Source organism: Pseudonaja textilis, chromosome 3, assembly GCF_049901715.1.
Source record: "Pseudonaja textilis isolate UNSWEBS1 chromosome 3, rPseTex1.2, whole genome shotgun sequence".
NCBI lineage: Eukaryota > Metazoa > Chordata > Lepidosauria > Squamata > Elapidae > Pseudonaja > Pseudonaja textilis.
The window spans coordinates 134,141,458-134,429,815 of record NC_141992.1 but is presented as its reverse complement, the minus strand read 5'-3'; positions in this window follow the sequence as shown (position 1 = coordinate 134,429,815).

The window sequence follows — 288,358 nt, the reverse complement described above, 5'->3', positions numbered from 1 at the left end:
CCCTGAGTGCAGCACTACAGAGGTAATAGAGTTATGATCTGATGAACAGAGCTGATAGGTTTTAAATGGATTAACTAGGTGTCTGCAGGTCTTTTGATGAATACATCAGGAGAAATAAGAACAAGGGTTCTGAGGACAACTGGGGGGGATGATAGGTCTTGTGAAATCATCACTCCTGTTTCTCGATCGCAATGGAAGACGTTACCCAGGAGTTTACAAGCCTCTTGGTTGTGCTGGGAGTGTGATTCTCGATTTCACTTAAAAAAAAAAAGGAAATTAAAGAGATGGGGTCCAACATGGCTACAATCCCAGGCAATCTGAGAGAATTCTTAAAGAGCAATCCCTCATAGGCATTGCTATGTTGGTGCCTGTGTTTCAACATGGGCGAGGAATATAGAGTTTATCATCTCCTGTTCTGAAACGCTGAAGATGAGAAACAGGCAAGTAGAGTTAGTCCCAAATTGGCTTTGATGCTTGGCTTCCACATCACTGCCAGTGAGTGGAAGACAGCACTTGAAATGCACAGTGGGCAAGAGAATTTCTTTGGTCACTTCTTGGTAAAATCTAAAGTCCTAAAACACAGGAAAGGGTTTGTCGCCTGCATAAAGAAAACCAGTTTTGTTTTTTTGAGGTCTTGAGAAATGGCATTTGGCTGTGGTGGCTACTTGTGAATGATCCCATTTAATACAGAAAGATTTCCCAGGCTGAACAGCCTTTAGAAATCATGTTTACCCTGATGCTGCACATTTGAGTCCGAGCAAAACTGTGTTGTAACATTCCAAGGAAGGAGCAATGTGATTTGTTTCTTCTTAATGCTCTTAATGCTCTAGTGCCACGCAGTCTCTACCACAGGCAGAGCCAAAATCTGTAGTCAAGATGTATAGGGAAATTACATCAGATTTATTTACAGGGAGCCATTTATGTTGAACCAGCAGGTTTTCATTGTGTCAGCAATTCTCTGTTGTATTGGTTTGTTAGTAGGATATCAGGCAAAGAGTACAACCCTATTAAGCCTGTACATTACATTTTGCAGAATGGCAAAGCTCTTGTCCTTCCTCATTCTACAGAATGAGAAAAGGAAAGAAATCTTTTACCATTTAAACATTCCTAATAGCAAAGTGTAAGTGGCTAGTCAATGACCACAATTTTTCAACTTCCTATGTATTTTCCATCTTAAAACAAATTTGCACCATAGAATAGGAATAGGAATAAGAAATAGAATAGAATAGAATGGAATAGAATGGAATAGAATAGAATAGAATAGAATAGAATAGAATAGAATTCTTTATTGTCCAAATGTGATTGGCCAAGGAATTTGTTTTCAGTGCATAAGCTCTCATTGTACATAAAAGCTATAAGTGATAAATCATGATCATAGTCATCATAAAAATAGATTCATAGTAAATCATAAGTTACAACACTTAGTGATAGAATCAACATAAATCCTACTAGGAAACTAAATAAAACAATATAAATCATAAAGATACAAGCAACAAAATTATAGTCATAAGTAGAAAAGGAGATGGTTAATAGGAATGATGAGAAGAATACACAAGAATACACCATACACAATTGCAATCAGTGCAATGTAAAAATATGGGCTTTTTAATCTGAAAAAAAATCAATATTTATATCAGTCTAATCAATACTAATTGGGAAGAGACTGGGGCAATAAAAATAAGGTTCAACTTGAAATTCAAGGGGGAACCATAGCACAAAATGCCAATTGGTGCTCTTTACAGGCAGCATCAACAGAAACATTTCAACATTTCAGCTGATGATGGGCTTAATTCATTCACCATTTGGCATGAGGCATAGTCCAGGGTAGGGCTGTCAAACTCCCAGCTCATGGGCCAGATGCATCATGCACTGGCCGTGGCCGGTTTAGCAAAGGGGGGAAAAGTCCTGATACGTCACGTGACACCACCGTGATGATGTGAGTTTGACATCCCTGGTCCAAGGCATTGGCAAATAATTAAAATAGCACACAAGTACAAAGTAAGTAAAGTAAAATCAAATAGTGATAATGGATGTTCCAGTCAGAATAATATGCTAATAATTGTTAATCATGTCTGGTGCCAAAATCATACAGTAATTTATACCCAACTTCAGTCTAAAGTGAAATATGTCAATCAATGTAGAAGCGTGGCTGATTGAATATTTCTGGATGAGGATCCACCAGCTTAAATTATCATGTCATCATCTCCATTGGGTTTTTCATACTTCAGTTCAAGGAACTAGTCCTTTTCTATAAAGCTAAGGACCACAACACCTAAAGGAATTCCTCTTGCTGTATATTTCTGTCCAAATCTTAAAGTCACTTTAGAACTTGTTCCAGGTTATTTTCCCATAGTAAGGTAACCAAGATGGCTGAATAATTTATAGGCCCTTCTCAGTTGTGCCCAAAAGCTATGAAGCAGAACTGTTGATCTCTGAATGTATTTATTTTATTTAATTGTCTGTTTGATTATGTGCCATCAGGTTATTATCAACTTTCAATAGCCACATAGATTTTCTCCAGCCCCTAACCTGGTTTTTCAAGTGTTGTAATAGAATACTTATAATGGGTGTAACTGAGTACATCTACCTTATGTTGTCTAGACATACATTTACCTTATGTTGTCTGTACTCTTCCTTCTTTTCCTTTCACTTTTCCAAGCATTAGAACTTTCTCTAGAGTTGGGTCCTTGCACAATATGTTCAATGAAGGATAATTTTAGTCTAGTCATTCAAACCGCACATGAAAATTCTGGGTTGATTTGTTCAAAGATCCATGTGTTCGTTTTCTCAGCTGTAAATGATATTCTCAGGAGTCTTCTCCAACACCAAAAGCATTAATATTCTTCTTCCCCTGCATCTTCAAAATCCAACTTTTACTCGTTTGAGCCCCTGTTGTCCAGTAATTGTTTTGTTTAAACCGTTTGTCTGCTACTATGCTATACATGTGGAAAGTTTTAAGCTATATTTTCTATGTTTTATTCATTTACTATTTCTAGACAATGGTTCAAATGTAATTTGAAAGTCACCCTGGGAGGAAAAATTGAAGAACAGCTTAACATCCCAAACAAATCAAACCCCAGTTAACTGATCTGGATATCCTTTCCTTTGCAGTGATATCCAAGCTTTCACACGGCAGCACTTACAATATAAACACAGTGTGCTGATAAACTGGATTTGTGCAAAATGGCCCTCAGTTGCCTGAACAAACTCCTTATAGACAGTAGAATCTTCAGTTCCTACGTTCTTCAAGGGAAAGTTCAGGTTATTTATCACAATGCAATTTGGCTCATTCTTGAAGCAGTCCAAAGGAAAGCAGACTCTCCTGATGCCAACTGCTATTTATCTGAAGGAGTTGTAATGTGATCAGTAACCGTATGATTGAAAGTTCAATGGAACACCATGGCCAGAGAATTCATTTTTATACTGGCCTTTTAGAGAAATAGAAAAAATATTACAGAGGTATTGGACATTTTGCTCCTATACTAGTTTCTGCTTGATGTGAAAGAGAAGTAAAAATATGATTCCCACAGTGTTCTTTATAATATTCCATGGTGGTACCTCTGTTCCAAAGCCACTCATAATCAAATAAATTCAATATATACAGGCCTTTCTGCTTTCATCCCAAGATACCTTGTAGAATAGAACAAAAAAAAAAACCCCATCAAATAAATTATACTCAGCATTGTAAGCAGGCTCTAACGTACAGCTCACAGTATAATCAGAAAAGGTAGGAGTTCAAAACCTCAACAATTTTGAATTAAATTTTGACTTGAAGTCACTTTTGGTCCAGTTTGATGGATGTCCATGTATATGAGTGTGATTGAGCTCTTTTTTGTTCACTGATTCCAACATATAAGGACAGAGGTAGGATTCTACCAGTTCGCCCCTATTCGCTAGAACCAGTTGTTAACATTCTAAGCAGTTCGGAGAACTGGTTGTTAGAAGAAATTACTGGCCTAATCCTGTAAAGAAGGCAGGAAGGAAACATTCTGGTGTTGCTTACAGAAACTGCCTCTCCATTAACCCTTATTACATTCTTGGCAGGACTAGACTTCCTGTCTCAGGAACTTCTCTGGAGTTTTTTTCCGCTCCTTTGCTGGTACTTTGCTTGTGTGGAGTGACCATTCAAAGTTACAATGGCACTGAAAAAAGTGACTTATGACCATTTTTCACACTTACGACTGTTGCAGCATCCCCACAATCATGAGAGGCCAGGCGAGGAGATGCGTGCCTCGATGTGAGTGATATTGAGTTGGCTACACCCAGCCAATAACATGATCACCAAGCCATGTCCACCCAGTCAAAAGACCACCAAGCTACACCCACCATCTAAGCCATGCCCACAGAACCGGTTGTTAAAAATTTGAATCCCACCCCTGTATAAGGGGCGTGCATAAATGCACAATCATGCCTCCCATCCCTGTCCTATTGTCCCCATTTATTTGTACCTATTTCCTGTATTCTTGCTCATGTTTATACTTATACCTATTATCTTGTAAGCGATTGGCAAATAAAATAAAATAAATAAAAATAAATATTCTTCCAAATAAGCTTTATTATTACATTTTAACCCAAAGTTCAGAGATGAAAGTAAGAGAAGCAGAACTTTATAAGTTTAAAATGCTGAATTAATCATTGTAGCATAATCACAGTAAATGAAATGCTGTGACTTAGATTTTTTCTCTTTATTTTAATTCAACTGCATGATTGTTTGCTGTACTGTGGCAAACAATCCCCGAGGAGTCATCTAAGAAGTAGACACATGGCTCTGCTCGCTTCTTAAGATGTGATAATCATGTATCCATTGAATCTGGTACAAGTATCCTGGTTTACCGTTCTTCTTCTTTTAAAAAAAAGATTATGAAAAGCAAGTCAATGGGGCAAACTGATTTGTAGCTACTATAGTTGGGGCAACAGGAAAAGAATATCAAGCCTGCTCTTTTATTCCTTGCAAGACTTCCACTGAAAACTGACTTCTAAAATTACAGGACAAATGAGCAATAAAGGATCTGATTAATTGTTATTTGCAATGCGATGGGACAATGCGATGTTCTCTAGGTCAGATAAGAGAAGGCATAGCCTGCAAGTGGATAGTAGGTGCAGCAAGAGGCTCAGAGGAGACTCTCCCTAGTTTCTTTAGTGATAAAAGAGATGGTGGGAGAATGAGTACTTTCAGATTTGCAAAATGCTGTTAATATAGCTTTACAATACAATAGAACTAGCTCATCTGGCCATGTTTCCTGTCTGGTCGACCTGGTATTATCTGGATCGTCCTCACTTTAAAGCTGTTCTCCTGCCCTTTTCCAGAGGCGTAGAATCATAGGTCTTCCAATCTGCATTTCTAGACAGTAAATTAGCCATTCCAACCTTTAAGTGCCTTCCATGTTGCTCATTCTAAACACGCACGTCCAACATCCAGAGCAGTTTCCCCAAACCTCCAGATCAGCAGTGGGATCCTACCTGCTTGCTCCACTACTGATTCGGTGATTGCGAGTGTGCGTGCACCTAATGCACAGCTTTCCACACACCAGCTGGGACCTGCAGCGCCAATCAACTAAGAGGATAAAGAAGAGAAAAGTGCAGGGGCAGGTGGGAGGGACAATCCGATGCTTTTCTTTCTCCTCTCAGCTGATTATGGGAGGCTTTTTTTCCTCCTCTCAGCTCATCGTTGGAGGCTTTTTTTACTACCGGTTTGGCTGAACCGGTCCGAATCGGTAGCATTCCACCACTACTCCAGATGTACTGAACATATCACCTAGGGATGAAAAAAATAGTGTAGTTGTCCACCCATCTGGGGGCTGCTACAGTCAGCGAAGGCAGGACTAAAATATTTCCAAAATAACAATCACACGGTTTACTCAATTCATGCAACTTCTGAAGAGAAGCATTAAAAGCAATGAAACAGCTTGGCTCTAGAGATGTGGGTGCTCCATCACTGGAGACTTTCAAGAAAATATTAGACAACTACTTGTCTATTTGTCAAGTGGACAACTATTTGTCTGAGATGCGATGAGGACTCCTGCCTTGGGCAAGGGTTTGGACCAGAAAACTTATAAGGACCCTTCCAGCCTATGACTTGAAGAAACACATTGCATCACATTACATTGAAGCCAAACAAAATGGAGGCTGATTCCAATACAGTGGCCCATTTTTCTGTAAAGAAAGTGAAGATAAAGTCTGGCTCTTATTAAAAACAATTATAAGCTGGGAGCCAGGAAGAAAATGTGTTTGCCTGGGGAAGTGGGGGGGAAATGTCCTTAATCACTGTAAAGTTACACACTGGACCCTAGTAAGGAGTTATCTACATTTCACAACAATAAGGAATTTCACTGAGGAAAACTTCAAGGTGGAATGAAAGAGATCACATTTATTGCTTCAGTGATATGGGAAATGAGCTGAAACTTTCTCAAAGGAAATACTGTTTGGAGAGCTGAGAATGATAAGGCAGTTAGCTGTGCTCTGCTCTTTAGTTCTCCGATACCTGAGTTGTGAGGCAGGTTGCTCATTTATGCAAAATGGTTTCATTGGGCCAGGAAGGCAAAGCTGCATGAAGAACGGACGCTGCCAGAGGTCCCTATGTTAATGGTTCAAAATCAAAGTATTGAAACTCCTTTTGATTTCAGGTTTCAGTCTTGTAGGATTGCAGGGAATTTCTTCATTCTTGTTCAATGATCAGAAGCAAGAGGCACCAATAGGGTAAAAAATAAAACCCATGAAATAAACAAACAAACAAAAAACATTTGCCATCACACACAAAAAATGGCAACAAAGTGAGCTTTATTTTGCCCCAAATTTCATACCTTGGGGTGTTGCTGCTACAACAGTCCGCACTGTTTTTGAGTAAATGTACCTCGGATAAAGAAGATAACCAGGACAGGTGCTTTATTAGAATATCTAAAAATACAGGGAAATTACGTACTTGAAAAGGTTCAATTCAAGTATTTTCACTTTAAATCTCAGTACCAAGAAATGACGCAGCAACTTCCTTTCTCAGCTATGCAGACTTTCTAACTCTCATCTGTCTCTCTGAAGTAGAAGTAGACAAGATGCAATACAGTTAGTCCTGAAAAAAAAGTTATGACCGTTTTTCACACTTACAACCATTGCAGCATCCCCATGGTCATGTGATAAAAATTCAGATGCTTGGAAACTGGTTCATATTTATGACGGTTGCAACGTGTATCCCACAGGCATCTGATCATCTCTTGTGACCTTCTGACCAGCAAAACCAATGGGAGAGCCAAATTCACTTAACAACTGTGTTGCTAATTTAATGACTGCAATGATACACTTAACAACTGTGGCAGGGCAGATAGAGCAAACTTCACTTACCAAATTTTCACTTAGCAACAAAAATATTGGGCTCAATTGTGGTCGTAAATCAAGAACTACCTGTACTACACTTTAGCCTCAATGTTCTCTAAGATACCTCCTCTTGTTTCTCCTAGGGCCCGTGCCCCTTCTGACTTTTAAAAATCACAAACCACTTTTTAAAAAATAAAATAGGAAACTAGCGTACAACAAGTCATAATATTAGCTTCTAATATCTATTTGTGTCAATGGCTTTTGACTACCTAAAGTTCTATTAGAATAATAGAGAAAACCTTGGGGATCACTTCACTTCCTGGTAAATTAGTATTTTGAGATGATCATATCCATCATGGGGGCCATATGATATGGATGATATACTGTATTTTCATGCACAGCTCTCTGAAACTCCCTTAATGAATACGTTCCACACATATATACTGTAGAAGACTGCTACCTATCTACTTTTTATAATTATAACCTGCTATGGTTTTTGTTTAAATTAAAGTGATAAACTAATCCTGTATATCTATGTGTGATTATGAATTTCACTATCAGTCTGCTTGTTGAGAAATGCATGTTTTTTTAGTGGCATAAGTTATTCTTAAACTACCAGAAGCTTGTTCTGAAGGAGAAATGGAGCCTGACTCACCCAGAAACAAATTTAAAAAGAAAAATGTCAGTAGAGATTTACTTGCATTAAATTAACCAATTAGAGATTTCTGTGTGATTCAGGCTAATATTGACTAATTATCTGGTTTTCTTTTGGTTGTCCAGTCAACAGTAAAGATTTACTTGCTATAAATTAACTAATTAAAGATTTGTGTGATTTAAGGTATATGGCTGAATAATTATTCTAGTGTCCTTTTGATTGTCTCTTGCTTCTGCTGTTCTTTCATCTGGGAGCCTCCATTTCTATCCTGATTTTTTTTCTTTTAAAGCAGGCAGGAAAAGGACTGGAGACCTATCTAACAGCTCTTGCTCAACTCTTTTAAATAAAGGGAGGTCTCAATTAATGGCTTTTCATTTTGATGGCCTGGCTTTTGAAGAACTTAACCAAACTACTATTATTTCTAGGGGGAAGTGAAAAAGAATAGATTTACATGGCTATTCACCCCTCATAGTTTTTCAGTCATTCTCATCTGTATTCTCACACACTGGATAATTTTACTTACTTTGGAGAGGAAAGACAAAACATATGGACAATTAAATATATACAATATACAAGATCTAATTTCCAAATAAACTTCCAGATAAAATTGCTCAAATGTTGTCATGGAGGTAAATTCTTCAGGCCGTTATATAATTAATGGAGATTGGCTATCTAGGATGATTGGCTATCTAGGATACTAAGAGTCCTCTCGGATGCATAACTTTTCACAGTATTCATTTATTTTTCCCCTTGTTAGATTCCATACCAATGGTACATTTATTAAAAAGATTCAAACTCAGAGCGAATGTATCTTGCTAGTGTTAAGTCGTAATGGTTCCTCTCTATCTAGACCAGGGGTGTCAAACTCGCATCGTCATGGTGGCATCACATGATGTATCATGACTTTTCCTTCATTGCTAAACCTGGTGTGGGCGTCGCCAGCGTGTGACGCATCTGGCCCATGAGCCGCGAGTTTGACAGCCCTGATCTAGACCCCCACATTGTCCAACCTTGCATAGAGCCTTCCGTACAGATGATGGGTGTCATTAATATAGTGATGCATCTCGTGCAATCAGGTGACTTTGTCCAGTGCAGCGGCCTCAAGGACATGTTGAATTGGGGTTGTGTATATAAGAGGGAAATAGATGTTAGGGATCCCAAAATAATTTCCCATTCACTGGAATATTCTGGACCTTTTTATTTTCTATTACATGTCCTCTTAGAGGTCTCTCTGGGAGCATAAGCATAGATAGGAAGACGGGGTTCAGTTTTTGAGAATATGCTGAACCAGTCTTATTTTTTTTTCTCTTTTTGCTGCTAAACGGAAGGAACAGTTTTGTCAGTTCATTCTTGGTATCAGTTATAGTACGAACCGATTTCCAAGTCTCTTCCAGCCCACCCCTACACTAGAACATGCTCTTGGAGATATTAGTATTCTCTTATAGTTGTTGGCTGCTAAGGCAATTATCTTGCTTTAATTTAGGTCACTAATGATATTATAAGCTAGTTTGATAATGTAATTTCTTCTGATCCTTTGATACTTAGATTTGCTGGTGAACTTCGATAGAATTCTCCTAATATATAGGGAAATGGAATGACACTGTAGATGCAATGAAAGAGGAAGAATGAATATTTATTCTGCTGACTTGTTATTTAGAGTAAGTGATTATTTCTAAGAATAGCAAAATTGGCAGCTGGTCTATTACTAGACAGATTTCTACAAAGCAATGGTGCTGATGTCTCAGAAAAACCACTAAAATCTATTAAATTTACATTAATATCTAAGTGGGGTGCTTAGATCTGGCCCATGGGGCTGTTCTGGAAAGGACCAGCCCATGATGCCTCTGCCAGTGAAAACAAAGCCCAGGAGAATCATGGGCGGCCCTCCCAAGCTCCGTTTTTCCTGGCAGAGGGTTGCAGAAGGCCATTGCAGCCAAAAATGGAGCTCGGGAGCCATTTTCACTGGCAGTGTGCTCGGACCATCACAGGCGCTCCTAACACAGGTTATGGTGAGCTGGTCATGGTCACCCCGGCTCCCCAAGGTCAAACACAACCCTGATGCAGCCCTCAATGAAATCGAGTTTGACACCCCTGTTCTAGGGTTTGAAATAATCTCTGTGAAGCCATAACAATTATTCTATCTTTTATGCTGGCTAAAGACTAATTTAAAGATAAATATGAGTGCTTTAGTCCTTGATATTTTTTCCAACTACAGCTGATACTTACCAGCTTTGTGACTTTCTAACATATATTTTCCCTAACATATATTTTCTCTAACGTATTTTCTCTAACATTCTTAAGATATATCAATTTTAGTTTAACATATACCAGGGCTGCAAGCATTAAGTAACCTGGTTAAGTTTATTTATTTATTTAATTTATTTGCCACCCATCTTGTATTGAAACAACTCATTAGCCTCATGTTAATTGGCCAAAGACAAATAGCCCAATCCTATACATTTTTACTTTGCAGTCCCATATATGTAATGGCTTTTCTTCCTTTAAAAAAATGTATTTCAATGTCTGATTGATTCTAATTAAATTAACTAGGACAAATTTCAGTTACAGTGAGCAATCAAAAGGCATAATTGCTATTTTAAGAAAACTTTGGTCCCAGTACTAGAATAAAATAGATTTTCCGTGTTTTAAACTTTTTAGCTCCAGAGTACACAATTTCTTGAAATCTGAGGGATTAATGATTTGCAGTTCAACAGGTAGAAAGTGACTTAAATCAGCAGTCATTAAACAGGAATCTATAAAACAATTTAAACTTTAAAGATTTTATGGGGGGAAATAGAATATATAATGAAATATGTTTTAGATGAAGGAATCAAGATGCCTCCGTTGAATATTGCATTTATTCTTTGAAAACATAAATTATTCTATGCTCTCATAGAGTTGAGTAAACTAGCTTCCAAAGCCAATGAGATTAGAGAAGCACCTGGAGCTAGTAAAGAACTACAGAGATGGATTATTTCTTTGCAAATCCAAAAGTCAACTACATCCAATCTTGGACATATTCCAGTCTTGCCATCCAATGATCCACACAGAGAGAAGAAAACTTCTAGCCCCAGGTTTGTTAAGAACCCAACCTTCAGTTCAAAGGAAAGCATACACTTTGCACACAAAGCATTCCAGAATCGGTCCCTACTACCTCAAAGTAGGACTGGAAAATCCCTTTGTCTGAAACCTTGGACCAGGGGTCTCCAACCCTGGCAACTTTAAGCCTGGAAGAGTTCAACTCCCATTGGCTGGGGAATTCTGAGAGTTGAAGTCCACCAGGCTTAAAGTTGCCAAGGTTGGAGACCTCTGCCCTGGATGAACAGCTGCTTGTCAGGATACCTAATATCATTGGGCAAATCTTTTGGGGGGGGAGGTGGAGTGTTTAAACAACATTTTAATCAATACTTTTGTTTTGACTATTGAGGACCAAATCTGACTTTGGTAGCAGAGACAGAATCTGTGGCCCACTTTTAACATTCTTTGGAAAAGTAGCTTATAGGTAGATTGAATTTAACAAAGGCGTGGCTATGTTTTGCAGGCTTGGGGAGATAGAGAAAGTGGAGAGGGGAGGAAATCATGAATCCCCACAACTAGCCAGGCTTTGTAACTAATAACTGTAATCCTGTCTCTTTCTCCCCCTCCTTTTCTCTCTTTCTCTCCCTCCCTCCCCCTCTCTAGCTATAAAGTTGTCTCAAGATTCAAATCTTCGGCTTCTTCTTCCTACCTTTTTCAGTCTTTTGTCAGAACTTCAAAATTATCTGCCATTGTGCCTTATTTTCTGAAATAGCCTTCTGTGCTGACCAGAGGCTGGTCCAACCCTTAAATTAACACTAGTGACTATCTGGTTTAGAAATCACAAAAATCCATGAATACAGATATAAGCTATCGTCATTTATGTTTGGCTTGGTTTTGGTTTTGTAACACTGATGACTGATAAGCAATCCATTTTTATCACAATCTGGGAAATTTCCACTGGCTACATATGATATTCTCTCTTCTGCTTCTCTGCTCTCCCTCCTCCTCCTCCTCCTCCTCCTCCTCCTCCTCCTCCGTCTGATTTGAGTTGTTCTGAGGTGATGGATGACTGGACTTTGGAATACTTGATAAATGACTTGATTATTTTAACAATTAAATATATAATGAATATTTGGAAAGGTTCTACACAATTCTCATTTTCAGCCTGGTTAAATATGGGCTTGCATAATTAATTTCCAAGAATGAGAAAGAAAAGTGGAAGAACAGTGAAGAGATACTGGATATTTTATTAAATGCCCTTCATGGGAAATTCATTAATATACACTGGGAAGATAATAATCTCATGTAGATGTGAAGGCAGTGATAGTTATTTGCTTGTCAGACCATCTGGTTCAACACAGAGTTTAATAATGTAATTTCTAGGGCAAGTCCCATGGATAGAACACTTTATGTGTTTTCTCAAAGATAAAACAAAATAATTTAAATATGACTCTGTCATGCCATAATCAAAAAAAAAAAATCATGATAATAAATCATGGAATCTTAATTGCTTAATTGCTTATTAACAATGAATCTGTTTGGTATTTCATAATTTTGGAAACTAAATGCCAAGAATAATACTCAAGGGCTGAAATTTACGCCTCTTTTACCAAGTTATCTCTTTTGGGAGCATTTATGTATGTTGACCCTGAAGTAAGGTCAAACTATCTCCTTAGGAGCTGGACTTCATTTCCACAACTTAAATAATTTAGAAACAGTTTGAACAGGGAAGCCCAAAATAAAACTATTTTGCAACTTGTAATTAGTAATTTGACTAATTTTGTAATTTGTAATTAGTCTGTTGAAAATGCATATATCAGCATAAAAATATAAAGCAGCTTGGTCAGTCTCGCTATTGTGGGCTATGGTACAATACTACTTAATGCATGTATGTAAGTGCATTCAACCTGGAGAAAATCTACCTGTGTGGTCTGACTTGATGGCACATAATTGAAGTGGGTAACCAGGGAAGAAAGAAGATTGTTTGATGGGAAGTGAGAAATACAAACTATACAAATGTGCTTTCACAAATAGTTTCTTAGTTTGTGTGTATAAATATGTGCATTTTCGCACTCGGTATTTTATACAGCTATATGGGAAATACAACCTCACTGCCTTCTTTATGTATGTTTAAATGAAGATGTGAAGATTCAGGAACAATGGAAGGAACTGTTTCACCCAGGACAGAACTACATAGTGGAATTTACAGCCAGCTATAAGTTGTAAATGGCAGCTAATTTGGACAGGTTTCAAAGGGGACAGTGCAGATTATGAAGGAACAGGCTGCTCATATTTCATGTATGCATAATCTTAGATATCATGGTTTAAATACTGGTTAATCGAAAAATAGTGGAAGGAGACATCTCCAGCTGTGAGGTTCCTAAATGCATCTAGTCCAGAATGCTGGACCAGATGGTGCCATGTTCTCATATATACTCATAACATAATCCTGTACCCTGGTCTTTGTAGTTTGGCTCACTGCTATTCTACACCTGAAAGGCTACCTGCTTGAGAATAAAAGGAAATAAAAGTTGTCCATTGCCCAGGACAATGTGTTAGAATTTTCTATTACACTTTATCTTCCCTTTTTCATGGAGAAAGAGGAGCAAAAGAAGAAAGAAGGAAGGGAGAAGGAAGAGAGAGAAAGACGAAGGAAGCTTGTAGAACATCTACCGGTTGTGTGGCAAAACTGACTTTAGTCAAACTGTTCTTTGATATGTCCTTCTCAGGATTGCCCCCAAAAGGAAGGGTGGTGGTGGTGGTGGTGAAATCATGCCAGGAAAATTAACTTCAGTGAAGTTATATTTTTGTTGCTTCAGGGAAAATAAGAGGTTTCCTTAAAGTGGAGGGAGACACAATTTTGTCCAACCATGGAATACATTTGACAATATATTACTAGACATGATTATTCTTTCTTTCTTTCTTTCTTTCTTTCTTTCTTTCTTTCTTTCTTTCTTTCTTTCTTTCTTTCTTTCTTTCTTTCTTTCTTTCTTTCTTTCTTTCTCTCTCTCCCTCCCTCCCTCTCCTTTTCTCTCTTTCTCCTTCACCAACAAATAAAAGTGTTCAAAACTGACAGAAGGAGAACTGACCCATAAAGTAATTAGAAAAAGAATTTGCCCTCTCCTCCGCCCTTCCATTTCAAAGCTTGAGGGGACTGAAAGGCAAGCTTTGTTTACTTCCTGATCTGTCTAATTTTGGTAACCAGGACCATTCCCAGCTCCTTCTCTTCGCCACAGCTGCCAGGAATGAAACTCAAGAAAGAGCCCCCAGGCAATGCAGCACCTTCTCAGAGTCATTTGGCTTTGCCCTGTACAGGTGGCAGTTTAACAAGGGAAACTAAACTTTTTACACTTATTAAGAGGGCACCCGTGAAGGTCATCTCATGTCCAAAGTGCTAGAAGAGAGGTTAGCATCCCTTCTCCTTTTTCCTTCCAAAGATTTCACTTAGCTGCCTCCCATTGTCCCTTTTGCGCTAAGAACTTCTTTCTTTCTTTCTTTCTTTCTTTCTTTCTTTCTTTCTTTCTTTCTTCTTCTTTCACTTTGGAGTCAATGTTAAGTCCCAAAAACCGCTTAGGCAAGTCCCTGGGGGTGTTTTTTGGCAAGGTTTTCACAATTGGTTTGCCGCTGTCACCTTCTTATGACTAAGAGAAAATGACTGGCCTAAAGTCAATTCTGACTTCATGCCTAAGACAGAGCTAGAACTTATGAACTTCTGATTCCCAGACTAGTGTCTTAACTGTTATCCCAAACTGGCTACCATGAATTGCTTTACTTCCATTTTTTAAGCCTCTCCTTGCCTCTTGAGTCCCAACAGGTAGAAGCATCTAGCTAGTAATCTTGAAAAACTCAAGCAGGATCAGACTTAATATGATTAGTAGATCCAAGATGGCGCCGATGATGGCTGCCTCAATGAAATGCTCTCTGTGTTTTTTCTTTTATGTACACTGAGAGCATTTGCACCAAGACAAATTCCTTGTGTGTCCAATCACACTTGGCCAATAAAAAATTCTATTTTATTCTGTTCTGTTCTGTTCTGTTCTGTTCTGTTCTGCTCTGCTCTACTCTACTCTACTCTACTCTACTCTATTCTATTCTATTAATATTTAAATAGAAGGCTGAAAAGAAATTCCAGGCTTGTAAACTAAATTTGGTAGGTAAAAGTGTACTTAAAAAAAAATCTCTCCATGCTGCCTCTTCAAATTTGCTTTAGAGCTCCAGGAAAGGGAAAGAAAATCCCTTTAATTAGGGCATCGTAGCTAAATAGTGGAACCCATTGGTGTTATTTCAATCTAACTTTAGCTCACCTCCGCCTCCATGGAGGTTGGCTTGCCTGGACCATTGCATAGGAACAAATAGTAATAATAATGCTTCTGGACTCCATAAACCCTCCTCAAGAGATCATAATCCACATGCTTGCCCTGGGCCTTGTGACTGAGGAGGGTTTATGGATTCCAGAAGCATGATTATTACTCTCTTTTATTATCTCGATTTGGCTAGTTCTGTGGTTATACTTTAGGAGTTCAATGTGTAAAACCAGATCTAGCCAGGATATAGATAATAAAAGCCTACATTTCGGAAGCACGGATAGGAATAACTATTGCTAAACCATTGTGAAAATGGTGGACAACACCAATAGCATAGCTCTTATAGATACAGGCCAGGTAGCTGATTGCTTTTTGCTACAAGATGCTCTTCATTGTTTGAGTAACAATTAAAAGACCTTTGAACAGAGCTATCAGAAAAGGCAGCTGGCAAAAACAGAGCTGTAATGTGAGTTCCAAGGACTCACTGCTTTTGAGGGAAATATTAGTGCTGCTTCTCGAACGTGTTCTCCAATCCTTTGATTTTTAAATAAAAGCATATTACAAAAGTCCATTAGCTAAGGAAGCCTTTCCTCAGGAACAGATCCTTTATAAAGCTCCCTCTGAACTTTCAGACTGCTTTGGAAAAGAGAGGGAGTAAAATAATACATTAATTATTAGGACTATAAAAACATCAAAGGAATTGAACTGCAAGCCTACAAGAGCCAATGAAGAATCATTAACATGTGATTAAAGATAGGAAGAATTTCTCTCTCTCTTTGCATTTTCATTTGCATTTTTTGAACTTGCACATGGATCTGAATGCGATTATATTTCCGTTATGACTCCAAATTTTGGAAAACATTTTTTAAAATGTACAAAAATGTAAACAATGGGTAAAATGTTATTATTGGTTTATATTATAATTAAACTTAAATGTAAATTGTAAGTAAAATTTCTAGGGCATTCCCTAATCCAACAATGTGTACCTTAGCCACACTGTATAACTTTGTAATGTTTCAAAAAGGCAGGTACTGCATTCAGAAATTTTACTTGAATAACAAATGTACCAAGCAAAATTTCAAATAAACTTGCTCTTTATAAAAGAATGTGGAAACAGGATGGAACATATTTGATGCTTGAAATACTATAGTTGAAACTATAAAACTACTATTACAAAAAAACAAAACAAAAAAACCCTGTTTAAAGTCTTTCTGGCTTTAGCTATGCATTGTCAGACACAACTCTTTCTTAGCAAGCAAAGCAACGCAAAATGACACAACAGCTCCTTTGCTTAAAAATAGAGCACTATTTTGCTTTATGGTATTGCCTCAAAGGGATACATTGCTAGGGCAGGAATTTTAAAATTTTTCAGCCCCTCAAACCGGATTAAGAAAGCATTTTCAGAACATCTCAGGCCTGCCTCTCAGAGGTGTGTGTCTATGCGCTCACACATGCACATACTTTGCTTCAACACTGTATCTCGTTCATTTAGGTATATGCTGCTACAATCACCAAGGTGAATTAAATGGCAGAGTTAAAACAACCTTACAAGTAACAAAAGTAACAAAAACAGATACAAAATGTGTGGGTGATTTTAATGTAATGTATGAATGCATTAGAAGTTTTCATCAATGTTGTTCTTAGCTTTAGATCTGACATTGAAACAGGACGAAGCTAATTAGTGCAGTCACACCTAATTCTAATGTCCTCCCTGTGTCAGAACTTCAACTTTCCACTATAACTTTAGAAAAATTGTAACTTATGCCCCTCCACTGACTCTTTTCTTTTTATCCCTAAATAGAATCCCAGTCAGATTCTGGAAGTTGAAATCCATACAACTTAAAGCTGTCAAGGCACAGAAATACTGCACCAGAATATCGCAGAACACAGTTTGGAAGAAAAAAACACCATGGTAGAGCCTTCCATAAAATAAAGCACCTCCTTAAAAACCTAAGAAGAGCTGTAATGAGCAGATGATATCTGGTGCATGATGCAGATTAACAACTAAGAAGAACTTTTTTCCCTTTTCCTTTACAGGCAGTAATTGATAACAGCATCACTAAAATATTATCTATCATGGAACTTGCCATTTTAATAGTTGTTTTTAAAAATGTGTACTGCGTGTCTTAAAACACAAAAAGGCATGATCAATTCAATTCTGAAACAATAAAGCTATTTAAATAATAAACCACTTAAGCACTTTATGGAACAACACCAAGAATTTATGTTATGTATAGCCATGAAGGTTAGGCCAAAAACGTTACAGTTCTTCTGAAACGTTAAAGAGGAGAAAGAAACATGCTTATCAATAGAAAACCAGAACCAGAAAGATGATTTCTGCAGTTTCCAGCTTAGAAAATAAACAGGTTGTGGACCAAAGTTTCAGAAGGCAATTACTCCCCCCAGCCCCCCCGAACACCTGGCTGATTTAAAGAACATCTTCATCGAGGTTAGGGAAACCATCCACAGAAGCTGTTCCACAAAATGTCTTCCTTTAAATGTCATAATATTCATTCTGAACTAAAGTAAAGTCATAATGGCCAAACTGATGCATCTAATCGTATGAGTGGTGCCATCCCTTTTTGTCAAGAAAGCCAATCAGTTCAGAGGTGGTATTCAGCAGGTTCTGACCAGTTCTGGAGAACCAGTAGCAGAAATTTTGAGTAGTTTGGAGAACCGGCAAGTACCACCTCTGACTGGGCCCGCCCCCATCTATTCTCTGCCTCCCGAGTCCCAGCTGATCGGCTGGGTCTTCTTTTGTTGCCTTGCACAGGAGAATGGAGCTGGAAAGCAGGTTAACGGGGTGGGGAGGGAATGGGATTTTGCAGTAATCTTCCCCTGCCACGCTCACCAAGCCACGCCCACAGAACTGGTAGCAAAAATTTTGAATCCCACCACTGAATCAGTTTAAATGTTAATATTAGTAAAATAACATCACTGTACTTATGCAATCCTTAATTTGCACTGTTCATTATTAGAAAGGCAATATGACATTATATGGCCTTTCTCCTGTTGTTTATGCTTGCCCCTCCAGATCTAGTAAAGAGGGCATTCTACAGGTTCCTTCTCTCAAATAACATCAGTGGGTCAGAGCTGTGCCTTCTCAGGGTTATCACTTGCCCTGTGAAACTGCATCCCTCCCTCTCTGGAAATTTAGATGGCACCAAGCCAGAAGGCATTGAAGACCTGGCAGTTTCACCAGGCATTTGAGCCAGGTTGGTTGATGAGCTCTGTTATTACAGGCAGCCCTCATATTGCAACCACAACCAAGCCCAAAATTTCTATTGCTAAGTGAAACATATGCTCAGCGAGTTTTGTTCCATTTTACCTTATGATTCTTGACTCTTGATGAATGTATCTTTTCTTTTATGTACACTGAGAGCATTTGCACCAAGACAAATTCCTTGTGTGTCCAATCACACTTGGCCAATAAAAAATTATATTTTCTATTCTATTCTATTCTATTCTATTCTATTCTATTCTATTCTATTCTACTCTTCTTTACTCTACTCTACTCTTCTCTACTCTACTCTACTCTACTCTACTTTATTCTACTCTATTCTATTCTATGATTTTTTCTTGCCACAGTTGTTAAGTGAACCACTGCAGTTGGTAAATTAGTAATGTGATTTCTATGGGAAATCGGCTTCCCCATTGACTTTGCTTGTCAGAAGGTTGCAAAAGGAGATCACATGACCCTGGACACTTTTATGACACAATGGTCATAAATCAGTTTTTTGAAACAGTTTATGTCCAGGATATGAGGGGTCTGTAAATATTTTCACAGCCCTCTTTTTGATTCGTGCAGTATACAGGTCCTCAATGGAAGGCAGGTGGGTAGTAATTGTTTTTTGTTTTGTTTTTTGCAGTCCTAATTATCCTCTGAAGTCTATGCCTGTCCTGTTGGGTTGCAGAACCAAACCAGACAGTTATAGAGGTGCAAATGACAGACTCAATAATTCCTCTGTAGAACTGTATCAACAGTTCCTTGGGCAGTTTGAGCTTTCTGAGTTGTGCTTTTTTGATGACATTTTTGATGTTAGGTGTCCATTTTAGGTCTTGTGATACGATAGAACCTAGAAATTAGAAGGTCTCTACTGTTGATACCGTGTTGTCTAATATTGTAAGAGGTGGGAGTGTGGGAGGGTTTCTTCTAAAGTCTACCACCATTTCTACAGTTTTGAGTGTGTTCAGTTCCAGATTGTTCCGGTTACACCACGAGGCAAGTTGTACTTTGATTAAAGATACCAATTTGACTATTTTTCTTTCTACAAGGAGACCACTTTTGGATTTTCTGCTTGGTAAAGATGAACATTAAGTTTTAACTTTGGGATTTGATGACTAGATATGTAAGAGAACATGATATTATATATTGCTGGGTTTGATTTTTTTGAGTGCTTGTTATATATAACATACCACATGATTCCTCACAGACCTTTTCCCATCATATACAAAAAACATATTCTACTTGGCATTAAAAGTCGAGAACCAAGAAGAAAAAAAAATTATTTATCTATTTAAAACATTTATTGGCTGCTCATCTTACCACAGGCTAACTCTGGCATTAACTGGCATTAAGGTTCTAGAATTAAGAAGAAGAAATATATCAATTAATATTTCATTTCTAATAAGAATTGACATGATTATTATATTACTATTCATTAATCACATAGTGGCCTTTTAAAAGAAAATTACAAGTATTTATTTAGAATTGAGTGTACTTTAAAAAATAGCTTGGCACCTCTTAGTACATTAAGATAATTTATTTACACTTAAAAAAAAAACAGCAATGGCTCTGTAATATTATTTCTACAGATGAAACAAAAGATAGATAGATAGATAGATAGATAGATAGATAGATAGATAGATAGATAGATAGATAGATAGATAGACAGACAGACAGACAGACAGACAGGAAGGTAGGTAGGTAGTAGGTAGATAAGACAGACAGACAGACAGACAGACAGACCCGATAAATGTATATTGTGAGAGAATAATTTAGAATAAGAACTGAATGATGTTCAAATCATTCAATGATTGGAGATGAGGCCAGGAAAAGTTGTTATGTTGTAAATATGCGCAGCAATATATATCTAAGCAATAGCCAAGATCTAATTATTATTATGCTCCTGCCTTCTTTTACTCTTCAAATAAAATAAGTCCTTGCTTTTAAACTGAATATCAATGTCTTCCTCATCTTTAGATTCCATTCAGGTTTTAATCAGGGAAAACTGCCTTGGGGGAAAAAGTGCCCAGAATGCCTTTTATCTGATTAAACATTTGTTTAGCATTATATCTGTTTGTTTGTTTTTAATAAATATGTTAAAATGTAAACAGCTACTACGGGGAATTTTGTGATATCATACAGGTAATGCAATTAGTGAAATGCACAGTCAGCTTCTATAGGTAATTTACAGGTAAGACTTTGTTTTTTCTGAGAAAGTTTTTGAAAGCTAAAGTATATGTGCTGCTAAAATAGATGGAGAGTAAAGATTATTTTTGGATTATTTTTATTAGCATGTCTATATTCATTCTAAAGTATCTTCCTCACACACGTTTATGCTTATTTTAATTTTGTGGGTCTAAAGCACTTAAATGTTTACAACAACTCTTCCATCACCGGTTTGACAATAGCACAACTGTGATTGATTGCACAGACTGATTTGCTGCAGCTGGGAGTCTATTTGAAATGCAAAACTTCCTCCATTTATTGACCAATGTTGCCATATTTCCCCTGCCGTTGTTATCTACTTTGGCAAAAAACTCCACTGTGGCATGTCAATTTCTAGTCAATTTGTTGTCACTGTCATGAGAGCCTGAAGGTTTCGGTGACATCTCCAGAAGCAAATGAATTGATCTTTGTCGTATGGAAGCTTAAATGAACGTTGCTCTCAGTCAAACAGGATCACTGTCCTTATCCACTGCCAATCGCAAGCATAAAACTTGCAGAAAGAGATTTGGGGATGGGATGTCTCACCACATCATACCACCTGGCCTCTGCTGAAGCCTAGATTTCTGCAATCAGACCACATGCTTAAGAAAAGCTTAAGAAAAACTTAGAAACTCTCTATACAGACGCAGGTTGCATCTTGGATTTTCGCTAGTTAGTATCTTGGATGTCTAACTAACTAATTAATCCAACTAACCTATTTAAAAGACAGACACTCTAACCCAGAGGTCCTCAACTCCCAGGCCTTAGCCCACTACTGGGCTATGGCATGTTAGAAACCAGGCTGTGTGAACAATGGGTAAGTGTCCGCGCAAGTATGTACATGAAGCTCCATTCGCATGAACAGATGACACTTGAGTGGAAGGCGCTTTCACTCACGCAACTGCTCCGTTCCGAAGGTGAGCACTCTCAGCTCACTTGCCATTCGGAACAATGGAGCTTTGCATTTGCTTGTGCACATGTCACTCACACGCTCCCGCCCCCCATCTACGCCGGGCTGGGCCGCCAAGGTGGAAAGATTGCGGACCGCTGCTCTAGTATGCAAAAATAGTTCCAGAAATTTCATCTGATCACATCAAAATATTTATAAACATTGAAATTGCTTTTCTTTTTTTTTTTTTTGAAGGGTTTGCTTTATCTGGCCATCTGTCCAAAGAGGATAACCAACCACATCCCACTATCCAAAGAGGAAATCTCTTGGGATCTATCAAACCTCATCCAATTTTGTCTTCAACCTTCTGTTTATTTTCTGTAAACCATTGTGATAATGGATTCCACATCATTTTATCATATAAACAGTTCATCCCATTGTTCATACTTGTCCATTCTCCATAGAAGTTCCTTCACAATAAGCCTAATGGATATGCCAAATAGGGAGTGAAAGTGAGAGTTACAAATGTTTCATGGCAAATGAAGACATGTGAGTCGTGGCACACTTACATCAGACAACAGATATTTTCATTTGCACAATTACATAATGGCACACATGTCATATGAACGTCATCACGGGTTGACAGAAACACCGCTGACTGCTATAACCATTTTGTACTTCTTGAAATACCTGTATGGGGGTCTGTTGAAAACACTAGTCTGCTGTGTGCTCAAGATCAGTACAGAATCTTCTCTACATAGATACATCCGAAAGGTAATCTCTATGCTAAGAATTAAGTTTGTATTTTTTCGTAAGTTTTTGACCCTATATTCCAGGTGCTTGAGAATTTCCAAATTTCTCTCAGTAATATTTTTTAACATAATTCATTACAGAAAATGGGGATGCCTACACTAAAATTTTAAGTCACCTATATTTCACTCAAAAGCTTTTCCTATAGATAAATCCACTTTGATGTCTTTGATTGGATTCTAATGGAACTGTGGTATACCAAACAGATTGCAGCCTTGGACAAAAGGAGATTTCACCTATTTCAAGCTATTCAGTATCCAATTAAATATAAGAACATTCCACTCTATCTCCATAAAGAACTTCACTAAAAGTTCACTATTATCTTTTAGACTGAATGAAAATCAGCAAAAGGCAGAAATCAGAAGAATTTTCTTCAGCGCTATGCCGGGATGTACTCAGGATGAAAATAGCCACAGCATAAACAATCCTTGCAAGAGTCATTAATCCAACTTTATACTAATGGTGGGGATAAATCTCTGAAATCCTTAATTCTTTTTGGAAAGGATATGCATTGGGTAAATGGTTATTATCTGATTTTGGCTGTTTAATGAACCAGAGTATTTCAGAATAAGTTAATTTCTTTTCACAAAGCACAGAAACGCTCTGCCCCACTAGAAAAAATTCACTACTTTTATCAGAGCTTTTTTAGTATCACTTTAAATTCTATCAATGTCCTCCTGAAAAGCAACCACATTTCCTTTTTAATGGTCCATCAGTTTCTAAGCTTACAGGATGTTCCTTTAGACTACAAATGACAATATTTATGCTAAATGCAAAGGAGTTCAAATAATGTGAAGGAGGAGAGAAGGATTATTTGTATTTGTATTATTTGCCACTGTTCAAATAATGTGAAGGAGGAGAGAAGGATTATTTGTATTTGTATTATTTGCCACTGTGAGATCGTGCTGTTTTATTTTTGATGGCTAAGAATATAGAAACCTATTTTTGATGGCTAAGAATATAGAAACCTTCCAGATATGAAGAGGTTTAGACATTTTTTAAAAAGTGACTCCAAATCTTTTGATATTAACTGGCAAATACTAATGTTTACCATTCTCATAATGATAATGTTTTAGAACTTACTGTTTAGTTTTTCTTACTTGTATTTAATGACTATGTTATGACAATAAATTCTTTATCCTGACCAAGTAAGGTATAGAACTATTAACATTAACAGATTAAAAGAAGACATTTTTTAACTTGTATACTTGTGTCCTATTTTATTATTATTCCATTTAACACCCAGATATTCTATAGAAAACAAAATGAAGGCAACAAATTCACACTAGATTGAGTTTGGTCTATAAAATTACTGAAAAATTGAAGTAAAGCAAAAAAAGAATAATATATTTCAATAAGCTGTTAATATGATTTCATTTTATCATGGTTTGGGAAAAGTTACAATCCCTTTCAATCTGAAAAGAAATTGTTTTGCTAAAAAACACAAATGTAATATTTGGGGTTCAGAAAGAAAGTTTCCCTGGAAAAAAAAGCTATTGAGTTGATTTCTGCAGATTAAAAAAAAAACACATACAAGAAAAATGGAACCAATTGCAACTAGGAAGTGAAATCCTTAGAAAGTACTATAAAAACCCAGCTTTTGAAATCCATGAATAGAATTTGTTAACCGTTATATTTGTATTTTAGGTAATCAAAACAGTGCATATACTGCTTGTATCTGTAGAAAATGCCAGATTTTATAAATACTAAACCCATTCTAATGTTTACTAATATTACAAAAGTAGAATTAGTGAACAAAACTTCAGAGTATACAGTATGTATATGAAGCAGTGCTGCCAATGTTTCTCAACCTTGTCAACTTTAAGATGTGTGGACTTCAACCCCCAGAATTCCCCAGCCAGCATGAATTCTGGGAGTTGAAGTCCATGCATCATAAAAGTTGATATGGTTGAGAAAAACTGATATAACACATTGCAGTACATTAGTGCTTTTTAGTAGGTCAAGTTGGATTAGTCTATTCTAATTCTACATACAAGAACCTACAAAAACATCATTAATGTACTTCTGACCCACAATAATGGCAACCACAGAATTAGAATCCCATCTAGTCATCCCAACCGAATCTGCAATGTTTTTCCCAGCGTGATTTGTTTTTGTTTTGTTTTTAAAATGATTGACCCACTTATTTAAGAAAGAAAGAACGAGAAAAAGAAAGAAGGCAACCTATGTTGACTTCAGAGGTTCACAACCAGATCACAAGAGCCACCTGGAAGAAATTATATTTTTTTAATAGTAGATCTGTAAAGCATACATGCTGCATTAAAACTGCATTTTAAAGGAATGGTGGGCATACCACCACAGAATAATTTTAAAATATGTTCTTTCTTCCCGATCAAATGGATTACTGCCTTGTATTCTGGACACCAATTGCTCTGAGCTCATTTTAATCTCTTGTGCTGTGAACCTTTGGCTGGTTTTACAATTACTAACTAGACTAATTTGTATAGTAACAATTTAGCAGCAAGGTGCAGGAAAAAATAGAACATGCAAACCCAATGCTACTTGCTTTGCCTTTTCCCTCCCTCTCTCTTTCTCTCTCTCTAAATGCTACAAAAGCAATTTTAAAAGTTCACATTTGCCTAATCTATAAAACTAATTTATGGCTGTGGATGTAGGAGAAACAAAGGTTAACAATTAATGGCCTGAGTTATTTAAAAATGACTGAGGTAGGCAGATTTTCCTTCCATTTTGATGATTTTTCACATGCAAATACTGCTCTGCCTTGTGCATGAGTTTACAAAAAAAAAAGTAATCTATGTAGAATATAAACTCTGCATGAGAGAGATGGCTTTTTTTTCTCCTTGATTTTAAAAAATGATTCCAATATAATCTGTTCCTTACACTAGCCCCAAAGTCGCTTAACATTCTCTTGTCTTTAAGGAGGTTAACCTAATTGTCTTGACCTTGGTTGCTGCAATTGCTTCTCCTTGCATCTAACATCACATTAATGCAAAGGTGAAATGGGCGTCCCAGTTGTAAAATGGTTCAGCTTTCACAAATAAAATTTTAGTCATCATGTTTATGCTTCAACTGAGATTCTGAAATAAATAGCTGAGTCTTTTTTCCTGACTTGGCATAGTTGTGAAATAAAAGGGAAAAGATTCTGTTGTGTCCATCTCCCTCCCTCTCTCTCTTTCACATATACCCAGCAGTTCACTATGTGGCTAAATTTTTATTAAATTCTATAAGCTTGCCATGTGTCGATTTTTTTCATAATTTTTTTTTAGAAGAAGAGAGCTTCATTCTTTTTTTTTTTTTAAGGACATGTCAGATGCTTTTAGATCAGGAGTATCAAACTCAATTTCATTGAGGGCCGCATGAAGGTCGTGTTTGACCTCAGGGGGCTGCAGTGGGCATGGCCAGGGTAGGTGTGGCCAGCTTGACGTCACTCATGTCAGGGGCACCTGTGGCAGTCCGAGTGCTCTACCAGTGAAACGGGCTACCGAGCTGCATTTTCAGTTGCCATGGCCTCCTGCAACCCTCTACCAGTGAAAACAGAGCTCGGGAGGTGCACATGTGACCCTCCCAAGCTCCATTTTCACTGGCAGAAGATTGCAGGAGGCCATGGCAGCTAAAAACAGAGCTCGGGAGCCCACTGGCAGAAGCACCGCAGGCTGGTCCTTGCTGTTTCCAGAGCAGCCCTGCAGGCCAGATCTAAGTACCTCATGGGCTGGATCCAGGCCCTGGGCCTTGAGTTTGATACCCCTGTTTAGATGTTCCTATCAATTCTATTTATGATCCGGCTAGAAGGTCAGTTCCAATGACGACAAAGAGCTGTCTCCAAATTTCTCTTTTGTTGAATGATAATCACCTGTAATTTGGGGTCCCAGCTGGTTATGGGACTCTGAGCTTTAGCCCTGAGATCCACCTCTAACTATGCCATTGGGTCACTTGACTATGGGAAATCGAAAGAAACGAGCTGAAGCTCTGCCTCCAAAATAAATAAATAATAAAAGTATATATGCATCTGTGTGTTTGAAGTGAAAGCAGAAAGTTGTCAATTCAGACTTTGGGCTCTCTAAGTAGAAGTATTCTTGCCTGAATCCCCAAAGGGACATAACCAGAACCAGTTTGACAATACTGGATGAGAGACATCACTGATCTGTCTCAGGAATGTACCAAGTTGACTATTACTGTTTTGCAGAAAGAAAAACCAAAGTTCCTTGTACCTTGGCAAGCTGACAAATGTATTATGGGATAAACTGGCAAGGTCTCCTTTATATACGATACTCTACAGACCACAAAATGGGATTTGGGTGTATGTGTGTGGCGGGGGGGGGTTTCGAGTGATGATCTTAAATGAAGTATAATATTGATCAAAACTGAAACTTCATAGAAAGGGAGGAAGGAGAGGATAAATAAATGATCCCATCTTTCCACAGATGCTGTTCTGATCTTCTGCAAGTTATAACTCGGAAGCATTTATTCATTGGTTCTGTGAAGAGCTCTGCATCAAGCTAGAGTTAATTAATATTATCAATCATCTCAGAATAATCAAATTAACAAAAAATGTAGTCTGATTCCAGCCTCAGCAGCTACCTTTTATCATATGAACAAATGGTTTTTTCCTTCGTATTTTAAATGACTGAAATTTGAAAAATAGATTTGTTAACTTCATAAAGGGCATAAATGTTATTAAAAAAAGTGGCTGGTTAACTTGTCACTGTTCTAGTCCTGGAACCTGGCATTGCACATATAGTACAGTTATTGATATAAATTGGGCCCTTTTATGAGAAGGGTAACATAACGATTCTCCAAGAAAGATTCATTATTGAAAATCTACAGTAATTTTCATTTCCCGCTTCCTTGCTCCAAAGATTTGATCTTGCTCAGAGTGAAGTGTTGGAGATAATTTAGAGTTGATCAGACATGTGCAATTCTTTATTATATAGAGTAGGGACTTTATAAAGCTCAGATAAAAAGGCTGTTTAGAAGTTAGAACAGCAAACATTGAATATAAAGTTGATCTGCTGCTCTGATTTGAGGACTTGACATCTAGCAAGCAGTTGGGGTAAAATAAAATTTTCTAACCAAATTGGCTAGATTGACTCTGAAAATGATTTAACTGTGACAGTTCTGTCTGTATCCAACAGAAGGATTTCAGTATAGTGCAATGGGTTTTACAGCTCAGGAAAATAGCTGAAAAACAAACAACCTTGAATCCTTGCTGGGTGGCCTTTTACTCACATATAAAATGAAGGAAGGCAAATAATTGGAATTTGGGAGAGATTCCTCCCAGATAAATGCTTATAAGGTATGTACATAATTTGCTACAATACATGACACAAATGTAGTTCTTGACGTCACTTAGGATCCATTATTTTTCATTTATGGATTAAATGTAGAGACAATTTCCTATCTTTCAAATGTTCTACAACAACCCTCACAACTCTTTGCAGGCTGGGGCCAATGTTAGTTGTTCAAATCATCTTGGCTGCTATTTCTGAGCTAGTCAATCATACCTATCCGAGACAAGTCAGCTTAATCCCCAATGATATTAATATGGAAAAGTGATGATTTGGGGTAATTGGTGACAAATCTTACTTCCCCTTTACCGCTTTACTATTTTATGCCTCATTTCCAGCAAAACCACTCTTCTTATGAGGTTCAAAAGGTGTATCGAGAAAACTTCAAATTAAGTTGTTTTTCTTGAGGTTGCTGTTTCCACAATGCATCAGGGTGAGATGGGGAAGGGATCTTCCATGAATGGATGTTATCTGAATGGAAGCCTTTTCCATTTAACTATATCCCTTGATCACTGTGTGCAGAAAATGTCTACCTAAGTAAAAAAAAAAAGCTTGTTGCAATACATAGAAACAAGGAAATGTTTCTGCCACAAGTATTGATATATGGATGCAGGTTTGATAGCTGTGGGCTATGAGGTTAACCTACATATACCCACAACACTCTTAATGCATCTATATAGCAATAGCACTTAGACTTATATACTGCTTCATACTGCTTTACAGCCCCCTCTAAGTGGTTTACAGAGTCAGCATCTTGCCCCCAACACTCCAGATCTTCATTTTACTGACCTCGGAAGGATGGAAAGCTGAGACAACCCTGAGCTTCCCAGATTCGAACTCCTGAGGTGAGCAGTGAGTTAGCCTGAAGTACCGCAATCTAACCACTTTTGCCACCATGGCTCTATACTACTAAAAATTCTTCGGTTTGTCTGTCTGCAATCTTCAGTTGGATGAAGGCAAGTTGCCTGAGAGGGCAAGTTTTGAATCACCATATTTCAAAACGACTAAATTTAAAAAAAAACATCCAAAATTTAGGATCCATCACTCCCAGGGGATTAAAAGTTGTGATTGCTTGAGTGCTATTGGGCTACCACAGGGTCAGTTGTGGTCATGTGATTGCCATTGCCAATGCTCCCTGCCAGTTTCCCACAAGGAAAATCAATGGAGAAGCCAGCAAGAAGTAGGAAGTCATTCTGCTCCCGCTGCTTGCTTGTTCACTAATTTATTTATTTATCAAACTTAGATACCCGCAAACTCACTGCCTAAGTGACTCTGAGCAGTTTACCAAAATCATGATGGAAGGGTTTTGCCCAACCATCATAATTTTATTTCTCTGTTTAGGTAAGAAAACATGTTTGAAATGGTGACCCAACAGATCATGGGGTGTCTAGTTGTAGAATATAATGACACCATAATAACAACTTAGTTTTCAGAGAATTGGAGTTACTTTTTTTTTAACAGTAAAGTTATAACAAATGAGCTATTTAGTTTAGAAAAATATTAAGTGAGGACATTGTTAGGAATTGATAGTCACCTAACAGTTGGGTTGGAAATATATAAACCAGGATAGACATTTAATACTGTCTCTTTAAGGGAATGCTAAAATTATAATTGGGTGTGGTTCCTCAAACAGCCATAAGATGGAGGCAGAAACCTGGGTTCTTAGTTCTGTTGTTGTTAGTTGCTAGATGTTCTGATGGTCGATGTTCTTGGTTCCTGCATCTTCCCTATTGACTGTTGCTAATCATCATTCTTCTTGGATTGCTGTGAGTCTATTTACTGAACTGTTTATGATACTGGACTTTGTTATTTGGATTATCCCTGGACTGAAAACTGACTGCTTTAACAGTGTATGACTTGGACTGTTTGTTGGACTTTGCTTAACCATTTACTGGAAGCAAAACCTACATTTTACTATTCAGTGTATCTGTGTGGGTTGTGTGTTATTCAACATCACTCTCATTAGGTGTCCCTGTGTGCACTCATTCTCCTAACCGGGAATTACCTCAACAGACATAATAGAGATATAAAGAAATATCAATGACATGGGGAAAAGTGTCATCTCTCTCTCTCTCTCTCTCTCTCTCTCTTTCTCCCTGTCTCTGTCTCTCTCTCCTCCTCTCCCTCCCTCTCCCCCTCTTATTAAACTAAAACCCAGGATAATTCAGTGATGCTGAATGCTGGGAGATTCAGGTCAACCAAAAGGTGCAGCTTCATCTCATAGTGCATAATTAATTATGGAATTTGTTTCCACAAGAAATGATACTCATCAGCGTATTTTTTTAAGAAGAGAAACAGGATAATTCATGGATGATAATTAGAGATAACTACATCATGCTTCTGAATGTTCATTTTGCAAAAAGGGTAGCTAAGAAGAAACTGGCAAATTGGGACCTCATCTCCCTTACAACCTTGCTTAAACATCCAAATCATCAGATGCCACAATGGACTAGATAGGATTTCAAAATGATCCAGCAGATATGCTCTTGTATACTTACTGACGTATACTGACGTACATGAAATTACAGTTAAACCTGCAAATGGTACAAAATATGACAGCAGATTAGGTTATAGGTAAAAGATATTAAGATGTTAAACCCGTATTGGAAGATCTTCATTGGGGCACAATTCACAATTCAGTTCAATATTAATTTATTTTAATTTAATTTTATTTATTTTGTCAAGCGATTATAAGATAACAAGTATAAGAATAACATAGTTATGAATACATGAAATGGATACATATAAGAAAAATAAAAAGAAACAATAGGACAGGGACGGTAGGCACGTTGGTGCGCTTATGCACTCTCCCTATTAGGATATTAATCCTAAACAATTTTAGAATATTAATCCTAAACAATTTGGCCCCTAGCAAACTGGGATCTCATCCCTCTTATGAACTTGCTTAAACTTTCAAATCTTCTGAAGACTCATTTTAAAAGTATCTGTTTAGCACGTGGGAGAGGACTCATTCTGTGTCACTGCTGTGAGTAGAACACTCCCTCAGAAATTCTGTTCAGCCCATTCTTTCTCTTTTTAGGAACGTTGAAAAGGTGAATCTTTTTTTGCTTGGCTTTTAATGGTTTTTAATGATTTTTTGTTCATATTGTAACATATCCCCGTTTTTTAACTTTGCATATTCTTTTCCTAAATCATCTCAAATGTTGTCTCTCAATGGAAAGACTACATTTGAGATGATTTAGGACAGGGGTGGGATTCAAATTTTTAACAACTGGTTCTGTGGGCATAGCTTAGGTAATGGGCATGGCTTGGTGGTCATATGACTGGGTCGACATGGCTTGGTGGTCATGTTATTGGCTGGGTGTGGCCAACTCAATATCACTCACATCGAGGCATGCATCTCCTTGCCTGGCCTCTCATGACTGTGGGGATGCTACAACAGTCGTAAGTGTGAAAAATGGTCATAAGTCACTTTTTTCAGTGCCATTGTAACTTTGAATGGTCACTCTACACAAGCAAAGGAAGGAAAAAAACTCCAGAGAAGTTCCTGAGACAGGAAGTCTAGTCCTGCCAAGAATGTAAAAAGGATTAATGGAGAGGCAGTTTCTGTAAGCAACACCAGAATGTTTCCTTCCTGCCTTCCTTACAGGATTAGGCCAGTAATTTCTTCTAACAACTGGTTCTCTGAACTGCTTAGAATGTTAACTACCAGTTCTAGCGAATAGGTACAAACTGGTAGAATCCCACACCTGATTTAGGAAACTTTCTATGGAAAAATCAGCATATTAGAAAAAAAGAAAAACATAATATTTCACAGTTAAACTGCATAAGGCTGCATTACATATCAATCTGGTGCGATATCCAAGTTAACGAAAGCTCAGAGATTGAACGATCTCATTTTTGGAGGAACCATCTTGATCCTTTTTTTATTTTTATTAACACAGGTTTCTGCAGAAGGAACAAGAGGAGCAAATGACACATGCATTATTATGCAAATTTCATGACTTATGTATTTGTGCCAGACATTGTGACACAAATTTCATCCTTTGTATGATGACCTCACAATGCACATGTAATTGCTTTGAGATCCTCATGCTTTGTTATAGACACTGCTGATCATTATGACAAGCATCTTTTGTTTCTTTCAGTATCCATCTATATAGTAAATAGTCCAACACCACTTAACTATGATTATTTTTCAAAATTACCTTGAGTGTTTATTTAAAACAATGCATAAAGCCAAAACAGAATGGCAATACAGTGGCTGGAAATACTTGAGAAATATATTTTGCACTTCTTACAGCAACGATGTGAGAAAGCATCATTCAAAGACCTTGCAGTAAGGGAGAGACAGTGTATTTTAAACCCAAGAACCCTTTTTTGTTCTCACATTGTAATATTATAAGCTTTTAACTTTAATTATAATCATTACTTATTTATAGTTTCTTTGGATGCTGCAGAAAACCATTATACATTTGACTGTATCATTAATATTATTTCTTCTGCTCCCATATTTTAATTTTAATAGAACTTCTACGCATACACTCAATCATTGCAGTGTGAAAATCAATCAGTAGGAAATATAGTGTTAAAACAGTGTTACTCAGCTGATCCAAATTAAATTTGGACAACCATTTTTTACTGTGTTTCTACTATTTAAGTTTCTACATTCAGAGCAAATGATCACAATAATTAAAAGATTATAAAATTAGGCAGGCATAACAAATATGTGACAAGTTTTGGCCAGCGTTATAGTTTCAAATTTTTCCACAGAGCAATCCAATTTAAGTCTGACATAAAATCAAGATTATAAAGTGATTAAAAGCAAAAGTTAAGTAATCGGATTGGATGTATCATTATTTCACAAGCGCATGCCATCAAATCAGAAATGAACGTTAATATATTCATAAACACTAAACCTTTAATCCAATGTGGGACATGCTTACGCATAAATACAAGTGTTATCAGGATCTAGTTAAAACAGGAAATGTGTGCCCTTTAATTCTAATGGCAGCTTCAGCTTAAGAATCAAACCTATTCATAGTGTTCTCTTCATGCAAGTGTTACATTGTTATAAGAAATCAAAGCGCTGTAAATCGGGTTTGATTTCCATAAACGTAACTTCAGTATGGCCTCAAAGTATAGTATCTGGTATCTCAAGTGATAAACTTGGAATTTAGTTGGCGAGTTCTAAAGCATGCTGACTGGTTGGTTGGTTTTGATTTAGAAGGTGGGATGGACCTAGTCATTGTGAATTATTTGTCAAACCATACTTAAAACAAACTGATTTAGAGCAATGCAGTCACCATGCATTTCAAAGATATCATCAGGCACCTAAAGAAATTAAAGCTGTTATATTAGACCCTCTGATGGCCTAATCTTACCAGTAGCTCTGGCAGCATATAATCACAAGAACTTAATTAAGAAATACAACTTTGGGAACACAAAGTCCCTAAACAAAGCTACAATGAAGCCTTGTCTTGCACTGTCAGATTTAATATAAATATAAACATGAATACTAGGAATGTGTGTGTGGCGGCTCATGTTCAGTTCAGTGAGGTAAGATTAAGTGTTCAGACAAGATTGCAGTGCAACGCAAAGTGCAGCAACATCAAATCACCATTGAATCAAATCATTCCATTAAAGGTTTGGACAGCTCTCATCAACATCGGGAGCATGTGTAAGTTGGTTAATGGGGCAACAGCTCAACATCTCTTTGTCAGCTCATCAAGGTAGGCCAAGTCAATAAAACAGGCAGTGGAGGGATTATACAAATTATATTTTATTCTTGTAGGGTTCAGTAAAATAAAACATTAAAATCTTTCAGAGTTTTCCTCAGTTCCCTTTTATACCCAACACAATCAAGATTGTTTTTAGTTTCTTTTTCGTACCTTCTCTTTTCCCAGGACTGAGTGGTCTTTTATTTTCCTCTAAAAGTCTTTTTCTTCAGTGTGATCTCCACATTCCTTCAGCAATAACGTTAAGCTCCAGCCACAAAGAGGGTAAACTGTACTTCAAAGGTAGAACATAGAGGAGATCCAGGTGCAAACTTTACATACCAAAATAGGGTTAGAAAAGGCTGTTGTATGAAAGCCAGTATTGTAGATCACATTAAACTGTGGGCCAAGTGCCTAATTGGCAAAAGACAAGTTTTAGAAGTTCCTATTGTTTTAGAAACCTATACGTAGGAAACCTATACATAGGAAAGGCCTTGGGAGACAGGGTGATGAGATGCTGCCCAGGGAATGATCGGATAAGAGAGAGCATAGTCTGCAGCTGTAGCAATAGGCTCAAGAGGAACCCTCCCTAAGTTCTCAGAATATAAAGGTGACAGTGGAAGAACTGTACTTTCAGAGTTGCAAGATCCTAATAATGTAACTTACATGAAGGCAGAATTGGTTAATCTGATCATGCTTCCTGTCTGGCTGATCCGGTAAGGCTGACATCAAACTCATGAGTCTCAAGATCGCAAGACTCAAAGTCAATAACAAGAAAGAGCAAAAAAAAAAAAAATGATCCTAGGCAAGGGAAAAACTAGGCCCAAATATTCTCTCTAAAGATTCAAGACTAAATTTTACCAATAGCAACAGCACTTAGACTGATATACCCTCTTACAGTGCTTTACAGCTCTCTCTAAGCACTTCACAGAGTCTGCATATTGCCCCCAACAATCTGGGTCCTCATTTTACTCACCAGGGAAAGGTGGTTGAGTCAACCTTGAGCCTGGTGAAATTGGATCTGCCAAATTGCAGGCAGCCGGCAGTCAGCAGAAATACCCGCAGTATTGCATCTAACCACTGCGCCACCACAGCTCATTTTTAGCTTCGAATTCTAATGGTAATTGATGGGAAATATGTATATGATAATTTCATGCTGATGTGGTTTTCTAAAAAAATTCTTTGGTGATTTTTTTTACTTTTTAGACATCTGAAAAGGTAGCTTGTTCTAATAGGGACTGTCTTATTTTAATGTCTGGCAAATTAAACCCTTCTCAGAACGTTGCCATCTTTTAGAATAAATCCATTCTCATCTGTTATGTTCTCTGATAAAGAGATGGATGGATAGATGGATGGATGGGAGGGAAGGAGGAAGTGAGATTACCCTTTCTCTTTCTCCAGCAGTACAGTTTTAGGAATTATATTCCATCTTTAGGATGGGATCCTATTCTGAATCCTATTCTGAATCCAGGGCCCATTATAATAAGCTGGAATGTTTTATTTCCTCATTCTGTATTCGCAATGTTAGGGTGGAGGGATGGCGGAGAATTTATCCCTGAATCTAATATAGTAATTAATCTGTTGTGCTTTTGGCTTCCCTTTGCAACATAAAATCATATTTATGAAAAAATCCCATAGAGGATTTTAGCAGAATAAATTTGAGGTAAACTAAGACCAGAGACATAATCTACAAAAGCAAAATGTGAGCACATATAAAAAGTACCTCAAGGTAAACATACAGTACATTTTGTGTATGGACTAAGGTATATGCATAAATCTTGTGTTTATGAATTTATTGCAAGGAGGATTATTCTATCATAATCTATCTGTCTAATCTATCCATACATTCATCCATCCCTCCCTCCACCCCTCCCTCCCTCCCTCCCTCCATCCATCATCTAAGCCTATCTATCTATCTATCTATCTATCTATCTATCTATCTATCTATCTATCTATCTATCTATCTATCTTAATTCTTGAACGTACTTTGAGACACGAACTATGCACCAGAGTTGTGCAAAACATTTGAAGAAAGGGCTTCACAACATACAAACATAGCATCTCTCTCTAAATCACTAAAGTAGTCATGTCCTTTACATGATTATTTGTATGGCTGTTCTTTGTATGCTGTTCATGGCTGTCAACTTATGTTGTTGCACAACAAGCTTTATGAAGAACTTGCAGAATAAAGACCATCCTGTCTGATGACCATCCTGCCGCAAAATTTGGCTCTATATTTATACTGTCCACAGGGAACATGGCTTGCAGGTCTCCAATTTGTAGATAGTCTACAAATTCCAGCTCTAACAGGAAGGAGCAATTTTAACGCATTCATGCTGTTGGATGATTCTTCCCCTGGAGCAGACTGGGGCTAGGATTTTGGCATTGCAGCCAGTGATGTGACTGTCCGCCCCCTTTAAAAGATCTATCTGATCATAAATGAATTTCATCAGGGTTCCTAACTGCCATGAAACTACCATATAATTAGAAATACGTTGCAAGTTTTTCAATTCAGAATAGATAAATGAGATAGGTTGTGGGTTTGGATAGCATACAGAGAAAGGTTCAGCTGATGCATACACTTTGGTTACCTTTGCTCATTTTAACCCAACAATTAAAATGATATTGAGAAAATGAGCATAACCTACAAGTGACAATGGCATTCAAAATTCACAGAGCATACCCTCTTCAGGCATTTTTTTTTCTTAATCATTAAATTTGGAAGGGAAAAATGCTGCTGAACAAAAATGCTGTTTCAAATCTGTAATACAGACTTATTACAAAAAATAATTTCCTCCTTTTTGTCTTAAATCAAACTCAGCTGGAATTGTTTTCCATCAGACATATACTGAACAGTATTATGAATCAACCACATGTCTGGAAGCACTGATTTTATATCTGGGGGGGTGATGTTATTTTTTTTTTATTACACATGTTCCTCACAATCTCTCTTATTTATATGTATTAGAAGGTCATGGGCTTAACAAATTGGAATGTTTATGTTCCTTAGAATTGTTTTTTAGAAAACTTGCCTCATGAGGTGGCTCTTATCATGGAGGCGGAAAAAATCTGTCCAACTAGTCATCCCAAATATCGATAGTCCTTGCTTTACAACCACAATTGGGAGCACAACCTCTGTTGCACAGCAATGCCATCTTTAAGTGAGTCATCATGTAACCAGATCCAGTCGTTAAGTGAATCATGTGGTAATTAAGCGAATCCAATTTCTGCCATGGAGTTTGCTTGTCTGAAGTTTGCAACTTGTGTTGACATGACCCCAGGCTGCTGCAGTCATTGTAAATTCATCCTTGGTTACTAAGTGCCCGAATCACAATCACAAGTCTGAGGACCCCAAGACAAGCATAAGTGAAAGGACTGGTCACATGTCACTTTTTCAGTACTGTTGTAACTTTTAATGGCTAGTAAGCAAATTGACATAAGTTGAGGTCTATTGTATTGCAACTCAGTTGTTTGCATGAAAGTTCAGGCTTCATAGAACTATAGAACTATTCTAAATTCAAAGCATTGAATCAAGGAAGCCCCAAATATAATACCTTTAATTCTCACATGTAGATGGGAATTCATGCTTGCCCGGTCACATTGGCTGATGAAAATAAGGGTGTTTTGATTTTAAAAACAGAGATATTTCCATGATGAGGCCTCTACCAGTAAATATAAAATCCTCTCAATATAAAACCCAGTAATCAAATGTAAAAAAAGAAAGGTATTTTCACTGGAAAACATCTTCATAGCTTGCCTTTGAAGAAGGGCCCATTTTACCATTTGTATAATTTGTCTTCCTCACCTATGGCTCTCAGGATCCGGTGAGATTAAGTGTTAATCTCAAGGCAATATTCAGCAAAGATACAACTGTTGATTAATTGTGTGCTTCCAATTGGGTAAAATGTAGGAAAACAGCAACAACAAAGCAAAGAAGCATAATAGTGGTGCCCCCTCTGTTCTGACCCAAGCTTAGCAGAACCAAGAAACAGAGTCCTTGTCCCAAAACCCCGCCTCTTTATTTAGTTGCTGTGAATTCATGGCATTCACACATAGAAAAATCCTGCCAATATCAGTCCTTGGATAATTGCCAGGCCGAGAGCTTCCAGTCACAAAGCTGTGAATTAATTTGTGGCAAGGAGTCTCTGAGGCACAAACCATGATAAGCAAATCATCATCATAATAAGCAAACTAACTCTCTCCTGCAATAACACTCCCCCTTTGCTTCTATTTATTCCCTATGGGAGGGGCCATTCAGCATCCACGTGTGCCTTTCCTTCTGAGTCGGGCCCTGTTCCTTAGTTGTTCTCCTCTCCTGACAACTCTGCACATACACATCTGGAACAGGCTCCAGCTGTTCTTCTTCCCCACTTATCTGTGACTCCAAAGGCAGCTGGGAAATGTCGGCCCTATCTCTGCTTCAGAGCATCCATCAGAGCCTTCCCCAGACTCCAGGAATGGCCCAAGTTCCTCCCCAACTTCCTCACTGTCTGAGTCTGGTGGGCCACAACACCCTCATTTCTCATGCTTATATTCTCATGCTGGCCACTCCTGATCTCTCTCCCAAGTTCTCGATTTACGACCACAATTGTGCCCCAAAATTATGTTGTTAAGTGAAATGCTTGTTAAGTGAGTTTTATGACCTTTCTTGCCACAGTTGTTAAGTGAATCACTGCAGTTGTTAAGTTAGTAACATGGTTGTTAAGTGAATCCAGTTTCTCCATTATTTGTCAGGAGATCGCAGAAGCTGATCACATGACTTCAAGGCACTGCAACCATCATAAATATGAGTCAGTTGCCAAGCATCTGAATTTTGATCACATGACCACGGAATGCTGCAACCAGGGGTGGGATTCTACCTGTTCTGTCCACTTCTGTAGAACCAGTAGTTCTGAAGAGCAGCAAACAGAGAGTATACATAGAACCGGTTCTATGTCTGCTGCTGTTTTGGCCCACTTGCCCACCCGGGCTCTTATCTGACATTTATTTCCTGCTTTTTCAACCGCAGCTGCTTTGTGCGGCAAAGCTGCGGTTGAAAAAGCGGGGGGGGGAGGGCTTTTCCAACCGCTGCGCACTCGCACGCAGTGCTGCTCAGCTGTCTGGGCAGCTCAGCAGGTCGTAAATTGCACTCGTGTGACGCAGAGCAACAGAACCAGTAATTATGATTCCATCCCTGGCTGCAAAGGTTGTTATGTGTGAAAAAACAGTCCGAAGCCTCTGTTTTTCAGTGCCATTGTGTCTAAACGGTCACTAAATGAACTGTTATAAATCAAGGACTGTGTGTATTCTTCCCTGAACTAACAATCCAGATTAGGATGGACTAAATGACACCAGCCAAGCATCAGAGGAGAGGCCAGGCTGTTGCTTTGCTAACCCCTTAAAGATACATTTAATCTATATCGTTTATGTCTTTAATCTCAGTTTAATGTGAAGAAATGAATCCTATTAAAGTAGAGTGTGACAAGTTGTAACAACAGATTCAGTGTATGTTCATTCGCCAACAGAGGTTACTTGAGAACACTCAAGAGGCCTCTTGAGAAGCTGTAGAAAATGAGGATGGAGTTAGCACATCTTTCAAGCTTTTTCTTATCCGATTATTGCTGAGCTGTTTTGAACATCTATAATCAAGCTAAAAGAATTAGTAGCTCAAGAAGTTTCAACAGAAAGAAAAATGGAGGAGATTTTCATTTTACACAATTAAAGGGGAAACAAGGATATAACTGAATTAACAAATGAAATTAATGTAATTGTAGCCTACTGTAATCAGAATGGTTTGCGCTAATCTGATATGCAATAAAAATATGCTTTTCTTAAATGGACTCCAGCTGCAAATAATCACAAAGAAGAAAACCAATGCTACCACTGAGTGTGGAAGTGAATAGCCCTGTTTTATCCAGAAGAAAAAACCCCAAAAGACAGCAATTGCCAAAACGAATAAATAAAGGAAAATGTGGCCTTGTCATGTGGTTATATAGATCTTAGCTAAATCTCCAAAATGTAAATGTTGACGTAGCATGTTGATAGAGAGTGTTGATGTTAAAGAGATTGTTCTTTAGATGTTGTAAGATAATATTGCATCGAATTTGCAAATTTAAAAATGTCTGGAGATCAGTTCATTCAGTCATAAGAGAGTTTCTTGGCCAAATAAAATGCATTACTTTGAAAATTTAAATATTGCAAAATAAGGCAGATAAATAATCACATTGTAAGAGGCAAGTGCTTATTTAAATATATTGGACTATTGATATTATTGGTTGGTTAAGCGTGACTGTGATCTTACATAGTTTATTGTTATTTTGACCTTTCTGAGTGTTTCCTTACAGTTTCTCCAGAAGTTTCAATACAGTAAAGCAAACAGTAGAAATTTCTATTTAAGATTCTGTTCAACTCATAGAGGTAAAAAGCAATTGGCGATAGCACTAAGATTTATACACTGCTTCATGGTGCTTCTCTAAGTGGTTTACAGAGTAAGCATACTGCCCCCAACAGTCTGGCTTCTCATTTTACTGACTTCGGAAGGATGCAAGGCTGAGTCAACTTTGAGCTGGGGAATAATTGAACTGCCGAACTGCTGGCCGACGGTAGTCAGAAGAAGTAGCCTGCACTAATGCATATTCTAACCACCATGACACCATGTCCAGATTATAGATAGTCCTTGACTTAAAACCATTCATTTAGCGACTGTTCAAGGTTACAAAGGCGCTGCAAAAAATATGACTTACAACCAGTCATCATGCATACAACTGTTGCAGCATCCCCACAGTCCTGTGATCAAAATTCAGGTATTTAGCAACTGGCATGTATTACAACAGTTGCAGTGCTGTGATCATATGATCCCCACTTGTAATCTTCCCAGACAGCTTTTGACAAGGAAAGTCAATGGGAGAAGCTAAATTCACTTAACAGCTGCGTGATTAAGCCAACAACGGCAATAATTCTCTTAATAACCAGGGCAAAAAAAGATCATAAATTTGAGCAAAACTTAGCAACTGTCTTACTTAGCAATGGAAATTCTGGTCCCAACTGTGGTCGTAAATCAAGGACTACCTATAATATACATTGCAGGCCACAAAGAATAGCTGGTGTGCCAATCTGCTCATGAATAGCCAGGAGCGTAGGGACAGTGTTTGAGCTGGCAGTATCTGTGAGGCCTGGACACACTTTCAGCACTGAGCAGCATGTCTTCCATGATGGGAGTGGCCATGAAAACCTAGGCGCTGATGGCAGATGCTTCTGAGTTGCAGCAAAATTTAATGGCAGTGGATTGATGATTTTGTAACAGCCACTGCTGAGCTCTGGTGCTTTTTCTTTGAGCAACAGAAAAGACCCACTTCCCGGTCCTTCTTCTGTATAGATACTTTTTGGATTTATATCAATGGAAAGTCTGTAGCGCAGCACTTTGATCAAAGGTTGTCTTCAGGGATAAAAGACTGCATGGGGTGACTAGTGAAGTCCCAATTTCATATAATTGGAAAAGGTCATTTTCTGGTTTGAAGGAAGGGATTGATGGAAAGGCGTACCTAAGTTTCAGTTCATATACCAGTAACTAAATCATGATAGATAGAGATAGATAGATAGATAGATAGATAGGTAGATAGATAGATAGATAGATAGATAGATAGATAGATAGATAGATAGATAGATAGATAGATAGATAGATAGATAGATAGATAGATAGATAGATAGATAGATAGATAGATAGATAGATAGATAGATAGATAGATAGATAGATAGATAGAGACAAACAGACAGACAGACAGACAGACAGATGTGGATATAGATGATATATAGATATTGCATCCTGTGACAAACCTTATAAGAAGCAACCAACAGTCAGAATTTCATTTCAAGAGGACAGAGGAGAAAATGGGACCTGAATGACCAACATGGAATGTAGGATTCATCATGTAAATAAACCATGTCCATGTAAACAGTTAGTTACTGTAGATTCCAGGAGGCTTGTGTGGAAAGAAAGAAACATAAAAGAAGGTTTAACAAATTACAGAAATGCATAAAGCAAATAAAAGGATGAAACAAGATAGGGAAACCATGCAGAACATGGTTTCTGAACTTTTTCCCAACTGTTTTATCAGAGGCATCTGTATGATCTTCTGTATAGCAAAATAATGTGTTGCATATATGCTTTTGTTTTTCTCTTATGGGTGTCGGCATGTATGGGTTCACAGAGCATTCTAGTCTAAGTCATGTGATCAAGAGGGAGAAGGAAAAGGAGCTATGGAAGGGACTCTCAACAACAGCTAACACCACTGCCAAATAGTTTCTTCCATAGGAATACACTGGAGGGGAAAATTTGGAATATTTTTTCCCCAACCTGCTTCAGCCCATTTTGAACTTAAATTTGCTGGCCTCTTTCCCTTCAACAAATTTGAATAGGTTCTATTCTATTTTTCAGACAATTTCTCCGCAAAGAGAAAGGTATTTCTTTCCAAAGTTGTTTTTGGAGAGGATAAGGAGAGCAAAATGTATAATGATACCTATTTCAGGTAGAAGTGTTCAGCTTATAAGCTATTAAGTAAATGAATGAGAAGTGCCAGTTTTTAAATTTGTATTACTCAGTAACACATCATGCTAAATGGACTTGTTCCCAAAGTTCAATGGGTTGGAAGGCTGTAACCATTACTCTTCTCTTCTGATATAATGATGATTGTTTGAAAATAGGCACAATCCACTTTGGTCCACCTAGCAGGAACGTAATGAAATTACTATGAATTTGTTAGTATGAAATCCTTTAGATGTTTCTCCAACAGAAATTTCCATTCTTCACATAAGAATATTACTTTACATTGAATGGTCCTTCTTATAAATGTTTTATATAATATTTATCATACTTTTAAGATTAGGTTCCATTCTGTTCAGTATAAGAGGCTAAAGTTAGGGATAATTGATTAATATGCATGGCAGTTTTCATATTTAAAACCCGTAACCCCTGGTTTACAGCTGCTACCTTGAAAGCTTTGTTGTAAATCCTTCTGTATAGGATGTCAAGAGGTAGCATAAACTTTTTCTAAACAACCTGAAGCAATTGGCTGATCAATACCTCTTCTGGGGATGGATGAATCGTACCAATCTGGGGTGACCTTGCCCCACCACACTAGGATGAGTTAGCCTCGGCATTTCCCGAAAAGAATGTTCTGACATGTTTGGACAAAACCAGCTTTCTGTTCTTTCAACAACAGCAATTAAAAAGAAAAGAAAAGTAAGAAGGAAAGGAAACCTTAACCATTTGGAGTGATCTTTAATATGAGCATTTTAAAATAAGAACATGAAGTTTTCACCAAATCAATTCTGAAGCTGAGATGAGACCATATGTCACCATATGTTACCATGATCAATTACAGCTTTTTTGAAAGTGCTGCAGCTGAAAGCAAACTTGTCCGATCTTGCTGAACAGATCCGTCAGTGAATTTAGGAATGCTCAAGCAAGAAAGAAATGCTTAGTGATGCAACATTACTTTCCACCTTCAGTTTATAAATGTCTGCTAGTTAACTCTCAGAAACTATGCATGCCGATAATTAACCATTCATATCTAATTGACTTAAATATTAACATTTTCACAACGAAGAAAGCATGATGGAAAGGTTAAATAGCTTCTTGAAGGTCATTGAAGAATGCAGTGATAACAAGAACAGCAACAAGATGATCATAACTGAGCTCAGTGCTTACTTTCCAAATAAGTTCAGGGGAGATTTCCCGTAAATGATTATATGATTGCAGCCACTGATGCAAAATATGGAGCTGAGAAGGGAAGACAGTTTTTAGAGTATGTATTCAATGTTATTGCCCACTACAGTTCACTACCTTCCTAAATATCAACTATAAAGAGTAGTTACTTAACAAGTCAAGGAGAACTGTAAGAGCTCAGCCACTACAATTGCTATATAATTTCCAACGCTGGGAACATTTTTCCAAACACATTTATTCTGATAACTAAACAAAAAAAAATTGTTCTCACTCCAATAAGGGAATCACATTTACAGAATGTGTTCTGAATATTCTCCATTGCCATTGCTTGTTTTACTAGCATTTTGATCCATACGCACACAGACACACAAGAGACACAGAAAGGAAATGTGCATTACATACTCATTCCCACTCTTAGCCAACATTTGAAACAATGGTTTAACTACTTGAATTAAAGTCCCAAAGTAAGCAATGTGATACTAGATCAGGTCACTGTCGTGCCCTTGGTTGAATCGGACTCTGAGGGAGAGGAGGAAGAGCCGACAGGGAGTGGAGGTGTGGCTCTGGAGTTTGTGGAGGAGGCTGGGGAAGGGCAGAGGCTGGCTGGGCAGTCAGAGGAAGAACCAGGCCCATCCCCTCTTCATCCTAGGACATGTAGGGAGGAACGGAGAAGGAAACAACTTGGCTTACGAGAGAGGAAGCGGCCATGATCCCCCCTCATTGATGGCAGCTGGGGAGAATAGTATATAAGAGAGATGGTTAAAACACAACATTGCCAGAAGCAAAGTGTGCTTTATTTTGGGCTGAAGTTACCTTGGTTGGCGTCCTTCCAACAGTCTGTGCCTTGTTATCTCTTGGAATTTGGTAATTACTTATCCTGGTCCATTGTAGAAATTTCTTCATTGTATTTTGTTTGGTTTTTTTATTTCACCTCTACCTGCTCATTAAATTCAGACTGTATTGCTTTCTTTTGAAGACTATTTTTGAATAAGTTTTATCTCCAACTGAGAATTATTGAGCAGTGGGGCCAAGTTGGAGGCATTAACGGACATTTATTTACATTTTGGATTTTGTTGCATTTATGTTACACTCCGGGTCATCACAGTCACTATCAAAACAAGAAACAAATAGAAACTGCACCCCATGTCCAAAAGAGTGAAGAAGAGAAAGAGGCATGAGAAATTTGAACACTAATAAAATATTCTTATTGAAACTGTTTCATGCAGACTTTATAATTTTCCTCTAATACAAAACCCAAATGAAGCTGGTTATCTGAACTTTCATGTCATGGTTTAGTCTACAGCAGTGGTTCTCAACCTGTGGTCCACAGACCAAAGGTGGTATTCAGCATGTTCTGACCAGTTCTGGAGAACTGGTAGCGGAAATTTGGAGTAGTACCACCTCTGACGGGAGATTTTACAGTATCCTTCCCCTGCCACACCCACCAAGCCACTCCCACAGAACCGGTAGTAAAAAAAAATTAAATCCCACCATGGACCCCTGGGGAGCCATGTCATCACAGGGGTCACTGAAGGCATGAAGAAATGTTATGATTTAAATCTTAAGTCTTGGGGGTCCATGGCCATGACCACAAAAGTTATTTAAAGAGAGTCCATGGTGAAGAACAGGTTGAGAACCAGGAAAGGACCAACAACTTTCACCATACTACAGGAGATACAAAGTTCACCAGGCAAGGCAAGGCAGTTTAAATGAGCCTAAATGGCTGGTTTAGAGAGATGCCATGAGATGAGCAATCTTCTTTGAACTGGTGGTTTCTACATATATGTATTTGAGAACATACAGTATCTTAGTGGCTATGCTGGTAGAAATGATACTAGCCAAACCCTTCTAGAAGACACTTTCATAGGAAAGCATGGACAGCTAGCCAAAGATAATTCTTTTCTTTGTATACCTAGATGGAATTCCTCTCTAAGGTTAAAATATTGCATATAACTTTATTTTCAAAATTGGCTTTCTCATGTTGCCATTTCTCATCCACCATTATACATGCATAAATTAATTTTTGAGGATCTGGGAATCTGCCAGAGTGCCATTGGATGGAGTGAAAAAAGACAGGGACTGAAAGACAGAATTAAAAGTGGCAACAAGTTGGCATAGATAAAATATATAGGGTTATGCCCGACTAGTACTTGAATAGGAGACAACCAGGAAATCCCAGGATTGGATTGTTGGTGAACAAATACTGGAAAAAGGTATTGGCGAACTTTTTAATGCTGTTGCCAAGAAAACTACATGGATGTTTTTCATGTCGTCCCTAGGAGCTAAACACTAATTGAGATAGTCTTATATGTAGTACTTATATGTGCATAAATGCTTTAATCAATATATGCATTTATTTCAGTAGGCTTTCCTTTCAAGTTTATGATCTTATTCCCATTTAATATTTATATTTGGGGTGTGGAAATGCTTGCTAGCAATATATTTTTTTAAAAAAAATAGTTCTTACTAAAAGAGTTTACGTATATACTAAGAAAAAAATATAATAAATGTAAAAAAGAAAAAAGAAAAGAGACGAAAAGAAAAAGGAAGAAGAAAAAAGATAAAGGACACTGAAAAAGACAGAAGACTATATTGTGTTTCATACAATTCTAATCAAATCTCTCTAAGACCACATCCTAATTCTCATTTTTGTACAACCTATTCTTTGTAATCATCAAAACCCAAAGTGCTCTTTTTTCATGCACAAAATGCATAAGGGGTTTCCAATCGTGACTCTAGCAATATAATTTGCAAAATGAATAAATACACAACCAGAAAATTCAGAAAGAAATCATTTCATTTGGTAAACTTGCAAAAAAAACGATTTCAGCTCCCACTTTGTTTGAGAATGGTTTTTCTTATCTAAAGAATGTCAAAAGACTGCTACCATTGCTACCTATACTGCTTTAAATAAGAATAAGTCAAAACTAAATGAAGCTTCCCATGATCGCCAGGGCTCTATCCACGTGATTCGTAGCAATGTCTTCTACATAAATGGCTCCCGCATTAAAAACAACCTAATTTAGATCATATCGCCAAAGCATATATAAACAGAATCTCATGAAGCACTCACGAATGCCTGTGTTGATTTAATCCAAAATGTGGTTTAATTTTAAAAGGGTAAATTGAACCAGCTTTCTTTTGAAAAAAACAAATGAAATAGAGCCCGACTCTGTACTTTTGCCTTGCACAGAGATTGGTACATTAAGGTGATAACATCTTTCCAATCAAAGGCCTTGATAATGATGCAGGATCAGAGTGTTTCAAAGGCAGCTGCTAGAATAAACGTTTAATTCAAGGTAATCTGGATGGGTGCAGTCAAGCTTTCCTGGGTGACCTTGTGTGCAACTGAGCATATCTTTCTTAAGCAAAGGTGGAAGGAAGCTAATTAGCCAATGCAAAGAGTTAATGTAGGTAAATGTTAAATTCCATCTATTGTTATAATCATGTACTTGCACACATGTTCGCAGGAGGGGTGAGCCATTAGCCTACTTTAAATCAACATAGATAGAGACTGCAAATGCATTTTCAATCTCCTGGGGAGACCAAAAAAAAAAAAAACCCACCTTTTTGATGGAAAGGAAATGAATAAGTGTGGGGTGCTATCAATTTGGGATGGGATATGGTATATAAACTTTAGCTTTGTGATGAAAGGGACCAGGAAGCCATTAAAGATCATCCCTAGAAATAGCTAGTTTTGGGTTAATAGCAATACTCTGGAAGAGACCTCTAATAAGGGCTGATGCCTGAAAGAAAAAAAAAAACCATGAATCAAAGAGATAAAAAGGTATCCCATTAAAACCCATTGACTAATTGATTCCCCCGCCCCTTCACTGGTTTAAATTGATTTCCTGTAAGAATAAATCTATTTCCATGGTTATTTGTAGAATATGGTATCCCACTTGTACATTTTTTTCTTGCTTTTGAACTTCTTTTTGAAAATAATTTTCCAGTGATGGAAGCAGTCTCAACCAACTATACAGCTCCAAAGTTACTATATCAGAGACATGGAACCTATAATCTTTTAAATGTTACCCAGCAGTAACTTCTAACATTTTTCATTGGTGTCTGTGCTTTCTGATCCTGCTAGGAGTTTAGCAAAATCTCTGTGGGACTACTGGGTACCAGCAAGGCCAAGGGTTTTTAGAGGGGAACTTTTTCAATTCCACCTCTGTTGATCTCTGATCTAGGCGTGTGTTCTCTACACTGAGCCACGTCTTTGCAACATCATATGTAATAACAGTTACAGCAGCTACGTTCATTCAGTGTGGAATAGATCAAAATGCAAAGGCTAATGCACGTACATACAGATATGGTAAAATGTGGGTATGGGTTGGAAAACAAACGGCAAATGGAGAAATCCTCTTATCTATGCCTTTTTGTGTTTGGCTCACACATGCAAATGTTTAGCATGCAGCGTCCCTAGCTCGGCTTCACATCTCTCGATTTTCATTCCACAGATGCTAAGATGTAAAGAAACCATCACAAAGACAGCATGACTTGACGCGGCCTTTCTATGCTGGCATTTTGCAGCATGCTTATGCTGCCATTTACTGATTGCTCTGGCCTCATTCTCAACTAGGTTAGCCATGCTGTCACTAAAGCAACACAGTCCCAGGGAATCCGGTGACAATTTTGTTTCCCCCACCTCCCTCTCTCTCTCTCACACACACACACTCACACATACACACCGAGCAAAAGCAAAAAGAGAAACAATTTAATTTGCTTGATCTGGTATGCTGCAAAGGACAATCAAAAACCTCTCTCTGTGTGTATGTTGTGGTTAGCCAACTGCCATATGCCCGAACTAGAATGCCAACAGCAACTATGAGCACTGGGAGAACTTGTGTCATTAGCCCCTAACCCAGCAACAGAAGAAACTCGTTTGCCCCATACTGGACCTCCATTAAAACAGACCTGCATCAGATGGTTGCTATGTTTTTGGCATGGGAGCCACACGCCCGTTGTTAGGAGCTCATCATCTCTCGCCACAGCAGGGTGGCATCCACAGAACAGTATTTCCACTGACAGATGCCAAGATATAGACACAATAACAAAAGCAGCTTAAGTCCATCTTGCCTTTCCTGATATTAGCATACTGCAAAGCTGAACGTAGAAAGAAGTTGGGGATTTTTAAGCACCACAACAAAAATCTTTCACGTCTTTCATTGGGCCAAGAAAATTATAGGAGATTTGTAAAAGCAATCATCTTAAAGCTGCAACCACAACATGCAAACCCACCAATCCCCAATGGGGCTATCTTGACAATCATAAATTCAAACCTCAGAACTTTAATAAAAAAGGCAATGGCGCAAAAGCTGTCGGTATATTCTAAAGACAAAGACTAAAGTTCATTTTTCCTCTCCTAGGAAAGGAGGAAGTATATTTTTATTTGTTTAAAATATTTTAAAATTGGTTCTTAGGGCCCGCCCTCTCATGATACCACAGAACAACTTGCAGTCATGTAGTTTTAGCAGAAACAGCATTTCAGGAAAACCTGAAAACACCATGCAGGCTAGAAGCCTTTCACACATTAGATAACATGTATTAAAATAAAATAGTAAAATTTTTAAAATAGCTAGGAAGATTTCTTTCAGTTACTGGTGCCAGTGGTGGTATGCTACCCGTGCGGCCCGGTTCTGCAGAGCCGGTAGCAGTGATGAGCAGTGAAGACCGAACCAGTTTTCTCTGCCACTCTGCTGTTGGTCCCACCCGCCTACCTGGGCTCCCATACACACCTTTATCCAGGGGTGGGATTCTACAGGTTTGCACCTATTTGCTAGAACCGGTTGTTAACATTCTAAGCAGTTCGGAGAACCAGTTGTTAAAAGAAATTACTGGCCTAATCCTGTAAGGAAGGCAAGAAGGAAATATTCTGGTGTTGCTTACAGAAACTCCCTCTCCGTTAACCCTTATTACATTCTTGGCAGGACTAGACTTCCTGTCTCAGGAACCACTCTGGAGTTTTTTCCCCTCCTTTGTTGGTACTTTGCTTGTGTGGAGTGACCATTCAAAGTTACAATGGCACTGAAAAAAGTGACTTATGACCATTTTTCACACTTGGACTGTTGCAGCATCCCCACAGTCATGAGAGGCCAGGCGAGGAGATGCGTGCTTCGATGTGAGTGATGTTGAGTTGACCATGCCCAGCCAGTCACATGACCACCAAGCCATGCCCACCAACTAAGCCACGCCCACAGAACCGGTTGTTTAAAAAATTGAATCCCACCACTGCTTTATCTTCTGCTTTTGAAGAGCAGCTGCTTTGTGCGGCACACAAGAAAGCCAAGCAGCAGCTGCTCAAGTGAGCGGGTGAGTGCAGGCTTGCAGGAGGTGAGTTGGAATGCCTCTGCGCCTGCATAAATGCCTCTGTGCCTGTGCATGCATGTGTGCACGCGTGGAAAGCGCATCCACCAAGCCATGGCCCCTGTACCAGTGGTAAAAGTTTTTGAATCCCACCACTGATTGGTGCATTGTAGTTAACATGGTGGTGTATTTTGCTACTGTGACCATCATCATGTCCTACCATACATGATTTCCCTCCAGAAAAACAACTCAGTGAAAGGACAAAGTGAAAGCAAGGTTTCTGCTTAAAGGCTGTTTGTGATGATGTAAACTTAGTTCCACTACTCTATAGTCAGGCCATTGTGGCTTTTCTGTGGCTTTCCTGTGGCAGCTTCTGAAGTTCAGAAGGCCTTTTACCTTCCTAGACCTCTGCAGAATACCAAAGACCTGTTTTTCTCTCTCTTTTAATCACTGGGATGAGGGGACTGCACATCAGATTTTTTTTTGTTTTTCTTTTCATTTGGCCTTAACAGTTTCAATATGGTTTTTGTGTTATTTTCCTACAGAATAATATTTAGCTATTCAAAAAAAAGTTAAAATACAAAACACCAAAATAATTGGAAAAAGCAAAAAAGCGTGTGTATGTGTTAATCTTTTAAAAACACCTTTTAAAAAGGCTTTCGTGTTATTTTAATGTTTGATTGGGAGCCACCCAGAGTTTGTGATAAGATGAACAGCTATATACTATATTATACGGAGTATAAGACACTCTGAAGTATAAGGCACACCTAGCTTTTGGGGAGGAAAACAAGAAAAAAATATCTGCCTCCCAGCAATTTGCCTCCTTACAGCAAACAGCCTGTTTCAGCTTCAGCACAGCCTGATTAGCACAAGCAGCTGATTGTCAGTTGGATTGGCCTCCCGACGATCAGCTGTTTCAGGCTGCAGGGATTGCCGTTGCCTATTACCACCTCCACGTACCCCAATTTCAGCCTCTGCATGCTCCATTTTCGGCCTCTGCATGGCCCATTTTTTACCCCATTCCTCATGCCATTACTCCACTTTTGGAGATTTCAGTTTGTTTGCCAGTCTTTATCTCAAAAGATACAGAGGAGTCAAAATAGTTGTATGGACTGATCTACAAGAAGAGTGTGTCTTTATTTTAATTCTGTGTGGTCCAAGCTTAACTAATGGTTGATAACCACAAAAATTGCAAGGAATCTAAGAAAATCAGTGCTATATCCCATCCTCCATTTCCTAGAACGAATTGTCTATCAAACCATCAAGGTCATTTTAACTTTGAAACCAGTTCTAATATTTTTAAAGGAATAGATATAAATAGTCAACATTATCCACTGTATATTTTGTGTGTGTGTGTGTGTGTGTGTGTATGTGAATAATTTGGATGTGAGTTTGTATCTTGAATAAAAGCATCCTATTTGTTTCTTTCATGGCAACTATATTGTGCTATCCTGTAAAGAGGCACCAATTAGCTATAAAATCCATATGTTCAAAGAAGTCCTAACACTCAAAATGGACAAGAATCAAGGGAACATGTGTTAGGCCTCAGATAGCCAGGCAAGTTGGCCATGTTCTCAAACTGTAAAAAATTCAAAAGTATCCATTAGCAATCTGACCAACTTGGTTCTTATCCAATTCTATTAAAACTCTTGCATCAAAGTTTAAACAATTACACCTCAAAGCCTATATCAAGAGCATTTCATTATCTGGGGGAAAAAAACCTTCTCTACTGGATAACTTTTCTAGATACAACAGTAAAAATTATTTCATTATCACTCCCACAACTAGATCTGACTTCTTCAAGAAAGCAGATGAATAAAAATCCAATGATAGAATTGAAAATCAGGCAACTTAAAGCTTTCCTTATCATAAGATAAACATAATGTGGATAATTTATCTTTTTCATAATTGTTTAATAATTTATCAATCTATTTAAAATATCTAAAGGATATTCACAAAGGAATACCAATGTTACATATATTAACCTGAAGGTAATGTTCCTTTTTACATTTAGCGCTCCCCATGGGTTCATTGGAATTTAAATGATCTAGTTATATCAATATTAATCTAGTATAAACAATCTAAAATATTTGAATCTACAGGTTAAGAATATTTCTTTGGAATTATCATGCCCAGATAATTTTGAAAATTAAATTTATTAAAACACCAGTTAGGATCCCAAATTTTTAAGGATTTCCACATTTACTGTACCGTAAATGGAGTTGATTGAGATATGTAAGACTTGTTCCAGTTGTTGAATAGCCTAATAATTTCTCAAACTGTTGTTCTATCAAATTGTTGAATTTTGGAACCAAGCATTAATTATCTATAACACCTGATATACCATAACATATCATTAGGATATAACAACAATTTCTCAGCTGAAGTTGTTTTCATGCATAGAATCTTCTTTGACTGCCTAATAAGATTCCAATGATTCCAATATCATGAAATACTGTGCAGAAATTATTGCTCCCCAAAGGCTGATCTGCCCTTCATTAGTAGCATTGCATCTTTTTCATCCTATTTACATTCCAGAATGGATTTGGGGGAGGGGGCCCTCTTTTGTAAAGAAGAAGAAGCCCACCAAACTTCTGCATTTTTCCTGCATTTTCCTAATAAGGTTTTTCACCTAAGTCAAGGACTCACAAAGAAATGACATGTGTGGGCTCTGTGGAAAGACTCTAATTCTTATCATTGTATCCTTTAAGACCTATGTATCTTACAGTAATTTAGAAGAAATAGAATAGAATACTTTATTGGCTAAGTGTGATTGGACACACAAGGAATTTGTCTTGGTGTGAATACTCTCAGTATACATGAAAGAAAAGATACATTCGTCAGGAGTCGAGAATCATAAGGTACGACACTTAATGACAGTCATAGGGTACAATAAGCAATCAAATCATACTAGGAAACAGTCAATATAAATCATAAGGATACAAGCGACAAAGTTACAGTCCTACAATCACAAGTGGGAGGGGATGGGTGATAAGGAGTGATGAGAAGATTAACAGTAATAGTAGTGCAGACTTTATAAATAGTTGGACAGTGTTGAGGGAATTATTTGTTTAGCAGAGTGATGGCATTTGGGAAAAAACTGTTCTTGTGTCTATTTGTTCTGGTGTGCAGTGCTCTAGCGTCGTTTTGAGGGAAGGAGTTGAAACAGTTTATGTCCAGGATGTGAGGGGTCTGTAAATATTTTCACAGCTCTCTTTTTGACTCGTGTAGTATACAGGTCCTCGACTGAAGGCAGGTTGATAGTAATTGTTTTTTCTGCAGTCCTAATTACTCTCTGAAGTCTGTTTGTCCTGTTGGGTTGCAGAACCAAACTAAAAAGTTATAGAGGTGCAGATGATAGACTCAATCATTCCTCTGTAGAACTGGATCAGCAGCTCTTGGGCAGTTTGAGCTTCCTGAGATGGCGCAGGTGTCTGGACATTCTGATTTATGTAATATTTTTAACTTCCATGTTACGTTATATGCACCAAGCACGTAATATGGTTTTGGATTTTTGCAACCTAGATGCGTCATACTATTGTCTCTCCTCTTTTCCGCCACAGACAGGATGGAAGTGGAGAGCAAGAAAAGGAAAGGACACTAGCCATCAGCAACAATATGGCAGGCTGTCAGGGCCTCTGAAGCAGTTCTTTAGTACTTGCTTGTTACTGTCACTGACGCAAAAGTAGACGTAAAAGCAGCAGCGGAGGAGAAGAGGAAACAGACAGCATGGTACCATCTCTTACCTCACTCAATCCCAATACGGAAATTGGACCCAGCAACTTTATTGCTAAGTGACTGCATCATGGGAGTACACCAAATTACGATGGCGGTTGAAGCAATTTGAGTTACCATCATTAAGTGCATGGACATTAGGCGCAATGTCACATGATCACTATTTGCAACCTGCTACCAGCTTCCCCATTGCTTTTGCTGGTTGGAAGATGGCAGTGGAGGTCAGTACCAAATGTCAGTACCTAAATCACAATCACATAACTGTGGGGGTTACTGTGACAGCCACAGCTACCAAGACCAGTCATAAGATTCTTCATTCAGTGTCATTGTAACATCTAACCATTGCTAAAGTAGTTGTTGTTAAACAAGCAATCCCTGTAGTATGACTCTCTCTCTCTCTCTCTCACACACACACACACACACACACACACACACACACACACACATTGGATTTAACATCTGGGGCATCATGCTTAAGACACAAACATCTGGATGAACACTAGACATGTCAGCAAGGAAATTCAGAAAACTCTTTGCTGCCTTTTGGTGGTTGTTAAGACTGTTGAGGCCCAGAAATGACAGGCCAACTCTGCTCCATCAGATTTGATGGTAATAACTAGGCAGCAACAAGGAGCACAGTTGTGCCTCTCTACCTGTAATTCTCAAGTTTGTTGATTTCTATCTTTACCATATTTACACAACTGACTGAGTCATATTTAAGGGTGCTGCTATTTTGAGAGCGCACATGCCTTTGTCTTGTAGTATAATTTATTGTTTATAAAAAAAAGAGTGAATCCCTGTCTGGAGGCTCAAAAGCTAAAGCCCAAATTTAAGCACATCAAGCATCAGTGATAACTTTTACTTTGAAGAATCCCTTTGTGTGGAATTGCAAATTATACATTAATGATTATGTTATTCTAGAAAATAACCAACAATAACAAAAAGTTACATAATTATGGATCTCTGTTTGTGTTACAGTTGTTTTACTATCTTGGAACCTTCCTTCCTTCCTTCCTTCCTTCCTTCCTTCCTTCCTTCCTTCCTTCCTCCCTCTTTCTCATTATTTCTAGGAAACTGAGGTAGAGGCAGATAGCATTTGGTTATTTACATGAAGATAACATGAATAACAACAGCCACTCTGACATTGATGATGCTACACTGAACTTCTGGCTTCAAAGTTATAGCATGCGATGGAAAAGCTGTGGCTGTAAGTATAGGCAACAATCTTGACTGCTTGTGGACTCTTCGTTTGTTGTGCTTTTCTTCTTCCAAATGGTTTTAGCAGCATGGATAATTCCCTCATCTCTGTTTTTGTCTCAGAACACCCAAGCAAGCTAAATTTTGCTGGGAGATACTGACCCAGTCAAGTCGCTTTTCTCATGACTGAAAGCAGCTCTGTCTGGAATCAGTACAATTCTTAAACCACTAGACCATAGTACCTTTTCAGATAACCCTGCCATATATGTGGTCAAACTATTGTTTCTCATAGTTCTATCTCCCTTGGCTGGTGATCACTTCCTATAATCTTTTCTAGGTTTATGGTGTACATGCATGTGCCCAGGGGTGGGATTCTACCAGATAGCACCTATTCGCTAGAACTGGTTGTTAACATTCTAAGCAGTTCGGAGAACTAGTTGTTAGAAGAAATTACTGGCCTAATCCTGTAAGGAAAGCAGGAGGGAAACAGTCTGGTGTTGCTTACAGAAACTGCCTCTCCATTAACCCTGATTACATTGTACAACCCTGATTACATGGTACCAGGACTAGACTTCCTGTCTCAGGAATGTCTCTGGAGTTTTTTTCCCCTCCTTTGCTGGTACTTTGCTTGGGTGGAGTGACCATTCAAAGTTACAATGGCACTGAAAAAAGTTACTTATGACCATTTTTAACACTTGCGACTGTTTCAGCATCCCCACAGTCATGAGAGGCCAGGCGAGGAGATGCGTGTCTCAATGTGAGTGATATTGAGTTGACCACGCCCACCAACTATGCCACGCCCACAGAACCAGTTGTTAAAAAATTTGAATCCCACCCCTGCATGCGCCTGCATATGTGGCACTGCTGCTACTTTTAGTAATAACCCATATTTAGGATCTGATATGGGTGTTTATGAGAACAGCTAAAAACGACTATGTGTGTGCAGACTCAGAAACACAATGTTGGGCAAGCCTGCGTTCTTGAATCAAAAATCTACACAAAAGCAATATGCATAGGTCAAGAAAAAAAACTATCTTAAAAGAAACTTTGATTTCTGAAAGTTGCGTACAAAATAGGTAGGTCCATTTGTTTTTGTTTTTTAAGATATATATTATGATGAAACCCCATGCAGAAATCTAGATAACAGAGAACTTCATATAAATTTGTATTTGAAAACAAAATAAAGGTCTCTTGGGAAATTTGAGATAATAACCAGGTATATTGGGGAAGCTTTGTAGAAAAGCTGAGTTTTTCTCCCTTGTGAGAAAAGGAGACCATAAAGGAATATTTTTATATTGTTTTTGGTGTCAGGATTCCCTGTCCCCTTTAGATCAAACATCTACCTTATTAATGCAGTTGATAAAACACGATAGATTTATACTGATTTTTTTAAGGTAGTGACACACTGAAAACTGAACAGGAAATCTTTTGAATGCAAGAGGTGCTTAAAACCAGGAAGAAAAGTAGGAGGTGGGTGGAATAATAGAGTACAGATAGTCCTTGACTTAAAACAGTTCATTTATTGACTATTCAAAGTTACAATGGCACTGAAAAAAAGTGACTTATGACTGTTTAGCATCCCCATGATCATGCGATCAAAATTCAGATGCTTGGTAACTGGTTCAGACTTATGACCATTGCTGTGTGATCACTTTTCAATCAACCTTCTGACAGTGAGGTTAATGTGGAAGCCAGATTCACTTAACAACCAGATTACTAACATATCAACTGCAACTGTGGCAAGAAAGGTCATAAAATGGGAGCAAAACTCTCTTAACAAACGTCTCACTTAACAACAGAAACGTTGGGCTCAATTGTGCTCATAAGTCAAGGACTACCTGTTTATACTTTGCTTTCTTAGACACTGAAAATGGGCTGTTTTAGCATGGAAGTTGTCCTCTCCCTTTTCCCACAAACAACAAACACCAAGGAATATCTGCTACGATGTCACGCTGTCAGCCTTTTCTATGCCTCCTTTTCCACCTTGCCTCCTATTTGTGGAAGCTTCTATGATGCCCCTCCTTTAATTTGTAGCATGCTAAAAAATAATAAATAGGTGCTCTTTATCGAAACAACCCGTCTTGATTCTTTTCCCACCACTCCTTTCAAAATGTGAAAGATCAAACTGGGCAAGAAATGAAGCCCAATGACGTTGTGACCATCTGAGCTGCCTATCATCGGTGAAGAGGTCATGGATAAAAATAAAAAAAAAGCACCTGACACAATACACGCGTGGAAAGAGGACGTCGCAAGGTTTAAGATAGCTAGAGAGCCAGTAGCTGGTGGTTCTGTGAACAAAACTGAGCCAATGTAGCAGGTGAGTAGTGTTGAAGCGCCACCTACCGACGAGCAATGTAACAGCCTCCTCCTCCCCTCTGAAAAACTGACCTGGAACAAATTATATATCACCAGTGAAATGTGGCTAAACTGAAACGTGCATAGTAAATGAATGGTTGGATGGAGAGGCAGAGGTTCCTGCCTGGAACAGCCTCGTGCACATTTGCAGATGATCCCACATTGGCTGGAGTCCTTGTGAATAAGAGAAGGGAAATCTGGAGGATGAAGCGGCAAAGATAGTATCATTTACAAAGAAAGACATCACTGCATTTTAGGGTGGAAGTTGTGGGGGGTGGGGGCGGGAGGCAAGGGTGAAAGAATAAACCAGCCCTTAATTCTAATTGCTTCCATTTGCCCTCTGTCTTGATTTAGAATAAAATAGCTTTAAGTGAATGTGTCCCAACCACAGGAAGGAACAATGTTAAACATCTTAATTATACAAGGAATAAAACAAAGCAAAAGTCAAACAATGAAAAAAAACAAAACAAAATGGAAAGGAAGAAAAGCTAATTGATGAAACATTAACACAGGAATTTAATGTAACCAATCTGGTTTGCAGAACAAGAGAAAGAAGGAAACCAGCTCTCAATTCTTAAAGACACACAGCCCAAACTTGTACTAAACACAGTTCATATGGAAGTTAGCTCCTGGTAAACCACATTTTCACAGCAACGAAGAAGCCATTCACATGAGTACCCCTACACTTTACCTTCTTCTGCACATTTATACCCTGATAAGTAAACTCACCTGATTCCGAAAGAAGTAAGCATACACAAATGTGGCCAACTTTTACTTGAGTATAACAGATCAAACAAGGACTATTCATGTTCAACCTCAAGCACCAAAGACTTTGATTTGCAAGCTGATTCCTCTTGCTCTGTTTATGGTATAATTTGGCTGCATATCTGTTATGACCCATCTCAAAAGAAGCACAGTTCCCAAGTTTAAGAAGTGGTATGAATCCTAGATAAACTGAAATGGAAGCTCCAACGAAATATTTAATGTTGTATTGGTGGTTTATTTTTTCCTTAAGCCAGATCAAGTATATCTGAAAACTTCAAAAATAATTGCAGACTGTCTGGCCATATTAGGATAAGGAGAAGAATTATTTCACAAGAGTAGTTCAATTATTTCACAAAACATTATCTACTTTTTCAAGTAGACAAAAAACATTGTCCACATTTTAAAGTACTGTTTTCAGAGACACACACACAGTATTGCCTCTATGGTAGAGCTATTCCAATGTTGGCGTTTTTTATATATCTGTATTACATCTTCCCTTAGACCAGGGAAGAGGCTTCCCTTTGAGCCAGCGTTGACTCATGCTAGTGCCTGGACAATTGGCTTCATGTCTAAGACAGGATTAAAACTCAGAGTTTCTAGCTTGGTGCCTTAACCACTGCACCAAACTGGCTCTCTGTGCCACAATGATGTAGAACAGGGGCGTCAAACTGGCGGCCTGCAGGCCGGATGCATCACATGCAGGCCACGCCCACCCCAGCTCCGTGAAGGGAAAAAAGTCACGATACATCACGTGATGGCAACATGATGCAGTGAGTTTGACACCCGTGATGTAAAGCAACCATAATGTTCTGATGTCAGATAATAGCGTGTGGTGTAGTGAATAAGGTGTTGGACTGGCATCATGGAGACTCAGGTTCAAGTCTATCCACACCAGTGGTGGTATGCTACCAGTTCGGCCCGGTTCAGTCAAACGGTAGTAAAAAAAAGCCGACGATCAGCTGAGAGGAGGAAAAAAAATCCTCCAACATTCAGCTGAGAGGAAAACGAAGAGAAAAGTGCAGGACTGGCCTCCCCACCCCACCCCCTGCGCTTTTCTGTTCTTTATCCTCTCAGCTGATTGGTGCTGCAAGCGTCAGCTGGTGTGGGGAAATACATGCCAGCATTAAGCAAAGCACTCCCACCAAGCCACACCCACCAAGCCACACCCACTGAACCGGTGATAAAACAATTGGAATACACCATTGATGCACAGCCATGGAAAATCACAGGAGGTGTTTGGACCAATCATTCCCCCTCTTAGCCCAGCCTTTCTTATATGGGATGCTGCATCCACTCCCTTAAGTTCCTCAAGGAAAGGTGAGGCATAACTCCAACCAAATGATAAATGATAGTGCAAATGTAGTCGTGACAGGTCCACCAAGTCCGCTGGTAGGGAGGTCTCCTTCCCCTCCTCTGTCTCTCCCTCATTCCTCTCCATAATCAGACTGTTAATGAACATCCCAATAGCAAAAACAGGAAATAGGAAGACAGCCTGATGTGGTGCAAAAGATGGATGCTTCTGATTCAGTACAGGTAGTCCTTGACTTACATCAGTTCATTTAGTGACCATTCAAAGTTACAACAGCACTGAAAAAAAAGTGACATGGAGATTTTTCACACTTACGACAATGCAGCATCTTCATGGTCATATGATTTACATTTCGATGCTTGACAACTGACTCATATTTATGACGGTTGCAGTGTGCTGGAGTCATGTGATCCTTTTTTGTGATCTTCTGACGAGCAAAGTCAATGGGGAACGAGACGCCCTTAACCGTTTTACTCAGTGGTGATATTTGACTGATTCAGCCCAGTTCTGGCGAGCCGGTAGCAGTGATGAGCAGTGGAGACCAAACTGGTTGTCTCCACCAGTCTGCTGTTGGGCCCACCCGCCCACCTGGGCTCCCATGCTCACTTTTATCCTCTGACTTTGAAGCGCAGCTGCTTTGTGCGTCACAGAATAGTGCCACGCAGCAGCTGCTGAAGCGACTGGGATCATGCAGGCTTGCAGGAGATGAGTTAGAACGCCTCTGCGCCTACACAAACGCCTCTGTGCCTGTACAAAGTGTGCGTTTGGTGCGTGCATGCACACACGCGTGCAAAGCGCGCCCACCAAGCTATGCCCACCAAACCAGTGGCAAAAATATTTGAATCCCACCACTGGTGTTATTAATTTAAGAACTGCAGTGGTTGACTTAAGAAACGTGATGAGCAAAGTCACAAAATGGGGCGAAACTCACTTAACAAATGTCTCAATTAGCAATATAAATTTTGGGCTCCATTGTGATTGTAAGTTGAGGTCCTGTATAACATTATAAGGCAGTGGTGACATGCACACACACACACACACACACACACACACAACACATACGCACAGAGTGTTTTCACACATAACTCAAATATAAGCTTTTAAGGATATTTATCCTGACAAACTTCAAATGATATTTCCAAGTTCAAACTTGCCTTAAGTAGGTACAACTTCAAGGAAGTCAGTACTGCAGCCTATTTCCTGAAGGCATCAACTCTGACACTGGGCTCTTCTGTATCGTTATCTACAGTCTGCTTCTCTCTTCAGGAAAGTGAATCTGTGAAGATGGTGATTGATAGATCCCCATTTCTCCACCTGCTCTAAACCTATTCTGTTCTCAAATCCAAGAGAGGAGACATTCATTTTATTTTGAATTTCAGACCAAGATCACTGATTGTCACTTTGCTCTTTCTTGCTACAAAAGCCTAGGTTTTTAGATGCCTATATCTAACCTTGGAAATACCATAAAGGAATTGTAAATATAAAAATACAGTCATAGAAATGTGTCAACAAAAGCAAAATGTGCCCTAAACAATACATGTGGATCGGGGGGTTCTCTCCTCTCCTTATCCCATCTCCTTGGAGGAGGACCTATCAAATTATGTTGATACAGGGGAAAATATATGCTTTTCCTGACTATTTTTTAGGATGGATTCATGATAGAATTACAAATGTAAATATTAGTAAACATCGTAAGAGCCCAGTGGTCTTTCATTCAAAGGAAGCTAACTGTAGTAGTAGAAACTTCTCACAATTATGTGAACAAAATTAAAGCCAGGCCATATATTTTACATATTATTTGAAGTCATTTTTTGAAATAAATAATTTCCTCAGTATGGAGTTGTGCTAGTCTAGAAGTATTTATTTAATAAATATATTTGTATTCCATATATTTCTTGTAACATTGCAGACAAATTTCTTTCTCAGGCATTCTATTATGTAAACAATTCATTTGTTCATTCATTCATTCATTCATTCATTCATTCATTCATATGACTCATAGCTTTTCTTTGCCCCCACAATCCCTAACAATAAAGAGTAAATTCAGACTAATATTTTTAAATGATTAAATGACAGAAAGTAATTTTTAAAATGTATTCAAATCATTAGAATAAGACAATAACATAAACGCCACCCATTAATAAACAATAATAGTGGTTTCAGACTACCTTGCCTGAAAACAGAAAAAGGAAGGGAAATAATCAAAATATTACAATGCAACTAATCTGAGACCCTTTGCTGGTAAAATGTAGCCTTGCTTCTGTTGCTGATTAAATTTAGATGAAAGTTCTTCAGCTAGACAGATCCCTAAATCAGCTGATTCAACTGAAATGGAAATACCAATAACATCGATAAAAGTGCAGTATATACAATGCCAATTAATAAATTAATTCCAGCTCAGATCTTTCAGTGTGAGTACTGTTCGAACAATTTAGACCAGTTCAACTGCCACATTTGGTTCCGGTTGAATTTCAAGGAAAACATCACATAATGTGCTGGGCGATATTTTAATTTTGATATAAGAAAGGCAGCTAAGAAGTCTTCTAACAGGGAATTAAAAGATGCCATTAAGCAAATCATAAATTTTGATTCTGGGTAAAATGTATGCATTTCCCTCACTCTCAATCAGTGCTCTTATTAGTTTTGCTTTCTTTACAATTTCCTAATAAAAATATTTTAATTTGTATACTTTACAGTGAGATCAAAAATATAATGAGAACCTGCCCCAAGCTGTTCTAATTTATGTTGTAGTTTTTTTTCTGGAGTTCATTTATGAAAATCTGGAAATATTTTAAATGCAACATAGCTTTGTCAGAGTGAATAAAAGTACAACTTAAATGAAAATTGGCAGTTAACATCACCCCAGTTTAATGGAATGATTTGCAGCAGGTGTCTCTAACCTGGTGCCCACCAGATGTGACAATGTCATTGTTCCTCAGATAGTACATGCTGAGACTAATAAAATGTGTAGTCCAAAGCAGCCTGCCAGGTTTGGAAGGTAGGGTTATTAGTAAAGGCTCCAAAGTAATCTCTTTCTTCTGAAGTTCAGTTTTTTGGGGTTTTTTTTTTTTGTAAAACCTGGATCTAAAACAGAGGTGGTATTCAGCAGGTTCTGACCAGTTCTGGAGAACTGGTAGTAGAAATTTTGAGTAGTTCAGAGAACCAGTTTAATAGGTTTAATTTATTGTTTTATTTTATTTATAGGCCTTGTAACCACAGACCCCAAGAGGTATGGAAAATAATAACCATCATAATCAAAATAATAATAAACCAAAATCATACTAGAGAAGAACTGTCTCTCAATAGGCATATCACAAAACAATCTTCTTGGCTTGAAAAACACAGCAGAACAGAATTCTTTTAATTGCCTTACAGAGTATGGGAGGGAGAGAAAGGACTACCCAAACCTCTGAAAGCAAATAATTCTATGTCAGACTCTGCAAGGCTGGCATAATCAAGAAGTAAGAACAACTTGGATTTCTGGAATAATATTTACCCCAGTACAGTAATGTAACACAATCTTGAAACCTACCAAAGTAATACTCCTACACAATTTATTTCTAGTGTAAATAATGCAGTTACTCTGAATCTCTTTCTTTTGCTTTCCTCTTTCTGCAAACTGAACTCTCTTCTGTAAGACTCCTATTTCTTCTCTTAACTAATTTGCTGTGTCTTTGGTATTCCCAAAGTCCTTCATCCAATATATTCTTAAAGTTAAGATAACAGAACTAAATGGCATTATGAATGACTTGAAAATCAATAGGAAGAATACTTGATAATTGTTCGATTGCCCAAGAGAAAACGAAGTTGTATGATATTAAAAAGTAAGTATGCCATTAAACTATGGTTGAATTATTTTACAATTGATTGATTAATTAACTGATTGATCGATTAATTGATTGTTACTGCCATTTTAGAAGAGGTAAAACATTTCTTCTTGGGAAAACCTTGAAGGATGGCATTAGGAAACTCTAAATTGGGAAAACTTTTGATTCCTTTAAAAAAGAGAATAACAGAATAACAGAATTGGAAGGGACCTTGGAGGTCTTCTAGTCCAATCCTCAGCTCAAGCAGGAAACCCCATTTCAAACAGGAATGTACCATTTCAGATAAATGGTTGTCCAATCTCTTCTTTAAAATCTTCTGTGCTTAACGTGAAAGAAAGAAAGCTTGCTGTAGAATGTCTTAATAAAGCAAAGCCAACCATTTGTCATGAAAACAATACAAGTAGCATAATATAAAGTTCCCACTGACAAATGTGCTTCATGCAGATAATAGTTTGACACACTTGAAAGTGCTGCTGTACTGACATAAATTTCAAAAGGAAACGAACACATCCCTTTAACACTTGATCCAAGGAGATTATTTTTTAAAAGTTAAAAAAAAACTAATATGGTTGGCTTTTTTTAATTCTTCCGGGAGCTCAATAATTTGTGAGATAATTGTGAGGTTGAGAAACTTACAACAAGGATCCTTTGTAGATTCCGTATGGAAAACCTCACAGCTGAAGAAAAAATTGTTCTCAGCTCCAAGGTCTCTCCTTTGCTCCTCCTTTTCATCTGCACAGCTTTCTTACTTTGACTTTATTTTTATTTTATGCATTTGATTTGTCAATAGCTTACATGTAATAATAAGGATAAGGATAAACATAAACATAGTTATGAATACATATAAGAAAAATAAAAGAAACAATAGGACAGGGACAGTAGGCACGTTGGTGCGCTTATGCACCAACTTACGACTTTCTCAAAATGATACTCACCTTCTGTGCTCAGATGTGAATCAATTCTTATATCACCATATTATTTTTGTCTACAAATTAGCTTTTCCCTTCTCCCAGCACTATGAGTCAGAAGGTGTAAATAATGAAACAAAAGCAATAGCAGTATTTCCATAGATTGACCTTCTCTTTGGTTCCCCCATTTCTTGTAGTTCTACTTCAACTTAATGGCTGGAAGACCAGCCATTAATGAAAGCATGCCAAAGCGTAAATTATATACTGATGGGAAGTTGGGAAGTTTTGTACCCTAGGTTTTAAAACCATCAGCTTCAGCAAGAGTTAAAGCTTACACAGTAATGTTTTAAAATACTTCATGTGAGGTAGTTTTTCTGTCTTTACCATAACTACATTAACAGCATAATCTAATTTGGGATTGCTATTGCAGTAATAAAAAACATAACTGTTTTTTATTAAGGGCTGAAATAAACTAAGTTGCTCTACCTATAATTATTTAGATTTTCAGCCAGTATTGTGACAGCACAGTGATTGCTCAATTTAGCTGAGCCTCAGATCTCAAATCATTTGGAAAAGATTTCATAGGCAGGATTCCCACTGAAGCGATTAGACTAAATTTAACCTTTTCAAAGATTTGTGGGTGCTGTGACTTTTGGGGCTATGAAAAAATAAGACATTCTTGCTGCAACAACTGCTATTTTGTTTTTGTTTTTTTTGTTTCCCTTTGGATTTTTTAATTGTCTCTTTTGAGTGGTAGGGACATGGTTGATTTGTCTGAGTGCCAGGTCTCCAAGAGCTCTCTGGCATTTTTGGACTTGGCTTGATCCAGGATGTGCAGTTTTCCAGTTGAGTCTGGGTTGTGAAATTAAGGAATTTTCATTATGTCTTCTGACTGCTGGTTGGGTGCTCATGGATGCTCTTTGCTGGTCTTCTGCCTGTTGGATTTTTTAAAAAAACCTTCCGTTCAATCTGGTCCATTTTACTGCCTGGACAAGTCCTTGGAAGGTTTTTCAGAAGTGGGTTGCCATTGCCTTCTTCCTAGAGGTGAGAAAAAGTGTCTGAACAAAGTCACCCTGCTAGCTTTGTGCCTAAAATGGGACTAGAATTCATGGTTCCCCAGTTTCTAGTCTGATGCCTTAACCACTATAGCAAACTGGGTATTCATTACGTATGTTACATATAAATAGAATACAGGGCGCAAAATAAGAGATTTAAGTACGTCAGATTACAAGTGAATGTTAGCAGAACTTCCAAACAGCAGGGACATATTAACAGTGGAACCAATTAGTTAGAACAATGGTATGGTCCTCTTTGCTAGATGAGTTCAGTTATCTCACAGAAATGCTCTAGTCTGGATTCTGCACTGAGTAGAGGGCTGGGTTTGATGATCTTACATGACTCCTTCCAACTTCACCTCTGAGTGATTTTATTCTATGATTTTGAGATGGGACGAGACTTTTTTCTTGATCTCAACTTGCATGAAAGGGATTAAGGTTTGAATACTACCCCTACCCCTCTTGCATTGGCATTTGTAATAGATTCTTTCTAGTCTTATCTTCTCTTTGTCATGCTTCCCAAGAGCATTTAAACATTCCAGTGTCATCACTGAAGTTTGACCTAATAGAGATGGGAATAATATTAAAAAGTAGTCACCAGGCTCACTACGCGTTAAATATATTAGCTAAAGACTGTTGTCACAAGCTTTCCTGTGATCTTCCTTTATTCCAGGTGGTTTTGTGAGTTAAAAAGCTGGCAATTCCCTTAAAGACAGGAGATGAAGCACTATGAAAAATGACTAATGTGGAGTGAAATAGCCATGTTTATTATATTCCAGAAAGTCGAGTCAAATGTTTCTATTGAACTGTGGATAATTTAATCAGCTGGCCTTAGCCATTTTCCTTAATGTTACATCCCCTATCTTTATGAAGATATGTTAAGTATTCCTAGTATACATTATATTTATGCAAGTGTGTACAGTTATTTGTATGGTGCTGATTGGTGCGTTAAGATGTGTTAAGAATTACTACTATGTATCTATATAAGTGTTTACGATTATTTGTGTGGTGCTTCCTTGAGCAACTCTTGGCAACTTACTCTAGAAGAAAGCAGAAGACGTATTTCTCCAGTCAGAATCATAAGATGGAAATGACTCTTAATTCAGCACAACAATATATAACCTACACAAATTCAGTCAAAGGAACTCCAACATTTCCAAGAAAACAGTAATGCCATCAGGCAGACTTAAGAGGAAATTCCAGGATCCAGTTTAGAAAAATGAGGAGGTGTTCCAAATGTGGCAGTTACCATATATTCAAATAATATACATTGCCATTCTGAGAAGGACAGCATCACATGATCACTAAGTCCAGAGTTTAGCCTTATTTAACTGTGCTACTGACTAAAAGGGAAGATCAGGAAATTAAGCCAGAAGAGTTCCCTGCCTGCCTGAGATTATGGGCCAATGGCTGTTTTCGCATGGGACAATGCTGAATAGACAGGATGCCCGTTTTTTTCGATCTCATGCATTTCACAAACCATGACAAAAAAAAGATCAAGAGTGATGAGCGTTGATGGGTCCCTCTCATCCAACGTTCAGCTAACATCTGTTTCTAGCCAAAGGCATTTGATATAAAGAGAAATGATAATGGACAATATTCAAGCTGACAACATAATCTTTGATATTGGCACCACTCTACTTTGCATTTCTTTGAAGATTCACAATATAACTGCTCAAGAGAATCAGAGGAGGGAATTGGCTCAGCTGCCTATTTTAGCTGCAACTTCCAAACAAGCTTTCAAAATGCAGCTGCTTCTCTTTTAAGAGGTAGCAGGATCATAAGATTTTTGTTTCTTCTAACTGCATACAAAAATGTCAAATATGTTTCATATTCTGCTGTTTGACAGAGTGGGAAGAGTTTCTGACAGTTAAAATTAGCTTTGCATTGATCAACTGTATTTGCAGGATCCAGAATTCATGCCACCCAGCTGTGTTCTCGTAGCTTTATTGAGTTTCTGCAGTTCTTCTACAATTGAACCAACTGACTTCTGGTTCATCTGCCAGTACAGCTGAAAACAACTAAGGGAGCAGATTGTCAGCATTAATGTTGGAGCTGCAGATGGGTAGTTTCTCAATGGTCCTCTCCATGGTCCTCTTTGTTAGGCCAGATATCACAGCACCTTACTATCATTTCACTGTGCTTTCTAAATTGAATGGCTAGTTGTTGTTGGATGTAAAGGAATTGAGATATGACCTTAGTATGAAAAAAATAAGGAGCAACTCGGGAACTATGCTTATGTTTTGCTTATCTTTAATATAAGAGAGGACAGAGAAACTTGAAGAGGACTTCAGGATCCTGTAATTATCCAAATAACAGAGTTGGAAAGGGACCTTGGAGGTCTTCTAGTCCAACCCCTGCTCAAGCAGGAAATCCTATACCATTTCAGACAAATTGTTGTCCAATCTCTTAAAAACTTCCAATGTTGGGGCATTCACAATTTCTGGAGGCAAGTTGTTCCACTGATTAATTGCTCTAACTATCAGGAAATTTCAAGGTTGCTTCTCTTCTTGATTAGTTTCCATCCATTGCTTCTTGTCCTGCTCTCAGGTGCTTTGGAGAATAGCTTGACTCCTTTGTGACAACCCCTGAGATATTGGAACACTGCTATCATGTCTCCCCTAATACTTCTTTTCATAGGATTAGCAATACACAGTTCCTGCAACCGTTCTTTATATTTTAGCCTCCAGTCCCCTAATCGTCTTTGTTGCTATTCTCTGTACTCTTTCTAGAGTCTCAACATCTAATTATATCCTACCATAATAAAGCAATGTTCCTGGAATAGCTGTGCATCTATGTTTTGACCTTATCTATCTTAAAAGGCCTTTTTCTCTCACTTTAAAAATATATGCAGCAATGACACAATGAGGAGGTAGCAAGAGAAGATGATTTGTACACTCCCTGATTAGTGAACTGGAGGGAACACTAGTCAGATCCTGGAGATTTCTGTTACGCTCCTTGAGGGCTTGCCGAGTGAAGACAATGGCTCTAATGGGAGAGATGGTATTGGGGCATATGATTTAATATAGCAGAATCTTCCACCTTCCATAAAGATATCATAAGAGAGATGAAAAATATCAGTCTTATTCATTTTTGCCAAGTAAGTCTTCGTTGTTAATATTTCTGATTGAAATATTAACCTGTTGTAACCATGCTAATGGTATAACCCATGTATTAAGCCAATCCCAATTAATGAAAGTACAGAAAAGGCCTCAATTTATAATTTATAATAAGTGGCTTGATGCATTTCCAGACATACTAGATTCTATAATTCACCCCAAGAAAAAAGTTCTGGAAATCTGGATGCAATTGAACATTAGCATGGATCACATATGCATTTGAATTGGAGAATTATGAGGAGCTAAGTACTTTCTAAAGTATGCAACCACCAGATCATTCAAGGTAAGCATAAATTCATTGAATTCTAGTCCAGATTTATTCCAAAACCATGCTCGGATTGTTGAACTGCTGTGACTTGCAAAGAAACATTTACCAAATTATGCATGTTCTATGTCAAATAAGACAGCTTATCATTTGGAACAAAGTTATGGATTTCCTTCTGGCTTTTTTGCCTACATTACCATGCATAACCCAACACAAGTTATAATTTGTGAAAAGTCCCAGAATAGTAAATGCAGTTTGTGTCTGGGTACTTACTGGCTTTTGCACTTTGAAATGTAATTGAACAGGAACAAGTACAAGTGCAATTGAATATGTAGGCTAGAGGCACTAAGTTCCAGTCTCAAAGAGGTCACGCCAAAATGAATTTTTAAAAAGGATCCATAAAATGGCAACTAAGATAGATGTGATGCAATAGCAATATTTAAATGAAATTGTTATGGATATAAGTCACTTGTCAAGCATTCTAACCATTTCCAATATAAAATATATTTTCATATATAAAACATTGTTATATTCACAGCTAATGCCACGTTAATGTATGATAACCTAGATGTTTAATGTATATTAATGTATGTATTAAAATTCATTAATGTAGCTAACAAATATCTTTTAAGGAAAAGACTGGGAAAGACACTATAATTTTTACAATTCAATAAGTTGTATTCAAAAGCATGAGGAAAAAAACAATGTCTTTTTCCAAGTTCTACACTGACTTTCAGTCCTCCACTTCTTCACTTTCCTCCCTCCCCCCTCCCCCCCCCCCGCAATCTGAGTGCCATTTGTTTTCCCCTTAAATGACATTTCAAATATTTTATCATAAACATAAATCATATCTCCTTTGGAGAAGGCAAATGACAAACTGAATTTGAGGTCTGCCTTATATCTATCCTTTGTCCTGTTCCAAAGAGATGAACCGTTGTTTTATAGATTGTATTTGAAGGGTAAACAAAGAGAGACTAGTGGAGTTGCATCAGTTGGAACAGACAACCTCCCTAAATGTTGATGAATGTGATTCACAACAGTGTCCCTTCTCTCTAGACTGACGTTTTTCAGTTTAGCAACTTTTAGATATATGGACTTCAACTCCCAAAATTCCCCAGCATGCAGACTGTGGAATTCTGGGAGTTGAAGTTCATATATCTTAAACTTTCTAAGATTGTGAAACAATGCTCTAGACTTTAGTTACAAAGCTCAGTTCATCCATTTCATGCAAAAACACTCAAGTGTGCATGACATCAAAATACGTACAATCTCTCCTACCATTTTTTGCATCCCAATATTGTATTCGTGTACATAATTCACAATTTGCATTGCCACTGCCCTCTCATTCTCATGCAATTTCACTTCTGACCTATCCTTGCCTTTCACTTTATTATGAAGGAATTTCTGAAATAAAATATTGGCACAATTAGTCACTATGGTAGTTAAAATATCAGTCGTCAGCATGAAATATCTAAAAACAAGTGAGCAGCAACAAGCTAGGAAGAATACTAGCAGAATATAAACATAATAAGCTTACAGTACTAAATATATCATGATCATATTTTTAAAATCTGAAGACTGTGGAAAAGATATTTTTAGCAATTAATCCATGTATTTTCTCTCATCCATCATTATTTATAATTGTAATCTAGTAAAATAAATGCAAAATAAGTCTGCAATGTTTCTGAGTGTATGAAATGAGCAGGCAGTATGCCAACCCAACAAGGTAGATCAGACTAAGAAACTAATACCATATAGTTTGAAACTATTTTTATTATAAAAGCTTGTTCCTGACAACTATAGCTTCTTATGAATATCCAAAGTCAATAACGTTATTTTTTGCCACACATGCTACAAGAATCTCACCAGATTGCTTGCCGTTCCCTTGGAATGACCAGATAAGGTTTTATGGATTTTGGGGGAAGTCAAGTTTTGCTGCTAGCAGCTGCACAACAACTCCAAGCTAGGCGCTTGCTTGACCTCTCCTTCCAGCCTAGCTAGCAGTTTCCTAACACAGCTATAATAACAGAATTTTGCAAGTCTAATGCAAAATCTTTATCTTCATGTGAACTAGGGAGAAGCTTATACCTGAGTTGTTTTCTCACATTACTTTCTTGGACTGAGCTCAAGCTCCTCTGATCTGATCTTTGCCTTGATGGCAGATCTTCTTCAGGTCTCTCAAGATCATTCCCTATGCCCTCTACACATTATAAATTTGAGAAGCAGCAAAGAAAAGTTGATCTTTATGATATTTGGCATATAATTTTTTGTGGGCATTTTTAGGGTAAGATGGGTGGGTAGCATATTTTCATCTGTTGAAGCATTTAGCTCAGGGAATTCATTGGCCAGAGGGCATATTATATTCTATATTATAGAATATATACAGCATAGATCTCATAGGAGGCAGGATTACAAGAGCTCAGATAAGTAGTTATTGACAATAACTACTGGCAGAATTATATCCACTGAGTCACAAACAGTTGAAAACAACCAAATAGACCAAACGAAAGTCCTACTGAATCCCTACTACCATTGCAATATATAACTGTCCATAATCCTATCTGCAACTCCCGATTCGTCTTTATGATTTTTTTTCTGGATAGCGAACATCTTTCAAAACAAAGCATTACACCACAGCCACATAACATATTTTTATTCTCTAAGAGTGCTTATGAGGTCCAGAGCTCTTTTTGTAAATAGAAATGATGCATTTTGCTTTAGAGCTTACTTGGATCACTTTTTAAAAAAAATGTATTTATTTGGACACAATTTTATACTGCCCTAAATTTGGGTGATACACAAAATACTCTACAAAAGCAATCTCATAACAGAATAATATAGAACAGTAATAACAATAAAAATAAATGGCTACCTTTCATCTTTACTAGGCCTTAAAATTGTTGAAAGCCTGTGTAAAAAGATATTTTTTCAGCAATTCCTAAAGTAAAGCACCGAACACTTTTCCAAGTACAATGTATTCCATGGTGTAGGGGCCACAAATAAGAAGACTTCCCTTCAGGGGTGGGATTCTACCAGTTCAGACTGGTTCTATAGAACCAGTTGTTATGATTCTACACCAGGGGTGTCCAACCTTGGCAACTTTAAGACTTGCGGACTTCAACTCCCAGAATTCCTCAGCCAGCTTTGCTGGCTGAGGAATTCTGGGAGTTGAAGTCCGCAAGTCTTAAAGTTGCCAAGGTTGGACACCCTGTTCTACACAGTTCAGAGAACTGGAAAATCATGCCACTGGCTGGCCCTGCCCCCACCCACCCACCCCCACCCATTCACTCCTTATCTCGCATGCCCACCATCCAACTTGCCTGCATTGTGCCTTGGCCTAATATTTGGCAAATTGTTATTTTTTCTTTTTTTCCAGACAATCAGCTGTTCCGACTATCAGCTTGCTGTGCAATTTAAATTATCTAGAAAGCACGAAATCGTTGGAGTCTTGCTTTCTAGCTAATCTAAATCGCTGTTGTACCGCTTTGCCTTGGTCCAGGAGATTTCCTTGAGGCCCAGTCAGGAGTGGTATTCAGGTGTGGGGGAGAAGTGGCCTGAGAGGAGAGTTTAATCTTCCTTAGGACTGAAGCTTCTATTTTTCAGTGCAGACTCAGGCAGAAGATTGCAGAAAGGTAGATCTGTGAGTGAATCTGTGATTCTGCAAGCAACTCAAAATATGCCTGCCTGCTTTGCCTCATTTTGGGTAAAAATATATAAATAAAAAATTCAATATTTACATAAATATTTACAATATTTACATACAAGCCACACCCAGCCAGTCATGTGACCACCAAGCCATGCCCAGTCAGCAAGCCACCATAATGAGTAGGCCTAATTTCTATCTGCTACACTCTTCTCCTTCCTCCAGCTATAGCATTTATTAACTTCAGCAAGAAAGAAACAGAAAATAAGATGTGTGCAGGAATCTCACCTCAGTCTCTTGTTCACCTTGAGCAATGAGACCCACCAAAAAAGTTGACCATTCCTCCTTGAAATGTTCATCCCAGTCTTGGTTCATTTTTGCATCCCATAGTTTCCGTTGCAAACATTATTTTCCACACCTATATATATTCTCAGCTCCAAGCACTGCCCTTTTTCTTCCAGTCAACACTCTTAATTCCTTTCCTCTCCCATGACTATGCAGGATAGACTGGACTGAATTTGCCAGATTGCTTTAGGTGCATGGCAGAACCATAGAAAGAGTGGGCTTTAAAATGCCAACTGAAAACTCTTAAAATTACCAGTCATCACCAAAGTGTGCAGGGAGAATAATATTTCAACGGATGATCTTGCCAATGTATAATGCAAGAAATAAATTAAAGGATTATCAAAAGCTATTATAAACAGGAACCTGGCAGGCATACTTATAATGTTGGATGATTACAAGAAAACCTATTTTCATATTCGCTAATGCAATCATATCTGTTGGCAATTTTTTCATGCATGGTCCAATGCTGTCCAATGCTAGCCAAGCCAGCTTGCTTATGTAGTTTAACTCAAATATGCTTTTCCTATTTTTTCTAATAGTATTTTCTCATCATATAATTTGAACTTAGCAACCAAGTACATTTTCTTGAGTTCACACACACACACAAATCTGAAATCAAATTATGAAACCAGAACATTTTAACTTATTCTAGCCAGAAATACAAAAAAAGTAATAGGATCAGAAGAGGGAAAAATCGAATTACTTACAAGTAGTCTTTAATTTACTGCTGTAATGGAGTTTGTAATTTCTGTCCTTGGAAATCATGATGGTCACAATTTGAGGCACCCATGTTACCAGATCTGATTTTACTACCTTTTGAGCAGCAGTCATTAAGTGAACATTGCAGTCATTAAGTGAGTCAATGTATTCCTATGGGCCTTTTGTTGTTGTTGGAAACTGGCCCAAAATGCCAGGAATTAGCAAACAGCATCGTAAACCAAAAATAAATCAGAGTAAGTCTGAAGAGTCATCAAGTGACTGGTCGTTAAGCAAGGACTATCTGTAATACTGTTTTCACAGTGAGAACTTGATATTCTATTTCTAGTTATGCTGTCACATTCAGTAGCATAATGAAGACTACTAGGAGATTCCTATAGACCCATGATGGCGAACCTATGACATGCATGCCACAGGTGGCACGCAGAACCATTTGTGCTGGCACGCGAGCCACAGGCAAACTTATCTCACTGCGCATGTGCATGCCTCACAGGTGATTTTCGGCTGGTTTGAGGCCTTTTTCAGCCTCCCAGAGGCTTAAAAAAAGTCTCTGCAGGCCAAATAGGCCTATTCTGTCACTTTCTGTAATACCGGAAGTGACGAAATGGGCCTATTCGGCCTGCAGAGGTTTTCTTCAAGCCTCTGGGAGGCTGAAAAAGGCCTCAAACCAGCCGAAAATCAGCTGTGAGGCCTGGTTTGAGGCCTTTTTCGGCCTCCCAGAGGCAGGATTGTGTGCGCATGCACAGGGGACATGGGGGAACACGCATTGCCTTCTGGGTGCTGGCACGCAAGTGGATGCACAATTTTTTGGCACAGGAGACCAAAAAGGTTGGCCACCACTGCTATAGACTAATTGAAGACAACACTGATGGACAGATGAGGCAGCTCTTGAGTCTGCTATCTCTGTACCAACTAAGGAAAGGAATCATATAACATATTACCTTACCATAGCCCAATCATTGTTCTGGATTACTAATGATTTCCCCCCAAATTACTCTATCTTTTACTATTATATTCAAGCTTCCAGTTGATAAGAACAGTCCTGTAGGATCAGGCCAAACCCATCTTTGTCCAACTCTCCCTCCCTCCTCACCAAAGCCAACTGGGGTACTTGCAAGAAATGTAATAGTGGTATCATTGTGGTTTCCTATTGGTTTACTTATTCACTTATTCACTCACTTATTTGTGGAATTTATACATGGCTGCTCACTAATCTACTTCCAACATAGGTCCTGTTCTTTATAGTATTTTCTGAAATGCCTGACACCTTTTCAAAACAGATGCTGCCCAACTTTTTCAACTTTTCAATTTTTTCCAGGGATCAGCTTAAAAAACAGCTCTGGCACCTTTGTTATATCATACACCAGCAGCCTGGTTCCTGTTCAATTCAAATGGAGCCCAATTCTCCTGTGTAAATTCAGATTACCAAAAAAATGGCCCAGTGCCTAAGTAATCTAAGTCCCTCTGCCTGTCACCATTGCCTCATTCATCCACAGGAACCCTTGAACAGTGCTTGTATAGTTGGCCTTGGGTATAGAACTGGCAGCATTTCTGAGAATACTGCTTTGGCAGTCCCAGACATCTATTTAATATCTAGCAAATAACATGGGACAGGATTCTTTTCTAAAAAAAATTAATGTGTGAAAACAATGTACATTCATAAATGCTAACTGGTTTCAATAGGGCAGAAATTTCTTACCAAATATAAAGCCCATACAAACAGATTTTCAACAAGGGCAGTTACAAGTTACAAGTTAAAATTCAAGTACATATAAAAGTGACAAAATCAAAAAAGGATAAAACCCCCAAATCCATTTATCATGCGTCTATGAATCCTATAACATATCCTGCTCCTGTGCAAGCTGGAACAGACATATCTTCACCATTTTGAATTGGCCTGAAAGAGTAAACAATGATAAATCCTATTGCTTTATATTAGAAATATATAGATTTACGAAATTGAAGCGAACAACATTTGTGAAATTTTGTAATAAATTATTCACTGATTATCTAGGATGAAGACAGAGTTCTCCCAGATAATCAGTCTGACTATAGAATAGTTCAGGCAGTTCCGGTTTCACTACTGCAAACCTACTGCAAACTTCCTCTAAAGTGGGAATAAAACTCCCTAAAAAAAGAAATAAGATTTATTTTAAAATAAAGTTTTTTTTAAAAAAAGATTTGTTTCCAAAAGGGACTATCATCCAACTTCTATTTTAAAACAAATAAGACCATTTTTATAACATCCATGTGTGAAAACATCATTTCTTTCTCCATATGTAAAAATCATCAGTTACTATGTCCATAATGATAATAGCACATTTCATAATTAGGAATAATAAGGTAGAATTACTAAAATTGTTACAATTTTGCCTGATTATTAGGAATTGTTTCCTGACAAAGAAAATCTGACACATTATAACATAATCCATGATTTTAATGGTAAAACCAGGAAATATATAACCCTAGGGAGATTACGAAGATGCTATTACAATTGGGTAGTTTATTTCATTCTAGTAGTCTATTACCAATGAATTCTTGATATCTTACAAATTGTCCCCATTATTTGATGAGTGAATCGTTAACTGAACAGGTTAATTCCAACTGACAGATTGAAACAGTCATTTAAACATCTCTGCTTCTAAGAAGTTTGGGTTCTAAGAAGACAAATCCGCTGCTATTACAATCCTTCAGGATCCCTGACATTTCTCAATCTGAGTAATTTGCTGCTAAAAAAAAGACTCCTTGAGAAAATTCCAGGCAACAATTCACCTGCTTCCCTCATGGAATATTATGGAGCCAGATAATATTACCTGCCATCTTATCCCCAAGTATTTTGCCTTCACTTCTAGTATTTTTGTTCTTTCATAGGAAAAATGGTTTGGGAAGAAAAGATGAAGGACAGTCACATTGATAGATAGCATAAAGAGGAGCCTTGTGGTCTATATGTTTTTGGAGAACATAACACAGATTAATTGATTGATTGACTGATTGATTGATGTGATTTGATTTATGGGCCACTCATCTTGAAGCTATTTTGTTCTATCCATTGCCCTCTAAGAGGCAATTCACATAGTTTGCTGTAGCTTATTTATTTATTTTTATTTTTATTTATTTATTTTTATTTGTCAATTGCTTACAAGATAATAGGTATAAGTAAAAACATAGTTATGAATACATGGATACATATAAGAAAAATAAAAAATATATATAAAAGAAACAATAGGACAGGGACGGTAGGCATGTTGGTGCCCTTATGCATTCCCCCTACAGACCTCTTAGGAAAGGGGTGAGGTCAATAGTACAATTCAGCTTATGTAGTATTCTCTCACTGAAATCAAGGGGACTTCAAAATAAATTGGGGTTGTGGAGTCAGTTAATGTATTCTGAGGGTGGGGGGTTGTGTGGCTTAATGGTGGAGTACACGTTTCACCTCCAAAACATCCTGGACTCAATCTCTTGCAATTCCAGATTAGTCTTGGAATTTATTTTATTTTATTTTTCAGAAATCGGAAGGCTATGCCAGTTAGCATTGACATTAACAAACAAGGTCAGTAGAAAGCAGCTTCCTATTTATTTTTTTATTTTTATTTATTTTGTCAAAAGCTTACAGTACAATAGAAATAAGAATAAGCATAAGTTTAAATATAAGAAATAGGAACTAATAATTGGGGACAATAGGACAGCGATGGTAGGCATGATTTTGCACTTATGCACGCTAATAATATTTGTTATTATTCCTCCAATACTAATGTTCACTATATAATGGCCAGGGATAACAAAATATTACAAATGGTTTTAACATGTTTTTAAAATATTGTTGTTTTAAAAAGTTTGTCAGGCTGCTGTATTATGCAGTTCATGTTCTGTCAAACTCGTCCTTCAACACACACCAAGTTCCACTAAGTGATGTATTACAGAATAGAAAATGTTCTTTTCCACAGTGTTAATGCTGCATTTACCCCACCCAGCCCTTCCAGCAAAAAATAAAAATAAAAATAGGCTGATTGATCAATTTATTATACAGTTATTTTTATAATGTATAGCTCAGTTACTACTCCACCATAGTTTCTGGTCAAGCAAGTAGAATTACTAAGAATTACAAGTGCTACTTGTTTTCAGAACAAACTCTGCTCTCTATAAAGACTGTCTTCCAAAGGTATGATCAGCTATTTGAAATGAATACTACTTTCAAGGCTCTACATCAGGGGTGTCAAACTCAAGGCCCAGGGGCTGGATCCGGCCCACAGGGCTGCCCTAGAAACAGTGAAGGAGCAGCCAGCAATGCCTCTGCCAGCAAAAACAGAACAGGAGAGCTGCTTGCTGCCCTCCTGAGCTATGTTTTCGATGGCAGAGGGTTGCAGGAGGCCATCACAGCTGAAAATAGAGCTCATGAGGGCCATGGACAGCAAGTCCAGAGCTCTGTTTTTGCTGACAGAGGATTGCAGATGAAAACGGAACATGGGAGCCCATTTTCACTGGCAGAGTGGTCCGGTCACAACAGGTGCCCCCAACACAAGTGATGTCAACCACACCCACCCTGGCAGCGCCCACCCTGGCCCCCCAAGGTCAAACACAACCCTGATTTGGCCCTCAATGAAACTGAGTTTGACACCCCTGCTCTACATTCATTAGCATCCTTCCTTCCTTCCTTCTTTCCTTCCTGAATTATGATGGCTATTTAGAATGCTATCTCTCTTTGCTTTTATGCGGGAAATTAAGGTATGATCTCCTCATGCTTTGGAGGCACAAAATTAAATACATTTCACAAGTAATTCAGTTCTATGAATTTTTCATGACTACAGATTAGTTCTTTCAAGCTCCTTTTTTTCAATATGAGAACCAGAGTTTCTTTACTCTACTGCCCACCTCAATCATCCTTCGTTTCTTTTCACTGAGCGCACTTTTTTCATTATTCTGTCCAAATTGTTTGGACCGCTGCACAGAGTAGATGATGACAAAAGGGACCCAAGTGAGAAATAAAACTTCTAGTCTTCCCTACCTCTGTACAGGGAGTCCTCGACTTATGACCACAATTGAGCTCTACATTTCTGTTGTTAAGCAAGACAGTTAAGTGAGTTTTGCCCTATTTTATGACCTTTCTTGCCACAATTGTTAAATGGATCACTGCAATTGTTAAGTTTGTAACATGATTGTTAGTGCAACTGTCATAACTATGAGTCAACTTCTAAAGTTTCTGGATTTTGATCTTGTGATCACAGGGATGCTGCAATGGTCATAAGTGTGAGAAATGGTCATAAGTCACTTTTTCAGTGCCGTTGTAAATTCAAATGATCACTAAATGAACTGTTGTAAATTGAGGACTACCTGTATAATATACATTTAGTATTTCTTTCCGGATAATTAACTGTTAAACAAATGAAAACTTGAAATGGTATAAACTACCCCTTTAAACAAAGTTATGCCTTACAACTGGAAGCCACAGAAAAGTAGCCATAAGGAAAGAAGGAAGGAAGGAAGGAAGGAAGGAAGGAAGGAAGGAAGGAAGGAAGGAAGGAAGGAAGGAAGGAAGGAAGGAAGGAAGGAAGGATCCTGCTAATGATGAAAATTATATGACTAAGATTTATCTTTTTGACAAGTCATGTGGGTGTGAACTCTTAATTAGCATATAACAGGTTGAGACTCTCATTTCCCCCATAGGGCGTGGGAATGACTTGAAGTAGACAATCCCAGTTCTGTAATTTGCTTGGAAAGCCAAGAATGGTGTTTTTTTTTTAAATGAACATGTAATGGTGGTGATAGCAATCTCCCTGCTAGTCAAGGCCGTTTTTTTTTTAAGCAAGTCATTTCATCTCCCAAAATCTCAATGACTGTGCTTTGATGGCAAGCCAGATGGCAATTGTTTCTTGCACCCATTGCCAAGGAGCCTGATTGGAGCAGCAATTTACCTTCCGTGGTGAAGCAGCACAATGTTGGCATGTACCACAGCTGTGAATTTGGCTGCTTCTAGTAGGTATGTATGTGCACAGTCAGTTTTTTTTTCCCCAATTTGGATTCAGCAGGTAAGAAGAGGCTGTGTTGGTACCCAGCAATTATGAAATTGGCATGGCTGAATTGTTTACTCACAGTAATATTCCTGCTGGACTTTATTAAAACACCATCTGTCGTGAACACTGCAGACAAAGAATCAAACCCAGAAATATCTCCTGACTGAGAGTAGGATTATATGAAGGATATGCAAGTATGTGCAATCCTGGTGCAAGATCAGATTAATCATTTTCAAAAAAAATACATAAAAATAAATCCTTCCCTGTCACTGAAATTCAGCTCGAAAAGGAGGAGGAAAGAAAAAAGTACCCTTAACATAATATATTTTCCTATTTTGTGATTAAAGCTGGAGAAAGGATTGTTTGTGTGTGACTGTGTCCAGGCATCAAACTGTTTTGTATTGTGAAGTCATGCTGGAATGGAGGTAAAAGAGCAGCTGTGTGTATGGGTGGATCTCAGCATTGCTACAACATTAAACTGGAAATGATTTAAGGCAATATCACATGACTGAATGACATAGCAGAGTTCAGAATATTTAACACATAGGGTGGCTGAACATAACTCTTTAGCTTTAAGCACTATTCTTGGGTGGGAAGAATTGGTATGAAATACAACTAACAATATGTAATTGTTTGATAAATATTCATAGTTATCAGAAATCAAAAGGCCAAAGCTAGTTAAAAGAGGCAATAGATTTATAAACAATTTCTGTTTTTCACTCCTTAAATTTATGTTTATTTTTTCCCTAGCATTTGAAGCAATGGGTTTTCTATCTGCTGCCTGTTGTAGTTATCCATCCATCAAAAAATCACTCACCTATCTAAAACAAAGCTATTGTTTATTTCTTTATGTGCCATTGCAATATCATTTTTAAAAAGGAAGTTACAATTCTGAATAAGGTATATTCTTGTGTTTGGCAGAATTAAATATGCAAATTTAAGAAACAGTGACACTTGGGCTTAAAAATAGCTTTTCAGATTGCCATAAAGTTAAATTAAGTTGGAAATCATATTTGGGATGAACATGTAAGCCTGCAAACTATACCCAGTTCACATTGTTTAGAATAAAAAGGATACAGCACAGGCCTAGAATAACTTGAGAAGACAGGAAAAATCTTCTTAAATGCACTAAAATGCCTAAGCTGCTTTTAAAAATGTGTGCTGAGATCTTTTTATGCTGAACAAAATGTAGGCCAGATTGAAGAACCCATTGAGAAAATGAATGCCCAAAGAGTCACTATTCATATTTGCACATCCCATTCATTCCTGGAATCTGGAAGAACATTGCATTTTGTATTCATCGGAATGCGTGCCTGAAGCAGATACAAAAGGAATCAATCTTGATTATGCTTCATAGTCATTGAAGAAATCCAGGCAATCTTTCTCTTTTTTGTAAGAGGGTTGGTTCATACATTCATGTTGATCATTTGACAAATTTAGTTGAAAGTATAAAGTGTTAATAGACCAGTGATGGCTAACCTTTTCAGCTTGGTGTGTCGAAAATTGGGAAAAAGTGTAGCCTTCCTCAGGTCGTGTGTCACTTCAAGAAATATCAATAATTTGGTTTATGATGGACTGGGCTGGGGTGATCACACAGGGCTGTGAAACTCGTCTCCATGGTCTCAGGGCTGCAGGTGCAGGATGTGGGGATCGGAAGGCCACCTTACAGGGCTGTGAACCTCATGGATCTCTTTTCCTCCTGTAGTGTTCCTGAGGTAATGAAACTGACAAACCTCAGTTTATGGTGGTTAAAACTGGTTCTCTGCTGCTAAGATCTCGCGGCAGCGGTGACACCATGCCTCCACGCAGCAAACAGGGAGCAGGGATTGGAGCAGAGCACAGGCAGCCTCTAAATGTGCAGGTTTTCCCCACACCAACAGGCGTGTCAGTCAAAGTGCCTCAGCGTGTCACGAGTGACACGCGTGTCATAGGTTAGCCATCACTGTAATAGACTGTGGCAAACATTACAACTATAACTTTATCATCAACTCTACATATGGAAAAATATTCAATTTGCCTTTAATTTTGTTCTCATGGTTTTATCTTAAACTTCTTCTGTCCTACTTTTGAAGATTTGTCTGGAAATTGTGTGGATTTCCATGCTAATTTTTACTAATGTAGATATTTTTGTATGCAATTTTCCGTAGCACAAACATTTAAAAAGTATTTTTCTTATTGAAACTCATTGTACATGCTATTTTTATGAATAGGCATATTTTGCACTTATTTACATGCTACATATGCATTTTTGCAGGTGAGTTTGAATTAAAAAAAAAGTGTTGCAGAATGTGAAGCATCAGTACCAAAATCTAACTTTTATTTCTGCATCTATGAAACTACAGCAGTTAAAATGTTGATTTTATAAAAAGATTGTCCTTATCAGTACATTAACTGAATGACTACTAAGGTAATCTGAGATTCTCATTTGTCCTGTCAATATTAAACTCCTCTCTTTTTTTTCCCTGGCAGCCTTCCAATGGGACACAATAGAAGCTCTTTTTATAATAAACTTTTGTTCCTCAGGTCAGTTCATTCTTTCAATTTTCTTAAAGGAAAAAAAATGTAGCTAAAGATGTCTACTGTTCTTCAGTAAAACCATTTTTCCCCAACCGCATTAAGAATTTAAGTAAGGAAACTAATTAATGGATCTAGCTATTTTCTTTTTCCTTTCTACATATAAGCCACATTGAAACACCCTGTTGAAATATTGCCAAAACATTTTCCTAGCCATCAGGAACCCCACTGGCCTTTGTTGCAACAATAAGGATGCTTCTGGCACATGTGTCATTTCATAGACTACCTGTGTGCTGGCACATGTTCATAGAATGGCCCATCATACTGTGCGAAGCAAACAGGCTCAAGCTGTAAAACATCTGTGCCAGCACTTCTGTTTCCTTATAAATCATTTCTCAGGTCTTTAGGGGCAACAAAGAAGAAAATGTTGGCATATAAATGTAAATCATTTCTATTTTCTTCTGGAATAGAATAATAACTGGGTTTATTTGCCAGCTTTGCATTATTCCAAGAAACAGGTTAATGGGAACATTTGGTCTTATGGCTCCTGAAAGGGAAGAGGGATGCTTTCTGAAGCTATGCAAAAAAAAAAAAAAAATGATTAGAATAATTAGCAGGCCATCCAACTGCTGAAATTGGTTTTTGTGCAGTCATGGCATGTGGGTGTTGATGTGAGATCTAGCTTACTGCAAAAATTAATGTTGCTAGTTCATCTCCTGGAATGCTTGAAATAAGAATTAAAACTACAGCTTGTCACCTTGTCTTCCAAACAAGTTCATCATTATTCAATAGGAATTTTTCCCAGGCTCATATAGAAAGATTATAATCAGCCAATAAAAAAAAAAATCAAGACAGATTTACCTGTCAAGTCCTATTTTAAGCTGTAAACAGCTGGTGAAGTCAAATCTACATGTTATACTTAAGCTGTTATAAAATGTCACAAAATTTAGATTACTGTAATCATCTATACAGAAGGAACTGAACACCATTATCACATAAATAGACAACAGAACTGGACCCTGACACTGAGCCCAGTACTCAATGGCTTTAAATATCTAAAAATATGACATCAGATTGCTTCCCTCTCATGTCAAACCCATAAGCTTGCTGTACCAAGTTGGACCTATTAAGAAACCAGCATCCTGGCACCAAAGTGCTAAACCTATTTAACAGAAAGAGATAGTGGGAGAATAATTGAAGATTCAAACCAAATTTTTAGATTTTATGCATTTCAACTCATCTGAATAAGTTATTTTTTCTCAAGACTGCTTCCATTTATCCTTACTCCCAGATTCTCTCTCTCTTCAGAAATATGTAACTTCTAGAAAGATAAAACAGGCTTTATGTTAAAACATTTCAATACATTTGCTCTCCAATTTAACCGTTAATGGTTTTAAATCCCATTGCAGCATGGGAGTTATTCATGCATCTCTTCTATTAAATATAATAGGATTTCAAAAAGTTTTACTTTAAATTAGTTTAGGGGACTGAAGGCTAAACATACAAAGAACAGTTTCAGGCATTAGGTATGTCTAGTTTAATGAAAAGAAGGACTAGGGTTGACATGATAACATCTAAGGGTCTGCCACAAAGAAAAGACAGTCAACCAGGAGTGGGATTCTACCAGATTGCACGTATTCGCTAGAATCGATTGTTAACATTCTAAGCAATTCGGAGAACCAGTTGTTAGAAGAAATTACTGGCCTAATCCTGTAAGGAAGGCAGGAAGGAAACATTCTGGTGTTGCTTACAGAAATTGCCTTTCCGTTAACCCTTATTACATTCTTGGCAGGACTCTGGAGTTTTTTTCCCCTCCTTTGCTGGTACTTTGTTTGTGTGGAGTGACCATTCAAAGTTGCAATGGCATTGAAAAAAGTGCCATTTTTCACATTTACAACTGTTGCAGCATCCCCACAGTCAGGCGAGGTCAGGCGAGGAGACACATGCCTCGATGTGAGTGATATTGAGTTGGCCACACCCAGCCGATAACATGACCACCAAGCCATGTCCACCCAGTCACATGACCACCAAGCCACGCTCACCACCTAAGCCACACCACAGGTTGTTAAAAAATTTGAATCCCACCTTGCAGTCAACCTATTCTCCAAAGCATCTGAAGGCAAAACAAGAACAACGGATGGAAACTAATCAAGGACAGAACCAACCTAGAACTAAGGGGAAATTTCCTGACAGACAGTTAGAAAAATTAATCAATGAAACAACTTGCCTCCAGAAGTTGTGGCTGCTCCAGCATGGGAGGTATTTAAGAAGAAATCGGACAACAATTTGTGTGAAATGGTATAGGGTCTCCTGTTTGAGCAGGGAGTTGGATAGAAGATCTCCAAAATTCCTTCCAACTCTGTTATTCTGTTAAATCATGCCATTTTTTATGATATAGTTCTTCTTTGCACTGTAAATCCTTTTTTTTGTGATTTTATTATAGATGTATATGGCATTGTCTGACCTAGATTTTTTTGCTCAGGTACAATACCAGTTGCATGAATAATAAGAATAAGCCATCAATGTCTGAACAATGTATTAAATCCCAGGTCTGATTTTAAGCATTCCTAATAATTGTGGCATCATTCAAAATAGATACATTAAATAAGTAGATGTCTTTTCTATCATGTAGTTCCAGGTGTTCCGGACTAGCAGGCTCGAAAGCTTGCAACTCTGATTGGCCCGCAAATAGCAGATCGTGATTGGTCACTGCAGACTGATCCGATTGGCTAGTAAACGGGCTGCCGCGATTGGCCTGCCAAGAGCGGCAACTCAAATCGCCTTCATTGGCTGCCTAGCCGCAGCCAGCCCTATATAAGGGGCTGCTGCGGCTGGGATATTTCACTCAGATCTGAAGTCACTAATAAAGAGCTGTTGTTGTTATCTGAGTCTTGCCTCTGTTCTTGAACCATCCTCCCAGATTTAACACTGGCGACGAGGATGGGATGCAGAGGCAACGAAGTCTATTGAACTTGAGCTAGCTGAAGGAGCACGTGGCTGACAGAGCACAACAATGGCGACATGGCCAGCAGCGCTATACCACCCTCCCCATTCGATCCAGCTAGCAAGGACTGCGACTCATATATGGACAGGTTTCAAATGTTCCTAGAGTCCAACAACCTCAAGGATGCCACGCCCAGCAAGAAACGAGCCGTTTTTCTAACGCATTGCGGACCTGCCATTTTTAAAATGGCTAAAGCACTAGCGAAACCAGCTGAAGTTAAAACGATGGATTGGGACACCCTTGCTCCCATCCTGCGCAACCACTATGCCCCCGCAGTACCGACTCTCATTCGCAGACACGAGTTCTATCAGAGGGACCAGCATGAAGGTGAGAGCGTCGGGGATTTCGTGGCAGACCTGAGAAACCTGGGCAGTTTATGTGGCTTCGCTAATCTCGAAGAAGCCATGAGGGACAGAATTGTCCTTGGCCTTAGAGATCCAACTGTCCAGAGCAAGATCATGGCCCAGGGAGACATCTCACTTGCAGATTCCATAGCAGACGCCACCGCAGCTGAAGCCACTCGTAAATCAGCAGCACGAATGTGCCGAACCAGCGGGACCAACTGCCAACCCACCAACGATGCTGGGAAACCTTCAGACAAGTACACATTGGCCACCCATCATGAAGATATCGAGTCATCCTCAGACAGCGAGGAAGAAGAAGTCCACAGACTCCGGTCAGAACGTGAGCAACAGAACCTGTGTGGTTGTAAATCCAACTACCAATGCGCTGGATGTGGTGGAAACCATCCTCAATCCGAGTGCAGATTCTTGGACGCCATTTGTCGTTTTTGTGAAAAACGTGGGCATATTGCTAAAGTATGCAGAAACAAAAGAAATTCCAGTCCCAGACAGAGAGGGAGCAGCCTGAAAAGAACCGATGGCAACCCCACCACACAGAGGGACCGCCCTAGCAACCAGTGGAACCAGTACAACACATCCCGAAGGTTTAATGGCACGTCCAGACGAGAAGAGGCTCATCAAACCATCACCATCGGCCACGCTTCATCGCTAGATGCAAAGAAAATTCATGTAAAAATCACCATCGAAAATAAACCTTGCATCATGGAAGTAGACTCTGGGTCCTCACTATCCATGGTATCCTGGAAAACCCTCAATCAACTGATTCCCAGCATCCAACGCCAAGACCTCAGCAGTCAGAGACTCATACTGAAAGATTATCAAGGCAACCGGATTCCAGTCGCAGGCACTAGCCATTTCCAGGTCTCTTTCAAAGGACATAATGCAATACTACCACTCACCATTGTAGACAGAGACCGGCCAAGTCTACTGGGCCTTCAGTGGTTTGCGCCATTAGGAATCAGAATGGCTGGCATCCATCATACTGAAGACAATGACTGGGAAGCAGCCCTCATCCACGACTTCCGAGAAGTTTTCAGCGAAGAGTTAGGCAAGTACAAGGGGTCCCCTATTTCATTTAATCTTCGCCCTGACATTGCGCCCATTCGCCTAAAACCACGCTGAGTTCCTTTTGCTCTCAAACCCAAAATTGACGAGCAACTGGACAAATTAATTGCACAAGGCATGTTAGAGCCCATTGACCATGCCTGATGGGAGACACCAATTGTCACCGCCATAAAGCCTGACGGGTCCTTGAGAATCTGTGGAGGCTACAAGGCCACCCTTAATCACGCACTGCAGCAGAGCGTCTATCCGGTACCAGTCGTTCAGCATCTCCTGCATTCATTTGGGGGTGGTAGAATATTCGCAAAACTAGATCTGGCCCAAGCGTATCAACAGCTGCCAGTTGATACTGAAACTGCAGAAGCCCAAACTATAGTTACACATCGTGGTGCATTCAAGTGTAACAGGCTCCAGTTTGGAGTAAGCGTAGCGCCAGGCATTTTTCAGAGCCTGATGGAGAGACTATTGCAGGGCATAAAAGGGATCGTGCCCTATTTTGATGACGTACTGATAGCAGCCCCAACAAAAAGTCAATTAGAGAAATGCCTCAGAACAGTCCTACAAAGGTTCAAAGATGCTGGCCTCAGGGTTAAGAAGGAAAAGTGCCAGTTATGAACAGAAAGGGTGGAGTTTCTTGGCTACCTTCTTGACAAACAAGGAATCACCCTACAGAAAAGAAATTGGCAGCTATCAAAAATGCCCCAAGACCCAAAAACAAAACTGACCTTCAAGCCTTCCTGGGACTCATTAACTTTTATAACATTTTCCTACCCCAGAAGGCGACTGTTGCTGAACCCCTTCATAGACTACTCAATAAAAGGGCCTCCTGGATTTGGGGACGATGGGAGGAACATGCTTTCCAGCAAGTAAAGGACCTCCTCACCTCTGATGCAGTACTAATACAATATAACGAGACACTCCCATTGACTGTTACTTGTGATGCCTCACCGTTTGGGGTGGGGGCCATTCTGAGCCACATCCTACCAAACAGTTCAGAAGCACCAGTTGCATTTTTTTCAAGAACTTTGTCAAAAAAAGAAAGAAACTATAGCCACCTAGATAAGGAAGCCCTTGCTATTGTCTCTGCGATTAAAAGGTTTCATGAATATGTATATGGGAGATCATTTTCCATTATCACAGATCATAAGCCATTACTTGGCATTCTGGTGGGCAAAAAACCTACCCCACACATTCTTTCCCCCAGAATGATGTGATGGTCAGAATTCCTAGCTGCCTACGACTATCAACTAAGATATCGCCCTGGAAAATCTATTCCTCATGCTGATGCCTTGAGCCGCTCTCCACTACCTGAACCGCAGGAAGACCCAGCTCCCACGCTCCCAATACTACAGATCGAGACAATTCCCTCACCTCCACTAACAGCCCAGGACATCACCTTTGAAACCAAAACAAACTCATGTTTGGCACGAGTCCTTGGCTGGGTGGAGAGAGGATGGCCAGAATACGAGCCCAAGAAAACCTTTAAACCATTCAAAAATAGACAGACAGAACTTTTCTCACAAAGAGGGTGCATATTATGGGGAGACCGAGTCGTCATACCAACTAAACTACAAAAAAAAAGTCCTTCAAATGCTACATGATGGACACCTGGGCATCATGCATATGAAAGCGCTGGCAAGAAGTTACGCCTGGTGGCCAGGTATGGACAAACAAATTGAGACTGGGTCGCCTCCTGCAACAGATGCCAGGAAAACCACTCAGCCCCACCAAAAGCTCCACCAGCAGAATGGGAAACACCCAGAGGTCCCTGGTCACGCATTCATATTGACTTTGCGGGACCTACTAAAGGACACACTTTCCTAATAACTGTAGATGCGTATTCTAACTGGCTCGAAGTCAATAAAATGAAAACAACCACTACAGAGGCAGTCATCAAGAAATTAAACAGACTCTTTGCCACACACAGCCTACCCAATGTCCTGGTTTCAGACAATGGGCCCCAATTTACTGCCTTAGCCTTTGAACAATACCTAGCTGAACGGGGCATCCGACACGCACTCACATCGCCGGCTCATCCAGAGGCGAATGGTAGGGCTGAATGAATGGTTCAGTTCACAAAGAAAACCCTACAGAAAATGGAACAAGGTAACATCCACAATAAAGTCACTAGAATGCTGCTTCTCCAGCACATCACACCTAACAGCATGACTACCAAGAGCCCAGCTGAACTCCTGATGGCCAGGAAACTCAGATCACCTCTAGACCGCTTGCACCCTGCCTACACCCCGGAAAAGCCCCTGGATTCCAGCAGCAAGCATCACGCCTTTAAGGTAGGAGACCTTGTATTTGCAAAAAAAATTTCAGGGGATCCCCTCTGGATTCCTGCTCAAATAACTCAAGTCACGGGTCCCCGCTCCTACCGTCTACTGACCACTGATGGCAGAGCGTGGAAATGCTACATTGACCAGCTACGCTCCAGACTGACCACAACTTCCATCCCTGACCCCAGCCTCAACACCAGGGGGGGGAGGGAAGCCGCGAGCCCGGAAATAGAATCAACACCTGTTCCTTCAGAACTAACCCCAAGATCACCACACCATAGCTTACAATACTCACCAGCCATAGTTGAACCTGGGCAGACGAACACTTCACCAAGAAGCAGCAGCCAAGCAGGTTCAGAGAGCCCGGAAAACCATAGCGGTAGCAACGAAGCCAAGGACTCAATCACCCCGAGGGCATCAGGAGAGAGTCCCAACTATGGCACCGGTCCACCGGTCCAGCTAGATCCAGTAAGCAGTCCATCTGAACCCGAACTTGAACACGGAAAATTGGAATTACGTAATTCGGGTAGACTGGTACGAAGACCTGCCTACTTGCGAGACTATATAACTCCACCCCTTAAGCGGAACCGAGAGGGGAGGGGTGTTCTGGACTAGCAGGCTCAAAAGCCTGCAACTCTGATTGGCCCGCGAATAGAAGATCGTGATTGATCACCGCAGACTGATCCGATTGGCTAGTAAACGGGCTGCCGCGATTGGCCCAACCAAGAGCGGCAAACTCAAATTGCCTTCATTGGCTGCCTAGCCGCAGCCAGCCCTATATAAGGGGCTGCTGCAGCTGGGATATTTCGCTCAGATCTGAAGTCACTAATAAAGAGCTGTTGTTGTTATCTGAGTCTTGCCTCCGTTCTTGAACCATCCTCCCAGATTTAACACCAGGAATATAAAATTGGTGGTCTTGTGTGAGGATAATGGGACTAAAAACCAAGAACAATTTTGAGGCAACATGGTTGAGGAAGGTAAAGGAAAGATTCAAACTAGTACAAAATATGAAGACAGAGATATCAGATAAACATTCTAGTAGCTTTGAATTTTAATGTTGGGTAGATTGATATTTTTTTCATATATTTTATGCAGCTAAAGCATATGTTCCAAAATTTAATTGATGCTTTTAAAAGACAAACCCATCAAACAAGGTAATAGCAATATATCTAACAATATATCTGTAATACCATTAAAATAATGAACTGTTACATTTTGATATGGCTGTACTGGTACCTAATCTCTACTGGCTGAAAGGCATACATTTATGTAACACCTCTATAATTCTCAACTTTTGAAATAATTCTTTGCAAACTGGGTTTGATTATGCAAGCCTGAACTATAAAGGACCAAATTAAATATATTCCTCATGGTTGGAATATATTTTGTGGTAGATTCAAAGTTAGGGCCTGTTCTGGATAAGTAACTGAACGGGAAGGGATCTAATAGTTCAAATTGCTCTGTGATGGGAACTTACAATGGCAGTTTCATCTAACTGCATCTTATGTCAATATCATTTTATCCTATTGTTGTTTTCCGTGAAATCAGTGTTCCATAAATGAATATGTGGACAGCACCAAAATACTGAATCAATGCCTGACCATTTCAAATGCTGAACCATATTTGTGGGTTGAAAATCATGTATGGGACAAGAGACAATTCACCCATAGTCATCTTTAAGTAGGCCTCAGGGAAAAGAGACCTGCATCTAATTAATGTCAGAGATCTTGCACATGTCCAGTCTGTGAACAGGATACTCTCTCTGATCCCATCTTATAAACATCTGTCATGCAATTGCTACCAGGTAGAACTAGGCCTCACATTAGTAATTTCTTTCTTCACATTTACAGCTGTCTTTTTATTTTTCTGATGGCACAGGTTCAACTTATAACAATTTGTTTGGGATCCTAGGTAGCTATACACAAATCAACTATTTTTGCCTGTCAAATTCATTGATTCTAGTAACTACATAGAAATTTGGGCACACTGCAAAAATGCAGACTGATTTGCTATTGTGGAATATGTCACAACGATAGCGGGCAAGGTCCAGTTTAAAATATGTCCAGTTTAAGCAAAATAGTACTCTTACTTAAACTGGGTTGATGGGAATGAGATCATCCAGGGCCAACTGAACACTAGTATTGCCATACATTCCTTGTTGAACATGGTATCTTAATGCAATCAATAGTTCTTGACTTTATGAGAAAAAATATGAGTCAATCAAAGAATCAGAAAATAGGATTCATCATCATATTATAAACCGTTTGCATCACTAACAAATATAGTACTTTATTTTCAATCACTTTCTGGTCTGATAACACCATTGTCACTTTCTTCACGCAACATGAACCTTGGCACACAATCCCAGGTTCAAAGGCAGTATTTAAAAGAGTATTGCTGTTTTTTAATCTTGCCAGGATGAAATGCTTCCTTTTCTTCCAAGACAAAACCCATCAGCAGAACTTAAAACATATTTAGAAGTTAAAACCTGGTACACACCCAGTTAATACCTTTCTTCATAAAGATTACCTCAGGGAATAAAGGAACGTTCATCTTCTTCTAGCATGCAGGCTAGTTAACATGTCCATCATTGTTGCCAATGGTTGTCTTTTTGCCTAATGCAAGAAAAATTAAATTACTTCAATAAATGATGTATTTACAGAAGTGGATTTGCATCCAAGCAGATCAATTTACACATGATTAAATGAGAGAGAGCAAGAGAGAGAGAGAGAGAGAGAGCTAGCTAGCTCCTGGGGCATTTCTCACCTTGATTCAGAATCTTCGCGTGAAGCTGTACATAGGCTTCATCAACCAAACACACACACACACATGTGTGTGTGTGTGTATTCTAACACTAACCCTAACATTAAATAAATATACTTAATGTACACTTCCGAGCAGAAATAAATACACAATACTGCACTAGGCACTGAGGAAGTCAGATCTTAGCATATAAACATAATTAATCTCCATTATTCAGGACTGAAAAAATCTGCAAATTATTTTCCTGTCCTTCAAATATAATTGCACTAAACTCCATTCTGGGAAAACCTCACTTTGTGAAATGGAATTTAATTTTTGAAATAAAAATAAATTCATAAAACAAGACATAAAATAAATGCACAATAATTTGTAGGAGCAACATCAAATTGCAGAAAGAAACTTCACAACTTCAATGATCGCTAGAGCTTTTCAGATTGCATGCCTTTTATTAATGGCAGATTCTACCTTAGAGACACATAAGCACAGAGTGCGATTGGTACAATATGTGATCTGGTTAAACTAGTTGCCAAGACTATAGAGAAAGGGGAGGAACTGAGAGAAGTGGCAATAGTCTTCTTGGTTTTCAAAGAGTAAATGTGACAATCCAGAAACCAGTTTTAGGGCCCCATCTGCTGAACCAGAGAGAAAGCAAGATTTTACAGTTCTATAAATATTTTAGTGTATGCTATCATTTATGAACTCTGGCAGCTATCGTAAAATCTCTCTGACTTGTGTTACAACTGCATATAAAGCCAGAAAATTGCAGCTCATAGTAAACCATAAAAACCTAAGTAAAAGGGCCATTCTTTCCAGTATATTCTAAAAATATACAACTTCCTGTCTTACATGGCAAAGGTGGTTACCATCCCAAGATGCCTGTTTCTCTCCCATTTTCTTTATCTGATCCTACCTTTGGTCTTTACAACCCTTTTTGTACCCTTTTATGTTCCATAAATAGCTGCCCTCACAACAGAGCAGTTGAAATAGCTTTTAGGGTGTCACACACCCTTTTAGGGTATAACAGTAAATAAGAGACACTTAAATGACAATATATAGATATTGGGGGTGAAAAAGGTACAATTCACCTTTAACTAATTAGCACAATACTTGAGCAAAATCTGCCTAACTCAGACTCAGGGAAGACTGTAAGAAACTGTAAGCACCTAACAGTGAAGAATGCAAAATGGAAACATGCGATTTATTATAAGTTTTAGTTCATCATTCAAACCAGAAATGGAATAATTCTTTTTTAATACCAATGCAGGTCCACATTGCCTTGAGGACAGTCTATTAGGGCCACAGGCCATAGTCGGGTGAGAGCAAACGTAACTAGGATGGAAGAGTTAGAGTAGGGATAGACACCATCCCTTCTTTTTCTTTCTGAAAACTTGTTTCCTCTTTCTTTCAAAAGGCAAACACAATTCTTGACAAAGACAATCAAGATCATTTCTTGATGCAGACTGTGAGCTAAGGGCTGCAAATTTCATATTCTTAAGAGTTTGATCCAAGGCGGACAATACTCAGGTGGTGAAGTGATGCTCTTGATTTTATTTTTGAGTGGGTTATATCAGCTGCAGAATATTATGCAAAGTAGGTAGTACATTTATGTTATTCTATTTTTCCTCCTGTTTGGAGGGGCTGGAGTTTCCTTCCTTCTCTCTTTTTCTTTTTCAGTCTGTTAACATTATTTTAGAATTTAGAATACAGTGTTGATGTACTCTCATCTTTGAAATGTCAGTAAACCATGTAGCTGAATTTGGCAGTATAGTCAAAGGATGCTCTGGGAACAATAGAGAAGAAGTTTGAGGATAGCATATCATTTTAGTTGTACAGATTTTCCACATTGGGTTAGATGTTGCCAACTAGCAAAGGAGTTTATATAACATACTATTCCAAAGTATGTTACAATCATAAATATTTTTTAAAAACTCAATCCAGATTTAAATAATAATGTACAACTCATAAAATATCCCAAAATATGTTTATGATAATGGTAGGTTCTTAAATATTAGGTTTAATACCTAATATCAACTTAAATATTGATAAGAGCACTAATAAATGTCATTTGGCACCAATAGTTTACAAGTTGATAAGGCTAATAAGTAGGGGGGAATGCATGTATAAAACAACTGAATGCTAAGCTATATATTAAATTTTTATTTGCATTTGCAGGCCTATCACATTTTTATATTATTGCCTAAGTATGAAATCCACCCATTTAGTGCAGCAATAGATGGACATGATGTTTCTGAACATAATGGGGAATCTTGATGGCTTTATATATAAAGCTCCTTCTTTGAATTACCCGCAGGCATCTTGTGGACTTGGCATCTAAACACATTAATAGTGGATGCTAAAAATTAAACCACACATCAGAATGTAGAAGTAAATTTATAATTGTACTTATAACTTCTGTAAAGAAGGTCAGAAGTCACTTCTTTGTATCTTTTTTCTTTCTTTTCTGTTTTTCTTTAACACTTTCTTTCTTGCACGTTTAACTTCCTCCTTGATTTTTTCCATCACTTTATATTAGCTTGTATTGGTTTGTATCTTTGTTTTTTAGAACTTTGAATAACATCATTTTTTAAAAAAATCTAAAAGACATAACTTCTGAACCTCCTGTCTTCCATAATCTTGATCTATGATTTTTCACAACAGGGTCTGCCTAGATTCATGCACCTGTATTCATTCAAGGAATTTCTTTCTTTCTTTTTAATCTATACATAATGAGTTGCTTCATGATTCTGGATGAAGGAAGTCTACCTTAATTTCCTGATTGTATCCCTATATCTGCTATACAGTATGCTATAATAAACAGCTAGAATTACCTGAGCAATCATAGAATAAATATAAAAATGAAACTAAAGGTAGATGTTAATTCTTCAAACAATTATATATTTCATCTTTTAACTCTGTGTTGGATGCAGGTAGTGCTCGACTTATAACTGGTCACTTAGTGACTTTTTAAAATTATGACAGACACCCTCCCCCCCAAAGCTAGTTATGACCTGGTTTCAAAGTTACAGCAGTCGCAGCACTTGGATGGTTGTTCACACTTATGACTGACTTCATTCCATTCCCAACTTTTCCTTCTGGGTCCTCACACACACTGGATCTGCTTTGCTACCCTACCAGATCCCACACACTCATCCCACCTCCGTCACTAATCAGACACCGACATTTGATTACATTGGAAATGACAGCAGGCTGCCCCATCCCTCGACATCCCTGGACCGTATGTCTGTAGCTCAAAAGCAAGTGCCATTTTCAAAGTGGCTATTGTTAGGGATACACCCTAGCAGAATGTGCACGGCAGTCAGGCAGGCAGGCAGGCAAAATATGTGAGATAAATGTTTTTGTAGCTTACACTCAGTAAAACAGATACACTGTGCTAGTTAAATAGTTTATTCCAGTAAGAGTTTTAGCATAGTCAAACAGTCCATATATCATTCACTAGTTCAGTCAGTCCGGGGATTATTCAGTTGCAAAGTCCAGTGTCGAAAAAGAGGTCAGTAAACTTACAAATATCAGTCCAGTAGCATATCTCCTCGCAGTAGAGATATGAAGAAGTCAAACCTCCTTTCTTCCTTCGACGTTCAAAAACTCAGCAGCAGGGAACACGTAGTTAGCAAACCATCAATTCAGCAATCCAGCAAGTTCTCTTGCTCCCTCTTATGGCGGTTTCACAACCGCACCCAAAATTACATGCTTTGCAGTTTAAAGTGACACACACTTAAGCTTACTATCATAGTTTATATATATTATTTTACCCAAACTACGTTAGGTAACCTTGTTATTCCTAACAGCTATAATAAATGGGCCTCCAAAATGCTGCTTGCTTCTGGAATGGAGGAATGTGGCCTAGGGAAAAAGCAGCTTGTTCTTCTTCTCCAGTGCCTTTTGCTTGCTTACACACCCAGTTGAAACTTATGTGAGTGAACCAATGAGGAAGGAAAATGCTGGGTGTATCTGCTTTTGCCTTTTCTTCTAAGAATGGCAGCAGTGGAAGCAGCAAAGATGAGCTTGCCCATCTCCTCCAATGGTTCCAGCTGCATAATTGACTTTGTTTTTTGCCAGTAAGTAACAATGGGGAAGACCAACACTGGGTGACTTGCTCTCATTCCCAGTGTTATTGGCAGGTTCCAGAAGGAGGTCTACTGGAAAAAAAAAAAAGATTGATTGGTGACAGAGGTGGGAAGGAATGTGTGAGGCTTCAAGGGGTGGGAAGCAGGGCATGAGTTATCTCAGGAGATGGGGAGGCCTTGAGGGGCCTGCCTGTCCAAGGCCTCCCGGGATCTCCCCCATCCCTGAGGCAACCCCATGTTCCTCTTAACAACCTGCACATTTGTTTGATTGCATTGGGGAAAGCAGGCATGGCAGGTTGTTCTGCTTATTATTCTCTGGGTGGTATAAAGCAGACCGAGCAACTCCACAAAAGATCCATAACAAAGTCTTTTTTAATTGATACATCAGGTATCCTCATAACTCACATTTGTGATGAAGTTCTTCTTAATGTCCAATCCTTTGCATATCTGTCTTGTAGTGCAGAAAGATAAAAAGGTCTCAACCCCACGATGATCGAAGCATCTGCATGGTATGGTGGTTACAGGCAAGAGTGAGGGAGCCTCCCCCAACCCAACAAGGGTCAGTATAGTGAGCAATTAGGATTACAGATGTGGTCACGAGACATGGACTACATTTCCCAGGATACCTTTAACTACATTTACCATGATGCATTCCGTTAAGGGAATGCACTCACAATTCCTAAGTAACTATCCCAAATCCCTTTAACTCTGTGTCTGGACAGCACACGGGTTGTTAAGTGAGGCAGTTCATTTAACATTTGTCCGGTCTTGCGACTGTAATGGGCAGGCTCCATTACAGTTGTAACAATGGGGGATGCCTGTACTTCTCCTGTGTACCCAAATACTTGGGATTGGGTTTTAAAAGATATAGCATGCTTATTTCCCTTTCTGTTTTGAAAGGAGAGCTTACAAAACTGACCATTTTTTTCTTAGCTTTTGCTATGCAAGAAGACGACTATATCCTCAACAGAGATGTACACACTGGCCAACCACGGAAAGTCTTTGTTACTCCCTTTTGTAGGAATCTATCTTCAAGAAAGTTCTTATAAATTCCATGTAACAAACGTTACCACCAGATTTTTTACTTCCTTTACAATTCAAAAACAGGGGTGGTTTTTTGTTTTTTTGTTTTTGTTCCAAATGTATTTAATTGGTTTTTCTTATCAATATTGCTTTAGTTCTTGTTTGGGTAGATGGTGGAGTTAGTTGGTTTGCTTTACTATAATATGTTTTATTGGTCAGCTGTCCTGGAAGAAAAACTAGAATGTGGAAAATGTCTATTAATTAATTACCTGCATGCATTTTAAAAATATCCTTGATAATTTCACACAGTTCAGAAAGACAGAAACAACATAGTTTTCATGGTACATTTCAGGAGTTCTGAAAAAGAACTTGCACCATGTATAGTGCACATTAACAATGAATAAATTCCATTACATTTCACCAGGCGTTTGTATCATACATTCCAACATTATACACTGTGCATTCAGAAAGTATTCAGACCCCCTTCACTTTTGTTCATTTCGTTATGCTGCAGCATCATTCTGCAGTTGTTGAAATTTGTTTTTTTTTCTCATTAAACTACCTTCAGGACCCCATAATGGCAAAGTGAAAATAGAATTTTAGAAATGTCTGTACATTTATTAAAAAAGAAAAAAACATCTCTGGTGGGACCTGAAAATGTCTGTCCATCGACAGTTGCCATCCAACCTGACTGAGATTGAGAGGATTTGCAAGGAAGAGTGGCAGAAAATCCCCCAGTCCAAGTTTGCAAATCTTGTCATATCATATCCAAAAAAGACTCAAAGCTGTAATTGTTGCCAAAGGTGCTTCAACAAAGTACTGAATGAAGGGTCTGAATAATTATGCCAATGTGATATTTCAGGGTGTTTTTTTTTAAATAAATTTACAGACATTTCTAAAATTTTGTTTTAGGGCAAGGGAAATGGAAGGGGAAGGGAAAAGGAAAGGGAGAAGGGGAAGGGGAAGAGAAATGGAAAGGAAAAAGGAAAAAAGTTTAAATCTAACTGTTCCTTCTACCATATTCATACATGGATTCCTACAATTCCTTTTGCTTTTTAAGCTTCTGTTATCTCTCTTTTGGGGATGTAATTAACTCCTCCTAATGGTTTTGTATAGAATAGCATAAATCTATTTGGTAAAAACTGAGTTTAGCTGAGCTTGTGGCATACTGCCCAAACTGAATTAAAGCTAGTGGTTGTAAGGGGATGATAGCTAGCTGGATGGATGGATGGATGGATGGATGGATGGATGGATGGATGGATAGATAGATAGATAGATAGATAGATAGATAGATAGATAGATAGATAGATAGATAGATAGATAGATAGATGAAAGAGAGAAGATGAGGACAGTGAAAATACAATAATAAATATTAGCAATTACCAGATATGAAATACTAGATCACTGTAAACATTCAGATAGCTACTAGATGGTAACAAATAATTAAGATTTTTTTTTGTATCACTCTCCTGACATCTAGAGTTCCACTGGAATTTTTGAAGACTGCATCTGATAGCTTAACATTATATTCCATATTCTTCAACTTGATATTAATAGAAATGCTACCCTTTAATAAGTTATGCAAAGAACAGATAATCAGATATATTTCCATATCCTTTTGCTGAATGTCTGCCAGTTGTACAGCTTTTTAATGCAATGGTTCTGTAACATGGGGAATAAAAATTGGCAATATTCTGAAAGTTTTTTTAAAAATGGATGGGACTTTAGAAAGACTTTTATCAAACAGCCAAACAAATACTGAATATCACAGCACTATAATAGTGACAGTTTACATACAGAATGTGGGCAAACATGTCTACCTATACACTGGAAAAGCACATTGTGCGGTCTTCCAAAACAGGCTTTGAAAAGAGTGGCTTTTCTTTCATAACTTTCATCACATGCAGTCAAGCCTTTCAAATGATCAAAAAGATGTTAACACTTTCTTCAAACGCTGCTATTAAAATATTTTGTCATTGCTTCAATGCATCTAGTGTTGCAATGCCTAAGCTCTCCAGACAATGGACAGAATGTTAGGGGATTAGTTTAACATTCTGACAATCTTGCAATTTTATTTAAACAAGTTCTTCCCTCCCAATTCCCTAAAGAGCCCAATTGTGCTTTTCTGTTGATTGTAGTGGACATATTGCAGATCTCTCTTTACTTTCCCAATGGACCACCCAGCAAATGTTTTTAATGCTACTACCACTGCTGGCTATATTCATCACTGCCCCCTACTTTCTTTTCTTTTTAAATTTTAAGGGTGCCTGCAAATTAACAGACACTGGCCTACCATCTGTGGCTCTGTGATACAGTGTGACCTAAACAATAATTCCCAATTTCTTTGGGGTAAACAAAACGTCATACACAATAGCAAACAAGCATAAAAAAGAAAACAGGATAGAGAAATCTCTAATGACAGTTGGTTATAAAGCCAATATTAATTACAAATTGTAATGGGGAAAAAAGATTTGAAGTAATGGATTATTTAGGGTCATCAAAGAACATGCTACAATCCAACCACACGCCTGTCCAGTACGAGGCATTGCTATATGGTGCCATTTTGTAAGAAGCCACATGGCAGAAGTGTTGACAAGTTTAATTAGTTGGTAGAAATTCCAGGGGAAAGAAATGGTCAAGTACTTCCCACTTCTCCGTTACCCCGAATGAACAGCTTTGTGAAACTGATCAAATTTGCATTCTGGCTAAGAACAGCCAAATAGATGCCTGCAGGATATCTTCAGTATAAAAGACCAGCAACCGTACTGGGATTCATAATGTTTATGATACCATCTGGAAGCAACATTTAGCCCTCAGAACTAGTAGTCATTTATGGTCTAATATTCTTATTTCATCTAATAACTTTAGGAGCACTAGGTTAGGTTCAAGTGGTTAGGATGCTGGGTTGAAGGTTAGCAAGCCTGCATTTGAGGCCCAACTGAAGTGTGATGACCAGGGGCATGGCACAAAGGCAACATAGTCAAATAAGTAAGAAGAGTCCCTTTATTATCTCCAACTTTGCCCCCAATGTCCAGGTTACCTCCAGCTGGAGAAAAACTCTCCCAAGAACAGACTTTAAATGGAGGAAATTCAGTCCGAAAACAAAATAAATACAAACTATAACTAAAAATCCAAATAAACCACGCTGCAATAATTAACTTGTCAGGGCAGGAAAAGGAATTGCAGATTTGAAAGCACAGCAAAACACACAGACTTGAGAAGATGCCAGGAACACAGATAAGCCTCGACGATACCAGATAAATTCATGATTTTCTCCCAACAGCTTGCTGTGCGCAGCTTCCCTTTTTAAACACTGTGTTCCCAGCTGCAGCTAATGAAGGGAATCAGGGCCCTTTCCTTCCCCATAAGCCACACAACTCATGTTGCTCCTTTTTCCGTTCCTCCCTGCATGCCCTAGGATGAAAAGGAGGCGAACCTGGGTCTTCCTTCAAATTCCCTCTCCCTTGCTCTACCTCTTCCCTGCTCTGCCCAGCCAGACTGTGCTCTTCCCCAGTTTCTTCCACAGCAACAGAACCACACTCCCACTCCCTGTCAGTTGCTCAGCCTCCCCCTCTGAATAAGATTCCAACAGGGGGATGACAGATGTCTTGGGGAGGGGTGAGTTTCTGTCCTTCACTATAGTTCCTTCTGGGGATATGAAAGTAGCCCCCAACTGGACATCCCATGGGCAATGGTGCTGTTACTGGTTGATCTTTTCAAACCAGAAGTGCCTCAGTGGTGCAAACCAGAAGTGCCTCAGTGATGAGTGTGATACAATCTAATAACTGATTTAAAGCTACTGTATTACAAACAGCATTAGATTTGATTGCAAACAACCGCACATACTGTAATTGTCCCATAGATTACCTAAAAGCTTACTCTCTCTGCAAGAAAATTAAATGTTACTTTCATAATACAAGTAGAGAATTTGGAGAAGAATGAAAGAATAGCAGCTTGCTGAAAGTCATCTTCAATCGTGAAATCTAAAGGAGGAGCTTCTAATCTTAGATGTAACACAGGATGTAACACCAGAAGTTCCATGTTTTCAAAGCTTTATACCTACAGAAACACAAATTTTGAAGTTTGGTGACAATTTTTATTTCCTGCTCATCAGCTTCTCCTCTGCATTTTCCATCCTTTCCTTTCCTTCTTATAATTATCTCTGAGAAAGTATGTGTCAATGTCTATCATTTACATTAACATAAAATGGAACATGAATATATGCAAATAGTATAATAATCCTACAAACTAACCATCTCACATGCTATTCACAGACTACTAATGATTTTGCATAAACTTTCACAAATTTGTGCACTCTCCTATGAAAAAAATTGATTTATCTGAATTTTTAAATCAAATTTGTCTAATTTGCATTTCTTGAACCTATGATAAATTGAAACAAATATGTGCACTGAAATCTCAATTTTACAGAAATTTGTGATGGGGTTTGGCACCCAAAAATTTACATCAAAATGTATTTATTAAAGAAAAGTATATACACAATATGCATGCACTGTGATAAGACAGATATGAATATAATAAATGACATAAAGTTTTCTTATAAGAAATGTATCCCAGGAAAATTGCATATAAAATAGCCCTTTTGAACTAAATTTGTAAAGTAATGTGATAATGGACAAAAATAAATTTAAGATTGAAAAGATGAGTAAATGTAACTAAACCCAAATTAATACATTTAGCTATTCCTAATGTATGTACATTAAACAAATAAAATGCTATTGTGCTTTTTTTTTATGTGTACACTGGGACCTAGTGCATTTATGCTCATTCAATACTCAAGAATCAGTATGATTAAAAAAAATTCAAAGTGATTAAGCCAAGATTTTCTAAAGGATTTGTTATAATACTGGATATCTGTGGAATTCTCACAGACAATGGCCAGCTATAGATAAGGCCCTCTCATCCAGTCTTCTTCAGGATCTGTTTTTCCTTAATTTAATTCTTGGAGTATAATAATGAACACTGTTTCTGTCAAAATAGTACTGTTTTCGTATTTTAATTGAGTATGTCATTTGTTTCTCTAAGACTGTTGCAATTAAACAAAATGACATAACTTTGGAAGTCGATAAAATACATTATATTCAGATCTGTTCTGGGATTCCCACTTAATTTGTTCATATCTTTTTTATCAATTTGGAATGTTTTTTTTCCCTCCCCCCCACCCCCTATAATTACAGGATATGGACCCTTGCAGTTCCCAAGTGCCCCTGGCACTGAGAAATGCCTAGAAGGCTGCAACTCAGTTTTGAAATGGCAGCAGTCTCAGTTTCAACTACAGCTCATCTGGGACTCCTGAGACTTCAAAAAGGGGTTTTATTTTATTTTATTCTATGTGTTCTTTCTGTTATATGACATCAATTAAGCATTTAATGAGTTACAATGGGAGGCGACTTTCCAATGGAATTCCTAACACAGTGGAAACAAATTATTTCTGAGATGCTTATAATTCATAATCCTAGCAGTACTGAAAACAAAGTCATGGCAGAACACACTAACCAGAAATGGACCACAAAGCAATTCTGGTTTGAGTCAAAGGAGGCCTGCCTGACAGCAAAATAAAACCCATTGGGGAGTGGAGGGCCTGGAAAAGAACGCCGGCTGAGGACAACTCTTTGGACAGATGTTGTCTTGAACTAGGAAGCTCAGATCTTTGATCTGACTAGAAGCAAACACATATGTAGGGTCAGTTCATACAATGACCTGGGAATGTCTTTCTACATGGTGGAAGAGCAGACACAGAGATATTACAGAGAAATTAGACAAATTTATTTGGTTTGCCATGATTTTCAACTCTCTGCTATTTTGGAGGTGGGGGATAATAAGACTATAAAGAAGTGTGTGTGTGTGTGTGTGTGTGTGTGTGTGGAGTCATACATTAATTCTTCATGGGTGTTCTTGTGTTCAAAGTAAGGTATGAGCTAGGGTATGAGCTCTTTCAAAATAAATGTAATTGTGTCCGGATATATAACTGCACATCTTTCACTTAAGCAATCTGGACATTGCATGGTGCACAGACTATGGGCCCACTCTATGTCAGGCAAAGAATTTCTGCTAAGAACTGATCAAGGGTTCAAACCACTTCTTTACACTACAATAATTCTTGGCTTGGGCAAATGTATTGAGAACAGCAATATTAATCCACCTCCTAACCATAAGAATGTGCATATCTGGGAAGAGGGGGAGGGAGAGGAGAATCCAGTGGCATGTCTGATCCATGGTTCAAACATAATTCATTATTTACAGCCCCGGATTCTGAGATTGCAGCACTAGCTTTTTAAATCCTATGAAAAGTGTGGCAAACTTTGCTACAGTATGTTAGTTCCTTCATGCAGACTGAGGACCTGGATCCCAGGATTTACCCACAGTACTTCAACACTACTTTAATCTTGGTTGTTCAACAACAACAAAAACCTCTCTTTAATTTGGTAGTAAAGGGGCAGTGAGCTTGTTTACTTGCTGAATGAATGAATGAACGAATGAACAAATGAATTCTTTATTGTCCAAGTGTGATTAGACACACAAGGAATTTATATGTGTATATTCCTTGTGTGTCTAATCACACTTGGACAATAACTGTAGTTAAGTGATTAGAACATTGCTTATTATGACTACACTTAAGATAACATTCATTTCCTTTAATATGTTGAGGATAGATGGTTGACTATACTACTAATAATTAAAATCAGAACTCATATTGTTTTTCAAAACTCATATGTTATTTCCATCTTTTGCAGATTCTAATCCATTCCACAAATTCCTTGAAACTCTTATTTTTATCCTTACACTGCTTTTCTTCACCTATTCACATCAGAAGACACAAATGAGAACCAAAGGGTACCCTTTCATCTCCTCCTTTCTTTCCTGGGTCCAGTCAGTGGCCAAGCTCAGATGTCTTTCAAGACTTAATCAGAAGATAATCAAAGCATTGCAAATTAGGTTAGCCATTGCTACCTTCCTTGATGTTCATGCTGGCTCTGAGCCACAGAAGAAGGTTAGTATCCTCTAGTAACTGGTTTAACGTCTTTATCTGTACCCTAGCACACACCCTTATTCTGATTATTTTACTGTGAAAAGAAGAAAGTGCGGGGGAGCACTCCATGTTAAACTCATCAATTACAAGCCCCATACAAAGTGACCTAATGGCAGGTCAGCATGGATGAGACGATTGGCTGCTTTTGAAGTGGCATGATTTGGGCCAGCATCCCACTGAGTGCCAGCATGTAATGCTTAGCCACCCTTTTCGAGTGCAAGAACCATGGAAAATCAACAGTGAACAACAGCCTGGTGTCTATGAACAGAATGTGCCATGTGTGCGGCTATTTAGTGCTGTAAAAGAGTATCCTTGCACAAATGGGAATGAACATAAGGAGTCCTTCAGAGGAGAATGGGGCCTTGGCAAATTTATTGACTCCCCTGAAAGAAAGTGATTACAGATCATTATCCATTTGAGGCAGATTGATGGAACGAGGTCAAAGTAATCTCACAGTGCTCACTGAAGGGACCATGGCTGCCTGTCAGTTGGCTCCAGAAAAGAAAGAGGAAAAGCAAGTTACAATACAAAAAACAGAGGTTCAGTCTTCTTGATCTTCATTCAGCTGACACATTAAATGGAAAATTATACCATTAGGTTAAAAGTCCCTAACTAAAATGACTGTATAGAAATACTGTCTCTGTGCACATACCGGTATTTGTGTACATGTGTGTGTATCAGGCATAAGAACAACACCCCCCATATATATATATATATATATATATATATATATATATATATATATATATATATATATATATATATATATATATATACAACATATACATATACATATGCATAATTATATGCTGCATCTGTGTGATAGGAAATCAAGTGATGCACATATCCATCCAAGTGTGAATTATCCAGTACAATTTTAAGTCACTTCACTTTAATATTTCACACACTGTTAATAAAAATATTTATCTTTACTTGATTGTTTAATACTGGACTTCATATAGTAACAGATATGAATACATGGAGAGGGGGAACAGATTACTGATCTCCCCACTGAAGTATTCATCCCAAGATGCACCCAATTGTAAAAGAGAAAGAAAGGAGAACATGCTGTTTAAGTTTTCTGGCATTTGTAACAAAACAAAACAAAAACAGTAAAGAACCATGGTAAAAAAAAGTATTTAGGCAACTGTGTATATGAAGTTACTATTTCCAGCATTGGAAAGATTGTTTTTTTTTTTCAGTCACAGGAATGCGCTAGCATAGGTTAGGAGGCAAAAGCCTTCAGCATGTAACTCAGGGGTATCAAACTCATGGCCCGTGGGCCAGATGCATCATGTACTAGCCATGCCCATCCCTTAGGGAAGGGGGAAAAAGTCCCCATATGTCATATGATGATGATGTGGTGACGTGAGTTTGACATCCTTGATGTAACTGATTAAGGTCTTGTCAGTTTCAGGCAGCAGCAAGAGAGGGTGCTAACCACTAATTAAGGTCTCAGTTGAGCTTCAACCGAGTGCTAATCACTCAGTTGAGTGATTAGCACTTATTAGGGAAGCCCTGTGTGGTGGAGAAAACTGCTTAGGAAAAGATACTCCAAGAGCCAGATAATACCTGATTTTAATGCTATGCCTGCTGACTGAAGGACATGAGGAGAAAGAAAAGAATATGTCCTCCTTTTGCTGGAAGCCTGGTAATCCTATGCAGGCCACAATTTGGCTGATTCAAACAGAATAATGGAAGTTAACAGATCACTGAGTTTATTCTTTTAAAAAGTAAAGTATTTATTATTCTGGTTTTTTTAAAAAATGTAATTGGCTATTATATCTCAAAGTCAAAGACACCGACTTGTAGCTCGGGGGGGGGGAGGCCAAACTCACCACATCATGTTGCTGTCACATGATGTACCGCAATGATTTTTTTTCTTCACGGAGCTGGGGTGGGCGTGGCCTGTGCTTGATGTATCCAGCCCATGGGCCGCCAGTTTAACAACCCTGTGTAGTTGAAGGCTAGGCTTGCTTCCTCAGAAGTAAATTATACTACACCCAATAGAATGGCTAGCAATACATATTATGTCTGCAATCCTACTTTATTTGTGTGCTTAAGGTTAATAGAAAAAAAAACACCTCACATGGATGTTTCTGAAATTTTATTGTCCTCCAGAAACTGAGTAAAGTGTCCCCCACATTATGATAGGCTTAAAGCTTTTACTGGGGGATTTTATTAGTTTGTCAGATGAAATTAAATAAGGAAAAGGCCTCTCTCAAATTAATTGCAAACAGCTTGAAAAATAATAGCTACATTAGCTCCATCTGACATCCACAGCCACCATACGTAAAACATGCATTAGTTGTCCTATCCCTTTGAAAATAATTTTTTTGAACTGTATTAAACTAAAACATATGAGCTTCCTTTTTGTGACCTGAAAGAAAACAGTGAAAAGGTTTTGTTTTAAATACTCATTCATGACAGACTCTTTGGGAAATGATGTTTGTCCATTTCTATGCAGTAAGGAATGCACTACATGCATCCAGTACCATTAACAGCCTGAAGTGAAAGAAATTGGTCAATATTTAGAAATTTAGAAATGTTGATTCCTGGCCTCTGGCTGGACAAGCCCCTGCGGTTTTCTTGGCATGGTTTTTCAGAAGTGGTTTACCATTGCTTCTTTCCTAAGACTGTGAGAGAGTGACTGGCCTCAGATCACCCTGCCAGCTTTCATATCTGAAGCATAACTGAACTCACGGTCTCTTGTTTCTAGCCTGGTGCCTTAACCATATATACACCCCCATAGGTCAATCACAAAATGTTTTTTAATAATAGTTTTTCAGTGGAAGAAAAATCAAAAAGGCACAGCAAAAGGTAGATTGCCTTGATGAGAACAGGACACCAGAAGAAAGGCGGCAACTGAGAAAATTTGGAAGAGAGTTGTCAATTTCTTTCTCTGTGACATGGTATGAGCAAAGACTTCTTTTAGCCATTTCCCTCAGAAGATGCTGAGATTTAGAAAAGCAAACAAGCCAAGAAGCCCAGCTAGGAACAATCCAGCACAAAAGACAAAGTCATGATTTTTGACAGAAATGAATTAGAAAACAGAAACTAAAAATATAAAAAGACAGATTGAACTCAGGAAAAGAATTATAGCTCTCTGGAGAAGGACTATAGAGATGTACCTAGGTTAAGACAATATATATTTAGTAGTTAGCAATAAAAAAAATCTATGAGAAATATAGAATATAGAAGATGCTGTAAGATTGAACTTTAAAGGATATAGTGTAAATGAAGAGCTTATAAAATATATAGTACAAATATAATTTTCATAATAACATATTAATTTCTGAATCAGTTTGAGGTATTTACATTTTTTTAAAAAAATATTTCCTTGTTTTCTAAAATACATTACACCATACATTGGGGGGAGATTTAAAAAAAAAACAACCAACTGTTCACATTTCCAGAGCTTTGTATCTTTATTGGCTCGGTTTGATTATCAATACTTTGAAAAAGAACCTATGACATGTATCAGTTGGTGTCTAGTGCACACCTAGATTTTTGCATTTATGCTGATCCTAAACAAATTAATAATAACAGAATGCAGAGCCGTGTAAAAGACATAGGAGAAGCAACAGAAACAAATGTCAGTGTCACTTGGGGACAAAGACACTGTCACTTGGTGATTTGTGTCACCTGGTAGATGTGTAGATTGTGCTGCAAAATAGCTTTTCATCGCCCTTCACAACAAACATTCAGCACTCAATCAATTGGCAGAATATTGTAAACACAACTAATCTGACTTCATAAATACTCAGCATTCTATAATCAGTGAGCATGATCAGTCTACAATGGCCTGTTCACATGCAGTAAGACTTCAATTTTATTCTGATCATGTATTTGTTTTATTTCTGAAAACTTTAGGAGTTCTCTTAGCATTGCTACAGGTCTTTTTAGTTCCTTTTGACCACAACCTTATCATGGCTTATCTGCAGAGCCAGTGACAAAAAATTAATTTTGTGACTCATGTATGTTGGTGGGCTCTGCTCCTTGAAGCCTATCTTGTTTCTGCTTAGGATCCCTCTTTACTGGATCAAACATAATCCAGAATGTCTGCCTTATCCCAAAAGGAATTCCTTCCTTACAGACCTATTCAATAGATACTTTCATTTCACCCCAGATCAGCCTTCCTTAACCTGATACTCTCCAGATGTGTTTGAAAATAATTCCTAGATTTCTCAGCCAGGATTTGTGGGAGTCCTAATCTAACACATCTGGAGAATTCCCTGTTGGGAGACGCTATCCTAGCTCATGTCTTCATAAACAGACCAGAAGGATATTTCTGAAATGGATTACAATTCTTAGAAAACAAAACTTTTATCAGAATCACAAGAAAGATTGAACGCAGTAAGTGGGACACCCTGAATAAAACTAGGGGTTTGTTTACACATATTCAAAAACCAAGTTACCACTGAAGCTAGGAAAATGTAAACACAGCAAAACTGCATATATGCAAAAGAAGTACAAAAGGCATATATGCAAGATACACATTTCCTTCTTAGTGAAGCAAAAGTATTGCCTGCGACATGTACTGTACTTAAGAGATTTCAGCAACAGCTTATGAAATTATATTAATAAAATTAAAGTTAACACTAGAATAAATGGCCAGACAGGGAAGTTTTCCAACTAAGTCATTCTCCAGGCTCCAGAACTGAGCTTTATTTCTTTTTTAATTGTGTTTTTGTTTTCCAAACCGATTATTTATTTAATTCTTAAAAATAATTGTATTTACTGCCTTTGATCTGTAGTAAATGGCTAAATAATGCTACCCTGCAGGCCAACTGCTTCCCTAGGAATGGTGGTCAGACCCATGATCTTTTCTTAGCAGACTTACCGATTATCTACCCACGTTCATCCATTTTTGGAAAGGAGCATGTTGTGTACCTGCCGCATACATTTTGTGAAGGAATTTAAAAAAACGTTTCCTGAAAGTACACACGTAATTCTCTTTTCTAGTCTACTACAGAATCATCAATTTATGACATGGAAATTGCCATGAACAACGGATCAGTCAGTTAAAGATTGGAGAAGGATTTCCTTTTTCACAAATTTGTCCATTAAAATGTGCATCTTCATAAATGCTACCTAGAACATATTTAATTTCAAGAACTGGACCCAAGGAAGTGGATGTTCTTCATTTCCTGCTTTTTCAACCTCAGCTGCTTTGTGCAGCACAGATGAAGTTGAAAAAGCAAGAAAAAAGTGGCTTTTCAAATGCTGTGCACCTGCACGCAGCACTTTTCAGCTGTCTGGGAGGCACAGCTTAAGATTTTTTAAACACACACATACGCGCAAAACATAGTCACCAAACCACTAGTAACACCAGTTGAATCCCACCCCTGGGTGAGACTACATTTTTAGATTCCATCACAGAAATATGGATCTGAAGATCCATAAGAAAAATAATAAAAAAGTTTTAGTTGTGGTGCACATATGACTTTACATGTCTATGGAGATTCTCAGTTGTTCAGGTCATGGTTGTCCCAAAGGTGCTTTTTCAGGAGGCAACTGGACTCTTTCTTGTTTTTCTTTGAAGACATTTTGCTTCTATCCAAGAAGCTTCTTCAGCTCTGACTGGATGGTGGGGAATGGACGGATTTATATTCCTTGCAGCTAGCTGGTCATTTGCATTCTTTTAGACAGTTGTTGAGGCCACTTGAATAATCACCTGAATAATCTGAGTAGGATGATAAGTGAAACATCTTCAAAGTAAAACAAAGTCCAGTTGCCTGCTGAAAAATCACCTTTCGGACAACCACGACCTGGATGACTGAGAATCTCCATAAACATTTAGCTATGCACTTTGGGATAAACACCGTTTGAATAGTGTTGGAGTATGAACAAATTTCCAGAAAAATTGCATACTACAGGAACCATTTGAGCTTCAGTTTGAGATGCAGACAACAGAAACTCATCCCCAACAGCCTGCACCTGTCTTCAACAGTGAAGGGACACAGGGCAGAAAACATCCTGCTGCCAAGAAGGCTTCATCCACAATTGCACTACTCAGGTGACCCTGAGGACACATATAAACTTCCAAGTGGCCTCAATGACTGTCTAAAAGAATGCAAATGACCAGCTAGCTGCAAGGAATATAAATCCTTCCTTTTTCCACAATCGAGTCAGAGTGAAAAAGCTTCTTGGATGAGAAGTAAAATATCTTCAAAGAAAAACTAGAAAGTCCAGTTGCCTCCTGAAAAAGCACTTTGGGATAACATAAATATATAATTAGATTAACAGTATAAGATCAGAAGTGATGTTCAGCAGGTTCTGACCAGTTCTGGAGAATCGGTAGCGGAAATTTTGAGTAGTTCGGAGAACCGGCAAATACCACCTCTGACTGGGGATTTTATAGTATCCTTCCCCTGCCACACCCGCCAAGCCACGCCCACCAAGCCATGCCCACAGAACCAGTAATAAAAAAAATTGAATCCCACCACTGTATAAGGTGCCACTTCAGTATAATGTGGTATGCCTGGCTTTCTTGGTTCAGGGTAGTGATGTGAACTCTTAACCATCAGTGCAGTTTGACAACCTGTTTTCAGTTTAAAGAGACAAAAGTAATGAAAAACAAGGAATGTGCCAATTAATGAATCATAAAACAGTGCTTTGTTGTTGTTGTGGGGGAAAAAAAAAAGATGAAGAGGCACTTCACATTTTGTTTCATTTTTGTTTCTTTTTTCTCTGAGTAAGGGCTTCAGAAATCCAGAATCAATGGTTTGGAACTTTTGTCTGAATGGAGCCTGGAGAAGGGGCTCTTGTGATTTGCATGCAAGTAAACACCTTACTTTTTTTTTTTTTGCCTGTTAACTGAATGGATTTAACTGCTAATTAAAACTAGTCTGTAAGCACAATGGAAAATTAATTAAACCATTTAGCAGAGAGATGCAAATTAGGCTAAACTGCAGCTTGGACATTAGTATAGTCACACTTGTATTCATTAGCAAGTCCTATCATTTTTCAACAGTGTTTGATACAGATCAGCAACCAGCAGCCCCTGGGCCAAATAAATATAGAGGGATGAGCATTGCCTTGACCAATTCAACCCTCAGTTGCAAAGAGAAAGGGAGCTGCAGAATGGAAAATGTTGTAAGGGAAACGGGGATTCTACAGCAGACTTATTTTTGTTTGCTGGGATTCTGAAACCCCTTTTAAAAATGAAATTCAAAAGAAAAAAAAAGCTTATAAAGGATGTATAGTAGAAGGAACCTAAGAGAGGCATCTTATATTAGGAAAACAGTAAAAAAATAGAAACAGGATTTGCACATCTCCAGCATGTCAACAAGATCCAGATGTGAGTACAACTTAAATATCCCAGAATAAGCACATTGCACTGACTTTGGTGCCGAATAGCAAAGTTCATCTGGAAACTTTAATTGCTTCAGAAAGCAGAAACAGCCTTTTTTGTACATCTAGGCCGAAAGAATTATACTGGTTTGCAATTCATTTCCAGGTGCCCGTTTTAACTGATTTGGTCTTTGCAAATTGAGATTAGAAGAGACATGATCTATAATTCTTGGTCTAGTGCACCTCTCCAAAGTTGTGTCCTGAAGAAATTTCTTAGCAGCATAGGATTTATGCACATTTGAAATGAGGAATCACAGAGAAAATGCATTACAAAATCTATATCATGACAGCAAATTTGCTTACAAAAAAGAATACATTTATACTCTGATTCCTTCTCCAAAAAGAACTGAAATACTAGTGGTTTCTCCAATCTATTTATTCCTTTTAAGCAACATGTGACCTTTCCTCAAGGCATCTTAATAGCCACTCCCAAAATCAATTCCATGAAAGTTTCATCTTAATGGACAAAAGAAGAACATTAATAAAAACATTGGAAATAATTTCAATTGCCTAGTTTGAATTCAGTTAATTTAAAATAAATTAGTTTTAGTCCGGACCTCAGCATGGCAGCCCAAGACATCCTGCAAACTGATTTCAGCCCTCCTGTACTGTCAGTTGAACATGCTGGTGAAGGGCCACAAAATTTTAGGTATCAATTATATTTTCCAAAAACATAAGAGGAACCACTTTAAGAACAGGAAACAAAAGGAAAAAAAAATGAATTTTCTAGCAGGTACCACTTATCTCACTATGGATATTATTTACTTACTTTATCTACCATCCAAAATCTAGGCAGATATTGTGAGTTTTTTCAACTTATTTTATACATGATGTAGTGGGTATTAGAAATAATATTAGAAAGTAGTAGTCTAAACCAGGGGTGTCAAACTCGATTTCATTGAGAGCCGCATTAGGATTGTGTTTGACCTTGGGGGGCAGGGGAGGGGCGTGGCCAGGATGAGGATGGCCAGCTCGATATCACTCATCAAGGCTCTATTTTTAGCCATGTCAGCCCTCCCGGGCTCCATGTTTGGCTGTAACGGCCTCCTGCAGCCCTCTCTCGGAGAAAACAGAGCTCGGGGAGGCTACAGACGTCCTGCCCAAGCTCCCTTTTCTCTGGCAGAGGCACTGCGGGACAGTTCTTTTCTGTTTCCAGGGTAGGCCCCCGGGCCAGATCTAAGCACCCCGTGAGCCGGGTCTGGCCCCCGGGCCTTGAGTTTGACACCCCTAGTCTAAACTGTACGATTTTATTTTAAAATAGTAATAATTATTTTTTTCTAAATAGCCTTATAATAAAAATGTTCTTTGAGAATATTAAAAACCAAAGGAAAGTCAGGTTCTTTTTTAAGAAACTGATTGATTGGTTTTTGCCTTTAGTCTTTCATGTAACCTCATCAAGTTATTCTGTGGAACACAGTTTTATACTCAGCTCTAAGTTATTTGGAGTGTTAAAGGTCAGAAGTAGTGGCTTTTAGATCTTTTCATCCTTATATCTTTCTCAGATTTAGTTTTCTTGACATTTCCAAGTTACATGTATGTATTCTCCTTTGATGACCTGTATCTTTCCATTCCCTATATGCGTCCTTTTTGAGATTTATTGATTGATGTATTGATTATTTGTATCTCACCTTTATCCTCCTACTTTCCCCACAAAAATAACCCTGATTGTTGTGGGAAAGTAGGAGGAGAAACGTGAGATGCAAATGATCAATCAAGTTGGGCTGAGAGTGAGTGATTGATAACCTGGTTTTAACAGTGTAATAAATAAATAAATAAATGAATGAATGAATGAATAAATCAGCTACATTAATACATTGAGTCGCCATGGACAAATAGGCCACAATATAAATTAAATAAATAAATAAATAAATATCACTACATATAATGACAGTAATTTAACCAATTTAACGCAAAACATTATAGCACTGGAAAAATTTGCATCTCATGTAATTAACATTGGTACTCCATCTTTCTACTTATAAATCCTTATCAGATTTCATTCAGATCTTATCCTTCACCATTTTTTTTTCCTCTTGACCATGTTAGTTTGCTGAATTTTGTTTGTAGCAGGTACATATACAAAAAAAACCCCACATATTTACACAGAAGGCAAAATACATTCACACGTGTATGTATTTGTATAAATAGTGGTTCATAATATACATGTACCTGCCAAGCATGACAAACATTTGTAGGCAGAACCAAATAAAGTATGCAGATTCTGAAAACTTGAAATCAACTAAATTAATGAACAAATCAAGTAAAACAATTTTTAAGTGACATACATTAAAACAATATAAATAAGTATAATGAGTATTTATTTTATTGATTTATAATGGCTTGCCCTGTATTAAACCAGCCTAAAATGGTTAATCAAATGAATCCATAATCCAAATCCATAAATACAAATATCCAAACAGTTTTTAAAAAATCAAGCAACTATTTAAAAGTAGTCACAGTTCTAGGGAGAAACCTTCAACAATTCTTTTAAATTAGCCTTTTCTTTAAATTTATCAGGGAAGAAACCGTCTAAAACGCAAAAGCAATGGAATACTATAGCTCACTAAGAAGGCTCTACCAGGCCAGTTCCAATAACCCCTTCAAACGCAAACCCCTTCCTATTTACAATGTATGTAGAAAGATACTTCTTCAAGTAAGCAGACTGCAATCCATTTAAATTGCTAAAGCAAGCATCTTGAATTGAATACCATATTTCAGCACAAATGTAAAATTAATATTAGATTAATATTCAGTAGTTCTGTTCCACATGTATTGAAATCTGCATCCAACAGAAACGATCGTTTCATCTCAGACTGAAGTGTGGTTTGGGAATCTAGCTATTTATGTTTTTTTCAATCTCCAAATATTGTATTCTAGTTCTTTTTACTGGACAGAAGAGAAAATATGTATTTCATAAGGAATAAAACAGAAATGCATTTCTGCAAAGAACAGTTTTTGAATTTGTGAGGTTATATAGAAGCAGAACAGAATTATGGGTCAAAATGCTGAAACAGGCCATAGGAAACCATTTACGTAATTGGAAATATATGTTCTATTAAAGAAACAGAAAAACACATTCTCTGCTAATGACTTGGATTTCAATTCATAGCCAGCATAACCAATGACAGGGGGACCATGGTAGTCCAAAGTTGGATGGTTATTATATTACATCACTTCTCACATTGAGTATTTTTTTCAGTGCAGGGAATACAAAAATGAAGATACAAAACATCTAGTGGAGTGGTCCAGATTCATAACTGAAGGCACTTTATGTGGTACATTACACAGCATATTGTTCCATATTTGTACAATAAGAAAGAGTATAACTAGCAAACAATCAAATAACTCAGTCTCAACTCAACTCAGTCTCAAGTAACTCAATCTCCCATTGGATAAAAAGATTACCCTATACCAACATCAGCTGTCATATATGTTCCACAACAATATTTGTTCCATCTCTAGACTGTTCCACAATGATATATTCTGATAGAGTTGTGGTGATAAAGGAAAGCATAATCCATGGGATTCTGCAATACAATATTTGCAGTATCTCTTAGATACTATGAAATGTAGTTGACAAGAGTTATCCATATCCATGAAATCAGAGGTGATTTAATCTTCCAGTATTTGATATAATTAATATTAGAATACTTTTGAAATTGCTAAATGTGTGTATGTCTTCATGCATAATTAAAGCATGCTAATGCTGGAATATATCAGCCATGGCAGAACTTGGATGCAGTTTCTTTGGCATCCATCGGTTTGGCAATATGCAAAATTGGAAACTCCCCATCTTTAGAAACTTAGGTCTTAGATTTTTTTTTTTAACTCCTGTTTTTAAAACAACTGGGTAATATGATTAGCATGTATATAATATAACCTGCTAGTCTATATCTTTTTTATATTTCAAGGATGGATTGACATGCTCTTTATTTTACCATTATTTGATTCTATATCCAAATATTATATATCAGACTATATAATTCTTTGTTCTTCACAGAAACTGTGACTTCCTTAATGGATTCCATTATGGGCACCTATGAATGGAATCTCAATTTCATCCATGTCTTCTACAGATGAGAGACAGGAATGCTTGTTATATATATTTTCATATTAAAAATTATTACTCCTTCCTATTACGGAAATCTGAATATTTTTACTGTCATGAACTTCAACAATCCCACACTGATTCTTGTACAAGAGAAGGCCGAAGGAAACTTTGGCAGGCTTTCAGATTCAATTATTGTGCACTACAACAATAAAATGGCACTCTTACAATCCTTGTAGTATCTCTTTCCTGGTCTGACAGCTCCACTTTGAAGTCCATCATTGGATGATCTGCACAGGTCTAATATATACATTTCTGGATGCCATAATCAAAATTTGCTCCCTAATGTATACATACATATACATATACATATACATATACATATACATACATACATACATACATACATACATACATACATACATATTCTTAAGTTTTCGCGGGTACTTACATGCATGGTATTCAGCTTTGTTCGGGTATTTTCCCATGTCATTGTAGTTGTGCTTTTAAAGTTGTAGCAACGTTTCGCCAGAATCTCATCTGCCATCATCAGGCTTCTGTATTGTCTTCGTCTGTATATGTATAGGTATAGGTATATATATATATATATATATATGAACCTGTAAATCAGAGGTCTCATTCTCACGGCCCGCAGGCCAATTGCAGCTCGCAGGACGATATCCTGTGGCCCCCACTGTGATATGTAAGTATAATATTAGTGTATAATATAAATATAAAGTATAATATAAAGTATATTATGTGGCCCAGCCTCACCCAAACTCTGCCTCCAGTGGCCGCCAGGTAAATTGTGTTTGAGATCCCTGCTGTAAATGCTATCATACAGATACAATTGCACTAAAAATCTAAAGTGGAAAGATTCTGAAATCAACCCTAATATGGACTGCACATCTCAATATGCACCCTAACAAGGAACCCACTGACACCAGTGATTGTTTTGTTATATGAATACATGCTTATAAGATGAGAACCCAGACACTTTAAACATACAACTCATTATTTGACTTTAGCAATCTAAATATGATAATTGTTCTGTGTTCTATGTTCTTCAGAGTTTCCATTAATGGTTCCCTGTGCAAATGCTGTATGAAACTGCAAAATGATGACTGCCATAAAAGTAACACTGGAAGAAGAGAGTATATCCTGGAAACAGTCCATCTGAAAAAAAAAATTAGCCACTTATCCCACTAATATCTATTTTCCTTGAATTCCATAAATGAATGTTTTCTACAGTTACATTCTGGCATATAATTGCCAATTACTGATATTTTCCCACCAGTATTTCTGCTTAATCTTGGGTCTTATAAACAATTCATATCAGTACATATGGATGTGCTGGAAGTATTTTAAGTTAAAAATACATTTGCTTTTGGTGGTGAATAATTGCCTCTTTTTTTAAAAAAAAAAATCAAACCTTTTGTGGTTTCTAATGCAAATGATGAAATAAAAGGTGCATAGCTTGGATTATAATACAGAGTTTTCAAAATAAAATTCCAGGAATCTTTTTTTTAATAACTGAGTAGAATGATATCGATGTAAGGTAGAGATAAAGAATTCTCTGCGGAGTTTACTCTGCTACTCATAGCTGACTAGAGAGGGGTGGTACTCATCTCCATTTTGATATGGATGTAAGCCTGTGTACATATTTAATATAAATAAGCACTGTTTTCCAATCTTACAAATAGAAAATTAAATATCCATTTAATATTTGTCTTAGAAAAAAATTATTCAATGTGAAAATAAATAATCCATGCACATGCCAGATACTGCACATCTCTGAAGCAAAGTTGGAGAATATGTCATAAGTAGCAATGAAGAAATGCTATCACTATTGACCAAATTCTAGTGTAACTTTAGTGCAGGGATGTCAAACTCAAGGCCCGGGGGCCAGATCCGGCCTGCGGGGTGATTAGATCTGGCCCGCAGGGCCACCCTGGAAACGGCAAAAGACTGGCCTATGGTGCCTCTGCCAGCAAAAACAGAGCTCGGGTGGGCTGCACACAGCCCTCTTGAGCTCTGTTTTCATTGGCAGCGGGTTACTTACAGGAGGCCGTTGCAGCTGAAAATGGAGCTCAGGAGTCTGTTTTCTCTGGCAGAGGGCTCGGGCCACCACAGGCACCCTGACACGAGTGATGTCGAGCTGACCACACCCACTCTGGCCATGCCCACTCTGGCCCTCCGAGGTAAAATACAATCCCGATGCGGCCTTCAATGAAATCGAGTTTGACACCCCTGCTTTAGTGGAGACATGTGGTAAAAACATTCATATGAACAAGGTGGGATGCTGTAATAATTAAGGAAGAAAGCACTCGGGGGTTTTTGCCATCACAAGATTATTAATACTGCAAACTACTTCGCAGAAATTTCTAAAATGTAATATATTTTAGAAATATATTTGGAATATATTAGTGCTTTAAACCAGCGGTGGAGCACAAGAAAATTTTGGTGGGGCACAGAGAAATCTCATCCCCATAGCACCCTCCCAAAGCAATTAATCCAGACTGTGCAGAAACACAAAGCTGTGCCGCCCACAGGGCCCATGGGAACCCTCCCTGCTCATTCACTCCTTACCCGGCAAACTTGCCTGCTAAATTGCTATTTTTCCTTTTTCTGACCATCAGCTGTTCTGCTGTGCTGGGAGATTTAGATTAGCTAGGAAGCAGGAAATGGTTGGATTTCTTGCTTTCTAGATAGTCTTTAGATCTTTGGCTCTGCTTTTAAGCACAGCTGAACCTCCCTTAGGACTGAAGGTTCTATTATTCAGTGCAGACTCATGGCAAGCAAATTTTATGTGACAGACTGAGCGAGCCGATGGCAGATAGATAGATCACTGAATGATTCTGTGAGCAACTCAATCTGCCTGCCTGCTTTGCCTGATTTTGGGTAAAAGTTGTTCTTTTTTATTAAAAAAATCAATATTTATATAAATATTTATAATATTTACATACAAGCCATGCCCAGCCAGTCACATGACTACCAAGCCACACCCACAAATTAGGCCATGCCCACAGAACTGGTTAGTGGTCCCTAGGATTTAAAATTATGAGTTCGGTGGTCCCTGAGGTTCAAAAGGTTGGCGACCCCTGCTTCAAACTATTCACAGCTGTCTTAAAATAATAGTGGTATTAATACTTTTAAAACATGAAAAAAACCTTCATTAATTTCTTAAAATACATTTAGTGGCTGAACACCAGGACTTCTGAATCCAAAAACTATCATTTCATATATATTTTTATTACTCTTGGATGAGAAATTTAGATATTCCCTTTATACAAACTTAACAACTTATTATCACAATTTTATTTAGTCAGTTATTCCAAATCTTTGAATGTGTGGCCAAGATTTGTATATTAAGAAAAAGAGTGCACAAACTGTATATTTGCAAAGCCTTATAAAGCTGAAAGTACTGAGAAAAAAGACATCTATTAGAAGTATAATGTATCAAAAAGGCATCTATTAGAAGTATAATTTTAATGGCTCAGTCATTTTGCCAAATTCATTAAATGTCCAAGAAACACAAACAGACCAGCATTATTCAGTTTTCTCATCCATATTCTATTATGAGTCACATTAGTCTCCAGAAACATCATACAGTGCACAGGACAGAAAAACGTGCTATCTTTTTCCATTACTTTTTTTTGGAGTGATCATGCAGAAGCTCAGTTCACAAATACACATATGCACAGTGTTATGTTCGGAAAGAAGGGAGGCCACACCAGAGCTTCAATCATAACGCACTTTATTCGTGGGAATAAAGGGGGCTGTCGCGTCTGCAGCTAACAGCAGACCTACCAGCGAACAGCAGCTGGCTCAACCTAGCAGCCAGCTTTTATAGCCGACTGTCGAAGGGAGCCAGCCAATGGGGACTAAGAACGCCCCCGCAGGAATTGCGGACCTGATGGGGAACTGGTGTCAGCCCCAAGGACATAACACCCCTTCCCCCCAGATACGAACATGAGTAGTCTTTAAGGTATGAAGGCGGTTTGTGTTGCCGCTCTGATCGTCTTAGTTCGGGTGTAGGAGCGGGTGGCACAGAGTTCGGGACAGCGGGGATTTGGTCCCTTGGTAGCTGTCCAGCCACCCGATCTTGCTCGCCGGTCGCCGGCCGGGTTGTCGAGTCGCTTCGGTCTCCCGGTGCGGTAGAGGAACTGCTGGGGATGGTTGCTGGTTCTGTAGGATGGTCACGGTCAGCCGTCTGCTCCCTCGATTCGGTTGGTGGAGGCAGGTTACTCTGAGTGTCCCAGCTAGGTGCCGGATGCGGTGCCTGGAATGTTGCTGTGGTCTCTGGGTCGGTGGTGGCGTGCTCGTTCTGCCGGCTCCTCAACTGATCCAGGTGCCTCCGCCAAATGCGCCCGTCTTCTAATTGGACGTGGTACGACCTGGGCCCCGTGATGGCCACGATCCTGCCTGGTACCCACAACGGGTCTCCCGCGTAATTTCTGGTGAAGACTTGATCCTGCAAGACAAAACTCCGGACCCTACTGTTAGACCCAATGGGTGTATCTGGGCAATAGTGAGGGTGTAGCCTGTCTAGTATTGTCCTTAAGCGTCTGCCCATCAGTAGCTCTGCCGGTGACTTGTTTGTGACCGTGCACGGGGTCGAGTGTTGGCTTATAAGGAATCTAGAGAGTCTGGAGTGCCAGTCATCTTGGGTGAACCTGGCGAGGGCCTCTTTGGTTGTTCTGACTGCTCTTTCAGCCAACCCATTGCTCAAGGGGTGAAAGGGAGCCGTTAGGATGTGCCGGATGCCCAGGTTGGCGACATACCGGCTGAAGTCTGTGGACGTAAATTGAGGACCGTTATCCGACACAATAGTGTCCGGGAGACCGTGTGTGACGAACAAACGAGTCAGTGCTTGGGCGATTGCTCGTGTGGTGGTTGAGAGTAGGAGTGCCACATCGATCCATTTAGAAAATGAGTCTACTACTATTAGGAATGTTTTGCCATGGAATGGGCCAGCCAGGTCAACATGTAGACGAGACCATGGTGCGTTGGCGCTTTCCCATTTGGTGGGAGGGGTTACTGGGGGCGCTGGCCGGGATTCTTGACAGGGACGGCAGGAGCTTACCCATTTTGCAATTTCGTCATCCATGCCCGGCCACCATACATAGCTCCGTGCCAACGCCTTAATTCGTACGATGCCGGGGTGCCCTTCGTGTAATGCCTTCAGGACGGGTCTGCGTAGTGATTCTGGAATGACAACTCTGGTCCCCCATAGTAGGCAACCCTGCAAACTAGAAAGTTCCTGTTGGCGGACTTTAAAGGGTGAAAATTCGTTAGAAGGGTTACTGCCCGGCCACCCCCTCCGTACCCAGTCCAGGACCTGGGCGATCAGTTTGTCCTTCCTGGATTGGAAGGCAATGTCTCTCGCAGTGACTGGAATTCTGAACTCACTGGTGTCAAAGATGGTGTGGACTGGGGCTGGATCCTCCACAGGCGTTGGTAGCGGGCACCGGCTGAGGGCGTCTGCATGGCTGAGATTTTTTCCTGGACGGTGCACTAACTTGTATGAATATGCTGCCAGGAATAAAGTCCATCTTGTCATTCGGGGAGACAAGACTTGTGGTGTTTGCTTCTCTCCGGAGAGAAGCCCCAGCAATGGTTTGTGGTCTGTAACCAGTTCGAAGTTGTGCCCAAATAGAAATTCATGAAATTTTTTAACAGCTGCTACGGCAGCTAGGGCCTCTTTGTCGATTTGGCTATAGTTGCGTTCTGTCGTTGAAAATGTTCTAGAGAAGAACGCAATGGGGGCTTCGGACCCGTTGGGTAGTCTGTGACTTAATACGGCCCCAATTCCGAAGGGCGAGGCATCTGCTGCCAAAACTAACGGTAGATTCTGGTTGAATTGGATCAGTACAGCGTCTGAAGTGAGGAGTGACTTGACTGCCCTGAAGGCGTATTCCTCTTTGGGTCCCCAGTGCCATGGAACATTTTTATCTAAGAGTCTATGCAGTGGTTCTGCCACTGATGCCTTGTGCGGCAGAAATGATGCATAGAAATTCAGCAGGCCTAGGAAGGCTTGTAGTTCTGGTTTAGACGACGGCGTGGGTGCCTCGTGAATGGCTTTAACCTTTGATTCTACCGGGTGGATGCTGGAGGCGTCTATTCGGTACCCGAGAAAGTCCACCTGCTTAGTGGCTATGGTGCATTTTTCTTTTTTTAGTTTGAGGCCATGCTGTCTGAATCTGTCCAACACCCCTCTAACTCTGAGGAAAAGCTGTGTTCTGTCCCGGGCGGAAACCAAGATGTCATCAAAGTACGGAACCACGCCAGGGAGGCCTTGTAGGATCCGTTCCATTAACGACTGGAATATGCCTGGGGCGACACTCACACCAAATTGGAGGCGCTTGCATCGGAAGGCCCCTCTGTGGGTAACAATGGTTTGCAATTCGGCCGTTTGGTTGTCTACAGGAAATTGTTGGTAAGCCTGTGACATATCCAATTTGGCGAATATCGTTCCGGGTTCGAATGTGTGCAGTAAATGCTGGATTACTGGCACTGGGTATGCGCTAGTCTGTAAATAGTGGTTTATTGTGGTCTTGTAGTCTGAACACATCCTTATACTACCATCTTTTTTGAGGGGCGTGACAATAGGTGTCTCCCACTTAGCAAAATCCGTGGGTTTGATTACCCCTTGTTTTAACAATTTGTCTAGTTCCGCATCCAGCTTAGAACGCAGAGCGAATGGCACTCTTCGCGGTTTCAAGCGGATGGGAACTGCTTGGGGGTCCACTGAGAAAGAAATAGGTGTGCCCTTGTAGCACCCCAATTCATCGCTGAAAACGTCAGCGTAATCAGAGAACAGTGAGTCGGTGTCAGAGGACGAGACAGCATGAACCCCCGTTAAGTTAAGGCCAAGAGAGGGGAACCAATCCAACCCCAAAAGACTAGGAAGGGCACCATCAACTACCACTAATGGCAGGTGTCCTTTAAAGGTTCTGAATTTGACTAGGAACTTGCCTGTTCCGATTACTGGGATGTTCTTTCCTTGGTAGTCTCGTAAGGATAGGCGACTCTTCTGCAGCTGTTTCCTGGACAGGCTGGGACGTATTTTCTTGAGCGTGCTCCATGAAATAATCGAGAGCGCTGACCCGGTATCGACCTCCATTAGGCAGGGTTTACCTTCTAAATGAATGGAGAGTTTAATTTTATTGGGTGTTAAGAAGGTATGGTTAGCTTGATAGCATGTAAAACAGTTTTCTACTTGCCTGGATGGCCCCGAGGGGGCGTAAGATGGTGGCTTTTGTGGAGCCACGTGCGCTGCCTGGCACACCCTAGCGATGTGTCCTCTTCTGCTGCAGTTGTTGCAGGTGGCACTTTTGAACCTGCACGTTGCTCTGGCATGGGGACCCCCACAGGAGAGGCACAGCGGGGTGTGCCTAGGTGCGTTGCCTTCTCTCGGTCTAGTTCCTACCTGTGGCTGCTTGAATGGTTTGAGACGGTGCACTTCAGATTGCTCGCTGGGCTCTTCTTCGTTCACTGCCTCCTCAGAATGTACAGTGACTGGATTACCTTTGGGAGTGCTTCCCTGTATTTCAGCCGCTGACTGTATTGCCAATTCTGCAGCCAGGGCTTCCTCGATGGCTTGTGCGAGGTTGAGGTCCTTCCTTGCCAACAACCGCCTCTGTAGTCTTGTATCCTTGACCCCGCAGACGAGTTGGTCCAGGAGCATATCATCAAGGTAGCCTTTAAATTCACAGTGCAGGGCTGCGGTTCTGAGGGCTGCCATATATTGGTTTATGGTTTCTCGCTCCACTTGCTTCCTCATGCGAAAGGCGAAGCGTCTCGCGATCTGCGACGGTTTTGGCAAATAATGATTGGAGAGGGTCTCCAGTAGCTCAGACCATGGAACATTCTTGAGTTCTCTTGGGGCGAACAGTGCTGTTGCTGTGTCAAATACGGTGGCCCCACAGTAGCTCAGGAAGAAAGACTTCTTTTTGTTTCTGTAGCGTCAGCCAGACCCACAGCATCAATATAATGGTTAAACCGGTTTTTATAAGAGTCCCATTTATCTTCGTCTGGCTTGAATGACTGGAACGCCGGATTCGCATTCATGACTGGTTTAGCTTGTGGCAGGTCAAACAAATCTCACTGGGAATACAGGCCCTGGAACGGTAGCAGCTACAGTTTGTAGTGCTGTTAGTGAGTGTTCAGCTTTTGAGTTCTCTCTGGGTTGTACAGGTAGCAGCTGCGCTCGCAGTGCAATTTCAGTCTGGTGATTCAGCTCGTGGAATCTCTCTGGGTTTTCTCGCTCTCTGCAGCCCTTGGCGGCTGGGACAGATGCTATAACTGACGTCTGTTTGAAATTCGCGCCCTTACAAGGGCGAGGCGGCGATGCTGCAGCTGCGCGCTGACAGCGATTTGAATCTCGCGCCTAGATTTTAGCGGCCGTGAGTGTCGCGCTGGAGCTTCGCTACACGCAATTCTGTCAAGTTTGCTGTTGGGCGGCTGAGGCTCTCAGTGCCCACTCTCTTGTAGCTAGTTTGTGTTCTTGAGCGGCTACACGCTCCGCTTTGATTCCTTCTCAAATGGCTGGCCGAGCTCTCAACGACGCGGCTACGGTTCAGCGCTTCAGATTCGTGATTTTCAGCTCTTGTATAGCTGCTGGTTGGCCGATCCCATCCTCGTCGCCAATGTTATGTTCGGAAAGAAGGGAGGCCACACCAGAGCTTCAATCATAACGCACTTTATTCGTGGGAATAAAGGGGGCTGTCGCGTCTGCAGCTAACAGCAGACCTACCAGCGAACAGCAGCTGGCTCAACCTAGCAGCCGGCTTTTATAGCCGACTGTCGAAGGGAGCCAGCCAATGGGGACTAAGAACGCCCCCGCAGGAATTGCAGACCTGATGGGGAACTGGTGTCAGCCCCAAGGACATAACACACAGTATCACACAAAAGCAGAAAAATGTTTTTCTTTTGTGTATATGGAACAAAAGGAAATATTTTTTACCCAATTCATAATTAAACTTTGGAATTTGCATGCAATGTGATGTTAATTACAGTTTCTAAAAAGGAGTTGAACCAATTCATGGAAGTCATGGGGCTTATATACAAGCCTAGAGATACAGTATGTATAACCTTGAAGGCCAACTGCTGGGGGACTATTGAGCTTCCCTATGGTCGGCCACTGTGAGAACAAACTGTTGAACTCGATGGACCAGGGCTCAGACCCAGAAGGTTCTGAATGTGACTATCTTTGAATTCTGTTTTCTCCACGTAATTAGGCAATCAGTTTATAACCCTTGTGGGTTTTTTTCTCTTTTGATGTGTTTATTGTACTTTCATCTCAGCCCAACCAATATAACTTCCAGCATAATTCATCCAAATTTCTGATTAGACATAAACATTGAATTGTCCAGGATATTCAGATTAGTAAGAATGTGTTGGGCTGGCTACTACACAAGGGTGTTCTATGTTTAACACAATATTCTATAATTATGCTTACATTTTCTGAAACTTTTCCTCAGATTATGCTCTGCCATTGGAATATGTTTTATTTTCTCTTTTTTTAAGGGAAGGAGGATTCAGCAATTAGTTGATTATTACAAGGAGTGCCTAGCATTTGTTTGCTGCCATTCAATGCGTACCCTGGAGACAGAGTGTTATGGTTAGCCACACATCTCAGAAAGCTTCTTCAGCAGTACAACAATGGCATTTGAATTGTTACAAAAGTACGCAATCCAACTAAAAACAAAGCTGCTGGCAAAAGTAATAACCCAGCACACTACACCTGATTAAACAATATTGTTTTAGCCCAGCAGCAAACCAAGTTGTTCTTGTAACTAGATTCAGAAGATAATACCAAAGAGTGCAAACCATAGGTGTCACCACTAGGAAAACCCAAAATCTTTGAGAACTGAATGAGAAGGATGAACAATGTAGTCTGTTAAAATGTTTAGATGAATACGCTGATCTATGATGAGCCAGTTTTAAAGAAAATCAAGACTACCCTTTTCAGAATTTTACAACTGTTTTTAAGAACACAAAAAGGCATATATCTGGAAAAATAGGCACAAAAAGTTAGAATTACATTTTCTTATACTGAAACTTCTTATTGAAATATATCTCTCTGTGTATGTATGTATAAAGAAACAAGCATATGAAAATGGTTATGATGATGGAAAATTAGAATATCGAATGACTGAGAAAAAGAAAATAGTACAAAAATATTTCGAACAACTATATAGGGAGGATGGAATAAACCCTGAGAGGATAGAACAATATCTGAAATGAAAGGCAGAAAAATAATAAGATGCCAGGGCTGGATGGTCTTCCAGCAGAATTGTATAAATTGTATAAATGTATTTATAAATGTCTTGAAACAGTGATGTTAGATGTGTACAATGAGATATTAGATTTTGCCAAATTATCCAACTCATGGAAAGAAGCGAATATCTCACTAATTCCTAAAGAAGATTTAGATCACAAACAGATTAAAAATTATAGACCAATCTCACTTTTGAACATAGACTATAAAATATTCACAACAATAATGTCAGAAAGGTTAAAAATTATATTAAATGAACTTATTCATATTGACCAGAACGGCTTTCTACCTTCTAGACAGATAAGAAACAATACACGGATAGTATTAAATGTATGAGAATACTATGAAGCCCACCTGGAAAAGCAGGCAGCATTGATTTTCTTGGATGCTCAGAAGGCCTTCAACAATCTCAGCTGGCAGTTCTTGATCCAACAGGTCAAAAATATGGGATTTGGATTTAAATTCAAGAAAATGTTCGAATCAAAAGGCTAGGGTAATTATAAATGGGGAGATTACTGAAAACTTTACCATTATGAAAGGTGTTAGGCAGGGATGTCCAATGTTGCCTCTGCTTTTTATCTTGACCATGGAAGTGCTTTTAAATCAGATTAGTCAAAGAGAGGAGATAATTGGACTGAAGAGCAAAAAAGAAGAATATAAAGTATAGGCGTTTGCGGACGACTTTGTGTTTTTTGTGGAAGATCCAATGGAGTCAGAGACCTATCTAATTCAAGAATTAGAAGAATATGGGGCGGTAGCAGGACTAAAAATTAATAAAGATAAAACAAAAGTAATAACAAAAAATTTGATAGAAAGTCAAAAATAGAATTGGAAAAGAAATTGGGATTACAAAGTGTCAAAAAACTTAAATACTTAGGAATTTGGTTAATAGGAAGATGCTCTTCCATAAAAGAGGATAATTATATGAAATTTCTTTTACAGATAAAGAAAGACCTGGCCAATTGGGGAAAATTACAACTATCACTATTAGGCTGAATAGCGGCCATAAAAATGAACATACTACCGAAATTATTATATTATTTTCAAAAAATACCTATAAAATTGGATAAGAATTTTTTTCAGGAATTAGATAGGGTGGTAATGAAATTTATATGGATGTGGGGGGGGAAGCACAAAGAAAATTGAAAACGTTACAAGGTAGTAGAACCAGAGGCGGTCTTGGACTCCCCAAATGGGAAATATATTATCAAGCAGCAATTTTACTATGGGTTAAGGAGTGGATAAATTTAAAAAATAAAAATTTTGGCAATAGAAGGTCATGACCTCCAAATTGGGTGGCATGCCTTTCTATGGGATAAAAAGAATAAGATCTACTCTTATTTCCATAGACATTTGATAAGGGACTCACTTTTACAAACATGGGAGAATTTTTTTTTAAAAGCATTATTTGAAAAGATGAAACTGGATCTCACCCATGGAAGCTATATTATATCCAAATACAAGGGACATTAAAAAATGATTAGATATAAAGAATTGGCTGATGAACAAAGGGAATTAAAAACACTGGATAAACTAAAAGAACAAGGGATAACATTAGACTGGTAGGTATATTTGCAAATTCAAACTAAATTTAAGAAAGATGTAAAGGAGCTAGGGATAGATAAAGATTTACAAAAATTGGAACAAATATTGACAGGCAAGGATATAAAATTTATAACATGAACATATAATTACGTACTGAAAGTGGAATTAGAGGAGGAAATTGTTAAAGGACCAATGATCGCCTGGGCAAGAAATATGGGTCATAATATAAATTTGGATGAGTGGGAAAAGACTTGGACTGAGAACTGGAAGCTGACTTTGTCGACAGCATTCAAAGAAAATCAATACAAAATGTTTTGTAGATGGCACTTAGTGCTGGCATGACTGGCAAAAATGTATCCAACCTTGAAACCGGAATGCTGGAAGTGCAAACAAAAGAAAGGAACATTTTTCCATATGTGGTGGCAGTGTATAGAGGACAAAAAATACTGGAAGAAAATACAGAGATGGCTTTTTGAGATTACAAAATATAAATTGAAATTGGAACCCGAAACTTTTTTATTAGGTATGATTAAAGGGAATTTGAGTAAAGATAAAAGATGCCTTATTGTACACATCTTAACTGCAGCAAGAATCATGTTAGCACAAAATTGGAAGAGTGATAAAATACCACTAGATGAAGTTCTGATTCAAAAAATAATGGACTGTGCTAAACTAGATAAATTTACTTTGGAACTGAAAGGCAAAGAAGATTGAGAATACTATGCGACATGGGAGAGGTGGTATGAATGGGTGAAGAATAAGGATAAAAATAATGTATAGTCCCAAAACAGGAAACATGTATATACAATTGACACAATAACTGTTAGTGGAAATGAGATTTTTGTATTTTTTGGTTTTTTAAAGAATAAAAATTAAAAAAAGAAAAGAAAATGGTTATGAACATTCATATTCTTTTCTTATTGTTCAATTCATAAACAGCACAAGCAGTGGTTACAAAATATCAAAAAGATTAACAAAATCAAAAGTGTAAGAATCAGCCAATTCTAGTGAGAGAATTCAATAAATAAATTTTTAAAATGTAAAAAAGAAACCTCATAGAATTTAAGTTCAGGCGTTCAAGGTAAATTACTTGATAAATCATTCAAAGTTTTAGATTTCCAGTTATTCTATTTCTACAGCACTAGTTACTGAATTCCTACTCACAACATGGTTATCCAAATAATCGTCTAAGCATGTAAGTTCTGAAATTCCTCTATTAGAATATATAGTTACAACGGTCTCAGGGGTGGGTTTCAAATTTTTTAACAACCGGTTCTGTGGGCGTAGCTAGGTGGGCCTGGCCATGTGACTGGGTAGGTGTGGCTTCTTCTTTTTTGCAGCCCCCCCCCCATTGTTTTTTCTTCCTGGGCCTCAGGGAAGCCTCCTGAGGGGGCGTTTTTGCTCCCTGAAGGCTTCCCTGAGGCCCAGGAAGGCAAAAAACAAGGCTCAAAGGGGGGAGGGCATGCAGCACCATCCCCGCACCTCCCACACTCCTTTTTGCCTCCTGGGCCTTAGGGAAGCCTTCGGGGTGAATCAGTAAGACAGCGAGGGGGATCCCGGCACAGCTGATCATGGGAACATCTGATCATAGGGAGGGGAAAAAAACATCTTAAGAAGTGACTGGGTGGGGGAGAATGCAGTCAGCGATATCAGGCATGCATGCGATATCAGGGATGTGCGTGATGTTGCACATGTGCGACAAGGACTGACTGGGCGGGGAGAGGGAGGGGCAGGCAGAGAGGGGAGGGGCTAACCAGGAGCACGATTTGCCGGTTCTCCAAATTGCGCAGAATCATAACAACTGGTTCTATAGAACTGGTCCAAACTGGTAGAATCCCACCCCTGAACACCCTCTTCTATTATTCTTGCACAACAGTGTTCACATAAAAATAAGTCCTATGATGTTTAACAGATTTTATTCCCAGAAAAAAATCTTCAATCTTCAAAGAATGATGCTGCCAATCTTCAAATTGAAACAGAAATGCAAGGTATCAGAAAAATGGCTATGTGAAAATAATGTTGGGATAAATGTAGATCATGCCTATAGGAATGTGCACTTATTTAGAGAACAGCAGCATTTTTAAGCAATTAGCCACTATTATGTGATTTGTGAGAACCAAAAATATTAAATTAAATTAAAATTACAATATTATTTTTTCAAAATTAAAAATGTCTGATCTGAAAACTGATATAAGAATATAGTTGTGTTTTGGTTTGTTGCACAGCCAGCACGACGTTTAGACTGGATCTGAAAAATTACAGGAGATGGCATTATCAACCTCAATTTAAAAGATGAGTTATGTAGTATTAGTAAAAAGATAAACCAGATAAATAAAATATTCATAGTGAACTGAAATATGCTTATTGCTCCTATGAAGTTTTTGTTAGTTTTACTCTACAAAAAATAGACACTAATATATCTGCTGTTTTCATTCATATTATCCACACCCCAAAGCATAAAGGTGTTGTTGTGAAAAATTAAGACTCTGTCATTAGAAATTCTTAGGAGAGCAATTATTGCTCTTTGAAGATCAACAAAGGTCTTATAAATTGAGAAATTTATTTCAGTATCGCTGGAAGAATGATATCCACCTTTACTTTGTAGCATTCCTGTTTAAAATGCAGTAACTTAGATATTCTATTACTGGTCTTTTCATATTATTAAGTCTTATTCTATTATTAAGTCTTTTCATATGCACAAACTGCAGACTGTGATTATTAGTTGCATCATCCCAAGCTAAAGCTTGAAACTATGTAAGTGATAATGATGATAGTTTTCAGAATACTGGCTGGGGATTATGGGAGTTTTTTGGGGGGGGGGTTCCCAGAGCGTGTCTTCACTGAGGTAAAAGAAATTATAAATTTTTAATTTTTACCTTATAAATGAACATATGTTGATTAGTGTACATTTAACGTGACCATAAAGATTCTGTTCTATGCTATGCTATGCTATGCTATGCTATGCTATGCTACGCTGCTCTGCTCTGCTCTGCTCTGCTCTGCTCTGCTCTGCTCTGCTCTGCTCTATTCTAGAGCGTAGTTCCACTAACCTGGTTGTTTGAAGTTGGACATTTTGAGGGAAGGGGGGCAGTGGATAGTTATCAAATCTACCCAATAGCAGATGATAAAAAGCACAGAGAAGTGGTCATGAAGCAAACTGCAGTGGATAAACAAGTCCTTGTTCATTTAAATTCAAGGAACTTCGTAGACTCCTCTACAGCCGGGAGACATCAAGCAAGCTGTTTAGTACAGCAGTTTTCATGAATTGAAGCAGGGCTTTTTAAATCCCATAGGGGCTGAAAATGTAAATAAGGTAAAGTGAGCCTTTAAATTATCTGTGCACACACTCCTCTACCTACAGCATTTTGGGTTGCTCCGCTGATTCAAAGCAGCTGCCAGTTCTCTGTGCAATGCTCAGCGCCTTGCTAACTGATCTGCATGTCCCCGAAGTACGTTATCTTTAATGTGCCTCTAATTTTGCTACAAGCCTAGTATTTATAGCATCTTTATTTATTTACAGCTAATTAAGCTGTTGAATTTTTTCCTAATTTTTTTAAGGTAAAAGTACATCCAGGACTCTTATGGGTGTGAGAGAGAAAAGTCCCGCTTTAGAGCACAAACTCTTATTTTGTAACATGTAAACAAAACTTCTCCTACCCTGCATTATTATGCATAATTAGATTTGAAAATCTGTGACAATCATAATTATTCATTTACACAAATAGCTTACAGAGTGCCTCATTTAAAAAAAATGGCAGAAATGAAGAGATAGAAAGAGATTAAGATTCAGAAAAGGACTGTGGTAGATATTTATTCTCATTTCTTTGTTTCTTTTTGAGCAGTGTATAAAACTAGGTCACTATCGCTCCAGAGATGAAATCACAATTTAAGGGAGATATGCCTGGTAGGTGAATTAAATTGAATAGCTTATTTGGCCAAATGTGATTAGACATACAAGGAATTTGTCCCCAATGAAGAAACTCTCAGTGTACATGCAAAGTAACAGAGTAATGATAATCATCATCATAACCCAGGTAGTCCTTGACTTACAACCACAATTGAGTCCAAAATTTCTGTTGCTAAGTGAAACATTTGTGAAGTGAGTTTGCCCCATTTAATGACTTATCTTCTCTCAGTTTTTAAGTGAACCACTGCAATTAAATGTTAAATTAGTCAAACTGTTGTTAAGTGAATCTGACTCTGCTTGTCAAAATGACCCCAGGACACTGCAACCGTCATAAATATGAATCAACTGCCAAGCATCTGAATTTTGATCACAAGACCATGGGGATACTACAACAGTTGTAAGGGTGAAAACTAGTCATAAGTCACTTTTTTCAGAGCCGTTGTAACTTTGTAAGTCTACCCAATAGCAGACAATGAAAAGCACCAGAAAAGTTGTATTGAAGCAAACTGCAGTGGATAAATGATTGGTTGTAATTCGAGGACGACCTGTAATACCAACAGAGGGGGAGAGTAAAGAAGATAATAAGAAGTAAAAATAATAATACTATACAGCCATGTTAGATGGGTAAATTATACACAGACATTTTGCTAGCAAACCAACCAGCAATCGTATTTCCATTAAAAGTAGAGTGAAAACGAAGGGAATCATTCTTTACTGCTATGTCAGCCATTCAAAAGCAAACTTGTTTTAATCTTCTTTTGTTAGATATACACATCTTAAAGAAGACATTATCAGCATAATCCCTTACTTGGGTTCTACGATATGGAACTTGGCTTTCTTCCAGCACAAAACAAAATTACCATAGACTCCATTCTAAATACACCTTAGTCTGGAGATAGAATAAATTTAGGCTCGTGCATGCACCATCAGTTACTGACAGAGATTCCCTTATGTAAATACATTTTACTTTTATAGCTCTTTTTCACTGCCAGTGGAACTGATCAAAGGCATGGGCACCAATTTCTCCTGATGTTGACTGTCACACAACAGAATGTTTTTTTTTAAATTACTGGATTATTCACTAGCTTATTATAAGTATCTTGTTGTCCTAACCCCACCCAATTTTCAGTCACCAACTTTATTGCCGAAACGTAACTCTTCTGTGTGGATGGATGTATTGTAGATGTGATTTATTATGGAAGTGATTTAACTTGGGCTGAAGTTTTCTTTGAATTAGTTTGTTTTCAATGTATTGTGTGTACTCCTATGATTCACCGAACCATATTTGTAGTTAAATAAGGAAGCTCTTTGTCCAACTAACAGCATGTAGCAAGATTATGTTTATGTAACATTAAAATTGCGCTATCAATGCTAGCATTAAAGGTTAGCCTAAAATGGGGCTACATATTTGAATACATATTGTTCTTAGAATGCTTGGAGGGTAATTTCTAAAGGAAGCTAATGAGAAAAGTTGCTGCTTTAGTGTCAATTTAATTGATCTGGAGATTGCAGTTTTAATAAAGAATATTTTAACTCACCGGATGAGTCAATATTTATAGTTTTATTTCCTAAGAATCCAGAAGTTGCAATTTCTATCACGAGAAGAATTTTTAATATTGTTTTGCTTTAAATATTTGTAGAGGACAGAGCTTGGCAGATTTCCAAAGAAATGACAACAGCTTACCTATGAAAATTTGTGATATAATTCACAAAGTGTACAGTTTCTACAGTTTGAAGGGTTTTTTTAAATCATACTGTTGATTTGTCATGCTTTATATTTCCAAAGCAGTATGTGGTTTGCATCTTGGGCAGAGTGTAGAAGCAAAATGTCACATTGTTTATTTCTGTGCCATTTACTTATCTCAAAAATAGCAGAGTTTTTGCAAGGATCAGATCTGTCTTTAATAACAGTCAGAGCCGTGCCTTTGTGGAGCAATGGTGTTTCTACACCAGCCAAGTGAGTTGCACAGAAGGGAAGCTAAAATGTCTTTTGACAATTTTGTCATAACCAGAAAGGAAAAAGAAATTCATCTGAAACAGCAGCTTAATTTCCTAATAAAAATAAAGTAAGCTATATTCATGATTTCAGTCATATGCCAGTTTTTTAAAAAGTCACCACCAGATGAAAAGGAAAGATAGAGACAGAACAAGCAACTGGAGAAAAATGATCATAAGTTTTCACTTAGAGATATGAGGGAAACCAGCTTGCCTATGTCAGCAATTCAGCCCTTACCTCTACTCTGCCCTTATCTTCATTGTCAAATCTGTGATCAAAGTGTGCAATCCAGAAGTGACCTAAGCAGTCAAACATTTTTGTTCAGCGAAACTTGCAGATCTCTAAGGGCTGATTTCAAAGAATGAGGCCTGGCAATACCTCAAGCTTTTAGTGATTAATAAATCTCTGAGAATGTCAGTGGGAGTTTATGTTTCACGATCTTTTAGCTTCCGCTGTTTCGAGGCAAATATCAAGAATGGGCAGATTTTGTAAATATATTATTTAATATGTGATTTTGAAATATACTGTCCATTCTTCTTTGTGCCCTGATTGACAAGTGCCAAGTCACTACCAATATTTTCATAGTTCATATCCTAAAGATGAGGACAGTCAAGGGATAAACCTCTTGCGTCCATGGATCAGAGAAAATATATATTTCATGCATGATGGACATAACTAGGAGAACTCTCAAGTTGACATGGTACCTAAAAGTCTGTGAGAGAAATACAGATAGTCCTCAACTTACAGTAATTCATTTAGTGGCTTTTCAAAGTTACAAGACATTGAAAAAAATGACTTATGACTGTTTTTCACAGTTATGACCTTGCAGCATCTTCATGGTCAAGTGATCAAAAATTCAGATGCTTCAAAATTAATTCACGTTTATGACCGTTGCTACCTCCCAAGGTCATGTGATCAATTTTTGTAAACTTCTGACAAGCAAAGTCAATGGGGAAATCAGATTCACTTAATAACTGGGTTACTAACTTATCCACTGCAATGTTTCACTTAACCACTGTGGCAAGAAAGGTAGCAAAATGGGATGAAACTCACCTAACAAATGTCTCCCTTAACAACAGAAATTTTGGGTTCCATTGTGGTCAAAAGTCGAGGACTACCTGTATATGAAATAGAAGAACATAGCCTGTGACTCACCAAACCTCCAGAGTTTGTCCCCAAATTGCTACAAAATTTAGAAATGGTTCCAGAATGTCAATTTTTAAATACACGAGTAGTATTTTGTGGATTAATATAATCCTTCAAATATCATGTTTATTTTAATTAAAGATTCAAATTGTAGCAATGTATGCGTTTAGTCTGGCCCAGCATTCAAATTCCAATTATTTAGTGTGACAATGACTGTATCCTGCTTTATACTATTTCATACTACACATTTATAAATACTGTAGGTTTCACTACATTGTAAATAATTCTGGAATTGTGAATTTAATAACATACTTGAAAAGGGCAAGGAAGTTCAAAAACTGGTCAGCACTGAGTGAAGATGAGCTCCATGGTTTTGGATTGAAATATCTAACTAGTCTACATCTACTCGTTACCAACAGTTTCACAATCTACCTCAGGAAGTGAAATTGAAAATTGTAGACCTATGTTAATACCAACCTGATAATGAAAGATCCAAGAAAAGGAGCAGTGCCGGCTAATTACAGGCCAATTCCTCCTTACTAATAAATTTCAAGTTGGTAACTGAAGTTCAGCTGTATGAAAAAAAACTTCATATGGTATAGAATTGCTGCTAAACACTGTCCATATATACAGGCAAGATATTGCAATGAAGTTTGGACTGGACAAATGTGCCACAATTGCCATCAAATGGGGAAAAATAGTAAAAACTGAAGGAATCAAGATGCCCTATGGAAATGACACCTGGAGCCTGGACGAAGGTGGGAAAAAGCTACGAATACCTGGGCACCCTTCAGATGAAAACATCAAGCGCAGTGAAGTCAAGAAGAAGCTAGGATTGTGAATATGTTGTGAGAGTGAAGAAGTCCAAACTTTAGAGTAGAGAAACAGTAGAGGAAATGCTACTGAAAGCAATTAACCCCACAAAATAGACGAAGCAATAGACAATGAAGAAGCTAAAATGCTCTCGGACTTTATAATTCAAACAGACGATCACCTTCCACACACACTCACCAGGTGTAACAACTTTTGATAAGAAAGACCAAAAAAGGCTGGATAGTGGACGTGGTGGTACCTGGAAAGAGCAGAAGAGAAGAGAAAGAACGGAAGAAAATCACAAAATAGGAAGACCTGCGAATAGAAATAGAATTGAGGCCTTCAGTAAGGATGATGTGGGCCCAGATTTCTTTGGATGTGTAAGTGTTTGGGTGTTTGGGTGTTGTTAGCAGGACTTACCATCAGTTCTTGTTTTCTTTTATATTTTATTATATTGTATTTTCTGTTTTGTTTGTTTTATTGTAGACTCTCCAGAATTAGTTAGGAGTTGATGGAAACTAAATTGAATAAATTAAATTACATTAGATTTTCTTTACAGCAGTCCTGAAGATATTTTTGTAATTCATCCCTACCAGGCAAAGATTGCATCACCTTAAACAAGGCTGCCAGATTGCTATTGGCAGCCACAATAAGCATGAGGAAGTAGTTGCCTTTCCCACTTCCCGCTTACTGCCACAGTGTAAATCCCAAATATGCTCAATCAAATTCTTTCTTTACAGACATCTCTTCTGGATGACAATGTAAGGAGCGCAATATTGTTCATATCATTTTATTTTACTTGTCCAAGTCTTGTGTTTAATTCTGACATTACATGTCATCTTAATGAGCATTTGAAGTTACGAGACTTAAAAAAAACTACTTATGACCCATCCTCAAAGTTATAAGCACTGCACAGCCCCTCCCCCAGTGATAAAGTGAGCACATTTCAAGCACTCAGGAGGCAGTTTGCATTGAAGTATAGATGCAGTATCTTGCAATCACATGACTGCCATGTGTTTTTTTCCCCGTTTCCTGGGGAAAATGCCCATTGGATATACTGGATTCACTTTGCAGCCACATGATTTGCTTAACAATCATGATGGTTCATTTTACAACCATCATAAAAACTGTCTTAAAATGAAGTCCATTCACATGGTCCATTCACGTGGTGCAACACAACAACTTACAATTGAAATTCCAGGCTCTGTCGTGGTCACAAGTCAAGGACTTTCTGTAAATTGTGTTTGTGAGTTAGATGGTAGGGCAAAACTATATCCTCTCAAAGTTACAGCCACTTTCTTGTGCCTGCCTAGACAATGTGAAGAACTAGAGGCATCTGCAAGAATCCACAGCTTTTGTCAATATGTTCGTTGTGAGGCAAACTCAACCTTTTTTAATGTCACAATGCACAAACAGTACAAAAGAGACACATAAAGTACAAAAAGGGCAGAGCTTGCATTTTAGTAGTATAACACTGCTTTGATTTTTTTTTCTCCAGGGCTTATCTTCAACCTCTGTAAGGGACAATGTCAAGCCTGTTTTCATAAACCAATAAAATTATGGAAAGGTGGAAGTTTTTTTTTTTTTGTAAAGATTATTTTACACATGTCTACATGATGATTCTACAGCTAAATGTTTACCTTTCTTTAGGATTCTGCAGGTGTGGTTTTAATGAGATTTTGCATGTATTTGTATTATTTGGAATAGAAGGGCTTAAAACACGAAATATATATTGAAATAAAAGATTAATGCATACTTTTCAAGCATTGGAAGAATAACCAACTTCTTGACATTCCGGAGAACTAAAGAAGTCCAGCAATCGTTATGAAATATCTTCAGAAGGGCTGCATGAAAAATTTTCAGACTAAAAGGTACATGCGGCTAAAAGAAATGTCTCAACAGAAACAGCTCTTATTCTTAAAGTCCACAAAACCTGAGCTTGATTAACTTTCCTGCTGAATTTTTTAAAAGGTATTCCCAAAGTACAAGGAGCATATTTGGCCCACAGATCTGCCATCCATTCAAGGAATTCCTCCTTTTTGGAAACTTGCAAAAAGCAAGCAATAAAGCAACCAAAAGGTTGATTTGAAGTAAATGCTTTTAAAAAAAATAAACCTAATTGATTTCAGGGGTCTTAACTCTTAATAAAAATGTTCAGCATCATAGAGTATATACCCAAATTAGAAGCTCTTAAAGTAAGAAGCCTTTATTATAAGCATATGACAGCTACATTTTAAGTTATATATATGGTAGAGAGAATTGTGACATTGTCTGGCTGAATTGCTGTGATCCATGGAAGATTCTGAAGACTAAGGGGACAAATTTGTCAGAAGCAAATGTTTTGCAGTTCAATTGCCATGAGATATGATAGCTATTCTTAAAACCTCCTGAAACAGGCTAAGGAAAGAAAGGAGACCAGGAAGAAGCTTTCCAAGGTGCGCCACAAACCAAATGTCTGAAGGAAAGGACAGGCCGAGCAGTTGAGGGAAGAATCAGACAGGCACAGATCTGAGAAAGAATTTTGAAAAACTAGAGATTAAAGGAGCCATATCGCTTTTAGAGTCTAGATGAGTTTTCTATTACGTTATCCTGCCTCATTCATGGAATTATATAGCGGGAACTGGGTGTCTGGGTTTGAAGGGAGTGACAGAACATGACACAAATAACATAACTTATATATTTGTATCAAATGTTAGCATGCAAATATGTAAGGCCAGGATAGCATCATGCTATCATCACATGTATGCTGGTCTTTTTGTATCCTTACGGCCTTCTGCAGAGGCCATGAAGCAGAAGAAAGTTCTGGTGGCATCACCTTTGTCTTATCAGTGCTTCATTCATCATTTTGTTTAACTTTCAAAAGATGAACCTACTAACAAAGAATAGCTGGAACAGCCACACAGTGCTTTAGGTTTGGTAGTGCAATAAGCCATCATTTGAGGGGGATTGCCTTCAAACCTACAAAGGAGATAGAACTCTGTCAGCCCTTGCAACTGTTCTCAGCATTGTGAGGAAGCTGGCAGTCAAAAGGGCCCAATGAGGATGACATATTTGAAAACTAAAGTTTATGAGGTTTACAACGTCTCATTTTGATTTCAACTTGCCAGTCACTTCTTTGCTTTCACAAAAGCTTTGACTATTCATCTCCTACGGAGTATTATTATAGTTGAGAATTTTTCCTGCTTGATGGATATTTGCAGTTAAGTATAGGTAGTCATTTACTTACAATGAATCATTCAGTTACTGTTCAAAGTTACAGAGGCACTGAAAAAAATGGCCTTATGCCTATTTTTCACACTCACAATCATTGCAGTATCCCTGTGATCAAAATTCAGAAGCTTGGCAACTGGCATGTATTTCTGTATTTACGAGCAGTGGTGGCGCAGTGGTTAGAATGCACTTCTGCAGCCTACTTCTGCTGAATGCCAGCTGGCTGCGGTAGTGTGGCAGTTCAATTCTCACCGGCTCAAGGTTGATTCATCCTTCCAAGGTCGCTAAAATGAGGACGCAGATTGTCGGGCGCAATATGTTGACTCTGTAAAATGCTTAGAGAGGGCTGTAAAGCACTGTAAAGCGGTATATAAGTCTAAGTGCTATTGCTAGGATGGTTGCAGTGTCCCAAGACTGTATGATTACTTTTTGCTCAGTGGGAAAGGCAGATTCATTTAACAACTGTGTGATCACTTTTTGTTCAATGGTGGTCATAAGCCACTAATATCAAAATTGTCCCTGAAGGATAGGTATGTCAAACCTGAAGGATAGGTATGTCAAACACTCTTCCAACTCTTCCATTGTCCTCTTCGATTTAATTCAGTCTGTTTGAAGACAATATTTTACCATTTGCGATAGTGGCGGATATCTATAGCTCAGTTGTAGGAGCTACAGATTTTACCATTTCCTCAATGCTTTGAGGACCAAAGACAGTGTCCTCCTGCAGCTGCACATGTGCTTTATTCTATGATCCCATGCAGACTGAAAACACTAACCCTTGACGATTATACCCATCATACACAAGAGTTTGACAGATGTTCCTAAGTGGGATAATGCAAACAGTCTGGCCTTTCAGACCATTCTACATCAATCTGAGATAATGGTTTAAATGCTGTAAATAACCATTTGATACTTTTACCATTGTGTAAACAATTTTTAACCATTTTCATATACTTACGAGGCTTCCAAAAGACCGTGAGGATTTATTTACTTCCTGTAAAACAACAGGAATTCTTAATCCTGTCAACAGATTACAGAACTGTTTTCTCCTTTGGGGGGGGGGAAGGAGGGGTTGGGGCTGCAAAGCGTTCTTTGTGGGATGCTGCCATCTGTAGGTATCCTAGAGGTACTGCAGCTTCAGGTAAAGCAAAGTTGGTCTAAACACAATGCTACTTCACAATAATGTTGTAGTAGCCAAGATTATGTGTGGACAATAAATAGAAATGGGTTGCCATTAAAAAAAAATGTCATGAACTGGTGGTATCAAAAAGGCTAAGCTGAAAGGTGTCTCAATTTTTCTTTCTCTCGTCCTTCTTGGGAGCAGTGGGGAGGACAGCGGGTGGATGGAAAGGAAGTATTACTAGTTTCCACCTATCTTAGGAAAATATGTGTCCCTCTTTAATCTCAATATTATCTGGGCAATTATCTGGCAGGGTGACCTTGTCCTATTCATTCACTGCATTATCGGGTTTGAGCAGCGACATCTACGGAATAAATTGGGAAGGGAAAATACCGAATAAGAATGAACAGGGGAGTACCAAAACAAAAACTATGGATAAAGTAGCACAAAACAGTGTTTAAAAAGCTGAGCATAAACAAGATATCAAAAAGAGGAGAATCAGCTGTATTATTGAAATTGCTCATTCTCCCATTAGAATCAAAACTGATTAATCTTCACTGCTACACAAACATAATGTTTTATCTGGCCTACTTTCTTTCAAGTCTGATCTAATGAAGATGCCTAAATTCTACAGGGGTTTCCTTTTGTATGCTAGCTGCTCTCCCCCATCCCACCCTCCCTGAAAAAAAAGTCTGTTTTTGGAATGTTCTACCCAGGACAAGCAGTTCCATGAAAGAGCTTGTTGTTATTTGATTTGGTTTACCTGACTTTGCTTTCTTGATATCTTCAAAACTCAGAAGAAACAAACAACAAAACAAAACAGTGTTCCCATCTGTTGAAAAGATTAAATAAAAAGACTTAGTATGAAAATGAAAAGATCTTTGCTCAATATCAAAACGTCTGAGACAATTCAAAGCAAGTCTTTCTCTGGAGGCTCCAGAACTTCTTCTAATGTTCAGTTAATAAAACAAATTGAGTGAGAGGAGTATTTATGATTTGTTTGTTCTTGTATATATTACAGAGATTTTTATATCACGAAAAGACTCTCAGAACAATTTACATAATATAAACATGACAAATCCTGAGAAGCACATAGGTAGTCTTGACTTACAACCATAGCTGAGCCCAAAATTTCCATTGCTAGGAAAGACAGTTGTTAAGTGAATTTTGCCACCTTTTTATGACCTTGTTTGCTACGGTTAAGTGAATTACTGCAGTTATTAAGTTAGTAACACAGTTGTTAAGTGAATCTGGATTACCCATTCACTTTGCTTGTCAGAAGGTCACAAAAGATAATCATATAACCCTGGGACATTGCAACTGTCAAAGAATACATGCCAGTTGCCAAGTGCCTGAATTTTGATCAAATGGCCCAGGGGATGCTGCAACAGTCATAAGTATGAAACTATCATAAGTCACTTTTTTCAGTGTTGTAACTTTGAACTATCATTAAACAAATGGATATAAATTGAGGACTACTGTAATCTCAGAACAGCAACAAAAATAGTGTAGGGGGGAAGATGAGGATAGCAAAAGAAAGCAAGAAAATTCAAATGCCAATTCTTAACAGTCTAGGACTAGGTCTATTCAGAATGAACCTGCATGATTAGATGTACCGTAATACAGAAGCAATACATAATTGCTGTAACATAGCTGGATATTGCTAGTTTTTCCTTTATCTTGGTAACTGAAATAGTCAAAAGTTGGAACCAGAAAGTCCTTCTGTAGATAGGTGACATCAATCTGCTTTCCTTGTCTCCTTCTTTCCTAATGGAAAAGCTACTGGGTGACAGAAGAAATGCAAAGTTTATTGAAGTTGGCTATACTGAGGGTAGCTGTACTTTCCTGCTCTCCTTCCCCTTCCTTTGCCTGATTTATAAGAACTCTGTTACCAGCAGCACAACAAAACTGATTTTTCCATGATTTTAAAATAATTTTAAAATACCCACAAGAGGCAACTATAATAAAATAAATACATAAACAACAGCCAAATATTAACTCAGGAAGAATTGTTTTATTAACTCATATGACATCATTAAGGCATTCACATAGCACTGCTTTTACTTTGATTTCTCCAAAAAATTAACTGTAGTCAAATGTATCTGGTTCTTTAAGAGTAATCACACCTTTCTGAGCCTGAAAAATGCATAGTACGAACTCTGCTACACAGAGGCAACATATGGCATTGAATAGGATTTTTTAAAAGTTTATTTTCACACATTTCTGAGACTTTTTCCAGATTTCACATATTCCCTAAAGCTAGTTTGCTTTAAAAAAAAAAAACAGGGAAAAACTCAACTTACTACTCAGCCATAGAAGCAATAGCTGGAATCTAGACTTTCTCAACAAATCCATTGATTTTAATGGCTTTATTCTAAGCGTGATTAAAGTTGGAACCAAATTCAACATAAGGAACTATTATTTATTTCTTGGAACATGTCAGTCACAGTCTTTTTTATTTTAGAGTGAGGGAAAGATTTGCAGCCATTTTTCTGGGAAGCCTTCATAGGGAAAAAAAAAACCTCAAAATCATTTAGTTGATAGTAATATCTGAATTGCAGTATAACTGCTGGATGTGGCTAAGATTGTTTAGCTATGCTGGAAACATTTGGATTGCAGCATTTACCAAATCCAATGTCCCCTGAATTTCACATCATTATACTAATCTAAATCCGTAACAGCTAGTAATGAGAATATATACTCTGACAGTGTCAATAGATAGGAGATGCCACCTGGGCATTTTATCATACAGTTTGAAATCTTTTAGTTGTTAAATCTCAGGTATCTTCACTGTTGAGGAAAAATGTGCAGAACTAATGGGATGGGCAAAAATATCTGGAGGAAAATATTCATTTTAGTGGAACTATAGTGTGCTTTGCACAGGAAACAAAGTAAATTTAATATGAGATACACAACCATTTCCCCAAATTATTTATATGCTCTGCATATAAAGGCTTAGGGGAATATGTATAGTATTATGTGCATGTGTGTAACTATCAGCTTTATTCAGGCTATCAACAAAATAAAGAATAAATAATAAATTTTAAACTGATTTTCTTTCAGTGGAAGCCTAGGCATCTCCCTCACCCCTCACCCCTCACCAAATTTTACTGTGTGCCTTATCATGGCAGGTCAACGCTCCTGGGAAGTAAGTGTGAAGAACCCGAAAAGTATATTCCAAGCATATATTCCATCAGGAGCACACAGGGCACGATGGTCATCTGAAAGCAACCAGTCACTTATATTGGGCAACAGTGATATAGAATATGTTGAAAGTGGGTTGCATACTGTATGGAAGAAGGCAATGGTAAATCACTCCTATGTTTTACCATGGAAATTAAATGGATAGAAAATATAAAAGAATAGATAATATAATGCCGGATGATCAGCCTCTCAGATTGGTTGGCATTGAACATGGGGCTGAGGAAGAAATAAGGATTTTTTTTCAAAGCGCTAATGCCATTTATGACATGGCTTAATTAAAACATTCAGGATGTCCAGTTTCTAATGTTGCTATGCAGGTAAAGAAAATCCAGTTTCAGTTTCTGTCAAATTCTGACAATTTCAGTCAAAAGATTACTCTTTAATACTCAGGACATGAAAAATAGAAAAGGAATGGCATTGCTTTCATAATAAGGAAGGGTGCAGCAAGAAGAGTTTTTAGACACAATGCAGTCAAAGACTGAATTAATACTGAATAGACCTTGTAGACAACTGTTTAATATGGTGGATTATCCAGATTTATGCTTCAGCTGTTAGGAATATAAGTCACCTAACAGGTATTTGGGTTGGAAATATATAAACCAGGATAGACATTTTAATACTGCCTCTTTAAGAAAATCCTCAAAGTGTAATTGGGTGTGGTTTCTCAAACAGCCATAAGATGGAGCCAGAAACCTGGGGTGTTAGTCTTAGTCTCAGAGGAGAGTGTGTCTCAGTGAGTCTCTCTGTTTTCCTTCTTTTGGAGAGTATTGCCGTTCCTCCTAATTGACTGCTATTCTTGGATTTGATGTAAGTCTGATACTGAACTGTTTTTGATACTGGACTTTGTTATTGGATTATCCCTGGACTGAAAACTGACTGATTTAACCGTGAATGACTTGGACTGTGTTTGAACTTTGCTTAAACATTTATTGGAAGTAAAAACCTACATTTACTGTACAATGTCTCTGTGTGCTGTGTGTATATTATTCAACATTACGTCTCCCTGTATGCGCTCATTCTCCTAATGGGAAATTACCTCAACACTGTTGCAGAAGAAGAGTTTTATGAGTTCTATAATCAATTTGAAATCAACAGAACATGCAAGATATGCTTCTTGTGATTGGAGACTGGAATAATGGGAAATGTTAAGGAGAAAAACATGGAGTCTATGGCCTAAGAAACCAAAATGAAGCAGGAAAACAACTTACTAACTTCTACAAATCCAATTATTTGTTTATTATTAATACAGTATTCAAACAACAAAAATGACACTTATATACATGGGTATCACCAGAGGGAATTCATTTAGAAGTCTTGAACTTAATTGACAGCAAACTTGAAAAAACATGGAATGAACTTAAAGTAATTAGTAAGGATGAATGTGAAAATACATTGCCAGACACATAAATACAAAAGAAAACAAACTGGATTTTAGAACAGTAGAAAATGCCAAGAAGAGAAGAGAAGCCAAAAAGGACAAAACTCACAGGAAGGAACTTAACAAAGAATTTCAGAGGGCAGTTAGAAGAGACAAGAAGCAGTATTGTAGTAGTAGTAGTAGTAGTAGTAGTAGTAGTAGTAGTAGTAGTAGTAGTAGTAGTAGTAGTATATGTAGTGGTATATTTTATAAATATATATTTTTTTCTGAGGTTCTGCGGGTATTTGTATGTGGATCTTTGGTTGTTCGGGTTTTCTCCCGCGTAAGATTCGAAGTATCTGAGCAGCGTTTCGATGAAGTCTCATTCATCATCTTCAGGCTTCTGTCTTCGGCTCTGTGCTTCTCACTCTAAGAAGCACAGAGCAGAAAGCCTGAAGCTGATGAATGAGACTCATCAACGTGCCTAAATCTCGAATCTCTGTGAGCATCAACAATAAGATCCATATATATATATACATACATACATACACACATACACATACACATACACATACACATATACATACATACATACATACATATATATATAATATACCACTACATATATATAATATATATGTATATACATGTGTGTGTATGTGTGTGTGTGTATATACATATATATATATATATATATATATATGATACTAGAGAAATTGAGGAGGAAAATACACAGAAAAACCTGGAATGTCTTCCATTTTGGAAGAAAAATTCAACCTCAAATTGCTATGCTAAACGCAATTTATCCCATTCTGATGGAGAGATGGTAGCTGTTTCAAAGAAGATGAAGCAAAGATGGTAGGAGTAAATATTAAAATGATGTGTAGTAAATATATTAATATATAAGATAGAAAATAAAGTTATATAAATACTCCAGTGAATCTGGAAGGGGCCAAGCTACATATCAACACCAAAGAAAGGAAATTTAACAGTGCAAACTTTCATACACATCCTTAACTTCACACGCTAACAAGATAATTCTCAAAATTATCCAACATAGATTAAGCTTTTCAAAAAGGACAAGGGACATTACTGAGGATGCAAGTTTGATTATTAAGAAAACAGGTCATTGATTATAGCCTCAGTTCTATTGATCATATTAAGCTGTAATGTGCTTAGTTAATTAATAATATTTTTTAAATCTTAATACCAAACGTATAAATAAAATAAACTTGGCCTGGCATGATTTGTGATTCTCCTTCTTGTTGTGCCATATCCATCATTGGACATTGGCTATCATGTTGGTGATCCTATTTTTATCAACAGCCTCACGAAAAAGTGCTGTTGAGTTTTGTCCAAACCAGTCCCTTAGATTTTGAAGCCATAATGTTCTTCTTTTGCCTGGACCTCATTTGCCTTCAATCTTTCAATGATTTATGATTAAAAGATTTTTTTTAAAGGTATCACTTGAAGATAAAGGTAGGCAGTATGGTGCCTGAAAATAACACTGTCCTTTCAGAGAATTTGTATTTTTTTTTCTTATATGTACCCATTTCATGTATTCATAACTATGTTTATACTTATACTTGTTATCTTATAATTGTGTGACAAAATAAAATCAATGAAATAAAAAACTTCCTAAATGCTCACCGGGATCTTTACTCTACTACTCCACAGTCTCTATTCAGATTATAACAAATATCCAGAGAGGCTAGTTGGATTGTGGTAAATGAGAGACAGTTCATGAATAAAAAAATTTCAATATCATCATTTTATACAGGCACTAATCCTGTGTTGTTATTATTACTAAAATGTTTCATTGAGGTTTGAAATGGTATTCATATACTTCAAAAAAACCCAACTAATTACTAAGTATGATTTATTTTCTCTTCCCTTTCTCGATCTCGGACTCAAGGCTGATCTTCTAGCAATATTAGGAAAATAAAATGGATTCATAAGAAAACAAATATGGCTGTTGTTTTCTTTTACAGCCTGGACTTGTAGCCTTAAATGGAACTAGTCAACAGATAATTCAGAGATTTGTTTCTTCTGATTGCTGCCAATGTGGTGATCTTCAGATCTGCTGAGGCTGCAACTCCTGAACAGTCTACTTCCGCACTGCATCACAACAATCAAACTAATGTAACTTCATTAATAATTATGGCTCAGTAGCCATTTTATAAGTTGTGCCCCTTATTCATGGTTTGGTGTCAGCCAAATAAGGATGCACCTGTGCAGATGGTAAACATTCATGATTTCTTTCCTTGCTCCATTGCAATGCTTTTCAACAAGTGAGTTGGATGGGTGAGTAGTAAGGTAAAGGGAAGAAACTGAAGCTTATATAAAAACAGAATCTGCCTACAATTGTATTGGCATTATAAACTGCTCACATTGCCAAACTATTTGAAATAGTTAAAGGAATCATGAGGTAAAATCAACACATATTCAGCCAGTGTTGAGGACACAGAAAGTAACAGCATTAAGTATTTAAAACATGTTGAAAATGGCTACAATGTAGTCTTCAATAACTCTGGCTTTTGCTGATGCTATAACACATGCTGACAGCAGATATCAATTCTAGGTAAATCCAATTAAGCCTAGAAGCCAAACAGCTGGATTAGCAGTTCTCTGCATAAATTATTTTTTCCTTCCATCTACTTTTCTTTTTTCATAGAGCCTTTCAATATGGATTTCTTTTTTTTTCTTTTAAAAAAGCCATAACTATTTCCCCTCTTGCTTATTAATTGCAAAAGTCTAAAATGATACTCCCTTGCAGATACAAAACCTTTATTTTTATGCCGTGCCACGTTCAATATGGTTAAGCTACTTAACTGTTCCCTCTTCATAAATTGTCCACAGGTTTCTCGTTTATGGGTAGAAGCCATCTGGATTACATTAATTATCACAACCCTCCTGTCTTTCTGGAGATTATTGATAAACAGTATTTGTTCTTTTAAAAATGTATATGCTGATTTTAAGACAAATCCCATCTAAGAATACTTACAAATATGGATATTAAATTATTCCTATATTTTAAATCTCTAAAAAATATTAGTTACAAAACTTTTAAAAAGCAGTTTAAAGGTTCAATGTAACACCATAAAGAAAATGTAGATTAAAAGATACATATTTTATGGTTATTTTAAAGTAATCAAGATGAGGTTCATATGTACTTCTTTCAGGATAGAATTCCTAAATACGGAATTATCAGCTAAAAAGCCTTGTCTCTGCCAGATGGATTGCGTCTTACCATATATGTTTCATTTTTAGGATTAAAATGCAGTCTTCCTTTTTCAAGTCGATATTTAATACTTTTAAGGAATTTTTGACTAAGGGACCAAATATCCTAAGTGAAAAGAACACAACTTTAATTTTAACTTGCTATCTTAGTAAATTATGTTAGAAGTTATTGTTATCCAGCATTTGTAGCGGAGAATGGAAATAAGTCCGAAGAAGTAATGTAGTCCTCAACTTACAACAGTTCATTTAGTGACTGTTCAAAGTTACAACGGAACTAAAACAATGACAATTCTGACAGAAATTATCATCTTAATATGTAATTGTTCTATGATATTAATTGCCTACTCATGAAACCCTGCATTTTACAACACTAGTGTAACTTATCGCTCCTGAAAGAAGCAGACATAACTTAAACGTTTTATGAAATTTAACACTTACTCTACAACACAGGTGTCAAACTCAACCGTGTCATGTGACATCATGTAACGTTTCATGACGTTTTTGCCTTTGTGAAGTCGGCATGCATCCAACCCCTGGGTCACTACTTTGACACCTCTGTCTTACAGTAAATCCCTCTGAAAATATTTTTTTTTATTTTTTGTAGTGTGGTATTAATCCTCTATTTACAAAGTCCTGCACTTTACTGTACTTCTACACTGTAAGGCATATATCAAACAAACTCCCATTCCTAGGAATGCTCATCATTAAACCAGATGTTGGCAGATTGCAAAACCAGGTTTACAGAAAACCTACCAACAGAGATCAAATCTTAAATTTTCTAAAGGGTAATCAATCCACAACATGTAAGATGGGATGCATATGAACCCTCATCAACCCAGCAAAATATTGCAGCTGAGCGGTACTCAGAAAAGCAGAATGAAACAAACTCCACAGTATGTTTGATAAGAATCCTTATTTATAACTTCAAATTTCACAAAATATATACCAGGAAAACTAAACAGGAATTGAATAGCACCACAAGGACCACCACCATTACTCTCCCATAATAAGAAATATATCAGAAATAGCAGCAGTCACTAGGCATCATGATAGCCCACAAACCTACAAAAACTCTGCAAAAGAATCTTAGGTAAACTAAAAGACTATATAGCCTAACAAGCAAGAACTGACATCATATGTATAATCAGTTATATAGGATGTACGATATACAGGATGCCAAATATACCAAGGTATCAAACTCAACAAAGAAGCAAGAGCAGAAATATTGAATAACCACCCACAACTTTACAATGAACTAGATTTTTGCATGTGAAAATACAAAAATAATTGACTACACAAAGAGTAAAATTCCTAGAAACCTGGCACTCAAATAAAGGAGCATCAACTGATAAGGTGGACTAGATGCACTATACCATCCCATCATGAATTTGATTACGGATGAGGCAAACCAATGAAAATAGAACTGTCACCACTCCTAAAACAATCAACTGATACTTCCAAAGACACATCCAATCACCAACCAATCACACGGACTATTGTTGGAAGAAATTTCCTAAGTTTGTTTCCCAGCTAGGAAGCAGTCACCAATGTTGAGAAGAAATAAACAAGGAAGCTAGCTGCCAGAAAAGGGATCCTGTAATTCAGGAAGGCAAGAAAACTAGTGACACAGCTCGAGTGTTCCTGGCTTATGGGGCAGTTGTCTCTGATCCTTTTATGCTTAATTTCGCTTTGAAGCTCCTGTAGCTTGATTATTGATTATTTGTATGCCTAGTTAAAGTGATTGTCCTTTCGTCCAGCCTTAATGAGTTAATCCTGTCCCAGGTCCTTTGTCTTTCCTATCCTGGGGAGTTAATCTTGTCGGGGGACAGGAAAAAGGGAGTTCTGGTTTTGCCTTGATCAATTATTTTTAGTTTGATTCCCCTTATCTTAATGGCTGTACCTAAGTGCTTCTGTCTCAACTCTGTTACTTTTCTAACAGCTGTTAGCAGGGCTGCTCTGAGTTTTTCTTTCAGCTGGTGATTCTTGGTTTTCTTAAAAGGAGAAGGGCTGGCTTGAGTTTCTTGGCACTGTTTTCTGAGGTTTCTGGTGCTGTCCTTTTGGGGTGTGCTTCCCACACTATGAATACTATATTACAATTCTCATTTCTAGACCTTTGCACTGAGGAAACTTTGCCAAAACTCAAGAAGAAACATCTTCAGAAACCAGGATCTCTACTCCACTATTGATGTCCCTAAGCCTGGAGAATTAAAAGTATATACCACAAACCTGGATTCTCTTTTCCCAAGAAATTCATAAGGCATCTTACTCTTATATTTCAGAATTTAAGAAATTGTGAATCATTGTTTTTTCAAACTTCTACATGAATAGATTTTTTGCTAAGTTAAACACAACAGAAACAAGTATTTATGTTTCAGGAACTGGATCGTTCGGCCAAAAATAAGTTATAGGAGAAAAATGGAGGAGTTTTTACTTAAAATTTAAGTAATTTGTACTTTCCAAACCAATGTATAAATGAAACCTCAAGTTTCCTTCAGACTTAGCCTTTTCATAATGTATGAAAAAATTGGATTGTGAGATACCAGTCATAGTATTTCTGAAAATTATTTTAAATGTATTTCTTAACTGTTTGCTGCAATGGTCTTTTCACAAAGATGGCTACGATAAAATCAGTTTATACCCACCTATTTCAAAAATCTCTATTTTAAGGAATATGCAATTCACCCACCAGCAAACCTTTTTTCTCCCACAATTTTAAATTGATTCATCCTCATTAAATACTAGAGAGCCATTAGAGAAAATAAAAGTATAGAAAGAATACTAACTAGGGGAACAGCATCCACTTTACAAAGCACATCTAACTACAATTATTAGTATCTAACTTTTAATATTGTAACTAGCATGGATCAAAAAATACTTTTCTTTATATGAGACAATATTTAACATTAAAAAATAAAAAAATAAAAATTGAAAGAAGGAAAATAGAAAAACAAAAATACACTGAAAACTCAGTTAAAGAACAAAAGTAAATAACTTTAAAAAGAAAAAAGAAATTATTAAAAACAAAAGAAAAACAGCTAAAGCTTGGAGAAGAAGGAGTTAAACCTCTATATAGAAAGTTCCCTACAACTAGAAAATCCATCTCCAACTAAAAAAAGTATTAAGAAGTGCTGAATGGAATTCTTTTATTGAAATATTTAATCCTCCTTCCATAAATTTTAATTAGGACCACTAGATTCTATTTCCAGTCTAAATTATAAAGAAGAAAATCTGATTCATTCCAGAATGGGACAACTTGGTGCATCCAACTCACCACAGCCAACTTGCAGTGGGACAACTCAACAATTCAATTGAATCAAAATTTATTTCAATTTTTGTCATTCATATTTCATGTTGTCCCTCCTTTTGCATCTTCTTTAATGATTCTATTCCATCATTTCTTTAATATTAATGTAACTCTTGGCCTATGGCGAGTTGGCCCTGGCGAGTTTTCCCACAGCAAGCTGACCTCAGTAAACCTCACTTTGGTCACAGTGAGTTGGCCAAGGTGAGTTGGCCTAAACTTACTTCATTCATTTCAATGATTCTAGTGCCACAAATCAGATCCTTGCATCAAATGTCAGGATTGAAGGATTTATCAGTCGTGTTTGCTTGATGATAGTTGGGGAGATAGAATTAGGAACTCTTTCAAGATAGAAGTAGCTAAATATTTTCTTTTCCACGGACCCTGATTATCTTTACATTGTGACAGGAAGGGAGGGAGGGAATTCTTTGAAATATTTAGCATATGTTCCTGGTTCAATAATGCGTAGACACATTGTAAAGTATTATAAAGATATGTATTAGATATTAAGCTCAATTACCAATACATAATTTGTAATTGGTTATTGAATTGAATTATATTACATAAACTGGAATTTTCTATATTATTCACATACATACATTAGATAATGGATAATGGATACCAGCAAATACTATGAATGGTAATGGCTACATCTATTTATAGCACATAAGGAATTTAAAATTAAACTGAAGTCTCTAATTCTCACTTCTAAGCTGTGAAAGCAGTTAATTCACACAAAAATAACACCAGGTCTCAGTTCCCTTCTATCAGAGGTTTAATTATTAATTCTAATTGTGAAGAGTTACAGAATATTTACTAATGTACAATTATGGATTGTCTCACAAATAATTTCAGCTAAACAATCATCGCTATACATTGTAAAATGTAACAGCCAGTGGCATGTGTGAAGTGTCATCGCTATATAATTTATATGTGAAGTTCTAACATCTATGAATTAACTGCTAAAATTAATTAACAGCTAGTTTATTGCACACTCTTCACAAATAGTTTAATATTCATATCAATTTACATATTAGCTTAAGCTTGATATATGACTTATTGACCAGCCAAATTATGTAATTAATTCACTATACCAGTAATTAAAAAAGCATTGCTTCACAAGCTTTATTAATTGTTTTTTTTTCTTACTGATTTAAGGTGAATATGATGTTTTCCTAGAAAGGCAGCATCTGTAGCTGTCACTTCCATTTTCAAACGGCCACTTTTAATAAATTAATATAAGAAGAGTCAAAGGTAATATCCATAGCCTTAAAGCACAAATTAGTGTGATTACAATTAAGATTCCACTTGTTTGGCTTTGATGTCTTAGTCTGGGCTACAAATTTAAGATTTGTAAACTAATCAAGGAGCTTTCCTTCATTAAGTTGGGAATTACATTAGATGGCCTCAAAGTTTTTCCAACTCCGTGATACCACTGTATATACCCTATGCTTAACAGGGGAAACCATTAAAACTGATTATCCCAATACTGAGTTTTTCCAACTATTCCCCATAGCAAATAGAAAGGTCTTGTCTGTATCTTTTCCATCTCTGAAAAACAATACAACATGTCCAACATGAAAAAAAGGACTACACACATAAGTGAATCACATGAGTGCTAGCTCCAGATTGAGCATAACATATCATGGTACCTAAGTGGAGTTCATAGAATATTTTGGTTCTCATCCACATGGTCCAACAGAGTTTTCCAAATATAAGTGGATCTAGGCCTTTTCCAAATGCAAGATTGAAGCTGTTTATCTCCATAGTGGAGATTCCTTAGGTCTTTCATTAACTTTAATAGTTTATATAGTCTCAGCTACCACTCCTATGTTTGTGGTGTTTCTTCTGGTCGCTTGTGACAGCTCCTGGAATTTACCCTGTCTCTCCAGAATTCAATATACCATGGCAACTGGGCACCATTACATCAGTGGTGGGATTCAAATAATTTAACAACCGGTTCTCTGCCCTAATGATTTCTTCCAACTACCAGTTCACCAAACTGCTCAGAAAGTTAACAACCGGTTCTCCCGAACTGGTACAAACTGGTTGAATCCTACCACTGCATTACATTAACTTCTAATTGATCCAAGGTATGATTCTGTTATTCCCCCAGATATACGTTTCTTCATCACAAAACAAATGTGATACAGAAAAAAAGAAGGGTCAGACATTGTCAGTCAAAAAAGTGAGGACATTTGGACAAGTCTGATTAAGAGGGGCTAGTGATAAGAACACCAGCTATCAACAGATGTGTAAAACTTTGTTTTAAAAGTGTATCTATCTAGTCAATCACTGTCTGCTCTAGTTAGAAAATCCATCCAAAGAGCTTTCTCATCCTCTGCTTTTTGAAACATTGGGTGGGTATAGAATTTCTGTCATCCAGATGTTGATGGATCATTGACCATAGGCTATGCTGGATAGCACTAATGGAAGTTCCAGTTCATCAACATCTGGTGAGCCCCAGTTTCCCCCTGAAGCTGAAGATGCCAGAAACTGACTTTTAAACTTTGCATTCAAACCATTTGCTCTGCTTCTAATTCTTTTTCTCTCGTTTTCTGTTGGATAATGATAAGAGGGTTGAGTCATAAAACATAGTTAGCATATGTAGTTCATATCATACTAAATATAAGTATAACTAGCATATGAATGTGAATATAAGGTATTTTCTATAGCATATATTGCCCATTTTTATGGAACTCATTTCTATATCTGGCAAATTTATACAAAAAATTAAAAAGAATTTGGCATGTTTAACTCAGCATTTATTTCCTTGAAGCCAACATGTGATGCATAAACATTTCAAGTTCACTAAAATCCATGAGTATCACCGAAAGTAGTGGCTGTTTTAAATTGTGGGTGAAATGTGCACATATCAGCTTTCCCCACCCACCCATAGCTCTCCATATTTATGCTTAATGTATTACTTTTCATGTTGCTGTGCCAAGAAATCTGGTTAGTAAAAATGCCAGATTATTTTATTTGATTTTATTTGATTTCATTAGGGACCATCAGCCAGGCTGCTTAAGTGCCTGACTACTGTTTGCAGTTAAACATTCATTAGGGAATCCCCAGTGGGTTCATTTGTTTCGCTGAGGTCCAATTACAGTGGCACAAATGCAGTTTTTGCCGCAATTAGCTGATTTTTTTCCTGTTTATGTTCTGTCTCCTTATGAAGAGGACTAGTTTGCAGGGGTCAGATTTTTTAATTAGGCACAATTTAGAGCCAATAAGAAAACTGATCATTTAGTAAATGAATGTGGTGGTCTTAAAAGCTCAGAGGTAAATAACACATCAGGGAAACCAGAAATATGCCCCCCTGTTGTGCACAATTCAAAACACTGTATCGTGGGGGATAGATTACATGGTAATCACTTATTAGAAACTAAAAGTAGACAATAAAGTGGCCTCCAGATGTTTTGAACTAAAATCCTCATAAACCTTTGCTCTTGACCACCTGGGTACCTACATACATGATTCTTAGGTGTTTAAGCCGCCAACACTGCCATCTCAAAATCAAAATGTAGATAATAAGCTAGAGAAAACGTTTTGTTCACATTTTACATGTACTCTATCATCAATTTATAACATTCAAATTAGGGTCAATTACAATAGCTTCAATTGCAGTGTAATAAAGGATACTAATTTTCAATATTATGAAAGTATGTACCAGTAGACTGAGTGTTAATTGTTAGTCCAATCTTGAATGTACTCAAATCTCAGAAAGCTTCCTTTACATAACAAAAAAAAAAAATAGTTCTGAATATCTGTGGGAGGCAGTTCTAGATTGAAATACCGTAATTATCCCCTGCATATTTATTTGAAACTGAAAGCAGTAATAAATGCCAGGGGGAAAAATGACGTGACACTTTGTTTATTCTTGTCTTTGTCATATCTTTTTTGATCCCACCCTTAACTTATATCACCAATGACTGAAATTACAGATAAGAGTATATACCATTATGTTAAATTAGACTACAGAGTTAAAAAAAAAACCCAGACCATATGCAGCAGGCCAATGCATCTCATAGTATTAAGTAGAGAAATAAAGATCTAGAAAACTCTTATGGACCAGAGTAGATTTATCATTTTTTTAAAAAAGCATTTTGCTCAAAATTTCCAGAAATTTTAAATTCTTTTTTGCAAATATCAATTTTGTAACAATATGGCGATCTGCTCCCCAACTGTATATTTTGTTAAGAAAGTATGTGCTATCCCCCCTATTTTTTATTCAATTTGTTTATTGATTTTTCTTTACTTTTACTTGCTGCTTTTAAATGTAGTACATAAGCTAGCTCCAGTTAATTTGGGGGCCTACATAGGTAGGGAGATAGAAAGGGAAATTAGATAGATAGATAGATAGATAGATAGATAGATAGATAGATAGATAGATAGATAGATAGATAGATAGATAGACAGACAGACAGACAGATAGATAGATAGATAGATAGATAGATAGATAGATAGATAGATAGACAGATAGACAAACAGAATAATTTATTTTTAATTTCAGCATGATTGTGGGGAATTGTTGCCAAATTGCAGTCTAATTTTTAACCTGATTTAAATTATATTATATGTCTTTATTTATTCATTAATGTTCCCATTAATGTTTTGGCTTATAACAGAGAAAGATGATGGAATAAAGCCATACTTTTCTCTTCGCCAGCCTTATTTTCTGATCTACATACCATTAGGCAATTAACTTCAACATCAAAGATTGTTAAAAATCCAGTGATCCACTGATTATTTATTTCTACTTTCTTCAGGACAGAAATCTTTCATTTAAATGCAAGTTTATTATGAAACATTATTGTGATTTCATGTCTGAACTCTAGGATTAACCATCATGAGCTGGGAAAGTTTTGGCCGACATCCAGACATTTTATAAGATCTTGAGATCTTGTTTAAAATGGAATAAATCATATGAATTGATTTTTATAAATTAAAATTTTTATTCTGTCACATGTATCAAAATATGCTACCACACTGATAAATAACAATTTAGATGGGCAAATTATGAATTTAAAAAAGGGTAGAAATCTCTTGCTTTCTCGGGCTGAAGACTGTCTGACTTTTGAGTAGCCTGTCAGGTGAAGGAGACATACCCTAAAAATTGTACAGGAATAGGGCAAAGCTAAAACGGACTTAACTTAAATCAAATTAATTAAACACTGCTCATATGATTACTCTCCCTTGCTGTTACTGCTAAACTGAATTTGAAGGCAATTTCTGGAGGGATTTTGAGGGTGCAGTCCAATCCATTGAGTTTCTGATTATATAACCATGTTCCCCAGCATGCTAATACTCCGTTGCTAATATTGGTTGTCACAATCCATATATATACAGAAATCATTCAGGGGTCAGTGGACTTGGATACTTCTATCCATAGTAGCATCACAGTTTTTATACACTGTCCCTATGTAGTTATCTTTTCTCTTTCGTTCTTCCCCTCTCTTTGAAGAGAAATTTTCTCATTCCTACCTGCTAGAAAAGTAATTTCCTTATTCCATCTATTAAAGCTAAAAGAATAATCCATCAGGAAAAACATATTTGCTATTTATGTATGTTATACTTCCTGTAATGTACTGTAATGAAAACACCCAGATGACTCACCATACAAAACTAGTAATACTCGCAAGGAAAAGTATAAAATAATACATCATTAGTTCTATTCACGCCCGAAATAGAAATTCTAGTTGTGATCTTCAGCGTCAGGGGTCATTTCGAATCTATCCACTGGATTTTTGCCTTCTCCAATCTCCTATTTTGAGAGAAAATACATTTTCAGATTCTGGATCAAGTGGACATGTAAAAAAAAAACATAAAGTCAAAACTAGTCTGTTTGTACATCTGCATGTCTTTCCTCTTGTAGCCTAATGGGCAAGAAAAAATGTACTGTGATCTTTTTTCTAGTCCAGGAAGTGGATTCTTCCACCATCATGGATAAATGTGTTTTGGATAGAAAACCAGACCATCACCATGGCCAAAAAACCCAGAAAAGTTTGAAATCTGGCAAAGGATATTTAATCAGGCTTCATTTCCAGCTAGTTTACACACTGTAGTCTATCAATATGAAAAGGCCCACAGACATTCTCTTTAGGGATAGTATTCTTAAACCAGAATTTAATGTACATCCCTTTACTGGCATGCCAATTATACAGATATTTTGGGTATGTGAGAAAGGACTAGATGAACTGCATACAGAAAAGAAAATGATATGCTGTGAGAAGACCTCAGTTGATTTTGCTCAGTCATCTAACTTAATGAACATTTTGTGTTTCTGTGCTGTACATTCTGTACTATACACGATAGAGACTTGGTGAGATTGGAAGTGCTAAGGTTGAATCGGTAAACCATGTAGTATCTTTAAATAGCGGTTATTTCCCAGAGCTACAGACTTTCACAGAACTGTGTTTTCAATGGTTTTGCCTGAAGGATATGATCTTTGTGAACTCTGATACGATCTGACATGATTGACTCTGAAGTTATCTACCCACTTTGTATTTCCCAAAAGTTTGGATTCAGTTCTTATTTCAAGAGATAAATCAAAAATACATATCACCTATTTTAAGAGAAAAGGTTAAATATTTATGTTTAAACAATTCTTTTTTGTTAATGGTAAATGCTAAAATGGTAATGCTAAAACTTCGCAGCTAGTTAAATTAGAATTAGAATTCTTTTTTATTGGCCAAGTGTGATTGGACACACAAGGAATTTGTCTTGGTGCAAATGCTCTCAGTATACATAAAAGAAAAGATACATTCATCAATAGTCAATAATCATAAGGTACAACACTTAATAATAGTCATAGGGTACAATAAGCAATCAAATCATACCAAGAAACAGTCAATATAAATCATAAAGATACAAGCAACAAGTTACAGTCATACAGTTACAAATGGGAGGGGATGGATGATAGGAGTGATGAGAAGATTAATAGTAATATAATAGTATATTAGATTAGAATGGTCCCCACCTTCAAACTGTTAACATCAAAAGCATGTGATATAAATTTTAAAACTAAAATAAACGTATGAGTAATGTTTGCGAAATTCACACCAGTTAATAATTTAATGGATTCATCCACTTCTCATTCAAGATAAGCAGTGAGATACAAGCCTTTTGCAAAGTTCTTGCTTCTTAAGTATTTCTTGTATCATCTAAGCTACTTGGCTACTGTATATGTCTTCATTATTATTTCTTTGATATATTTGTATGCCATCAAATCAAACTCAATGCTTTTGAAAAGAAAGGAATTTCAGACATTAGAAATGGGCACATTTATTCAACAAGGTTATGTGTCTTAGCCATACTACATTTGAGCTCAAGGAATATAAAATAATCTGTTTTACAAAGATCTTGGTTGAAGTCAATCTTCAGGAATAATGAATTTACAATACCACAGAATACTAGCTATTCAGCTCTGCTGCAGCTGAAGAGTTAACGTACTTCAGTATTAAGGAAAGTGGAAGATGGAAACTGCAAAATCATTCCTATTTGTAATCTTTTGACCATGGTTGAAATAAAATAGTTTTACTTTATATTAGATAAAGAAAGCAATTCACACAAATAAGAAGAGATTGAAGTTTCACATGTATGAAGAATACAGAAAGGTATAGATTCTTGTCTTCTGGGCAGAAAGATGGGATGCACATCGATACTATGATTACCACCACTACTACATTTCTAAACTAATTAACAGAAAAATATACATGCATATGACTATATTGATAATTAAAATCCAAAAAAGAAAAATGACTTAGAAAGTTATAGCATACTGTACATTGCTAAAAAGTCCTTTTCCTTGATCTTTATGAAAAAACTGATTAATTCAAACATTAAAACAAGGTGAGGAGGAGGGCTGAAATGTGGGTTATGATGTTACTGTGCAATCCATGTGACTTACACACATCTGACATTGTAATGTAAATAGAAAAGGGCAGGATTCACAGTGTACATTTCATCATTGGGGTACTTACCAGATGCTTATTATCAGGGGTGGGATTCAAATTTTTAACAACCGATTCTGTGGGCGTGGCTTAGGTGGTGGGCGTGGCTTGGTGGTCATGTGACTGGGTGGACATGGCTTGGTGGTCATGTTATTGGCTGGGTATGACCAACTCAATATCATTCACATCAAGGCACGCATCTCCTCGCCTGGCCTCTCATGACTGTGGGGATGCTGCAACAGTCGTAAGTGGGAAAAATGGTCATAAGTCACTTTTTTCAGTGCCATTGTAACTTTGAATGGTCACTCCACACAAGCAAAGTACCAGGAGGGTACTTTGCTTGTGGGGAAAAGGAGGGAAAAATAACTCGAGAGGTTCCTAAGACAGGAAATCTAGTCCTGCCAAGAATGTAATAAGGGTTAACAGAGAGGCAGTCTCTGTAAGCAACACCAGAATGTTTCCTTCCTGCCTTCCTTAAAGGATTAGGCCAGTAATTTCTTCTAGCAACCGGTTCTCTGGACTGCTTAGTATTTTAATAACTAGTTCTAGAGAATACATACAAACTGGTAGAATCCCACCCCTGCTTATTATGTAATAATTATTTTCTATCTCTCCAATGTGAGGTAAAGCTCCAACCAATTTAAGTGTGAAGCAGTAATTTCTGAGATAAGCCACAATGATGCCAAAATGACAACATGTGTACAATTATGTTCTTTGACAATATATAATTGTTAATTTGTTGTGAGAGATACTTTCATGTATAAAATGTTAAAGTGAAATTATATGTTTAATAATTTTTTCAAGTCCAGTGGGACTCATTCATCTCTTAGTCAACATCCTTAGAATCAGATGAGATAACACAATAGTCAAAGATTTAGATAAATTAAAGCTGGATGCACTAATCAAAAAGACTCTCGGATTATACAGTGATTAATAACCGGTTCTATTGAAGAGAAAAACTCTTGTTTTGCATGTCCAAATCACAAGAAAAGTTAAATAATCCAGCTTTCCAATAAACATCACAAATAAAGAATTCATTTTAATGACGAATAAAAATCAAAATTGTATTAGGGAATATCTATGCATACTTGGAAGTAAACTTCTGACAGTTTGGGCTTATCAATGTTAAAGGATAATGTGGAATTGGTTATTGCTGGTTCCATTTTAATTCCCAATAACTTTATCTAATGGCAGTAATATGAATAACTAATGCCTAAATTTAATTGCTTAAGTACTTTTTGAAAAATTGCCCCATAGCCAGTGCTCTGAATAGTTAACTTCATATGAGTTTTTAAATACACCCTTTTGAAGATCACCAAATGCTGCCCTTACATAAAAGTTGAGAACCTTTAATCTCTTTCTAACATGCTGGGCCAAATCCTCTCAAGCAAACAGTGAGCCAGGCAAAGTCCCATTGGTTTTCTAGCATTTAAGGAGATTTACACCACACGAAGATCTGCCCTCAATTAGTTTGTACTGCCTTCCAGCACTTTCTGAAATTTTAGCTAATGAGTTGAAGGCTCCTTGATTTTCAATAACAGCAGGAGAATACCCTCCATCCCCATGGCCTCACTTCTTGGCAGGCAAGAATTACTCCATGTAGTATTCTAAGGTTTAACACATAAAGACAGAGACACTTGCTCTGCATGAGGTGCTACTGCTGTGCTGAGAATCAACTCCCAGCCTTAATTCTGACTGTACAAAAAGGAACACATTAGGAGTGTATCTTCATACTCCTGCTTTCCTTTTTGGCAAGCTTTGCTACTCAAGCCAGCAGGTGCTTAATGCTATTAAATTTATGAATACCAAAGCTGTTGAATGTCAGGACAGCAAATTACCAGACTCTTTTTTTTTAAGTAGTCCATGCCTAGACATTTATCTAGAAGATGCAGAAGGACGTTAAGAACTTTGAAAAGTTACAGCAGATGAAGGCATATTAATAATGAGTAAATGCATTCAAATGTTGTTTGAATGTTCATGTTTAAAACAAAGCAATCTATGAATTACAAATTGTTTCTTTCCTAATCTTTTTATTTAACAAAATTAAGTAGGGGAAACATACCCATCGCACACTAGATTAAATCAAAATTTCCTTCTTCGGTGCGCTAATGAAATATAACTGTCAGGATATAGTTGTCAATAGCGTCTCTCTCTCTCTCTCTCTCTCTCTCTCCCTCTCTCTCCCTCCATCCCTCCGTCCCCCCCCCCCTAGACAATTTTATTTAGAAAAGAATATTGTATTTTGTAAATATTTTCAGGAAGAACTTTGCACAGCTTTAGCTGCTTAGTCAGCTGAGCTTCTTCTTGGCCTCAGATATTCAGTCACACCCTGGTCATCATACAGCTTGACTACTACAACACACTCTACATAGGACTGCCATTAAAAATCAACTGAAGATTCAACTGGTCCAGAATACACCAGTGCAGGCAGTGAGAAGCATTACTTAAGCAGTATGCGCATATAATACCTCTGCTTTGTGAGCTACACTGGTTCAAAGCCCAGGTTGTTACCTATAAAGCCCTATATGCCCTGGTAACTTGAGATACCATCTCTTTCTCATAATATCTGGCTGGCCAATATAATTTTCTAAATCAGATTGGATCTGGCAGGGTTGGGGAGCCCCAGATCATCTGTTAGGATCTCAGAAGTGTGCCTTCTCTGTTAAAGCTGCCATTATAACTGCACAACTGGAGTATAAAATGCCAAAAAAGAAACCCACTGGAACACCAAAGTGGAAAATTCGACTTGAAAATAAAATTAAAAAACTACAAGGAGATGTCAGCACTTTGAAATTCTTGAAAGAAGGAAAACTAAAGAATAAAAAGCTTAAAAATAGTTTACACAAAAAATGCAACCTGGAGGAAAAAACAATAACAGAAATTATGGAAGAATTAAAACAGCGTGTAATAGCAACAGCAAAGCAAATCGAATGATATGAAGGACAAATAAAACCATATCGTGAAAATGTCCAGTTCAGAAGAAACCAACACCTCTTCTACCAGTCACTTCATGAAAGTCGACTCCATAGTAATGTTCACACATGTAAAGGAAAAACTTTGAACTTTTTGAAACAACTGTGGGAAACCCAATGGAATACGATAAAACTGCCTCCTGGATCAAAGATACTCAAAAACAAACAACATGAAACAAAATGGAGAATATTGTAATAACAACTGATATGGTTGTACAACAAGTAAAGAAGACCAAGAACTGGAGCACACCTGGTCTGGACAAACTGAATGGATACAGGTTAAAACACCTGATCAGCCTCCATCAGTGCATGGCCACTCAATTTGATGAAATGCTTCAAAATGCAACATGCAAAGAATGGTTAACAGCTGGCCAAACATATTTGATAATGAAAGATCCAGAAAAGGGCACAGAACCAAAGAACTATCATCCAATTACTTGTCTGCCAACAACGTTCAAACTTTTTACAAAGGTACTGGCAAATTCAGTATTCAATCACCTGATGGAAAACAGTTTGTACCCAGTAGAACAAAAAGGAAATTAGAAAAGATCAAGAGGAACAAAAGATCAGCTGCTTGACAAAATGGTGCTAAAAGTCAAAATGAAGAAGAACAAATTTAAATATGGTGTGGATAGATTACAAGAAGGCATTTGACACATTACCCCACAGCTGGATTAACACCTGTCTGAAACACTTTGGAATCAGCAAAAATATTTGTACATTTTTAAAAGCAAATATGCAAAAATGGAAAACAGTTCTAACACCAAATGTATGAAGAACATTGGTGAAGTCAACATCAGATGAGGAATCTTCCAAGGTGACTCATTTTCATCACTATTGTTCAACATCACATTAATTCCACTGATAATAATCCTACAAAATACAAAACTGGGCTACCAAATCTCAAGCCAACATGGCAAGATAAACCATCTACTACACATGGATGATTTAAAACTGTATATGAAAAGCCTCACTGAACTTGAATCAATACTCAACACAGTTCAACTGTTCAGTAACAACATCAGAATTAATTTTGGACTTTAAAAATGTGCTATACTATCTGTGCAGTGAGGAAAAATGGAAAAAATAGAAGGAATAGAACTGGGAAATGGAAGCCTCATGAAAGCATTAGCAAAAGATGATGGTTACAAATACCTAGGGATATTGGAAGCAGATAATATCTTGAATGGAAAAGTCAAAGAATCAATGCAAAAGGAATACATCAAGAGGGTCTGCAAAATATTAAAATCAGAACTGAATTCTGGAAACATAATTAAAGCCATTAACACATGGGCAGTTCCAGTGATACACTACCTAGCTGGAATTATCAACTGGACTGTGGCTGAGCTGGAAAACCTGAACAAGAAAATGTGTAAACTTTTGAATATGTACCCTGCTTTTACATAGACAAAGTGACATCGACAGGTTATACCTGCCAAGAAGAATATAGGGGGCAGAGGGCTATTGAAAAATCTATCAAATTGTAGAAGAAGAAAAATGAAGTTTGAATGATTACGTGTACCAAAGTACAGAAAAATTGCTGCAGGATGTGAAAACGGAGAACATTATAAAAACAACAGAAACAGAGGCAGAATATAAGGAAAAACAACTGGGTGACAGATTAAATGGATGGAGAACCAAAGCTTTGCATGGACAGCACTTGAAAAACATTGAAGGAAAATGTGATAATAACTTGACATGGGCATGGCTTAAGACGAGAACCATGAAGAAAGAAACGGGAGGTTTAATACTTGCTGCTCAAGAACAAGCACTACAAACTAATGCCATGGAAGCGATGATACAAAAATGCACTGACAATCCAAACTGCCGACTTCGCAATGACAAAGTTGAAACTCTTTCACACTTAATACGTGAGTACATCAAAATTGCACAAACTGACCACAGAGTTAGACATGATCAAATTGCTAAATTAATTCACTGGTCATTGTATTAAAAATATGCACTACCGGTATCCGAAAAGAAACATAAAGTGGTAAAAATTGTTGAAAATGAGAAGGTGAAGATCTTGTGGGACTTTCAAATACAGACGGATCGCCATTTGGAACACAACATGCCAGATATTATGGTTGTCGAGGGCCCAGGTGTACAATTTATTGATATCACTGTACCAGGAGTTGCCAGAGTCGATGAAAAAGAACTGGAAAAAAATCACTAAATATCGCGACTTGGCCATCAAAACTACACGGCTATGGATGAAACATGTAACAGTGATACCCATTGTCATTAGGGCACTTGGTACCATGTCCAAGAATTTTACAAAACACATCAAGAAATTGCAGCTTCCTGTAATAACACCAGTGGAACTGCAAAAAACTGCGCTACTCGGAACATCGTATCTTTTAAGAAGAAACTTCGTTGATGTCCAGGATGTCCAGCAACCCATATCAACCATTAGGACCAGTCACTGGTATTTGTGATGCATTTTTAAATGTTCAGTTGACTGAGTTTCATGTTTAATGAATAAAAGAGATGATGATGATGATGATGATGATGATGATGATGATGATATAATCACTTTCTTTAAAATATAAGGCCATTAAATTCTGATAATAGGATCTTCTAAATCTGTAGTCCAAAATTCTTAAGAATTTCGAATACCCAAGTGAATAATTCAGTTTCCTACAGAAACAAATTGTGGGTTTAGATTCTTTCAAAACAATTATCAATGCAAGTAATTTATGAATTTCAGAGACTGCTAACATATCAGGTCAATTCTGAGGTTTCAAATGATGTTCTAATTGAATAATTTATTTTATTTTACAGTTTTAGGCAATCCAAGTAACAGTATGTCAAATATCTTAAAAGGTTAGCTAATCTAAAGCTTTAACTCTTTTCTATACAGGTTTTTTTAAAAAAAAAAAGTCCTAGAATTTTTAAACTGGGATAGTCCCAATATTATGATACACATTACAATGTTGTGATACATGAAAAATCTCAAACTCTCTCTGAAATGCAACAGGGTCGATCAGTCTTCTGGGTGGACCAGCCGAATATACTCTCTCTCCCTGCATAGGTGGATGGCGAGAGCAAGTTGGATGGTAACCAAAGAGTCCATGGGAATGAATTACGATTATAATGTCATTTCCTCAAATATTAACTCACAATGCAGATATGGAGAAGAAACAAAGTTGAGATAAAATATGGTAAAGGAAAATTACCATATTAGTATGTATCATCCAGGGCACTGAAAAAATTGATGAAGGAAGGACAATTGAACGATAAAAAGCAATCCACATCTGAAAGCATTTATACTGGGTATTTGCTATGAAAACATTTGCTAATTCATGGAAACCTTCAAATTATTGATTCCCTATTTTGCTACTGGGTACCATTAATTATATTAAACGCAAAATTATTGGACTTTTTGCTTTGTTTTTTTAACAAAAATGGTGTTTTCTTAAACTCTATATTTGATTAACCATATAGCTTAAATTAAAGGATTATAATCTTCCATAGATTATCTTGACTTAAAGATACTTTGGGTTAATGAAAGAAAGTAATTTCCTGATTCTTAATTTTTTAAAAAAACAAATCCCCTGTTTTATTTATATTTATTCGTAAAACTGAAAATTTAAACAATAAGACTCCAGTCTTTTTTCATTGAATCAATTATTTATTTCCAATTTAAAGGCACATTAGTTATACATTGATTTTTAAATATTGTATATTGGTTCTTTTGGAATGTATTCTGGCCTGAAAGGATTAGTCACAATAAGTGTAATTTGATTTGAATTCTCAGTTCAATATGGATTATCAATCTGATCCAACTCCAGTTCAGTTCAGTTTAGGAAATAAGCCATTTCATTTAATGTTTCAGGCATCTAATTTGGCAATTCATTTCAACTTTTTAATCTGATTTGTTATATATAATTTTTATTAAACATTTTAACAAGAAGATAAAAACTAACACACATTAATATAAAGAAGAAAAAAGAAAAAGAAAGAAAGAAATCAAAGAAAAAGTTAAAAGGTACAAGAAAAGAAAAAAGGTAAAAAAAAGTAGAAAGGAAAGGGAAAAAAATATGAAGAAGTGGTTCACTGATGTTTTGCATAAAAATGTAAAAGAAATTGTTTTGATCTATATGGGATAGATTATGCAACTTTAGATGGAGGGGTTAAATATATTTGTACTTATAATTTTGGAAAATCAATTCTGTTGGGAGATTTGAGGGAAAAGTAAAGCTTTACATAGCCCTACCAGTGAGCCAGTCCAGCAGATAAGCATACAACTCAAGCATATACCTGTCCTTGTATCTGTAGAGCAAGTCTATTTTGCATATACCATAGAACATCTACGTACAGCTTATTTGATTGCCAAATTTCCCCCAGAAAATTGACTGCAATTTCAACATACATTAAGAAGTCATATGCAGATATTGAAGAAATGTAAAGCCAGAATTAATGTTGTGACAGAGCAGAAAGAGAAAAAAATGTACTCCCTCCATGGATTCAGCAAAATGGTAGAATAACTATTGTTTGTTCTAAATGTTTATGGAGATTCTCAGCCATCCAGGTCATGGTTGTCCCAAAGGTGCTTTTTCAAGAGGCAACTGGACTCTCTGGTTTTTCTTTGAAGTTGTTTCACTTCTCATTCAAGAATCTTCTTTAGCTCTGAACACATATTTCAGAGAGCAGAAGAAGCTTTTTGGATGAGAAGCAAAACATCTTTTTTAAAAAAAGCCCAGAAAGTCAAGAGACATAAAGATAATGGATAGATTAAGATTAAGAAAGGGGATTCTGCAATGTGGTGTGATATAATGGCATTTGAAGTAATAAATTATCTAGGTGATAGAAAAGTATAATGAAAAGATTGGAAGTGATGGTTTTTTGTTATTAGACTACTTGTTATTGTTAAATTAGATACAGAGATAAATGGAATAAATGTGGAAAAGAGAAATTATGATAAATATGCTAAATATGTTTAATAAATTTAAGAATATAGTTAAAATGAATTATGAGGATTGCTACAAAAAGATTAACAGCAATTTTTTGTGATTCATTGAATAGATTGATTCATTTGAAATGATAAATGATTTAATGTAGTTGAAGGGGAAAATACCATGCAGAATCTGGCCTAAAATGTATATGTGTTAAGTAGTTATTAGGAGATTATTATTACTAATTCTCAAGGTGATAATAAAAAAGTGAATACATTGTGATAAATTGCTATTATGAATAAAAGGGGAGTTAACTAAATGATGTATAAGATAAAGGGGTGGTACATTCAAGTTAGAAATCCAAAGGGGAAACTTTTTGAATTATTAGAATTAAGATGGGACTTTTGGAATAATGAAATAAGAATATGTGATGAAATTACAAATGTGACAGATTAAAATATAAAGTATAATGAAGATGAAGATATGAGAACTATTTAAAATAAAAAGAAATAAGTTAAGAAAGGAATAGAAAATATATAAAATAAATTTGAAGAATGTAAGAATATCTGAGAAAATTTATAGAAAATATGAAATGTAATGATATGATATTAAACTAAATCTGAAAGATACATATGTAACTAAGGTCATGTTTGTATGGAAATATGAAAACCTGGAACCATGCTGTTCACTAAAAGAGATGTTTTTGAAATATAAAAAATAAAAAACTTTTTACAAAAAAAAACCCCAGAAAGTCCAGCTGCCTCTTGAAAAAGAACCTTTGGGACATATTGTTTGTTTTGGGGGGATATGATTTAATAATTTACATCACTTCTTCACTTGTACTATGTGAATGATCTCTCACTGTTACAGATTCAGGTAATTTTTGTATCATCATCAGAAGTAAATCCATTTATACTTTCTCCCCACTTCTTACTTTCAGTCCAGTCCTTGAAATCTGTTTATGTCATAAATCTTCACTTTGTTATAGTCATGCATATTTTTAACAAAAATCATAAACGAATCAGGACCATTTCTCTTTTTTGCATGGAGATAATATTCATCTTCCATCTTATCAAGAAGTAGCAATTTCAGAAGGATCCATATAAAGCAAGCAACATAAGCTTTTCAGCATCTTAATTTATTAAAGAGGTTGAATTTTGCTTTTCCATAATATTTTCAAACCAACAAGATGTACTATTATGTTATTTCTGAAGCACCTTGAATCAAGTTAGCTACCGAGATAAAACCTAAGATGCAAAATATTCCTATGAATGGCAGAACAGATAAATATTGGATTCAAAGCAGAATTATATAGTCTTTTGATAGCATAAAAAGTGTCTATGGTTAATTAGCCATTTAACTGCTATCACTAGTGAATAAAATGTAGCAGTTCTATCATGTCTTTAAAACCGTTTTTGATGGAACTACATATGTCTTTGCCAGGACAAGACATTAATGTCTTCATAAATTATATTCCAGTGTAAGGTAAATTTACCATTTTGCAGGATGATTAGGTTATGCTAAAAGTTGTCTTTTTTTTCTTAATCCCTGGATTTTACCTATAGTCTGCATGAAAGTAATGCACATTAGTCAATTAATCGGCTGTTAAATGACAACAGTTCCAGGCAATTTAATTATTGTTGGTAAAATGCAAAATGAATTATTGCATGCCAGTAACTAATTTTTTCAGTTCCTTTCCTTGGAAGAAATTAACTTTGAACATTATGGTTTATTTCTGGATGGGTGAAAAATCTCTATTACAATGTCTTCCTTACCAGTATAATGCTGAATCATTTATCGATGGGTTTTAACAATCTTTTAAAAGACATTGTTATACACTAACAGTGTTAAGATCACATCATGCACACCTGGGTAAAACTAAGCACCAATGCCAATACCTTACTTTATATTTTTTCCGAAATATATAAGTGGAATAGGAGGATGGGAGAGGCAATGAAAAGCCTATAAAATAGAGAATAGGCCTTGAACAAATTTGTGTTCTGATTTTCACATTAATTCTATGCATTAATAATGCATGTTGATCAGGAGCAGGGGTGAGAGATTCTACAGTTGTATTTCATGCATTCAAAGAACATCTCAAAAAGATTATTACTGAGTCTTGCAGTGCCGGGTCATAACAAAATACAAAACCACTTGTCTTAGGTGAAGAAATATAGCCATTAGTGCTTCAGTCCAGGTGCAAAATACAGCCAATTAAGAATGGCTCTTAGTTTCTGACTGACTCTAGTGAGCCAGTTTGGCAAACACTGTTTTAACAGGAAGGTATATTAAGTAGGCTTTTACATGATTCAAATATGATTTAGAAAAAACTGCTCTCATTCTCGTGCAAATAAAGCGTCTCTCCCCTACTCATTAAGGCAGCCCAAACCTTGGTTGACTCCCCAATGATTTCCATTTGTGAGTTATTCTACTCCAGAATCACTCGTTTTCCTGCTCCTGTATTTCTACCGTTATTCCTTAGTTTCCCATGATACTATGCTCTTCTACTGTACATAGAAGATACAATGCAACATTTCAGTAAATAATATTCATTTTGGAAGAAGAATAGTGTTGGTCTTCATTAAACAATGATATTCCATATTTTTATTTTCATGGAAAAAACAACCATGGTACGTCAGTCTGGAATGGGATAATGCTGTAGTAGTAGTACCACAGAGAACATTTATACTTCTCATCTGCCATATTCCCATTAAAAATAACTTCCTCTGCTGCAGAAGAATTAACATTGTCTTGAAAAACCTATAGCCACTGCCATTGTAATGTTCAGACTAGTCTGGGTCATTATAGTAAAAAAACAAAAAAAGGTTATTTATTATCAGATATTATATTTATTTCTTGTACAATGGGCAACCCACTCCCAATTTATTAATGAACCATCTCTATGTTTGATAATCAAGGACACCAGGCATTTGGTAATGAAATGTGTCTTGCCAAAGACTCACCAAATCATGAGCCCAGGGATTAATCTACTTTCATCCCATGAACTCTCATTTTCTGCAGCCTCTAGCATATCTACCATTTTCCTTTTGAATTAGATATTTGTTATGACTCCCCTCCAAAATTCCAACGAACAAAACAGAAAGCAGCCATTTCAAATTAAATCAAACAGAAAGAAGTCTTACAAGATAATGGCTGGCAGGAATCTCAATCCACAGCATAAATCTTTACTCTGTCCGGCAATCCAGTCCTGGCAATAAATCTCTAGTCTCAGAGCTTCTTGCTGAAACGTCCTCACTCAAATAAGTCACTTTGTTCCTGGCAAATTGTACCAGCCCGGCTGTGTCCTTTTATACTCATTGAGGCAACGTGCTAATTTACTGACTCGCTCTCCTCATTCGCTCCAGCTGATTTTGCCTTCTCAACCGTCTTCTGTTTTTTACATTTAACCACAAATTTTCCAAGTTCTCATCTCCACTAGAAGACTCTCTCAAAACTTCCCTGTCAGCCATTCCCGGCTGTTGATCAGATAAGGAATCAGAGGAGGTCAAAGGTCCTGACAATTCTAATACATCAGGTCTGTTGTCCTTTGTCATGTCCATCTCCTCATCCTGGTTACCAGTCCAATCACTGAGCCATGCCGGCTCATATTTTTCTGCCATGACCTCCTCACTTGAACTCATATCAGTCACAGGAGCTGAATCCAAGCCTGGAGCCACAACAGATATTAGCATCGGAGACTTTGAAAAAGACTTTGCAAGGCAATGTCTGCTCTCAATTCCTCACTTATAACAAAGATTTACAGTTTAGTTATCTATTGTGAATAATTAGTTTCCCAGAATAGCTTACAGTGACATGGGGGCACCATTTTATTTTTGATCCATAAGTCAAGAGTTTTATGCTGTAGCTCCTCTTGTGATAAATCCTATTCCTCCAAGCATTCTTGGTCTTACTGAAAATGTCAGAGTACATGCACATACACGCAAAAAACAACTGTCATTTTCCCACACCAGCATATGACTGCTGATTCCAAAACTGGCAGCAGAAAAGCCATATCTCAGTAACTAATGAATGAAACAATCAGTTATTGGGGCAAGAAACTATTTTTTTAAAAAGGAAACACAGAAATTTCTTATTTTGAAGCTACGGTCATTGTAATTTTTCCTCTAATACAGACACAAATGAATCAATTTTGGGCTGTGGTGTATAATGGTCAGGATGTTAATAAAGAAGAGATGATTCAGCCAAGAAGAACACTGCCTTGCAGAAAAGGGAGCTGCAGTCTTTTTAATTTAAAAAGAGGGATGGAAGAGAAATCCATCAAGTATTTTTTTCAAGTAGAAAGATTACGATTGGTTGAAAAAGAATTCATTGTGGCCTGGGCAAATAATCTCTTTCTTGAAAAATGCATATAGATACAGGCATAAGGGAAAAAATGCATACAAAAAATATTTGGAATGCTTGTACAGAAATAAGGAAATTACTTGAAGCCATTGCATACAATAAAACATATACTGAAGTACGTTGTGTTCAGGGTTACATATATCAGGGTGTTAAACTGGCGGCCCATGGGCCAGGTGCAAGCCATGCCCACACCAGCTCCGTGAATGGGAAAAACATCGCAAAACATCATGTGACGGCAATGTGACACTGCAAGTTTGACACCCATGACATACATTAAAGAAACATTTTAAAGAAAGATGAAATCCCAAGACTAGGGAAAGGGTAGTGGTGATGACCTTACAAAATACTATAGCTATGATAGGGGTCTGCTCCACCAGTAACAATATGTGAATGCCTATGTTGGGTAATAAGAAAATGTTCATGATAGTACTGTCTGTCTTGCTCCCCAAGGTAACTCTTCCCAACTTTCTTGACTTCACTGTGGGGCTGGTAGTCACAGTCATTGAGGCTAGAGGACTTCAGTCTCTATATCTTAGGATCTATGGTGGGGTCTAGAATGCTGGTAGAAAAAGACAATTGGATATGACCAACCAGAGGTAAAAACTCATATGTCAGTATTTCTCTGCTCCTACTGCACCAGTAAGATCCATTCCCTGATGGTTAGTTCGTGGAAAGGGTGGGTAATCCCTTAGCATACAGCTATGGCATTTTTGCTAAATAATTATTTCATTGATGAAATAGCTCACATTTACTTGGATTTGGAGCAGATTTTAGTGAGCAAACTGAGGCAATGTCTCAAGCTAGACATCTAGAATTGGTTTCAATTTGTGGACTTTGAAGAAGATAGGACCCCATACTGCTTTGATGCCAAATAAAATTTAACTTTGTTTGTTACTGTCTTAATTCCTGTTGATTATCACTTCTGTTTTGGTTATTCCATATAACTGAAAACATAAATCCACTTTCTCTCCCTCAGAGAAATGAAAAATATGATAATATACTCATGCTAAATGATCTTGACGGGGCTTTGGTGCCATTTTTTTATATCGCTGTACAGCCATGTGAATGTTCTGTAATGGCTGTCTCAGTCATGATTCAGCAAGAATAATTTACTTCTGTTTGGTTTCTGAAGCAGTCCAATTTTGGGGGTGGGCCAGTTTTCCATTGGTAAGAATCCTTTTTCCCCATCTACTTATTTGTTACACAACTTTGTTCCTAACACCAACACATTGTAATTGTTTTTATCTGATCAGAGAAAACTGTGTCTTGGCAGTTCTCTAGCTTAAACCGTGCTAAATTGTTGGGTTTTGTCAAGTGGCAAACAAGTTCTTTGATCATTGTCAAAATATTTTCTGCAGTGCCATCTTTGCTATACTTCCACACTGGTAAGCTAAATCAGTAGAGCCCCTCCTCTCAGTGTTTCAAGTTCAGTTGCACTGAGCTCACAAGTCACTTCCAATCATTTCACAGGGTCTTAGGAGTTAAAATAAGGGTGGGATGGAAGTGTCTTAATTGTACTTCAGACTCTCCCAATCTAGTGCAAAAAACATTATGATCAAAATTAGGGTCCAGGTAACAATAATTTTGAAATGATCCTTTTATGTTAAATAAAAAGAACAGTTGTTCAGCAAAGCCTAAGGCAAAATGTGTGTTCTTACAGACTATGTTCACACAATGTCCTTAGTCACACAATGTGCTTAGCTATGAATTAACCAGGAATTCTATTATAACTTATTATAACTATTATAATTATTATAACTCTATTCTAGGGATGTCAAACTCAATTTCATTAAGGACCGCATCAGCATTATGGTGGCCCTCAAACGGCCAGTTGTCTCATATTAACAGATTAAACAGATTAACAGAGTTGGAAGGGACCTTGTAGGTCATCTAGTCCAACCCTCCACCCAAGCAGGAGACCCTACACCATTTCTGACAAATGGCAGCCCAATCTCTTCTTGAAACTCTCAAGTGATGAAGCTTCCACAGCTTCTAAAGGCAACTTCTAGTCCATTGGTTGATTGTTCCCACTGTCAGAAAAATTATCCTTATTTCCAGGTTAAATCTCTCCCTGTTCCGTTTCCATCCATTATTCCTTGTTTGGCCTACGGGCGCTTTAGAAAATAGCTTGACCCCTTATTAGTTCAAGAGTGCATTATGTCTAAGTCTATTGTACAGCAACTTCCTCAATCAGGTCATCCCCAATTGCCTTGGAGTCAATGGTCATGCTGGAATTGCAACAGGAATTTTGCTGCAGCACATTTGGAGCATGCTAGGGTAGGTCAGGTGCAGTGGGGAATTTGTTTTTTTGGGGTGGGGGGAAGCACAACACCGTCAGGTGGAAGATTTCCCACTTCCCTGCAAACAAGGTAATTGTCAACATTAACATCTAATGAAGTAATTTATGAGTTAAGCCTGTTGGCACAGAAAACTCCCTACCTTTCCCAGAGGTAAATTTAGGAGTGATGCCACCACTTGCCATGGAGCACAAGTGATTAAGGGCAGACTCTGTTTTGTTTTTAATCAGTTACTTAATCAGTTTGCTCAGCATGGAGTGGTATGACTGAACAGACTGAATGACAACACATTTCAAACCAGAGCAGAGTAATAAAAAAGAAATGTACCAATAAATCATGGGAAAAGCGATAGCACAATTCCTTTTATTTACCCCTTTGTTTCTATCAAAGCAAGTTAACCTCAGTTCCCTTCCATTCATCTTTTTGTTGTTATTGCTGGGAAATTTAGCATTTAGCTCTCAATGTTTCGCATGATGAATTATTAAAAATCTTTAACTGCTGGACAACCTTTGAGAGGTAGAAGTTTTTTCCTCCCTAAAAAATTATCCCTGCTTTTGCTGTGAGGAGAGGCAGCTAATGAAAAATGGCCCGGAATTATAGTGAAACAATTGTCTGTAGTGTAATCAACTCTGTTTTTGCCCTCCAACTACTCCAGGATATAATGATACATGTATCATTAAGCAGCTGCTATGGATGCCTGAGGAAACTAGTAGAAATCTGTACCTATTGTTTTCCTTTCTCTTCCCCCTCCTCTTCCCATCCCCACCCCCAATCCCGCTCCTCTGGTACAATCTCTTCATACGTTCCCACTGCATGTTTGAATTGCTGTTTGCGGACAGAGGTTACTACATATATCATGTACACAAACACAAACACACACACACACACAAACATACACACACAGAGACTTTGTGCCAGTTTGCCCTTGGTAGGAATGTGGCAAGCCTTGCTGAGAACCATTGTAGCAAAAAGAGCAGAGTTTTTAATCTTTCATTTGAGTAGCGTTTTCTTAAGGCCAGCCTAGTGCCTAATTATACTATTCATGTAACATCCAGGCTTCTGTTACCATTTCTTTCCCCCTAGGATTTGGGGCTTTAACATGGAAAAGCAAGGGCTGGGGAGAATGTGTGACTAATGTTTAATTACAAAGATTTGCAATAAAACAATTGTTTGCTTAATGCTGCAGAATTAAATGGGGGTGATGGTCTAATTCTGGTACTTCAGATTTCTTCTGCATGCATAGTTTTTGGTTATCAAGTGATTTTATGCATAGCCCCAAGGCATTGTGTGCAAAGCAAACATCACACTGGCAATACTGGCACACAAAATCACTCTCAGGAGGCAACTATATCTTTGTCTGTGTTCTGTTCATTGGCTATTAACAAGAGTATTAACAGCAACAGCAATGTAGTCATAAGTAGAAATTCAATAATACAGTACCAAACTTTATTAGGTAGAGGTAACATAGAAATGATGAAGTCATAGAAGAAATACAGCTAACCTGAATAGTAATTTTGAAGAGTCTCATTAACTTTACTTTGAAAGTATGAAAAGAGTCAACTGATTGAGAGAGCCAGCTCTTCAAGGACATGTGGGAACCACATCATCTATGACATGGTCTTAGGTAGTAAAGCTGTGCAGTCAGGTGAATTAGCAATAGCATTCCACAACCCTTGAAGAATAAATTTACCGTAAAAAATATTAGAGAAAGAATTATGGCAGAAAACCTCTTCTTTGGGAGGGGAAACATTCGAGAAGCCTTCCAGGTAAATCAGACAGGAAACATTACAAGATGAACTAATTCTACTTTATTTTGGGGCTACTTTATGCCTTGCAAATCTGAAGGCATAAACTTCCCACCTCTACTTTTAACTATTTGATCCATTAGGCTGTGTCCTTCCTAAGTTTCTTTCTCTGACTGGTACGGCTCTTTCCCTCTCTTGTCTGATTATTTCCTAAGCAGCAACTCTTCCCTTCTCTCTCTAAGGTCATTCATACATTCTACAATAATGCCTAGAGAAATTGGATATTGTGATTTCTCTAATTTTCTAAAAAAATTTCCACAGAAAGTGGAAATTGTTAAAAATAGGTCTTCATCAACTATTTAAACCTGAAAGTGGTTCTTTTACAAGCATGGTTTTCACAGTGTTGTCACCAGCAAAGGGTATTGAGGTGAATGAGATTGGGTTTTAAGAAACTCAGCAACTGAATTGTTACCAATTGTTACCAGTATATTCCCATGTACATTATTCAATCACTTTCTGATTTTCTTTCTTTGCTATGATTCACTGAAGACGTGGGACTCTTTACTGATAACATTATTTTGCTTATTTTACTGATAACTACCAGTATTATAATACTCTCCTGAATGCGGCAAACTGTTCATCTATAGTACTGATCACAGCAGTATCACTGCAGCATTTGCAGTACTGGCTTAGGAATATCTATTGCCCTATGCTGCATTGACTGTTTGTGCCACCTCCCACCGATGTGTGATTCTCCATTTTAAGAATGATTCAGAAGGAGGGGGTCACACTGCCATCCTTAATCTTTGCCCACTTAGCTTGACTTAATCCTGACCCTAACAAAATTATATCTTTAATTGAAACATGGGAAACCAGTGAGGCTGTTGACAGCTGAAGAGTTTCTTATATAGAAACTCTATAGGCATTTTGTCATTAAGTATAGAAGAAACACTCTACTCTACCATGAGTTTCCTCTGAAATTCTTCTTTTGAATATTTTAAAATTCTATTCGTTGAAATTTAATGGGAAGAAAGTAAAGTCATTCCTTTGGAGATATTTCCTTTTTATTATAGATATTACTAAAACTAGGTCTGCAATAAAGAGCAATATTCCACCTGGAACTACTTTTTTCTCTTCATAGTAGAAAGAAACCATTTGGCCTATACATGAACTCCTTGACTTACAACAGTTCAGTGGCCATTCAAAGTTACAACGGCACTGAAAAAAGTGACTTATGACCATTTTTCACACTTATGACAATCACAATGAATTGCATTCACAACCTCTTTGGAAGACACTTTGCAATTCTGTGGCTAGTTTCAAAAAGGTAGTTGCAATTTTAGGATGATCCTAAAAATATTTATTTATTTTTATTCATTTGGTTTATTTAGCCACCCATTTCACATATATAACTTTAACTTGTGGCTTACAAGTTAAAAACACAAAAACAATATTAAAAATCCACAAATATATTGCCAAAATTCATTCCCATGGGAGTCATGGGTCCTGAATTTTGGATGCATTCTGTAAATTAGCCAATTCGATGTACATTGATTCAAAAATCGTTGCATTATGATGCACCATTTCACCTAAGTAAAGGTTACAAAGAAGTTTAGGAATGAGTTAGTTTATTCCTTGCTAAAAGTGAATTTGTAATTGTCTACTAAATCAAAATGGGGGAAAAAATCAATCAACGAATAGGAAAATTATGTAAAAATATATAGGTACCTGGCAGAAGAAATATGTAAAATATTTCTATTCCCCAATCCCTCTAAATTATTTTGAATCAAAACTGCTCATCATATTGATTCCTTTCAATGTCAAATGCTAAGGACATACTGAGAATATATGATCTAATCAATTGACTCCCCCAAGCTGGCCAACAGGAACCAGCAAAATCATTCATTCATTCATTCATTCATTCATTCATTCATTCATTCATTCATTCAGCTCTGTACCCAACAACAGAAAATTTGCTTTATTCCTTCTGCAGATAAAAAGGAAACAAAATAAATTATTAAAGCCTCCCTATTCATGTTTTCTATATGTCAGTCTTATCATTTCAACAACAAATCTAAGCATTTATATAGCATGAAAGAACCTGGTTACTGAGCTATCATTCCTATTGTACCAAACATCCCGCTGAAATATAACATAATTCATCAATTTTGCAATAGGTGTTTTCTCAAAGCCTCTAACCATAACTACATGTTGCAATAACAGCTAAATGCGTGGCAAGTTCTAGACAAAATAAATACTTTTTAGGAAATTCATAGTAAGATTACTTCCATATAGCCACAATTCTACTCCACTAAAATAACCACATTTGCTCATCCTGATTCAACAACAAATAAATCACCAAAGTAAGTAAATGTATCGTAGTGACAGTGAAGCACAGGAAACAGATGGAACTGTTAAACCTATTAAATTGAACCAGCATTCCACTTAAAGGACCGCCTAGAATAGCAGACTTTCAGGAGCTAGTAAACAAAAGGAATGAATATAAAATTCCAACAGCCAACATATAAAAACAATTTTGTACATTGGACTTTGTTTTACTGGGCTGGGATTATCTAGGCACAGAAATAGTATACATCATGATTACAGGCAGCAGAATATGTTTACTTGACATTGGTTGAAAGACTGGAAGTTCCTAAAATTCATTCATCTACATCAGGGATGTGGAACTCATGCTGTCACAACGTCATCACGTGACATACCGTGACTTTTTCCCCCTTGCTAAAATGGATGGGTGTGGCCAACGTGTGATGCATCTGGCCCGCAGGCCACAAGTTTGACATCCCTGATCTACATGTAGTCTACCCTTTTTTACCCTTCAAAATAATTAATTATTAATTAATTTCCAGGCTGCTGACCAAATTATATCTATATTATCTGACCTACCATCCTCTTCCCCCATGTGCATTTTTTCTTCATCTCCTCCCCAGAGGAGAAAAACTGCTTTGACACAAAAGAAAAACAAATCAAAGACTTTTTTTTTCTTGAGAGACTTGAAACTATCCACAAATGATATCAAAGAAGTATATCTGCACCCTTGAATAGATTAAATTTTTTAAAAGACAATGTTTGGAAGATCACAAAATTGTTCATGTTTTCAGTGATCTCTCATGATCTCACAACACTGCCAAAATTTTGTGAGATCTCTCAATGTGCCTAGAGCCATAATGTTCGCCAGCTTGTAATTTATACATACTTGTGAGATTTCTTATACTAACAATGCACAAGATCTTACACAAAATGTTAGTGATCAGGTGTGAGAACTTACATACATTCATTAGACTAACTTTTGTGATTTCTTCAGTTTTCAGTCATGGGACAGGGAAAATAGAAGTCACTGCATGTTCTGTAGGGCTGAAAAAGATTTTCAACCTCTGATACATATTTGATTTTCTAGAGTTCTTAAAAATATGGGGAACATCTACTGATGGAAGAAGTTTTCCTCATCATCTATATGTGGAGGGTAATGGAAATGGCACCGAAGGATTATTTAGAGATAAGGGATGGATGCTGGACAAGTTAACGCTGCCTGTCAAAGGGAAGAAATCAGGAACCAAGGTGGTTCAAATGAATACAAGTTTAATGCATGGTAAGACTTTCTGTAAGAATCTGAACTACTAATCATCAAAGCAAATTGGCGGCAGATAAGAGTCAACAGGGCTGGACTTGTATCTCTTGTGGGTACGAAAAGACTCAAAACAGATGATATGCTTGCCCCCTTCCTCAGGTTCAGCGTGATCCTTTCCTACACTGCCATTCCGAAGGCTATGATTTTCTTTCCTTAAAAAAAGTTCCTCTCACTAATCTACAGTAAGGATTTGAAATAATCTAGACATCAATGGAGTCTGCTTTAAAACAATGTGTGTATGTGGGATAGGGCATTTAAGTGACGGGGAGATGCTAAATACCATCTGAAGTCATTTTACATTATTTTATTATAATAATAATCCAGAAGGAAATATAGATAGTCCTAGACTTACAATCACAGTTGTTGCTAAGTGAGAAATTTGTTGGGTGAGTTTTGCCCTATTTTACGACTTTTCTTATCACATTTGTTAAGTGAATCACTGTAGTTCTTAGATTATTAATGCAGTTGTTAAGCAAATCTGGATTCCCCATTGACTTGGCTTGTCAGAAGGTCACAAAAGGTGATCACGTAACCCTGGATGAACCAATTGTCAAGCATCTGAATGTAAAATCACATGACCATGGGGACGTTGCAATGGTCGTAAGTGCTTTTCTCAGTGCCGTTGTAACTTTGAGCAGTCACTAAATGAACTGTTGTAAGTCGCAGACTACCTGTATTAGTCATTCTCCACAGGTTAAATATGAAAGGGCATCGGGATTTTTAAATCAGAGGAAACTTACAAGCAATCACAAGACACCCAAGTTTCACAAATTTGATTACCATAAGGGATCATCTGCAACTTGATTTTAGGAAATTATGGCAAAACATTCAGTTTTCCCCAGAGATTCTCCAAACTGTCTAAGAATTCCTATTATCTTTGTCACATTTACAGTCCTTTCCACTAAAAAGAGAAGCTAGCTTCTTGGTAACTTCTTTGGTCAATAAATGACCTTGTTGCCATGGAAGGCTAACATGAGGCTCGACTGATGATAACTTGATTTCCTTTTGCATCTGAAGTGGAAAAAGGACGAAAGATGGACTAAATGAAATCCCATCCATCTTAATGAAATACAATTATATTCTCCTTATTAATCATTTAAAAATCAATATGTCTCTTCTTAGTGAACCTTGCCAGAATTTGTCATTCTATGCCAAGTCTCAATACGTCTTGTCCTGTAGTGATTTTTATAAGTTCAGTCACCTGTGTCCCACAGAAAATGACTAGGTTTTTATGTACCATGGTGAGAGGGCAAAATAGAATAAAATAGCACCGAGGGGGCAATGGTTAGACCACCAACATAATCTATTTATAATCAAAAGTGATTGTTCATGTTTTATATATTCTTTGTTAAAATCATACTATACTATACACAGTGTTGAAATTATAGAATTATAAGCATCCTATAGAAAAATATTTCACTCTCTCTTCTTTCTTTCCAGAAAAGGGATTCAAATTTTTTTACTACAGGTTCTCTGGGTGTGGCTTGGTGGGCGTGGCAGGGGAAGGATACTGTAAAATCTCCAGTCAGAGGTGGTATTTACCGCTTGTCTGAGTTACTTAAAATTTCCACTACCGGTTCTCCAGAACTGGCAGAACCTGCTGAATACCACCTCTGTTTCTTTCCCTCTTTGTATATAATAACACACATGCACAAACACACACAAATAAAATTTCTAAATCATGTGTTTTTTGAGGGGAAGAGTGCAAATATTCTGATTTCAAATTATAATTTATTTTTCTGGGAGCTCATAGTATTCACAAACATCCTTTATAGTCTCATAACAACCCTGTCAGGTTTGTTGGTTTGAAATAAATGGTTAAAGACATTATTGTATTTCCAATAGTGGGTTTCCGGTGAATATGCATGTACGTATATGTGCTAACAAACTTACCATTTTTTAAATTATCATCTACAGAATATCAATTAATTAAATTATTACTTAGCACACTCTTTATATATATGACATAGGTTACTCAGTTCTATTCATCTTAAATTAATTTCCTTTTCATCCAAGGCTTATAACTATCAAGGTCATAAAAAGGTATTAATTTAAGACACATGTACTGCTTCCAATATTTTCTTTAAGTATTTTAATTAATATCTGCCAAGACAAACTCCTCAAATATTTTTAACCCATATCATAGGACATTTTTTTTCTTAAACCCCACTTAAAAACACCAAGCAGATTAATACTGCTTGCCAATAAATAATTTTCATTGATTAATATTTTGACTCATAACTATCAAATTATTCAATTTCATATTTCATATTACACTTTCAATATTTATTTCTATTTCTGAAATATTAAAATACATCTAAAACAAAAGTACATTGTAGAAGAAATGTGCATCCATTCATCATTCTTTCTTCTTTCCTTTCTTTGTTAATGTAGAGTAGAAAAATAGCACATACAAAACCACGTTTGTGTGCTATTAATTTGCAGTAAAAATTAAATAAACTTGGGCACAACTGATATACAGCTAAATTTTAACTGACCAGCTAAATAAGCCAATTAAACCTTGCATATCTATATATCTATATCTGCATGTCTGTCTATCTATCATTCTATTCATTCTTCTAATATTAAAGCACCCCCATGCAATCTGTTCCTCCATATTGGTATACTCTTTTGATCCTTGCTTTATCAAGGAAATTAAATTTGTCAGAGTGCCATACATCATTCATACTATGGTATTGTGTCCCATCTGTATGTCAAGTACAAAACAAAAGCATTTTGTGAAAAATTGCTAAAGTAGTAATGATTTTTGTCCTCAACTCTTTGTTTTGCCTTTCAATAAAGAAGGCGACAAGTGCCACAAATGATATATAGTTGTTTAGGCACAAACCTTAGTAACACAGTGCATAACTAAAACCATGTTTCACAGCAGAGGAACTATAGTTTACTGCCCCTATGGCTCTGATGAGAATGTGATGTTCCACAGTTTATAAAAGCTTGAAGGTCAATACATGATTTACCTCTGCTTGTTCATCCAATGAGCAAGAGGTTCAAAAATATATCATTATATTAGACAGCCCATTGGAAGCTTTTCTGAGCCCCCCCAGTGTTGGATAATGTTCTGTGGTAGCCTCTCTGTCAGCTGCAGATGAGATAATTAGATCCAGGTAATACATTGAAGTCCCATCAGGGAGCAGGATGGCAAACATGTCATCTTTATAGGTCTTGCTTGTTCTCCCCAGCAACGTGGAACTAGGATAGTAAAAACTGTGAAAGATGCATCAGCACAGCCCAATAAACACAACAACGGGGTAATCAACCTATCATCCTTCTACCCTGCTCATCACCTAAGAGACTTAAGTCAATGTCCACCGTGGAAAAAAAACAAAAAGCAAACAAAAAAAAATCCTGCTTTTATGTTCTGTATCTGTGAATCAGAAATGTTGCAAAAGCTGCTATACTCTGCAGATACTTTGGTATAGGTAGTCCTCAGCTTACAATAGTTCATTTAGTGACCATTCAAAATTACAACAGCACTTAAAAAAAAGGGACTTGTTTTCACAAAGGGGCCCTTTTTCATAGTTATGACCTTTGCAGTATCCCCATGATCATGTGAGCAAAATTCAGATGTTTGGCAACTGGTTCATATTTATAACCTTCTAAAAAGCAAAATCAATCGGGAAGCCAGATTCACTTAACAACCGTGTTAGCGTTACTGACTTACCAAGTGCAGTGATTCGCTTAACAACTGAAGCTAAAAAGGGGTAAAATGGGGGTAAAACTCACTTAACAAATGTCTCGCTGAGCAACAGAAATTTTGGCCTCAACTGTGGTCATAAGTCAAGAACTACCTGATCCAAAGGACAGGTAATCCTTGTATCAATGCATCAGGTCTGCAATTCAAAAAGCAACTCCTCAACTTATATTTAAAGGTGCATCACTTTATGCAGCATATAACAATATGATATATAGTGTCTGAAGAGAAAATAAAGTATGCAATTATGATTTGTATGTGGGAATAAGCCAATACAGTTAGAAATTCCATTGCAATCATACTAATCCATACTACTGCTTCCTCTCTATACCTCTTTACTACAAATAGTCAAACTATGTCAGGATTCTGTTATTCAGAAAGAAGTTGGTAGCTTTCTCTAAAATTCAATATTGAACAAACACCTCTTGGTCAATCTCGAAAAAGAGCTTTGTGGGATTTTTGTGAGAGGGGGAATTGAGGGAGGGGGCATATATAACAAAGCTAGCATCAGGGAGGCATAAAAGAGCTAAGAATTAGCAGAAAGGAGATAGAATGAAATGAGGAAAAGGGCATCATTTCTAAGCAATTCTGCTCTTTGTAAAATTTAGGGTGCTTTTTAAAAAAGCAAAGATCCACTATTGTATCCCAATGTTAAAAAAACAAGGAAGTAATACAATAGCATATGAGAAGCAATATCAAAGAAATGTTTTCTATGCACCTGCTTCTTTCATAAAGCATATACAGTAATCCCTTTACTGTGGAATTGGTACTCTTTGAAAATGGATACTCCTTTGAAAAAAAATTACATTATATTATATATACAAAAAATTAAATGGATAGTAACCTTAAGCTGAAATAGTTTGTAATAAGATTGCTTAAGATAGTATCTTGGTACATTATTCTTCATTCTCTGTATATATCTTATTGTGAGGTACCCTATGGTATTAAAACTGGTGTCATGAATTTAATTATATCCCAGATGGGGGGAAAACTGCATTTTGTTACCATTGAAGTTTTATATACATACTTTCTGCATACAGTACAAAAACAAGACATCTGTTTGAGCATTTCTATCAGCAGTACAGCGATAGTAATAAAAGCTGTAAAAACAGACCTTGGTATAAACCTGCAAAGTCTACCCACCTTATATTCATGATTCTAGTGGTTTCATTTCATTCATTCATTCATTTCATTCATTCATTCATTCATTCCTCTAACATTCATTAAAATCTAACATGTTGTGCCCAAATCTTCTTATACAAGTCTAAATATCATAATTCCTGGAGTCTTTTATGAATAGTAGATACAAGTAACCTGACGTAATACTTATGAGCCTAGATAAATTTCTTAAGATAGAGAAGGCAGTAAGGAGAGAAGCTACGTCAATTTGAATCTACATTTTCCAAATGTAAATATATTCAATCCAAGTATAGGAATGGAATAATATCCCAAATATATGTATAAACAAAATTTATTAATTCATATATTTGTCAGTTTAATGGGGTCGTTAAAATATGATGTTGATATATTTGTCAGTTTCATAAAAAATATCAAAAACTGAATTGAAATTTGTTTCACTTCTGCTTTTTTCTTTCTAAAATTTAAAGGAATGTAGACTAGGTGAAGTTAAACAAAATGTGAAGTATAGGAAAGTGGTATGGGTTATTTCATACTAACATCTGACTTTCATTTTACTTAAAAGAAATCTGTATGAGCAAATAAGCACGTAAATGTTGAATGAAAAGTATGTCTCTACATTCACATTTAAAAAATAGGGGGATGTTAATACACAAAACAGAAAAACTTTGAGGGTTTGTTTTTTTTATTTTTGTTTATTTCTCCATTCCTACAGTACTTTTACCAATGATGGACAAGTTTCATAAGCTGTTGTGAAAAAGCTCCATACTTTATCTCTTCAGACAGATTCTGATACCCTTTCCACTGTTGTTTCATTTGAGTCAGACAAATATTTACAAAAATATATGGGTAACACTTCATAATTGAGATCAAACTTCATAATTGCCTATAGACTAACTCATGGAGTATGAGGCCTAGCCTTGCCCAGTTGTGACAAAATCACTTTATTTTGCTTTTGAACTCCGCTTAATCATTGTTTCAAACTTAGGAATGTTGCAGTGAAGCACTTTGAGTTGTTACTGATGCCAGCTTCAAGGACATCCATAGAATAACGGTGTCCAAAAACATTATAGCAATTAGTTTTCTTATGGAAACCTTCTGGTATTGAAGATACCAGGAAAGTGGCCAAAACATTCCTGTGAAATGCTAATTTTGACAATAATTTCGCTGAGTCAATTATTTGACAATAATTTCCCTCAGTTCATCAACATTTCTCACATGAAAATTCATCAGTTGCTGTCAAAAGTCACCTAATTCATTCTTAACTACACCAATCAGCTCTTTCTGGTTTACTATTTTGATGGTTAAATAAATACATTTTTTGCTCCGGTGACACACAACTTTCCCATCAACACAATATTCACCATAAACAACCAGAATTTTGTAGCAAATTTTGACTGGATTCCTTCAGTAATCAAAAATTCAATATTACCATATTGCTTGAAGCATAAGAAGTATTCACTAGAGATTTCCAGATCATAAACAACAGCAATAAAGTGCAACCTTTTTTCATAACTACTGTCTACTAATTGAACTGAAAGAACATATTCTAAAGAACATGTCAGAACTTGGAGCACATCAGTACTGCCATCCCTTGGTGATTTATATTAGAAACATGTTCATCCCACCCTCAATTTTCTTCTGTTCTTTCTATAAATTTTAATTAGCTGTCTGCCATATATTTTTAGCCATTTTATTTGAGCAAAAATGAGAGTTTTCTAGTTAACATATATTTTGTTGTTACATCATGAATTAACCATCAAATCACTTCATTATCATTATTAGATAAGTGATAATAACTGTCGAATCATTATTAGAAGGTAATATTAAAACTTTAGTGAAAGAGGGCAAGACCACTTTTAAGTTAGCAATACTATTTGCAGCTTTCCTCTAGAAATATATTTAAAATCATAGTTTTGATAGAAGAATAATTACCAAGCATAGCTCTTTTAGTCTGCAAAAATAACTAAACACAGACACAACTTTTCTCAATATACAAGGTAGGTGGGAGGAGAATGTCTTATATGTATTATATAAGATAGAGCACAACTTTTTGATAATTTATTGTAGACTTTCAGTTAGATATAACTGATTCTGGTGTATAGTTGTTCTTCAAATTATTTCTATGCAGACAAAATGCATTTGGCTCTAAAACAATGCATTTCCCTTTCCCTAGCACTACTCAGAGCTGATTCCTTCAAATTGGGAAGCTTGTCCCTCTCAACTGTTGTAAAGGAGTCTCTTGTAACCAGTGCTTTTCTCGTATGTGGTAGTTACAGTTGTTTGTCATTTAAATAATATAGACTATTTATCTTCAGAGTTTACATGAATAGGAAACAACTCTTTAGAATCAACTGTTAATAGAAGAAATCCCTGAAAAATATTACAAAATAAATATTTGAGGGAAGCAAAGCAGAAGTGGTATTCAGCAGGTTCTGACCAATTCTGGAGAACCAGTAGCGGAAATTTTGAATAATTCAGAGAACTGGCAAATACCACCTCTGACTGGAGATTTTACAGTATCCTTCCCTGCCACGCCCACCAAGCCACTCCCACAGAAGCAGTAGTAAAAATATTTGAATCCCTCCACTGAAGCAAAGATATGCCCCAATGTGGTTCAGTACTATGAAGAATCTTTCTCCCAGTATACAATGTATGTATGTACTATATGCATGTATATATGTATGCATGTACCATATGTACAACATGTATGTAGTATGTGTTCACATAAAATGTCCCAGAAAAGCAAAGCAAAGCAATAGGCCTGAGTTTGGGCTAAGGTTATGCAAAAGGAAGGAGAGGAGAGGAGAAGAGAGGAGAAGAGAAGAGAGAAGTCTAGGGCAAGAATCTAAGTGATCACATTGACATGACAAAAGATTAATTGATCTTGAGCATCAGTATACTACCATTGTCCATAGGCAGATTAGAACTAAAACTGAAAAGTAAAACAAAAACATCAAATGAAAAACCAAATCAAAGAAAATAAAATGCAAAGAAATATCCTACTGAAGTAAATATATTGGGTAGAGGGAGAAATGATGAAAGACTGAATTACATCATCACTGATGCAACTGATGCTGTCCAATCATATGCCTGTGACCAATGAACAATAGTCATCTTATAGAACAAACAAGCAATGAATGTGCGAACACTCAGCTACAGGGAAAATTGCTTAACCTCTAACAACATTTGCAGCTTTGGTGTTGGAGCTTTCCCAGCAATGGGAATAAAATAACTGCAGGAAAACTGCAACCCCAGGTATATGGGGTGCACTGATTTTTCACCATAGGTGTAAATGATACGTTCACAGCATTTTCCCCTAGATATTCCAAGTATATACACTCTGAGTATCTGGAAAGGTTAAAGGAGACCATTTCCTGATATTCCCTTTTCTCTTTGCCATTTGAAAAATACACAGAGTTGCGCATTTAGCCCAGGTTGGGCTATTGTTTTGCTTTTTATTTCTTCCTAAGGTTGATACTTTGGAGGAGCACATATACTATATTCTTGTTACCATATATGTCTCAATATCTTTCTTTTTTTAAAGGAAAAAAGGAAAGAAAAAAGAAGGGGGGTTTGAAATCATTCTGTTTCAAATAATGAGCATGTGCACCTTTTTGCCTGAGGCCTTCATACACAATTTAGCCAGAAAGCCAGGGCAGATCATGATTTAGCTTTTGACATCTCCTGCCTTGAGGCCAGTAGAGACTAATACAGATTTCTGACTCTGAGCACACCACAGGAAAAAAAAAGTGAGGGAGAGAGGCCTTTTATTGACTAAATGATAAAGAGGTTTGTAATGATAAATAACAGTCATTTTATTGTGGAATTCCCCAGAAAAGATGCATTTTGCTGTGTCTGAAGAAGTCGACGAGCCAGTGCTGATTCCCTATGGAACTGAACCCGTTAAGCTCCCAATATTCCTGGGCAAAACGAGAAAGCTGCAAATTTCATGAGACCCGTCCTATTAAAGCTGCATAAGCGCAATACATAATCAGGATTTTACCCAATGCAGTTGTAACTGAGAGGATTAGCTGAAGGCTATGTGTCTGACATAATCACTGGTGTCTCAGCACCCAGCCTGCTTGAGCCTTTTCTTTCTCTCTGCCAGATTTGATCGATAGTTTAATTGTAGACTTTGGGAACAATAATGGATAATTCAGCCTGAACTATCCGTTATGAGCTGTAGTATCAAGAATGGAGCTTTCAAAATTAAACAAGAGCTGGCTAATATTATTACATTTGTACAGCTCACATACAGTTAAATTCCACTTACAAATAGTGCCTTGACAACTCATGGAGTTCAATAAACATTGGCTGAGATGGGTTTAAGATAGGGGAAATTTAGAAAAAAGAAGGAAACAGATTGATGCAAATTATATTATTTTGATGGAAACCCTAGGCTTCCATTACAAACCATGATTATATTAATTTGATGACTTTCATGACAACATCATGCAGATGCTACAACTATACAATTTGATCTACACACTTGTAACATCCAATACAAGCTGCTGGGGGTTCATGGGGGTTCGGGAGAACCTCTAGCTAAGATTTTGCAGTTTGAAGAACCCCCAAAGAAGAACTCCTGGCTGACCCCTCCTACCCCACTCCATTCCTCCCAGTAGTCCCCATGCAGTCCATTTTGAATGCAAGTAAGTGCAGGGTGTGCACAGAGGGTTGGGGAGGGTGAAAAATGGGCCTCCTAGAACTTCAGGAAGGCTAGAATCGGGCATGTTTCCAGCTTCCAGAGAGTCTCCGGAGCATGGGGAGGCATTTTTTTCCCTCCTGGAGGCTCAAGGAAAGCCTCCAGAGGCCAGGGAGGGCAAAAACGCCCCCACACTATGGTGCAGGAGGCCAACTAGGCCACACCCAACATGGCCATGCCCACCCAGCAACCCACTGTTAAAATTTTTGAAGCTCATCCCTGAATACAAGTGTGTAAATCATATCATTTGCACAGTGTCATCATGCTGTACATGTTGTCATTTGCCTCCCCTTGTAATGCCAGTGGATCTCACATTAGAGGCCTTGTATTTATCTCAGAATAGGTAAAAATTAGAATATATATATATATATATATATATATATATATATATATATATATATATATATATATATATATGGATCTTTGGTTGTTCGGGTTTTCTCCGCGTAAGATTCAAGTATCTAGGCAACGTTTCAATGAAGTCTCATTCATCATCTTCAGGCTTCTGTCTCCGGCTCTGTGCTTCTCAGAGTAATGTGAGATTGCAGCTGCTTCCTCCTTTTAACTGCCAGTGGGGGTGGGACTTGATTGGGTGGGGGCTTGGCTGTGTTCTGATTGGGTGGGGGTGTGTTCTCATTGGTGGGGGGTTTGGCTGTGTTCTGATTGGTTGGGGGGTTAGCCGTGTTCTGATTGGTTGGAGGCGTGTTCTGTTCAGGTGGGGGCTTGGTTGTGCTCAGGTTAGTCTACAGAACACGCCTCCAACCAATCAGAACACGGCTAACCCCCCAACCAATCAGAACACAGCCCCCCACCCAATCAGAACACAGCCAAGCCCCCACCCAATCAAACTGAACAACTTCCTCACACACCTCAACAGCCTACACCCCAAAATACAATTCACCATGGAAACAGAAGCCAACAATCAACTTCCTTTCCTAGATGTCTTGGTATACAAAAGATCCAATGGCTCCCTAGGACACACCATCTACCAGAAGAAAACACATACAAACCGCTATCTACATGCACTCTCACACCACCACCCAGCACAGATCAATTCCGTAGCCAAGACACTCATCTCCAGAACAAAATCCTTAGCCGATGAACAACACCAAAAAACCGAACTACACACTCTCACCAACGTACTTACAGCCAATGGATTCCAAAGAAAGAAGATTACCCACCTAATCCAAAAAGAAACCCCAACCAAAATCCAAGACAGAGAACAAGAAAACGGCAAAGCCCTCCTCCCATATATAAAAGGCACTACAGACAAAATTAGCAAGATCCTCCAAAAACACAACATCAAAACAGCATTCTGCACAAACAGAAAAATATCCACCATCCTGAAGAAACCCCAAAGACAAAATCGAATTAGAAAACCAAGGAGTATACGAAATCCCTGCACTGCCTGCCCTACCACATACATTGGACAAACTAACAGAAGAATAAGTGCACGCATTGAAGAACATAAGAACTCAATCAAAAAGAAGAAACGACCTCTTCCCTGGTCCAACACCTCAAAGCCACAGGACATGAAATTGATTTTAAAAATACCAGAACCATCACCAAAACCGAACACTTCAACAGCAGAATAATCAGAGAAGCCATAGAGATAGAAAAACGCCCACACAGCATGAACAAACGAGATGACACCTCCCGCCTCCCAGCCATTTGGAAACCCGCCCTCATGAACAGACGAGTACCTAACATGAAGAAGGACACCAGACCCACACCCATGAGAGCCACACAAGATGCCACCACCACACTTCCATGTAGAAAACAGACTCACACCCACTCAGAAGATGAGACACAACCATGGACCAGAAGCTGCACTGCAGCTGCATCACTACCCACTTCAAACCCCTCCGAGCCATACATGAAGCAAACCAACACCCACTATGAAGATGCAGCACGACCACGAACTCGAAGCCAAACAGCAAGATCACAGCTCACAAGCTCAAATCCTCCAGCAACTAAGACTAACCTGAGCACAACCAAGCCCCCACCTGAACAGAACACGCCTCCAACCAATCAGAACACGGCTAACCCCCCAACCAATCAGAACACAGCCAAACCCCCTACCAATGAGAACACACCTCCACCCAATCAGAACACAGCCAAGCCCCCACCCAATCAAGTCCCACCCCCACTGGGAGTTAAAAGGAGGAAGCAGCTGCAATCTCCATTACTCTGAGAAGCACAGAGCCGGAGACAGAAGCCTGAAGATGATGAATGAGACTTCATCGAAACGTTGCCTAGATACTTCAAATCTTACGCGGAGAAAACCCGAACAACCAAAGATCCATATATATATATATATATATATATATATATATATATATATATATATATATATATATATATATATATATATATATACACACACACACACACACACACACACACACACACACACACACACGGATCTTTGGTTATTTGGGTTTTCTCCCACATAAAATTGGAAGTATCTAGGCAACATTTCGATGAAGTCTCATTCATCATCTTCAGGCTTGTGTCTTCAGCTTTGTGCTTCTCAGAGTAATGTGAGCTTTCAGCTGCTTCTTCCTTTTAACTGCTAGTGGGGGTGTGACTTGATTGGGTGGGGGCTTGGCTGTGTTCTGATTGGGTGGGGGGGGTGTTCTCATTGGTTGGGGGTTTAGCTGTGTTCTGATTGGTTGGGGGGGTTGGCTTGTTCTGATTGGCTGGGAGTGTGTTCTGTTCGGGTGGGGGCTTGGTTGTGCTCAGGTTAGTCTTAGTTGCCAGGGGATTTGAGCTTGGTGAGCTGTGATCCTGTTGTTTTGCTTCGCGTTTGTGGTCATGCCACATCTTCATGGTGGGCGTCAGTTCGCTTCATGTATGGGTCGGAGGGGTTTGAAGCGGGTAGTGATGCAGCTGCGATACAGCTTCTGATCCGTGGTCATGTCTCATCTTCTGTGTGGGTGTGAGTCTGCTTTCTACGTGGAAGTGTGGTGGTAGCATCTTGTGTGGCCCTCGTGGGTGTGGGTCTGGTGTCATTCTTCATGTTAGGTACTCATTTGTTAATGAGGACGAGTTTCCAAATGGCTGGTAGGCAGGATGTATCATCTCGTTTATTCATGCTGTGTGGGCGTTTTTCTATCTCTATGACTTCACTGATTATTCTGTTGTTGAAGTGTTCGGTTTTGGCAATAGTTCTGGTATTTTTAAAGTCAATCTCATGTCCAGAACTAAATACCAGAACTATCACCAAAACCAAACACTTCAACAACATAGAATACAGTACAATCACAATACAGAAGCCTGATGATGGCAGATGAGATTCTGCCGAAACGTTGCTACAACTTTAAAAGCACAACTATAATGACGTGGGAAAATACCCGAACAAAGCTGAATACCATACATGTAAGTACCTGTGAAAACTTAAGAAAACATACATACATACATACATACATACATACATACATACATACATACGATGGCAAAATAGGATGATGCATATTAAATACATTACAACTACAGTGGCACCTTGGTACTCAACTGCTTTGAAACTCAATGCATTTTGATGTGAAAATTTTGTCCTGGCACTCACTGTTTGTTTGATAATTGATGGACAAGCTAGAACTTGTTGATATCAGCTGCCTTGTGACCAATACATTATTCATTATAGGAAAAAACTGTTTGGTACTCATCATTTTGGGACTCATCACGCCTCCTGGAATCAATTAATGATGAGTACCAAGGTATCAGAGTAAGCCAAAAGGAAAATAGCTGGGTATAATCACATTCTGTCTTCATCAATTTTTTGTGTATAACCCATGAGACACACATCTGAAAGTCTCCACATTAAGAAGTTCTACTATACATAACCATTTTGAAATGTCTGTCTCTTTTTCTGTAGCAGTATATAGTACAGTATATGAAGTAATAAGTTTGTCTGGCTAAAAAGATTACAGATACTGGTAGATAAGTTGTGCTCCTGAAAAAGAAGTTTTGGGTGTTCAGTATTCATGATTATGAGGTTTAAAAAGCAACTATAGATATTCATTCAAAATACTCATCTATCAAATATTTGCCAGAAAGTCTCTGGGATTTTCATATTTATTAGATCTTTGCACATTTGTGTTGCTATAGATTTCTTTTTTATTGCCTGATGCTACTACAATGCATTTTTATACTGCATTCAATATTAGGAATCCACTTCATATTAGTGAAAACTAATACTTCTTAACATTATAAGTTTCTAGGTATTTATTTGAATATGAGTAACCAATAACTTTAAATTTAAAAAAGATCCAAGTACATATGTTGATATGTATTGTCATCTTCTATAAAATGGGGATTAAGCAATGAATTACAGACATTTATAATAATGCTTTGCTACAGTATTAATTTTGATCTTTTTTTCTTTTAGAACTAAAAATTAATCATTAAGTAGTAAGTTATTCCTACTTTGGCAATTTTATCTTAAAGAATATATTATTCTTTATATACTGGCAATTAGAGAAAATTTGCAAAAAAAAATAGCTGGAGATGTGTTGGGGGATCAGAAATTATTAAAAGATACCAATACTATTTAGATTATGATAATGAAGATGATATAGATAATGACCAATGAATTGGTGTTTTTTGTTGTTAAATAAGTGTTTCTCTCATGCAATCATATTGATTCTATCAATGACAATTTGTATATGCTGTCACTGTATCACATTTCCTGTCATTATATGTCTTCTCAACTGGGATCAGGATCAAATCTGCAAATCCTTGATCTAACACCTCAGAGATGTCATTTTAAGCAAGATAGTGATACCCAGAATTTGAAAAACAAACTATATACATTACAAACTTACATAATCTATAGCCCATAATTCTACATTCAATTTTACAGCCATGTATTGTGTAACAGCCAATTTTTCCGGCCCCCAGCAGATGAAATACAAGCAAGCCAAGTGACTTATCTCTGGAAAATATCTTCAATGTTCAAAATGTAAGCTACAGTATGGTCAGTAGTTGGGGGAACCAAATCAAAAGGAAGGAAAAAAGTTTATCCATAATGTTTTATTTAGGTTTAGTTGTTATTACTGTTTGTTATATTCTGCTGTCACTATATAATGTCGATCCCTTTTTCCCCTTTTTTATTTCAGTAACAATAGAAATATTTAAAAAATAATAATACCTGAAACATACAATTATGCTGCCCCAGCCCTTTGCAAAAGCCTCCCACCTGTGTTCCAAGGGATCCCTAATTCTTTTAGCTTTCTAGGTCTTCCCTTAATGTATTGGGGTAGGATTGGGTTGGGGGAGGGGTTAGCTATGAGAATGATTGGTCAGATAGCTGGGGAGAAAGAGTTATTTTATTTTCAACTATGTTTCTTTCCTGTTAAACTTTAGCAGCCTAGAATCATCATATGAGATAGGCGGCCATAAAAGTCCTTTAAATAAATAAAGAAAGATATATGCTCGGGTTTACATTCTTTAAACTGATAACTTTTGCAGAAAGAATTCCTGTTCAATACATCAGCAGTAGCTATGCTGTTTTTTTTTTTAAATTCAATTGTACGTGTTTAGTTGATATGCCATTGTTTTATTAAGCAAGTCCTTGTGATTTCTAGATGAATGGAAGAAAATTATCAACATACATTTTCCATACAGACTTTACATTTTAGCTGATACACTAGACTGGCTATCTTTCAAATAAGATAATATCTCACAGAACTCTTTCTTGAATTAATTTGAGGTAATCAGTGTTGCTCAAAATGCCCATACCTATTTATAAAAGTCACATGTTAAGTTTGAGCAATGAGAGGCTGAACCAGAGCATGAGTGCAACAATACTTTATTATAGCAATAAAGGGCTGACCGTGCTTGCCACGCCTGGAACTGGCTCGCAGCAATCAGCAACTGGTTGGACCCCGCAGCCTGCTTTTATAGCTGGCTGCTGGGGAGAACCAACCAAGGAGGAAAGGGGAAAGAACGCCCACTCAAAGTGAGTGGACCTGAGTGAGAACTCCTAGAGTTCTCAGGACATAACACCCCTTCCCCCCAGCTGTGAACATGCATAGTCTTTGAGGTAGGCAGGAGGTTTATGTTGGCGCCCGGAATGGCGTAGTTCTGGAACATCGTCTGTCCATCCGGGGTCTGCCTGGGCAGGCAGAGTCGGCAAAGTGTCACCAGTGTGCCCCTCGGGTTGGGCCTGCCCTGGGCTCGTCGGGTTGCTCACTGGGGATGTGCTCTCGAAGGCTGGATCGGGCTGGTCAACTGTCTGGGCGCCGCTGTCCGTGTTCGGGCTTTCGGAAACGGCTGTAGGTGTGAGCTGATCGCCGGGCGTGATGTGGATGTGAGGCTGAGGATGAAGCCTCCCCTCGTCTAGTGCCTCTGGGTCCCTGCTGGCGATGGTGCTGAGGCGTCTGCGCAGTTGGTCTATGTGCCTTCTCCAGACGCGGCCATCCTCCAGTCTGACCCGATACGACCGCAGCCCGGTGATGGCTACGATCTCGCCCGGGATCCACAGGGGGTCTCCAGCGAAGTTCCTCGCGAAAACTGGCTCCTGTAAGATAAAATGTCTAACCCCCGATGAGGAAGCGAGGGGAGAGTCAGGGCAGTATTGTGGGTGTAGTCTGTCCAATACAGTCCTCAGGCGCCTGCCCATCAGGAGCTCAGCTGGGGACTTATTGGTGACTGAACAAGGAGTTGAGTGCTGGCTCATCAGGAACCGCGAGAGTTTGTGGTGCCAGTCATCCTTGTTGAACCTTGCCAGGGCTTCTTTAGTGGTCCTGATGGCCCTTTCAGCCAGTCCGTTACTGGCAGGGTGAAATGGGGCTGTGAAAATGTGGCGGATACCCAGGTTGGCAGCGAAGCGGCTGAACTCAGTCGATGCGAACTGTGGGCCATTATCGGAGACGATGGAGTCGGGTAGCCCGTGCGTAACGAACAGGCGTGTTAACACGTTGGTGATTGCTAGTGTGGTGGTCGTGGATAGCTGTGCTACGTCAATCCATTTGGAATAGGCGTCCACGACCACCAGGAACATCTTCCCATGCAGAGGGCCCGCTAGGTCGATGTGAATTCTGGACCAAGGAGCGCTGGCGTTTTCCCATCTAGTAGGGGTGGCAATGGGGGGAGCAGGACGGGATTCCTGGCAAATGTTGCAGGAACTTACCCAATTGACAATGTCCTCGTCTAGACCCGGCCACCACACGTAGCTGCGTGCTAACGCTTTCATTCTCACGATGCCAGGATGTCCCTCGTGCAATGCTTCCAGAACTCGGGTGCACGCAGTGAGGCCGGGATGACCACTCGAGTGCCCCATAGTAGACAGCCCTGCAGACTTGATAATTCCTGCATGCGAGTCTTAAAAGGTGTGAATTTGTTATCAACATTGCCACCCGGCCACCCCCTCCTCACCCAGTCGAGCACCTGGGCGAGTGTTCGGTCTGTCTTGGTTTTAGCAGCAATGTCCAGGGCAGTGATGGGTAGGTCCAACTGGGTGATCTCGAAAAATAGCGTGGACAGGAGCAGGGTCTTCAGCCGGGGCAGGCAAGGGGCAGCGACTGAGGGCGTCAGCGTGGGACAGTGTTTTACCCGGGCGGTGTACAAGTCTGTAGGAGTAGGCTGCTAGGAAGAGAGTCCACCTTGTCATCCTAGGGGAGAGGACTTGAGGGGTCTGCTTGTCCCCGGCTAGGAGGCCCAGGAGGGGTTTGTGGTCCGTGACCAGCTCGAAAAAATGGCCAAAAAGGAATTCGTGAAATTTTTTCACGGCTGCAACAGCTGCTAGGGCTTCCTTATCGATCTGGCTATAATTGCGCTCCGTAGCAGAGAGCGTCCTTGAGAAAAAGGCGATGGGAGCCTCGGCGCCATTGGGAAGCCTGTGACTTAGTACCGCCCCAATTCCAAAAGGGGAGGCGTCTGCTGCCAGTACTAAAGGGAGGTTAGGGTCGAATTGAATAAGTACCGCCTCTGACGTGAGTAGTGATTTGACGGTGTTAAAGGCATGGTCTTCCTTGTGCCCCCAGTGCCATGGTGACTTTTTATCCAGTAATCTGTGTAGGGGTTCAGCTACTGATGCTTTATGGGGCAGAAAGGATGCGTAAAAGTTCAATAGCCCCAAGAACGCCTGTAGTTCAGTTTTGGAGGTTGGAGTGGGTGCCTCGTGGATTGCCTTAACCTTGGACTCCAGGGGTGAATGCCAGAGGCGTCAATTTTATAACCCAGAAAGTCCACCTGTCTAGTGGCAATGGCACATTTTTCTTTTTCAACTTGAGGCCATGCTGTCTGAACCTCTCTAACACAGCTCGAACTCTTTGGAAGAGTTGGGGTCTGTCCCTGGCCGAGACTAAGATGTCGTCAAGTAGGGTACTACACCAGGAGGCCCTGCAAAATCCGCTCCATGAGGGATTGAAAAATACCCGGGGCAACACTTACGCCAAATTGGAGACGCTTGCATCGGAAGGCACCCCTGTGAGTGACAATTGTCTGGAGTTCCGCTGTTTGGTTATCTACAGGGAACTGCTGATATGCTTGAGACATGTCCAATTTAGCAAAAATGCTGCCTGGTTCGAATGTGTGTAATAAGTGCTGGATGACGGGCACAGGATAAGCGCTAACTTGTAGAAATTTATTGATTGTCGTCTTGTAGTCCGAGCAAATTCTCAGGCTACCGTCTTTTTGAGGGTGTGACAATGGGCGTCTCCCACTTGGCGAAATCTGTTGGCTCAATGACCCCTTGTTTTAATAGTTTATCCAATTCTGCATCTAGTTTTGGCCGAATAGCAAATGGGACCCTACGCGGTTTTAGCCTGATTGGGACTGCTTGGGGGTCAACTGAGAATGAGATGGGGTACCGTTATAACACCCCAGCTCTTCGCTGAATACATCTGAGTAATCAGCGAATAAGGAGTCAGTGTCTGAGGTTGAGACAGCATGGACTCCTGTTAGCCCTAGGCCGAGATGGGGAAACCAATCGAGCCCCAATAAGGTGGGTAGATTGCCGTTAACTACCACTAGAGGTAGGTGACCTTTAAAAGCTTTAAAACTGACAAGAAACTTGCCTCTGCCGATTACAGGAATGGTCTTCCCCTGGTAGTCCTTCAGGCCAAACTGGCATCTCTGGAGCCGGCTAGTGGATAGGCTTGGTTGGAGCCTCTTAAGGGTGTTCCACGAGATAATTGAGAGCGCTGACCCTGTGTCAACCTCCATGCGGCACGGTTTACCTTCTAGGGAAACGGAGAGAGAAATTTTACTAACAGTGTGGCAAGTGTGCTTGGCAAGGTGGTGCGTGCGACAGTTCAATACTTGCCTCTGTGGTCCCGAGTGCGAGGGAGGGTGCCTTTGTGCTGCGCTTTGGGGGCTTGGCAGACTCTCGCGATGTGTCCCCTTTTATGGCAGTTATTGCAGGTGGCTCCTTTAAACTTGCAGGTGGCCCTCTGATGAGATCCCCACAGGCTAGGCATAGGGTGATGTGCTTGGGTGGACCGATGTTTTCTTGTTTGGCTCCTACCTGCGGCCGTCTGTCGTTGGATAGGCGGTGGACTTCGTTTTCATCACTGATGGGTTCCTCTGCTACCACCTCCTCGGAGTGGACTGGAAGTGATGTCAGCTTGGCACTTGGGCCCTGGATTTCGGTGGCTGAGTTTGTTGCCAGCTCAGCTGCCAAGGCTTCCTCGACTGCTTGTGCGAGGTTGAGGTCTTTTTGCGAGAAGTCGCCTTTGCAGGTGGAGGTCCTTGACCCCGCAGACTAATTGATCGAGGAGCATGTCCTCCAGGTAGGTTCCAAACCCACAATGCAGTGCTGCTGTTCTGAGAGCAGCCATATATTGATTGATGGTCTCCTTGCTCGATTGCTTCCTCATACGGAAGGTGAATCTCCTGGCAATCTGTGAGGGCCTGGGGGAATAGTGGTTAGTGAGAATTTCAAGTAACTCAGACCACGGAACGTTTTTCAACTCACGAGGAGCCACGAGCGCTGCGGCAGTATCGTAGACGGTGGCTCCGCAGTAGATTAGGAAATACGATTTCTTCCGATGCTCCCCCGCATCCGCCAGGCCAACTGCATCGATATAATGATTGAAGCGGTTCTTATACGATTCCCACTTCTCCTCGTCTGGTTTAAATGCCGGGAAGACTGGATTGGAACTCATGGTGCTGTGACCGGTTGAACAACCTGAGGAAAAAATCTCTCTGGGGCAGCAGACAATGTTTTAGTGCCCGTGGTGGGCAAGTGATTTCAGCTCAGGAGAGGCTGTTTTAAATCCTCTCTTTCTCTCTGGGTTAACCACGTTAGGCTGTTAGCCGTTGATGGCGTTTGGATTCGCGCCTGAGTGGGCGTCAGTGACTGGCTACAGCGCTGTGCTGTACCTTTTAGGTTTGAAATTCAAATGACAACCGTTTGAATTTCGCGCCTGATACTGAGCGGCTGCGGTTCGCAGCGCTTCACTTTCCCTGTAGCTGGGCTAACAAGCGGCTACAGACGCTTCTAACTTTCGATTCTGACCGCTCTCTCTGGCTGCGGATCAGCGTTCGCTTCTTATCGCTTGCTGACCGCTTTCTCTGTCAGCGGATCAGCGTTTGCTCTTTTTGTTTGCTCTTTTTGTTGGCTGACCGCTCTCTCTGGCTGCGGATCAGCGTTTCCCTTATCGCCGGCCGATCGCTCTCTCTGGGCTGCGGATCGGCGGCTAGTGACTCAGCGGTTGCATGGTGCTTCTGGTAGCCATCCCATCCTCGTCGCCAGTGTTAAGTTTGAGCAATGAGAGGCTGAACCAGAGCATGAGTGCAACAATACTTTATTATAGCAATAAAGGGCTGACCGTGCTTGCCACGCCTGGAACTGGCTCGCAGCAATCAGCAACTGGTTGGACCCCGCAGCCTGCTTTTATAGCTGGCTGCTGGGGAGAACCAACCAATGAGGAAAGGGGAAAGAACGCCCACTCAAAGTGAGTGGACCTGAGTGAGAACTCCTAGAGTTCTCAGGACATAACATCACACACTATCTCTTGGTTTCAATGATGTGGGTTTAAAATTTAAACTGAATAATTACTGCTCTTCCCAGAAGATTAAAAGGGTGTTTATATCATTGCAAGATACATTACTAGATCTTTCCTGTTTCCTGCAACAAATACCTCTAAGTAGTTTTATAAATATATCTTTAAAAGAAGCTGGCTTTCTTTAAACATGTGATAATGTTGCGATGAATTCCATGTTATAAATATAGATGATTTCAAAGACCAGTGAACTACTGGTCTTTAAGAACACTTTAAGTTCTTTTTCCAATACTCTTTCCTGATCCCTAGGCTAGTAAACAAAAGAAGGAACACTTCTATTAAAATTTTCCCATAGAAATGAAGTAGAACAATGTTTTGCCTAGATATCACTATGACTGGCATGAATTTCAATTTATTAAATTATGTTCTATTGCCATAAGCCGTTAAACCTGCATCTTGGCACACTGAAAAAGTCTGTGGATGATTCCAAATTAGTTGGTCTCTTCCTACAAAGCTTCAGAATTATATTAATGGAATTAATGTGTTGGATTAAAATCATCATAAACCACAACAAGCAGGGTCATTTTTTTATTTAAGTGAAAGGTCCTGTTTCTCCTTTCAAATTCACTTTACTTCAGTTGATAGGTTTGCATTACAAATTCTCATACAGAGGCATTTCTAGGCACTTCAGTACCTTCAGGTAAGATCCTTTTGTATCCTCTGTACTAATTCCTATACAGTAAGTTTTCGTGATGACTAAAAAAGAATGGTTCAAGTTCCAGGTATTAGAGGGAAAGTATTTTCAGCATGACATCTTTAAAAATAACTAAGAAGCAATTAAATTATATGTTTATGCAGAAGCTCTGTTGCATAAATGTATATGGTAATGTATATGGTGCTCAGCAATCTTAGGATTCGCCATTATAAATTTCTACATAATCATGTAATCCATGTGGAAGCCTATGAATATCAACCGGTTGTTTGTGAAAGTGAAGCCAGCAACGCCATCTTTCCCTTTGCCTCAAGTGACAGGTTTGGCCAGTTGGGAGTTATGACCACTCATTCAGTGACTGTTACAATGGCACCAAATGTGAGGAACTGATAACTTGTCCTCAGAGTTCTGACCACCAGAGTACCCTCATGGTCACATGATCATCATCCGGGTAATCAGGTACCCAGTTTGTGAGTATAACACTGCAGTGAGCCACAATCATGTGATTGTCATTTGCTGGCTTCCCACAGGAAAGTCAATGCAGAAGTCAGCAAGAAAAATTGCAAGTTACTTCCCTCCCTCGTTTCTGCCACTTTTTCTCCCAGGGATCTCATATTCCATAGCACCTTACCATCTACCCATGCTCAGTAGCATCCCACTCAAGGTCAGCCTATCCATGGCCCTCACTCAGTAGCATCCACTTGTCATGTGGTTGCATGACATTGTGCTTTATAAATGCATCATTTAGCAATGCAAATTCCAGCCTCAATTGCCATCATAACCCAAGGACTATATTGGGCCAAACCTAGCAAAGATTAAGGAAAAGCTGTGCTGTAGACATTCCCCAAGGATCTAAAACTTCTATTCACAAATAATAAGAAATCAGATGATGTGCACCATATCGTATATTTCTAATACCAATAGTATAATAGGGAAGTTAAAAGAACACAGATTGAGCTGGAAATTTGTTGTATTCTCACATTTATATCAAGGTCTTTTGTCATAATGGCCAAAGATTTGAAAAAGCACAAAGGAATAGGAGTAAATAACCCTATCCCCCCAAAATCTGTTCACACGAGTACCAAATCCCACTGCCCTATCAAAAGTCTCCATCCCCATCTTGAAAGAGAAAATAAACTTATTTTAATTAAATAAAAAAAAATAGGACAGTGAATGAAATGATACCTTCCCACTGTTGTTTATTACATTAGGGAGGGCTAAAAAAACCCGTATCTCCTTCATACTGTATATGTCAGGCACAAGAAATCAGAACCTAGGATAGAGTTCAAAAGCACTATTATAAGTTTATTCCTTGCTACCTGTACACAAAATCTGATCTACTAATGGTCAAGGCCAATTGACACCAGATACGAGTCAACAGGTTTCAAGGCTGGACTTAGATCTCAGTGACACCAAACTCATGATATGTTTGACTCCACCCTTGGGATCAACCGGACCATCTCCGACACAAGGTGTCCTACATTAAAGGAACTATTATTGATTGAGGGAAGGAATGACTGAGTTGTTCACATTTTGTGAACAGAACCGAGAAGTTTATTACACAGATATAGTGGAATCTACAATAAATTTATTCACAACAGCTCTGCTGATGCATAACTTGTGAAATTCATAATAGATCATTTGCCCTAGTCACCCTGCTTAGAGATGGGTGGCGTTTTAATTGCCCAGGAACATGTGAAATGTATGATAGGTTGTGACTATATTAACAAGGAATATAAAAAATATTTCCTATTACAAATCTGGCTTTTCTCTATGGAATGCAAAACTGCATGAATTGAATAAAACCTACCTTGACTATAACTAGGAAAAGTCAAATTTGCCCCCTGAGATTAGTAACTGAACATCTCCTCCACTGTAACCTTTGCAATTGAGTTAACACAGCAGATTCATTGATTTTCAAGGAGTTGATTTTCTTCCTGCTTTATTTCATTCTAGACTAATTTCATTTTGCTAAATCTGATAAGAGATTTAAAAACCACAACATATTTTTAGAAGAGATAATGCATTCACGTGGGCATCCAGCCATAAAGTTCAGAAAGGGCAAAAAGGTATTATTGTAAATGCCTGCCAATTGATATACACATTTCCAAAGTCACCTTAAATAGTTTAAAATGAATCTTTTTGTAGTTCAAAACTACGCACTTTCCAGTTATTATTATTATGATTGGTCAAATATTTGGGCTGGGTTTTCCATTTTTGTCCACCTCTTAAGTCCATCCCAAGGACCTACGATAGACAGATGTTATTGATTGATAATATTAAAGGTATTGTTGTGGGATATAGGCTGTTCCAAGTGAAGCTCTCTTTTGCAATTGACTGGTGGTGATTTTTGTCAATGCTAATGCCGTTCAAGCGGTGCACCAGGTGTTTTATGGTTGTGCCTGATACTTTTGGTACTAACTTGCTTTCATTGCGTTCATTTGCCACAGTGATGCCATAATCAGCTGATTAATCATGATGTAATCAGCCTGTATTAAAATCTTGAGCAGCTAACTAGATGGTCTACTGTTTCCTCAGCTTTTTTACCCAGGTGGCATTTGCTGTCTGTTGCTATCTTCTCAATTCTGACTTTATATGCATTTATGAAGGATTGGTCTTGTACAGCCTCTTTCTTCGACTTTTCTGTTCTTAGCCATTGTCAGGTTATTTACTTTGCTTGCTAGGTCTTTTTCTTTAATCATTTAGCCCGATAATGCTTTGCCTTGTCATTCTCTTCATTTGGTCTTTCTTATATGTTAGTTTAGTCTCTTTTGTATTCAGTAAACTTTCATGGTGTACTAACTTTAGTGCATCTTCTTCACTGTTCTTCAGATATTCTTCTAAAGCCCTTTTTTCTTCTTCAACTATCAAGTATATATGCAACACGGAAAACTAATTCTGCACCAAGTGAGAAATCAAATAAGTTCCTTACCAACCTAGCTGACAACTTTGTTGTCCAAAAGGTAGAAGGTGAAACTAGAGGGACAGCCATACTGAACTTAATTCTTACAAACAGAGAGGAAGTGATAGAGGGGGTTGAAACTGCAGGAACCTTGGGTGAGAGTGACTAGAATTCAACATAACACAAACACAAGCAACAGAACATAATGACACCAGAGTCTTGGATTTTAAAAGAGCTGATTTCAATAAACTCAGAGAGAACTTGGGAAAGATTCCATGGATGAAAACCCTAAAGGGGAAAACAACTCAAGAATCTTGGGAAACTCTAAAAGGTATGATCATAGAAGCCCAGACCAGCACAATACCACTGAGAAAGAAAAACAAGAAATCCAAGAAGGAACCAGCATGGCTGCACAAAGATCTCTTTGGCAAATTGAAAGAAAAAAAGGACAAGTACAAAAAATGGAAAGAAGGACATACAACTAAGGCAGAATATCAGCAAATAGCCAGAATCTGCAAAGACGAAGTCAGGATAGCAAAGGCTCAGAATGAACAAAGACTTGCAACAAAAGTCAAAGATAATAAAAAGTTTCTTCCAACATATAAATAACAAGAATAAAATCAGGGAAACAGTCGGTCCACTAAAGAGAGAAGATGGCAAAGAAGTAACAGGCAACAGACAGAAAGCAGAACTGCTTAACTCATTCTTTGCCTCTGTCTTCACGCAAAAAGAAACTATAGCTCAACCCACCAAAAACATAACTGTAAAAGACAGACCAGAAATAAAAGTTAAAATAAGCAAAAAAATAGTAAGAGAACACCTGTCTGATCTTGATGAAAACAAATCACCGGGGCCTGATGGATTACATCCCAAAGTTTTAAAGGAGCTGGCAGAGGTCATCTCAGAACCACTGCACCATATCTTTCAAAAATCCTGGAACACCGGGGAACTACCAGAGGACTGGAAAAGAGCTGATGTGGTTCCCATCTTCAAAAAAGGGGGAAAAAAACAGACCCAGGAAACTATAGACCAATCAGCCTAACATCAATACCTGGGAAGATACTAGAAAAGATAATAAAAAACCAAATCTGCCAACATCTAGAAACAAATAAAGTAATAACTAGCAGTCAGCACGGGTTTGTTAAAAACAGATCATGCCAAACCAATCTTATTTCATTCTTCAACACAGTGACTAAATTAGTAGACCAGCAAAATACTGTGGACGTAATATATTTAGATTTCAGCAAAGCATTCGACAAAGTAGACCGCAACCTACTTCTTAGTAAGCTAGAAAAAAGTGGAATAGATAGCACCACCACTAAATGGATTCGCAACTGGCTGGCAAACCATACTCAACGAGTAGTCCTTAATGGGTCTAAGTCTGCATGGAGGGAAGTAAGCAGTGGGGTGCCACAAGGTTCCGTCTTAGGCCCAGTACTCTTCAATATCTTCATTAACGACTTAGATGAGGGAATAGAAGGAGAACTTACCAAATTTGCAGATGATACTAAGCTGGCAGGAATAGCTAACACCCAAGAAGATAGGCTCAAGATCCAGATGGATCTTGACAGACTAGAACAGTGGGCCGTATCTAACAAAATGAAATTCAATGTAGAGAAAAGTAAAGTCCTACACTTAAGCAAGAAAACCAAAAGTACACATATAGACTGGGTGAAACCAGGCTCAATAGCAGCAGCTGTGAGAGGGATCTTGGAGTCTTACTGGACAACCAGCTAAATATGAGCCAGCAGTGTGCAGCAGCCGCCAAAAAAGCTAATGCAATCCTAAGTTGTATTAACAGAGGGATACAGTCAAGATCAAAGGAAGTACTAATACCACTCTATAAAGCCTTAGTAAGACCGCACCTAGAGTACTGCATCCAGTTTTGGTCACCACATTATAAAAAAGATGTTGAGACTCTAGAAAAAGTACAGAGAAGAGCAACCAGGATGATTAGGGGACTGGAGGCTAAAACATACAATGAACAGTTGCAGGAACTGGGCTTGGCTAGTCTAGTAAAGAGAAGGACCAGGGGAGACGTGATAGCGGTCTTCCAATATTTGAGGGGCTGCCACAGGGAGGAAGGGGTCAAGCTATTTTCTAAAGCTCCTGTAGGGCAGACAAGGAATAATGGATGGAAACTGAACAAGGAGAGATTTAATCTGGAAACAAGGAGAAACTTTCTGACAGCGTGAACAGTCAACCAATGGAACAGCTTGCCCTTGGAAGTTGTGGGAGCGCCATCAGTTGAGACTTTCAAGAAGAGATTGGACTGCCATTTGTCAGAAATGGTGTAGGGTCTCCCACTTGGGTGGGGGGTTGGACTAGATGACCTACAAGGTCCCTTCCTACTCTGATTATCTATATCTGTAACATTCTATACCTACCTATGCTTCTTGGTAAATAGAGTGTGTCAACATTGCTGTCAAGATGAAAGACATGATTCAATGTTGTTCTTTCCAGAACTGATGCATTTTTTTCAGGTATCATATTCTCATTGTACTTGTAATAGCAAGGAAACAAATCAATATTTTTTTTTATTTTCAATCTTTGTAAATATGTGACGGGTAAGCAACTTTTCTTCCAGTAGTTCTGCAGATGCTGATCCTGATTGCTTAGCCAAGGGGCCTGAGACTAGTAGCCCACCTGTCACCCAGTATTCAGGAACTCCAACAACTAGTAGAGTCCTTGTTGACCCAAACAATGATCAATCCAGTCTTTAAGTTATATATCACCATATTTTTTTTATGGGAGAGATGCTTTTTCTAGCTCTTCTGATAAGACCTCTCCAGTATGGTGAATCTCTGACACAGTTCTCATCTTCTGTAGGAGCACACAAGGCCCACAACCAGTTCAAGGTTAGGTAGTAACTTTGTTGGAGATTCTTGTTATTATTATGGTTGATCACACAGTCAGCCAGATGTTTAGTTTTGGCATTTTTGTCTGCCTATCAAATCTTTCCCAAGGACCTGGGATAGGTAGATGTGGTTCTTTGACGATGTTAAAAGTACTGGCATAATCTTTCTGTTTATATAAGCTGTTCTAATTTTTTAAAAATATATTTCAACATCATGCTGAAAACTCTCTCATAAAGCCTCACAGAATTTTGGCTACAGCCAAGGTGGCCCAAAAGTTAAAATAGATTAAGAGCTCATATACAGTACCTGGGTACAAATTCCTAGTCAAGAAAATTACTGAATTAATTACTAATTATTCAAACTGCATGCTCTGGGCTATTGTGATATAAAAATTCAAATAAAACCATATATGATCCTTGAACTTCAGCAGCAAATCTTTGTGATTTTTTTTTTTTTGCCATCTATGGATCCAAAAATGTACTAAATACGTTACTAAATGATTCATGGGTTGCAGTGCTTTGAGACTGTCACCATAAAGATTCATTCATTTTATGAGATTGCATTTTTTTTTAATCTCTATAGAGCTAAAGGCAATTCCCAGAAGTCCTTGTGTGCAAGGACTCTGCACAAACCTGAAAAATGCAAAACAACCTCATTGATTGACACTCTAGTTTTCTTTTTTCAAAACCTTCAAAGACCCCAGAAATGTTCTTCCCAACTGACTATTTTCAAAATGCATAATTATCAAGTGTGCTTTTATAAAGAGTCCAACTTCTTTCTTACTATTATCAGAAACCCTTTCCCTGGAAAGCTATATATCAATTCATAGAAAGTATATGTATTTTGAAAGCAGTGAATTTTGTTTTGTGTTTGAGACTGACTGGCGATCTTGAACAGCAATTGCCTGCTTTTCTCTTTCGATAGAGCTGCATAAGGCAATACTCCCTGAGCTGTGAGCTAGAGTCCTTTACTGAATCTTCTTACTGTAAGAAGTTAATTAAAATCATTAGAAGTCTTTGCAAATGTAAAACAGCCATCTATAGAATGGGGTTCCTTTGAAGTTTGTAGGGCACCCTACTTTTTTTCTGAGCTAAGAAATGCTAAGCTATTTGTGCTTAACCCCTTCCATCTCCTGCAATTCCTTCATTCATGTCCTCCTACAAAAACAGGGTAGCAGAACTACTGTGCCCTAGTAGAGGCTGCCTACTAGCATGTATTGCTGCTTTAGGCTTACTGTTCTGCAATCAGGGATTTATACCGAAATATTGGAAGAAGAGGTATCCTTTTTAGCAAGATGCACAAATAATACATCTCATTTCAAATTCAGCTCATGGTGGGAATATGTGGCGTTCAAACAGCATGCATTTACCATTGGTTAGTTGTTCATTCATTCACTGTCTCATTCATTCATCTATTGCTAAAGGAATGCTTAAAAAAAAAAGACCTATTCAAGGAAAACAATTAATGATAAAACAAAATAATAAAACTGTAAAGAAAATCTGAAAATAGTTTTTTAAAAGACAAATTAAAAGGAAATTTGGTTTTTGGAAAAGTTTTATCTTGTTGGAGCAGATAGAATTCCCTCAGAAAAGAGACTCATAATTGACGAGCAGTTCCAACTGTAGCAATTCCACTGCACACTGGTGCAAAAGGCACTACTTCTAGCCATGTTCTTGTGACACAGCTTTATGAATTGCAAGCTTGGCCTCCCTAGTTAATCTTAGCATAGTAGGTGTGCTATAAGACAAGGTAATCTTTGAAATACCTAGGTCCTATGCATTTTATGGCTTTACAGACTAACCTCAATATCTGCAGACAGGCAACTAAATAACAGTTAGTAACCCTGCTTAATAAGTGAGCAATTTTAGCATGAGCTGTAACTTCCAGATTATCTTCAAGAATAGCCCTGTATACAAAGCATTGCAGTAATCCAGTTGCAATTTTAATAGAACTTGGATCACAAATGCTATAATATCCCTGTCCAAGTAAAGTGTATCAAAACTGGACATAAGTTCTCTTTGCTACTGAGGACATTTTAGTCTGGAATGACCCTCTATAAAATATTCAGGCCTTAATTTGGGAGGGAGGAGCTTAATTTGATTTTATGCCTATAAAACATGCTGGGACTTCCTATTGGGGGAGGCCGTATTGTTGGAGAAACACGGTATGTTCCTGGCATCTTCCCAACTGTGTGAGTTTTGCTGTGCTTTCAAGTCTGAAATTCTTCCTTCTGCCCTGTCAAACTTATTACTTCAGTTTGGTTTGGTTTGATTTTAAGTTACAGTCTGTGTGTACCTTGTTTTGGACTGAATTTTCTACAGTTAAAGGCTGTTCCTGGGAGAGTTTTTCTCCAGCTGAAGGTAACCTGGACACTGGGGGCAAAGTTGGAGATAATAAAGGGACTCTTGTTGCTTATTTGACTATGTTGCCTTTGTGCCACGGCCTGGGTCATCACAGATTACAGATTACATCACAGATTTTTCACTATTACTTTACAGATTCTTTTCCCTGTCGCCAAATACATTTTTAAAACAATTGCTGAATCAAGATGTGGTGCAGAACATAGAAAGTGCTAATAATTCTCCCTCCAGACAAGTTGCCCTTTTTATACAAGATGCTATTTAGTCTATACATTTATTTACTATAACAGAAAGGTTTAACTGTAACTGTAGCTTTATGGCTACCAGTTTATATTATGAAAATTATATTGTATTATAAAAAAAATGTATAGGAAGCTTCAAAGGGTTTTGAACTCAGTGAAACCTCAGCTGAAACTCCTCTTCAAAGTAAAGTGCCACACCAAAGTGGTATTTCCTTCAAAACACTCAGATGAGAGAAGCATTCCTGCTTTGATTTTCATACTAAAAAGTTTCTGCTAAAAGATAAGACATAAATCAAATTTATCATTATTTTACAACGAGAACTGGAAACTTCACAACTCCTTACTGAATACAAAGACTGTAATATAGATGAACACAGAAATAATGACAGAATTTTTTCCCCACGTTTGCTTCCACAGGAAAATTAAATATAACAGAATAGAAATTGTTGTTTAAGGTCAATCTTTTCCTTTTCATAGGAGAATTGGCAGGTAGGAAAGGGGAAAAAATTCAGGGGGAAAATGTACGACTTGGTTTGTGAAGATATTGAAGATCTGTACAAAATTAATGCAGTTTCACAACTCAAATGTGAACGGATCTACTGCCATGTTACATATGGATGATGATCTATTAGACCTACTGGGAAGGGAGTTTATGTGGCTCTCAAGACAAAGCTAATGGGAAAGTTCTTCCCATGGAAGTGGCCAATCAGTTCATGTGGCCAGGCCAGACAAGAACAGCAAGAAGTTACTGGTAATATGGGCAAATCATGGCAAATTCTCAAAAAAAAAAAATCCATTACAAAAATTAAAGCAAGAGAGGGGAAAAAAAATCTTATCATATTTTTACATTCTAAACCAAGGATGTGCAATCTTGGGAAGTTTAAGACTCATGGACTTCAACTCCCAAAATTCCCCAGCTAGCATTTCTGACTGTAGAATTCTGGGAGTTGAAGTCCATGGGTCTTAAACTTCCCAAGGTTGGACACTCGGATTCTAAACCAAAAGTTTCCCAATCCAATACTCCTGAAGCTGCATCATCCATGTCATTTTTCGGGTTCCACAACAGTCTTCTTCCCTAACTATTTAGAGGTTCTGGGCTCTCGAAGTTCCACACAGATTAGTTCTTATCAACTGAACACATTTTTCTCTAGTTTTACCTCTTCTGTTACATTCAGAATTCTGTTTTTGACCAACTGGATGAAGAGAAATGTATAACCAGAGAGATAAATCCATGATATGGATGCAAATATTTCAAAATTAATCTCTGGCACCACAAATAAGGACTGGAAACAGACACCTTTTTATTTCCTGTCAATGTAATTGAACATAAGATAGGACACCTGAACTCTTCCAGTTACTGCAAAATACCTCCAGCAATTTCAGGCAGATCAACAATATGAACTTGTTGAAGTTCTATAAAATCTAGAAAGTGCTATATGCCCCATACCATACTGAAGTAAGTGGACCAATGGCCTGTCCAGGGGTGGGATCCAATCGGTTTAACTACCGGTTTGGTGATTTTACATTTTGCTGCACGTACGTGTATATCGTCGTCAGCTAGCTGCCTGGACAGTTGAGCAGCGCTGCGTGTGGGTGCACAGCGGTTGAAAAAGCACTTTTTTCCTGCTTTTTCAACCGCAGCTGTGTCGCGCAAACAGCTGCGGTTGAAAAAGCAGGAAATAAAGAGCCCGGGTGGGCGGGTGGCCCAAAACAGCAGCAGACATAGAACTGGTTCTATGTATGCTCTCTGTCTACTGCTCTTCAGAGCTACCGGTTCTACAGAGGTGGACAGAACCAATAGAATCCTACCCCTGGGCCTGTCTCATTTTCTTATATTGTAAACCAGGAAAAAAATTCTGCTATCTAGAACTTTTCCCTCATGATTACAAAATAAGGCAAAAAGAAGTTAAGCAGAAAGATACAGGGGAAATGGCATAGGAAAAATAAAAAAAAGATGTAGCTTGTTAGACTGTTGAAAGGATAGAGTATGACCACAAAACTGATAGGCTGCCATATCAAAGTTCAGGATAAACCTACCAAATCCACCTAAGTCAGGTATGGATGGTTAACAAGCTCTGAGAAGGTCAAAGGGAAGCAGGTTAGGCCTCAGCCCTGATGGCAGATAGCTCCCACTGGGATTCCTCTGCCTCAAGGCAAATGGCTGCTGCTTTTATTTCCAAAAACAGTCTCTGCCTGCCTCCCCAAACAAAGAAGACCTTCCTTGCTCTATTAGCCATAAGTAATTTTTATATAGTCAAAAGTAATTTGCTCTATTAGTCATAAGGATCATTTTCAGGCTCATCCTTAACTGGCAATCGGTGGAGGAAAATCTTCAACTCACTAACATCAGTGTTAACATTGCCATTAAACTCAGCAGGGCAGGACCCATTGTGGGGTTGGGGGGAGGGGTTCCTCCTTGCAAAAGAAAAGAAAAAGAAGAATTTGCAGCAGTATCAAAATCAGTACAGAAACAAGGGGGCCTCCTAGGACAGGCTCTCATAAATGATTACCTCCTGACACTAGTTTTGTAAATGGCAATTTTCTGCTACTATCTGTAACTAAGCAGTATTTCTTAAGGTCATTGTTTTATAGCTCATGGAAGGTTTTCATAAGGTGCACATTGTACCATCACCCCCCTCTCATTTAATTGCATGGATCACTGAATTAAATCAAATTGACTTTTGGGCCTGACGTGGTAGGGAGGGGAAAAGAATTCTTATTTCTTTCCATTACTCAAGAAAATTATTATAGCTTGCTCACCAAACACAAATTGCTGCCTTTATTGGTACGTTCTGTGGCTACTTCGGAAAACAGCAAAGTGTTTACATGTGCCGCACGCATATACTTTGGGGTTTTAATAGCTGTTTGACAAGAGATTAAAGGCAGAAATATGGCATTTTATTAAAGCAAACATATCAGCATGCCTACCATGATAAAATGGTCTAGTTTTCTTCAGACACAAAAGTTTCTGTTGAGTGATACCTTTGAAATTCCTTGAGGGCACCCTATTATTCACTTCTCTCAGCAGAGAGCAGCTGCAAATGGCCTCCAATTTTCAAAGAGTATTGCCTGGTCATTCTTTACTGTCAAAATGAAGAAGAGCATAAAAGTTAAGTCAATAAAGTAATATGAAATGCTTAATATAAAAATTCAAGAATGAATGATTAACCATTAAAAACTTACAGTAGCTATTTCAGCCTAGGAAAAAAAAATTAACATTTCCCCTGGAACCTATTAACCCTCCTTGTAAACAATATTCTTTCTTGAAATATATAGTCTTTCCCCTATTCTCTCCATACCCATGGCACTTTTTCTTATATCCACTTTCCCACCACAGATATGTGGTTAAATTCCTCTGGAGAAGGTATTTGGTACCCCTACTTTGATACAAAGGGAAGAAATAAAGACAGCCTTTCCCTTCTCCCTCCCCACAATATATATACCTCACCTCTTTCAGGTTTAAAACCTTCCATTACAATCACAGTACCGGTTGTAGCTCTGACAGGGCCCTATAAATACAGCATGCATCAAGTGCTTTTCTTGCACTAACCTATTCTGAGATAAAAATGTCGTATGTCTTTGAACACATAGAAAGGAAAGAAAGAAGGGGAGGGAGACAGAACAAAAAGAAGAAATTGTCTTTCCAAAATGAAATTACGGATATATGTGTGTGTATGTGTGTATGTATGTATATGTGTGTGTATGTATGTATGTATGTATGTATGTATATATTATGTTCGTCTGACGAACACAATACAGAAGCCTGATGATGGCAGATGAGATTCTGCCGAAACGTTGCTACAACTTTAAAAGCACAACTATAATAACGTGGGAAAATACCTGAACAAAGCTGAATACCATACATGTAAGTACCGGCAAAAACCTAAGAATACACACACACACATGTATATATAGTCCCATCCAGTGGGGATTCAATTTTTTTTTACTACCGATTCTGTGGGCATGGCTTGGTGGGCATGGAAGGGGACGGATAATGTAAAATCTCCAGTCAGAGGTGGTATTTGCCGGTTCTCCGAACTAGTCAAAATTTCCACTACCGGTTCTCCAGAACGGGTCAGAACCTGCTGAATACCACCTCTGGTCCCATCTGAGGCACGAATCCTGCTGGGTGACTTCATTCTCTCACAGCTCTAGGAAACAAACCATGGCAAACCGTTTCAGAAAACTTATCGCCTCCCACCCACCCCCAAAAACCCTGTAGTGGCCATCCAAATAAAAATACAGCTAACTGGGAAGCTGGGAATCAGATGCTATCATGGGGCACACTGTCCTCTGACAGTGAACAAGAGGGAAAGGACGAGTTTCTGCCAGGATTTGGCAGGAAAAGTTTGATGGTGCTTTCGTGAAAAAGTGGGCTGGAGTCCTGGATGAAAAGTGATTTAAGGCAAGGTTGAAAGTTAGTGTCGTTAGAATTGTGCTGGTGTTTGTTATATTTAAACTTGTGGAAATTTTGTTCGAGTACCTATAAGAAACTTTATATTTTGTTTCAGTCCTGACCAATGGCCTTCTATCACCATTCTCAGCTTTGGCTTAGCTCCAGACTCATTTTAGTTTCCCTTTGGTAAGTGGCTAGGGTGGGGGCGAGTATTTCTCTCACAATCCTCTCCTGATTCCCTAAAGCAGGGGTCTCCAACCTTGGCAACTTTAAGACTTGTGGACTTCAATGTAATCCCCCTCCCACAGGAATGAGATAAAAACAACAAATATCCCCAAAACATGCTTACAGTGTGTTTATATTCAATTGTGGAAAGGTAGGGGCTCCAAGGATGGTAGCTTATAAATATTGACAATTTTGAAATATTATTTATTTTCTATAGAATGAGGAAATTTGCAAGATCTTGAAGAGATTATTACATTGCATGCTTGTGAGCATTGGATACAGATAGGACAATTAACACGGGCCAGCATGATTTCATAGAAAAAGGCATATGAGACTGATTTTATTTCCTTTTCTAACTGGATTAGCAGTTTAATAGATGGGGGAAATGATATAAGTGCCTTCAAGAAAGTGTCTCATGATATCCTCATTAATAACATATGAAAATATGGACTATTCTACAATCATTAATGGCTGCATGACCGCACCAAGAAAGTATTCATAAAAGGCTCAACAGAGTAGTATCAAATCAAATGCCACAAGACTCTGCCCTGGATCCTTTATCTCCAATGTTTTTCATTAATGTCCTAGATAAAGGAATCCAGAGAAATAATTTCCAATTTGATAATCCCATGATTCTGTGAATTACATGAGTGAAGTGACCTTATGGAAAATGAAAATGCTTCCAGGTGGTTTTTGGTTGTCTGGTTGCTGAGAGGCTACACTGCAGAGGTGGTATTGAACCAGTTCACACCGGTTCAGGTGAACCGATAGCAGTGATGTGGCATGGGTCGCTGAACTGGTGGTGACCCTTGGCTGGCCACGCCCCCGACCTGGTCACCCAATCTCCCACTTGCCCCGATCGCTCTCCTAGCTTTCCCTACCACGTGGCGCAGCTCAGACAGATGTCCCAGGGCTGCTGCACATGCACACACTGTGTGTGCAACCTCTACACATGCAGTGCACATGTGCAGCAACCCCAGGACATCCACCCACCTGCCCACCCTCCCGGAGGACGTTTTCTTCCTTCTCCTGGCGGATGTGCCTCTTCCAGCACAGCCCGGCCAGCCAGCCAGCAAGTGGGCGGGCAGATGTCCCAGGGCTTCTTGCCCCCCTTGTCGCGAGATACCTGCAGCTGCTGCGTGCTTTTTTCGGTGCAGCTGCAGTCCAGCAGCCACAACAAAAAAGTACACCCTGTTCTATGTGCTGGGCCTGGCAAGTCTGAGTAGCCGGTACATAGAACAGGGCAAGCACCCAACAGTTGAAGAAGCAGAGAGAAGCCGGAGATCAGTAGCTGCCTCTTTCACAGCGTAAGAAGCCTCCCCGAATGGGCTGGCTGGTCTCCTCCTTCTCTGCCTATTTGTTCTGTATGGCCAAGGAGGAGACCATCAGCCAGCCTATCCGGGGAGGATTTCTGCCCAAAAAAGACAGCTGGAGACCAGAAAAGAGTCACCTCCAGCAGCAGCCCCTTTGGCCAACTGATCTCCCCCTTGGCCATACAAAACAGAGAAACAGGCAGAGAAAGAGAAGACCAGCTGGCTGATTCAGGGAGGAGTTCTGTGCTGCAAAAGAGGCAGCTACTGATCTCCTGCTTTGCTCTGCTTCTCCAGTGGTCTGGCGCAGCCATGTTCTATGCACCGGCTGCTCAGACTTTCCAGGCCTGGCATATAGAACAGGGTGTGCTTTTTTTGGTATGGCTGCTGGACTGCAGCTACACTGAAAAAAAGCATGCAGCAGCTGCAGGCATCTCGTGATAAGGGGGGCCAGAAGGCCTAGGACATGTGGTCACTTGCTGGCAGGCAGGGCTGGGCTGGAAGAGGCGCGTCCACCAGGAGAAGGAAGAAAGCGTGCTAGGAGGGCAGGTGCCAGGCAGGTGGGTGGATGTGTGCACTTAAAGGTTGACTTTAAGAGCGCCCCCATGGAAGAAGCTGAGAACCAAGAGCAAAAGTAGTGGCCACAGGAGTGACCGGCGTGTGTGTCCCTCCACAAGGAGTGTAAAGGGAGGCAGATACCATGCCTCTGAGGAAAAGAGGAGGTGCTGAAGCCCTGGCTGTCACCCAGGAGAGGACCGTGGAGGGACCCATCACATGTCCTTGTCGCCCCCACCGCCGCAACTTTTGCTTTTGTTCTCATTCTTCCATGAGGCGCTCTTAAAGTCGATATTTAAGAGCTGGAAGACATTTTGTTAGATCACCACCAACTCATCATTGGGAGAGGTGTAGCCCCTGAATTCACAAGAAGTCTTCCTTCACGCTCCTTGTGTACAGCGGGAGCACCTAAGCAGAGGGAGAGGGAGCGAAGTTGACCGCTATGAGGCGAGCGTCTTGGCTTCCCCTTTTGCTCCTCACAGTCACCCGGTGCAGTTCTTTACTTGGGCAGCCAGACGGCCGCAGCAGCAACAGGCAGTGCTGCAACAATGAGGTACAGTAAAATTTGGCAGTGCAAATTTATCTCTGAGGGGCTTCTGGCAAAAAACAAAACAAAAACCACCCCAAAACAAAACCCATTCGGCAGGCAGACTCAGCAGGCAGTTGTGATCTTGAGTTGGACTTTTTTTTTGTCAGCCCAAGAGCAGAGGAGGAGGGGAAGAATACGTAGGAAATCACCCTGTCTCTGCAGCATCGGTCATGTGACTAAATGGGCCTGGCCAACTCCATGTCACTTGCAGTGCCACACTACCTTGCTCAGTTGGCCACACTCACCCAGTCACATGACCAGAAAGCCCCGCCCACCAAACAAGCCACACCCACAGAACCAGTAGTAAAAAAAATTGAATCCCACCACTGCTACACTGCCATTTAAAAAAAATAAGGAAAAGTCACACTTAAGTCATTTTTAAAGCTATTGTGTTGTATATTAAGACTGATCACCCATTCTGACTCAACGTGTCTAGGAATTATTAGGGAATGATAATTCACTTGCAGTAGCAGTCTTAACAAATGATGAAACAATAAGCAAAAGTAAGTGTCTACGGAGATTCTCTGTCATCCAAGTCATGGATGTCCCAAAAGTGCTTTTTCAAGGGTCAGCTGGACTCTCTGGGTTTTTTTTCCAGTTTTTCCTTTGAAGACATTTTGCTTCTCATCCAAAAGAGCTGAAGAAGTTTCTTGGATGAGATGCAAAACGTCTTCAAAGGAAAACAAAACAGAAAGTCCAGTTGCCTCTTGAAACAGCGCTTTTGGGTCAAGCAAGAGTAAACTATAACAAAGGCTATTTGTACCAGAAATGTCAACCTGGGCAGACCAAGAAAAAGATGGATGGGGGAGAAATAAGTTATTACCAAACTGAAGAGCACTGATGATCCTAACAACTCTAACCACAAAGACATGAAATATCTGATTCAGGTATTCCTTTGAGTCTACCTTCACTTCATTTATGGCACTGCCAGCATGGTTGACATTGCTAGAGGGCCTACCATACGCAATGTAAAGCAATTAATTCTGAGAGTAAATTTCATAAAGGCATATCATATTACTATATGGTATGGGGCCTGGTTGCATTTTTTTTTAATGTGTAAGCATGTATTGCAGTCAATAGTGCTACTCAATGAGAGACTCTATTGACTAATAAAATGCCTGACTGAGTGGATTCAGGTAGCTTTGGACATGATGTTAGGAGAGCCCATCACTTTTGGTCTTACAGACTTCAAAATTAATATTGCAGATGCAATGAGAAGTGCAGTTCAAGATGTCATCCCTTCCTTGTTTTTGAATTGTTTTTGAATCGATCCACATGGAAGGCCACACTCTCAATGTGCTGTTTGTTCCCTACATCTTATCCCCAATCCATCTACACAATGCTGCCAATTAGATATCTGTGTCAGATCTGCCATCTTCAGCTTCTACACTTGGCATCATGTCATGATGATGGCATCATGTCATAAGGGGAGAAGAGGGGAAAATGGAATGTAGAAAGAAGAGACAGACCATGGGAAGGGAGGTGATAGCCTTGATAGAAACCAGAGGTGCCAGTACCAGAATACACCAGTCTTCAAGAACACCTGGCCTGAGAACGAAATGCAAAAGTGCATCGAATGGAGCCAAACATCCAGGCCATTCCCAAAACATCTAAATGGCACACCATTGAACATTGATGTCACTTGGTCAAGGGGGGAGGGCCAGGGAAAGGGGGAGAGGGTAACCTTTTACACAGGAATCTTTAGATCTAGCCTTTCTTTCATTACAACCACTTAACTTTAGAAAAGAACCTATCACTTCAACCAAATGGCGTCAAGGCTCCTTCTTTCCTAAGGACTGAGCTGGGTCAGGCCTGACGATCTCATTGTCTGGAAACTATTAGATGGATGGGGAGAAATAGTGTAACGCTCAATAGTGTCAATAGACCAATGGCTGTGGTTATTTGGACCTCCTAAATTTGGAGATCAACTATTTTTAGTTGACATTGTCTATTTGTAGCTGGTGAGAAATTTTGGAGACTTCATGGACTCACTGCTCCTGTTCAAGGAGCAGATGGCAGCTATGGCCAAGAAGGACTTTGTATAGATTCATACTGTCTGTTAATGACATCCTTTTCTGGACCAGAAGACTCTTTAGACATTCAGTCATACTTTGATCAAATGTAAACTTGTTGTATATGCCCACTTAAGTTACATTGTGAGCTGCACTGGTCACCAGTAGGCTTCCAGTTACAATTCAGGATGCTGGATACCATGTTTAACACCCTTGATGACATAACTAGTAGTTACTTGAGGACACATATTCAATCTGATAGTCAGCAAGCTCCAGGTTCCACTGTTAAACAGTGTCATCTAAAAAGACTAAGGAACTATGCCTGCTCTCTCACTGCTACTGAATTCTGGAACAGCATCCCTCTGGTATTTGCATGGCTTCCACCATTGCTTTATTTTTTAGAAAAACCCTTGAAACTTTTTTTCCCCCTAGGCCTTGGCCTAATTTGTATGGTAAGATCCTATAACTTGCTTTTGCAAGTTATGGTTCTTCTGTCACTATCAAATTCTGTTTTAATTGTTGTTTTAACATTCTATAGTACCCAGACTAAGTTTTGAATTGAGTGGCCTTATGAATCTAACACTTACATATAGTCAGACAGACAGATAGTACCCTGTGTGTGTAATTGTCAGGCATATGGAGCAATTGCAGACAATTAAATGTGACAGCAGGTAGCTTGAGTGATTGTGGCATTGGGCTAGAGATGAATCAGATCAGACAAGCAAATAGCATCATTGTCAGGTTTAAGTTATGACAGTAAAGGAGGACAGAAAGCATGAATTTCTGGCCCTATTATGCCTACAGAGATCTGCCCAGTAGAACTTTTCAGAATTGTCTATCAGCCAGTGGCATATCAACATCTGAAGGTCTTTATAAGAAAGCAATTCAGATTTGTGCCAGATTTTATAGTACTTGGAGAAGTACTGTACCAAGACATTATTCCAGTATATCTCATATATATGAAATAGAACATATATGAAATAGAAGACAATGTCTGCTTTTCATTAATTCACAAAAGTTCAAAAGCTTAACCAGGCTATCCTAATAGAGCAGATGATATTTAAATCATGCACTGACATTTTGTCTTACAAATGCAATCTCATCACATCCACGTTCAGTAGTCCAAAAATTCTTTCAGGAGAGCTCAGTTAACTGTGAGTGAGGGTTTAAGACAAGTTATTTCAAGAGGCTTCTTAAGAATACCTGTTTTAAATCAAGTGCTGTCAAATAGTTTTCAACTTTCTTTGATCCACACTCAATTTCAACTTTATCTTGCTGACCTATAGCGCAGACTCTTTTAGCCTTCCACACTTTTCTTTTTTATTTTCTGCCTATACATTTTTATTTTCTCTTTCTCATCATATATGTAGGAGAATATAAAAAATAAAACCGCATATATACTTCAGAAGTTTTTGTTTTGTAGACATATGTGTATACATACCAAGCGAGCATGTTAGAAATCCTAAAAAGAAATCAGACAGAGACAGGAAGTTAAATGATTGTGCAACAGACAAAAATATGTTGTTCAAATCTGAGAAAGTATTCTCCCTCAGGTGGTTTATAAAAGACACATTGGAGAAACTTGGTATCAGATGCCTTCTACACTATCTTTTATAGGAGTAATGACTATAATTTTAACAACTAGGAAAAAATAGACTCTTAGCAGAGAAGAGGGAGAAGGAGAAGAAACGTTAATGAAGACAAATGCATGTAGGAACGGAGGAAATGCACAACAGGGGAGTAAAACCGAAAGGCAAAAGGTAGAGAATGTGAATACCAAGCATCCGTTCAATGTGTGGGCATTAAGTACACAAATAAAATATCACTTGTCAAATAAAGGATCAAGCTTTTTTAAAGCTTGACACAAAGGGACTAAATGTCACTCTTTGAAAATATTTTATATATATTTAATAAATAAATATTTATAACTCACCCTACAGCAATGGCTCTCAGGGTAGGATGCAAACAGTGAAAACAATAAAGGACAAATCAAACAATAAAACAATAAAAACACACCACTGTGAAACAGTAGACTTTATAATACAACCCAATACACTCAGAAAACTGGTTCAAACAGAGTGACAACCACTAACATCCCAAAGCCCAGGGTGCAGCCAGATCTCATTTGATGTTGAAATGAAACCAATGCCAGTAACAGCCTGATTTCAGTTTGAAAACACTCTTTCAGCAATGATGCAAAGTGGAGAATTCCCTGGAGTAGCCATTGTCTCATAGAATAATCCACCATCTACATACTTTATGTTTATTTATATTAGACATTAAAAAAATTATGTTGATATTCTCGAGCTCCGGTCTAACACTAATAAGTTGTGGGAGTGCCATCATTTGAGACTTTCAAGAAGAGATTGGACTGCCATTTGTCAGAAATGGTGTAGGGTCTCCTGCTTGGGCGGGGGGTTGGACTAGATGACCTACAAGGTACCTTCCAACTCTGATTATCTGTTGATCTGTTAACATAGTTTTAGTGGTGTGCTGTTGTTTTAAATGTTATAAACCAGTGCAGCCTGCAGAAGAGTCATATTAGCTTCCAATGCACTAGGAGACGTTTAGATAGAGATTCTACTAACTTTTGTATCTCAGTCTGAAGAAGATAGGAAATAAAGTAAATTAAATTAAGTAAATTAAAACTTGAAAATATCTATAGCCACATGCCCATACAATTCTGTAAACGCTTACTTAAAGCAACTTTGTATGTTTTCGATCTTTCCCTTTTAAATGCTCGATAGTAGATAATAGCACTGCTTGAACATGCTATCAGATTTTAAACTGCAATCATGGAAGTAACGCTACAGTGGTAATTTTTTCTTAAAGTGGGGGAAAAGTATTTTCGATATTAGGATGGGAAGGGAATGTTTATTTGTGATTATTTAGGTATTAGGCACATGTTAATATACAAATAGTGATGATGAGTAATTCTGATAGTGCCTGTAAGAGGAGTCAGTTAAAAGTTCCAAATCTGTCTGTCTGTCTGTCTGTCTGTCTGTCAATCATCTATCAAATTGATCCAGGCTTTTGCTTAAATTATATATAATTGAACCACAGACAGGCAATTGATGCCCTTCTAAACATTGTTTTATTTGGTTTCCCGCAGTTTTGAAACATAAACTGAACAATATTTAAAGTTGGAGTCCAACAATATGTTGACATCTATACAATACACATTGTGAAGCCACCTATCTTTATTTCAGATAGGTGTGTCCAACTTGGCAATTTTAAGACTTACGGACTTCCACTCCCAGAATTCCCTAGCCAGTATGATGAAGTCCACAAGTTTTAGAGTTCCCAATGTTGGATACCTCTGATTTAAGGCTCATATCACTCATAGTGATATAAAAGAAATCAGAGACGAGGACAGAAAAAGAAAAATCTATTGTGTGAACCGAGTTCATTTTTTGAAAGCATACTTTTCAATTGTGAAGATCACTTATACAATATTTTTACAAGAAGGTCAGAGAAATAAATCAGAGATTTCTATTATTTTATTCACTGCTTTGCTTTTTTTTAAAATAAAGTTTTTTTATTTTTAAACACAAACATACACATACAAAAACATAAAAACATAAAATCCTCTTCCATTTTATATACATACAGTGTGTCAGTTAGTTATGTATCTTTTATGCTATACTTTTGTAGTCATTTACTCACAATTTATATCAGTCTTCACATTGTCAAACTAACATATATTTATCAGTTATTAATCATCCATGACTAAACTATTTATTCCATCGTTTTATATGAGATGTTCCAAGTTTTATCTTAAAATTTATATTATACTTTCAACCAGTGGTTATATATATCAATATTATGTTTTATATCAATCTATTAGATTTCTATCACAAAATTATCTAGTCTATTATATTACCATGCCTTTTTATCCAATCATTGATAAAACAAATCCCATATCATATAAAATTGCTTATCTTCTTGTTCTCTAATTTCAAATGACAGTTTACTCATTTCAGCACAGTCCATAATTTTTTTGATAACTTCCTCCTGCATAGGTATTTTGTCATTTTTCCAGTTTTTTGTGCTAATTCCTCCTTTTCCATTAGTCCCATTTTATGTTTAATTGTATCCATTTTATTTTTAATGTCTTTTTTTGTGGGGACTTCTGTAAGTCTTTTCCCAGTCTTTTATAGTCATCCGCTAATGTCTTAAATGTCTTTTTCTGTTTTATGTTTCTTCTCCTAGTATAATCTATTATCAAGCCTCTTGTGTAGGCCTTCATCATGTCCCAGAGATTCTGTAAAGATGTATCCTCTCCTCTATTTTCTTTGAAGAAGAAAACAAGTTCTTTCTCTATTTTCTGTTTAAAGTCTTTTTCTTTCAGAATCATATTATTTAGAGTCCATCTAGATCTCCTCTTGTATCCTTTCCAAATAACTGATCCTGGATTAGATCTGCCCATGTGCTTGTTTCTATTTCAATCTGTCATACATTAGTCAATAGTTCTGCTGACATCCATATCATATCTATTCTAGACCAGGATGTGTGTCTATTTGAATAGAAAGTATATTGCTTACTTTCCACATTTTTCTCTCTCTCCATGCATCTTTTAAATTAAATTCTTCTGTTATTCGAAGGAAGGATTTTGGTAGTATCTAACTTTCTTTGTTGTTTTCTGTGTTTTATAGTCCAACTGGTCATTAATTATTCCATTAAAATCACCCAACATACAGATATTAACATAGTCCAAATCAATTATTTTTGTATGTAATTTTCTATAGAATTCTTCTTGTTTATCATTCAGGGCATAATTTGCAATTAAAAGTGTTTTAATGCTGTTATCTATTATCTCCACCATCAAAATCCTTCCATCATCATCTGTATAAATTAATTCTGCCAAAATTGTTTCTTTAATATACGTATAATGCTACACCTCTTTTTTTTTTTATTGTGCCAGCGATGTAAATAATTTCCCTAATTTTCCTTGTTTTGGTATGTATTCATGTTGCTTTTCAGTACGTACCTCTTGTAAGCAGATTATATCATATTTTAATTTATCTAATTTGTGAAATACTTTCCTTCTTTTAATAGCTGAATTAAGTCTATTTATGTTCATCGTAATCAATTTTCTTTCATCCACGTTAAGCTTTATAAGAGGGTTTTATTGCTCTAGTAGATCTCAATTCTCATTGTTCTCTAGGTTCACCACCTACTGCACCTTCTTCTTTTTCTTTTTCAATTACCACTATACACTCCTCTTGGAATTCAATTAGTGACTCTTCCTTTCTTTCTTCTTCCTCCTTTTCTCTAAAGTATTCTAAGTAGAATAGCTCAGCTTTTCCAATTCTGTGTCTTTGTTCCTGCCAAGTGAACAAAAGGCCTTCTGGCATCAACCATCTGTAGTTTACTCCTCTTTTAAGTAGCTCTTTAGTCAAGAATAAATATTCTATTCTCATTTCTCTTACTCTTCTTGGTATCTGTTTCAGCACCACAATTTCTTTATTTTTATATTTTAGTGTTTTCTCTCTCGCCACCTGGAGTATCTGTGTCTTAATAATCTTCTTAGTAAATCTGATGTGAACTTCTCTTGGTAGTCTATTCCTTATTGCATATCTTGTGTAGACACGAAACACTTCATTCATCCCATCCATCATCTTTTCTTTAGTTATTTCCAGTGCTTTTGCCAATATTTCTGCCATTATTTCAGCAAGGTTTTCCCCTTTCCCTTCTTCTATATTTTGAAATCTTAAGTAAAATTCTGATTTGTCTATTTCCCATCCTAATGATTCACCCCTGCCCTTCTTGATATCGCTCAAATGATTATCAATATCTCCAATTTTCTTATCTCTTTGTATATCTTCTTCTTCATTTTTTTTGAATCTGTCTTCATATTTCATCATCATCTATTGAATATTTTCCACTTTTCATCTGTCTTTCATCTGTCACTTTTCATTTTTTTGCTCAATTTTCTGAATTCCTTGCATGATCATCTGTAATGCCACTTCCTTCTCTTTCTCTTTCTCTTTTTCCTGTTGTAATATTGTCCATATAGATCATTGTCCTCCAGATAGTGAGGGGGTCGGTATCGAAGAATCCGGGGCTGTTGTCTTTCTACTCATCTTGTAATGCTTATCTGTAAAGAAAGAGAGAGAAAAAAGAAAAAAGAGGACAAAGAAAAAAGAAAAAAAAATGAAGGCAAACAGTTGCCACTCTAAAGGAAAAAAGGAAAAAGAAACTCTTCAGGCACTTGTATACCTTAATCCAATTATTTGCAATGCTAGATGTAAAAAAGAAAAAAGAAAAAAAGAAAAATATTCTATATGTTCCTCTTAATAAACAAAAAGAAAACCAAAATAAAAGGTTTACATTCTAGTTCCTGGTTTAAAAAGTTAAAATCCATTTAAAGAGAAAAAGAGAGCCCCACTAGTTTCGTGGGGGGTAGAAAGGGAGGCAAAGGCAAAGAGCAATTCTAATATAAAACAAGCCTCTGCAGCCAAATATCCAAGGCTCTTTGATCAATCAGCTCAGAGTTTTTCAAGGTCACTTCAAATTTCTTTCTTTCAACTTCAACTCCAGACTCCAGCTATCTGTTCAGAAATGAGCACCTGAATAAACAAACTGCCATGCTCATCTCTATCTTTTCCAATACACAGCTCAGAGTCCTTGATTGTAACACAAACTAGTGAAGAAGAAAAAAAAAGAAAAGAAACAATGTATCCATGCCTCTGGGCAGCAGTGCTACTTACTTTCTTTCACTACAACCAGGAACTAAAAGAGAAAAAAAAGTAAAATCCCCCCCCCTTTTTTTTTAAAGGGAGAAAAATAAATCTTAAATCAAGCAGAAGAGTCTTAATCAAAAAAGAATTTTCAAAAGGATTGTTTAAAAAGGAGAAAGAAATACAAACAGAAATAAAAAGATTAAAAAGTACCAGTCCAGCTTAAAGTAAAACAGCTTTGCCAAGTTCAAAATTCCAATAAAAAGTGGGGGGGAGAACAAAACTTTCACTTTGACAATTAATCACGCCGCTTAAACTCTTTCCTCTTTACTTTTAGTCCACTTTCATTTTTTCAGGGTATTCTCTCTAAGAAATAGTAAGTAAAAGTTCATCTCACCAAGCTGACACACTTTCTTCCAATCTCTTCTGTTCCGGAGCTGTCCCAGCTTCAGCAGCTTGGAAGGCTGCCTCTCCACTGCCAGCAAAAAGGGCTTTCCCTGGATCATCTGGGGACTTTGCAATGTCCCTGGGATCAATGTCAATCACCATCTCTACAGGACGGTTTAGGTCCATGGGGACCGACCAGCAGCTGAGATATCGACGGAGATCTTGGAGAATCAAGATCGCCTGTCCAACTGCCGTGACACCAGCTCTGCCCTCCCCTGTTGTGTGAACTGAGTTCATTTTTTGAAAGCATGCTTTTCAATGGCGAAGATCACTTATACAGTATTTTTACAAGAAGGTCAGAGAAATAAATCAGAGATTTCTATTATTTTATTCACTGCTTTGCTTTTAAGTCCACTGTCATTTTATTGATTTTGTTTTTACTGTTACTTTCCCCTGTTAATTGAAGATTTAAGGAAGGGATTTAAATCTTTTCTTTAAATAATAAAGTACTTGTTGCTTTGTCACATAGGAATGTATTATCATTAATTTTGAATGAAATATAAAAAGGAATGTAATGAAAAAGGAATGTTCATCAGATTTGCAGCAGCCAGAGCACTACATCAAGCCTTTGCAAAGAATCCCCCATAACATGGCCTTTAAGTTATAATGTCTACATCTGTAGGCTTTAAGTAAGCAGAGAAGTGATGCTAGCAAGGAATCTGAGCTCTCAGTGTCATTTTTTTTCATCTCCCAGATTTGATTCCCTAAGTCTTATGAAAGGCAAATTTGCAACTATCATTGAGGCAATGAAGAGTCTATTATTCATCCTTGCACTGTTGAAATCTGAAGAGTCTAGTTGAAACTACCTGAGCTTCTACAGCATTTTACTTCCCATACTTCTCTCTTTAGGCATTCAAATTGACAAATGCTCTTGTATATAATTTTTAAACCCTGCCTATATGTAATGCATCAGTACCTTGTTATGGCATCTTTGATTTCATTGTTTGCAAGGCTACTATATCAGCAGCACAAAACTGCCAAGACACTAAGGAGCCCAATTTTTCTTTAATTTCTCAGGAAATTGACAGCTTTATGAACTGTCTCTTTACCTATGCCTCATAAACATGTCAGGCTGTGGGAAACCATTCTAATTAAATCCCAGGAGAACTGCAAAGGAAGATTAGAGCTTCTTGGCAGATTATTAAAAAAAAAACAGTTGTTCATATATATACAAATATCTGTACTGGAACTTAACATTTGACAGAACAGCCTCAGAATTAACCCCACTGGCAATTCCATTCTGATGCCTACAAAAAGTCCCAGGAGGAAATATGCTAACTGTAACTTTTCATAGGTGTCTTCTTTTTATGTCCCTTAATTAATTCTGCCCCTCTCTGCTTCCATAGTTAATTCAAACTAAAACCTGAGCCTTCTACTGCTTACAGCTGATCACAAAAAATTATGCTAAAGAAGGTATAAATATGACTTCAAGGACTAAACACAACTCTGGTTAAACAGGTAGAGTTCAAAATAGTATATTCATTTGTCTGCATTTTTTTTTTTTTTTTTTGTATATGTTGAGTATTTTAAGAATTCAGTTATATCAGTTTTTCTGCCTTCTTAGTAATTAGGGAAATCTCTATCCAACCCAATTTATTTATTTTCATTATTTATTTAAAAGATGTATATGCTACACACCCTACTAATGGTTTTGAACAGCCAGAAAATATAAAAAAAAACTTCCATAAAAATAATATTAGAAGCATGGCAGATATAAAACACAAACTAAAATAGTGGCAATTGAAGATCTGGATAAATAAAAATTTTGATTTGTTTCATTGGAAGTCCTGTAGATAGCTTGGGTTTAAGTCATACATGGCTTTATGTAATATCACTTTGAATTGGGTGCAGCAGGCATCTAGAAGTTAAGTTCTTTCAACAACCCTTTTTATTGACATATTTTGTGCCAGCTGCCATTACAGACCATCTTAAAGGCAATCCTATAAAGAGCACTTAGCAGCAGTCCAAACATGAGATTACTTATCAATTGAGGTCTCCGCCTTAATTTAATAATCATTGTTATTGTGTTACATGTTTGTTGAACATTAGTTCTGAATTCAGGAGGACCCCCACACTGCAAATTTATATTTCAAAGGGAATATAACTCCATCCAGGACAGATACACATCCCAGACACTGCAGTCTGACTGTCAGAATCAGCAAATATTCCATCTCTTTTGAGTTCAACTGCAGTTTATTCTTCTACATGCATCCAATTCTTTATAGGAGATAATACATGGAGGATACTGAGATGTCAAAAGGAGCTCCCAAGGTAAAGTATAAATGCATATCATCAGCATATTGATGAAAAAGTAATAGTAATGTGTTTATTGATTAGTCTTGCAAACATGTCAATAAAATAAAATAACACCCAGTCTAATTTCCAAATGAGATAGACAGGAGGAAATAAAGTGATAAAATACAAATATATTAATACAAAGAGGCAATCATTGGATAAATGATTCTCCCTTACAGGATACCCCCAATTTGTTCAATGTATCACATTCATAGGACTACTGCCTTAATTATAAACTTAGCAGTTCTACATAAAATATGTACATTTGAGCCCAGAATCAAATACGACAACCTATGATTTGGATCCCAGTGGGATGTTTGTTCTAAAAGGGATGATGCTGTAAGTGTTTAAGCCTAGTGGGGGCATATAATTGAAAGTCAAACAAAATATGAGAAATATTTTCAATGGCTGGGATGCCACATATGCAAGTTCTATCAAAATGTGGCAAGTGGTTAAAGCACTCATATTTGCCCATGGCATCCAATAATTCAAATCTTGCTCTTGAATAGGCGCTTCTTAAAGATTGTATCAGATTCAGTGACAAGTATTTTTCAGCTTGAAAAATAATTGTATTCTTAGCCAACCAATAGAAGAATCTATCTTTAGCCAATAATTCCATTGCTGGGTAGTCAATAATTTCAGGTGCTGGGTAGAAAATCCACGTTGTGAAATAACTTTGGAAAGTTGGTTGATCCAGAAGTTGGCCTGAGCTATACTTATCCATTCTGTTGAACGTATTTCGGAAATCCTTATCAGGGTCCATTGAACAGATCCTCTGCCAGTAAGTGGAAACTTTAATTATTAGATGGCTATGTAAGGAATGGATACCTGTTTTCACTCTGACTGCAGGGGCAGATGTGTTCTTATCGGTTTCCAGTATGCATCTTAAAAAACAGACCTGAATTTGTTCAAATGGGATAATTTTATTAAGACCCCACTATTCTTGCACCATAGGTTAGCATTGGAACTATTTGTGCCCTGAATAGTTTTAGTATAGGGATCAAGGAACCTGGATAGTTGTTAGTTAAATAATTTGTACAGTCTCTCAGTACTAACCGGCACCCTTGCTGAGTAGTATTCTGATGATATAGAGCTCTAAAATTGCAAATGACTTTTCCCAACAACTTCATGTAGAAGTTAAATAACAAGACAGAATTTTGCAGGGCTCCCCAGAACTTAAAGGTTCATGCAGATGTTTTCCACTTTCTTACAATATTGTAACAGGTAAGAACGGACGAACAAAATGATGCTCCCAATCATCGCTCCCTTGAGTGTTCCAACAAAGTACTCTGGTTAACAGCATCAAATCATTGAGACATCAAGTAGTATCAACAAACTTGCTCTCCAATTGTTTTATGTATATAGATAAGATACAGAGGTAACCAAAGCTATCTTTATGCTAAATTTTGCTCTGCCCCCAAATTGGAAATATTTCAGTTAATTAATTTTATACATGCACCTGGAACTGCAGCGTTATAACCCTATGTACTAAGCTTGGCTAAATATAGAATACTGGATATTGGTTGATACTGGCAAAAATTGTGTGTCCTCAAAACAGCTTCCTATTGCTTTCTTTAAGATAGTAAGAAATTCTGTCTAAAAGAAAAGGAAGCATTAATGAACTAAGGGATTATTAGCAGGATAGAAACTATCAGTCCTCTAACACAGCCAACCCAGGAACAGACCTAATTTGCTAGAATTATAGAAATAATTGATGGAACAAACCTGTTTTTTGTTTCGTTCCTGATGCTTTTTCATATTCAGATTACAGCTCTAAATACAATTATACAATAATAAGCTCCATTCAAATTCAGTGAAATTTATTCCTGAATGAACACATTTAGGATTGCACTACCAGGATGTAGCAGCAAAAAAAAAAGATCGCTTCCAGTTTAAATTATTCTTTTTTAAATCAGAATTTAGGGGTGGGTGGGAATTTCCCTGAGTTGCTTAATATGCAACATTGAAAAGACCATCTGGGTTTGTTGCTACATGACAAGATGTCAGTTGGCAGAAATGTATCTTGGAGTCAATTATATGACAGCACACTGGGCAGTCATATTGTCGTTCTACAATAAAGTCACTGGCTTTTATTATATTCACTTATGGCTATGAAGTGTAAGGGAGGTTAGACATAAACCATTTATCATAAAACAGCTTGGCCTTATAATTTGTACAGGGAAAACAATGGTTCATTTGCCTCATCTAAAGAAAACGTACATACTGTGTTGCCAGTTTGTGTGAAGGCTACTAGGAGACTTAAGCCAGAAGGCAGAAATATCACCATGACAATCTGCTGTTAAACAACTACACAGTAGACAGAAACTCTATGCCAGACATCAGCTGAAAAGTGAGACCAAAGTACCCCAGAAGCTGATAGTCGAAGAAGAGACTGCTGTCATGCCACACATTGACTGCATCAAAATTTAGCCCTGATGGGTACAAGTGAATATAAGAGAAAAAATTTTTTTACAAGATCCTCAGAATTGAGCAGCTAAATATCCTCTTGGTTATAGCATTATAGGACGAGTATAGACAGTAATGGCGGTGGTGGTAGAGCCAGTACTTTAACTCCAAAAGACATACTGTCAAAGAGAAAATAAACTCAGGATTCTTTAAGCAGAAGCTAGTTTTCACGTGCTGCATGAATTAGCCTTGGAGCACATTAGCTATGTGTGTCGCTGAATTACTTTTTGACTTCAAGGCTATTATTTCTGACCATGTGCAGTGATGTTTGTATGGTAAACAAAAATGGTCAAATACAACGTACAATCCTTGATTTTAGATTCCTTCTCCCCAGTCAAATAGCAATAGCATTTAGACTTCTATACCACTTCGCGGTGCTTTACAGCCCTCTCCAAGGGGTTTACAGAGTTTATTGCCCCCCAACAATCTGGGTCCTCATTTTACTGACCAGGAAAGGATGGAAGGTTGAATCAACCTTGAGCCCATGAGAATGTCTTTTATGTATATAAAATTAAAATTAGATTTAAAAATAGGTAAAAATTAGACTAGGGTCTTCACAGAACTTCCCATTTTTAAGATAATAAAGAACCACTGAAGCCACCACAGCAAAATCAGTGGAACTGTGATATATGCATACAGTAGTAAATAAGTTTCTCCCTCAGGCCTCCCTCCAGCTGTGAGAAGTGGCCCTTGATTACCCCATTTCCAAAAGGAAGAGGCTAGATAAAACAAGCACCTTTTCAGCATATGCACCTAACCACTTTCCCACCTTATATTGCCATTAACTAGCAGGTAAAAAAGACAACAGCATCAAATATAGAGTCCACCTAGGAAAACTCATACATGTATCAACCAGCTAGTATTCACTGCTGCCTGCTGTCAAATTGTCACAGATTTGGCAACAAATGGAGATAAAGTTATTTTGCAGGGAGAGATGGGTCTAGTCCCAGTAGACTAGTCTAGATGAGAACTCTTGTTTGTAGACCTACATTACCTTTTGCTAGAGGGCAGGTAAGTTCAAGAGCAAAATAATTCTCCTCCCTAAAACAAGGCTATCAATTTCCTTAGGACTCCCAGCTGCAAATCAGTGAAAGGAAATGGTTTTATCCAATTCACAGTTTATATAAATTCTTATAAAACTTTGTTAGTTGTCTAAAGTGAAGGACAGTTGGAATGAGTAGGATAAACTCCCATAATAGGTGTCAGATTTTTATTAAATTAGAAGATCATGCCTTGTAGTAAATTTACTGGCTCTGATACTCATTGTCTGAGATACTTCTTATGCCATTATGAGATTCTAGATCTGGTAGAAATGGGACAAGAAAAGTTTTAATGAAAATTAATACAAGCTCAGGACCATATCCAGAACAATTTAATGTGTTGCATACTTTTTACTGAAATATATAACATCTACAATAAGCCCACAATTTCTGGCTGATTTTTACAGAGGATAAAACTCTACTCTCAGTATGAAATGAACAACAGAAGCTGCTACCGTTATCTTATCATTTATATCTTCCATTTGAGTTAGCTACAGAGAAATTCGAACATATAATTAAAAGAAGCATCTATATATATATATGGCCAATTCATTTTATTTTAAATCATACTTTAAATTTTTGTCATGTGCACAGCAGACAGTAATAAAAGCGACAAGTAAATAAGGACAAATGGATTAATGTTAGCATAAGTAAGAACTTGGGTGTTTTGCCTTAGATGACAGATTCTCATGTCCTGGTCTCCCCTGAAGTTAATTTTGATGCTTTGTTGTATCACCTAGTCAGTACCTTTTCTCCCAAATATAATTTAAATTAATAAAAGAAAAGTGTTGGTAAATGGATACTTATTACTTGCAAGGAAAATAAATAAAATATATCAAACCCTGAAATATTTTGATATTAAGGCATTAGGCCGGTCATAGAAAAACTAGCACTCGAATACTGTTTCTTCCTTTTCTCCTCCAATGTCATTGCATTCATTTGGTTCTTCATTAAATGCTAATTCACTGAAAGTTAAAATGGCAGCACACACTAAGTTTGTGGGTTGGAGTGTCTTAACACTTGTCATCAATTCCCTTGAACTGTCATATCTTGGATACACACCAGCATCAAGGCAACCTTTTCATCAAAACGTTACGAGGAGCAAGTTGGGAATTATTTAGTAGTGATAAATTAAACTGATATCCAACTTCACTTTCCTTATAGTTTTATTATTCAGACTTGAGGATAAGGTAAAGATAAAGATGGTATCAGAGGAATAGAAGGTAAACCTGAAGTCAACAGTATAGCCTGAATGCACTGTCTATATTTACTGAAGCAAGGTGTGTGTGTGTGTGTGTGTGTGTGAATATATACATACATATATGGATATGGATATACACACACACATATCTATCAATCTGTGTGTGTGTGCAGGTATACACACACACATATACATATGCACAAACACACATGTGTGTGTGTGTGTGTGTGTGTGAAATACATCCTCTATTTGTGGAAGGATGACAGTATTCATTCATACATCTAACCCTATAGTCTCCACACTCAGCCAGCCATTATTTTTATGACAACTGGTGGCAATTTGGGTTTATTCTGGTTAATTCTTAAACTGATTGAGGGACAACAGATGAGAAAAAAAATAAAATGAATGAAAGATGGTTACTGCCTTTTAAACAAGTTAAAATCAGCAGGAGGGAATTATCTCTGACTTTCCTAGCCATAATCAACCATAATTCATGGATTTGACATGTAAAACATGTAACAGTGATACCCATTGTCATCGGGGCACTTGGCACCATGTCCAAGAATTTTGCAAAATACATCAAGAAGTTGCAGCTTCCTGCTGTAACCTCAGCAGAGCTGCAAAAGACTGCACTATTTGGAACAACATACATTTTAAGAAGATATTGGTTGATACCTAGGATGCTGGTAGCAACCTGTATCAACCATCAGAGTCAGTCAATTATATTTGTGATACATTTTAAAATTTTCAGTTGACAGAGTTTCATGAATAAAGGCGATAATAATAATAATAATAAGAAGAAGAAGAAGAAGAAGAAGAAGAAGAAGAAGAAGAAGAAGAAGAAGAAGAAGAAGAAGAAGAAGAAGAAGAAGAAGAAGAAGAAGAAGAAGAAGAAATAATAATAATACTAGTTATCAAACTGCTAAAAATTCACAGAAAATCTCTCACCTGCTGTACATGAATGATCTGAAGTTATACAGAAAATCAGAAATTGAAATCCAGTCACTGACCAATAAAGTTCAAAATTTCAGCACTGACATTAACATGGAGTTTGGCCTGGACAAATGCAACACAGTGACACTGAAGAAAGGAAAAATTGTAGAAAGTGATGGTATTGAAATGCCCAATGGACAAACCATCAAGTGCCACCAACCCGAAGCCTACAAATACCTGGACATACTGCAGCTGGACAATGTCAAGCATGGGCAAGTGAAAAATGTGGTCAGCAAAGAATAAACACAAAGGGTCAGAAAAATTCTAAAAAGCAAACTGAATGGTGGTAACACCATCAAGGCTATAAATACCTGGGCCATGCCCATCATCAGATATACTGCTAGGATCATAAACTGGACACAGGCAGAGCTGGACAGCCTGGATAGGAAAACAAGAAAACTGATGACCATACACTATGCATTGCACCCATGTAATGATGTTGACAGGCTATATTTGCCCAGAAAAGCAGGCGGCAGAGAACTTTTGCAAGTGAAGCAGACAGTCAAAGAAGAGAAGCATGCTCTGGCAGATTATGTGAAAGATAGCGTTGAACCAGCTTTGATGGAGGTCAACAAGAGGAAGTTGCTCAAAGTGCAGCAAACCAAGAATCAATGCAGGAAAACAATGGTGCAAACTTGAGCTGACAGCTGTTGTAACAAAGCACTGCATGGACAGTTCCTTGAAAAGACCCAAGGAAAAGTAGATAAGAAAAAGACCTGGTTATGGTTGACCAATGGAACTTCGAAGAAAGAGACAGAAGGCCTGATTCTTGTAGCCCAAGAACAAGCCATCAGAATGAATGCAATCAAAGCCAGAATAGAAAAATCTGCTGATGACCCCAAATGCAGACTCTGCAAAAAAGCAGACGAAACCATCAATCACACTGAGCTGTTGCAAGACAATTGCTCAGACTGACTATAAACAATATCACAACACAGTCACTCAGATGGTCCACTGGAACTTGTGTCACAACTACCATCTGCCTGGTGGAATCATAAGCCTGAAAAAGTGGTCGAAAATGAAGATGCAAAACTACTGTGGGACTTCCAAATACAGACTGACAAACTTTTGGAACACAATACCTGGATATCATAATTGTGGAGAAGAAAAAAGTGTGGATTGTCAACATTGCCATACCTGGTGACAGCAGAATTGACAAGAAACAACTTGAAAAAATCACCAGATATCAGGACTTGAAAATCCACAAAGTGACATCGACAGAAGAATAGGGGGCAGAGGTCTATTGCAAATCCATCAAACTGTAGAAGAGGAAAATGAAGTTTGAATGATTATGTGACCCAAAGTACAGATAAAATGGTGCAGGGTGTGAAAACGGAGAACATTATAAAAGCAACAGAAACAAAGGCAGAATATAAGGAATTACAGCTGGGTGACAGATTAAATGGATTTAAAACCAAAGCTTTGCATGGACAGCACTTGAAAAACATTGAAGGAAAATGTGATAACAATTTGACATGGGCATGACTTAAGATAGGAACCATCAAGAAAGAAACTGGAGGTTTAATACTGCTCAATGCTGGTCAAAAACAAGCACTATAAACTAATGCCATGAAAGTGAAGCTCCAAAAATCCACTGACAATCCAAACTGCCGACTTCACAATGACAAAGTTGAAACTGTTTTACACTTAATATTTGAGTGCAGCAAAATTGCACAAACTGACTACAAGGCTAGACATAATCAAGTTGCTAAATTAATCCACTGGTCATTGTGTAAAAAATATGTCCTACCTGTGTCTGAAAAGTCATGAGAACATAAAGTGGAAAAGGTTATCGAAAATGAGAAGGTGAAGATCTTATGGGACTTTTGAATACAGACGGATCTCCATTTGGAATATAACATGCCAATACGGTTGTCAAGGGCTAAAGTGTACAATTTATTGATATCGCTGTGCCAGGAGAGGCCAGAGTTGAAGAAAAAGAACTGGAAAAAGTCAATAAATATTGTGAGCTGGCCATCGAAACTACAGAGTTATGGATGAAACATATAACAGTGATACCCATTGTCATCAGCACTTGGTACCATGTCCAAGAATTTTGCAAAACACATCAAGAAATTGCAGCTTCCTGCATTAACACAGTGGAACTGCAAAAACTGCACTACTCGGAAAATCGTACATTTTAAGAAGATACTTGGTTGATTCCTAGGATGCTGGCAGCAATCCGTATCAACCATTAGCACCAGTCACTGGTATTTGTGATACATTTTTAAATGTTCGGTTGGCTGAGTTTCATGTTTAATGAATAAAAGAAATAATACTAATAAGGTATAACTTCAAGGAAAAACAGTTGCAAAAGAGAAGCATATAAAAATAACAGCTATATTTTTATAGAAAAATGAAACTAGACTTCTTTATTCTGAAATCCAGATCAGATATTTTGAAGACCAGTCATGTCAGGCTTCATGGCCGATAACACCCAAAGACCTGGTAATGCTTGATACTTGACAGAATATTAAAGCTCCACCTTCCTCTTCCCCTTTCTGACTGCCCCCAAGTTTGTTGTTTTTCCTCCAAAACTGCTTTCCCCAAAGATAAGTTGAAATGTATTAGATTATGTTAGAGGTCTGAATGCCAATCACTGAATTGTTGCTGTGTCAGATTCTGTTAACCTCAGACTGCTCTCTATAACCTCCACAATTTACACATATGATTTGGCCAGAATTTAATGTCTTGGATGAAGAATGATTAAATGGGTACAATTCCTTTTGAAAAGTTTTGGTTCTAGTTATTATTTCTAAAGCTGCATCTGTATATAAAACTTGTGGTATACAGATTTGTTACTTTTTTTTCCTCCTTGGGAAGGAGATATCCTAATCCTAAATCATACTGATGTTTCTGATTGAGAAATACATTTTATTGCAGGTGTTGTTCAATGTTCACTCTTCATTATTCCTCTTCTATCATTTTCACAGCATATTTATATTGCTGTTAGGTTAATATACTTCAGGAATACTTAGAATCATAATTGTAAGGTAACTATTAAAAAGAAGGTTTGAATATCTTAAATAATACATTTATTATGTCATACTTTTCTTAGATTACAAGTAAATTCAAACAGTATGCATTTTTGTAGAAAGAGAAGAAAGAGACAACAAAGAATGGGGTTGGAAGAAATTATATGCAGTATAGGCAGTAGTGGCAATTATCTTGTTAATTATGACTGATGATCCACAGAAAAATATACTTCTTTTATAAACAGTAATTGTGTGTACGTTTTCTCTGATTTGTTTCCATAGTCCACTCATTTTGGCAAAATAGGAAAAAAATCTGCCTATTTCAGAGGGTGTTATTAGATCATTGTAAACTATGTGGACTCCGATTCAATTTTGTAACCATAATCTGAAACTTAGTCCCAGGGGGATTCTTGAAGATTTCCCTACCCTAGAGAAATTTATTTAGGCCTCCATACAAAGGAGCTATCAGACTCTCCACCCTTCCTTTTTTGTGTGCTGGGCTATATCCAAATGATTGACTATGTCTAGATGCAAAGATATGCAGTGATAAGCTGAATAATGTAGAGAACAAGATTTCAACTATGACTTATTCTGATAATATATGTATTACACATTTTACTGTTATAAATTCTCCTGCTGGCCTAAGGACCATTTATACCTGAAAACAAAAATGAGACAATGGTTGCTAAGTTAGCTGTATTATTGTTTTTCCTTGTCTCTTTCCCCAGAGAAAGAAGTCATGTGATGTGATATTACTGCATCTACCCAGACAGTGAAGTAGAGGGGAATACCATTCAGCATATAATGACATCACACCATCTTCCACTGGCAAAATATTTTTAAGGGCAATTGAAAGTGCAGCATTATAGTACCTTATAAGGTAGATAGATAGAAGATAGACAGATAGATATGCATGTTTCAATGCTCAAGCCTAAGGGTCTTCAAACTTGGCAAGTTTAAGATTTGTGGACTTCAACTCCCAGAATTCCTGAGCTAACATGAGACTGGAGGAGGAATTCTGGGAGTTGAAGTCCACAGTTCTTACAGCTATCAAGTTTGAAGGCCCCTGCTCAAGCCTACGCTTCATTTGAATGAATTACAGAAGTTCTCACTTAATGACCACTCCTTCAGGGACCATTTGAGGTTATGAGAACACCAAACAAATGGTACCTATGTATGCCCAGTTATAACCATTGCAATGGCTCCACAGTCATGTGATCAGATTCAGGAACTTATCTGCTCAACTCCCTGCAGGGGGTGCTTCAACTTCTCTCCATCCACCATCTCAATCATTTGAGCTGCCTTGAATTCCACTGTGCACCTGCCACTGTACAACCCTACACTCCGTCAGCCATTCTGCCCTGCCTTCCATCACTCCTTCTTCCCTGTCCTTCACCATCTCTGCCATGCCTACCACTCTATGCTCTGCTGCCCCTACCACCCCCAACTGATCTTTACTTCTCCTTCCTCCCACTACTGACAAGGACTGAACTTTTGTGAGGTAACTGTGGACATGTGAAGCCCAAGACCACATGCAATCTTCTCAATGAAACCCGTGCCCCTTCCATTCCCAGCAGCAGCCACCACCACCCCAGCCTAGCTGTGGATATGCTGCTGTGGATATGGCAGACAATTATCCCTCCACCAGTCAACTTATGATTTCCTGTAGCCTTTCCGTTGACTTTGTTAGAAATGCACAGGAAGTCAGGAAGAAGTCCTAATTTAACAATCCCACTCATTTAATGACAACAATGGGACTGCTGGGGTTGCCATTGCAAAGCCACATGTTCATATAACATCATACTTTACAATTGCATTGCTTTGTGATGGAAATTCTGGCCCCAATCTTCAATGTGGCAGGGTTCCAAGTAATAGACCCATAGCAAAGAGAACTCTGAGGCAAGCAGGTTCCTGAAAAAAAACAACAGGTTTATTGGACATATCATATTGACACAGTCTGGTGAAAACCAACTTGAAAGGTTCCCAGAGTTTTCACCTAATTAAAAGTAAAGTTTTTCCCCTTTTCTCAAACAATCAGTCACATGGTCCAATCAAGGTAGTCCAGTTGCTTGGAAACTTCACTCCTCCTTTTTTCAGCCATCTGTGGCTCTCAGGGGAAACCATTTTGTTTTGGCTGCAAAATGCCAGCTATCTCTGTTCCCCCCTCTCTATCCCTCAGCACCATTGTGGCAGCACTGAAGCCTCCAAGATGGCTTCAGACTGGCCAGCTTCAGAGCTGACACCATGATAACTGAAAACTACCTGTTTGTCCTTTCTTGTAATGCCTTTGTAAATAATGGTTCTTATATCTTCACACAAGCAAAATATCTAAACAGTGACATGCATTATTTAGGACCTGAGGCTTCTTTGGTGTATGTCAATTGAAAGTCCAAGGATCAGATCATCAGTGTTAAGGCTTGGGTTAATTAAACAAAATTGGCAGCATCCATAGCAGAACAAACGTGAAGGAATTATACACCATTTTATTATTATTTTTTATTATTTTTAAAGAGTCATTATCTGGCATTCTATCCATATTCCACAGGTTTTACTTCCATGTAAGTTTTCTTTGAATGGCAATCTTTGTTTCTAATGGGATGTGGAGGAGAAAGGAAACCTTGTTAGGCAGCACTTTCCAGGCTGGCTAATCTTCAGGGAGAAGCAGACTGGCTGTATGACAATGCTATAGCTAATGGCTTACTTAATAAATGCTTGCAAGCCAAAATCCATTTTTATTCAGCTTGTTTCAAGTGAAAAGGAATTGTTGGCTTCTAATCTGCACTCTCAGACTGCCATCTTCTGGCTAAGAAATCCATATTACTATTGGTAGAGATGACCAGTCCATCTTGGCTTTGCTTTGATATCAGAAGGCCTGGCCAGTCACACCTTCTTCCAATTATTTGTGTTCTCTTTCCTGAATCTTTGATTTCTGTATTAATAAAGATGGGTGATTTCAAAGCATGCATGAGCCAAATTCAATACGCTTATTTTCTAATGATATATGAAAAGCATAAGGAACATTCCATGATGCTTGAACTTATATAAGAAAGAGAGAGAGAGAGAGAGAGGGACAGGAAGGAAGGAAGGAAGGAAGGAAGGAAGGAAGGAAGGAAGGAAGGAAGGAAGGAAGGAAGGAAGGAAGGAAGGAAGGAAGGAAGGAAAAAGAAAGAAAGAAAGAATGAAAGAAGGAAGGAAGGAAAGAAAGAAAGAAAGAAAGAAAGAAAGAAAGAAAGAAAGAAAGAAAGAAAGAAAGAAAGAAAGAAAGAAAGAAAGAAAGAAAGAAAGAAAGAAAGAAGTTAAACAATGTTGCTGTGATGGCTTTGAAATGAGCAGAATTATCTAATAACATCCAGGAGAAAGGAAAACATTGCTGTGAAGATAACCAAGGGTTATGGCCAAGATATGGGAACTGTAAAATAACATTTTTTAAAAAAAGAAAGGTCCTTAGCTGACAGCACCTGATTATAATAGTGTGGTGCTAGTATTTATATATAACTGTAATACAGCTTGACAGTTTCTACCAGGTTTAAGTAAATAAATGGCTGTGCGAAGATCATTTTCAGTTCACCGTCAAACACAGTCTGAACTTGTATTTATTTTTTAAAGACAACTATTGATCCATTGCAGCCATTCTGTTATGACTTACACTTCCTCAGATGCCTCTTAGATCATTTTCACAAGACTATATTCCTTCCTCTGTGGATTAGATCACCTGGACTGTTGCCAGGCTCACAAGGTTTGCCTTAACCCTTCGGCTGCTATTTGGGCCACGTTGCAATCTTGCAATGTCAGTTAATGGCAACAATGCTTCACCTGAATCAATAGACTGTCACTTGAAACATCCAGAACCACACACAAGTGGTGCCTTGTGCCTTGTACAGTCATTTATACTTTCAGTCTAGTGCACTCATAGGAGGTGAGGGAGTTAGTTTTTTTGTTTTGTTTTTTGTTTTGTAAGATAACTATTTGCATCGCCAAACAAAAGCAGATTTCCTTAAGGTAAAAGGAGAACATTTTGCTTACATATTCCTTCTATGTCACATATTATGGTACAACCAGACACTGTTATTAGCCATTCATAAGACCCTGCTGCAGCGAATCTGCTTAGTTTGAGACTGGATTCAGCTTTTCTACACATGATAAAGAATCACAAGAAAACAATCTGAAGGGAAGAAGCAGTGGTTATATAGAAATCATCAGTTCACCTAAATATCTATTTACTGTTTAATAGCTGTTAGTAATTAAGAGCACATTTTTCAGTGGTAGTTTTTTTGTGCATCTTTAGGAGACAAGACATGTCCTGGTTGACATACACAACTTTATTTTTCACTAAAAATAATGTTTCTTTACCAGGCTCCTTTCAGGAGCTTTTAACCCTGTGTTAGCAGGCCTCCCTCCTCCTCCTTTCCTAAGTCCTCCCTCATCTTTCTATTCTCATGCATTCTCATATCATTGAAAAAAATAAATAATGGGATGTAATGCAAGGAGCTGGCAGGAACATAGATGGAGGAGAAACTAGAAATAGGGGAGCGAGCAGGAAGGAGTAACTAGCTGTCCAAACATGCCATGACACCAGTTATTTCCTTAGTCAGAAGCATATTTTTTAAAAATTCAAAATAAATGAGGCAATCCTAAAATCTAAATATTTCTTTAGTTTAAAATATATCCTGCAATACTGATATTCCTGTGACTGATTTATTTTTTTTTTGTATTTTCCAGCAAATTCTTTATTATGTCATATTTGGAAGCTTGATAAATCACATAGTGATTTTTTAAAAAAAATTATTTTATTTGGTTTGTCAATTGCTTACAAGATAATAGATATAAGTAAAAACATAGTTATGAATACATGGTTACATATAAGAAAAATAAAATAAACAATAGGACAGGGACGGTAGGCATGTTGGTGCGCTTATGCACGCCCCCTACAGACCTCTTAGGAAAGGGGTGAGGTCAATAGTAGAAAGTCTAAGGATAAAGTTTTTGGGGTTTGGGGAAGAAACCACAGAGTCAGGTAGAGTATTCCAGACTTTGACCACTCTGTTGCTGAAGTCGTATTTCCTGCAATCAAGTTTGGTGTGATTAACCTTGAGTTTGTATCTATTGTTTGCTCTTGTATTGTTACGGTTGAAGCTGAAGTAATCATTGACAGGTAGGACATTGCAATGTATGATAGATACTGTTGACAGATGCAGTGCCCAAACTATTTTTATTAATACTGCAGCTCTTAGGTTTTAAAATGAAGTCCCTAGCTCATGAAGGCAAACTGAAACAAATGGATATTAAATGTGAATAGCTAAGATCAACATGTTGAAATTGTTGAACACATCACTGGAATATTAGTTGTGCATACTTTCAACTTAACAGCTGCTGTGATCATGTTCAGGAAACAAAGGGATAAAAGAGATTAAAAGCAATGCAAAGGGTTATCTTAGAAAAGAGCTAATCTGGTCTAGTGGTTAAGATATCAGGCTTTGAGTTCTAGCCCCACCTTTGGCACAAAGTTAGTTAAGTGTCCTTGGGCCAGTCACTTTCTCAGCCTAGGAAGGAGGCAATGGTAAATCACTTCTGCAACCTTGCCAAGAGAACTGCAAGGGTGTGTCCAGGCAGTCACCAGGACTCACCACTGAAGAAGGCACGCACATGGAGAGAGAGAGAGAGGAGAGAGAGAGAGAGAGAGAGAGAGAGAGAGAGAGAGAGAGAGAGAGAGAGAGGGAGGGAGGGAGGAGAGGAGAGGGAGGGAGGATATGTAGGATAGTGAATTACTGAATTAGGACTCAGAAACCCAGGTTTTAGTTTGGTTTCAGCCACTGATGCTGACTGGGTGATTTTGTATCCAGCCCTTCTTCCTCACACAATCCTATCTCATTAGGTTTTTTAATGAAATAAAATGCTTAGTTTAATAAAAAGAAGGACTAGGGGTGACATGATAGCAGTGTTCCAATATCTAAAGGGCTGCCACAAAGAAGAGGGAGTCAAGCTATTCTCCAAAGCCCCTGAGGGCAGGACAAGAAGCAATGGGTGGCAACTCATCAAGGAGAAAAGCAACCTAGAACTAAGGAGACATTTCCTGGCAGAACAATTAATGGAACAACTTGCCTCCAGAGTTTGTGGATGCTCCAACACTGGAAGTTTTTAAGAAGAGATTGGAATTTAGAACCCTGACATGAACAATCAGTTGTCTGAAATGGTATAGGGGTTCCTGCCCGAGCAGGGCAGGAACTAGAGAACTTCCAAGGTCCTTTCCAACTCTGTTGTTCTGTTCTGTTCTGTTGATTTTTGGGGAGTAAAATAGGAGGACCAAGAGTTACATATACTGCTTTAATTTCCTGAAGGAAAAGCAAAATATGAAACTAATGAATAGACAGTTTGAATATCTCAGTTTTGGTTTTAATAAATAGAATGTAGACTTTTTTTTTAAAGGTTGCAAAGTTTTAAAAAGTTGAATTAGTTTTACCAGCAATGCCAATAATAAAGACAAAAATAATAACATTCCACATTTCTATTTATGCAAATTCATATTGCAGTGTTGTCAGGTGAAAATTGCACTTTATTTTACAGTCACTGGCACAATTATAAGTGTGCCATTCAATTCTTCCAGTGAAAAAAATAAAAGAGCAATAATTCAGAAGCAGTATGATGAGTATTATTTTATTTTATAAATAAATATTTTTATTTATTTATTGAAAAAGATGCTACTCAATTCCTTCTAATTTTGGACTGCCTTACACTCATAAGCTTTCCTTCTATAATATTTTTTTTTACGTTTCAATTTCTTTTTTCACAATGTACGTAAATTTGCCTCACCTGAAGTAAAATGCTTTTGAACAGTACAACTTAAAATTTAAAAAAAGGAAGAGTCAGTTGAAACTGGAGGGCATTGCATGCATTAAAGCTTTTTAAAATGAGCTTTGTTTTAACTTTGTTTTACATTACTGTTTCAAGGATTTGCAAGATATATAGATATACTTAATAATTTCCTTCAGTCCATAGGAAAAGTCAGCAACAAGCATTTCTGTCAGCTTTCCAAAGAGTGAACAATATACTCATTCACTGACAAAAGAGATTGTTCCTGTGTTTAAGCTCTGCCTTTGGGCTTCAGAACTGTCTCTTTCTAGTGGTATTGTACAGAGCTTGGTTGCAATTAGACTCCTAATTTGGAAGATCTTTCAATTATAATGTTCATTGATCACTTCACTGAGCAGGATATATAGCGATTGTTTTGTTCAGTCCTACTTTATGGAAGGAGGTCATAAAGAAGCCCAAGAAACAAGCCATTGGGAAGGGAGCTAACTAGTTTTATATTTGTGTAAAAATTATCTTGCACTAAATACATGTCTTCCCTGTCAAGTCCTGCTGTGCTACTTCGTCATGGTGGGATGGATGGGCGAGTGTGATGAGTGAAGAACATTGGGAGTGAGTGCCAAAGGTTAGCCAAGCTTAGCGAAGATATGAAGGACATCTTAAAATTAGCAGGCATCTATATTGGGCAAAGATGCTGGAGGTAAATGATCACTTTAGTAGCAGTGGCAATTCATAAAATGCAGGAAAAAGGAAGTGGTAAACCACTTACTCCTGTATTTTTTACCAAGAAAACCACATAGATCTTTTGGAATACTAAATGCTGTTTATGACATATTTAGATCAAAGCCTCCAGGATGCCTAGTTGTAGATACTGCTATGGGGCGGGGGGGGATCCAAAATTGCAAAGATAGAATTACAATAGGAATGTGGGATGTAAGGTGCCTAAATATGGGAGAGCTTAACACAGTGAAAAATGAAGTGAAACAACTACAAATTAATATTTTAGGCATCCGTGAATTGAGATCGACTGGGATCAGATACTTTAAGTCAGAAGATGACACCATTTGTTACTGAGGACATGAAAAACAAAGAAGAAATGGTGTTGTTTTTGTAGTTAGTGTGATAAAAATCAACCATTTAGGTATTCAGATGACTGAATACTGGAGACACATGAGCAAAAGAAGAGCTTTATTATGAAGCTTTTGCAAAAGGGAATTCCATGGGCATAAAACATGGTTTCCAGGAAGGCTGGGGTTTATATACAGGTTCAAATATACAGTCTCTGCCCCTTTCCTGGGTTCACAATCTATCCAAGCTATGTATCTCCCTATGCAACAACCCTGTTATTGTAGCATAGCATCTGTTTCCTTGTCCTGTTTACCCATTCCCATTTCCAGTAATCTCCATCATTAACACGACACTGGTCCACGTAACCTGCCAAATATGTAATCTTTATACAAAACAATAGAGAATTCTTACATAACATTCCAGTAAATTATCTTAGGTTAACACAAGGTTAAAGATGGCGTTACCATTGCTTTATATTTTCACAGGTATAATTTTACATATCACAGTTAGTAAGGGTATAGAAAGAATAATACCTGGCTAAAATGCAACCAATGATTGAATAATATTGATTAGACTTTGTGCACAATCTTTAATATGACTATAATTCAAGTTTATGCTCCATTTCTCTGATCAGCTTCAGTCTGAAATTGACACAACATATAAACAATATGTGTGGCTTGTGATTGGGGCTTTGGAAAATGAAAGAGGAAAATGTGATTTTTCTCACTTGAACTAAAACATTTAACGTTCATGATCATATATCTATAAACCTAATCCAAAACTTGAATGTATTTATTTAATCTCTTTTTATAGATCACAGGTGTCAAACTTGCCATGTCACGTTGCCATCATGTGACTTTTTCGGATGTTTTTCTCATTCGTAGAGCTGCAGTGGGCATGGCCTGTGCTTGACACATCCGGCCTGTAGGCCACCAGTTTGACACCCTTGTTACAGATAAAAGAAAGAAAGTATCTTTTTATTGTACCTAATATTTATCAATCTATTTAATATGCGGCTCTTACTATAATAGAGTTTTTGAGAGGAAAAAAAACAACTTTATAAATAATAAGTATGAAACAAAATATTTTTAAAATGTTTACTATTATTTTCTTAACATGTTTAAGGGCGGCAGAATTTTCAATTCCACCAAACCCCAAAAGGGTTATATAGGACTCAGTCTTTTTAAATACAAAAAAATTTCACCATGAAAAAAATTAAAGGTTTATTGGCACGTTGCCAGAAATGATGTAGGATTGGGATGGAAAAGTGGAAAGCAGAAATTATTTAAAAGACTTCTTCCAAATCATCAAGAATACTCTCACTGTCGTGCTTGTATCCATAGTACTGAAATTAATTCATAAAACAATTGGTCAAGCATCTTGGGAATAGTTCACCATTAGATTTTGTGTGATTACTTGGTGGTATAATTTAAAACATAACTACTTTCTATTGCCATTTTCTTAATTGCCAAGACATTACATCATGAATGGTGCAGCATATTTCCAGGGGAAGTGCTATCAGAATCCTCTCAGCTGATGAAAAACAATGAAGGAGGCAGGGAGAAAAAAACTTTATGATCAGTGCTGCAGAGGCTATTGTCCTAATAAAAGCATACTCAGAGATAAATTCTTCACATAACCAGACTAATATGAAATCTTGCTTCAGGATATCAGTCAAGGGTAGGAAAAAGCATTCCTATGACACTTCTAATGTGCCAAATGTGTGCATGTCTTACAACATCCTTGTTATCTTTATATCACTATAAAGAAAAGAAGGTGATACTATCAGCTGGTTTGCCTCAAAGGGTTCGCGTGATTAGGACTCATATTTTTCAGACATAGTTCGAAGTCAGAGGGGTACAATTTGCATCCATTCAAGAACCACCCAGGTTTAAGGTTTCATAATTAAAAAAAAAAATTAAGGGGGAAATGGGTGCCTTAGGTATATTCCCCATAATCCACCCAGCTCGCTGCCTCCCCAAAATTGATAAGAAGTAAAAATCACTTGGGATCACTTATTTTGATAGAGCAATAGAGATGCAAAAGGAGTACTAGCTAGCTACATTTGCCCCTAGATCAGAGGTTTTGTGTTCCTATTGATTTTTTCATTGAAACAAAAATGGAAGTACATAACTTTATATCATATCCCTATGTAATTACCTCAAAATGCATAATTTACAATCTTCCAAATTCTTAGCCTGCCTGGGCATTAGCCAACCCGGACACTCTTAAACTATAATCCAATTCATCTGAAGATGAATGTTCAATCTTGCTTTGGAATAGCAAGTGATCATAAATGTATTGAGATTGTCATAAAATTAAGAGCATAATCTTTTGGGTTTTTTTTCAGATAAATAGCAATTGCTCAAGGTGAAAAGGATCGTGAGAGTATCTCCTGATAATTTGTTCAGGTGACCTGCTGCATAATATTAATAAAAGATTATTTTCTGCCTGTAGTCTTGTTTTCGTTGTCAAACCAGTGACAGTCCCATTAAAATATTTTTAATCTATTCAGTTGAAGTGCCAGAGCTTCTGGGCTTTATAAAATAATAGCACCCCTTTGTCATGTTCATTGGCTTATTGAAACCAGTTTGTACAGATGATTTAGTTTATCATAGTGAGGCCACTACTATAGGGGTTAGAAAGCTCAGTTTGGGGACTGTTCTGTCATTTTTAATGCCCGAGTTTGCAAGGGGAAGATGGCTGGCTTGCCCTGCTTTTGTATTTATTTGTTAAACGGGAGCTTGTTTGATTTAAGGGTCAGTCACATTATGTATTTTTGTGGTAATGCATAAGTTGCCATATATTCTAAACTATACGTGCTGTGTGAATTGCCCGTTGTAGGCTAGGTCAGCCACTCTAAAATCTATTGTGAGCTTTCTTCAGATGTTGTGACATGAAAGGATTGAGGCTTAGTTTGACACTACTGTATATTCCTTATCGTGTTTCACATGCATCCATTTTCAATTTTCTGCATTACTGTAGATACAGTTATCATCAATACATTATCCTGCCTGATGACAATAAACCTATGTGGACCTCTGTGTTCCTTGCAGATTAAAACATCTGAGAGATGAGGAGAATTTTAGAACAGAATATAAAATAGAAGTTATCATGGCTGTTCACAGACTGGTCTGAGGCTAACTGGAACAGATTCAAAAGCAATTGAAACTAGTTAACTGACAAATCTATGTGCACTTTGCATCTGAATTAGTTTTACAACAATAATTTAGACACCCCCATGCACTCAGTAACCCAGATCTTATTTCACAAATTACTTGTGTTTATTGAGTCACCAGAACTTATGATTGAGTTTATTGTCATGTCACTAAAGAAACTTTAGGATAATGGTTATAACTCATCCATGCCATATCACAGTGAAGGAAAAGAGAGCAACTTTCATTGATTACACTTATTTTGACTTAGGAAGATTATGTCTCCCTATGTATATATACATATTATACATACTCTCACACATATATCATTTAATAATTAATCCAAGAATAGTATTAGCTCTTGAAGGAGGAAAATGTGGAGAAAGTTCCTACCATTTCCTTTGGTAAGGATCACAAAATAGATGCAAAATAGTGTTATATTGATGTTTTGAAGACGGATATAAAGTTCTAAACAGAATCAAGTTTGAGGAAGATTTTACCTATAAATTTATAAATTCAGTAAATTCAGGATAGGTTAGGATAGGATAGGATAGGATAGGATTGTTGTGGTTTGCCTGCAGCAGGTGCGGATGGCTAAGGACTCTGAGAGTGAGGACGCGGATGAGGGGCCTGCATGTGATGCAGGGATGGGACCAGGACTATCGGAAAGTGGGGTGCTGCCTTCGGAGCTTGTGGAGCCTGGCAGCAGTGATGCAGAGAACCCCGAGGAACCTGTGCCCAGTGCGCATGCACGAAGGGCTGCTCATAGGAAAGAGCAGCTGCAGCAGCACAGGTGACTCGGGAATAAGGCTGCAAGGTATGGCCCCTCCCATAAGGGATAAAAGCCAGACCTCAGAGGTTTGGTTCTTTGCAGGAACTAAAGAAGTTCTTTCAACTCCAAGTTTTGTGGAAGTCCTGTCTATTCTGATTTCTTTTCGGAGACTTTTGGTTTTGGATATTTCTCTGTAATTAATCTTGTGTTCTTGGCAGCCTTTCACAACCCTGAAAGGGCTTGCTCTTACCTGGGATAATTAGTTTTAATGACTCTTTGCTGTGAATGAACATAATTCACAGAGACGCATTAATAAGGTTTGCTTTTATATATACTTTGTGTTTATTTGATTTGAATGAGGTTTGGGTCAGGACAAGGATAAGACAGGACTGTCAAACTCCTGGCTGTCGGGCTTCAACAATCTTGGTGCTTCGTCACACAGTGTGAAGCCCAACACGTTGAAAGCCAAATCGGCAAGACTGCTTGACAAGGAATTGGTTGGGGGGAGGGTTTTACTGCTCCTGTCGTTCCTGGCTTGTTATCTGGTCCCGGCATCTTCGCCCTGCTCATGCGACGGAAAACTGCTTGACAGTGACGAGCAAAGTTCCGAGACTTTGTTGCAGAGATCCGGAACATGTGAGATGTGGAGCTGGGAGTGGTGTTCAGCTGTTCGGAGGCTTCACATCATGGCTGTTAAGTGGCCGCAGATGAGGAAGGAGTAAGACTCAGGAATGCGAGAAACTCTTTATTTACGAACCAGGTTCAAAAAGCCAAGAAATGCGGCCAGTGCCAGCTTTTTATAGCCGGCGCTGTCCAACACTTCAGCCACTGATGGGAACTCATTCTTCCCGCCAGCGGCTGAACCAATAAGTGGAGTCTTACATCAGAGTCTATTTTGCAGGTAATGTAGGCTCATGTAAATGTGGCGTCATGCATATTTAACACCCCTCCCTTCTTAGTTCAGGCCGACCAATCACCACAGTCCTTCAGGTAGTCAGGGCTTCTGTGGGTGCGACTGGGCCTGCCCGGTTCAGTTGTTCCTGAGGTGGTGGCCTGAACAGACAGGTCCGCTGCTGCTCCAGGCTCCACCCTTGGAAACACCTCGAAAGTTTCCAGGGGCATGGCAGTTTCTGTTGAGCTTGAGGCCTCAGAAGTACTACCCTGGACTCCTCCCCTCACAGCTAAGTCCTCCGCTGTTTCATTTGGGGTTTCCCTTCCCATTTGGTAGTCTATGGCTGAGCACTGCCCTGATGCCATATGGAGACGCATCGCAGGTTAACCGTAGTGGCAGAGTCTCGCTATATTGCATTAATATAGTGTCAGATGTTAAAATGTTTTTTATTTTGGAGAGCATGGCATCCTTGGGGAACCCCCATGTCCAGGGTGTATTCTTATCCAACAGTCTATGGAGTGGCTCACTAAGGTCGCCTTCTGTGGGAAGAATATGTTATAGAAGTTTAATAAGCCCAAGAATGCTTGGAGTTCACTTTTATTCTGTGGGGTGGGAACTTCCTTAATTGCTTTCAGCTTGTTCTTTGTGGGTCGGATACCTGACCCATCGATTTGGAAGCCCAAGAATTCTACATTCGGCACAGCAATGTGGCATTTGTCCCTTTTTAACTTGAGCCTTGCTTCTTGGAATCTTTCTAATACTCTACGGACCCTTTCCATTAGTGAGGGCTTGTCTTCAGCCAAGACTATTACATTGTTGAAGTAAGGAACTATTCCTGGCAGACTTTGTAGCAGCCTTTCCATTATACTTTGGAAAAGGCCGAGGGCTATGCTAACCCCAAATTGCAGCTGGTTACACTTGAATGCACCCTTGTGGGTTACAAGCATTTGGGCTTCGGCGGTGGCTGTGTCCACAGGCAATTTTTGATATGCCTGTGCTAGGTCCAACTTAGCAAAAATCTTTCCCCGGCCGAACGAATATAGTAGGTGTTGGACTACCGGTACCAGATATGCGCTCTGTTGTAGCGCGAGGTTCAGGGTACTCTTGTAGTCTCCACAGATTTTGACTGACCCATCAGGCTTTACAAGGGTCACTATAGGGGTCTTCCACTTTGCGTGGTCTACCAGCTCAAGGATGCTTTCAGCTACCAGCTTGTTAACTGCTCTTCAACCATGGGTCGCAGAGCAAAAGGGACTCTCCAGGACTTCAGTCTGACAGGGGCTATGTTGGGGTCTAGGTTAAAACTTATTGGGGTTCCCTTATACTTGATCAGTTCGCTGATGAAAATGTCCCAGAATTCCCTCTCCAAAACATCTAGATCATCTCCAGCGCTTGCTTTGGTCACCACTGTCGCATGGATGCCAGTGAGGCTGATTTGCAGAGGTGCAAACCACTCTCTCCCTCGGAGGCTGGGCAGATCTCGATCTACAATGGTCAGTGGTAGGAGTCCCTGAAAATCTCCATATTCCACATGGCAGATTTTCTTTCCCAGGACCAGTATTTTGTAACCTTGGTAGTCTTTTAATATTATTTGTTGTGGCTGGAGCTCGCTTCGGCGGATGTTGGGGTTGATTTTCTGGAGGGCCGTCCAGGATATCATTGATATATAAGACTCTGAGCCCACTTCCATCGACTATAGGGTTCCATCAATCCTCACCTCGGTGAGAAACTTGTTGGATTCAATGGTGTTTGTGTGTCCCACTCGGGTTTGAGTGTAGCCTCTGATTGTATGGTGGGTTTCTTCTTCCTGGTCACCATCTTGTTTTTTGAATTTTGTGCCAAATGTCTTCCGACCCTTGTATTGTCTGGTTGAGGAATATATTTTGCAGCTCGGTTTGTTGGTTTTTACCCAGTGGACATCTTCCTTCTCACTGGCACTGCTTTCGGAACCAGGTGGGTTACATGGTGTTCTTCTTGCAGCCTGGGTGGTGTGGACCTTGCTACTGCTCTTGACCTGGGCTGCAGGAGAGTTGGAGGCTTCCACAGCTTTCACTTCTTCCAGAGCCTCCTTAAACGAGACGTCCTCTCTTGTGAACAGTCTCTTCTGCAGGGTCAAATCCTTAATGCCAAGGACTAGCCGATCCCGGTTCATTTCTTTGGCATTTGAGAATTTGCAGTTTTTTTAAAGTTTCCTCAGTGCGGCCACAAAATTACTTATGTTCTCCCCCTTTTTTTGGCTCCAGAGATAGAAGTTGTTCTAGTTTGCCAGGTACGATGGGGTAGGGTCGAAATGTCCTTTCAATGCTTGTTGCAGTTCATCCCAGGAGACGTTCTCTACCTTATCTGCAACGAGGGCTTCGGTTAATTCATAGAGTTCCGAATTGCAATAGGTCAAGAAGTAAGCATTTTTCCTTGCATTGGGTTCTGCCTGCATTCCATTCACTACCAGATTTAGGTTAAATCTTTCCATGTATGAGGACCACTTCTCTTTGGATGGCTTGAATGGGATTGATTGGGATTGATTGAATGGGATTGATTCGGTCTGAACGGTTGAATTCACGAATCAGCTGGAAAATGGCCACAATGCCCCATGAGGTCCTTTGTCTTCCTCAGGATCCCACCCTCGTCACCAGTGTTAAGTGGGCCTGGATGAGGAAGGAGTAGGATTCAGGAATGCAAGAAACTATTTACAAACCGGATTCAAAAAGCCAAGAAATGCGGCCAGCGCCACCGGGGCTGTCCAACATTTCAGCCACTGATGGGAACTCATTCTTCCCGCCAGTGGCTGAACCAATAAGTGGAGTCTTACATCAGACTCTACTTTGCAGGTAACGTAGGCTCATGTAAATGTGGCATCATGCATATTTAACAGCAGCTTTTGATGATCTTCTGTATTTTGAACACATGGGGAGAATGGGTGGGGGGAGCAACCAGCTGTGTGTGAGAGTAGATTACGAACATGGATAGCGTTTAAAATTAGTTGCGGTTAGCACTGCGGAGTGGGGCCCCAGAAGGTTAATGGGGAAGGCGGATGTTAGCTTAGATGAAAGGGGAGGGACTGGTTAATAAAAGGCGCTGAGAGGCAGACGCTCTCAGCGCTGGCTTAACTCGGGGTTGACGTTGTTGCCTGGTTGGAGGAAATGAATTATAATAAACAAGTCTTTCTACAAAGAACTGTGAATAATGTCGTTTATTGCCAGAGTTTCTACAGTTTCCAACAAGGGCTTACACCAACCCATGGGCTAGATGTGTCACATGCTGTCCACACCTGGTTTAGTGAAGGGGGGAAAAGTCCTGATATGTCATGTAATGCTGCTGGGATGATGTGAGTTTGACACCCCTGGGATAAGGTAAGGTAAGGTAAGGTAAGGTAAGGTAAGGTAAGGTAAGGTAAGATAAGATAAGATAAGATAAGATAAGATAAGATAAGATAAGATAAGATAAGATAACTTTTATTGCCACTTTTTTCTGTGAACACACTGGCTCACATTAAAAATGAAATGCTGCAAATAAAAAAATCACATTTACATTATAAATGCCTATGCTTTTATACTCCTATATTATTTATTTATTTACTTACTTACTTACTTATTTGTCAATTTTAATATTTAAACATGCCAAATGTTTGATTTGCATATTCACTTGAACTGCTGGACCAGGTCAAACTCACCGTCTCAGTAATGTTTGTACTAAAGTTCGTATTATTAATGTTTGTACTAAAGTTCATATTATTAATGTTTGTATTAAAGTTTGTATTATTGACACAGCGTGAATTGACTTTACCAAATAGATTGATATATTCAGTTCCAACTGTGTTTTATTCCATACTCATACAAGAAAAATGAAAAGTGTAAACTCCAAATAGGCTGCGATTGGTTTTCTCAGCCATGACTCTTTTTATTCAGTGAAACCTGTTAATATTTATTTACTGTTTTGAGCCTATGTAAATTTAGTGTCACTCAGTTTCTAGGTAAGCCCCTGTATAATCTGTATTTGAGATAATACTTGATACTCATTCCTTATTTTCAGTTATTCAGAACCTATTGCATCTTTGCGTCATCATTTTTTTTTATTTCAGGGAAAGTTAAAAACAAAAACAAAAAACCATAAATCTGAGTATCTATTACTGAGCAAATGCATTTTCTATTCACACTGCCAAAACTTAACTCAGTAATCTGGCATGACAGACAAGGTTTAATATCAAATCTCTAAATTTACCTGATGTATAATTTATAACAGTGAATAAGCTACTTAAAATTATACATTCAGCATTTATTTATTTTATGTAGCTGCATACCAGTGCATTAGTAATCCATATCATTTATGAATGTAAGAATGCTACTGAATTAAATCCCTTAAAAGATTAGAATAGAAGACTTCCATCCACTTGCCAGTTCCACATCCTTGGTTTCTGCTCCTATTTCTTATACGGTTGGCAGCCTAAGCATGACCTGAAAAATAGGGCTGCAAGTATCATCACATCCCTTATTCCTCCAGTTAGGGTCAAAATGGTGGCAAGGTAGAGGGAAAATCACAAATGTGTTATAAGAATTATGATGCAATAATAATGGGCTTAAGGTTCCCCGGCTTCCAAATGGTGGGAAACAGTTATTTTGCGTGTCTGACATTCAGTTCAAAAACTAAAAGGAAGTTCATTCTAAGTTCATATTTATTGTAGTTCTTCTCTTTTACTACATGGAAGTGTCTTCATCAGTTTGAGGCTCAGAATTTATTGCTAACTAAATCTAGGTTAAAAGGCTTTCCTCTTTCAATACTGGTTTAACTCTAATGTCAGCTGGTATTACCCCTTAGAAAGGAAATGAATTGTGATGTCAGTGTTCTGACCAGTGTTCCGAGACCATAATTACACACACGCTTATTTCAAAACAGGTCTTGCTTTATGGCAAAACTGGGAATTATTTTCATTCTCAGATGGTAATGAATATCAAATCCCTTATCCCTCGAGATAAGCACCCACCTTTCTTTCTTGCGAAGTGCTGCCAATAACAGAAATGCCAAATGAACTAGAGCAAAAACCAACCGAAGTACAAAGAGCTTCAAGAATGAATCTGAATTGAATGAATGACCTTGCTTCCTGCGAAGGTTTCATCCATCATCTTTACCTGTCCTTTATAACTTGTGGGAGGGGCAATCACCTCCCAGCCTTACTCCCGAGTCACCCCTTTTGTTTCGGGTGCTCTCGCCTTCTAGCAGCTCTGCGCACACGTGCACTGGGAACAGGCTCCCCTAGGTCCTCTGCCTCACTGCTGCCAGACTCTGGAGGCTCCAGAGGCAGCACCCTACTCCCAGATGGTCCTGGCCCCATCTCTGCATCAGACACAGGACTCTTGTCTGAGTCCTCTCCAAACTCCCTGATTGGTCCCCATTCTTCCCCACTGTCCGATTCCACTGCCATCTGCACAGGCTGCCGGCGAACCACAACAGTCAGAGATGTTCAGAGTGCACCCAGAGGCCCTGTTTTGGATCACCCTTTCCCTCCTAGGTCAGGGGGGCTTGGGCAATCCTTGCAGGACCAGGCAGAGGAGTTTGTTCAGCCTTAGTAAGCAAATCAGTGCAAAAAGTATTCTTTGCAGGCATAAAAATATGAGCCTTTTATTTACTTTCTCTTTCCAGCTGTTCACATCATGTAAACCAGGCATGCGGTCTTGAACAACTAGTAATATAGCCGCACAAGATCGTATTTTTAAAAAATGTAGGAGATGACCAGGCTGATCCCAAGGGAGGGGTCAAGCATGTCTTTATTCTTGAGTCCCTTTGCACCCATTGGACTGATCTAAGTCCAGTCCTCCTTGAATTCCATCTTATCTATCGCCAATTTGCTTTGACCATTAGTAGTTCAGCTTCTTGTAGAAAACATTAGCATGCAATAAACCTGTAGTTGTTTGAACCGCCTTGCTTTCTTGTGCCTGATAATAAAAATATAAAGGAAGTTTATTATTTAAATACATTAATCATGTTATATAGTTTATATGAGGCCTAAGGTAATTCCTCTTCACACAATGTGGCCCAGGCAAGTCAAAAGGCTGGACCCACCCATGATGTAAACCTTTTTGCTCTCACTACTATACGGCTTTCATTGACAACTTTTGGTAGTCTTTATGGCTTCTTAAAAAGTCCAATTTCAAACTTCACCTTTCGAGAAGTTTTTAAAAAGGAGCAAGTGCGGTTGACAGACCTGTGGCACAACTAGAATAAACCTATACTTTGCTGCAAACGTTTGAAAGAATTAGATATCTTTTTTAACCACTGATAATACAAAACGGAATACAAACTAAAGAACCCTTTTCCAGCAGTGACCACAATATGATTGACTTTTGTCTCAACATACGTCCACACAAAAACCACCACAATGATGTGATCCCCAATTATAATTTCAAAAAAGGCAACTATGATCTTATAAACAACGATCTCTCATCCCTTGATTGGCAATCTCTATTCACTGGATGCAATACTGTTGAAGACCATTACAACATATTTTTACTTGAAGTCAAAAGAGTCATCAAACTATATGTACCAACAACTACTCCCAAAACAAAACAAAAAAACAGATTGCCCATAACAATAAGGAAACTTCAATCCAAAAAGAGATCACTCTGGCGGAAAAACAAATCTGGTCACGTTGCCAATTTCAAAAGCTGATACAAAAATTTATGCCACCAAATAAAGACCGAATGCACCAATTATCACATCAAACAAGAGGAAAACCTTCTAAGCACCAATTCCACCAATGCTTTTTACAATTTTGTAAACAACAAACTAAAAGATTCAAGGTCCATCCCACCCTGATAGGACCTAATGGTAAAGACTGCAACGACGACACCATTAAAGCCAACATCTTTAACACATTTTTTGGCTCAGTATTTGTAAACAGCAATGGATCATGCCCAGCATTTCCTAGCCGAACCACAGATAACTACAGTGATCTAATACATATCGATTTTACAGAAGACAATGTTGAAAAAGCACTACGCAATCTAAAACCATCCCTATCTATTGGACCGGATGGAATATGTGCCTATTTCTTTAAAAAGTTATCCACTGCCATAGCCAAACCTCTAAGCATAATCTTTGAAAAATCTTTCAGGACCAGTTCCTTGCCTAACCTATGGTCACAAGCCACAGTCATCCCCATCTTCAAAAAGGAGACCCTTGCCTAGTTGAAAATTACAGACCAATCCCCTTATGCTGCGTCACCTGTAAAGTCATGGAATCAATTATTAACCAGTCCATCATCCTCCACTTAGAGACAAACAACCTACTCTCCAATAAACAATTTGGTTTCAGAAAAAAACTATCCTGTAATCTGCAACTCTTACACTGCAAAAACATATGGACTACACAACTTGATCAGGGCAAAACAATAGATGCAATCTACATAGACTTCTGTAAAGCCTTTGATTCAGTGGTACATGACAAACTACTACTAAAAATAAAATCCTATGGTATCTCTGGACAACTGCATAACTGGATAGAAGCATTCCTGTCAAACAGACAACAAATGGTCAAAATTGGGAGCGTCCTATCAAATTCTGTACCTGTCAATAGTGGTGTCCCCCAAGGCAGTGTTCTAGGACCAACTCTCTTCATACTCTACATAAATGACCTCTGTGATCATATTAAGAGCAACTGCGTTCTTTTCACTGATGATGTAAAGCTGTTCAATACCACAGACAATACTGCTACCCTTCAAAAAGATCTTGACTGTGTATCAGAATGGTCAAACAAATGGCAACTTCAAATCTCAACAAATAAATGCTCTGTCTTACATATTGGCAAAAAAATCCGAAAATAAAATACAAGCTGAATAGTCAAGATCTTGTTGATGATCCAAGCTCTGTAAAGGACCTTGGAATACTCACCTCTAATGATCTAAGTGCTAGTGCCCACTGCAACTACATAGCCAAAAAGGCATTAAGAGTTGTTAACCTAATCTTACGTAGCTTTTTCTCTGGTAATATCACACTACTAACTAGAGCATACAAAACGTTTGCTAGACCAATACTCGAATACAGCTCATCAGTCTGGAACCCACACTACGTATCTGATATTAGCACAATTGAGAAAGTCCAGAAATATTTCACAAGAAGAGTTCTCCACTCCTCTACTCGTTGTAGAATACCTTATGCCACCAGACTTGAAATTCTAGAACTAGAAAACCTTGAATTACGCCGTCTTCGGTCTGATTTAAGCATGGTATATAAAATCATACATTGCAATGTCCTACCTGCCAATGAATACTTCAGCTTCAACCATAACAACACAAGAGCACACAACAGATACAAACTCAAGGTTAACCGCACCAAGCTTGATTGCAGGAAATACGACTTTAGCAACAGAGTGGTCAATGTCTGAAATACTCTACCCGACTCTGTAGTTTCTTCCCCAAACCCCAAAAACTTTAACCTTAGACTGTCTACTATTGACCTCACCCCTTTCCTAAGAGGTCTGTAGGGGGCGTGCATAAGCGCACCAACGTGCCTACCGTCCCTGTCCTATTGTTTCTTTTATTTTTCTTTTATTTTTCTTATATATACTCATTTCATGTATTCATAATTATGTATACACTTTTACTTATCTCGTAAACAATTGACAAATAAATAAAATAAAATAAAATAAAATAATGTGACTTGAATGAAGATGTGAAGTTAGGTAGTCTCTTGGATGATTCTATTCAGTCTTGACAAGGAAATCTGTCTACTTCTAAAGACACGAAGAAGGGAGGATAAAAATATGTTATATCACTGGCCAAGAATCTGATTTATACTTTCCCAAAGTTTGAGGGGTGTTTTAAGACATTCTAATAATCTAAATCCATTTTATTTTAGAAACATCATTCTGTGTTTTGAGCACTGTCATTGTGCAGAAGATCTGATGTTAGGCCCTGAAGCCAATAAAACCAAGGCCAGGGTAGGGGGAGAGACAGAAGAAGCTAAAATGTTACCATAGTTTAGCTTGTGAAGAAAAAGAAGTTTGGTTTCAAGAAAAAAAAAATCAAACCAGAACGAGAGGTTCAATTCTTTAATAATCTTTCCCTTCCGTTTTTAAGACATCTTACTGGAGATTTTGTTATAAAATGCCAGGTATGCCATGAAATATATTTATGCAGCAAAAATGAAAATTTAGTCCCCAAAACACTGACTGGAAAATAGAGTAGATCTAGAGTAGATCTAGGCATTAGTGGACAATTTTATGAAAACTACACAATCATCACACATTGTGAGATATCAGTTTTATGACTGCAGAGCATAGGTGGGGAGTATAAAATTATACATAGTATAATATTATAATGCTCTTTAGGGAGAGGAAGAAGGTTCTTACATACTCACAACTAGCACATCAATTATTTTTAAGCTCCAGTTCTCTATGTGTCAACTTCGATTTGTGAAACATCTATCATCACCAAAAAATAAAGCTTTGAACCTAAAATCATCAACACAATACTTTTCAACACACAGCTCACATACAGTTTCTGAGCAATTATCAACCATATCCTGTGTGAATCAACACTGAGAAGCTGAGAGAAGGAAATAATATATATTACTCAGAATAATAAAACATAATAGGAAGTGAGTCATGTCCAATTATACTTTTTGTCATTTTAAGAAATTCATCAATTTATCTAATGTGGAGCAACATCCAATAAATCCAATAAACAATTCAATAACTTCTTATACATGTTGTTTCATCAATCTAGATAAAACAGGAAAATAAACTATGCAACTAGGTCATTTTTCACAGTCAGCTTTCAATAAATTAACTTTAGAGTTATAACTGATGTTAAAACATCTTTTTTTAGCATGAGAAGAAATGTTCTGTTCCCATCTCTTTATAAGGCTGCTAAGCAAATGTAACTGCAATATTATATATCAATTCAGTTTGCTGATCCCTTAGAACAGATTTCTGTAGTACAAGAACTTTGGCTGCAGCTCTAAACAGATGGGAACATCAAAAATCAGGGAAGGATGTCAGGTGTCATGTACTGGAACAAATGAAAGTTTAGTAGTCTTATTTGACTTAGCAGTGGTTCAATTATTACAGATGTGTTGCCAACGCATATTATCTAAAAACAGAAGTATTACAAAATAAAAAGATTAAAGTTAAAATATCAAAAGCAGTGATCACATAGCATCAATTAAATGATTAGATGTGCAAGACAAAAACAATACCACTGAAATTAAACCGAGCTAATACGTTAGAAAATAAATAATGGTAGCCATTTACTAGTTGTTTAAAACATGAACAAAAGGGTGCAGGGAAACCTCATCCAAAAAGGATTTCTGTAATCTCACTACCACTATTCAACTAACAAAAGCAGATTACAAAGAGGACTTTTTAAATATAAATCTGTAAGATGAACAGGGGCAACAATTGAACAAGGAGAGGCGAGTCTGTTGAATCCTACAGGTCCCTCTGTGCTTGAGATAGTCTGTTCAATCTTAGGTTGCAGTCTCACAATGGAAAGCACAGTGTGTTGTTACACACACACACACACACACACACACACACACACACACACACACACACACACGATAGTGGTTTAGTGACTTTATGAATTCCCTAGCAATTCCCATCACCAAAAACCTACAACTGTCGCAATTAAGTCCAGCCAAAAGCAGATCAATGCTAGTCCATAGAGCAATGGTCAATGAGTCCATAAGGCACTTAAAAGTTTCCCAAATGAGATCAATCCACCAGGCAAAATTAAATCCATAATACAAGAGAGTTCATGAGGCAAGAAGAGTCCAGAGTTCACAAAGCATGATCCAAAGTCAAGGCACAGTATTGATCCAAAGTCAAGGCACAGTGTTGATCCAAAGCACGGCAGGAATCACAACCAGGAAACATGCAGCTAGGAAATGAACACATTGTTCCCAGAGTCATCTCTATCTGTCTGCTATGCTAAATATCCAGATTCTGGCCCATCAAGAAGAACGAGGCTGCCTCTTCCCAAGTAGTCAGGCTAACCTTTGCTGCTCCTGCCTTTTGTCTACTCTACATGTTCTCAGATCAGGGGCAGAAGGCAGTTCCTCTTCCTTATCAGTGACCAGCTGCAGTTGTGTACTTTTCCCACCTGAAGCCTCAGGGCTGTTCTGCATCTGTGCTTCAGCCAAATCACTCTAAGCCAGCTGCTCATCTAGTTTCTCTCCCATCAACCTCTCTCTCTCACTTGGATTCACAGCCCTTGCCTCAGAGCATTGACCAGCTCCCATCCTGATGTGCCTGAGACTGGTTCATCCTCCCCCAAACCTATATCCAGAGAGGCATCTGTCGAAGCATCTGGGGCAGTGGTGGGATTCAAATGTTTTTACTACCAGTTCTGTGCACGTGGCTTGGCAGGCGTAGCAGGGAAAGGATACTGTAAAATCTCCAGTCAGAGGTGGTATTTGCTGGGTCTCCAAACTACTCAAAATTTCTGCTACTGGTTCTCCAGAACTGGTCAGAACCTGCTGAATAGCACCTCTGATCTAGGGGATTCATCACACACAGCCATGATCCAATCATAGACAAAATGGTCAGCTTGTTCCTTGTACTTTCTCAGCTTCAATTCCATTTTATTTTAACTGGCTCCAACTCCCTTGTACATGTAATCCCTTAAGAAAAATATAGCCCTATCTAAAACTGGATATAATTAGTATATAACTGTTTATTCATACTTACCTAATTCATTACAATCCCAAAGCAAACAATGAGCTATTAGTGCTATATCTCAATTTAGAAAGAAAGAGGACATTTCCACAGAATCCCGAATAATATTTCCTAATAATTCCTTTTAATTGTTAAATAACATGGTACGAATGGGTAGAATCCCGCAAAGGAGTTATGATGGACCTAAATAACAAACATTCCGGATTTCTGTCCTATCTTTCAGGTATGAGAAAAAAGTGAGTTTCTTCCAAAGACTACCGTGATTCAGGAAAATTAATAGATCAACAATTCTCAGCTTTCTGTCTCATGAGATTATTCATTCAGAATGAACAAATCATGTATTGCAGGACATAAGCCATTTATCCAACAATTCCCAATTAGAAGAAGATCTAAAGATGTTGCGCCTCTAGAAAGAGTATAGAGAAGAGCAACAAAGATGATTAATTGGAATTGGTATGCTTAGTTTAATAAAAAGAAGGGCTTAGGGGTGGTATGATAGTAGTCTTCCAATATCTCAGGTGTTACCACAAAGAAGTCGTCAAGCTATTCTCCAAAACATTCTCCCATTTTGGAGTTCAGAAGGCAGAGGATAAGATAGAATGACATAACACATTTGCTATATATTAGTAATGGTGTATTCTAATGGAGTCCACTGTTGCCCTATTGTGAAGTGACAAAAGTTATCCCAACAATTCCATGTTAATATGGAACAATGAAACTGGACTGAAAATGTATTTATAAACAAGCAAAAACAAACTAAAAAAACCATCACACGTTTTTTCTTAACTGTTGAAAGCAGCCACAAGTGAGTTAATATAAGAGAATGCCAAGATCCAGGTAGGTTATAATCCTAAACAGATTTAACACAAAATCTATAAGCAGCGGGATGCTTGCAAATACAAATAACATTGAAGGAATGCTGTGTAAAACACCGTTTCTTCCTGTGTTAACGTTTCAGGTTGTTTGATTGCTCCCAATATGTTTTATAAAAATCACAAATTTATAGAATCATCACCCTTCTTGGTTTAACCTTTGTTGTAAACATTACGTCATGTTTCAATGTCTTCCTTATCTCCGTTAGCCCTTTTTCATGTACAGGTAGTCTTTGACTTACAATCATTCATTCAGTGTTTATTTGAAGTTTCTACAGCACTGAACAAAGGGACTTACAGCTCATGCCTGAAATTACAATTGTTGAGACCCCTCCTCACATGACTAGGTGATAAACAATTGGGCCCATCCACGCCTACAATTGTTTGACGCTTCAATTCTCCCACTTTCCTATCTTTCCCTGAACTGGTCCCTTTTGGTTGCCCACACAGAGGAACTCAGTGATGGCAGCAACAGGGCTGAAGCTGAAGTAGATGGTCTTCATCAGTCTCAGCCAGCTGCCACCACTCTCAGGGCTCTACTTCAGCGCCAGCACTGCCACTGAGAAATACACCTCAAGCCTCACACATGATTCAGCCATCCAAGCACCATTGCACAAAGTCTCAGTTGCATTGCCACTCTGAACTTTGCAGACCCTGGCCTACTTGGCTGACCTTTGCCATTTTTCTCCCACTGTTAAGATCAGAATAGAACTGGAAGGGACCTTGGAGGGCTTCTAGTCTGACCCCCTACTCAAGCAAGAGACCCTCTTCCATTTCAGACAAGTGCTGTCCAGTCTTCTTAAAAGCCTTCAGTGAGGAAGCATCCACAGCTTCTAAAATCATGCTGTTCCACTGGTTGATTGTTCTCACTATTAGGAAGTTTTTCCTAAATTCCAAGTTGCTTCTCTCCTTGGTTTAGTTTCCATCCATTGTTTCTTGTCCTGCCCTCCGGTGCTTTGGAAAAAAAAATTGATCGCCTCCTCTTTGTGGCAGCCTCTCAAACACTGGAATATTGCTATAATGTCCACCCTCGTCCATCTTTCCTCTAACTAGCCATACCCAAATCCTGCAACCGTTCTTCATATGTTTTAGTCTCCAGGCCTTTAATCGTCTTAGTTATTCTTCTCTGCGCTTTTTCCAAAGTCTCGACATCTTTTTTCAACAATCCATAACAATGTATAATTAGGCAAGGTGGTGCAGTGGTTAGAATGAAATATTGCAATTCGATTCTCACTGTCTCAGAGCTGACACAGCTTCCCATCCTTCCAAGGTTAGTAAAATGAGAACCCCCAGATTGTTGGGGACAATATGCCAGTTATGTCAACCACTTAGAGAGGACCGGAAAGCACTAGAAAGCAGTATATAAGTCTAACTGCTTTTGCTATTGCTATTTTTTTTTTGTAATATGGTGATAAGATGTTGAGAAGGTACACCCGAGGTGACAAGATATTGACAAGGCACACCCAACGTGACCCTACAATCCTGGTCATGCCAGGTTTTCTACTCAAAACTGCTACGTGGGGTGTCAAACTCAAGGCTGTTGACTAGATCCGGCCCATGGGGTGCTTAGATCTGCCCCATGAGATCACTCTGGAAACAGTGAAAGACCAGACCGTGGTGCCTCTGCCAGTGAAAATAGAGCTTAGGAGGGCTGTGTGCAGCCTTCCCAGGCCCTGTTTTCAGCTGCAATGGCCTCCTGCAGCCCTCTGGCCAGTGAAAACTAAGCTCAGTTGGGAGGCGCATGTGGCCCACCCAAGCTCTGTTTTCACTGGCAGAGGGCTGCAGGAGGCCATTGCAGCCAAAAACGGAGCTTGGGAGCCACCAAAGTTGCCCACAACATGAGTGACATCAAACTGGCCACACCCATCCTGGCCCCCGAAGTCAAACACAACCCTGATGTGGCCTTCAATGAATCGAGTTTGACACCCCGGTTTATGCCATTCTCCAAATGGCACACACCATTCAGTCTCCAAATCACGGACCTGTTTTTGCAAGTCCTGATGAAGACGTCAGAAGTTTTCTGACGGTTTTCCAAAACCTACAAGAATGGGACACACAATGTGGAGAATGAATGGCATGCACAATTTGATAATGCCTTAGAACATAGTTGAGAGTCAAGATCTCTTTCCATGTGTACCTACAACATGATTCAATGTTATATCTACCTCTTCACATGGGAAGGAGGCTAAGAACATCCTTCCTAAAAGCCTTTGCCTGAGATTGGTCAGCCTTATCTTGCCTGTAAGATATGGATCTGAACATTGTAACTAACTTCCTGGATAAATTATTCTTGCTATGGCCTGGACACTAATACCTTGTCCTTACCGTTTGCTTTTTGCGTTCACTGATAACAATGAATGAAATGAATCTACTTTGTGTAAGAAGAGCTAAAACAACCACTAGAAACAGTAGGGAGCCTCCAACTAGGCTGAAAGCAATAAAAGTAATAATAAATCATTTGGACTCAATTCTGGGGTGTTTTTTTTTCATACACTAGATGAATCCAGGATACTTTATCCTGTCTTCACTATTAATGCAAGTCATTAAGAGTGCGAACGAAACTGTCTCGTAGTTAGAATGAAAACATCAAGCATTTTTCTAAGTGATAAAGAACCAGAATATCAAACACTTCATCCCAACCAGTACCTTCTTCTGCCTGTGTGATGTGTGTTTCTTTTCTAAAAGATTAGGAGGATTTTAAGAGGGGGACATTTAGAGACAAAACTATCCAATAAGTTCCACGAAGTCGATCTCTCCTGAGGTTAGTCATCTACTTGCAAGTTTAAACCAGTTGACAGGTTTTTAAATTATGAACTCTTTTGGGACACATTACTTAATTATAAAGTACATTCAGGGATATGCACATGGGTCTTTTATGGTAAATGATATGACTGCCTTAAAAACTCATTAATATGTCATTAACCAAGCAGACATTTACTAATTAAACAATTAGCTCTTTTTTCAAATTCCTTTGTTCCTCCCACAGATACTCAGTTATACAGATCATTAATTTAAGGATTCTGATTGCTTCCTCCCCTTTTGTTCCAACAAAATAATACATTTTGAGCAAAGATGATGAACATGTACATTGACTGTATAGATGTCTGACAAACAGTTGATTTTATGAACAGGGTCCTAACCAAAGTGCTGTGATTTAAGTTATTTTATAGATACCCATCTGTCAGTTTTACCAAGACCATTTTATCATACTAATTTGTGGTAATATTTCCATGTGTTTTGACGGAAATTACCAAACTGGCAACTCTGGATCATTAAAAGGCCTTTTGGAAGAAAGCTTTTGAATATGCTGGCCGCAGCTTATTCAGATGGTTAAATTTCAGTATTTAGAAGAATGATAAATAACAGGATACTTCTGCTTATGCAACTTGATATTGCAACACTAACCAACTCACTGCATAATTTTGAGTGCAAGAAGTTGTTTCTTTAGTTTCATTTGCCTATTCAGGATCCCATTTGTTGAAAGGGAGAGTGGGGACACTGCATTTATTATAGGGCTAGTAGTTATACCTCTGCCCTTATAAAGTACAAATCAGCAATTCCTCATAATTGATGTACATTCAACTGGTAACCAAAGTGTGCTGTCTTAGATGGATAGCTCTATATATACCCATCCAATCCTGTGGCAAAGCTCTATTCAAATATGTATATGGCAGAGACATTTTTATTCTAAACAATCCCTTAGCTTCTTCTTATGCTTGCTCATTATGTTTGCTTGCTTAGAACATATCACTCTGTTGAATACTGAAATATTAAAGAGGCATTTGTATAACAGAATAAGGACATGTTCATTTTGAATGCAAACTAATATTCAGATGTGGTGAGGAAGTATAAATATATACTAGACCACCATAAAATCTGAGGGCTAGATTGAGTAGTGAGTGTGTGTTCATTCATTCATCCACCCACTCACCATTCATTTCAGAAGAAGTAATGGACAACCACTTCTGTATTCTTTCCTAGAAAACTACAGGTATCTTTATCATGTTCAAAAACTTCTACCATATTCAAAAGACTTGGTCGTATTCTACAACAATGCAACATGCTAAAAGAACTATATGAATAGGATTCGGTATCATGTATTCTGATTAGATGCAATTTGTGGGATGCCCACATATCCCATGGACATTGTAGGAAAAGTGCTTTTCCAGTTCTCCCATGTCAGTATGCCTTTAGATCTATTTGCGAAGATTTCATCTTGCAAGATACATGAAAAATAGTTTTAAACATGATTTCTTTGGTTCAAAGAGCAAAGCCCATTTTATCCACATATCCCGTAATTTTTAAAGAATGAGCTTTCAGAATGGACACATTCACCTTCGTCTCCTGCACATGTTTTCAAAAGTGATAAGACAATAAAATAAACAACAGTGGATTTATGTGAAACTAGATCTTTCAGATATCAAAATACTTGATTGAAACCATTTGTGCATTTGCTGTCTTTTGGGCAATAATTTATGTCTCCCTTGCTTTCATTTTCAAGAATATAAATTAATCATACATTTCAACAATAGAATTATACCAGTTAAAAGAAATGGTGTAATATAAAAACCTAAATGAAGGCATACTAACTGATACAAATAGTGCCATTATAAACATTCAATTCAAGAAAGGGTTAAGTAGTGAATGGCATAAAGAAGGAGTGGAACAAGTTTGCTTTTCTAGGTGGAATAGCCTCCATCTTGTACAGGTGAAACTCAAAAAATTAGAATATCGTGCAAAAGTTCATTTATTTCAGTAATGCAACATAAAAGGTGAAACTAATATATCAGATAGACTCATTACATGCAAAGCAAGATAGTTCAAGGCATGATTTGTCATAATTGAGATGATTATGGTTTACAGCTCATGAAAATCCCAAATCCACAGTCTCAGAAAATTAGAATATTACATGCAATCAATAAAACAAGGATTGTACATCGAACAATATCAGACCTCTGAAAAGTATAAGCATGCAGATGTACTCAGTACATGGTGTGGGCCCCTTTTGCAGCAATTACTGCCTCAATGTGGCGTGGCATGGAAGCTATCAGCCTATGGAAGCTATCACTGCTGAGGTGTTATGGAAGACCAGGATGCTTCAATAGCGGCCTTCCGCTCTTCTGCATTTTTCGGTCTCATGTCTCTCATCTTTCTCTTGGCAATGCTCATAGATTCTCTATGGGGTTCAGGTCAGGTGAGTTTGCTGGCCAATCAAGCACTGTAATCCCACAGTCATTGAACCAGGTTTTGGTGCTTTGGGGCAGGTGCCAAGTCCTGCTGGAAAATGAAGTCAGCATCCCCATAAAGCTCATCTGCAGAAGGAAGCATGAAGTGTTCCAAAATCTCCTGGTAGATGGCTGTGTTGACCCTGGACTTAATGAAGCACAGTGGACCAACACCAGCAGATGACATGGCTCCCCAAATCAACACAGACAGTGGAAACTTCACACTGGACTTCAAGCATCTTGCAGTGTGTGCCTCTCCATTCTTCCTCCAGACTCTGGGTCCTTGGTTGCCAAATGAGATGCAAAAGTTGCTCTCATCAGAAAAGAGGACTTTGGACCACTGAGCAACAGACCAGTTCTGTTTTTCTTTAGCCTAGGTAAGACGCTTCTGACGTTGTTTGTTGTTCAGGAGCGGCTTGACAAGAGGAATACGACATTTGAAGCTGACATGTCCAGGATCCGTCTGTGTGTGGTATGGTGGCTCTTGATGCACTGACTCCAGCCTCAGTCCACTCCTTGTGAAAGTCCCCAACACTTTTGAATAGCCTTTTCCTGACAATCCTCTCCAGGCTGCAGTCATCCCTGCTGCTTGTGCACCTTTTTTTTCCCCACACTTTTCCCTTCCACATAACTTTCTGTTCCCAAAGTGCTTTGATAAAGCACTTTGGGAACATCCAACTTATTTTGCAATTACCTTTTGAGGCTTTCCCTCCTAATGGGGGGTGTCAATGATGGTTTTCTGCACAACTGTCAGGTCAGCAGTCTTTCCCATGATTGTGCTTCCTACTGAACCAGACTGAGAGACCATTTAAAGGCTCAGGAACCCTTTGCAGGTGTTATGGCTTAATTAGCTGATTAGAGTGGGACACTTTGAGCCTAGAATATTGAACCTTTTCACAATATTCTAATTTTCTGAGATTATGGATTTGGGGTTTTCATGAGCTGTAAACCATAATCATCACAATTATGACAAATCACAGCTTGCACTATCTTGCTTTGCATGTAATGAGTCTATCTCATATATTAGGTTCACCTTCTAAGTTGCATTACTGAAATAAACAAACTTTTGCACAATATTCTGATTTTTTGAGTTTCACCTGTATGTACCACGGCTGATCACACACCTGCCATTCTCTAGTGATCCCCATTTGTTAGTCATAACTTTTACTCACAACTGGGCAAAGAAAGGAAAGACCCAATGTATTATGGGATTTGCTCGTGTGTTTCTTTCTGTTGTTGCTTCACAGAAATCCTGCACCTTGATGGATCAATGTGCCCTCCAGATGTTTTAGATACTAACTTTCATAATGCATGATAGTTTATCATGCTTAGTCTAAGCCTTTATTTGCTCAATCTCATTAAATATTTTGGCTGGTGTTGTTGAAAGCAGAATTTATTTATGTCCGAGGGCAGGGTGTCAAACCCATGAGGTGCTTAGATCTGGCCCCTGGGGCCACCCTGGAAATAGTAAAGGACCAGCCCACAGTCCCTCTGCCTGCAAAAATGAAGCTTGTGAGGGCTGTGTGTGACCCTGAGCCCTGTTTCCACTGACAGAAGGTTGCAGGAGACCATTCCAGATGAAAATGGAGCTTGCGAGGGCCAAGTATGGGCCCCCGAGCTCCGTTCTCACTGGCTGAAGTTTGCAGGAGGCTGTTGCAGCGGAAAACAGAGCTCAGGAGTCCTTTTGCTGGCAGAGTGCTCAGGGCCACCACAGGCATCCCTGACACAAGTGGCATCATGTTGGCCACACATACCCTCACCACGCCCACCCCACACCCCCAGGTCAAACACATACCTGATGTGGTCCTCAATGAAACTGAGTTTGACACCCCTGTCCTCGGGGAAGAATTTTCAAGCACCCACCAGCATTATTCCTTCACAACCTGGACATAAGCTGTTTCAACTCCTACCCTCAAGACAAAACTATAGAGCACTGCACACCAGAACTAGATACAAGAACAGTTTTTTCCTGAACGCCCTCACTCTGCTAAACAAATAATTCTCTCAACACTATCCAACTATTTACAAAGTCTGCATTGCTATTACTATTAATCTTCTCATCACTCCTATCACCCATCCCCTCCCACTTGGGATCGTATGACTGTCACTTTGTTGCCTGTATCCCTACATTGACTGTTGACTTAAATTGACTGTTTCCTAGTATGATTTGATTGCCTATTTGTACCCTATGACTCTATTAAGTATTGTACCGTATGATTCTTGATGAATGTATCTTTTCTTTTTATGTACTGAGAGCATATGCACCAAGACAAATTCATTGTGTGTCTAATCACACTTGGCCAATAAAGAATTCATTCATTCATTCATTATGCTAACAAATTATTTTAAAATGAAATAAATATGGAAAGATGGAAATCTTCTAAGATTGCTATGATCTTAGCCCCATGATCTTGAACAAAAGATCATGGAATTTCACAAAAGAATAGTGATGTCTCCTGAGAACTTCACTACAGATCACTGCACTGCAGTCTCCCAATGTTTGGTGATCTTGTAAGAGTTCAACCATTAAACTTAAAAAAATTGTATTTAATTTTGTGGCATCTATTCAAGGGAACTATAAATGGAAGTTATATTACTTGTGTTCCTGACCCTTTTTAGAAGTTTTATAGTTAATTTAAAGTTTCAAATGGTAAGTTTTAATTGGTCTCCCTGATAAATTAATTAAGTGCAACTTTTGTTGATTAATGGGGGGTGGGATTTAATAAGTGGGTCTTAGTTTCAAGGATACCTTTGTGCTTACTTAGTTGGGTGACTACTAAAAACCAAGTACAGTATAGATGTCTGTAAAGTTTTAATGTGGATACTATATTTATTTAAATCAATGGATTTAAAAGATATATAATTTAATAAATCCTAAAAGTTTAACCAAGAGAGACCCTGATATGCTAAAAGAATTAGTAATAACCTCATAATTCTGTGTTTCTCCAAGACAGCTGCTTTTTAAAGAAAAGTCCATTTAACAGTCAAGTTTTAGCATTTAATTTACAATTTGTTGTGGTCCTTGGGGCAATTCTATTTTTAAAACTAATTTTATAAACTGCACATCCTCTTAATAGTGCCTTGTTTGCTTATCAATAGAACACATGATTCAAATTGCTGTCTTTCCCAACTAGTAACAAGTAGAAGGAAATATGGAAATAAACTTTCTTTGACCAAAGAAATGAGCAACTAATTACCAAATAACCAGGGCCTCCATCTATACATTCTCATATTATGGCAGTAATTTTTCCACTGGATTTAAATTAATCTTATAGTCCCCGTGCCCACAATTAATTTGGGAGCTTAAGAGCTTTGTAGAGGACCTGCTTTAGGATTGCTGTGTTATTTTGGAATAAACATCATTTGCAGAAAAGATTAAATAAAAAAATTAAGTATAAAATAAAGGAAATTAGGAACAGTAACTATGCAAATGCTCAAGTGGTTACCACTGAACTTCAGAAAATAATATCATAATCAGCATCCATTCTGATGTATCCTGGGAGGAAGTTTCCAAGTATTTTTAGCAGGACTACCAGATTCTGTAACAGCTTTGTTCCCTATACCATCCAAAAATCATTTTCCTCACCATGTACATGTATACATCCGAACTAGACAGAGTTGTTTCTCTGTGTCGTATAACATATGTGGGTATATGCATATTTTTTTAATTTATTTATGCTGGCATGGTTATGCAGTGTATATTGGAGGTGGTGACCCTTTGAGAGCTGTATGCAACAAAATTTCATTTTTAATGTATGCCAATTAGTGTACATTCAAAGTGACAATAAAGTTATTCTATTTTGGGATGCTCATAATGTTCATTAGAGGTCAGGAAAATGAGGACTCAGACTGTTGGAGACAATATGTTATCTCTGTAAACCGCTTAGAAAGGGCTGTAAAGCACTGTGAAGCAGTATATAAGTTTAAGTGCTATTACTATTGCTATAAAATATATTGGCTGCTCATCTTACCACATAAGCAAATTTGGGGATCGATTGTAGTTGTAAATTGAGGATTACCTACACTGAGTTTAATGGAAATGTCAACTTCCTAATTTAGCTATAATATTCAGTTACACTAGCAATAGCACTTAGACTTAAATTCCACTTCACAGTGCTTTACAGCCCTCTCTAAGCGGTTTGCAGAGTCAGCATATTGGCCCCCAACAATCTAGGCCCTCATTTTACCAACCTCGGAAGGATGGAAGGTTGAGTCAACCTTGAGCCTGGTGAGATTCGAACTGCCAAACTGCTGATCAGCAGAAGTAGCCTGCAGTACTGCATTCTAACCACTGCACCACCACGGCTCTTTATTATAAAATATTATATGTTTGCTATAAATGACATATTGCCTGAACGGTCTTGTCTCCTATGCCAGCTTTCATTTAGAAAGAACATAATTCTACCTTCACTAATATTAAAATAAATAAATAAATGCACTACTTAGTCTTTGCGTGAGAAACATTTTCTTCTTTTTTTTTTTAAAGAAAGATCAAGTCATCTTCCACAGCTAACTGAAGAGAAAATTAATCACTGTAGTTGGCAGAGGATAAATGCTTTCCATTTATAGAGTTTGGTAATTATAGCAGCTGTGAAGTTAAAAATGGGCTGCTAACTTTGAACCTCAACGTGTCATGCCTTTCTTGAATTTCATTCTGCAACTTCTGTGTGGGTCAAAAGTTTTCTAACTGAAGTTTCATAATTATTGCTTGGTTCAGAAATAATCATTGGGTTCCTGGTGTATTTGTGAAACCTTATCACCTGGTTAACCAAAGGTGTGTCTTTGAATCTTTGAAGTTTTGAAACCCACCCAGACGAAAATTTATTAGAACAAACTGATGTTGTGGCAACAATCATTAACTGCCACAACTTGTCAAAAGAAGGGCCCTTTTTTGAAGGAAAGATTGAAACAGCAGTTCAAAAGAAAGGAATGCTTGAGTGTCAAAATGTGAAGGGCAATTTTTGTGTAAAAATTTAACTGCTTCTATGATAAAGAGTCATTGCAGCTGGTCCCAATATTGGAATGAAAGTAAATAGTTAAGGGAAAGAGAAGACATCTTGAACTGACTTTTCTGGCCTTCGAGGGAAATTTTGGTAATGCATGTATGGAGAACTCTGCTCTCATTTTGAAGAGGAAAGTTTTAATCTCATCTTTAACTTTAATCCTTTAAAATATGTAACAGATTTACAACTAAACAGGATAAATTTGGCAGGAGATTATGAAAGTAAAGTAGTTTCTTTGAACTGCTGATTGTCAAGGGAGTTCAAACTTGCCATTTAAAGTTCCTATCAATTCCAGATAGATATTGCAAAGCAATCTTTTCACATTTTTATATATTGAGCAAACCACTGGGAAAAGCTATACTTTTGCAGCAGATATGTGAGACAATTCAATTGTATAAAACAGAGTTCCCACCAAATCAGACACAGTTGAACAAAAAACTACTCCAGGCTAATGCTACAATTTCTAGTGAGGTTACGCTATACTATTGCATCTATTTCTCCTCTTTCCTCTTTCTCCTCCTCCTCCTCCTCTTCCTCCTCTTCTAATTTTAGAAGTACTTCATTTTTACTAAGAACCCTACATTCGAGGAAACAGCTGCTGCCAAAATTATTTTATTTACATATTTATAAACATTGTATTAATTTATTTATTGGACTGGGCTACCACCCAACTTCAACCAACTTGTCTTATCCTTTCCCTGGCCTCAGTGGAATCACACCAGAACAGTTGCAAAAAACAAGACTTTCATCCTTTCCCAGTCCTTTGACACAGTTCTATTGAGACCCTTCCAACTAAATTGCAAAAATGTAAACACAAAAATTGATGTTATGTGGAATAATAGTTAAGAGTCATAAATGCTTCTAAGAAATAATCCCACAAGGGGCTTGAAAATCATGGGGCTAACATTGCAATGCTCCAGGGAGATCATGTTCTTAAGCATGGATGGATGGATGACTGGATGGATGGATGGATGGATGATAGACAGACAGATTTTCCCTGGTGTAAAGTCTTTTCAGACTTTAAAAAGCTGACTTAGTGAAACAAGGCAATGTGGAGAACATGTTGACATTGCTGTAGATTTTTCAGGCCTCTCCAGTTGAATTATTTAGCAGTAGAATTAATGTACTACATCATATGAGATGTACAAGTAATATTAGGTCTCATTAAAATGGTTTTCCATTATTCTGGTGATAATGTTTCAGTATTATTCATTTTTATCAAACATTCAAGAAATAACCAAGAACAATGGAGTCTAAATATTCATAGGACAACTCCTTATTTGGAATTTTTTTGCTCAGATTTTGAAATTTTAGATGCCGCAAAAGTTGATGGCTACTCTATTTCTTTTATAATTTTCTTATCCACAGAAATGTTGACGTTACTCTGAAGTGAAGTGACCCATTCCAGTTCACTGATTCCCAGAATGTCAATGATCAGTTTTGACATTTCTGTTCTGACAACATCAAATTTGCCTTGGCTCAAAATTCTGACATTCTGGGTACCAATGGGTACCCTATCTTTGCAGTATCAAATTTGTTTGGCTTCTGGCACTCTTTCAGCTTTTAATTCAACCACATCATAAAGATCAACGCTACCCCTTTTAGATCATTGATCTTCCCTAGTAGCTCATTGAATACCTTCTTATTTGCAAGGCTCATATTTCAAAATCATTTAGACGTTGTCCTTGTTGTAAATGCTAATTTTGTTTCCTTGGCTGAATGCTAAGAGTGGGTTCTTTTTTTTTTTTTCCTCCAGTGAATCATATTTAGTCTAACCATCTTCTATGATTTGCCTATCATATGTGACACTTCCAGGAGTATATGCTCCCAATGATTTAGCTCATGGTGTCATTGGGATATGCAAGTCTCAAGGTGACCACAAGGTGACAGTCCATAAAGAGAATTATAAGAAGATATTTGCTATTTTGAATAGAAAGCTAAAATAATCCTAATCATGATTGCTTAAAATTACAAGCAAAAGAATTCCTTCTTTCAAAATGTGTGTGTGTGTGTATCCTAACTTCAGTTATTCTAACCCATATCTTCAAACCATCCATTTAGAAATGTATTTATTTGTATTGATTTCATCTAATATCCGTCCTTGTCACCATTTGTTCTTCTTTTTCTCATATTCTGTATTCCAGAGATCCCCAACCTTTCTGGCTCCACAGACTGGCAGCAGCGGTGGCAGTGGCGGGGGGTGGGGAGTGGGATGGTTTCACACACACAATCTAATCCATGCTTGCCCGTCATTTGCTGTTCCCAATTGGCCATAGCCCAGTACTGGTTTGCAACCCAGGGGATGAGAACCCCCTGCTATATTCTACCTTACACAGGTAGAATACACACAGACAAAAGCCAGGAAAAGCACCACAGCCAGACAAGATAACTCCTTCTTGCTTAAAAGTCTGTGCTGACTAATTGGCCTTCTTCACCCGAATCTTCAATAGATCACTAGAGATGTGCAATGTTTCTTCCTGCTTCAAACACTCAACCATCATCCCAGTGCCAAAGAAGCCCTCCATCAAGGAACTGAATGACTATAGACCAGTTGCTCTAACATCTGTAGTTATGAAAATCTTTGAAAGGCTTGTGCTGTCCCATCTGAAAACCATCATGGTTCCCATGCAGTTTCAAACCGAGCTAATAGATTGATAGATGATGCTGTTAACATGGCTCTGCATTACATCCTACAACACCATGAATCTCCAAATACCTATGCAAGGGTCCTCTTTGTAGACTTCAGTTCAGCATTCAATACCATCATTCCAGACACCCTTCTAAGTGGATCATAAGCTTCCTAACAGACAGGAAGCAGCAGGTGAAGCTAGGCAGAATCACATCCAATACCTGTACAATCAGCACAGGGGGCCCCCAAGGCTGTGTGCTTTCTCCATTTCTCTTCTCCCTATATACCAATGACTGCATCTCAAATGATCCATCTGTTATAATACTGAAGTTTGCTGATGACACAACAGTGATTTGTCTCATTCGAGACAACGACAAATCTGCATACAGACAGGAGGTTATGCAACTTGCCTCGTGTAACCAGAACAATCTGGAACTGAACACACTCCAAACCATAGAAATGGTGGTAGACTTTAGAAGAAATCCTCCCATACTACCACCTCTTACAATACTAGACAATACAGTATCAACAGTAGAGACCTTCAAATTTCTAAGTTCTACTATATCACATGACCTGAAATGGACACCTAACATCAAAAACGTTATCAAAAAAGCACAACAAAGAATGTTCTTTCTGCGCCAACTCAGAAAGCTCAAACTGCCCAAGGGAACTGCTGATACAGTTCTACGGAGAAATGATTGAGTCTATCATCTGCACCTCTATAACTGTCTGGTTTGGTTCTGCAACCCAACAGGACAGACACAGACTTCAGAGGGTAATTAGGACTACAGGAAAAACAATTACTACCAACCTGCCTTCAATTGAGGACCTGTATACTGCACAAGTCAAAAAGAGGGCTGTGAAAATATTTACAAACCCCTCACATCCCGGACATAAACTGTTTCAACTCCTTCCCTCAAAATGATGCTGTAGAGCACTATGGACACAAGAACAGTTTTTTTCCTGAAAGCCATCACTCTGCTAAACAAATAATTCCCTCAACACTATTTACAAAGTGTACACTACTATTATTATTAATCTTCTCATCACTCCTTATCACCCATCCCCTCCCACTTGTGATTGTAGGACTGTAACTTTGTCGCTTGTATCCTTATGATTTATATTGACTGTTTCCTAGTATGATTTGATTGTTGATTGTACCCTATGGCTATCAAGTGTTGTACGTTATGATTCTTGATTCTTAACAAATGTATCTTTTCTTTTATGTATACTGAGAGTATTTACACCAAGACAAATTCCTTGTGTGTCCATCACACCTGGCCAATAAAGTATTCTATTCTATTCTATTCTATTCTATTCTATTCTATTCTATTCTATTCTATTCTATTCTATTCTATTCTATTTGTTAGTGTTTGGGGACAAACCCCCAAGCAGAGTGCACAGCAGCAGTCAAGCCAGGCAGCCAAATGAGAGAGAGGCTGGGCCCAAGAGTATACACACACTGGAGACAAAAACACTGTTTGTAGTTTTAAATAGTTATTTAATTCACACAGAGTTTAAGCAGTGTCAATCAGTCCATATGTCATTATCCAATATATCCATCCAGTAACTAGTCAGTACAATGTCCTTATCTTCTTGTAAATCTTCTCCTTTCGATACCTTTCTCTCGAAGACAACGCTGAGTATGCACAGGATATCAGCTCACCAAGTAAACAGTCCTTTTGTTCAGCACAGTAGCCAACAAGCATTAACAAGCAGACGTCTCAAACAGGAGTGAACAGCAGGCAGCAGGCAGAGAGACCAGGCAGGAGCAGACCAGGCCAGAGATCAGTAACCAGGAAGTGTTACGTTACTCTCACTGCCTTATATTGCTGCTTGTAACCGCACCCATAATTATCTAATTACATTGCAGTTTGGTGCTTAAAGCTACAAACACTTAAACCTAGGTTTATATATTTAGTCACCCAAACCTAGTTGGTGTATCCATATACCCAACATTCTCCCCTTTTGGGTGATATAAATATATAATACCTTTACAATCTTAACCCATACTTTTCACAACTCTCTAGGTGCTTAATGGCACCTTGGGCTTTAGTAAAATTATCAGCTATATTGTCCTCCGACATGCAGTACTCCAGCTGTATCATTTTACTCTTTACAGATTGTCTAACGTTTAGATACCTTAAATCTGTATGCTTGCTCCTAGTTTTTACTGCAATATTTGTGGCCATTTGAATTGCTGCCTGATTATCTTCATGTACAATTATAGGATAATTTACAGTTATACCCATATCATTCATCATTTGTTTATACATAATCAATTCAGTACATAATAGTGATAAACAGGAGAATTCTGCCTCCATAGTAGACAAACTTAAATGCTGTTGTCTTATTGACTTCCAACCTATTAATGTATTACCCAGCATTATGGCTGTTCCTGAAGTCGACTTTCTTGTGTCTCTTTCTGATGCAAAACTAGCATCTGCATAAGCACTCAATATGAGATCACCTTTTGGTTCTAGATACAGTGCATGGTGTAATGTTCCTTTAAGATATCTTAAGATTCTCTTCAATGCATTCCAATGACATTGAAGCGGATCATTATTATGTCATGCCAGCTGATTAATACTATAAGCTATATCTGGCCTTGACCAATTGCTAATGTATGATAAGCTACCAATCAAAGATTGATATATTGCCTTATCAAACTTGGGACTTTGAGCATCCATATTGCAAATATCCTGACTCACTGGAGTCTTTGCAGGCTTACAAAGTTCCATCTTATAATCTATTAGCAATTTAGATATCTTATCTTCCTGAGATATCTTAAAACCTTTCTGTGTTTTCAGTATATTCAAACCCAGATATTTCTTTATCTCCCCTAATTGATTGATTTTTATTTTCTTAGCTAATGATGCTATTATTTTATTTGCTTCATCATTAGTCTCAGTAATCAAGGCAATATCATCAGTAAACAATAATAATAATGATATTTTCCCATTTGTCTCCCTTTTAAACAGACATGGATCGGCTAAACCAGCTTTAAAACCTATATTGTTTAGCTCCTTCACAATATACTGGTTCAATTCATAGCCGGATTGTTTAAGACCATAGAGGCTCTTCTTTAACAACCAACAATCATTATTATTTTCACCTTTCAATCCAATAGGCTTTTTCATATATACAGTATGTCTTAGTGGAGCGTGCAAGTAAGCAGTTTCCACATCTAAATGGTTAACTATATATTTCTTGCTTGCTGCCCACACTAAAGCTGCCCTTAATGTTGCTGCTTTAAGACTTGGTGCAAACACTTCATCATAGTCATTGGCACTTTGTCTAAAACCTTGGGCTACTAATCTTGCCTTATGGATTATATTTCCATCTTTGTCAGTTTTTATCTTAAAAATCCATTTGCAGCCAATGGGTTTTATATCACCAGGTAATCTCACATTTTCATAAACTTTCATATCCTTCAAGGATTTCAATTCCTTATTCATTGCTGCATACCAACTTTCCTTATCTTTAGAAGGATACATTTTTATTTCATCCACAGTATATGGAACTCTATTTACCTGGCACACAGTGTTAGCCTGGTATCTATCAGGCGGTCTAGATATTCGTGTAGTTCTTCTGGGAATTACAGGGCTTGTATGAGGACTTTTTTGAATTACTACCTGTTCCTCATCTTGCTCAGCTATTGGTTCTATTTCTTCTTCTATGGGCACAATTTCTTCCTGTATTTCTCTTTTTTACTTTATTCTTAAAGTTACAGGGATACTTAATGGGATTTCTATAGGATTCAATAATTACCTCTTTATTGATATCCTGTTCTAACTTATCCCATCCTACGTGCTCTAGAAATTGGGCATTGGCACTACATAACACCTTAGATGTGCCTTTCTCCCAAAATCTATATGCCCTATGGTTAGCTTGGTAACCAACGAAGAAGAATTGTTTAGCTCTGTGTTGCCCTTTACGCCTGAGTTGTGTAGGGATATGCACCCATGCTGGTGCACCAAATGTGTGCAGGTAACTCAGATCAGGCTTCCTGCCATGCCACATGGTGAATGGTATTTCACCAGTAGTTGAATTAACAACGTTGTTCAATATGTTATTGGCACACATTGCAGCCTCCCCCCACACAAAATCAGGTAATCCAGAATCATTTAACATTGTTCTAACCATTGCCTGTAGTGTTTGGCCTCTTCTCTCAATAAATGCGTTGTGTTGTGGTCTGTATGGTGCAGATTTCTTGTGCTCTATTCCAGCTGCCTTTAATCTATTCTGGAATTTGCTGTTAACAAATTCCGTACCATTATCTGTCACCAAGGTTATCAGTTGCCGTTTAGTCTTTCTTTCTGCAAACTTTAACCAGTTGAAGAAATGTTGATATGTTTCAGTTTTGCTTTTCATTAGGTAGCAAAACCCATATCTAGAGTAATGGTCCATAATGCTCAGTATATATCGAGCACCCCCCATACTGGGTTTCTTTGGACCTATAATGTCTGCAAATACAACTTCTAAAGGTTCTTTAGTTTTGAAAACATTTAGCCTATTTGCAGGCAATATTTTACTCTTATCTTCACAGCAGACATTACAACGCAAATATTTATCACAGGGTTTTAACCTTATTCCTTCAGATAACTCTACTGTGCGTTTTAGCATTTTAAAATTCACATGCCCCAAACGCCTATGCAATAAATGGATACATTCATTATGAGGCTTTATATTATTAAATACAGTCTGTGCCTCCCCTTTCTTACTATCATGTAAGACATATAATGCTCCATTTAAAGCTGCAGTTACCCTTTTGTTATCTCTATCAAGTATGCACTTATTATCCTTAAATGTAACTACATAACCTAGTTTATCTAATACTCTTACAGAAAGTAAGTTCATCTTTAACTGTGGTACATACAACATTTTTATATTCTGGTTTAAGCATGGACAGTATGCAATACCTTCACCCTTGGCCTTGAGGTGCCAGCCATTTGCGAGTGATATGTGCTGAGAGCTTGTAGACATTTTTATAAACTTTGTCTTATCTCTCGTGATGCAGTGGGATGCACCACTGTCCACCACCCATAAATCATTCTTCACTTCACAGTTGCTAAACGTGGCTAGTTCAAAGGATTTCTTTGGCTTTTTTACATTCTGGCTTTTTCCTTTTCTGCAGAATCTTGCCAAATGTCCTCTGTCTCCACAATTAAAACACCTTTTAATTGTGTATGCCGTCGAAGATAAATTCTCTTCTTCCGGGTGCTTTTCTTTACATAGCTGGTTTCTTTCAACCTTTGAAGATAATTTCTCTTCTTTATTAGGTTTATCTTCTCTCAGCTGGTCACGTTCAAACCTTCTTCTGGCTTCTTCTAATAGCCTGCCGGTAATCTCAGTTACTGATAGACTGTCTTTTGGCAATACCTCTAAAGCAGTCACAAAATCATCATAGCTTCGATCCAAAGAAGACAGTATGATGTATACTTGTTGCAACTCATTAAATATAAGCTCTTTTTCTTGTAATTCGTGAAAAATGCTTTTCATACAGTTTAAATGAGTTAACATGTCTCCATTCTTCTCAAGATGTGTTCTAAACAGCTTCCGTGTAAGATTGATATGAGCTCCTACACTGTCTCGAACATAAATCTTCTTGAGATTCTCCCAGCAGTTAGCAGCATTTTCCTCTCCACGGATATGGATGAGTTGCTGGTCTGAGAGAGTTAGTCCTATGATGCATAAAGCCTGCTCATTCTTTCGTTCATAGTCTTGTATCTTTTTAGCATCCTCTTCAACAGTAGGATCTAAGTTAGATACATCTGGTGGGTTTGTTATTATGTCCCACAAACCTTCTCTTTGTAGAAGTAAACTACATTTCATTGACCATGAAACATAGTTTGTTCCATCTAGTCTGGATATCATGGACAGACTTGGCAAATTTACTTGTGCCATTGCTCTTCAGATAAATAACTATTCAACAAACAGTTTGTGCAGTAATGTGCAACTCACACCACCTCTCTCTGCTATAACCTGGTTAGTTAGACTGTGCTCTCTGGGCCCATAACCAATCTTAGTGTTTGGGGACAAACCCCCAAGCAGAGTGCACAGCAGCAGTCAAGCCAGGCAGCCAAATGAGAGAGAGGCTGGGCCCAAGAGTATACACACACTGGAGACAAAAACACTGTTTGTAGTTTTAAATAGTTATTTAATACATTTAGAGTTTAAGCATTGTCAATCAGTCCATATGTCATTATCCAATATATCCATCCAGTAACCTAGTCCATTAACTAGTCAGTACAATGTCCTTATCTTCTTGTAAATCTTCTCCTTTCGATACCTTTCTCTCGAAGACAACGCTGAGTATGCACAGGATATCAGCTCACCAAGTAAACAGTCCTTTTGTTCAGCACAGTAGCCAACAAGCATTAACAAGCAGACGTCTCAAACAGGAGTGAACAGCAGGCAGCAGGCAGAGAGACCAGGCAGGAGCAGACCAGGCCAGAGATCAGTAACCAGGAAGTGTTACGTTACTCTCACTGCCTTATATTGCTGCTTGTAACCGCACCCTTAATTATCTAATTACATTGCAGTTTGGTGCTTAAAGCTACAAACACTTAAACCTAGGTTTATATATTTAGTCACCCAAACCTAGTTGGTGTATCCATATACCCAACACTATTCTATTCCTTAACAGTCAATATTCTGAACAGACAATTTTGATTTTGTAAGGAGGTAAATTAAAAATGCATGATTTGGTTTTAGTTTAATTTTGTTTTGCTTTTTTACTCAGAGATTAGGCTATCGAGTGGAGGAATAGCACAAGAAAGGGATAGTTTAGCCCTTCTTATCTAGAAGTCTTCTCCTCTCAAAATCCCTCATGTTTTTCTGCTCTTGCATGGTTCCAGATGTACCCTTGGAGAAAGTGTCCAAAATGTTGTGGTATATGGTCTTCATCAGAAATGATACCTGTTATTCCACCCAAGCTTGCTTTATCTTCAGCTATTATTTTAATCACAATCACATGAAATTCATCTCTGAAAATTTGTGCAAATGATATTCCTAATTGAGAAATGTAACAAACATAGAGGGGGAGAAGAGGGAACGGGGAACATTTTTTACTAATTAGAAATGTTCAGAATTGTCATTAGAGTTCCTGCTCATCAATTTTCTCCCCTCAAAATTCTTTGACCAGACTCATACTGAGTTTATACTCTGGGTGCAATTTGTCAGTAAATCTTATCTCATGGATATAAACATCATTATTCTTAAGAATTATGCATCTAAACTTTATTTGTTTACTCAAATAACTACGTTGTGACTTTGTTAAATAAGTCACAAATGATTATATTCATACAATGCATTAAACCACAAACCATTATCTACCAATTATAGGCCTGAATTCACACTATGGGCCAAGCATAACTTTCTAATCACAGTGGCTGGCTTCAGATAAAATCCTGAGCCCAAATCATATCACACATTAAAAATTATTTAGCATGATGTGTTAAACAAATCATTGGGGCACATTAATCATCCAAGCACAGCAGCTTTTTTCTGGCTGTTGTCTTCCACATACAGAAGAACCACAGGGATTTGTAGCCACAAAACATTTGAAGTAGTGTACCTAAAGGGCATCATATTGGGAACTATGATTTGTTATGTGATTCAGCAATTTCTCTAGTCTTGCCCAAGATGTGTGTGTGTGTTAGTTTGTTTTATAATATCCACTATCTAATTTTATTGTTACTAATGGTGACAGTAAACAAGCTAAAATCTGAAGCCTGGGCTTTCTGCATGCAAAATAAGCATTTTATCATTGAGAATATGTCTTCTGTCTAAACCCAAAAATTTAGCCCACTTCATGGAAAATCCCTCCAGTAGACCCAGGTGCCTATTCTGATAAATCAGGAATTCTTAAACTTGGGAGTCCATAGAATATTTTAGTGGGGCCATGAATTTGGATGGAAAAAGAGTTACTACTTTATTTTCAGAAATCTCTAATTAAAATTTAGCTCTTCATTCTGCATTCAATGAATGCAGAAATTCAGATAATTTATAACTTGATTTAATTTACTCAATTGAGATGCTGCTAACTCTAGAAAAACTCTGGAAGACTCACGGTCTAACAGTGAAAGTAAACTAAAGGGTAATTCAAAAAACCAAGATCAACATAAAACAAATAGAGTAAGGACAAGAGAAAGAACAAGATAGAAGACCTGAACAACATTATCTATATCTATTTATCTATCTATCTTATCTATCTATCTATCTATCTATCTATCTATCTATCTATCTGTCTGTCTGTCTGTCTGTCTGTCTATCTATCTATCTATCTACCTTCTTCAACTAAATTCACAAAGAGCTCCAACCACTCTTATCCAAGGCTTCCAGATTCCAAAAATATTTTTTAACCTCGATAAATCTCATTTTTATAAACACTGATAAATAATATGTAAACATATATGTGTTTTCTTCTGACCAGTTGTGTCTGATTCTCAGAGATTACCTGGCCAAATCTCTGCAGGTTTTTTTGTAAGATTTTTCAAAAGTGATTTGCTCCTTTCCTAGGGTGGAAAGAAAGTGACTGACCCAAGGTCAGCCAGCTGCCTTCGTGCCCAGGGCAGGACTAGAATTTGTGGTGTCCCAGTTTCTAGCCTGATGCCTTAACTACTACAGCAAATTGTCTGTCTACATTACATATTTGTTGTTTTTAAACATTTTTATGTATTTTTCTATTCCTATGTATTACACTGTATGCATTTATATACATCTTTCTATAAAGGCAGTCCAAATTTATTTATTTATATCTCACCTTTATTATTTTTACAAATAACTGAAGGTGGAAAGCATAATTAATGCTCCTTCTTCTTATTTTCCCCAAAAATGTGAAGTAAGTTGAGCTAAGAACAAGTGACTGGCCCAAGGTCGTCCATCTGGCTTTCATGACTAAGGTGGGACTAGAACTCAGTTTCCTGGTCTCTAGTCTGATGCTATTACACCAGACTGGATCACTAGACTCTCAAAGGGTCCATAGTCCAAAAAGATTAAGAACCCCTGTGGTAAATACTCTACAACTGGCTAGCAATATGCAAGAATAATTGTTATAGTCCTAGATACATATGTTCAAGGTGCCTGGAAAAAATTGGAATTTGTCCTTTAAAAATTCCATTCATATCCCAGTGTTAATGTTCAGTCTGGGTTTGTTTGTTTTTTAATTTGGTAAGGATTCAAAAAGAACTTCATGATACTCAAGCCCATCTGAGTTAAATGAGCATTTAGACCGTCCACAAATTATATTAAAGCAGGGGAGTATTCTCTGTTCACTGCCTGAAACAGTGAACAGCAGCTATTTCAAGGATAAGGGAAATAATCCCCCCATAATAAATGTCTTAGAAATCTATCTAGACATTTCCAATCTTGACATTATTGCCTTCTTTCATCAAACTCATCTGCAATGCCATTTATTTTCATGCCATTCTAGAGAAAACTCATTCTTTATCCACAAAAAAACAGCCTTAAATTTAGTAGGATGCAGGTCTTTTATTTTCTACTCCTTCTGTACATTCCTGGACAAAACTTTTCATTAGTTTTATGGTCTTCTTAACACTACAGTGTTTTCAAAAATACCAGTGTGGAAAGCTGGGGAAGCATCCGCCTTTCAGCCCAAGATATGCATATGAGATCCTAAATGCTCTTTAAAACACTGTTAAAATCACAGCCTCTCAAATAGCGAAGCCATCCATTAAAGATACTGCTCCAGGCAATGTCACAAGTTTGGGAGTAGGGCTTTTTGTGTGTATACTTGACAGTGTAAGGGACAGACAAGATTGGGTCATCAAAATTAATGTGTTTTGTTCTTTTTATTGCATTTGATCACAGCATATTTAGTTAATAAAGGTTTTGCATGCAAAATCTTCAATAGACTGTTCTAAAAGAGAAAATTCATGCAATACAAGAAGTTTGGAAGCTGAGGAGAACATGCGGGTGAGTGGAAAAGTCTATAGGGGAATAAAATATTGTGATTAATTTATCAACCCAGATAAACATTAAGATTTGCACACCCAGAGGGTCTCAATGAAGTTATAAAACAGGTACTAGTCTAAAATGTGGTTTCATTGTGCAGGCAGTAGAATGAGTTTGTAATTATGAATTGAAGCTAGATCAGTTTTCAAAAAGAGATATACAAAGGCAAGGAGTCTTATTAAATCCATTCCATTCGGAACCTATTTGGTTTTAGCTTTGGTTTTTTAAACTTAAACAAATATACAGTAACAAAAATAATCTTTCTATTGATGATTTAGTGAAAGATCCAGCATTGGAAATTGATGGGGAGGTAGTCAGATCTATAACCTGGATAGGGAAATCCAGTATCCCCAAGATGATATTCATATTTGGACTTTAGAAGCTATCTCGGGAAAAGTATTTTCATCATTCACATGCCTTTGGCAGATTCTAGAAGCACTTACTCTTTTTTAGAATGCAAAATAAAACTTCGTGTTCAATTATTTGTATAGGCCTACTAACGGTATGCTTTTTGGCAGGTCCTGGATATGGAAATCTGATTCTAAAAAGCTACTGAATGTTGATGATTAACAATATATTAACCCTAACAATGTATTTCAATCAAGTATTAATTTAGACTTTTATCAAAAGCAGATTGCAGAAGGAAATTTTAGAACTGATTTACCTGAAACATCTGTAACAGAGATGAATTAATGAATATGAGGTTTATTTCCTAATATCCCCTTTTCATTAGCAATGTGGTATGACTAGCCCTCCCTTTATTGTACTTTTTTGTACTTTATATAGGACATAATACTTCACTTAGAACATCTAAAATTCATGAGGAAATCCTATCAGTCACCTGCAAAGAATTGTCTAACCCCGTGATGGCAAACCTTTGGCACACATGCCACAGGTGGCACTCAGCCATTTGTGCCAGCACACAAGCTGCAGGCAAACTTACCTCACTGTGCATGTGTGTGCCTCATAGCTAATTTGTGGCCTGTTTGAGACCTTTTTCGGCCTCCCAGAGGTTTGAGGAAAGCCTTTTCAGGACAAAAAATAGGCCCATTTCATCACTTCCTATATTTCCAGAAATACCAGAAGTGACAAAACGGGCCAATTTTTTGGCCTGCAAAGGCTGCAGAAGTTTTCCTCAAGCCTCTGGGAGGCCGAAAATCAGCTGGGAGGCACAGTGCAGGTAAGGGGGCAGCAGCGGGGGGGGGGTTGCATGCACATGCGCAGGGGGCATGGAGGGGGTGTGCGCATTGCCTTCTGAGTGCTGGCACATGAGCATGCAAGCACAAATTGCGTGCACACAATTTTTGGTGCAGGAACCTAAAAAGGTTAGCCACCACTGGCCTAACCATTAGCATCTGACACAGGTCATGATGAAATTACTTGTGATGATTACATCAATACCCATTGCCTCCTTCAGATGCCCAGGCCCACATCCAATCTTATTAACTTATAATAATTTATACAAAATTTATTGTCAAAACTAGAAAGTACTGTACTTATTTCAGATGTCTGTAATGATAGTAGATTTGCCTATACTGGACCAAACACCCCACATCCAATTTTCTATCATATGGCATTCTCAGAAAATTTGAGAGTATTTTCAGCTAAATTAAATTAGTCCTCCTTTCGGTATTTTATTTTTTCTCTCTATGATTACACAAGAGCTTCACTGTCCATCTGGACAATAGAATTCCTAATCCCTGCCCTTTCGAACAGCATTACCCCAAAGATTTGGGCCTTGCACCCTGATGCTTGAAACTTCTTCAAAAACCTAGCTCTTTTCCCAAGCTTTGGAGTAAAGTGGGTGTTTGAACCTTTGTCATTTTTAATTATACTTCATATATTTTCATATATATATAGGTCTAGGTGTGTTCGGGTCTTTTCCTGTGTAAGATTAAGAGTATTTTGGCGACGTTGTGGCAAGGTCCCACTCGCCATCCTCAGGCTGGTGCTTTCGGCTTCATGCCAGTGCAAGCTTGGGTCTTGGCTCATAATACCAGCACTCATAATACCATGAGCCAATATTGGTGATATTATAACAGGCATTTTATTTGGTGTTTCTAGCATGTATGTAGCAGCATTTGCTTATATTTAAGTACCATGCAAGTCTAGACTAAAACAAACATAATAAAACAAACATGATAATTAATAACCTTAAATAATTAACCTCTGGCCTGAAAGGTTCATCCCATGATGCCATATTATACATAATACGTATGTTATACAGTACTTAACAAACTAATCCAGAAAATGGAAAGAAGGAGGCAATGGAAGAGCACAGAAACTGGACAGACCTGAAGAAAAGGCAGAACAAAGCAGAATGAACAAAAAGCCTGGGAATATTGTGGCAAAGAGAAGCTCAGCTAATGGAAAGCCTATTGGCAGCATCTTCCTGCTCCCTTTTTAAAGACAGTAGCTGCTTAAATGCTGGAACTGATAACACTAGAAATAGTGAAGGTGAGCCTAAGATGACCCTGCATTACCAAGGCAGGTTATTAGAAACGAAAGACTCCATGACAAAGAAGACCCAAATCAAATTAAAAAAGTAACTTTTTAATTTTTTCCCACATATATTTTTCCAGATGTTTTTTCTCCAAAGTACATAAACTTGAAGAGTAACTCAAAAGAAAACACTTCTCCCTCTCTCTTCCGAAAGAGAAAATATTGTATAAGATATATTTGTCCGATTATGATGGAGCTTCTGTAAATGAATGAATTGTGTATGGGTATGAAGCAGGCAACTCAATCTTTATTGATAAACAAAACTAATTAGTCATTTATTCTTCGGCATTATAAGTTTGCTCTATTGGTTTGTTCTTTCCAAATGATTCTGTCGGATCCTTGTATCTGTCATTTCTTCAGTGGAAGAAGAAAAGGGGGGAGGAGCCTGATAAAAAAATCCTTTCTTGATGTAACTTATATCGAATTTGTATAACCCACACATGATACGATGGAGGGAGAAAAGCCAGATGGCCAGAACTATCACCTCTGAGAAGCACAACCAGGAGATGAGAAGGTCATAAAAATTGCACAGTGAGATTGTACTTTGGGAATCTCTTGAATAGTTCGTTCTAACAAGAGGGGTGGGGAGGAATTAACATACTGGCTTTTGTTTCACTAAATACACATCGAGATAAGGGGAGGAGTTCTAAACTCCCTTATGTATCCCTGTATGCCTGAGAGACCTCAGACGCTGCTTTGAACTCCTATAGGAATTGTCTCATCTCAATAAAGAATCCCTTTGTGATACGTCTGGATACGTTTTCAGAAGTTCATTCTAGTTGAGTGAATGGGAAAAGTTCTGTAGCCTGACAGATTCTTTGATTTAGTTTTCTGCAGAAAAAGAAAATCCAGTGAAGGGGAATTAAATTACAGAAAAGTTAGTAAATCTTCACAAGTATTCCTTACCTAATAAAAGGCATGCAACATATTTTATGATTTCCGCATTCGTTCAACAAAGCTGTGGTGTTTGTAATTGGGTATATAAAGCCATTCATCTCCTCATGCTGTCTTTTGGCTGAGTGAGCCCCAAAGCATTGTCCATTCTGTTACTGCTGCTGAGATCTGATCAGCATCTTTATAGTTTACCAGCCTTGGGGTTCAATTTTGTTTTGGATGCTTTTATAAATGAGCACAATCACGGGTGAATCTGTTCTTCCCAGATTGCAAAGAGAAAAATTGTGCGGAGAACTTTAGTAGATTACCATGTCACTGAGGATAAAGTACAAGCACAAGGCATCAAAAGTCATCTTAGAGATTATTCTAGAAGATGTACATTTTTGGCTTTTATTTCACTAAAATTAGATGATTGCCTTAGTTATTATTGTTTTTGAAACTATATTCTATCCTCAGGCTACGTGTATGATCAATGCGCTATCCAGAAAAATCAATTGTTTCCAAAGCACTATTTATTTAAGAAATAGAAAAGGAGAAAATGGGAACAATATATAGGAATATGAAGTTGATATGTTTGCTTGTTTTTTTAATCTTGTTTGGAATAGACTTGTATAGTAAAGTCTTTTAAGAAGCTACTGAATAGTCTTTAATTATTTGTTGTCGCAATGCAAAGGGGCTCAGGAAGTGGTAGAATGAAATCTACCAGTAGAATAAGTCTGTGCAGAATTTAAGATTGGGAAAACTCTTGTCAAGAAAACTGCAGGAACTGGTCCAAACAGTCTCTGAAAATCTGACATTAAATAGAAAAAAAAAATCCACCTTCCATGTAATCCATATTTCCCTTTAAATCCAAATCACAGCAATGTGGTAAATATCTATAAAATGTACAATAGAAGTTGGTGAGTGTTTAAACAAAAACCTACATGTAGGTTAGGGTGTAGGTTAGGTTAGAGCTCTTCTGGCTGGTCACTTGTTATTTGTTTTTTACTGAAAGATGGAATTAACTATTTAGACCGCCGGAACCTGATATATTGCTTAATTCTAGTTGTGATTTCTTTTTAAATTAATTTGATTGTTTGGGTTATTTTCTGGTTTTAACCTTTTATTATCAGGATCATAGGCGCAAAATGGATGGCCGTATAAAATAAATAAATAAATGAATAAATAAATAAATAAACCGTACATTTGCAGATTAAAAGTAAATAATTATATTACTAATAAAAGGCCATGGTTGGCTTTTTGTTAAGAGTTTGTCATTTGTTTCTTTTTCATGTTTAACTAGCTGATGTTAACCCATCAAATGATTCCCTTTCCTACTTCCTTTCTTTCTTTTTTTCTTCTTCTCTGTTCCATTTTATTTTATTTTCCTTTGGCTTGGACATTACATTATTATTTTTTCTTTATCTAGTAGATTTTAGAATCTACTGTAAGGTAGAATGTGGAGATTGCTTGGGTCTGCTTGGGAAGGAACCAAGGGTCTGCTTGGGAAGGAGTTTGACTTAACTTTAGCAAGACAGACTAATTCTGGTATTTTGGGTTACTTGTATCTAGAGATCAACAGGGCCGCACTACCCCAGAGTTGGTATACAATTTAGAGATCTTCCTTGGTTTGCTATTTCTGCCCAAGGAGCAGGTAGCAGCTATGCCTACGGGGATCTTTGAACACCTTCTTTTTAAGAGTCAGTTGCTTCTTAGAAAGGGCTTAGTTTCTACACTCTTCCATTGCCTCTTTTGTCCTATTTTCAGGATTAGTTTGTTAAGTACGGTATAACATGTGTATTATGTTTAATATGGCATCATGGGATGGATCTCTTAGGCCAGAAGTTAATTATTTAATGTTACAACTTATCACTGATAATAATATACCCTCCATTAATTGTTCATTTTGGTCTAGGCTTGTATGATATTTATGATACTTATCTATGGATCATGCCTTGAGATTATGGAAGAAAAAATGAAATCTAAAGGTTCGTAATAGTGATTATGAAAATAATGTAAGTTTTGTTATTTATCAGCATACTTAATTGTCTACAAATGTTAGCCATTGATGTACTACAAAAGCAGGAAAATAAATACAACATCAAAATAGGAAATTTGTTAGAGAATGGGGAAAAGTAAGGATTTGACATGCTGGTAGTTGTTTTCATTTGTGTCTAGGCATCTTTTCATTTTTAGCTTCTGGTCCTATTTCTAGAAAATACATGAAGGTCATCTGCATTTTTATACTCCCTAATTTAATTCCAAAATGTGGGTTCTCACCCTGAACAAGGATATATCTGGGAAGTGTGGGTGGAGAGAAGAATTATGACTGAAATTCTACACTTTACTTACTGCTTGGTATTATCTTAAAAGAAAAGCTTCAAAGAAATTCTTAAATATTTTTGGCTGACAGTCAAAGAAAACCCTCTTAAGTTTTACAAGACTTAGTGAAGTCTAGTTAAGTCTTTTTTTCTCCCCAACTTTTTAAAATCAACTTTGCTTCTCTTGTAATTGCTATAGGTCTGATTTATCTTATCAAACACCCATCTTGTTCTCTTTAACAGGCTCATAGATGGAAGGGAAAATCCAGCCCGGAATCCCCTTACTAAAGCAGGATCTCTGCTATTTAATTGTCTGTCCATGGTCACATAATCCTAATAAGAAACTATCTATTACCCATTAATGATTTTCCTTTTTGTCCAAAGATATTAATGACATTTTGTAGCTATTTCTGCCATTGGGTCCTGTTCCCCACTCACCCCACTCCGATTTAGGGGAATTGTCATCTAGAAATATGTCCAGTTATGGAACGGAAACTTTGATAAATATCATCTTCACTTGACCTGAAGGTTTTTGTTCCTTCGTATTGTTATAAAAGATCAATTCACAAAATAACCATGAAGAAAAAAAATTATGTCCCAAAGAATCCAAGTGGTGTATTGAAGAAAAACCTTTCAAACTAAGAATTATTTGATTGTGGAGATAAAT